Source organism: Megascapheus bottae, chromosome 15 (assembly GCF_031878675.1).
Source record: "Megascapheus bottae isolate mThoBot1 chromosome 15, mThoBot2.hap1, whole genome shotgun sequence".
NCBI lineage: Eukaryota > Metazoa > Chordata > Mammalia > Rodentia > Geomyidae > Megascapheus > Megascapheus bottae.
Genome location: NC_143523.1, coordinates 8,762,877 through 9,004,244, shown reverse-complemented (window position 1 = coordinate 9,004,244; position 241,368 = coordinate 8,762,877). Strand labels below are relative to the sequence as shown.

General features: G+C 41.8%; 3 protein-coding genes, 1 non-coding gene and 1 pseudogene across 13 annotated transcripts; 3 read left to right on the top strand and 2 right to left on the bottom strand.

Moving 5' to 3' along the window:
* The first annotated feature begins 36,143 nt into the window (after window positions 1–36,143).
* Window positions 36,144–122,615, top strand: Inpp5f (inositol polyphosphate-5-phosphatase F). 3 transcript variants are annotated; one of them, XM_090345745.1, is made up of 20 exons: window positions 36,144–36,449; window positions 59,722–59,802; window positions 74,774–74,910; window positions 81,677–81,805; window positions 82,252–82,419; window positions 82,537–82,593; window positions 84,316–84,514; window positions 86,033–86,212; window positions 87,270–87,337; window positions 95,399–95,523; window positions 101,392–101,469; window positions 102,797–102,917; window positions 103,456–103,584; window positions 107,031–107,148; window positions 109,032–109,230; window positions 116,103–116,174; window positions 117,819–117,892; window positions 118,323–118,451; window positions 118,821–118,908; window positions 120,469–122,615. In XM_090345745.1, exons 1-20 carry the CDS (start codon window positions 36,353–36,355, stop codon window positions 121,592–121,594), a joined length of 3,375 nt encoding a protein of 1,124 aa, XP_090201871.1. In that variant the 5' UTR covers window positions 36,144–36,352; the 3' UTR covers window positions 121,595–122,615. The 3 variants fall into 3 exon arrangements, with proteins under 3 accessions (XP_090201871.1, XP_090201872.1, XP_090201873.1); XM_090345746.1 differs by lacking the exons at window positions 36,144–36,449; window positions 59,722–59,802; window positions 74,774–74,910; ... (2 more) ...; window positions 82,537–82,593; window positions 87,270–87,337 and having other exon boundaries at window positions 84,425–84,514; XM_090345747.1 differs by lacking the exons at window positions 36,144–36,449; window positions 59,722–59,802; window positions 74,774–74,910; ... (4 more) ...; window positions 86,033–86,212; window positions 87,270–87,337 and adding an exon at window positions 87,408–87,879.
* A 723-nt stretch (window positions 122,616–123,338) lies between these two features.
* Mcmbp (minichromosome maintenance complex binding protein) lies at window positions 123,339–155,229 on the bottom strand. Of its 6 annotated transcripts, none has more exons than XM_090345741.1 (16): window positions 154,958–155,229; window positions 147,822–147,907; window positions 146,904–147,044; window positions 146,769–146,810; window positions 143,908–144,009; window positions 140,042–140,183; window positions 138,151–138,302; window positions 137,320–137,420; window positions 135,272–135,450; window positions 134,845–134,968; window positions 133,303–133,420; window positions 130,539–130,704; window positions 129,736–129,869; window positions 128,264–128,428; window positions 125,955–126,043; window positions 123,339–125,337 (listed from the first exon to the last, which is right to left on the bottom strand). In XM_090345741.1, exons 1-16 carry the CDS (start codon window positions 155,013–155,015, stop codon window positions 125,211–125,213), a joined length of 1,926 nt encoding a protein of 641 aa, XP_090201867.1. In that variant the 5' UTR covers window positions 155,016–155,229; the 3' UTR covers window positions 123,339–125,210. The 6 variants fall into 6 exon arrangements, with proteins under 6 accessions (XP_090201867.1, XP_090201864.1, XP_090201866.1 ...); XM_090345738.1 differs by having other exon boundaries at window positions 140,042–140,189; window positions 154,958–155,228; XM_090345740.1 differs by having other exon boundaries at window positions 135,278–135,450; window positions 140,042–140,189; window positions 154,958–155,228.
* LOC150053759 (large ribosomal subunit protein uL5 pseudogene) lies at window positions 150,591–151,037 on the top strand (annotated as a pseudogene).
* A 2,839-nt stretch (window positions 155,230–158,068) lies between the features above and the next one.
* Window positions 158,069–203,307, top strand: Sec23ip (SEC23 interacting protein). 3 transcript variants are annotated; one of them, XM_090345737.1, is made up of 19 exons: window positions 158,069–158,295; window positions 162,780–163,312; window positions 166,187–166,397; window positions 167,298–167,491; window positions 169,721–169,810; window positions 173,581–173,701; window positions 175,075–175,164; window positions 176,608–176,749; window positions 178,990–179,198; window positions 179,529–179,647; window positions 180,636–180,788; window positions 183,976–184,071; window positions 187,610–187,807; window positions 189,780–189,935; window positions 190,663–190,765; window positions 193,811–193,996; window positions 194,896–195,055; window positions 195,945–196,043; window positions 201,952–203,307. In XM_090345737.1, exons 1-18 carry the CDS (start codon window positions 158,139–158,141, stop codon window positions 196,024–196,026), a joined length of 3,000 nt encoding a protein of 999 aa, XP_090201863.1. In that variant the 5' UTR covers window positions 158,069–158,138; the 3' UTR covers window positions 196,027–196,043; window positions 201,952–203,307. The 3 variants fall into 3 exon arrangements, with proteins under 3 accessions (XP_090201863.1, XP_090201861.1, XP_090201862.1); XM_090345735.1 differs by having other exon boundaries at window positions 194,893–195,055; XM_090345736.1 differs by lacking the exon at window positions 201,952–203,307 and adding an exon at window positions 196,555–196,677 and having other exon boundaries at window positions 194,893–195,055.
* A 34,700-nt stretch (window positions 203,308–238,007) lies between these two features.
* LOC150053756 (U6 spliceosomal RNA) lies at window positions 238,008–238,114 on the bottom strand. The gene has a single exon (XR_016537983.1). It is a non-coding gene; the product is annotated as a U6 spliceosomal RNA (small nuclear RNA).
* Window positions 238,115–241,368: the final 3,254 nt, after the last annotated feature.

Genomic DNA, 241,368 nt, shown 5'->3' with positions numbered 1-241,368 from the left:
TACTTTCACCAAGGTGAGAGTTAGCTTTTAAGTTACAAGGTGGTTTATATTGGCTTCTCCTATTCTAGGGGACAAGTGCGTGCTTCATTCTGCTTTCAGCTATGTGAGTCAGAATGTTTTAGAAAGTTGTGGCAGACTCTTAAGAGATGGTGGCTACTTCGTTGCTACCAATGCAATCATACTGCCTCCCCCCACCTGTCTCCTTCTCTGTTAACCTGTTAACTGTTGTTTAGCTCCGATGGATAACATGTGTCCAAAGCAGCTGCTACAGTTCATGGTTGTCAGCTTTGGGCCAGTTATCTGCCCCCTGAATCACCTTTACAGAACGCAGATGAATACAGTCAACTTTTTTTTTTTTTGCCAGTCCTGGAGCTTGAACTCTGGCCCATGGCACTGCTTTTGAGCCTCTTCATGCTCAAGACTAGTATTCTACCATTGGAGCCACAGCACTACTTCCAGATTTTTCTGATTAGTTTATTGGTGCTAAGAGTCTCATGAACTTTCTGCCTGGGCTGGCTTCAAACTGCAATCCTCTCAGCCTCTTGAGTAGCTAGGATTACAGGCATGAGCCACCAGTGCCTGGCAAGTCAACTAATTTTTTTTTTTTTTTTGCCAGTCCTGGGCTTGAGCTCAGGGCTTGAGCACTGTCCTTGGGCTTTCTCAAGGCTAGAGCTCTACCACCTGAGCCTCAGCACCACTTCCGGCTTTTTTCTATGTATGTGGTACCAAGGAATTGAACCTGGGTCTTCGTGCATCCTAGGCAAGCACTTTAACCACTAGGCCAAACTCCCGGCCCTTAACCATGGACAGATACCCACCTTTGAACTCCATGTTACATATTCCCATGAATCTCACTCAACTCCCTGCCCTCTTCCTTCCTAATACCTCATCTGGAGAAATCTCCAGTTCAGACAGTTTCCACTTCCCCTGGGGTTTGTTGGTAGTTTTTCTTTCCAGGGAGCCCAGGCCTACCTACCTGTGTCAATCTCAGAGAGCAAGACCTGGGAACTAGAGGCTGCTTCCAGGAGGCTTCTGGACTGTTAGACAAATTTATTTCCTTTCTCCCTGGTAACCAGCTTCATTCATCAAGAGATAGCAGGGCGGGGCTGGCCTCATGCACGTTTGAACATTTGTTCGCTCCTTTCCACTCGGGCCTGTGTCTACTTGTCTGACAGTTACATAACTACATGAATCCTTGTTGTTATTCAAGGGAGAATAACGACAGTTCTTTTTTTTTTTTTTTTTTTGCCAGTCCTGGGCTTGAGCTTAGGGCCTGAGCACTGTCCTTGGACTTTCTCAAGGCTAGAGCTCTACCGCTTGAGCCTCAGCACCATTTCTGACTTTTATCTATGTATGTGGTACCGAGGAATCGAACCCGGGTCTTCATGCATGCTAGGCAAGCACTTTAACCACTAGGCCAAACTCCCGGCCGAATAACGACAGTTCTAAGATGACTATCTACCCTTTGACATTGCTGCAGCTTGCATAATTAAAGAATTTCTCAAGCTTACACTCTAGATTTGGAGGGAGAGAGGTTGAGAGTTTGAGGATTGAGTGGACTACAAAAGAAGACCCTGTCTCAAAAAAATGTATCAAAAGTATTCTCCCAAGAGATGTCCAAGGTATTAAAGATTTTGGAATTAATTTTGACTACTTATTGGACTAAAATTTTATTTTCAGAAAAGTCATTCCAAATTTAACAACAGTTAAAATCTTTAAAAAAAATTAAGATAGTTAAAAATTTTTAATTCTTGGGGCCAGGAGTGTGGTCTAGTGGTAGCATGCTTGCCTAGCATGCACGAGGCCCTGGATTTGATTTCCTAGAACCAAATACACAGAAAAAGCCAGAAATGGCGCTGTGGCTCAAGTAACAGAGTGCTATCCTTAAGCCAAAAGTGTCCAAGGACAGTGCCCAGGCTCTGAGTTCAAGCCCCAGGACTGCCAAAAAAAATTTTTTTAAATTCTTTATCCTAATGATTAAGATAATAACAAATATGTAGCTTAATAATAAGATTGCATATGCATGGACAACTTCACAGCATTTTATTGTTGTCTGTGGTGCAGGGGATTGAATCCAGAATCTTGTGCATTCTAGTACGTGTTGCAGCACTGAACAACATCACTAAAACAATTTTTCTAACATTGAACATTCTAACATTTAAGTTAGAATGACAGAAGATACAAGTGTGCAAGCATAGAAACATAAGAACTTGGTCCCCAAAATAGCATTACTGATTAGTATAAAATATAAATGGCTGATTTTGGACATATGTGGATGTGTTGTGATCTTCTGGATGAGAAACTCAAAAATTTACTCTTTATATGTAGGATTTCAGCAAAGCTATTTTAAGTCATCAGGAAGGTTAATTTCTCAGCACAGATTAAAGCTATCTATGGCCTTGGTACACTGTGGCTGTTAAAATGGGCTTGGAAGTTCTTTAATATGAGCTCCTCACTTTAGCTCTCCTGGGAAAACAGCTGTATATTTCAGCAACTGCTTTCCTTCAGATGCCAGAAAAGTTAAAGGACTGCACTCATTAAAATCTGAGGCCGCGACTGTACTACATTGACCAGTAGGGGGCGAATGGTGCCTGTGCCTTCTATTTTCACTCCAGCCCAGGGGGGAAAAAACATTTCTTGTTTTGTTAGGAAGCCATTCTCAGTGACGGTGGACTCCATTTTAGAATGACTCATCTGAAGATTGCTTCTTTTATTATTTTGTATTTCTTATAATACAAGTGACACAGTAGAAGAGGTAAGATCTTGTAGAAAAGCCAAGGAAAGGAAGGATGTACTGCTGGGCTGTTCCAGGGTTTATCTTAGCCATGCATCCTTTATTCTTCATTCCATGGCTAACCTTGGGGAGATGTGAGAATCATAAACTGGGAATCTGATGCAAAACGTAATTCATCTGATCAGAATCCATTTGCATGCATAAATGGACGTGTTAAAGCAAAACTCCCTTGTATAACTAATTGATGTTATTTTTTTTTAAGAATCAAATCCACAACCTGATCATTATTCCATTTTAATAATGGAACTGACCATATCTACCTGAGATTGCCACAATCACAATCTTGCTAGTTTTCCAGCAAATTAAGTCAGATATGGGGAAAAGGTGAATGTTCTGTACATTTAATACCAGTCCATCCTTTCCTCTAGGAAGAGGGTCCCAACAGTGTTCACAGGAAAAATATGAGCCTGTGTATGGACATCACAATTTTCCTCTAAATGAGAAAGGCAAAATTAAGGACAGAGAGTCTTATATAACTAGAGGAAAGCTCTTCCCCCTCCCCACTCACAAACACATATACCTCACAGCTCTTGATGCTGGCAGAAATTATGGAAATGAAGGATCATCTCCTTTCCCTTTCTTGGGTCTAGTGCTGGAAGGCAGCAACTGAGCGGAACAGAAGCTCCAGCAATATCACAGTTAAGGCCAGGAACCTACATTTATTTGAAAGACTTAAGAAAACATTGAGGCTGGTTGGCAGATTAGCCCTTCTATCCAGAGCAGGCAGAAAAGCTTAGAAAACACAAGATGTTTGGAAATAGCACAGAAGGTGAGGATTTGAGGACCAAGATAGAAGTGTTAGTAGAGCTTTCCTTCCCCAAGTCCTCACAACCAACACTGTCTCCAGACTTGCCAAATATCCCCTGCTAGACAAAATAACCTCTGCCCCAAAATCACTGGACTAAAGACCTCAGCCAGCCCTTGACTGCTTAGAAACAAAGTTAAACTTTATCATCATTCAGATGCACAATAAATGACATATATCTTTTTTTTATACATGATGTCTAACAACAAATGAATAGTTTAACTTCAAAAATATGTGACAGTGTTGTTAGGTACTGGTGGCTCATGCTTGTAATCCTAGCAACTCAGAAGGATGGGATCTGAGGAACAGAGTCGGAAGCCAGCAAGAGCATGAGTCTATGAGAATAGACAAATCCACAATTATAGTAGGAGACTTCAGGACATGTTCTCAAAAAAAAAAAAAATATATATATATATATATCAAGGGGCTGGGAGTTTGGCCTTGCATGCAGGAAGACCCGGTTCGATTCCTCAGTACCACATACATGGAAAAAAGCTAGAAGTGGTGTTGTGGCTCAAGTGGAAGAGCTCTAGCCTTGAGAAAACCTAAGGACAGTGCTCATGCCCTGAGACCAAGCCTAGGACTGGAAAAAAAAAAATCAAGAGTGGGACATTGGGCCTGGTTGCAAGAAGGGGATGGAAAGAATCAGGAAAAGAGGGAGAAAAAGACAAGAGATTTAGCAGGCCGCTTTTTCTGACCCTACTCTCCACCCAATATTTTAGCTAGCAAGTAGTAGTCCAAGACTTAGGAGAGGATTACATAGGAGTTGATAGCTTAAGGAAACTCTTATTTTAAGAAACAGGGTAAAAGATAAGGCCTCTCTGTAAACCAATAAACCAATAGTACAAATGCAGCATGCAGGGCACTGCCTAACAGAACATGATTATCTAGCTATAAGATGTAGACTCAAGCTGGCCAATAAGCCTAGCTACTCAGGAGGCTGAGATCTGAGGACTGTGGATCAAAGCCAGCTTGGGCACTAAAGTCCACGAGACTCTTATCTCCAAATAACCCCAGAAAATGGGAAGTGGAACTGTGGCTCAAATGGTAGAGTGGTAGTCTTGAGCTGAAGAGCTCGGGGACAGCACCCAGGCCTAGAGTTCAAGTCCCATGACTGACAAAAAAAAAATGTAGATACAACTGGTGCTTGGGTAATCCTAGCTACTGAGAAAGTTGAGACCTGAAAGATGGAGGTTTAAAGCCAACCTTAATAGGAAAATCCAAAATACCCTGTAAAATAACTAGACTAGAGACATGCTTAAATGGTGAAAACACCAGCCAAGTGAGCCAAATTAAGCTTGCAAGGCTCTAAGTTCTAATTCTAGTACCAGAAAGGGGGAAAAGGCGTAACCAGGACTTCAAGAGTGTTTTAAGTGTCTTAAAGAAAGATCAAGAGATGGTAATAGGGTGGATTTAGAGAATCTAGTTAAAACTTTGAAACAGGAACTGCATCTACAGGTGGAAAAAGAAAGGTGCCAGAGAAAATGCTTTGTGGTAGTTATTATGGTCCGCCTACTTTTCTGATCTCTGTGTTGGAAGCTAGAGGTGCCTCCATGAGGAACAGTAGTCCTCACAAGTTGCTGTCTGGCAGGGAAGAGGTAAGGCCCAACTCCTGGCAGAGGCTGGCGAAATGACTTCAGTAGCTTACAGCATATGCAAAGCAGAAGGTGGATTCCACAAGGAGTCTTTGCCAAATTTGATTGGTTGTAGGGTCCTCCTGAAATCCGATCTGGGAAGTGTCATGTTCACAGGGACTCAGATGAGATCTCATCTTGTCCTTGATTCTTGTCTTTACTGGGACAAATCAGAGGCCAAAGAGGAGGGGGCAGTAGCATATGTGTAGTCAGGAGGATGGGTCCTGAGGCCCAGTTCAACCTTGGAGGTGTACTGTTGAACTCCATCTCTTTATGGTACCCTGCTTCCTCACTGCCTGGGCAGATCAGACACCTGGCCTGACAGATGGCTTGGACTGGGTAGCTAATAATCATACATGGGTGGACAATCTCTTAGCTATTATGTTTCAGGGCATCTATACCAAATTTCTCTCCCTTAGTTCAAAGGGCTCTAATATTTGTCTTTTTGAAAAAACAAACTTGTTTTGTAAAAGCATACTGAACTACATTTCATTTTTTTTTTTTTTACATTCTGGCTCCTACTAGCTGGAAGGACTGATACTTGACTCAGTCATTTCCTTTTCAAATGTGGACATCAGCCCTGTGGTTTTTGCTGAAACTGTGAGCAGCTGTCTTTTTCTGGAGTCCATTAGCTGGTGGGACTAGTGGAGTTTCCAAAGGTCACTCAGAGAGAAAGACCACCCCCTAACCAGGTCAGCCAGAGGCAGAGAGAGACTGTCTTGACAACGCGATTGGAACCCCTTAATCCAATTAGGCCTGAAGTATAGTGTAGAAGTTGGTTTTCTGTTGCTGTAAGAAAACACAGGAGTCTGGGGACTTCAGTGTAAGAGTTTGGAGACTCCACAGTTTTGGAGAGTCAAAAGTTCCAGTTCAGTCAGCCTCATTAGTTCAGCCTCTTGTGAAGACCCTTAGCTATGTCAGAACATGGTGGAGAAGAAACAGAAATGGCCACAGGCAGAAAGGCTCAAGGTATGGGATGGCCTGATCTTATAATAAACCACAATTGTTAGAATATTCTGCAAGACCAGCATTAGTCTTTTCTGAGATTGAGGGTGACAACCTCATGACCCTTGACATGTGACTTTATATTAGGTCCTATTTCTTAAAGGTCCACTATCTCAACCTCATATTGGGATCAAGCTTCCAGCTCAGGCACATTTGGGAAAGAAACTGTACCACAAAGACCTGCCCTTGAACTTTTCAGTATGTGAGCCAATACCTTACTTTCCAAAAAGGGCGGGGTGGGGGAGGAGTTTGCTGGGAGCTTGCCCTAGTGGTAGAGGACTTGCCTAGCATGTACAAAGATCCAGATTCGAGTCCTCAGTACCACATACATAGAAAAAGGTGGAAGTGGTGCTATGGCTCAAGTGGTAGAGCTCTAACCTTGAGGAAAGCCCAAGGCCAGTGCTCAGGCCCTGAGTTCAAGGCCCAGGACTGGCCCCCAAAATGTATATGTACATATATATACATATATACACACATATACATACATATACATATATGTACATGTACATACATATCCCCAGGAGTTCCATAGCAAGATCCCATGGTTGCTCTAGTTTTAGCTCTTGTTTTACTGTGGAGATGGTCAGTTCCTCAGTGGCTGCATTACCACACAGCTCCCTGAGGGGTATGCAAGGTAACTTTTATTCCATATCCTCCAGCCCCAAAGGTAGTCATTATGACTGGGATGAGATGGAATCTCAAAGCCATTTTTTTAGGCCCAGGTTATTTTCTAAAAATTATTTGATTCAATAAAATGCATCATTCTGTAATAGTTTCTTAACATTTAGCTCAAGACATGTGCTCCTTGTGGCCCAATTAAGCACAGCTCATAGACAAGCACTTCTGAAGAGCATGGGATTAACCATTGCTAGTTATACAGAAACTTAGCTCAGCATTTCCCACATTGCAACTGCGTACATACCTCTGTGAGACTGGGAGTTTTCTAAGCCAGCACTTAACATTTGAGATGCTGTGTTAAGTATTTCTCTGTGCCATTTTAATTTGCATTTCCCCAGCAGCTAAAATGTGTTAAAACATTTTTTTCATGTATTTATTGGCCAGCTATTGTCAGATAGCTAGCTAGAAAGGAGTTCCTCCCATTCTACAGGCATTCTTAATTACTTCTTGTGCCCTGCAGTTTTTAAATTGAATGCAATGCCATTTGTCACTTCTTGCTGATTTTCCCCTGAGCTGTTGGAATCCTCTTTAGAAAGTTGTTACCTATGCTTATATCTTGAAGTGTCTTCCCTATGTTTTCCTCTAGTAATTTCAAAGCTTCAGCTCTTACATTGAGGTCTTTGATCCTCTTTGAATCGATTTGTTTACAGAGTAAGAGGTAGTTTCAGTCGTCTGCATGCAGATAATGAGTTTTCCCAGCACCTTTTGTTGAACAGGCTGCTTTTCTCTAATGTATGTTTTTGGCATCTTTGTCATGCTTCGGGTGGCTGTACTAAAACATTTTGTTATTTGTTTTAGGTTGTGTTGGTTGTGTTTCAGTTGCAATGTATGTATCACAACTAACGGATTCCTGACTGGCATTCCTTTCCCTTTTGGATCTAAGTGTTAATCCTTGGTTTACTTAGCAGGGTTATTTGAGTCTGTGACACAATCCCTGACTCCCTTTGGTCATTGCCATCTGCTGTGGGGATTCTTCTTGAAGGACAAAGGACAAAGAAAGACTGTGAGCACAAAATGTGAGGCCATCATCAGTGACATGGAAAGGAGATGTGGCTTCTAAGGACTTGAGCCAAATTTTACATAAACTGTATTGATTTCTATACAGCTATCCACACCAGTCAGAACAGAAGCAAGATGTGTAAATGCGAAATTCACCAAGATAGCTCACAATTTTGATCTCTTGTTTTCAAATACATACATATATTCATATATGGGAATATATATGTATATATTATACATATGTGTATACATGATTGTAGATTATAAGCAGGTGATTACAACTATGCATAGTTCTTTTTCTTTTTGTTTTTTTTGGCCAGTACTGGGGCTTGAGCTCAGGGCCTAAGCACTGTCCTCGGGCTTTCCTCAAGGCTAGAGCTCTACCACTTGAGCCACAGCACCACTTCCAGCTTTTTCTATGTATATGGTATCGAGGAACTGAACCCGGGTTTTCAGCATGTTAGGCAAACACTCTACCACTAGGCCAAACTCCCGGCCTCTTTTTCTTTTTGGTCAGAAAACTGGTCTTGAACTCATTACCTAGAGCTTTCACTTATTGGCTAGTGCTCTATCAACCAAGCCATGCCTCCAACCCCCATATTCTGAATTTTAAAAGTAACAGTAGCTGGGTGCTGCTGGCTCATGTCTATAAGGAGGCTGAAAACTGAGGATCACGATAACTGAAGCAAAAAGGGCTGTGGATGTGACTCAAGCAGAGCTAACAAGCTTGGAGCCTGGAGTTCAAATCCCAGTACCACCAAAATAAAAAGAGAAGTACAAAAAGGCTTTGTAATCCCTATATTTCTATATCTTGACATTTTAAGAATAACTCTGGGTTTCCTTTATAATCTGAATAAAGATACATAGCATTTCCTCTAAAATCAATTCTGCATTCCTCATTGATTGTTCTGTACACAGGTAACACTTGCCATTTTCCTCTCAAATCCCTTTTAAAACCAGAGATGACGATGTTGAAGTGAGCTTTGTGGCATAGAGTACAAATACTGAATATTACAAATTAAAATAACCAGAACATAAACAGCTCTGGCTGTTGCTGGAGGCCAACAGGAAGTGACCCCGTGTGATGGTCAAATGCCTCCTGGAAGTGACTTGGCAAGTCTAAGAGGTATTTGATATGATCTACACAGTAATGAGGGAGCCCACGCTGCTAGGGCTGCTACAGAAGACCAAGCTGGAGTCCCTGTGGTTCCTCTCTTGCCAGGTACTAGGCACAGGAAACCCACTCTGTCCTGTAATAGCTGGGCCCTGGGCTCATGGGCTCTATTTGAGGATAACCCCACCATCCCCCTCTTCCGAGGCCTTGATTCATCAGCTGTCCCATCTCTCCTGTGTGCTCTGCTTCTCCCCCCTCTTTTGGATTATTCCTGGAAGTGGCTCTCATGACTGTCCAGTCCCCACCCCCTCCTGCAAAACCAACTTCTTCATGGAGCCATTCACACCCTGGAACTCTACTTCCTCAATTCCCATCCTATGGAGTTCCTTCAGAATAGTGACACATCTGGCTGGCGCAAGGGACCTGCTTCTTCTGGAAACAGACGAGATCACATGCAAATCTTTAGACCAGATGCAGAAGCAGGGCTGGCCTTACAGAGACATACAGTAGGGACTTTAAGCCTCTCTCCTCTCCTTTCCACTGCTCTGCCTTCTCTTCCCTTGTTTCTCCTTGACTTCTCTCTGAGCATCTCTAGTATTTCTCCCCTCTCTACTTATCTAGCACCATCTCATAATGACCATTTTAGATGCAGTCCACTTCAGGACTTGAGGCCAGCTCCAACCATCTGCAGACAGATGCCTGAGAGATAGCCTAATTAAGCCCAGGAATTTCTTCAAATGAGGGGATAAGTCATAGGTCACTGTCCTCAGAGTCCAAGCTGTGGCTATTTAGTGCCAGGATCAGGAACAGAGCAGCCATCCTTAGCAAGGATTTGTAGTGGGGGTTGGGGTAAAGCTAGACACTAGAAGCATCTTTGTCTCTTGGTCACTCTTCACTCAAGCCAAAGCATCTTTGTCTCTTGGTCACTCTTCACTCAAGCCAAAGCATCTTTGTCTCTTGGTCACTCCTCACTCAAGGCAATTGGCTTATGTGCTCAGCAGCCTGGAAGCTGTTCTCACTGTGGCCATAAACAACTTCTTTGTGATTGAATGCAATGGATGTTATTCATTTCGTTCAGTGTATGAATGGTCAGTGGCTTTTCAAAGTGTTGACTCTTTTTCTATAATTCTCATAAAATTTATATTCCTTAATTCCTCCAGCCCCCTCTCTCTCTGTTGGTTATGGGACCCGAATTCTGGGCCTGGGTTCTGTCCCTGAGCAATTCAGCTCAAGGCTAGTGCACCCTACTACTCTAAATCTCAGCACTACTTCCAGCTTCCAGACTTCTGGTGGTTCATTGGAGGTAAGAGTCTCACGAGCTGAGCTGGGAGCAGTGGCTTACACCTGTAATCCTAGCTACTCTGGAGGCTGAGATCTGAGGATCAAGGTTCAAAGCCAGCTGGGGCACAAAGGACCCGAGACTCTTTTTTTTTTTTTTTTTTTTTGCCAGTCCTGGGCTTGAGCTCAGGGCCTGAGCACTGTCCTTGGACTTTCTCAAGGCTAGAGCTCTATCACTTGAGCCTCAGCACCACTTCTGGCTTTTTTCTATGTATGTGGTACCAAGGAATCGAACCCGGGTCTTCATGCATGCTAGGCAAGCACTTTAACCACTAGGCCAAACTCCCGGCCCAGGACCCGAGACTCTTATCTCCAGTTAACCTCTAGAAAGCGGGAAGTGGGGCTTGGCTCAAGGGTAGGATAGTAGCCTTGAGCTGAAGAGGTCAGGGACAATGCTCAGGCTGAGTTCAAGCCCCATGACCCATTTAAAAAAAAAAAAAAAAGAGTCTCACAGACTTTGGTCCCTGAGTGGGCTTTGAACCACAATCCTTAGATCTCAGCCTCCTGAGTAGCCAGGGCTACATGCGTGAGACACCAGCACCCTGCCTTTTCTTTCTTCTCTTTTCTTCCTTTTTCTCTTCCTCCCTTCTTTCCTTCTTTTCCTTTTCTTTCTTTTCTTCTGATGTTTCTTGCCTCTCCTTTCAAAACTAGCCTTCCTTATGGGTAAGGATTTCCCTTTCTCTTCCAGTCTTCATGCTTCTCCAGTTCCTCTCTAGACAAGCCTATTTTCCCACATGGTGTCAGTCACCTGCTTTGTATTCATAGGTTCTAATTTTATAGATCTGCTCAACCTCCTCCTGGGCCTCTTAATAAACTGGGCAGTTCCATCTAGGTTCCCCTGGGCACCTCAAGATCACTGAACATTCAACTGAACTCATCACCTTTCCCTTCAGACATGCTTATTCCCTCACAGCAACTATTTCAGCAGATGGTGCCACCACTTGCTCAAGCCGGAAATGTCACCATGCTCAGTTCTTCATTTTCCACACCCAGCTGAACATCAAACAAAAGAACTGATAATTCCTTTACATCCAACATCCAGCGTTCTGCTTTCTATGCATTTCTTTATTTTCTTTTGGCCTCTTGTCATCACCATCATTCCTAGGGTCTTTTAAACAGCTCTTACCTAGATCCCAACCTCCAGTTCTCTGAAACTCCAGTCCAGTCATTCCTACATTGCCCAGAGTGCTCTTCCTCTTTTTAAACTAAATATAGCTATATTACTCTTATATACACATAAAGATTCAAATCATTGCAAAAATAGAGGCATGATTGTTTTACTCTAAGTATATGCTTTTGTTACTTTTATTTTTGTGTACCAGTTCTGGGGCTTGAACTTAGGGCCTATGCACTGTCGTTTGAGCTTTTGTGCTCAAGACTAGCACTTTACGGCTTGAACCACAGCTCCCTTTCTGATGGTTAATTGGAGATAAGAGTCTTACAGGTTTTCCTGTCTGAGTTGGCTTGGAACCACAATCTAGACCTCATCTCCCGAGATGTTAGGATTATAGGTATGACCCACCAGTACTGGCTTTTGTTACTTTTTTTTTTCTAGTCCTGAGCTTGAACTCAGGGCCTGAGCATTGTCCTTGGGCTTTTCCCTTAAGGCTAGAGCTCTACCACTTGAGCCACAACAACACTTCCAGCTTTTCTACATATGTGGTACTGAGGAATCGAACCCCAGGTCTTCGTGCATGCTAGGCAAGCACTCTACCAGTAAGTCAAACTCCAGGCCCCTGGCTTTTGTTACTCTTTAAATTCTACTCTGAAGAATTTTGAATATACATATAAGTTGGTGTACTATATTATTATCTTCTCCCTGGTCCCATAAAGCACAGTCCAGGCCAGTTCTACCCCATTCCTACCTCCATCCACTCTCCTTGCACAAAGTATTTTAAAGCAATTTCAGTGTGTCCTATCATTTCGTTACTAAATATTTCAGTTTGAGCTTTAAAAAAGATATTTGAAAAATACTATTACCATACCTAAAAGGATGAACAATAATACTTCAATATCATTAATGAATACTAATGTTCAGGTTTACAAATGTCCTAACTTAATAAGTTTGGAATCTAATTTGGGATCTCCTTCTATCCTTTTATCCCCTTTACTGTTTGTTCCCTGCAGTTTATTTGCTATAAGAAAACAAAAAAATAAATGTTGGCTGTCTACCCTTCAGAGGCTCCCACAACTATGTTTTATTGATTGTGTTTCCAAGGCATCATATCACTTGATGAGGCCTTCAATTTTCTATATTTTCTATGTATAGAATATCTTTATCCCCCTTCCCTTTACTTTAGTGGTATCATTGCAGTAAATACTTAGAATACCTGGTTTTTAGGTTAATTGGTTTTCCTTAGCACTTCAAACTCTAAATTTGATTATGCCTTTCTCTACTTAAAATCCTATGTCAAATCCTTCATGTTTCCTATGAAGCTAAAAGTGATTCCCTGAACACTGTGACTGGTCAAAGGACAAGCATATGTCCCCAAGTTGGACCAATCAGAGCTCTCCCCAGTTTTTCCTAATGGAATTGTCTGCTTTTCTACTAACAAGTTCTATTAACTGGAGACTAGTAAGAAGAGGAGGCTCAGAGGACTTCTTTAGAAGTTCTCATATTTCCACAAAGGAATTTTTGGTAGTACAGTTTTGTTTTGTTTTTTTCTTGTCAGTTTTGGGACTTAAACTCAGGGCCTGAGTACTGTCCTTGGTCTTGGACTTTTCTTGAGGGTAGAGCTCTACCGCTTGAGCCATAGCACCACTTGCAGCTTTTTCAATGTATGAGGTACCAAGGAAGTGAACCTGGGTCTTTTTTTTTTTAATTTTTTCAATTTAATTTTTTTTTTTTTGCCAGTCCTGGGCTTGAGTTCAGGGCTTGAGCACTGTCCTTGGGTTTTCTCAAGACTAGAGCTTTACCACTTGAACCACAGTGCCACTTCCAGCTTTTTCTATGTATGTGGTACCAAGGAATCAAACCCAGGTCTTTGTGCATGCTAGGCAAGCATTTTGCCACTAGGCCAAACTCCCGGCTTTGTATTATTTATTTATTTAGCCAGTCCTGGGGCTTGAACTCTGAGCCTGACCATTATTCTTGGGCTTTTCAAGGCTAGAACTCTATCACTTAAGCCACAGTACCACTTCTGGCTTTTTTGTATGTATGTGATACTGAGGAATTGAACCTGGGTCTATTCGCATGCTAGGCAAGCATTCTACCACTAGGCCAAATTCCTAGCCCTGAACCTTGGTCTTTATGCATGTGAGGCACGCTCTCTACTAGTAGGCCAAACTCCTGGCCCCTGTACAGTTAGTTGTTTTTAACTCTAGCTGTACAAGTAGAGGATTCTTAAAAATTTGCAAGCCCATGAAAAAAATCAGAAGTAAAATCTACATAGTGTATGATTCTATTCCTCTGAACTATCCAGAACAGCTTAAGCATTTACAGGAAGAAAGTGGAGTGGTGATTGCCAGGGGCTGGGAGTAGGGACAATGAAAATGATATGGTAGTAGGCCTGAGGTTTCCTGTAGGTTGAACAATCTGAAAAATGAGCCCTGTGCAGGTCTCTCATGCCTAGCAACACAAGAGGCTGAGATCTTAGGATCACAGTTCAAAGCCATCCTGGTCTATGAGACTCTTACTTCCAACAGCAAAAATATGTGGGAAATAAAGTGGTAATCTTGAGGGGAGAAGTTCAGGGACAGAGCTCAGCTTTGAGTTCAAGACCCAGTAGTAGTGCAGTTACACACACACACACACACACACACACACACACACACACACACAAAGAAACTCAACCTTCTGTACCTTGATCTTGGACCTCCAACTTCCAGAACTGTGAGAGAAACTTTTCTAATGCCCAGTGCACAAGTACTAGTACTTTGTCATGGTGTATTAGATTGTACTAGCACAATCGCCAACCTGGCTGTAATAAGACAAGACATAATCAATCAGATAATGTCATCCTGTCTTTACTGATTGTTACATCTCTTATTCTTTTTGTTTTGCATTACATTGTCTAGCAAAAAATGCTGAGTTCTAACAGAGATAATAGACTTCCTTGTCCTGTTTCCTTACCTAATGAAAATGCCTTTGGCATTTCAGGGATGAATATCATGTTCACTCCTGGCTTCTGAAAGACAGCTTTCTTCAAATCTTAAAGACTCATCTTGTACCTACCCACCTGTCTAGACAACCTGCTGTTTTTGCCTCTACGCACTGGCAGATGAAGAGAAAATGAACAACAGGTTCTTTTGTGCTCCATGTCCTGGTGTCTCTTTCTGTTTATCCAAGGGACACCCTCCCAACTTCCAAATAAAGAGAACCAGATGAAATTTAGTGTTTTTGTTTTTTTTTGTCACATGTGGACGGGGCAGAGGGAAGGAGGCTCCTGTCTTTCTCTTCTTTTGGAAGAATGGATTACAGCTGTGAGCCCACCAATACCTGAATGTTTTTTCTTTTTTTTTTTTTTTTTGCCAGTCCTGGGCTTGAGCTCGGGGCCTGAGCACTGTCCTTGGACTTTCTCAAGGCTAGAGCTCTACCACTTGAGCCTCAGCACCACTTCCAGCTTTTTTTTCTATGTATGTGGTACCAAGGAATCGAACCCGGGTCTTCATGCATGCTAGGCAAGCACTTTAACCACTAGGCCAAACTCCAGGCCCTGAATGTTTTTTCTAATAGAATCTGGACTGTGATTCCCTGATTTGTGTTTCTCACAATACTCATATTTGTATTTCCCATATAGCAGGGATGACAGACACACACCACGGCACCCAGCTTTTGTTAATGGTTGAGATGGAGTCCCTTTGTCCTGATTAGCCTCAAACCATGATCTTCACAATCTCTTCATCCAGCATAGCTAGGATATATATATATATATATATATATATATATATATATATATATATATATCCCAGGACCTTCTTTCCAAATAAAGTCACACTCTGAGGTTCAGTCAGGCAAAAATTTTTTTATGAATACTATTTACTACATTGCAACAACCATATCAACTCTAAGGTATCTATTTACACCCATCCAAGGAAGAGGAAGAAGAATGCCTTTCCTTGCTTATGGGATTGTTATTTCTTGGCTCCTGAAGCTACATCTTAACTAACAGAACTGTCAGAAGGCACATTTGTGGGCTACCAGAGGCTGCCTTGGTGGACTGCCTGGCCCACTCAGCAGGGAGGGCAGGACCCCTCTCCAGTAACGATATTATTGGATCACAAATGGACACCTGATCCAAGATAAAGTAGTAATATTCTCTTTTTAGAGGACTGAGGCTTTAAGAAATTGAACTGAGAGACAGCTAATATCTAAACTTATCACCCTGAATGGAAGAAAGATTAATTTTTGAGTTGTGAGATAGCTATTTTCTCTTATCATGTGGAGACAGAAGCAGAGAAAACTGGTCTGTTTTGGGGGAAAAATAAAACAGAGGCTCAAAGATGAGTAGAGGTGTGAAGTGAATCTGACAGGGAGTCTGGATGATTCTCATGCTTGGTGCCAGGGCTAGATGGGAGGTTTGACTGCATTTGTGACCTTGGCTGAAAATACAGCACAAGAAATAGGTACTGAGCAATAGGCACAAGAAATAGGGCTGGAGCCAAGTAAGTGCTCTAGCTGCATTATCTGGTACATTGATCAGAGTGATTTACTCAGGATTCTGCAACATTTCAGTGGCTGAACCCAGCCCAACTTTACTTACTACCTTACTTGAAGTCCTTAGAAATCAGGCAGCCTCTCTCTGTTTCCTATCTGTGTCTGGCATAGGTGGCTTGTAAGGTGGATTAGAAAAAAAGAAAAAAAGAGAAAGAAGATAGTGCTTCCTTCCCTCCTCCTCCTCCTCCTCTTCCTTCTTTTCTGCTTCTCTTTTCCTCCTACTCTTCCTTCTCTATTCTTTTTTTCCTCCTCTTCCTCTGCCACTTTTTCTTCCTTTGACAGCTCATTTGCTTTAATTGTGTAAAATAGATACATAATTTCAAAAGCTAATTACCAAGCACAATAGATTCAAATGAATCTAGAGTACATCTCTGTCTCTTCTATTTCCCTTTCCCACTACAGGTAACAATTTAAAATGCATAATTCCCTTTAAAATGTAAGTAATTATGTGCCTAAATTCCCCTCCCTCCGTTTTATCTTGCTCATTTACAAAATTATAGCAAAATATACATGACAAAAATACAGATGACAAACTATTCATTGATCATGCTAATCAGTTTTAAGTGTACAGTTCAGAGGTACCAGGTCCATTTGCACTGTACAGCCAGCATCACCAGTCACCTTCTGGACTTTTCCATCTCCTCAAACAGAAATTTGTTATCTAACCATGCCTCCCTTCCCTCAGCCTTCTTTCCTTCTTTCTTTTTCACTTTCTCTTTTTCTACCTTTCTTCCAGTCATTTGTTCATTCTTTCTTGTGTTAGTAGTGGGGCTTGAATTCAGGGCCTGGGTGCTATCCCTTACTTTTTTCTGCTCAAGGCAAATGCTTTACTACTTGAGCCACACCTCTACTTCTGAGTGTTGTTGTTGTTGTTGTTCTTGGGTTTGAACCCTGGGCCTGGCTGCTGTCCCTAAGCTCTTTTTGCTCAAGGCTAGTGCTCTACAACTTTGAGCTACAGCGCCCCTTCTGACTTTTTCTTGTGTACGTGGAACTGGGGAAATGAATCCAGGGCTTCATGAATGTGAGGTGAGCATTCTTACCACTGAGCCATCTTCCCAGCGCCCCCATGAGTATATGTTTGACTTGTGTAATTTCACTTCCTTTTTTCATTTGTGACACTTTTACAATTAGTAATGCTGCATACAAATTTCCCCTGCTTAGCACCAGTGGCTCATATCTGTAATCCTAGCTACTCAGAAGGCTGTGATCTGAGGATCACAGGTCAAAGCCAGCCTGAACAAAAAAAGTCCATGAGACTGTTAATACAATTAACCACCAGATAACTAGAAGTGGTTCTATGGCTCAAAGTAGTAGAGAACTAAAGTCTGGAGTTCAAGCCCATAACTGACCAAAAAAAAAAAAAATCCCCTATTCCTACTTTCTCTCTGTCTGTCTCTCTCTGTCTGTCTCTCTGTCTGTCTCTCTCTGTCTCTCTCTCTGCCTCTGTCTCTCTCTCTGTCTCTCTGTCTCTGTCTCTCTGTCGTAGTTAAGCAATAAGGATGGTATATTTCATAATCTTTTTTTCTTTGGTCTGTCATAAGGCTTGAACTCTGGGCCCACACGCTGTCCCTGAGCTCTTCAGCTCAAGACTATTGCTCTACCACTTGAGCCACAGCACCACTTCTGGTTTTCTAGAAGTTAATTGGAGATGAGTAGCACAGAATTTTGTGCCCGGGGCTTCTGCAAAAAATTAAGCACTCGAATAACTTTTTTTAACTCTGTAAGAGGCAACTTCAAAGATGCTTTTGCTGCGTCTTGTGAATGATCTAAAATTCTCCCAACTTCGTATGTGTGCTCGTTTGATCTGGACCATTCTCTTCTACTGTAGTCACTTTTTAGGATCACCTTGGGCTCCAGGAAGGAGAAGATTCACTGAATAATATCTTGTATGGAGGGAACGCTGCCCCTCACACAGACCACATCTTTTTATCATCTTACAAAGAAACAGCCCAAATCTCAGGCGATTACTTGCCAGACAACTTGTCCAAAGGGTAAGAGACAACAACTCCAGAACCTTTCTAGACACAAAGACTGAGCTAATGGTCAACCAACCCACTTAGGGCTGGTTTAACAGGGCATACCTTTCTCACCTCCTGACCCCAATTCTCTTATGTAATCTGAAACCAATGTCTGTACCTGTAATGACCATTAAAGATATATGAAACTCTATGTGCTAAGTCTCCCTCCTGTGTCTTTTACCATGTCTGTTTATTTGGAATATGGGGAATGAGTGGCTGTTTCTGACTTTGGGCCTGGAGTTGAATCACTAGGTTTCAACTCTATACTTAAGTCATTGCCTTTGACTGGATAGTACTTGCTATTCAGTACAAGAGATCTGCAGGCATGGCAAGGATATAAGCAACTTTCCTTCCTTCCTTCCTTCCTTCCTTCCTTCCTTCCTTCCTTCCTTCCTTCCTTCCTTCCTTCCTTCCTTCCTTCCTTCCCTCCTCTCTCTCCCTCCTTCCCTTCCTGATAATCACCTGAGTTATGTGATGTGTTATTCCCCGAATTTTGGCCAAACTGAAATTTCCTGTCTTGGCCCTTTTCACTATAGGATGTTGAGAGAGATTGAGAAAGCCAATATCTATCTACTAATATTCAGGATTATTAACTTGCTAAAGCCAGTATATGTATTTTTTAATATTTTATTGTAATTAATAGAGGGATTATAGTTATATTCGCCAGATAGAAGGTGTATTACTTCACACATTTTGATACCCCTGTTCCTGTCCCCAGTATATGTAATTTTAGAGAGAACAAATGTGTTTGAAGGAAAAGCTACTGAAAGAATGTTATAGGGTAAAGGAAGTTTGGGCCATTTGAGTCATTCTGTTCAGTGGCCTTTCTTCCAGCTTCAGAATTTCTATTTGATGACTTCATCCAACCTCAAAACAATGGCTGATACAATCAGAAAATGCTTAGCTGCTGGCCACCTGACTTCTTGACAATGAGTCTCTGTTGCAGGGTAAAGTGGCTTGTTCTGATTCTGTTGACTGGCCAGAAATTTGCTGAGATACTAGAAGCAGCAGAGCATAAGCAGCAAAGAAGCTCTCAAGCAGACCACTGCTTGGTACAGAGGAGAGGAGGGAGCCCCTGTTCCCAGCCTTTCCCTCCCCATACTTCCCCTCCTATAAGGCCTGACTCTCTTGCTCAAAGTAGAGTACATTTCTTTGTAGCTTCTTTTTAACTCCTAGAGCTCAGAGCCCTAAACGTTCCTTTTGTGTTCTGCCTCTCATTTTCCACATCCCTAATAGGAAATGATCATATATACATATATATCATATTAAACTGGTTAACAGGGCCTACAGAAAAGCCTCACACAGAATGGAAGAGGCAGGATTACTCTGTAATTCCAGCAGTTAGGCTGAGGCAGGCCGGCCTGGATTATGTAGTAAAACTTTGCCTCCCACGTCTCCCCAAGCTTTCAGATCATAGAATCATGTGTCTTAGAAACAGGAAGAATTTCAAGAGACCTTATCTGGAAAGAGAATGGAGATGTTTTCATCAATAAATGCCAAGATTTTATCCTTTTTGTTTTAGTCTCGGCCTTTGGTAATTTCAAATGTATTTACTTCTAGGTAGCAATATCATGTTTTCAAAACTAACAGCTGTGAGTTGAAATGAATCTTTACTAGAAATAGGTTCAGATCATAAAGTTAGGTACTTGTAAATGCCATCTTAATTGGGAATAGGTCTTTTATAGATCTCAAGAAGTTAGGTCGCGCCAGACACTGGTGGCTCTTGTCTGTAATCCTAGCTACTCAGGAGGCTGAGACCTGAGGATTCCAATTCAAAGCCTGCTGGGGCATGAAAGTCTGTGAGACTCTTATCTCCAATTAATCACCAGAAAACTGGAAGTGGCTCTGTGGCTCAAAGTGGTAGTGCGCTAGCCTTGAGCTAAAGAACTTAGAGGCAATACCTGGGCCCAGAGTTCAAGTCCTATGACCACCACCACCACCACCACCACCAACAACAACAACAACAATAGAAGCTAGGTTGCAATAGAACCCTAATCCAATGATTGATGTCTTTATAAAAATTGGAAAATATGCTGGGCACTGGTAGCTCACACTTAAAATCCTAACTATGTAGGAGGCTGAAATCTAAGGATCCATGGTTCAAAGCCAACCTGAGAAGTAAAGTCCTTGAGGCTCTTATCTCTAATTAACCACTAAAAAGAGCTAGAAATGCAGCTGTGGCTCAAGTGGTAGAGCACTAACCCTGAGCAAAAAAATCTCAGGAATCATTTTCACACTATTCACAATAGCCAAGATATGTCCCACAATAGATGAGTGGATCCAAAAAATGTGGTACCTTCTATATACAATGAAATTTTACACAGCCATTAGAAAGAATAAAATAATGTTGGTTGCAAGGAAATGGATGAAACTAGAACAAATGTTTAGTGAGGTAAGCCAAGATTAGAGAGACAAACAATGTGTGTTCTCCCTGATATGCGAAAGTTAGATATGCACTGGGATATGACAAATTACACAGAATTCTATATACGTATGTACAGTGAAACCATAAGAGGATAGTCTTAGGAAAGAACCACAAAGGTGTAATACCAAGTGCTTCTTTATATGTATATAAAATAACATACATTCTGAAAGGAACTCCAAAGCTATGGAAACAAAGGACATTTTTTCTTAACTTTTTTTTTTTTCTGATTACTATATTCTTTGCCTTCTATGTGGGAGGGTTGGGAAGGGCATGGAATCAGAGGAAAGAGGGCAAAAAAAGCAGCAGTGGAGCACTGGACATGGATGAAAGTGAAGTCTGAACTCATGGTTGGAGATGGGAAGGAGGAGGTGGGAGAGAATGAGAGAACAAATGACATTATGCAAAGGAAATGTACTTATTACCTTGACATATGTAAAGGTAACCCGACTGTATATCTCCATTAAGACAACAATAAAGTATATTAGAAAAAGAATTACAATGTTAAAAAAAAACACATACACACAACTCAGGAACAGTGCCTAGGCCCTGAATTCAAGCATCAGGATACACATACATACATACGCACACACACACACACACAAATGAAAACTGTGGAGAAGGCCACGTAATTATAGCGGTAGAGATGGAATCACCTATCTACCTATCTATAAGCCTAGGAACATCAAAATGGTGGGTAACTACAGAAGGAGCAGGGCCCTTATATACACCATGACTGTGGACTTGCGGCTTCCGGAAATATGATCAAAGACATTTCTGTTGTGTATGCTCATTTGTTACGGCACTCATAGGAAATACATACATTAGCTGGGCACCAGTGGCTCATGCCTGTAATCCTGTATACTCAGGAGGCTAAGATCTGAGGATCACAGTTCAAAGCCAGACTTGGTTCCTGTGAAACTCATCTCCAACTAACCACTCAAAACTGGAAATGGTGCTGTGGCTCAAAGTGGTAGAGCACTAGTTTTGAGAAAAAGAATCCAGGGACAGCACCCAGGCACTGAGTTTGAGCCCCATGACACAGTGTCACTTCTGGTTTCTAGGACATTGAGTTGAATGATTTGTTGACTTGCTAGATGGTATGATGAGCATAAATGAAATGCTTCAATACTGTATGTATGTATGTGTGTATAACTTATGAAACGGATGTAAACCCTGTTGACTTCATGGTTTGTTTTTTTTTTTTTTTTTGCCAGTCCTGGGCTTGAGCTCAGGGCATGAGCACTGTCCTTGGATTTCCTCAAGGCTAGAGCTCTACCACTTGAGCCTCAGCACCACTTATAGCTTTTTTCTATGTATGTGGTGCCGAGGAATCAAACCCGAGTCTTCGTGCATGCTAGGCAAGCACTCTACCACTAGGCCAAACTCCCGGCCCTGACTTCATGTGTTTTTACATTGAGTATTACTGATATTAAGCTGGTGACCTAAAAGGGGTTCCATTACTAAATGATACCATTATTATTGAGAACTTCTGTGGTCTCCTTTTTAAAAAATTGCAAGAGTTATCACTATAATTTACAGCTAATTAAGATTAGAACATAGAAGAGATATTTGATCTTGTGCATGTGTGCTGATCTTTGGGCTTGAACTCAAGGCTTAGGTGCTGTCCCTTAGTATTTTTTTTGGCTCAAGGCTATTGCTCTATCTGGTCATATTTCTTGTTCAAACAAATGTTCTGATTTACTGGATGAAAGGGAAATCTTCTGTCAGGGTATTAGGGTTGTGTTTTGTATTTACTTTCTGGTTTTAGGGTTCATCCTTTTCTGGCACAGTATAAATGCTCCTTTTCTCCTCAAGTTCTAAGGAATACAAATATGTACTTTGATTTTTGGGTATGTGTACATACCTTTGGCTCTCATTTTGTTTCTCACATTTAGACTTTTTTTTGTCAGTCTTGGGGTTTGAACTCAGGGCCTGAGCACTGTCCTTGGGCTTTCCCAAGGCTAGAGCTCTACCACTTGAGCCACAGCACCATTTCCAGTTGTTCCTATGTATGTGGTACCGAGGAATTGAACTCGGGTCTTTGTGTATGCTAGATGAGCACTCTAGCCAAACTCCCGGCCCCACCACATTTAGACTTGTTTTTGTTTTTTTTTTTAATTGTTGTTGCTACCCATTGCTCACTTCTTTCTTTTAAAGAGTAAAACTTTCCCACAGTTGGTGTTTTGACTTTCAAAATCTCTGTGGTTAATCTCACTCAGAGATCCTAAGTGCTATTTTTAGCATATACCAAGTCTGTTGCTTTAGGTGGTAATAATAACAGAATAAGCCAGTTTCTCAGCTTCTTTCCCCCATTTTCTCACTTATTATTTATAAGATATCTCTGATCATAACAATCATTTTTATATGTACAATTATTCATTTAATCACTTTTTTTGTGTGTACGGTAGACCTGGGGATTGACCTCAGGGCTTGGGCCCCGTCCCTGAGCTTTTGTACTCAAGTCTAGCATTCAACCATTTGAGTCACAGATACAGCCTTTTCCTGGTTAATAGGGGATAACAATCTCATGGATTTTCCTGCCAACAATGTCTTTGAACCATGATTCTCAGATCTCAGCTGCCTGAGTTGTTAGGATTACAGGGGGAAGCCATCAGCACCTGGAGATACAGAACTTTTAAAGCAAGTCAATCATGGATGTGTTGTAGTGTCTGGTCTACACTATTTCATAATTTTGTATTGTGCATATGGAAAGAACTCAGAGTTTGAAGTGCAATCTGGATAGACCCCAATGATGAGTGGAGGGTGCTGGGAAAGGGAGTAAGGAGTAGCTTAGCCAAGGAGCTTTTTGGTAAATAAATCATTTTTCTCCTAAATTTTGTATAATGAATTCAAATCTTGTCCCCCAGACTGTAACTGCATTTGGAGATAGGACTTTTGAAGGCCTAATTAAGATAAAACGAGACCAGGGATGGATCCTAATTCAGTATGACTGCTGTCCTTAGTTGGGACACACAAAATACATGTACTGAGAGAAAAAGGCACATGAGGACACAGTGAGAGAGTCAACTGTAAGTCAAGGAAAGTGCTGTCAGTAGAAATACACCCTATAAACACCTAGACCTTGGCCACCCAGCCTCCAGAATTATAAGAAAATCAATTTTGTTGGCCAAGTCTCCCAGCCTATAGTACTTTGTTATAGCAGTACCAGCAGTCTTCTACAGCTAGGACCAGCCACCTGCTCATTCCTCTCCTAGAGCTTAGCTTGAAGGGCAGAGGAGGGGTTTGGTACAGGGAACAAATGACTAAGTCATTAATATGGACATCTGCTTGGTACAAATTTGAACACTGGGTGCTATCACATATAGATTTGTTAATAGAAAAGGTGTGTGTGTGTGTGTGTGTGTGTTGGTACTGGAGCTTGAACTCAGGACCTTGGCACTGAACCTTAGCTGTCCTCAAGGTAAACACTCTATCACTTGAGCCACAACCCTATTTCCTGAATTTTTTTTCTGGTAAATTGGACATGAGTCTCATGTACATTCCTATTCATGATACATTCAAACCTCAATCCTCAGATCTCAGCCTATTGAGAAGCTAGGATTACACGCTTGAGCCACTAGTGCCTGGCTCTGAGGAATCCTTCTGTGGACAGAGAAGGGGAGAAATTTTGATAACAATAGAACATACTCAAGTTGGTTAGAATGGAGGGAGACAGCTGCAAATGCTCACACTTCAATAATTTGATTCTTGTTATACCGTGTTTCCTGAGGGCTGATGCTCTACTTTTCCTTGGGAGTAAATAGATCTGTAATCTCTAAAAATAGAAGGAAACAAATGCAAGTACTTTTACAGGCTTCTATTACTCTGTGTATGGCTTTTTTGTGTATAACATAAGGACACTTTGGTTTATTCAAAGAAAACGAAGCCATCCTCAAACAAACAAACAAACAAAATCCTACAAATTTCCCTTGAGGAAGTGTTCTGGGTTTAATAATGTCCCTCCTCACTTGTGTCCCCAAGGAACCTGTGAACATGACCTGATTTGTAAATTGAGTCTTTTGCAGATGTAATTGTTTAAAATGAAGCCTATTAGATTAGTGTAAATCCTAAACCCCGAAGACTATTGCCTTTATAGGAAGAAGACAATGAGAGAGACACATGCAGACATAGAGATCATGTGATAATAGAGGCATAGATTAGAATGATGTAGCTGGCTAGTCAAGGATTGCCAAGAGATTACCAAGAGCCACCATAATCTAGATGGGAGGGAAGCAAGGAAGGATTTCCCCCCAAAGAGAGCATGGTCCTGCTAAGTATTTGAACTGTTACTCCCCAGTTTTGGTACTGACAAGGGCTTTTTGGCTCTCAGGGCAGGACAGTAGTTACAGGTCCTACTGAGAGATTTCAAACCTGTGCTGAGACAATGCAAGTGGGGGTACAGATCCTCATATACTTTCCCACTCTGCACCCCCCTTTTCTCTCTCAATTACGGCTCTGAACTCAGTGTTTAGGTATAGTCCCTGAGCTTTTCTGCTCAAGGCTAGTGCTTTACATATTTGAGCCACAGCTTCACTTCTGGTTTTCTGGTGGTTAACAGGAGCCAAGATTCTCACAGACTTTCCCGCCTTGGCTGGCTTTGAACCAGGGATCCTCAGCTCCCAGTCTCCTGAGTAGCTAGGATTACAGGCATGAGCCACCTTTCCTTTTCAAACAAAGTGTATGGACATGGAAATGAAAATCCTATGGGGCTGTTGAGGATATTCTTTGACCACGGACAAGAAAACACACAGGAAGAGCTTTAGAACTAGGGTGCATCCCTGACTGAGAAATGATTCTTTTTTCTCCTTACAATATTCGGAGCCATCAGAGCAACTGCTTAGCAATGTAAGTCAGCTTACTTTTGAAAATTCTTCCCTTTATGAGGCAGAATTATGTAGCGACAGGTGCAGGAGGAGAAACATGGGAATCACAGTGTTTTCTTAAATGTCTTAAATATGAACTTGCTATTTACTGGAGGATCAGCCCTGCTGTTCTTGGGCAGAGAGTCTAGGCAAGACGCTGAACCTGGTGAAAGTAGCAGTGAAGTATGTTACCCAGCATTGGTGGCTCATGCATGTAATCTTGGCTACTGAGAAGGCTGAGATCTGAGGATTGCAGTTTGAAGCCACAGCTCCACTTCTGGCTTTTTTGGTGTAGTGGAGATATGAGTCCTGCCTTCCCTGGCTTCAAACTGTGATCTTCAGATCTCACCCTCCTCAGTCTCTAGGATTAGATGTGAGCCACTGGCACCCAACTAAGACCATTTTTTAATTAAAGAATTTATTAACATTGATTTTTACATCATATTTCAAATGTCATGTTTAACAAACAAGTATTCAAGAAGGGAATCTTTATATACAATCACTGGCACGAAAATTTTAGAATGTAATTAAAATTAAGCTGAGGGTTTATATGTCATAGATACAAATTAATATATGTAATACAACATTATGTCTATAGAGTATAAAGCCCATCATGGATTTTTATGTCTATGTAGTTAACCCTAGGAAATGAAAACAGCCAAGGGCTGGTGGCTCACTCCTGTAATTCTACCTATTCAGGAGGCTGAGATCTGAGGATTACAAGCCAGGACCAGCCCTGCCACAAGAAAACTGTAAGTGGTGCTGTGGCTCAAAGTGGCAGAGTGCTAGCCTTTAGTAAAATTGCTCAGGGACAGCATCCAGGCCCTGAGTTCAAGCCCCAGGACTGATGAAAACAAAAACTGAAAAACAGTTTCCTTATGAATGGTGAGAGCCTTGACAGTTCCTCTCCCCTAGCAAAGAATACAGGTTCCTAATAACGTTTATGTGTGTGTGGGGGGGGGGGGCGTAGGTGGGTACTAGAGTTATACCCACAAACCTTTTCACTTTTAGTTAAGATCTTAATCAGGCTTTTTTGCTTACAATTAGTGCTCTATCACTTAAATCTTTCCTCTGGGGATTACTGCTAGGTTCCTAATATCTTCAAGAGTTATTATTTAGCTGACCCCAGGAGGTTATTTAGATAGTGTTTTTATTAAGCTATCAGATAAGTTACCAAAAACCTCACAGTGATATGACTGGGCGTTGTCTTACCTTCCTCCAACTAACTCCTTTGTTTGTAAACATTTTAGGTGGGGTTGGTGGAGGATAAAGGCAAGGCTACCTGTTTCCTAAATTCTACTTACTGCCCTGATTTTAATTCCCCTTCCCCATGGGATTTCTCTAAAGCCCTACCTTGGAACTTCCACACTTCTTACATCTAGGGACCTGCCTTCTACCTCCCCTAGTGATCTGTACTTTCTGAAGGTTTATACTTCAGCTTCTCTATCTTTTTAGTTCTTATGGCTCCTGAGGTGAGCAGTAAGCTCCCACTCCTGTAGCTGGGGAGATGGTGGTGGGGGGCACGACTGTGGGACCATGCTTCGTCCAGGCAGTGCCTTAACCTGGATTGGTTATGGCAAGGTTCTTCCTAAATCACCCAAGGATAAGCACATCTTGCCACTGAGTATTGTTGTTTTTTCTAAGACTAAATCAGTCTAACATCACACATGAAAACATTTTCTTTCTATTAATAATAGTATTTTTGAAATCAGTCCTGGAAAATCTATAGCCTTGGCGTTAAATCAAAGACTCTTCCAGCTCTATTTCTACTATCAGGGCTCCACATAAACTAGAAATAGCTCAGTCTGAGTCACTGGGATGAATGGTGCCATCCCAGAACACAAAGTTTTTGATCTCTAAATTTATCTCCTAATAGAACTATGTGTGTGTTCATCCAGCTACATGATTATTGGTGCACTAGAGAAATAGGCAGAGAGTGGGGTACAGAAAGGAAGTCTGAGCTTGGGAAAGAAAGAGAATAAAATGATTCCAAGAAAATGATCAAAGAGGATGACAACTGGAGAGGAATCAATGAGCTGGCCTCAAAATCCTCCTGGGAGGTAGAAGCACAGAAAGTTTTCTCCTGTTAGTGGTGGGGGCAAAGTCTATGTTGCCTGAAGCTATTTCAGAAATGAGGTATTTTTTTCAGGAAGAATGAAAAATAATAAACACAGAATCTGGGCTGGATGGAACTGAGAAGTTTTATTTTTTTTTTAAATTTTTTATTGCTGGGGTAATGTATAGAGGAGTCACAGTTACATTTGCCAAATAGTAGATGCATACATTGATGCCCCTTCTCATGTTTTTGTTCCCATTTCCCTCCTCCGGAAACTGAGAAGTTTTGAAGCTAAAGCTTCCCTAGTCTCAGGATAGATCCTCACTGTCTATCTGACATCACAGCCAACACCCATCTCATACGAATTGCTTTGTGTTAATATCATATTAGGATGCCAGGAATCTGTCAGATAATTTAATCTAGGGGGAAATTTTTATGCATAGAGTAAAAATAACATTTTTATAACATCTTATAGTTCAGAACATGTTTAAAGACTTTTGTTTCAAGATTCCTGACAAGAATACTAAGAAGGAAAAAATCCTTATATTTTACATCAAGGATACTGACTTTGGAGAATTGGGACATTTGTCTAAGCACACTTGTCTGGTGAATATAGAGGTAGGCTAGGGCCCAGGTGGTATTTTGACAAAGAGGGACTGGAATTAGCAAGCATTTCTGCTTACCAAGGTGATGAAGGGGAACAAGGCAGGCTCACCCCAGCTGCCTGCCTCTGCTCTAATCATGCCTACCTGTCTGTTTCCATCCCCTTTGGATCTCAGCTCCAAACTCTACAGACAGAAAAGGAAGTAATTTGCTCTGAACAGGCCAGATCAGCTGTAAACAACTGCTGGGTGAGGCTCTGGGGAATCTCTTCAGAGCTGATGCTTGCCTGTCAGCTGCTCCCAGCTCCTGGTCATCCTCACTGTCCTCCTCTGAGAGTATCTGAGTTCTGTCTAGTCATGAAATCACAGGGGAAGACAAATCTAGAGCCTTTCATCTACAGTTTGAATGTAAAGGCACCAAATAAAATTGTTCACCAGCTACATTTTGTCCCCACTAAAAATGCAAATTATTTTCTCTAACTTCTACAAGAAGACATAATCCTGCTTCTGCTGAAGTAAGGTGATGGACTTTGTTAAGGCTTCCCCCACCCCTTTTGGGCCCCCTCAGAGTTCTCTGGCTTAGCTTCCTTTTCTCACTTTCTTTCTGCCAACTTCTTGAGAAGACTAGGTCCCTCCAGGGAAATTTGATTAGATTTAACAACAAAGAGGCTGAAAAATAAGCTAGGAAAGCCAGGCATGGGTGGTTCACGCCTGTAATTCTAGCTACTCAGGAGGTTGAGATCTGAAGGGTTGCATTTCAAAGCCAGCCTGGGCAGAAAAGTCCCTGAGAAACTCTTATCTTCAATTAACCAGAGTGGTGCTGTGGTTCAAAGTGGCAGAGAGCTAGCCTTGAGCAAAAGAGCTCAGGGACAACACCTAGGCCCTGAGTTCAAGCCCCATGACTGCCTTTCCCAACCCCCTGCAAAAAGTCAGCCTTTTAAGAGAAAAGATTGGGGATTACTTGTATTATTGAACAACAAATAGTGAGAAGAAGATAAAGAGTTTTAAAATGCAGTATGTAGGGCTCTATAGTATTTGAGAAACACAAACACATTTGAGTCTTCTCAAATTGTTCATAATTATATAACAGATTCCACTTTCTCCCCAATAGTGGTCTAGACTGAACCCTTACATTGTGGCTTTATGAATATCCTACATAAGCTGGGCATAAGTAGTGTGTATTTGTAATTCCAGCACTTTGGAGGCTGAGACAGAAGAATCACAAGTTCTCTGCCAGCCTAGACTACATAAGTGAGACACTGTCTCAAAAATAAAAGAACAGGGCCGGGAGTTTGGCCTAGTGGTAGAGTGCTTGCCTAGCATGCACGAAGACCCGGGTTCGATTCCTCAGTACCACATATATAGAAAAAAAGCCAGAAGTGGTGCTGAGGCTCAAGTGGTAGAGCTCTAGCCTTGAGAAAGTCCAAGGACAGTGCTCAGGCCCTGAGTTTAAGCCCAGGACTGGTAAAATAAATAAATAAATAAATAAATAAAAGAACAACCAAAAGCAAGTAACCAGCTGGGTGCTGATGATTCATATCTGTACCATTAGCTATTCAGGAGGCTCTTATTCCCAATTCAACACCAAAAATCTGGAGAGGAGCTGGGGCCTAAGTGAAAGAGTGCCAACCTTGAACACAAAAGCTAAGGTATAGTACCCCGGCCCTGAGCTGATGCCCCATTTCCAGCAGAAAAACACATATACAAAAATACATATACACACTCTGGAAGGCAGTTTGGAGGTTTCTCAAAAAACTAAAACTAGACTTTCCCTAATATCCAGCCATACCACTCCTCGGCATCTACCCTGAGCATCACAATCCAGAATATGATAAGGACACCTGCACAGCCATGTTCATCTATGCACTATTCACAATAGCCAAGTGATGGAAACAATCCAGATGCCCCACCACAGAACAATGGATATACACAATAGAATTCTACATAGCTAACAGACAAGATAAAATAATGGCATTCACTGGGAAGTGGATGAAGTTAGAGTGAATCATGTTGAGTGAGATAAATCAAGACCAAAGGACAAAAGATGCACGGTTTCCTTGATATATGAATATTAGATCCAAACAGTATAAGAGTGATGACTCAATATTTGGGTACCCAAGGTTACTGACATGATCCTGGAGATATAAACCTAATTACACAGACATAAAATATATGATGGGATACTCTATAGACATAATGTTATATCATATAGATCGATATGTATCTATGACATATAAGCTCTCAGCTTAATTTTAATTGTGTTCTAAAATCTATGTGCCAGTGAGTGATTGCATATAGAGATCCCTTCTTGAATACTTGTTTGTTAAACATGACATTTGAAATATGATGTAAAAATCAGTGTTCATCAAATCTTTCAATTAAAAAAAACTCAGTAATAAAAAATACACATACAAAAAGCAACCAAGTAATCATTTATACCTAAAAATTAGAATCCCTATTTGCTGAATAGCAACAAGGAAGTCATGAGAAATGCCCAACTTGCAGAACATGTAAATGTTAGGATCTTGCCACACTCGAGAAGTAGCAATGCTATAATCCTGAAATTAGAGAGCCAAATTTGGAAAATATATTTGTACATTCTATGGCTGGTTCCTAACTATTCCTCATAGTTAAAAACAGTCTTAGAAATTTGACAAACCACATTCAGCTCTTGCTGTCCGCATAATCCCTCAGGCCTTTGTTCATTCACACAAGAGCTGTCCCAATACCCCCACACTAGCACACATTTACCCCAATCCACTCCCTTTATGTGCTTCTTCAGGCTCAGTGAAAGATTGCTATAAAACTGTGGGGGAAGGAAAGGAGCAGTAATAGCAAACCCAAACCCTTCATTTCTTCATCATTAAGTGCTGCTCTTATAAAGTGGTAAGATACTGAAAGATGTTATTATTTTCTTTAAGCAAGAGAACAGACAACAGGTTTAGAATCCACTGGATCTAATGATTTTCTACACACATAGTCTCTCCTCTGTTATTTTCTGGTACAATGCAAAGCATTCTTTGAAAAATCTTTAACATGGTTATCTAACAGAAGGTATTTTTGACAATTGTTATTCACTTGTGATGGTGCATGTCCTGACAAGCCGTCAGTCTGAGAATTATATTCAGCCAGCAGAGGTAGAGAGCAAATCACATTGTTGCAGTAGGGAAGAGAAAGTAGGAAAAGACTGTGTTCTTTCTACTTCAGGAACAAAGAAAGAAAAAAAAGTTTTATAATCTTTCTCATTTTCCTGGTTCTCATTTACTGCCAGGGTTCCCTATTGACTATTCCTATCCCCTGTAATTATATTTTGCTTTTTGTTTCAGAATTTTTCTGGGTATATAAAAATATAGTCTCTTTGTCATCCCTTTCTATAAAAAATTTCCATATACATTAACTGGGATATAACTCAGTAGTAGAGTACTTACCTAGCAGTTGCCTGGGGTCAATCCTCAGCATGGCAGAATACATAGATACATATACACACATACATATATACATACACACATATACATATATTCTACAAATAAATGTCATTCTGCAACTTGGACTTTTCTTACTAACAGTTTATCTTATAGTCCACTTTAAATGTTTTCTGTATCTTTTTAAAAATTTAATTTCATTATGAAGGTGATATACAGAGGGTTACAGTTACATATATAAAGTAATGGGCATATTTCTTGCCAAACATTGTTATCCCTTCCATCATTTTCTCTTACTTTCTCTCCCCATTTTCCCTAGAGTGCATTTTTAAAACCACATAACTAACTATAAAACAAAACCCCCAAAATGATGTTTTTAAAATTGAAAAGCAAATTTATAAGAGAAAGAGAGAGAAACAGCTGTTGGACAAATAAGAAATAATAACTATAGGCTCAATGATTTCCCTCTACAAGGAGAGAATAAAAATATTAGAAGCAGAAAACATATAAATGATTACATAGACAAATTATTAAGCTGGTTTAAACAATAGCACTGATAATTTCTTTCATGCCAAATAATTTGAAAGCCAATATTATTAAGCTTAAGAGTAAAAGTAAAGGACAGAGTATTCTATATCAACGTAATGGCTCTCCCTTCTTTGAACCAACATGACAATGGCCTTATGAGGGACTTTCGGTCTCTTGTGCTTGTCAGTTGAACAATTTTATATGTCAAAGAGGTCTAAAATGAGCCTTCCAATGTCCAATTGTAATGACGTGAGGAGAGGAAGCAGAAAAAAAAAACAGAATTAAAAAGACCCATGAGAATAAAATCTTAGCTGTGCCAGGTAACAACAAAATATAGCCTGGAGGATCCATAGCTTATAAACAGCAGAAGTATCTGCATATGTGTGAGTGCCAGTCCAGTCCTGGGGCTCCAATTTAGGGCCAGGTTGCTGCCCCCTGAGCTTTTTTTTGCTCAGGGCTAGCACTCTGCTACTTGAGCTACACATCTACTTCTGGCTTTTTGGTTGATGATTGGAGATATGAGTCTCACTAACTTTCCTGATCAGGCAGACTTCAAATGAAGATCCTCAGATCTTAAGTCTCTTGAGTAGGCAGGATTACAGATATGAACCACTGGCTCCTGGCAGAAATTTATATACTATAGCACTAGATACTGGGAAGTTCAAGATTGAGGTACTAGCAGATTTGGTGTCTGATGAGGACTTGCTTTCTGGTTTATGGATATTTGCTTCCTGGTTGTGTCCTCACAGAGCTGATAGAGGAAGGGACATCTCCGTGGTCTCTTTTACAGGACATTAATTCTATTTGTGAGGTAATCCAGGGCTTTCTCTCAAAGGCTTTCTCTCTGGATTCTATCACCTGGCTGGTAAGTATTTCAACCTTTGAATTTGAGGGAGGGCACGAATAGTCAGTTCATTGCATTTTGCCTAGAGTTCTATAGGTACAAAACTTTGTATCTCTACATATATAGAGAGAGTGGGGCAGGAGTGTGGCTTAGTGGTAGTTGGCTAGGATTCACAAAGCCCTGGGTTCAATTCCTCAGTACCCTATACACAGAAAGAGCGAGAAGTAGTGCTGTGGCTCACATGGTAGAATGCTCGCTTTGAGCAAAAAGCATCCAAGGACAGCGCCCTGGCTTAGTCAAGGGAAGATTAACAGCAACAAAAGCCAAGGTATCAGGAGTCCCAATCCCACTTCTGGTTCAAGATGCCGCAACTTTTCTAGGATTTCTCTACAAATGCCTTCTCTCCATTCTGTGTGTCCCTCTCTCCCTCATTATTTAATAAAGTTGAGGAGTTGGGAATATAGCTCAGTGGTAGAGATCCAGGGTTCTAGCCCCAGCACTGAAAAAACAAATCCAAAACTGAACAAAACAGACATCCAAGAGTCAAAATGCAAATCAGAGTTGGTCATTTACCATCGTTGTTAGCATTGGATTAACTATGTGGACATATTTCCTTACCTTGACTGATTTTAGTGCTTGAACTCTTTGTTGAGCATTTCTTTCTTTCTTTCTTTCTTTCTTTCTTTCTTTCTTTCTTTCTTTCTTTCTTTCTTTCTTTCTTTCTTTCTTTCTTGCCAGTCTTGGGGCTTGAACTCAGGGCCTGGGCACTGTTCTTGGACAATTTTTGCTCAAGGCTAGTGCTCTGCCACTTAAATATGCTTTTAAGTCAGATTACTGGAGCATTCTTTTGCTAGGATTTTCCTTTCCTAACAATCTTCATTATGTCTGGATTTATAGGTAACCAGCTCCACACAATAGTACTAGTTAATGACTGACTGCAACTACTGTTTTGCTTTTTTTCCCCCTAGCTGTTACAGAGGGATTTTTCTAGTTAATATCTTTCAAAACAGTGGTGCTTAACGCATGCTGTACATTAGAATCATCTGAGGAACTTAGAAAACTATCGATGCTAGTGGAGTCCTAGCCCAATGAAGTGGGATGTGGTGTCTCACATCTGTATCCCTTGCTTTTTGGGGGGCTGAGGTCTTGAGATCAGTTTATTGCCAATTGGGCAAAAAGTTCCCAAATTCTACCTCAACCAGTAACATACAGCAGTGTATGACTGTCATCATAGCTAGGCAAGAAACATAAATAGGAGCATAACAGTCCAAGTTGACCCCTGCTAAAAGCTGTCCCCTATCTGAAAAATGGAATTGGAGATATGGCTCAAGTGGTAGAGTATTTGCCTAGCAGCTCAAGGTCCTGAATTCAAATTCCTAGTGCCAAAAAAGCAAAACAAAACAGAACAACAACAAAAAAAACCCCAAAACAAAGCAAGCAAATACTCCTTTAAATAGTTTGTGTTCCAAGCATTAGTATGGTTAAAAAAAAAATCCTCAGGTTATTCTAATAAGTATCTTGGGTTGGAACCAATGATTTAAAACATCAGGAAAAGTTTGTCTGATTATATGATACTGAGGTGTTGAACCCAGGGCTTCATGCATGCTAGGCAAGCCCTCTACCACTAAGCCACTTTCCTCGCTTGTAGGAAAACTTTTAACCAACTGTATTAATTAAGATATTTTTTTTTGCCTTTAGCAATGTGTTTCATTAAAAAATAATTTGCAGGACGTCTGTTTTCATAGGACTTTCTCATAACTCATTTTATTTTATTTTTCAAGGGAAGTCAACCTGTGGCTGAAATCAACCATGAGTCTGAAACCAATGGTTTGGCTGAAACTTTCACTGTCACTATTTTTGTCCAAATCACATCACGAAGATTTGGTGCAGTAATCACACAACCCACGTGGTGTTAGGTGTTTGGATGACTTAATAGGCATGGTGTGAATGGAAAAAGGTGCTAGGGCCTTCTGTTGTCATGGGACACTTTTTTTGTGTGTGTCATGAAAACTCAACAATGAAAAGAGTGTGGGCTGGAAATTCTTCCTGCTTTTGGGTCCTCCTCCTCTTTGTTCTAGAGCAGATTACTCTTAAAGTATTACCTCCCCCCCCTTTTAATCTCTGACTCTGTGTGTGTGTGTGTGTGTGTGTGTGTGTGTGAGAGAGAGAGAGAGAGAGAGAGAGAGAGAGAGAGAGAGAGAGAGAGAGACAGACAGACAGACAGACAGACAGACTGGCAGAGAGCAAGCATGAACGCTGGCTTTTCTTATTTCCTTTTAAGGCATTTGAAAAGGTAAAGATGGGTAAAAGGCTCATTGATTTATAGGACTGAGAGTGTCATAAAAGGTCATTAGTGAGCCTGGGTATAACTCAGTCAATGATGAGTCACTTGCCTAGCAAATGCAACGTAATGGGTTCGATCACCAAACCCAAACAAAACAAAGGTCATTTAATCCACCATGAGCCCCAGACTTGCAGTTGGTTCCGGAACAGGGAGCCCCTTCCCCCATTCTTCACATACCATCCGGCCATCTTACCTGGTGACTACATCCCTTCCACTTCATCAATTGACTGGAGCTGCTTCCCCGGGACCCAGTGGCCCCTGTCCTTTCCTCTCTAGGCCCGTGCTGCCCACACTTGTGTGTTTCCCATTGTCACGCCAATCACACCGAATGCTGGCGGTTGTGCAGCGGCAGCGGAATGAATCTACTAGAAAAGGCCCGAAGAGGAGCGGCCTGTGCTGCGCACAGAGCCGGTCTGGAGGAGGAGCCCCGCGGCCAGGGCGCCGGGTCACTCTGGGGGTGTGCGGGGGACTTGAACCCCGGGGAGGAGGTCCGGGGGGGAAGTCCAGGGCTCCCTCTGGCTTCCTTGGAGACCGATGGAGGGGATGCTTAACACTAGCACTGGAGAGGATTCTCGCGTGGGCCGCTGCCCTCAAGGACGCGCGCGGAGGGGAGAGGCTGCCGGCTAGGCCCGGCAGAGCCAGCCAGGCTCGGGGTCCACCCGAGGGCGTCCGGGCAGGGAGGCGGGCCAGGCCTGGGAGAGCAGAGCCGAGGGAGGAGGAGGAGGAGGAGGAGAGCGGGAGGAGGAAAAGCCGGCCGCGGCCTGAGCTGGAGGAGAAGGTGGCGCGAATGGGAAGATGAGGCGAAGCGCGGCCTGGGGGGGGAGGGGGGAGCGCGGGAGGGGGCGGAGCCTGCGGGGGGCCGGGCGGGGCGAGCGGGCGTGGGGGTGGAGTCGGAGGCCGGGGAAGGAGCCTGGGAAGGGGAGGAGCCCGGAAGGGGGCGGGGCCCGGCCGGCGGCGCTCGGCGAGGGGAGGCGGCCGGGTTGAGGTGTCCGCGGTCGTCCCCGCCGCCGCCGCGGCGCGTTCTTCGCGGGCGGGTCGTCCCCAGGGCGCGCCTCTCTCTGCTCCCCGGCGCCTTTGGGTCTTCGGTCCTAGTCAGGAGGCGCGGGCTCCCGTGGCGGCGGCTACGGAGGACGCCCGGGGCGCCCCCCCTGCGGGCCTCGGCTGCTGCCGCTGGGCCCAGGAGCCGCCGCCTCCCTCAGCGCGCCGCGCCGCGCCGCGCCGGGCCGGCATGGAGCTCTTCCAAGCCAAGGACCACTACATCCTGCAGCAGGGCGAGCGCGCGCTGTGGTGCAGCCGCCGTGACGGGAGCCTGCAGCTCCGACCTGGTGAGGGGCGCGACGCGGGCTGGGGAGAGCCGGGGTCGGGCGGGAACGGAGGGGGCGCGGCCGGGGCCCTCCGCGGACCCCGGCGGACCCGCGGCGGGCGGGCGGGCGGGGCCCGCGGGCGGCGCGCGTGCTGTCAGGGCTTCCTGACCCCGAGCGGCCGCGGCCTCTCCCGTCCCTCTGCGGAGAAGGCCGGTAGTGACTGGTGTGAGCGCGCGTCCACCCCGTCGGGGTCAGGGAGGTCTGGGGGGCGGTGGGGGGCCGGGCCGGGGTTCCCCTTACCGGCGGGAAAGAGTCCCTGGCGCCAAGTTCTGAGATCGAATTCCATCCAGTGGAGGGGACTCTTCTGCGGGACACTCCCTGTGGACAGGCTGTGTTCCTGGTCCTTGTGCATTGAGTAACTAGCCGCTTGATCTAAAGCACTTGGCTTTAGATCTGTATTAAATTGTGTTAAAAACATGAAGCTGTCTGTGTCTGTGCCCTGCCCTCCGAGCTGACAGGCCAGTTTCCTCTGTGAGGATGGTGGGTCCCCGCCCCTGGTTTAGCTTGCCATTCTATTTTCTTCATTAGTCAGGATCATTTTGCTTTAGGAAAAGGAAGAGAACAGAACTCTTTTTCAAATAAGCAGGCACCGCGTTCGAAGTTCAGAGAACAGAGCCCTTTAAATAAGTAGTCACCGCTCTTGAAGTTTATTTGTAATTTGGTGGGTATCTCTACTCCAAAGTAGTACCTTGCGTGAACTGAACAGTCTCAAGGGTTCTATTGGACTTTTCTTGTTATCACTTACAGGATGGTTTCCAGGTACACATCCTTTCATGTTATCCCCTCTCAACTTCCCAGTCTTCACAATCACCTCCAGAGCAGATAAAAGCATCCTTCTTTTTTTTTTTTTTTAGGTGAGATGTCCCAGGAAATGCAATTGGGACCTGGAGAAGAGAGCTCTGTGGCCTTCAGTGCAGGTCCCCTGCTTTCTTATGAGGGCCTCCCAGTTGCTTTGCTAGAGCAGTAAAGGAGAACTTAGTTTTTCTAGGCTCTGACTGTGTTTTCTTTTTCTTTTTTTGTCAGTTATGGGGCTTGAACTCTGGGCCATGGGCCTGACTGCTGACCCCAAGCTCTTTAGCTCAAGGCTAGTGTGCTACCAGTTGAGACACAGCACCACTTCCTTCCGGCTCTCTGGTGGTTAATTGGAGATAAGATTCTCTTGGTCTTTTGTTCCCGGCCTGGCTTTGAACTGCGATCTTCAGATCTCAGCCTCCAGAGTAGCTAGGATTACAGGCATGAGCCACTGGTTCCAGGTCTGACTGTGTTTTTTTGCTATCACATTTTATTTCCTTTTTTTTTTTTAAGAATGGAGGATAAACTACTGGGTCCACTTGAGGTTGGTTCTTGGTCATCTTGGACAGATGGTGTGAATAGACTCATTTTGGCCAGCCTTTTGCTATTTTAAAAAATTGATTTTGACTATTTATTTACCTATTTTCTGCCCAACACCCACTGGGACTTTGGGGGAGATTCAAATAGATTGCAAAATTCCCAGATCTAATTCCTGGGAATCAGAATAGTGAATCTAAGAGAACTAGATGGAAGTTAGGATCATGGACAGTTTCCCTGACAGGACAAACTTTTCTATACCTCAGTTTCCTCAACTGTGAGAGGGAACCTGAGCCTAGATTTTGGGGATTAAGCCTTGTGTTTTGAACTACTGTTTATTTGTCCAAAGTTTACATCAAAAGGCAAATCAAAACATTTTCCATGAATAAAATAAATTGATTATAAGGCTTTGTGACTATGTTTATATCATTTCTTAGAATACAGCTGATCAAAAAACAAGTCTAGAGGAAGGAAGAGGCCAGTGTGTTTCAGAAATAGCAACCTGTTTTGATCTTTAGGTGTTGATACGTGAAGAATTTTTTCACTTTACCAAATAGTTGATTTTCTTCGGAACTCAGTATCTTTTCTAAGTATGACAATTGTATTTGTTAACTAGAGTGTTTTTTCTATTAATGGGATTATTTAAAATTCTCTTTATTATCACTGAACTGTCACTGCTTTTTTTTTTTTTTGCCAGTTTTGCTATTGTTTGTAGTGATAGTGACAGCATTTAAAACCTTTCATTGTTTCCCATTGGTTACTGGATTAAATAAATTAATGACCAAGTCCTTTTCTTTACTGCATTGTAGTATTATTAGACCACAAAAGCTTTGTAAGCATTGGTGATTTTTTTTTTTTTGCCAGTCCTGGGCTTGAGATCAGGGCCTGAGCACTTTCCTTGGACTTTCTCAAGGCTAGAGCTCTACCATTTGAGCCTCAGCACCACTTCTGGCTTTTTTCTATGTATGTGGTACAGAGGAATTAAACCTAGGTCTTCCTGCATGCTAGGCAGGCACTCTACCACTTGGCCAAACTCCCGGCCTGGTGATTTTTTTTTTTTTTTTAAATGCTGGTTCTGGGCCTTGAACTCAGTGCCTGGGTGCTGTTCCTGTTTTTTTTGCTTAAGGTTAGCATTAGCATTCTACCACTTGAGCCACTTGCTAGGCAAGCACTCTACCACTAGGCCAAACTCCCGGCCCCTAGGTTGCTATTTTTTTTAAAGAATAGCAAGTAGTCTGTATCTGCTTTTTGATAGATTTTATGCTTATTGGAAAGTAATGACCACCACAGAAAAATATTTAGTTGTTTTAATTTCTCCCAGTAAAATGATAAAGCATGTTATAAGCATTCAATAATCTCCTAAGAGAAGAGTCTAATGCCTGAAAATAAGAACTGTAATTTAAAGACTTAGGAGGGAATAGAATACAATCGGCTTTTGGGGAATGGTGATATGCTCTTATCTCCTGGGTCTTAAAATTACTTCTACCAGTCTTGTGTCTTTGTCTGATATGGTGGTGTTATATAATTTACTGCTCCGTGTTGCCTCATCCTGTTCCAAGACTGATTGACCACGAAAGGATCTCAAAACACCCTCCACAGACAACATTCATGAATGTCTAAATGATGAAGACCAGTGGGCAATTTTTTTTCTCTCCTTTTTTTTTTTTGAAGGGATACTAGGTAGCAGAATTCACAGAAATGGAAACTTTTTATGTATGTATTATGTATTTATTTATTGTGGGTCATGAGGCTTGAACTTGCTCTGGGCGCTGTCCCTGAGCTCTTCAGCTCAAAGCTACTGCCCTACCCTTGAACCAAGCTCATTTCCCATTTTCTAGAGGTTAACTGGAGGTAAGAGTCTCAGGTTCTTTTGTGCCTGGTCTGGCTTTGAACCTTGATCCTCAGATCTCAGCCTCCTGAGTAGCTAGAATTATAAGCAAGAACAATTTTTTTTCTTTCTCTTTTTTAAAATTTTTTTGCCAGTCCTGGGGCTTGAACTCAGGGCCGGAGTGCTGTCTTTGAGCTTTCCCAAGGTTAGAGCTCTACCACTTGAGCCACAACACCATTTCTGGCTCTTTTCTATGTATATGGTACCAAGGAGTTGAACCTGGTCTTCATGCATGCTAGGGATCTACCACTAGATCCCTGTGCTCTTCAGCTCAAGGCTACTGCCCTACCCCTAGAGCCCTAGCCCCACTTCCCATTTTTTTTAAAGTGATTAATTGGAGATGAGTCTCACATTCTTTAGTGCACAGGCTGGCTTTGAACTGTGATTCTCAGATCTCAGCCTTCTGAGTAGCTAGGACTACAGGTGTGAGCAATTTTGAAGGAAAACTTATGGAATTGAAATGCAAATGGAATAATGATCTCTTCTGAGGAATGTTTTGATTGAACTTTATTCAGTTTAGAGTTCTGTGCCATTTAGTTTTACTTTTAAAAATTATTTTTGAAGAAGCAGTTTCTTTAAATTTCATGTTTATAGCTGGAATAGTGGTATATATCTGTAATCCTAGCACTGGGGCAGGAAACAGGGAGGCTGAGGCAAGAAGACCATGAGTTTGAGATCAGCCTTTGTCACACGGCAAAACAACAAAACAAAACAACAAAAACTCCACCAAAGCCAGACGTGGTGGCTCATGCCTATAATCCTAGCTACTCAGGAGGCTGAGATCTGAGGATCATGGTTCAAAGCCAGCCCATGCACTAAAGAACATGAGGCTCTTATCTCCAATTAATCACTAGAAAATGGGAAGTAGGGCTGTGGCTCAGGGGTAGGATGGTAGCCTTGAGTTGAAGTGCTCAGGGACAATGCCCAGTCTCAGGGGTAGGATGGTAGCCTTGAGCTGAAGTGCTCAGGGACAATACCCAATCCCAGGGGTAGGGTGGTAACCTTGAGCTGAAGAGCATAGGGACAGTGCCTAGGCCCAGAGTTCAAGCCCCATTACCTACCCCCCTAAAAAACCCCCCACAAAACACCAAGAAACACCAAAACTATGTTTGTTAAAATTTTACATATTTTCATAACAAAATGTAAAGACTCACTATTAAATATATTGTGACCATCTCTCTAACCATTTGTTACTTTGTAAAAAGATCTAATACCTTCACTCTCCTGTTTCTTTGAAGAGATTTAGCAGTTTTGTTTTATTTTTTAAATTCATTTAATTATACCTTTCAATTGATATTTCATATTATGAACAGGATAGCTATCAGGTATACATAAAATATATTTTATCATATTTAGTTGTTATTTTAATATTTGTGAAGTCATGCCCACTCATAATTTTGGCTTGTAAACAAAAGTAAGAAAGGGTCTTTTGAAATGATGTTTTACAGATTGAGGGGTGCATATTTGTTTATCTGTTTCATCATCTTAGATTAATGGCTTTTACTTGAACATTTTTCTGAGTGACATATTGTATATATTATCTCATCTCCATAGTAAAACTTACAAGAGAAGTTTTATTTATTTATTTTGCTAGTCCCTGGGCTTGAGCTCAGGGCCTGAGCACTGTCTTTGGACTTTCTCAAGGCTAGAGCTCTACCACTTGAGCCTCAGCCCTACTTCTGGCCTTTTTTTTCTATGTATGTGGTACTGAGGAATCGAACCTGGGTCTTCGTGCATGCTAGGCAAGCACTCTACCACTGCACCAAACTCCCAGCCCCAAGAGAAGTTTTATTATCAACCTCATTTTTCAGATGAATCACAGAGAAGTAATTTGTCCAACTTTTCAGTATTGAAGGATAGCCAGCTTCTAACCCATACATGGCTCCATAACCAGAATTGCTACAGTAGTTTTATAAACCTTTATAATGGCTTATTTATTTTCTGCTGGTCCTGGGGCTTGAACTGAGGGCCTGAGCACTGTCTACGGGCTTTCTCAAAGCAAGCCCTCTACACTTGAGCCACAGCGCCAGCTTTTTCTGTGTATGTAGTACTGAAGAATCAAAAACAGGGCTTCATGCATGTTAGGCAAGTGCTCTACCACTAGGTCATGCTTCCAGCCCTAACTACTTCTTTTAAATTAAAAAATATGTCTTTACATAGTTGTACAAAGAGGTTTCAACCCAGTATTTCATTTTCTAAATACAATGCATCTTAATCACTGTTACTCTTTCCATTTATCTTTTCTTCTCTCTTGCAACCTTGTGTGTGTGTGTGTGTGTGTGTGTGTGTGTGTGGCCCTGGCACTTTGAACGGTGATTCTCAGATCTCAGCCTCCTGAATAGCAAGACAGTTTGGGCTCTGTCTGTGAGTTCCTTGTTGTTGTTAATTGGAGAATGAGTCTCCAGGACTTTTCTGCCTGGTCTGGCTTCAAAATGCAATCCTTAGATCTCAGCCTCTTGAGTAGCTAAGAAGGCACGAGCCACTTTGTGCTCCATTCTTCCTTTTCTTTTTGAGGCAGTGTCTTACTGAGTATCCCAGGCTAGCCTCAAACTCAAGATGCTCTTGTCTCAGCTTCCTAAGTGTTGGGATTACAATTATGTGCCACAATGCTCGGCTTTCTTTCTACCTTTTTCACTACAAAGTTAATGGGAGTAATAGATGAAGTGTATCTGTAGATGTCATAATCATTATAATGCAGTCCATATAAGAATAAGGTAGTCCTTCTGAATGTCATAGCCAGAGCATTAAGGAAGGGTTAGTGTAGGATGAAGACTGTTCATGGAGCTTCTGGTTTGTTCTTTGACCCTGTGTCTGCTCTGCCTCCTTTCTTGCAAAAGTGAAATAATGTAGTTAGAAGGAATGTTGTTATGTAATAGATTGACTAGTAGTCTTTCCAGCTAAGGTCAGTTTATCAGGTTTCTCTTCTTAGGTTTTTAGAACATCTGCAGTTTAAGAAGGGAATAGATATAGGGTAGATCTTTGAGTAGGAACATTGATATGTACTGGGCAGGAATTGTTTCCTTTAGTGATGAGCAACCTGAAGCCTTTCTCAGCTAGCTTTGCAAAAATCCTAGATCCAGTTTCAGGAGCAACCTTTCAGAACAGACAAAGCTGAAATGGCACGAAGGAGACAAAGCCTTTAGTAAGGGTAGTCATTTTCTGAGATAGGAGCAATTTTTGTAGATCCCTGGTTTCTAGATATTTGTGTTTTGGCCTGCCAAAGGAAGCTGGCTTCAAAGGAGAGTGCCACCAAGCTCTTCTAGGTTAGAACCCATAAGTTCCAGAGACCAGGGTTCCATGGCATTTTGGGAAGCTGACTGCTTTGGACTTGCTCCAGGATGCTCAGTAACATCGGCCCGCAGCCCAGTCATAGCATGGAAGACACTTATCACCACCCCTCTAGTATCTAGTGTTCAGAATTGTATTAAATGAACTGAAATAATTTTAGACCCTGGTTTGCCCTTATGGTTCCAGCAAACAAAGGGTTTGTTGGTATAATTAAGACCAAAGAATAAAAGACCAGAATACTGCCTACTGCCTCTCACACACAGAATATTGCTGTGCTAATATCTGACTTTATTCCTTTAAGGGAAATCGTGTGTGTGTGTGTGTGTGTGTGTGTGTGTGTATATGTATATACATGTGCATGCATGTGTGTGTGCTGTTACTAAGCCTTGAACTCAGGATCTGGGTACTGTCCCTTAGCTTTTTCAGTAAAGGCTGGTGCTCTTTTTTTTTTTCTTTTTTCTTTTTTTTGGTGGGTCATGGGGCTTGAACTCAGCCTGGGGCTGTTCCTGAGCTCTTCAGCTCAAGGCTACTGCCCTACTCCTAGGCCTGGGCACTGTCCCTGAGCTCTTCAGCTCAAACTACCACCCTGCCCTTGAGCCACAGCCCCACTTCCCATTTTCTAGAGGTTAATTGGAGATAGGAGTCTCAGGTCCTTTTGTGCCCAGGCTGGCTTTGAACCTTAATCCTCAGATCTCAGCCTCTTGAATAGCTAGGATTGCGGACATGAGCTACCAGACCCAGCTAAGGCTGGTGCTCTTCAACTTGAGCCATAGCTCCACTTCTAGCGTTTTGTTAGTTAACTGGAAGTAAAGTCTCATGGACTTTCCTGCTGGGGCTGGCTTTGAAGCTTGATCTCCACATCTCTGCCTCCTGAGTAGCTAGAATTATAGGCATGCCCTGCTAGCATCTAGTTGGGAATCTAGCTCTTAAGCTTTTGGAATTAAATAAATATGTTTTCTGCCTGAACAAAAGTAAATGAGGCACATAAATGTCTTAATTTTCTCTCAACTGGTCCTTTAATAGAAAGGTTGCTGTTGTTAATTTAGGCTATTACGGTTTATGATGTACTAAGCTAATGTGTTTTCACACAGATACTAGACTATTGGGAAATAAAACCAGTTCATCTGTGCTACTGAGTGCATTCTTTGAATCATAGTCTAACCTTGATTTGGCAAAGTTTCATGGGGATTTAAATGTGTTAAATCTTTACAAGCTGTGTTTCTATCTGTGTGTGTGCGTGTGTGTGTGTGTGTTTATAAACTGTTCTATATCTGTTCATATGTTTTAAAACATAACCTTTAAAAATCTTGCCTTGTAAATACAATAAGAGATAACATCAATGTCACAGGTCCCATAACAATTACTAATTAGTGACCTAAGACACAATTATGTGTCAGGTGGCCACAATAGAGTTGAGAACATTTGAAGCAGAGTACGTTTATTAAAGCAGGGAAAGTTTTTTATTACCAGTGGCTGCTGATACTGTATTAATAATGAATGGCTAGTATTTTTAAATACTAGAATAAACAATGATCATTCAGTATCATGGTACTCACAACACATTCTGGTAGTATCTTAATTAAAAGGCATGTTCCATTAGGATGACTCATTTTGTACATGCTGTGAGACCCTTAAGGGAACTACTTCTATTCACAAATATCTTGTCATACTTGCTTTGGTAAGGCTGATTAAATGAACTAGAGATGGATTAAGATATTGCCTCTTATTTAATTTCAGTTTCTTCAATTTTACTCTTAAATTTCTTTAACTTGATAGTAGGATATTTTAAATTACATGGATTTTTTTTCTTTTCTTTCTTTTCTTTTCGGTCAGTCGTGGGGCTTGAACTCTGGGCCTGGGTGTTGTTCCTGAGCTCTTCAGCTTAAGACTGCCACCCTGACCCTTGAGCCACAGTGCTACTTCCGGTTTTCTAGTGGTTAATTAGAGATAAGTCTCATGGTCTTTAGGGTCTTTAATGCCAGGCTGGCTTTGAACCGTGATCCTCAGATCTCAGCCTTCTGAGTAGGACTACAGATGTGAGCCACTTGTTTGGGTTTATGAATTTTCTTTAGACATCTTATTCTTTGAAACAGGTTTTCATGTCCTTTTAAATTACACTGGATTTCAAATTTCCCAGTTTTTGCAATGTCAGTGCATATGATTTGAAACAGTGATAGCATCTAACTGCAACATTAGAATTTTCGTTTTTAGAGACTCAAAGTCAGTACCTAAAACTTTTTTATGTGTGTGTGGGTCATGGGGCTTGAACTCTGGGCCTGAACACTATCCTTTACCTCTTTAGCTCACGGCTGCCACCCTACCCCTTGAGCCACAGTCCCACTTCTCGTTTTCTACTGATTAATTGGAGATAAGAGTCTCACAGTCTTTAGTGTCCACGCTGGTTTTGAATTGTGATCCACAAATCTCAGCCTCCTGAGTAGCTAGGATTAAAGGCATAAGCCTGTGGGGCTTGAACTCATGGCCTGGGCGCTGTCCCTGAGCTTGTTGGCCCAAGACTAGCACTCTAGCACTTTGAGACACAGCTCAGTTTTTTGGTGCTTAATTGGAATTAAAGAGACTCACAGACTTTCCTGCCCTGACTGGTGATTATATCATTTATAAGCAGGGAAATCCTTGGGAGAGAAAGATACTTATCCAGTGTACTAATAGTCTCTTGTATATCTTTCTTTGATATTACTAGAAATAGCACTTTTATGTACAGTACCTTTATTCTAATTGGGTAGTCAAAAAAAAGAGAAAATTTGTCAAATTGGTCAAGCTTAAGAGATATTACAATTTTTCCTCTTCCCCTCATTACCCTCAGAACCCGGTGATATAGTCCTTGCTTGATCTGAAACAGTTCTTCATTTGAGGCCAAGAAAAATGGCAAATCCTAGACCTGATGAAGACCTGTGGTGGCAGATTGTGTAAGCAATGTTAGATGCAAGAGGGTAAGTTAGTTTTCAGGAAAAGCTAAGTAATTATTTAAACACAAGCTGGGAGAAAGATTACATCTATTTAATGATGGAAGTGCTAATTTTATGCATCTCTGTTAATAGCTCTAAAATGAAGAAAGAAAATACTAATTCTTAGCTTATCTGTGTTTTGATTTACCTCTCAAAATTTCCTGTCTGAAAGTGATACCAAAGTATAGCTTTTGGTAGAACAGAAGGTAAGAGGTATATCCAAACACATTGCTGCATTTCTTTTCTTTTTGCCAGTCTTGGGGCCTGAACTCAGGGCCTGAGTGCTGTCCTTGGGCTTTCTCAAGGCTAGAGCTCTAGCACCTGAGCCAAGGCACCACTTCTGGCCTTTTCTGTATATGTGGTACCTAGAAATCGAACCCAGGTCTTCCTGCATGCTAGGTGAGCATTCTACAATTAGGCTAAACTCTCAGACCATTGCTGTACTTCTTGGTGATGCATTCTGAATTCATTATCCAAGTGTTTAATCCTTCCTTGAATTGTTATACTTTTAGGTGCTTAAGGTTGAAAAGTATTATTTTCCTCAGCCTTTCCCTAGGATGAAATCCTAATTCCATTATCTGACCTTTCATAAAAGTTCTTTAGTTCTCCTCTGTTCTTTTGGGGCTTTTTCTTGAGTTGTAAGAGGACTTTATATTTCTTAGAATTGTAACTGTTTTTATTTGGACATTGTAGAGTTTGAGAGGAATTTTATAACAACAGAAAAGTGATTTCTAACTTTTCTCATGATGATTAAACCATTGTGGCCCTCTCACTGCATTATAATTATTGCTGTGTATGTGTGTTTGTCAGTGTCAGTGTCAGTGTGTCAGTGCTGGGGTCTCCTGTTAACTGCTTGGGTTCCTCCCTCACTTCCCACTCCCAAGGCTGGCACTTCATTGCTTGAACTGTGTATCTATTTCCACCTTTTCACTGGTTAATTGGAATTGAGAGTCTCACAGACTGTTCTGCCTGAGCTGGCTTATCAAGATCCTTAAATCAGCCTTATAAATAGCTAGGATTTCAGGCATGAGTCACTAGCACCTATTTAGATTCCCACTTTTACTTTTTTTTTGTAAACGTTTTTATTAGCATAAACTAATTGTACAGAAAGGGTGCATTATTATATTTGTACATACGCCTTTATATTTTATTTTATTTTTGCTGGTCCTGGGGCTTGATTTCTGGGGCAGGGCGCTGTCTCTGAGTCTGTTTTGTGCTCAAGCCTAGTGCTCTACCACTTGAGCCACAGTGCCACTTCTGGCTTTTTCTGAGTAGTTTATTGGAGACTCAGCTATATTTTATTTTATTTATTTTTTGGCCAGTCCTGGAGCTTGAACTCAGGGCCTGGGCCTGTCCCTGTGTCTCTCTGAGTTCAAGGCCAGTGCTCTATCACTTGAGTCACAGTGCTGCTTTCAGCTTTTTTCTGTTTAGGTGTTACTGAGGAATCAAACCCAGGGTTTTATGCATGCTAGGCAAGCACTCTACCACCAAACCACATTCTCTCAGCCCCTATATTTTATTTTTAAAATTTATTTTTGATATAGGGTCTTACTATATACTCAGGCTGTCCTTGAATTCATAATCTTGCCTCAGCCTTCTAAGTGCTGGCCGCTGATAGCTTAGACCACCTTTTATAAAAGCTAACCGTATTATTTATGCCAGAGCCCCACCCTAGCCAGTTGGGTCCATCTCTGATGAGAGGTGAAACTTTGGTATTAGTATTTTAAAAGCTCTTAGATAATGATAATGAACAGCTGGTTGACAGCCATTGAGTTAGATTTTATATGGGGAAATCACCAGCTGCTGGATCTTTTAAATTGAATTAGTTCTAGTTTGGTAGTTTCTGCTTGCTGGAAAAATAATAACCATTAGAGAGTTCAAGGAAATATGTATCAAAGTTTGCATTTATAAGATGTCACCTGGATCTAATTATTCCTTAACCTCGTTTCCTGCTTATTAAATTCTGAGAAGCAAGGATGATTCAACTATGTTCCTCATTCTTTTTTTTTTTTTTTTTTTGCCAGTCCTGGGCTTGAGCTCAGGGCCTGAGCACTGTCCTTGGGTTTTTTCTCAAGGCTAGAGCTCTACCACTTGAGCCTCAGCACCACTTCCAGCTTTTTTCTATGTATGTGGTACCGAGGAATCGAACCTGGGTCTTCATGCATGCTAGGGAAGCACTTTAACCACTAGGCCAAACTCCCGGCCCCCTATGTTCCTCATTCTAAAATTCTTTTCCTAATTTGTGTTTGCCTTTGGTGTTGGTGATTGTCTTGTTAGAGCAAAAAATATCCTTTGTTTTAGCAGGAAATGAAATTGGACTCTGATTATGCATATTATGCATATCCTAGCACTTTAAAAAATATACAAGTAAACCTGCCTGTAAAATTCAGCAGCTGTTCCTAAAGCTAGGCTCGTTCTTCAGTGAAGAGAGGGCCGAGGGAGGGAGTGCCTTTGCCCTGGGATGGTGGAATGAATGACTCATGGGCTCTGCATGCACACAGTACTTAATCACTTGTGTTTTATGTACCAGGAAGGGGAGGGCATATGAAAGTAGAAGCTGCTCTACTGCTAAATGGATCTGAAATAAGAGTGGAAATATTAAGCTAATGGGTCAGACAATGGAGTATTTAGGCATTGAGTAAATGTTACTTCATTATTTCAGTAACTGGAATTTGGCAATATTCCTAAAATGTTATACTTTCATGATTTATAAGCAACTTTACTTTTCGCTAGATAACTTTGGTCATCTTAAATTTTAAAACTTGCTGGGTGCTAGGGGCTCTCACCATAATCCTAGCTACTCAGGAGGCTGAGCTCTGAGGATACAGGTCAAAGCCAGCCTGGGCACAGGAGTCCATGAGACTTTTATCTCCAATTAACCACCAGAAAACTGGAAGTGGTGCTATGGCTTAACGTGGTATGAACAGTAGCCTTGAGCTGAAGAGCTCAAGCATATCACCCAGGCCCAGAGTTCAAGCCCTATGATCACCCCCCCAAAAAAAATTAAAACTTGTTTGTGAACTTAAAATGTTTCTTGCTGGGTCCTGGTGGCTCATGCCTGTAATCCTAGCTACTCAAGAGGCTGAGATCCAAGGAAGCCAGGTTTGAAACCAGCCAGGGCAGGAAAGTCCATGAGACTCTTAACTACAATTTATAAACTACTAAAAAATGCTGTGGCTCAAGTGGTAGAGCACTTGCCTTGAGCAAAAAAGAAGCTATGGGACCGAGCTCAGGCCCAGAGTTCAAGCCCTACATCAGCAAAATTAAAAAAATAATAATAATATAAAATGTGAGCTGGAGATATAGTTCACTGGTAGTGTTTGTTGCTCTGCTGCTGTTCAGGTTCCTGAGTTCAATTTTCAGCATTGCCAAAAACAACACTTAAGATGTGAGTCTTATTACAAACCAATGAAAATAAGTAATTGGTAGGAGAAATCGCCCTTTTTTTGGTTGTTTATTTAGTTCAGTAACTATAATGAATGCCTCTTAGCATCAAGCTCTGTGTTCCATCATAGGCATATAGTGATAAACAAAAAGCCATAGAATTAACTAAACTAATAGAGAACTTGGTACCTTTTTTTTTCCCCTGCCAGTCCTGGAGCTTGAACTCAGGGCCTGGGCACTTTCCTTGAGCATTTTTTTTTTTTGCTCAAGGCAAGCACTCTGCCACTTGAGCCACAGTGCCACTTCCAGCTTTTTCTATGCGTGTGGTACCAAGGAATCCAACCCAAGGCTTGGTACATGCTAGGCAACACTCCTGCCTCTGTTTACATTCTTTAAAATTTTTTTTTATTGTTATTGTAAAGATGATGTACCAGAGGAATTGGTACATCAGTCAGGTATATAAGTCAGGTACAGAGTACATTTCTTTTTTTCTTTTTTCTTTTCCTTCCTTCTTTTCTTTTCTCTTCTTTTATTTTCTTTCCAGTCCTGAGCACTGTCATTGGGCTTTCTCAAGGCTAGAATGCTACCACTTGAGCCACAGGACCATTTCTGACTTTTTCTATGTATTTGTGGTGCTGAGGAATTGAACCCACATCTTCATGGATGCTAGACAAGCATTCTACCACTAGGCCAAACTCCTGGCTCCAGAGTACATTTCTTTTTGAACAAGATCCCCCTAGTTTTTCCTTCCCATCTCCCCCACAAGTTATATAGGTCATTTTCCACAGTTATTTATATTTCTTTTGTAGATATAAGCTTAGACTTGTTATTTATTTTCATATGTAATTGAAGAAGCCAATATCCATGTCTTTCTTAATTTATTTTTTTATTTTTATTTTTTATTGTCAGGGTAATGTATAGAGATACTAGGTGCATTACTTCTCACACATTGATACCTCTTCTCATATTTTTGTCTGTCCATGTCTTTCTAAGGCATATTTTCCTTCGCTTTTCTAGATTTTGTGTTTTCTAGATTCTGCTGTGTCCTGTGTCAAGGATTTAAAGAAAAGGAGGAAGCTGGCAGTCATATTTGATTTGCTGTTTAGATGTTGCTGAGACTGAGACTCCATGTCCAGTTTTAAGCTGCATCAGAGCTGTAGCTCAGTTTCATATTCTGATAGAACTGAATTCTAGAGTGTATCTAGACATTGAGGCATTTCATTCTGAGAAGATTTACAGGAATTATGGCTCTACCCTGCGGTTTAATAAGAAAAACATATTAAAGCAGCTTTCCTTCATGTGTTCCCCTTTCCCTGTCTTTTTAAAGTCCTATGTAGGTGTGTGTGTGTGTGTGTGTGTGTGTGTGTGTGTGTGCGTGTGTGTGTGTGTGTGTGCGTGTGTGTGTGTGTGTGTGTGTGTGTGTGTGTGTGTGTCGGTTGTGGGGTTTGCACTCTGGGCCTGGGCGCTGTCCCTGAGCTCTTCAGCTCAAGGCTACCACCCTACCCCCTGAGCCACAGTTCCATTTCCGGTTTTCTAGTGGTTAATTGGAGATAGAATCTCATGGCTTTTTAATGCCTTGGTTGGCTTTGGACCTTGACCCTCAGATCTCAGCCTCCTGTGTAGCTAGGATTACAGGCGTGAGCCATTTGCCCAGCTGGTATGTAGACTTTGAAAATTCTCCTACTACATTCTTGTGTAGTAGGAGCCTGGATACGCATTTCCCAAGTTGAATTGAAAGTTATTAACATTTAATGTGTGACAGATGTTGTGCCAAACACTCTCACATAATTTGTTTAATCCTCATGAAAACTCTATTAGATGAAATCCTCATTTACAAAAGAAGCTAATGGCTTCATAGTCTAATTGTATGTACTGGGATCTATTCCCTAGGACATCAAATGTAGGTCATTGCATCTGAATATCTTTACTATGTCCAGCTTTCCAATTCTTGAGTGAACCCTAGATCACTATGGCACATTCTTATCTAACATCTGAATTGTTGAATTTAGCTTGCTCTCTTGTCCATCCTAAATGTTTGTGCTTGCATTTTGTTTCAAGGACCTGTTCTGCTTGGAGAAAGAACTCCTAAATTTACTGTCTGTTGCCCTGTTGGGTTGGATCGTTTTTTAGTTCTTCAACTTTATTTTTATAGTGTTTAGAATCCTCTTTGGATTCAATAAATACTTTAATGCCTGTTGTGTGTTAAGAAGATTTTTAGAGTCTGACAGCAGCTTTTTTTTTTTTTTTAAACTGGTGAAGGTCTTGGCTCTGGATAAGGGCAGCCAATGACTTTATTTGTAGAGAAAAGTAAAATATTCAGTTGACTTGGTGAGAAGGAAAGGCATTTTGGTTGCTGAAAGCCCCATGGAAACAGAACATTACACCAAGACCATTTGTAAGGATACTTACATTGTTAGGATGTGTTTGGAAGACCCAATATCCACTTTGCCAGCTGTGATATCTTTCTCTGAAATAAACCAGATGACTTTAACTTTTATTACTTTTCTTTTGCCAGTCCTGGGTCTTGAACTTGGGATCTGAGCACTGTCCTTGGCCTTTTTCTCAAGGCTAGTGCTCTACAACTTGGCCACAGTACCACTTCTGGCTTTTCTACATATGTGGTACCAAGGAATCAAACCCCGGTCTTCATGCATGCTAGGCAAGCACTCTACCACTAGGCTAAACTCCCGGCCCCTGCCTTTTATTACTTTAAACAGCGCAATGCTTGAAGTGGGGGCATGACTCAAGTGATAGAACACAGGAGATTCTTAGTTCAAATGCCAAAAAGAAGAAAGAAATAGTAACCATTTCTGATGTGATTGGTTGTTTATGTGACTTCTTCCTTTCTTTCCATATTATATATTTACATTCCCATTTTCAAGCCTATGTACCATGCTCTAGGAACATAAAATTGAGCATAAAAAAAGTGGGTTTCCTGTTCTTGATGAGTCCCTGTTTAGTCAAGGAGACAGCAAGGTCAGTAATTAAGCGCAGTAAACCTAACTAAAGTGTCCAGTTGGAAATTTATGTGGGATTCAGAGAAGCTATCTAAGAGTGCCTAGTCAGCCCTGTGGGGTGGGGTAGGTGGTGTGGGGAATGTGTCCAGAAAGGTTGTGACCCTTGTTCTGATCGTGGAATGAACAGTAGCCAAAGAGGGCTGGAGCCACATTCCAAACCCTCCCTTCCAAAGTTCCCTGGGTAACTGGAGGTCTGGATGCTAGCAGTGGAGGGGCCGAGAAGAATGGAGGGAACTGGCCCCTGCAGGGTCTTGCAAGCCTTTCTAGGAATTTGGACTTCATTACTAAGGGTATGGTTGGGAAAGGTAATAGGATTGGATTAACAGTGCTCATTCCTTTTTAATACTTAATGTTAATTTTAGACAAATTAAACTTTAGGATAAAGAATAAAAAGGCAGTTATTATATTCGTATAAACGGAGCAGTTCACCAGCAAGATATAAAAACTCTTATGGGTCGGGAGTTTGGCCTAGTGGTAGAGTGCTTGCCTAACATCTTACCATGCATGAAGACCCAGGTTTGATTCCTTAGTACCACATACATAGAAAAGACAGGACATGGTGCTATGACTCAAGTGGTAGAGCTCTAGCCTTGATAAAGCTCAAGAACAGCGCTTAGACCCTGAGTTCAAGCCCCAGGACTATACAAAAAAAAATTTAAAAACTCTGAATCTTTGTGTTACCAAATAACTAGGCTCAAAAATGTAAAGCAAAAATTCAGAAGGAAAGGTATATACAAAATAAGAGATTTGGGGGCCAGGAGTTTGGCCTAGTGGTAATAGTGCTTTGGCTAGCATGCACAAAGACCTGGATTCGATTTCTCAGTACCTCTTACATAGAAAAAGCCGAAAGTGGTGCTGTGGCTCTTGTGGTAGAGCTCTAGCCTTGAGAAATCCCAAGGACAATGCTCAGTCCCTGAGTTCAAGCCCAGAGACTAGCAAAAAAAAGGAGGAGGAGGAGGGAGGAGAGGAGGAAGAGGAGGAAAACTAATAGATGAAGCATTCAGAAAAATTAACAGGTGGGCCGGGAGTTTGGCCTAGTGGTAGAGTGCTTGCCTAGCATTCATGAAGACCCGGGTTCGATTCCTTGGTACCACATACATAGAAAAAAGCCGGAAGTGGTGCTGAGGCTCAAGTGGTAGAGCTCTAGCCTTGAGAAAGTCCAAGGACAGTGCTCAGGCCCTGAGCTCAAGCCCAGGACTGGCAAAAAAAAAAAAAAAAAAGAAAAGAAAAATTAACAGGTATATAAAGATATATGTACCAGAAATAAAAGTTTGATTAATGGTACTTCTCCTTGACATTTACTGTTCAGTTTTATTGCTATTAGTGCTTATCTCATTACACAAAATGGATTTCATGACCCATGTATAGATTGACATTACTTTCTTGAGTTAAAAATCTATGAACGTAAGCACACATAGAATGTTTACTTCCAAATCCCACTCCCAAATAAGCTTCCTGTGCCCTGTTGCCCTTCTGTCTTTCCCTGTGCTAAAAGGAAGATGACTTTCAGTCCTATTTTTACAGAGTCCTGGCCATCTGATCCTTCATCTGCTTCTCTTCTTCATTTCTATATTTAGCCTTTCATCTTTTTTTCCAGACTTAGAAGAAAGTAACATCTTTCTTCTTTTTCATGGCTAACCTTTCACAACCTTTGATTTCATTTTCAGCTTTCTTTTTCTTTTTTTTTTTTTAATTTTTATTTTTTGTCAGTACTGGGCTTGGGCTCAGGGCATGAGCACTGTCCTTCGGTTTTCTCAAGGCTAGAGCTCTACCACTTAAGCCACAGCACCACTTCTGGCTTTTTTTTTCCTGTGTATGTGGGACGGAGGAGTCGAACCTGGGTCTTCGTGCATGCTAGGCAGGCACTACCATTAGGCCAAATTCCCAGCCCTCAGCTTTCTTATTTTGTCCTTTAGTGTTTCCTCTTATTATGTTCCTGGACATTTTTCTTTTCATTTGTTCCCTTTTACTGTGCTAGGATTGAACCAGGGGCCTTATGTGTTCTAGACAAGTGATCTACTACTGCACTGTACTTTGTACTTAACCTTAAACATTAAAAAAAAATTATACTATCAAAAAAAACAAACAAACCATGTTATGTGCTGGCTCGTGCCTGTAATCCTGGCTACTCAGGAGGCTGAAATCTGAGGATTGTGGTTCAAAGCCAGCCTGGTCACTAAAGACCGCGAGATTCTTTATTTCCAATTAACCATTAGAAAAGTGGAAGGGATAGGGTGGTAGCCTTAAGCTGAAAAGCTCATGGACATCACCTAGGCCCAGGGGTAGGGCAGTAGCCTTGAGCTGCAGAGATCAGAGACAGTACCCAGGTCTAGAGTCCAAGCCCCACAACCAAAAAAAACAAAAACAAAAGAATCATACCATCATGAACTCAATTCTATGAGTTTAACTGGTTTTTATTCTGAGCTTCTGACAAAAGTGACGATCAGTTTTAGAACACAAATTGTCTATGCTGCTCCCCCCCCCCCCCCAAGTGAGACTATTACAGTGAGGATTTGGGCACAAAAGTCCACCGAGACAAGGACAAGACAGAAGCAGATTCACAGATCTCTCCACTCCCCTGAACCCTGTGTTAGGGTAAAGCAAATAATCCTTAAAAGCATGGCTTAGTATCAGGTTGCTCTAGGTTATCACCTGTCTAGCTGAGTTACATTAAGACACTATTTTAGCCTATTTTGCACCCATTTCTTTTCTTTTTCTTTCTTAATTTTTTTTTAAGAATTTATGCTTCCTTTTTTTTTTGGGGGGGGGCCACTCCTGGCCTTACGCTCAGGGCCTGACCACTGTCCTGAGATTTTCTCAAGGCTAAAGCTCTACCACTTGAGCCTTAGCACCACTTCCGGCTTTTTCCGAGGAATCGAACCCGGGTCTTCGTGCATGCTAGGCAAGCACTCTACCACTAGGCCAAACTCCCGCCCCCTATGCTTCTTTTTACTTGTTTACTTTTTTTTTTTTTTTGGCCCAGTCCTGGGGCTTGAATTCAGGGCCTTGGGAACTGTCCTTGAGCTTTCTCAAGGTTAGTGTCTATAGGCACAGCTCTACTTCCAGCCTTTTCTGTGTATGTGGTACAGAGGAATCCAACCTTGGGTGATGTGCATGCTGGGCAGGCACTCTACTACTAAGCTATGCTCCCCTTAGTTGCTTACTTTTTTTTTTGCCAGTCTTAGGGCTTGAATTCAGGGCCTGAGCGCTGTTCTTGGGCTTTCCTCAAGGCTAGAGCTCAACTACTTGAGCCACAGCATCACTTCCGGCTTTTTCTGTGCTTGTGGTGCCGGGGAATGGAACCCCCGGCTTCGTGCTTGCTACGCAAGCACTCTACCTACTAGTAGGCCACATTTCCTGTCCCTTGTTTCTATTCTTTACCCATTACTAAATTCATCTTCCAAGCTCATTTGTTGTGATTGTTCATGTCATTCCAACCCAGAATTAGTAATTAGCTACTTTTCCTATTCCCAGTTTTTTCCTCCTTTCCAGTTCATGAAACTTTTGTTTCTGGTATGTAACTATTTGTATGTTTGTATGTGTTAACTGGGTCATGATGTAAGGAGTGTTTTTTTTTTGTTTGTTTGTTTTGTGATGGACCTCCAACAATTAAAAACACTGTTTAACTTGTAGGTGAGTATTCTCCTATCAACTGAGATACAACCCCTATCTCTAATGCTGTTTTATTGATGTCATTATCTGCCTGCTGTAGTCTCCAGTGAAGGCTCACTGTCTTTACTCAAGTTCCTGTACAATTAGATTCAGTTTACTTCCATTCTTACTCATTCTCCATTGTATCTGCTAGTCTTTTTTTTTTTTTTCTGCCAGCTCAAGGCTACTGCCCTATCCCTGGGCCTAGGCATTGTCCTGAGATATGAGTCTCAGGTCCTTTTGTGCCTGGGCTGGCTTTGAATCTTTGATCCTCAGATCTCAGCCTCCTGAGTAAGTAGGATTACAGGCGTGAGCTAGCGTGTCCAGCAAAACAATCATTTAATATACTTTTTTTTTTCCAGTCCTAGGGTTTGAACTCAGGGCCTGGGCACTATTCTTGGACACTTTTTGCTCAAGGCTAGTGCTTTGCCACTTGAGTCACAGCACCATTTCTGGCCTTTTCTGTATATATGGAATAGAGGAATAGAGCCCAGGGCTTTGTGCATGCTAGGTGAGCACTCTACCACTAGACTACACTCCTGGCCCCTTTAATACGCTTCTTGCAGAAGACATTGGTGTAATATTTGTAAAAAAAAATTTTTGGTGGTGCTTGAAAGCCTTCAATTTTACTTGTTTCATAAATTTATTTAGCTATTTTATTTTTAAATTTAATTAATTTTTGGTGGTGTAGGGTTTTGGACTCAGGACTTTATAATTGTTAGGCAGGCACTCTATCCTTTGAGCCCTTCTGACAATCCATTTTTGCATTGGTTATCTTCAAGGTAGCATCTTGTTTGATTTGTAGGCTAGCCTGGAACTTGAGTCTCCTGTTTGTATTTTCCTGCATCCCTGAATAACAGGTAGGCACCACCATACTCAGCCATTGCCCTGCTTTTTATCTGGGATGACTGACAAATGTGTACCATTGGGCCAAACCAGTGGTCAAGACGAAGTCTTGTACACTTTTCTCCCCAGGGTGGTGCCAAACTATGATCCCTTGATCAGTGTTTCCTAAGGAACTAGGGTTACAAGTTTGAGCCAATTTACGCAGCTAGACAGCTTTAAAGCTTTTAGTGTTTTGTTGTTGTTTTTTCATCTCTTCTTTTTTGGTAGGGATCCAACCCAGGATGTTGCACTTGCTAGGCGAGTACTTTACCACTTAGCTACATCCCAGCCCTTTTTTACTGTTCTTGACAACTAATTTCACTTAGGATCTGTCTTAAGGTCTTAAGGGAGCAAATAAAATATTAACGTAATATTTCTTATCACAATGCTTTTTAAAGAATTAGAAACATTGTAGTCACTTATATTCCCCAGTAACATTCTTCCTTAAATGAAAATTGTTCTACCATGAAGTTATGTTTTTGATGAAGTGAAAAAACACTGATCTTGTGAACTGTTTGATACTATTAGCATTAGTATATAATACTGTGTTTATAATGTAATTCAGTATGCAAATATAATGAAATAAAATATTGTTACATTGCTGGGCTCAGTGGCTCATGCCTATAATACTAGCTACTCAGGAGGCTGAGATCTGAGGATTGTGGTTCAAAGCTGGCTTGGGCACTAAAGCTGGTAAGACTCTTATCTCCAAGAAATGGGGCTGTGGCTAACGGGGTAGGGCAGTAGCCTTGAGCTGAAAGGTCAGGGACAGCGCCTAGACCTGGAGTTCAAGCTCCATGACCAACACTCCTCCCCCCAAAAAAACATATATAGTTACTTTTGGTGGTGATATGGTAAGTTTTTTCCTCTCAATTTATAGTGCTACTTTTATAATAAATACTTAGATACATTTATAATTTCAGAGGAAAGCACTAGTAGCAGGATGGTTTGGAACCTAGCCACCAACGAGGCAGGCCGTGTTTATTTGCATGTTTATTTATTTATTATTTTTTAAAAGATAGTGACTCATGTATGTAACCCAGGCTGGGCTTCAAATTTACAATGTAGCCCAGTGTGCTGGAGTTAATGATCCTTCTACCCCAGCTTCTTAAGTGCTGTGATTTGAGCTATGCATCAACATACCTGGTTCCAGACCTGACTTGATAGTCTTCTTTTTTTGGTGGTTGGGGGACGGTGTCATGGGGCTCTTCAGCTCAAGGCTTCCACTCTACCCCAGGGCCTGGACATTGTCCGTTAACTCTTGAGCTCAAGGCTAACACCCTACCCTTGAGCCAAGCCCCACTTCCATTTTCTAGAGGTTGATTGGAAATAAGTCTCAGGTCTTTTTGTGCCCAGGCTGGCTTTGAACCTTAATCCTCAGATCTCAGCCTCCAGAGTAGCTAGGATTACAGGTGTGAGCCACCACACCCAGCTTAGATCATCTTTTTGAAGTATTATTTTCTCAGCTGTAGAAAGGGACTCCTAATGTCTACCCTACACACTTGCAAGACTATAAGTGACTATATATGACAGTCTTAAAAAATTCCTATTTATGTTAATTCTTGCATCAGTAACAAAACCAGTGAAGTCAGGCTGCAGGTGTAAGCTTAATGGTAAAATACTTGACTAGCATATGTAAAATCCTGGGTTCTATCCACAGCATTGTTAAACATCCTCAACTATAGAAAAAAGAAACAAAGTCACCTTTTTGCCTTTCACTGAATTTATTAAAACAATAAAGATATCTCAGAAATGACATCAAAACCCAAATAAATTTAGAGACTATGTTTATTATTATTATTACTTTTACTATTTTTGTCAGTTGTGGGGCTTGAACTCTGGGCCTGAACATTGTCCCTGTGTTCTTCAGCTCAAGGCTACCGCCACAGCACCACTTCCTGTTTTCTGGTTGTTAATTGGAGATACTAGTCTCATGGACTTTAGTGCCCTGGCCGGCTTGAACTGTGATCCTCAGATCTGAGCCTCCTGAGTAGCTAGGATTATAGGTGTGAGCCACTGTGCCTGGGCAGTTTGAATTTTCTGGCAAGAGAAATTTCAGCTGATGAATTTCCAGAGCAGACATGTTTTTCTGTTTCTTTTACCACATATATATATATATATGATAAAATATATAAGTATATATGGAAAATAAATAAATATGTATTATATATGAAACAACCTTTTGCAACCTGTTAAGTATAATGAATTTGCTTCTTTTCTGAGTATCTAATATCATTTCTCATATGAGCAAAATTCCTAAATTTGTATGATCTGTTCTGTTGTTTACATAAGGATCCGTGATTGAGATGTTCGGCAAAGGGGGTGCTAGGTAAATAGAAAACAGTTCCTATTGGCTTTGCCCTAGAAGGTATATAAAAGAACAGTAGTTTCCTGGATGTCTTTGGTTTATGTAAACATTTTTGGGAAAAGGTGACTTTCTGAATGTGATACAGTAAATGAACCACTCTGTGGCTATTTCTTGGGCCTTGTCTGTATCTGCCACTGGTTCTGAGCTTGCTTCAAGAGTTGGAGTTTTTTTTGTTTGCCCTACTAGTGCAACACCCTCTTTCCTCCACTGCAGGGCGCCAACGTACTGCTTCACCTTACATAGAATTTCTGAAGTCAGTTCTCTATGTAACTCTTCTAGCTTCAGGAGCCTTGTTCAGGCCTTGGAGTTAATGCTTTGTCCCAGATTGCTTTAAGATAATATATTCTGTTCTGGATGTTTATAAATTGCCTTTGGGGATGTTTATCCTTTTTTAATCTACTAATAAAGATAACTTCTGGTGAATATGTTTTCATGACTGCTTCTTATTTTATTTTAGCTACTGACCTACTTCTTGCCTGGAATCCCATTTGTTTGGGGTTGGTGGAAGGTGTGATTGGGAAAATTCAACTTCATTCAGGTATGTTTCTAATAACTTCTTAAACTTGTGATATTTAATGTAGCAATGTAGCACTCTGTGATATATTCCCATTTGAGGATACATACAAATTCTGTTATGGTTTTGATTACTTTGTTTTAATTTTGGGTCTGCCCAAAGTGGGTATATTTCTGAATAATTTAACAAAACAAAAACAAAGAGATAAAGGAGTCAGAGTATTAAAATCATTTTGTCCTTTTACTAAAACATCTTCACCAGGCCTGGGAGTTTGGCCTAATTGTAGAGTGCTTGCCTAGCATGCACTAAGACCCAGGTTCGATTCCTCGGTACCATAAACATGGAAAAAAGCCAGAAGTGGTGCTGAAGCTCAAGTGGTAGAGCTCTAGTGTTGAGAAAATCCAAGGACAGTGCTCAGGCCCTGAGCTCAAGCCCAGGAGTGGCAAAAAAAAAAAAAAATCTTCACCAAATGTCTATTGTGTTTCAAGAATTGTGCTTGTTGGTATAGCGTATGTACAAAATCCTTTTCTATCCTCAGAGCTTACAGTTTAGGAAAAAAGATACAAATGCATAGTTACTGAAATAAATATATAATTATTTGAAAATTGATACAGGAAAGATATGGCAAGTGCACATGGACTTCACAGGAGAAATAGGAGGGATCATCTTAAAGTTGGGAGGTGATGAACTTTTGTCACCATTCAGCTCTGGTCAGAGAAGGGTGTGGGCCTGTCCATAGGTAGTATGATCATTTCAGAGACCTTTGTCTGGGCCAGCAGAGTGATAGAAATGTTAGCTGTGTACTGGTGGTTCACACCTGTAATTCTAGCTCCTCAGGAGGCTGAGAGCTGAGGACTGTGGTTCAAAGCTAGCGTGGTCAGGAAAGTCTGTTAGACTTGTAACCTCCAATTAATCACCAAGAAACAGGAAGTGGTCCTGTGGTTCAGAGTGGTCCAGCAGTAGCCTTGTGTGAAAGAGTTCAGGGATAGCCCAGAGGTCAAGCCTCAGGACTGGCAAAAAAAAAAAATAAAAGAGAAATTTTGTATTCACAAGGCCCCTATCTGGAAGGATACCTGTTTCCTGGTTTCAAAGGAAATTCCTCGGTAAAAAGTACAACTGTAAGATAGATGTGTGCTACCCAACTACCTGTAAAGGGCCTGATGAAGTATTTTAAGCTTTATACTTAAGTATCTACTTTCCTTTGGTGTCAATTTGAATGAGATTTGAACTATAGGAAGCTTTAGTATTATTGCTATATAATGAGAATACCATATAGCTCTCTCTCCATGAGTACCAATACTACCATCACTTCAAACTATTTTTGGTCTTTTCTTTTTTGGTATTGGGGATCAAACTCCAGACATTGTACTTGCTAGGCAAGCACTTTGCCACTAAGCTACATCTCAGCCCATATTCCTTCTTAAATATACTAAAACTCATACTCAGCAATCAGTTCTGGGTTGTTTGTACCTGTGTGTAAATCTTTGTTACAAATTAAACAAATATACATCTGTCTCTGAATTTGCCTCTTTTTTTTTTTTTTTTTTTTTTTTGCCATTCCTGAGCTTGAGCTCAAGGCCTGAGCACTGTCCTTGGACTTTCTCAAGGCCAGAGCTCTATCATTTGAGCCTCAGCACCACTTCCGGCTTTTTTCTATGTATGTGGTACTGAGGAATGGAACCAGTTCTTTGTGTGTGCTAGGCAAGCATTCTACCATTAGGCCAAACTCCTGGCCTGAATTTGCCTTTTTATTTCAAAATAAAATTGTTTGGAAGTAATATTAGTGTGTGTGTGTGTGTGTGTGTGTGTGTGTGTGTATGTATGTGTGTGTGTGTGTTTGTGTGTGTGTGTATGTTTGTTTCTGCAGCTGTGTGTTTGAACTCAGGACCTTGCACTTACTTATTTCGCAGGCCCTCTATCACTCAATCCATTCCTCTGGCCTTCTTGCTTTACTCTTATTTTTTGTGCTGGTCTTGGGGATTGAACTCAGGGTCTGGGAACTGTCCCTTTGCTTTTTTTTTTTTTTTTTTTTTTTTTTTGCACAAAGCTAGCACCCTACCACTTGAGCCCCAACTCAACTTCTGGCTTTTTGGTGGTTAATGAGAGATAAGAGTCTTATAGTCTTTTCTGCCTAGGCTGTCTTTGAACTGCAGTCTTCAGATTTTAGCTTAGTGAGTAAGTAGGATTATAGGCATGAGTCATTGGTTCAACTTTCTTTTGTTGTATTTTTAATTGTTTTATGAAATACTTTGTAAAACTAAGATGCTTTTATCACAGATATATAATACAGGTTGCTATATCTGTATGATAGTTGTATTAAGATTAAGAAGGGAAACATTACTAGTATCTTCAGAGCTCTCTGCTGTCTCCAAGTGTTTTTCCTTCATTGAAGAAAAGTTACTATTTTGAATTTTGTTTTTCTTATGCTCTTGATTTTCATTGTTCCTGGTTTTTTGTTGTTGTTGTTTTTGGTGCTGGACCTTGAACATGAACTCAGCTTTTGGGTGCTGTCCTTGAGCTTTTGTGCTCAAGGCTGATGTTCTACCATTTGAGCCACACCTAAACTTTTGGCTTTTTTGGTGGTTCATTGGAGATCAGAGTCTGAAGGACTTTCTTGCACTGGGTGATTTAGGACCAAAATCTTCAAGTTTCAGCCTTCTGATTAACTAGAATTATAGATGTGAGCCACGAGCACCTGGCTCACTATTGCTTTTAGTAAGTATGTGTTCTTAAACAATATGTTACTAATGAGGTCTATTTTTTGGATATCATATAAATAACATTAAAATTTTAGTATTCTTCCTGTGTTTATTAATATTTTTTGAGTTTACCCATGTTAATATATGGAACTAGAGTCTCTTAATTTCACTATTATTTGAATAAATCATGATTTGTTGTTTTGCCGTCACTGGGACATTTGTTATTTTCTTTATTTTGCTCAGAGGATACTACTGAGATTCATTGGATATTCTGCCTCTGGTAGATTAAGTTTTTTTTTTTCTAACACAGAACCATGCTGTTATCTAACCATGCTGTTTTATTTAAATTAAAAGATTTTACTATCACTGAGTTTTTTTTTTACATCATATTTCAAATGTTAAGTTACCAAACAAGTATTCAAGAATGGAATCTCCATATACAATCACTGGCACATCAATTTAAGCTGAGAGTTTAGATGTCATAGATACATATCAATCTATAAAATATATCAATATGTGTATAGAATATATATCCCATCATAGATTTATATGTCTATAGAGTTATATATATCTCTAAGTTCATGTCAATGACCTTGAGTACCTGATTATTGAGTCCTCGCTCTTGTACTGTTTGGATCTAATATCCACATATCAAGGGGAGCCATGTGCCTTTTGTTCCTTTGGTCTTGGCTAATCTCACTCAACATGACTTGTTCTAGTTTCATTCACTTCCCAGCGAATGCCACTATTTTATCTTGTTTAGTTGCTATGTAGAATTCCATTGTATATATGTACCACATTTTTTGTATCCATTGATCTGTATTGAGGCATCTGGGTTGTTTCTATCGCTTGGCTATTGTGAATAGTGCAGAGATGAACATGGCTGTGCAGGTGTCCTTATATCCTGGGTTATGAAGCTCAGGGTAGATACCCCTGGTGTGGCCGGGTTGTAGGGAAGGTCTATTTTTAGTTTTTTCTCAGGACCTCCAGACTCCCTTCCATAGTGGTTGTACTAGTTTACATTCCCACCAGTAGTGCAGTAGAGTTTCTCTTTCTCCACATCCCCACCAGCATTATTTGTTGTCTAAGTTCAGAATATTGGCCATTCTGATTGGGGTAAGGTGGTATCTTAGGGTTGTTTTTATTTTCATTTCCTTTATGACCATGGACGATGAGCATTTTCTCATATATTTCTTTGACATTTTTATCTCTTCCTCTGATAAGTCTCTCTTTAGTTCCCTTGCCCATTTAGTGATTGGTTTGTTGGTTTTGGGGTGGATTAGTTTCTTGAGTTCCCTGTAGATATTAGATATTATATGCCAAGTTTTTTAATAACTCTCTCCTACCTGTCCACATTTATATACATACGTTTTAATTCATTTACACACTGACAGGATAATTTTACAGCTAGATGTTCCGAGCTAAAAGTTGTTTCTATTATTTAAATGACTTGTATGAAAGTTCTGAATTATTTTTCTTTAATTTCAGTCGTGTCTTGGTGAAGTAAATAATCACTGAAATTAGTCAGGAGAACAGGATTCAAGCTCCGATGATTAGCTTTAGACAAAGGAGAGATGTTACCTAATATCTGTTTCATTTGTTGTATAATATGACACCTTAAAAAGCTAATAGTTTAAAACAGCAGTGCTGAGTATCCTTTATGGTTTGTGGATGAGCAAGTGGTCTTCAGTTCTTCTCTTCTGTTGGCTGTGGTCATTCATGAAGCAGTAGTTCCCTGGGAGTTTACCTGGATTGCCTTTGTTTGACTTCCTGTGGTCTCTCTCCTGGGTCTCATCTTAGAAGACCTGTTCTCCAATCCTTCTCTCTCTCCTAGAAATGCTGGGCAACTTTTCAGGGTGGTGACTGGGTATCAGAAGACTTATTTCAAAGTATATTGTAGTATGCTGGGACTTGAAGTCAAGACTTGCATATATTAGTCAACTGCTTGATACCCCCAGCCCCACCTCTGCTTCTTCTTTTTTCTTTTCTTTTCTTTTTTCTTTATTTGCCAGTCTTGGAGCTTGAACTTGAGGTCTGGGCACTGTCCCTGGGCTTCCTTAAGGCTAGTGCTCTAACACATGATCTACAATGCCACTTTTGGCTTTTTCTGTATATGTGGTAGCAAGGAATAGAACCCAGGGCTCCATGCATACAAGGCAAGCATTCTACCACTAGGCCACACTCTTGGCCTCCGACCTCTGCATGTGTGTGTGTGTGTGTGTGTGTGTGTGTGTGTGTGTGTGTGTGTGTGTGAGAGAGAGAGAGAGAGAGAGAGAGAGAGAGAGAGAGAGAGAGAGAGAAAGAGAGTGTGTGTGTGTGAGAGAGAGAGGCGGGGGGGGGCTTGAACTTGACCTGGGTGCTGTCCTTGAGCTCTTCAGCTCAAGGCTATACTACTGTACCCTTGAGCCAAGCCCCACTTCCCGTTTTCTAGATGACCTCTGCTTCTTAAAAGCTGTAACACAAGAATGAAAGTAATAAGCCTCATTATTTCTTTTTTTTTCTTTTTTTGGGGGGCCAGTTCTGGGGCTTGAACTCAGGGCCTATGCACTGTCCTTGGACACTTTTTTGTCAAGGCTAGAGCTCTGCCACTTGAGCCACAGCGCCACTTCTGGATTTTTCTGAGTATGTGCTACCTGCGAATCGAACCCGGGGATTTGTGCATGCTAGGCAAGCACTCTACCACTAGACAATGCTCCCAGCCCAAGACACATTTTTTCTATAGGATTTTAGGAGTCCCAAATGAGATAATATCCCTAAAGATTCTTACTAAATTACAAATCACTACTTTACAAGATCTCCTTTGTTAATACAGATCTAACTGATTATGTAAATGAGGAACCCAAGGGATCAAAACCATGAGTGGATGTTGTGCAGGCCTGAGATCTTATCAGATGTTGTTCTTCCTCCCTGACCTCAGCCCTCTGTATGGATCCTCACCAACTCCTTGTCTTGAGCATCCCTTTTTTCTTCTCTTTTTCACTGTTGATTTTCCAGGCTGCCTCATCCGTCCTCTCCCAATGCCTCTTTAAAGCTCTTGCTAGGGGTCATATTGGCCCATAGCAGCTTTGCTGGCATGCATCAGAATTGAGCTAAATAGTTGGGAACATTTTCCCGTGGGAACATCTTAGGGGGCAGGAGATAAATGAAATAAAATGTCTGTACTTAAACTCTCTTTCACTCCTATTTTCCTCCTACTGAATCTCTACATATTAATGCATGAATTTTTGTTCTTTCCTGGTGAGATGGGAACATAAATTTAATTGAACAGATGTCATTGACAGTCTTAAATCAGTGTGGGTGAGCTATGGAACTGTTTTTGATTGTCACTTACCTCTGCGCTCCTGAGAAATGTACCAGTCTCTCATGACTTAGGAAGTGTATGAGTTTGCTAGGGTTGTCAGAGTGCTACAGGCTGGGTGACTTAAATAGCAAAATTTTATTTTGCAACTCTAGAGCTCAGAAGTTAGAGGTCAAGATGTTGGCAAGGTTGCTTTGTCTGAGATCTCTTTTCTTGCCTTATAGATGGCCGTATGCCTCATTTAGTCTCACTTCTATAATTGTGTATCTAGATTTCCTCCTCCTCCTCCTCCTCCTCCTCCTCCTCCTCCTCCCTCCCTCTTCCTCTTCTTCTTCCTCTTCTTCCTCTTCCTCCTCTTCCTCCTCCTCCTCTTCCTCTTCTTCTTCCTCCTCCTCTTCCTCTTCCTCCTCTTCTTCCTCTTCCTCTTCTTCTTCTTTCTTCTTTCTTCTTCTTCTTCCGCCAGTCCTGGGCTTGAGCCAGTCCTGGGCTTGAGCTCAGGGCCTGAGCACTGTCCTTGGACTTTCTCAAGGCTAGAGCTCTACCACTTGAGCTACAGCACTACTTCCGGCTTTTTTCTTTTTCTATGTATGTGGTACTGTGGAATTGAATCCTGGTCTGTGCATGCTAGGCAAGCACTCTACCCCTAGGCCAAACTCCTGGCCCAAGACTTTCTTCTTATAATGGCACCAGTGTACTGGATTAGAGAGCAAGTCCTCAGTACCATAGAAACAGAAAAAAAACTGGAAGTGGTGCTGTGGCTCAAGTGATAGTGCTAGGCTTGAGCAAAAGAAGCTCAGGGATAGTACTGAGGCTGAGTCCAAGCCCCAAGACTGAAAAAAAAGAGAGAAAGAAAAGAAAAGAAAAGAAAGAAAGAAAGACAGACAGACTGAGTTAACAGATATTCCTGGTGTGCCTTCTTTGTGCCAAAGTCTGCACCTAAGTATTGGTGACTTCAGCATGAACAAAACATGACACATTTCTAGAATCATATACTCGTCTGAGTGGCTTACAATCATTACCCAGTCATACAATTTTATCATTACAGGCTTAGATTTTGAAGAGAAGCATTGGGGAACTGCATACCCAACACGGTGGGGGGGGGTGTCTAGGGCTTCCCTTAGGAAGTGAGGTTTGATGTGAAGACTGAAAAAATGAATGTGTGAAATGTGAGCTAATGGACAGCAGTAGAGGCAGTGGAGAGGGTGAGGTATTAGAGACTGAGAAGAGATGAAGGTCAAAGTAAGCTGATATGCAAAAGAACACATGAGACACAGGATTGATGTGTTTTCATCATTTACTTCCTGTTTAAAGTCCTGGGGATAGCCATTTCTTTAAATACACATAAAAAGATTGCTTTAGGCTGGAGATTGATTTTAAGTGGATCATAAAAGCCCTTCAAGTCCAAATGCATTCTGAAGATTGAGAATAAGATAATCTCAATTAGGATAAGAAGTATCTGAAAAGCACAAAGATTTATCAGCAATTGCATATCTATCTATCTATCTATCTATCTATCTATCTATCTATCTATCTATCATGGTATATAGAAACAGTTTGAAGAGAAAATTGTCAGGAGTCTTGATTAATTTGGCAATAGACACTTTTAGTTATTAAGTGAATTATTCCTCATAGTGCTGAACAATCACAGATAAAATTCACTCAAGTAGATCTCATTCTTTAAAATATGCTCACCATGTGCTCTTCTTCTACTTGTGAAGTGGTGAAGCCATCTCAGTCACTAAAAATGGAAAAATGGTTTAAGACTGATGGTAGCCGGGGCACAGTGGCTCTCACCTATAATTCTAGCTATTCAGTAGGCTGATTTCTGAGGTTCAAGGTTCAAAGCCAGCTGGGGCACAGAACGATCTGAGAATCTTCCAATTAGCCTCTAGAAAATGGGAGTGGGGCTTGACCCAGGGGTAGGGCGTTAGCCTTGAGCTGAAGAGTTCACAGATGATGCCCAGGCCCTGGGATAGGGCAGTAGCCTTGAGCTGAGGTGCTCAGGGACAGCACCCAGGCTGAGTTCAAGCCCCATGATCCACAAAAAAAAAAAAAAAAAAAGACTGATGATGGTCCTCTCTGTGAAAACCTTCTTGCTATGTGCTAATGACAAGAAATAACTTTGTGAGCTGGGGCAGTGGCTCATACCTATAATCCTAGCTACTCCAGGCTGAGATCTGAGGATCAAAGTTCAAAGCCAGCCTACACAAAAGGACCTGAGACTCTTATCTCCAATTAACTTCTAGAAAATGGGAGTGGGGCTTAACCCAGGGGTAGGGCGGTAGCCTTGAGCTGAAGAACTCAGGGACAGCACCCGTGACCTACCAAAACCAAAAAAAAAAAAAAAAAAGAAAGAAAAGGAAAGAAATAACTTTGTGTTTCAGTGCTGAGTGAATAGGATTCTGTGTTACTAGCATTGTTTTAGTTCTTGCCTATAAGGCCATTGGGAAACCCCATTCATTAAGAATACTGGAGATGGGCTGGAAGTTTGGCCTAGTGGTAGAGTACCTGCCTAGCATGCACAAAGACCCAGATTTGATTCCTCAGTACCACACACATAGAAAAGCCAGAACTGGTGATGTGGCTCAAGTGGTAGAGCTCTAGCCTTGAGGAGCCCAAGGACAGTGCTCAGGCCCTGAGTTCAAGGCCCAGGACTGGCAAAAGAAAAAAAAAAGAATACTGGAGAAAGCCAGGTGAGGTAGCTCATGCCTGTAATCCTAGCTACTTAGGAGGCAGAGGTCTGAGGATCCAGTTCAAGGCCAGCTCGGCACTAAAGTCCATGAAACTCTTATCTCCAATTAACCCCCAGAGAACTGGAAGTGGTGCTGTGACTCAAGTGGTAGAGTGCTGGCCTTGAGCAGAAGAGCTCAGGGACAGCGCCTAGGCTCAGAGTTCAACCCCATGACACGCCACCCCCCCACCTCCCCGCAAAAAGAAAGAATATTGTAGAAGCCAGGCGGGCCCTGTGGCGTAGCTTTCAGACTCTGGAATTTTCCTATTACAGGACTTTTAGATACTGCTTATGTTTGAATCTGAGTTTTATTGTTGTACATTGTATTGTTCAGAAGCAGATTGTTTTAATGTCTTTTAACAAGTCACATTATTTACTAGACAGGCGCTTTAACCAGCTAAGCCATGGAGCCAGCACAGCAAGTCACATTATTTAAAATATATAGTGATTGCAGCTGGGTGCTGATGGCTCAGTCTTTTTTTTAATTTTAATTTTAATTAATTTATTTATTTTTTATTGTAATTAGTGAAAGGGTTACATGATATTTGCCAGATAGAAGGTGCATTAATTCACATACATTGATACCCTTTCACATGTCTTGGTACCCATTACCCTCCCCCCCACAATCCCCCCCCCCCAGTTACTCTTGGAGGCTGAGATCTGAGGGTCAAATTTGAAGCCTGTCTGGGCAGGAAAGTCAATGAGATTCCTATTTCCAATAAACTATTCAGAAAAATCCAGAAGTGGCTCAAGTGGTAGAGGACTAGTCTCGGGCACAATAAGCTCAGAGACAGCACCCAGACCCTGGGTTCAAACCCCAAGACTAGCAAATCCCCTCAAATGCGTGTGTGCAAATGTATATATTTGATAATGGCTTCATTCTTTCATTCATTCATTCATTCATTCATTCATTTATTTATTTATTTATTGTCAGTCGTGGTACTTGAACTCTGGGCCTCAATGCTGTCCCTGAGCTCTTCAGCTCAAGGCTACTGCCCTACCCCTGGAGCCACAGCACCACTTCCAATTTTCTGTTAGTTAATTGGAGAAAAGAGTCTCACAGACTTTAGTGTCCGGGCTGGCTTGGAACCGAGATCCTCAGATCTCAGCTTCCTGAGTAGCTAGGATTATAGGCGTGAGCCATAGTACCCAGCAAGAAGAAGCTTTTTAAAATAGCCTGTGTAGTTAGTTGTTTATTTTAATTAAGAATACAAGGAGTGGGGATGTAGGTCAGTAGATCTCTTTTAAATTGCTGTGCTGGGTTTTGTGCACAGACTGGTCATACTTGCTAGGTAAGTGGTTTATCATTAGAGTCATGTCCCCAGCCTTTTGCTTTACTTTATTTTCCAGGTAAGATCTTAAACTGAGTCAGTTTTGGATTATGATTCCCCTAACTTTGTCCCTCAGTTTGCTGGGATTGCAAATGTGTATTACCACTTCTGGTTTATTTTTGAGATGGGATCTTACTTTTGTTCAGGCTGGCTTTGAATTACAACTCTCTTATTTGATCTCCCAAGTAGCTGTTATTATACATGTGAACCATTATATCCGGCTTAGTGATAGAATTTTTTTTTCTTTGTAGTTGTGGGGCTTGAACTTGGGTTCTGGGTGCTATCCCTGAGCTTTTTTGCTCAAAGCTAGTACTCTACCACTTTGAGCCACATCTCTACTTCTGAGTGGTAGAATTCTTGCCTAGCATTCACAAGACCATTGATTTGATCCCTGATACCTAAAAAAGTATATAGTTCTATTTTAGTTTGGGCTGCTTTAACAGCTTACCACAAATAAGTGAATTATAAGTAGCAGAAATTTTCTTTTGAAGTTTTGAAGATTAGGAAGTCCAAGGTAAGGGACTTGCTCTGATTTAGTGATGACCTCCTCTCACTGAGCCCTCATGTGGTAGAAGAGGTTAAGGGAGCTCTCCTCTTTTATAAGCTTACCAATTCTTTGTGTGAGGATGGATAACCTAAGACCTACCAAAGCTCTACTTGCTGTTACTATCATACTGGGGGTAAGACCTTTCAGCAAATGGATTTAGGAGTGAGAACACAGAAATTCAGCTGATAGTGCTCCACCTCTGCCCCTCAAACTCATGTTCTTCTCACATGCAAAAATAACCCAAAAGTCTTTTTTTTTTTTTTTTTTTTTGCCATTCCTGGGGCTTGAACTGAGAGCCTGAGCACTCTCCTTGGGCTTTCTCAAGGCTAGGGCTCTACCACTTGAGCCACAGCACCTTCTGGCTTTTTCTATGTATGTGGTACCAACAGAGAAATCAAAGCCGGGTCTTTGTGCACACTAGGCAAGCACTCTACCATTAGGCCATCCCCTCCAAAAGTCTTTTAACTAAAAAAACCTAATGTAGCCATTCTAATAGTGAAGCAGAGTTTAAGGTAAGTAGCATAGAGGAACATTTTAAAAGAACAGAATATTCAAGCACCAGAAAGATGAGATAATTAAAATTCTGTGGCTGGGTTGAGAGTCTAACCCAGAGGTAGAACACTTGCCTAACATTCATGAGGCACTGAGTTTGATCTCCAGGACTGAAAAAAAAAATTATATGCACTTTAGCACACCTCAAAGTATATGAAGAACTGTGAGTCATTTGGCTTACATTTTTTTTTTTTTTGCCAGTCCTGGGCTTGAGCTCAGGGCCTGAGCACTGTCCTTGGACTTTCTCAAGGCTAGAGCTCTACCACTTGAGCCTCAGCACCACTTCTGACTTTTTTCTATGTATGTGGTACCAAGGAATCGAACCCGGGTCTTCATGCATGCTAGGCAAGCACTTTAACCACTAAGCCAAACTCCCGGCCCCTTGGCTTACATTTTATTTTTAGTTTTGATGTCAATTTGAAATGACAGAGAAACATGTTAAGTGTTCCTGTTCACAACTTGACAGAGAGGAAAGGTAAGCAGAACATAATATAGTTAGAATATGAGCTCTTTTTTTCTTCCAGCCAACCAAAGGGGACGGGAGGAAGACTTGAGAGTAGCTAATATCTACCTTTGCCTTCACTGACATGTCATATAGTTATAAAATTTCCCAGCTGGCCTCTCAGTTCCTAATCACATCACTATGAGTATGAGGCAGCTGGGTGTCCTAGACTTTAAGAGAAATAGACCTGGACTATGTAACTGACTACAGGAATATTGCTTGCAATGTTGGGTTCTGCTAAGAATGCAGGCAAGTAAGACTCAATAGCAAACACACCTCTTCAGTTTTACCTCTGTCAATAAGGTGAATGTTTATATGGATAGATCAGGAAAGGGTCTGAAAGAACTGAAGCAGTAGTGCCTGCAAAATAATTTACAATTACAAGTTGTTTTTAAGCTGTCAAGTAAAATTGAAAGGACTAATGCCAGTAATGGCATATAATCATTCTTGATATCTCTGCTTTTCTCCTTATTTGAACTATCAAAGTAGTTAGTGGGTGAGATTGAAACAATTTTCCATGAGGTAAGACTAAAATTGATCTGTAATGTTTAAACTTCAAAAATTGAATATATTCCCCACAGAATTAACATTAATAAAATGGTTGCTAGACATGCTTTGTTGGGAAATGTATATAGCTTCTGCATTTTAGTAGGATGGAAAGGCACATCTAGAAATACATAGATGTAGTACTAGCTAGAGACAAAATCATGCATAGGGAGATGTGATGGTTAACTTTATATGTCAGCTTGCCTGAGAAGGGATGCCCAGATAGCTGATGAAATTGTGTGTGTGTGTGTGTGTGTGTGTGTGTGTGTGTGTGATATACCAGAGAGATTAGCATTTGAACTTGTAGACTATGATCTGCCCTCACTAAAGTAAGTAATCATCACCGAGTCTGTTGAAGGCTAAAATAGAATAAAAATGTGGAAAAAAGGTGAATTCCCCCTCTTTTTTAATCTGGATGTCTGTTCTCTATCTGTGGATATTGAGGCTCTTGGTTTTTAGGCCTTTGTACTTAAAAACACCAGCCTCTTGGCTCTCATGTTTTCTCATACTATCAACTTCCTTGGATTGAGCTTGCGTTTACACCTTTAGATTCAGTTGAGTTACACCACTGGACTCAGCTTGAATTTCACTACTGGCTCAGCATGAGTTAAATTATTACACTCAGCTTGAGTTACACCACTGGGCTCAACTGAGTTACACCAGTCTGAGAACCATGTTGCTAGGTGGCTCAGTCAGTGTGCAAACATCATAGTGTATATTTATTTATACACAGTAAATAATACTGGCACTCAGCCTGTTGATTCAGTCAGGAGAAGCAGTAAGCATGAGATATAACAGAGTAACATGTTGTGTGTTTTACATTAAGCCATGAGTCCTGGGTTTGATCTCTAGTATTTCCACCCCCCAACCCCAAATCCAATAAAATAATAAGTATGACATACCATATGCATAAACTAGTACCATAAATATTTATCATTATTAAGTATTAAGTGTAGTATCTGGTGGTATGTGCTATACTCTATATTATCAGCAACACAGTAGATTTGTTTGCACTGATGTCACTTATCACTTCAAGTGGAATAAGTTGAGCTGTGATATTACAACATGGTTAGACAGTAAGATTTTTTTTCAGCTCCATTTTAATCCTAGGAGACCACTGTCATTACCTGAAACTGGTGTGTGTGGCACATGACTGCACATCTGTATCATTCATATATATTCATATGGATATATGGATATATTAATATATATGACACCTGTTTTTTTACTTACTAACCTTTAGAAATCATTCCTTATCAGTTCATAGAACACTTTCATTTTGTGTGTGTGTGTGTGTATGTGTGTGTGTGTGTGTGTGCGCGTGTGCGTGTGCATGTGCGTGTGTGCGTGCAGGTTCTGGGGCTTGAAATCAGAGCCTACCTACTATCTCTGAGCTTTTTTGCCTAAGACTAGTGTTTTACTACTTGTGCTACATCCCCACTTCTGGCTTTGTTTTCCGTGTGTGTGTGTGTGTGTGTGTGTGTGTGTGTGTGTGTGTGTGTGTGTGTGTGTGTTAATTAGTGGTTAGAGTCTTATGGATTTTTGCGGGGAGGGCCTGGGTTGCTTTAGAACCGGGATCCTCAGATCTTACCCTCTGAGTAGCTAGGATTACAGGTGTAAACCACTAGCACCCCACTCCTCTAATTCTTTGTTTTGGAGGGGGGGATCATGGGACTTGAACTTTGGGCCTGAGTGTTGTCCCTGAGCTCTTCACCTCAAGGCTATGGATCTATCCCTTGAGCCACAGCCCCACTTCCCGTTTTCTAGAGGTTAATTGGAGATAAGAGTCTCATGGTCTTTAGTGCACGGAATGACTTTGACCCACCATCCTCAGATCTCAGCCTCCGGAGTAACTAAGATTATAGCCATGAGCCACCTCACCTGGCTTCCTCTAATTATTTTATAAAGCTGCATTGTATACTTTGTATGGATGTGCTATGTTTGATTCACTACTCTCTATGTCCATACTTAGGTGGTTTCCAATGCAATATTTTACAATTACAAACTGATGCAAGAAATAGGCTTCAGTGTGTAAGCTTTGATTGTTGAGCTGTATCCTTAGGCAAATGTCCAAAAGTAGAACTTGTTAGGTAAGAGAACATGTTGAATTTATTTGTATTGCTGAATTTTCTTCCAGAAGAGTTGTCTGTGTTGGTATTTTTACCAGCACTATTATATGAGAGAACATATTTCCGTATAGACTTAACAGTACATATGTTAACAGTACACGTGTGTGTGTGTGTGTGTGTGTGTGTGTGTGTATCACTGTGTTACTGGAAATTGAGCTCAGGATCTTGTGCTTACAGCTCTGCTGGTTGAACCGCACCTCTAGTTCTGTCATAAATTTTCATTATTGCCAATTTGATAAAGGAGAATGTTCTAATTTACATTTCTTTATGTAAATTTTGTAGACTTTAAATTTCACATTAAAAGTCTATTTTTATATCTTTGTTGTATATTTTACTTTAAGAAGTCATGTCTTATGGGGCTGGGAGTTTGGCCTAGTGGTAGAGTGCTTGCCTAGCATGCACAAAGACCCGTGTTCTATTCCTCGATACCACATATATAGAAAAAAGCTGGAAGTGGTGCTCTAGTAGCTCTAGTGGTAGAGTGCTATGACTTGAGAAAGTCCAAGGACAGTGCTCAGGCCCTGAGCCCAAGCCCAGGACTGGCAAAAAAAAAAAAAAAAAAAAAGTTATGTCTTAGACTCCAGTTTTGTTATTGCTTCATTAATTCTGAACTGTTTTGGTCTGTAAATAGCAGATGTGAATATTTCTTTCCTCTTTCAGATCTTCCATGGTGGCTTATTCTAATTCGGCAAAAAGCACTGGTAGGCAAACTCCCAGGAGACCATGAAGTCTGTAAAGTTACCAAAATTACTGTGTTGTCGCTTTCAGAAATGGAACCTCAGGATCTTGAACTGGAGGTAAGGAGAGATCAAGAGAAATTTTATGAACATTTGGTAAAATGTCATAGAAAATTAGAGGATTTATTTAATAGATTAGGAACACATTTTTCACAGCTAGATAATATTTCCTCCCCTCCCCCCATGGGCCTAGGTGCTGTCTCTGAGCTTTTTTGCTCAAGGATAGCATGCTATCACTTTGATTCACAGTCTCATTTTTTATGGTAATTGGAGTTAAGAGTTTCATGGACGTTCCTACCCAGTCTGGCTTTGAATCGTGATCCTCAGATCTCAGCCTCTTGAGTAGCTAGGATCACAGGCTTGAATAATATCTTTGAAGTAATGTACCTTGTGGTTTTGAAACCTCATTTTAATTGTAGAATTCTTGTACAAAACCTGTGCATAGGGGCCGGGAGTTTGGCCTAGTGGTAGAGTGCTTGCCTTGTATGCACAAAGACCCGGGTTCAATTCCTTGGTACCACATACATTGAAAAAAGTCGGAAGTGGTGCTGAGGCTCAAGTGGTAGAGCTCTAGCCTTGAGAAAGTCCAAGGACAGTGCTCAGGCCCTGAGCTCAAGCCCAGGACTGGCCAAAAACAAACAAACAAACAAAAAAACCTGTGCATATAAAACACACAGTATTGGCTGGGAGTTTGGCCTAGTGGTAGAGTGCTTGCCTAGCATGCATAAAGACCCAGGTTCAATTCCTCAGTATCACATACATAGAAAAAAGCCAGAAATGGTGCTGTGGCTCTAGTGGTAGAGCTCTAGCGTTGAGAAAGCCCAAGGACAGTGCCCAGGCCCTGAGTTCAAGGCCCAGGACTGGGCAAAAAAAACAACAACAAAAAACCCACAGTAGGATGCCAGGAGTTTGGCCTAGTGGTAGAGTACTTACCTAGCATGCATGAAGACCCAGCTTCGATTCTTTGGTATCACATACATAGAAAAAGCTATAAGTGGTGCTGTGGCTTAAGTGGTAAAGCTCTAGCCTTGAGAAAGCACAAAGACAGTGCTCAGGTCCTGAGTTCAAGCCCCAGAACTGGCAAACAAACAACCAACAATAACACAAACATATACACAGACACAAATGTACAATTTTAAAAATCCTGATTTGGGGGAAAACAGAATCAAGAAACAGAGGGTTAACCTTTTTTAAAATCTGGATTCCTTGAAGATTCTTTCTTTATTTTGCTGGTTCTGGAGCTTGAACTCTAAGTCTGGGCAGTACCCCTGAGCTTTTTTGCTCAGGAATAACCCTCTACCATTTAAGCCACAGTTCCACTTCTGACTTTTTTGTAGTTTAGTAGACTTCATGGACTTCCCTGCCCAGGATGGCTTTGAATTGTGATCTTCAGATCTCAATTACCTGAGGAACTAGGATTATAAGCATGAGCCATCGGCATCCCATCAGATCAACGAGGCTAGCTGTGCCCTTGCTAACCAGAGGTAAAAGTAACCATGCAGGAGGTGTTCCAGATTCTCGTAGGGAATAGTTGGATATACCTTCTCTAGAGATAGTTTGAGGAATTTGTGCTTGTGCCTTTTCTTTGTAATCCCGTTTTATGGTGAAGGGGCTTTACAACAGTAAAAACACAGTGGGCAAGATGTTAAAATTCAGTCTTCTTGGCTGATTTTCTGACATGTTAATTTAAATCTTTGGTATCCTTACTTCAATTTCCTTATTACTCTACTTAAGAAGAGCTTTTGGAACTTAATCATTATGTGTTTCTGGTTATAAAGAAGAAGGAAGCTGGGCACGGTGGCTCACAACTATAATCCTAGCTACTTAGGAGACTGAGATCTGAGAATTGCAGTTCAAAGCACTAAAAAAGTCAGTGAGACTCTTATCTCCACTAAATCACCAGAAAAACCAGAAGTGGCATTGTGGCTCAAGGAGTAGGGTGGTAGCCTTGAGCTGAAGAGCTCAGGGACAATGCCCAGGACCAGTGTTCAAGTCCCATGACTGACCCTCAAAAAAAAAGGAAGAAGGAGGAAGAGGAGGAGGCGATGATGACTATATTATTGCTTAGAAATAATCCTGCTTAAAAATCTAGAGAGAGCTGGATGCCAGTGGCCCATGCCTGTATCCTAGTTACTCTGGAGGCTGAGATCTGAGGATTGTGGTTCAAGGCCAGTCCAGGCAGGAAAGTTCACAAGATTCTTTCTGTCCAACTAAGCACCAAGATGCCAAAAGTGGTGCAATGGCTTGAATGGCAGAGTGCTAGCCTTGAGCAAAAAAGCCCAAGGACAGTGCCTATGCCCCAGGTTTAAGCTCCAGGATACACACACATTTGTAGGAAAAGATGGGGAGGTATCTTGGTAGTGGGACCTTTGCCTACTGTGGACAAGGCTGTAGGTTGGTTTGCTTGCCTACCACAGACAAGGTTCTCCCTTGGGTTGGTGGTATTTGCTCTTAAGGATTGTTATTTTCAAATGTTTCAGAATATATTTTATGATTTGCAGTCAGCTAAAGGCTACCACCCGACCCCTTGAGCCTCAGCGTCACTTCCCATTTTCTAGTGGTTAATTGTCTTTTTAGAGCCTGGGCTGGCTTTGACCCGATTCTCAGATCTCAGCCTCCCAAGTAGCTAGGATTACAGGCATGAGCTAGAGCCCAGCTCTAACTTACTATTTTTGAACACATATACCTTATGTACAGCAAAAGGCTTCTTAAAGTTAGTTCTGTGCCTTCAGTGTATGATGGGTCTTTTTGAGTGGAATGCCTAGTTTGCTGCTTTTATTCTAAGTACCCTCAGGTCACATGTTGCTAATGACTCATCTGCCTTCTGTAATTGGAGCGAAAGCAATTTTATTTCAAGTTTCTAGTAATAGATTTTTTATTTTCCTGCCTCATTTGGCTTTTTACCTGGCTTGTTTGCTTGCCATTGAAATAATACTTCACATGCCAAAATTTGTATAACTCACACATTTAAAGTATACAATCCAGTGTTTTTCACTCCTAGAAACTGAGTCCTGCCAAGTAATTGCCTGTCATTACTCATTTCCCCTAACCCATGGGAGACCTTGATTTCTTTCCGTATATGACATCTATTCTGGTTAGCTCATATGAGCGGAATTAGACCCTATGTAGCCTTTTGTGATTGACTTATTTTAGTATAGTGGTTATAAAGTTCATGCCTATTGTAACATATACCAGTGCTTTATTCTCATTGCCAAAAAAATTTCCATACATGGTTTTAAAAATCATTATCACTTGATGGACATTTGAGTTGTTTCGGCTTTTTAGCTATTATGAATAGCAAAAGTTTTGATGGAAATTGATTTTTCTTGAGTCTTTACCTTGGGATAGAATTGCTAGGTCATTTGGTAATTCTGGGTTTAACCTTTCGAAGAACTGCTGGGACTGTTACAAGACATTGTGCCATTTAAATAATCACTTATGTAAGTGTATCAAGGATTCAGATAACTAAAAGCATAGATGTTTCATAAAAAATACTTCTTAAAGTTTTATAGGTTTCTGTTCCCTGTCTGCATATCTGTTTGCTGTATCTCATTGCCTTAAGAGATAGCGGCATCATTTTCCATATTAGTTTCCCACCAGACATCTGTTTAAAGTTTTATCTCCAGATGAGTATAAATAACAACTTAGAAAGTAAAAGAATGTAATTTCCTTTCTTTAAGCAGCAAGGAACCACTTTAATCTCTCTTGTGAAGTGTAACTTGTGAGTGCAGAAGTACCTGTCTGTGTGTGCATCAAGGTGGGATAATCACGTAATAAATAGAACTGCCTGTGCCTTTGGAATGGGAAGCTGACCCACTGTGTGTGTGGTGGGTTCAAGTCCTAAGTGCCATGTCTAAAACCAGAGTCTTAGAACTGCAAAGGATTCCAGGAAATAGTTTTGTGTATTCTTGATTTTCATGTGCTGTTTTTTCCTTGGAGTGGAACTGAGAGACTAGGCTACATTTTTTTTTTTCTTAAAAGTATATATGTAGGGGCCGGGAGTTTGGGCTAGTGGTAAAGTGCTTGCCTAGCATGCATGAAGAGCCGGGTTCGATTCCTCGGTACCACATGCATAGAAAAAAGCTGGAAGTGGTGCTGAGGCTCAAGTGGTAGAGCTCTAGCCTTTAGAAAGTCCAAGGACAGGGCTCAGGCCCTGAGCTCAAGCCCAGGACCGGCAAAAAAAAAAAAAAGTATATATGCAGAAGAACATAGAAACAGAAACAGACAAGATAAAATAATGGCATTCACAAGGGAAGTGGTTGAATCTAGAGCAAATCATGTTGAGTGAGACAAATCAAGACCAAAGGAACAAAAGGCGCATGGTATTCTTAATATGTGGCTATTAGATCCAAACAGTACAAGAGCGAGGACTCAATATTTGCATATCCAATGCTATGGACATGGTATTGGAAATACAAACACAACTACATAGACATAAAAATTTATGACTCTATAGACATAATGTTTTATTACATAGATTAATATGTATCTATGACATACAAACCCTTAGCCTAATTTTAATTGTTCTAAAATCTAAGTGCCAGTGATTGTATATAGAGATTCCCTTCTTGAATACTTGTTTGTTAAACATGTCATTTGAAATATGATGTAAAAATCAATGTTAATAAATTCTTTAATAAGAAAGTATATATGTAGAAGATCCTGAAATAATTAATTGAAAAAATACTTTTTTGCCAGTCCCAGAACATGGACTCAGGGCCTGGGCACTGTCCTTGGGCATTCCTCAAGGCTAGTGCTCTGGCTTTTTCTGTGTAATGTGGTACCAAGGAATCAAACCTGGGTCTTTGTGCATGCTAGGCAAGCACTGTACCACTCGGCCATGCTCCCGGCACTGAAAATGTTTATTTTGATAGTAATTTTCCATTCCTGTTTTAAGAGATAGAAAGACTCTGGTTAAGGTAGCAGGATGAGTTTGTGCCTTTAAATATATGTATATGTATATATATATATATATATATATTTTGTGTGTGGGGGGGTATTGGGGTTTGAATTCAGGGCCTCATGCTTGCTAAGTAGGTGCCTTATCACTTGAGCCACACCCTTTTTAGCCCTGTTTGCTTTAGTTATTTTTCAGTCTCAGTTTTTGCTCAGGTCAGCCTTTGGACTGTGTCTTCAACTTTCAGTCCTCCTGCCTTAGCTTCTTAAGTGAGAATTACAGGCATCTACCACCATGCTCACTCTAGTAAGGTAGTTCTTAATGGGAATTTCCTACTTAGTATTAAAAATAAAACTATTGTGTTGAAAAAGTGAAATTGGTTTGCATGCTATTAATAGAATTCTCAAGAACTTTTCAAAATATGTTGAAATTGCATATAAAACCCTTGTTTCTAACTAGATTGGAACTCAATGTTCTTCCTTTTCTCCACATAGCTATGATTCCTCTCCTCTTCCCTTATTTGCATTAGTTGGATCTTTTAACTGATCTTTGGGCACAAATTGTACATTTTTCTGCTGATTTCATTACTGTTTGTGTAAGCATAGAAGGAAAGTTAGTGGTTGAAATGTTGAACTTTTAAAGTTCCAGTAGAACAGACTCAGCACATCCTTTCAACCAGAATGCCCAGTTATTTAGAATGAATGAATATTTAGCACAGATGTGTGTAAAGTAGCAATCTTGAACCATCAAAAATGTTTATTTTGTAATGTATTTATTCTTAGGTGACAGTTTCAAAACATTAATAATATTAACCAGAGCATTTAATTCTTTAATAATGTTAGATAAGAACTTAAAATCATAGTTCTAATATGATCTTTGTGCCTTTAAACTCTAAGTCTATCCTTCCATGTTTTTTTTTTTGTTTGTTTTTTTTTTTGTTTTGTTTTTTTACCAGTCCTGGGCTTGAGCTCAGGGCCTGAGCACTGTCCTTGGACTTTCTCAAGGCTAGAGCTCTACCACTTGAGCCCCATCACCACTTCCAGCTTTTTTCTATGTGTGTGGTACCAAAGAATCGAACCTGGGTCTTCATGCATGCTAGGCAAGCACTTTAACCACTAGGCCAAACTCCTGGCCTCCTTCCATGTTTTTTGTGTTGTGTTTTTCTTTTTTAGTTGGTCATGGGGCTTGAACTCTGGGCCTGGGCGCTGCCCCTGAGCTCTTCAGCTCAAGGCATCTACCCTACCACTTGAGCCATAGCCCCACTTCCGGTTTTCTGGTGGTTAATTGGAGATAAGAGTCTCATGGCTTTTAGTGCCTGGGCTGGCTTTGAACCTTGATCCTTAGATTTCAGCCTCCTGAGTAGCTAGGGTTACAGGTGTGAGCCATTGGTGCCCGGCTTCTTTTTTTTTTTTTTTTTTTTGTTTTCCTTCCTCCCTCCCTCCCTCCCTCCCCCCCCCCCCCCCCCCCGCTCTCTTTCTTTATGTGATACTAGGGTTAGATCTTAGAGTCTTGTGATGGCCACACAGACTCTCTACCACTTGGCCCCATGTCTAATATGACTTCTAATCATTGAAAACACAGCTGTGTTCTTTATCCGCTTGGTTGTTTCACTAATTCTTGAGGTACTTTTTTTTTTTTTTTGCCAATCTTGGGCCTTGAACTCAGGGCCTGGACACTGTCCTTGGACTTTCTTAAGGCTAGAGCTCTACCACTTGAGCCACAGCACTATTTTTGGCTTTTTTCTATGTATGTGGTACTGAGGAATCAAACTCAGGTCCTCACACATGCTAGGCAAGCACTCTACCACTAAGCTAAACTTGTGGCCCCTAATTCTTGAGGTACTTTTAATCCAGAAGTGTATTCTCAGCCTTGAACATCTAGCAAGCAGATCTTAATAATGAATTATCTTTTTCTCTCTGAATTATGTAGCTCTGTAAGAAGCATCATTTTGGGATTAACAAACCAGAGAAGATTATACCATCTCCTGATGACTCAAAGTTTCTACTGAAGACTTTTACAAATATTAAATCCAATGTGTCCGCTCCTAATAAAAAGAAAGTAAGAATTGAATTGACATGTGTTTTGCATTCATTTTTGATTAGTCTTAAGAGGAAAGGTACTTTTATTGCATGTAAATTTATTTTCAACCCATTTGTTATGTTGAAGCTCTAGCTCCTCAGATCTTTGGGATTATTCTTACTTGAAAGTTTTGGATCATTCAAGGGGCCGGGAGTTTGGCCTAGTGGTAGAGTACATGCCTAGCATGCATGAAGACTCGGGCTCCGTTCCTCAGTACCACATACATAGAAAAAAAAAAAAAGCCAGAAGTGGTGCTGAGGCTCAAGTGGTAGAGCTCTAGCCTTGAGGAAATCCAAGGACAGTGCTCAGGCCCTGAATTCAAGCCCCAGGAATGGCAAAAAACAAAACAAAACAAAACCAAGTTTTGGATCATTCAAATATATTACATTTAATTCCTGTAGTAATGGAAAGTTTATTTTCTATAGGTTAAAGAAAGTAAAGAAAAGGAGAAGTTGGAGAGACGATTACTTGAGGAGTTGCTGAAGATGTTCATGGACTCAGAATCCTTTTACTACAGTTTGACCTATGATCTGACCAATTCTGTGCAGAGGCAGAGCTCTGGGGAGAAGGATAGCTGTCCCCTGTGGCAGAAGGTATCCCCAAGAGCCCACAGCAGTGTCTTCTTTGGAACAACCGAGGGGCCATTTGGTATTGTATAGGAAGACTGAACAATAATGTGTTTCTGAACTTTGTCTTCTTTCCTTTTCTAGGTTGATGATCGATTTTTCTGGAATAAATATATGATACAAGATCTTATAGAGATTGGTGTGAGTAATGTTTTTTTGGTCAGTTGTGGGGCTTGAATTCTGGGCCTGGCCACTGTCCCTGAGCTCTTCAGTTCAAGGCTACTGCCTTACCCCTTGAGCCACAGTGCCACTTCACTTTTCTAATGGTTAATTGGAGATAAGAGTCTCACAGTCTTTAGTGCCTGGGCTGGCTTTTTTTGGGGGGGTGGGTCTATCTTGGAGCCTGAACTCAGGGCTTAAAGCACTGTCTTTGGGCTTTCTCAAGGCTAGAACTCTGTCACTTGAGTCACAGCACTACTTTTGGCTTTTTTCTGTGTATGTGGTACTGAGGAATCGGTAAAAATAGAAACTTTGAATCTCAGCCAGGTGTGGTGGCACATGCCTGTAATCCTAGTTACTCAGGAGGCTGAGATCTGAAGATCATGGTTCAGAGCCAGCCGGGCACTAAAGAACGTGAGACTCTTACTCTAATTAATCAGTAGAAAACTGGAAGTGGACCTCTGGCTCAGGTAGGGTGGTAGCCTTGAGCTGAAGAGCTCAGGGACAGCTCCCAGGCCCAGAGGTCAAGGCTTAGGACTCACACACACAAAAAAAAAGGCAGGGGGGAATGAGTGAATGCAAGTAGACTCTTCACAGCTACCTAGTAAATAGCCTTCTGAAGATTCTTCCTTCATAAAGAAACAGAGATGGGATTTTGAAACATGATAATAGAAGACAGTAGATCTGAAATGTGTTGAAGCCAGATATGGTGGTGCACAGCTGTAATACCAGCACTTAGGATGATGAAGCAGGAAGTTCTCAAGTTCTAGGCCAGCCTGGGCTATGTAGCAATACCTTGTCTCAAAACAAATTAACAGACCAACCATCCAACAAAGCCAAAAAGAGAGCTGAGTGTTCCTAACTTGGAAAATACAGAAGACCCAGGCTCTGGTGGTTCAGACTTAGAATCCTTGGTACCTGAGAGACTGAGAGCAGGAGGATCACAATTTGAGGAAAAACTGGGGCAGAAAAGTTCTCAAGACTATTTTGAAAATAACCAGCAAAAACTAGGGCTGCAAGTGTGGCTGGAAGAGTGTCTACATGCCAAGTTCAAGGCCCGAGTTTAGTCCTCAGTACAGCATCCTCAGAAGAGGACATCACTAGCTTTAATCAGTACCTTCCTAATTATATTGGATACTATTTCAAAAATACAGCATTTATGGAAAGGGTTTTTGTTGCTATTCACTTACTATTTAGATTTTTGTTAGGCAAACTAGAACATAAAGTATATCTATGTGTTTCACAATGACATGATCAGAGTTGATTGCATTTAGTTCATATTTGAGAGCTAGTAATCAACTATACTAAGAAAAATAATCACAGCTATTTGAGTTAAACATTGTTTGTTAGGCACTGAACACTTCATATGCGTTATTCCTGATTGAGAAAACACTTATTCCTGGAGGAAGATATGGGGCCACCTTAGGGGTGAGTTCTTTGGGTGAGCTAGTGAGGAATGTAGCTTAAATTTGTATACAGGTGTCCACCCCTCTACTATGTTCTTTTTTCCAACTCTTTTTGAATGATCACTGCAGAAGAAAGGAAAGGCCCTTTTCCTTTCTTTTCTCTTACCATACATTAAACAGAAACTATGGTTGAAAATTAGGTTTCCATTTCTAATACATTGACACAATAGATGCTGATTGTTGTTTGGACTTAAGTGCTAGGTGAATGTAAACAAGATGCTGTTCATTCTGTTTTCAGACACCAGATGTGGACTTTTGGATTATCCCCATTATCCAGGGTTTTGTGCAGATTGAAGAACTTGTGGTTAATTATATTGAATCATCTGATGATGAGAAAAGCAGCCCAGAGACACCCCCTCAGGAATCTACCTGTGTAGATGACATTCACCCACGATTTTTAGTGGCTCTTATTTCACGCCGGAGTAGACATAGAGCAGGTGAGTAAAGGACTATAATAAAGTCCAGGCCAGATCAAACCTAAGGAAATGGGAAAGATGCACTTATGTGGAAATGCCTTGACAATCATGGATCTAGAAGCATGGCTGACTCCAAAGTGTTTGGTGACCAAGTATAGTGGTACAATTAGGAACTAGGGACTAATTTCTAAGGAAGGATGAAGAGGAGGAGACAGTTAGCAGAATGAGACAGGGAGATATATAGATATACCTCTGTGTGTGTGTATATCTGTATGTATACACACATACACACATCTGAGAAGGAAGTCACTTGGGAGGAGCTTCTGAATATTGGAATTCAAATTGACGGCCTGTATCAGATTGGAAGGTCCTTAAAGAGTGCTAGTATCTTTTTCCCAAAACTGTTGAGAGTCAGTTTGGTTTTTTTTTTGTTTTTTTTTTTGGGTCAATCATGGGACTTGAACTCTAGGCCTGAGCTTTTCAGCTCAAGGATACCACCCTACCCCTTGAGACACAGCCCCACTTCCAATTTTCTAGTGGTTAATTGGAGATAAGTGTCTCACAGTCTCTGGTGCCTGGGCTAGCTTTGAACCATGATCCTTAGATCTCATCCTTCTGAGTAGCCAAGATTACTGTGAGCCATCGGTACCTGGCCAGAGTCAGAATTTTTTGTTTTTGGTTTTGTTTTTTTTTTTGGTGGGTCATGGGGCTTGAACTCTGGGCCTGGATGTTGTCCATGAGCTCTTCAGCCAAGGCTACTGCCCTATCCTTGAGCCATAGCCCCACTTTCCATTTTCTAGTCATTAATTGGAAGTAAGAGTCTCGTGGCTTTTTAGTGCCCTGGCTGGCTTTGAATTGCTATCCTCAGTTCTCAGCCTCCTGAGTAGCTAGGATTATAGGCGTGAGCCACTGCGTCCAGTGAGAGTCAGCTTTTTTTTAAAATTGTATTTTATTGTTGGGATAAGATGTAGAGGGCTTACATTTACATTCATCAGATAGTGGGTACATTGCTGAGAGTCAGATTTTTTAAAGCAGTAGTATGTACAGTGATTTTGTTCTGTCTGCCAGTTGCACATAGGACTTTCATGACTTCCTGGACTTGTATTTGATTAGGAAGCATAATCTAGACAGACTAAATAATTTTAGTTTGTTTTGAGAAAGGGTCTCAATGTCTCCTCAGCTACCCTCCAATTCTTGATCCTTCTGCCTCAGCCTCCCAAATGGTGCAGTTCCAAGCTTGTGCCACTATTCTTAGCCAGAATACATTTTCTGTTTTCTTTCTTTTTTGGGAGGGGCAGTGGAGGGTCATTTGTGAGACTTGAACTTAGGGCCTGGCATTGTCCCTGAGCATCTTTGTGCTCAAGGTTAGTGCTCTTTTACTTTTTTAAGTGGTTAATTTGAGATAAGAGTCTTACAGGGATTGGGCTGGCTTTGAATCATGATCCTCAGTTCTCAGCCTTCTGAGTAGCTGGGATTACCGGCGTGAGCTACTACTGCCTCTGGCCACTTTACTAAATATTTCTGTCTCAATTTTTTCAGGAATGCGCTATAAACGAAGAGGAGTAGATAAAAATGGAAATGTTGCCAATTATGTGGAGACTGAACAATTAATTCATGTTCACAATCATACTTTGTCATTTATTCAAGCACGAGGTTCTGTGCCTGTCTTTTGGAGCCAAGTTGGGTATCGATACAATCCAAGACCTCGGCTGGACAAAAGTAAGCATGGCAATGGTTTCAGAGAAAAGTTTTTTTATGTAGGTGCTTGACACAATTTCTACTTACCTTTGCCAAATACTTTATTTAACACAATAACTTATAGAACTGATATGGTCTAGTGATAAAGTTCTTGACTAGTGTGTATGAGGCACTACACTGCAAAAACAGAGCAATAACTTATTTTAAAGTGTAGTATATAGTAATAGAATAATCACAGGAGTATTCATAATTGACTAAGTCATTTATTTATTTAAAGATTTATTAACATTCATGTTTAACAACCAAGTATTCAAGAAGGGAATCTCTGTATACAATGACTGGCACATAGACTTTAGAACATAATTAAAATTAAGCTGAGGTTTTGTATGTCATAGAGACTTAAGTCATTTATTTAACATTAAGTTTCTCCAACAAGAGAACAAAGATTTTAGACTGCTCTTGTTTTGAATAGCACTTTATTGGATGTTTAACTTTGGAAAATATAATTATATCCAATATTTTTAGAAGCAGGAAGTATTTTACCAAATTGAGATCCAAAAATGAATGAAATGCTTTCACTTAAATTTCTCAGAGAAAACTTTTTTTGAAACATTAAGAATTTCATTTCTTTTTAATTTTCTAGATTTCAGTATTGGGGTGACTTAAGTTATTTAAAATAGAAATTGCTAAATGAGGATGAATTAAAAAATTACATTATTGTGGGGGCCAGGAGTTTGGCCTAGTGGTAGAGTGATTACCTAACACGCATGAAGACTTGGGTTCAATTCCTTGGTACCACATATATAGAAAGTTGGAAGTGGTGCTGTCGTTCAAATGGTAGAGCTCTTGCTTTGAGAAAGCCCAAGGACAGTGCTCAGGCCCTGAGTTCAGGAAAAGGAATTCAGGAAAAGAAGTGAATCACAGAGTTTTGGCTTTACATTTTAATTTTGAAATGATGGTTAGATGATCATTTAAGCTGTCATTAAATTATTTAAAAATAAGAATAAAGATGGGATAAACACTAATAACTGTCTTAAACCTGGGAAGGAAAAATAGATTTTGTATCACTTCTTTGTAGGTGAAAAGGAAACTGTTGCCTATTTCTGTGCCCATTTCGAAGAACAACTGAAAATTTACAAAAAACAGGTGGGCTTTGATATGTGGTAGTAATATGTTCCTTCATATGTAGATGTGCCTGTGTATCTATTTCTTTACATTTCATGAAAATAACAGTGTACTATTCATAATTAAGGAGCCAGCTTAATGTTTGTCGTGAAGTTAGAAGACATGTACAAACTATAACTATACTTAATGTTCCTTAAGAATAATGATGGATTCATCTACTTTAGGACAATCTAAGAAGCATCTAGACTAACAAATAATTCCTCTCACCCAGGCACCAATGGCTCATGCCTGTAATCCTAGATACTCAGAAAGCTAACATCTGAAGATCATGGTTCAAAGCCAACCTCCTCAAGAAAGTTCATGAGACTCTTATTTCCAATTAACCACCAAAAAGCCAGAAGGAGTTGTGTTTAGGTGGTGGAGGGCTACCCTCGACCCAAAGAGCTCAGAGATTATACCCAGACCCTAAGTTCAAATCCCAAGTTCATCACAAAAAAAAGAAAGAAAAAGAAGGAATAAGTTGTTTCAGTACTATTTACCACTTGGAGGCAGCCATTTTATATGTACGTATCAGTATCCTTTTTCTCTAGTTGTTCACATGTATTCATAGACTCACATGTAAAAATGCAGTCAGATAAGCCAAAGTAAATTAAAGACTATTGAGTAAAATACACATTCTATATTCTTCTTACAAGTCTCATATGGCATGCTAATGTTCTTACACATTAGTATTGACTAGTCTTCCTAATACCATATGTTATATTTCTCTTACAACAAATAGGAAAAAATAACTGAAAGGTATAATAAATACACAAAAAGTTTCTCTGGGGGCCAGGAGTTTGGCCTAGTGGTCGAGTGCTTGCCTAGCACGCACAAAGACCTGGGTTTAATTCCTCGGTACCACATATGTAGAAAAAAAGCCAGAAATGATGCTGTGCCTCAAGTGGTAGAGCGCTAGCCTTGAGAAAGTTCAAGGACAGTGCCCAGGCCCTGAGCTCAAGCCCAGGACTGGCCAAAAAAAAAAAAAAGTTTCTCTGTAAGGCCTGGGAGTGTGGCCTAGCATGCACAAAGCCCTGGGTTTGATTCCCCGTTGCTCAAGTGGCAGAGTGCTTGCCTTGAACAAAAAGTGTCCAGTGCTCAGGCCCTTAGTTCAGGCCCCAGGACCAGCAAAAAAAAATTAAAAAATTAAAAAAAATACAAGTTGGGGGCAGGTGGCTCACGGCTGTAATCCTAGCTACTCAGGAGGCTGAGATCTGAGGATCACCATTCAAAATCAGCGCAGGCACAAAAGTTCATGAGACTCTTGTTTTTTTTGTTTTTGTTTTGTTTTTTTTTTTAAAAAAAAACAAGCTTTTTCTGTATATGTGGTACCAAGGAATCGAACCCCAGTCTTCGTGCATGCTAGGCAAGCACTTGAACCACTAGGCCAAACTCCCAGCCCTCATGAGACTTTTATCTCCAGTTAACCACTAGAAAACTGGAAGTGGTGCTGTGGCTCAAGTGGTAGAGCACTAGCCTTGAGCTGAAGAGCTCAGAGACAGAGCAGAGGGACAGTACCCAGGCCGAGTTTAAGCCCAGTGACGGACCAAAAAAAAAAAAACCAACTATGTATGTAGAGAAAATAAAAAGAATTTCAGAAGAACAATAAAGAAAACATGATTTACATGGAGAGAAATACCATGATTGGGAATGACCCTAGTCAAGGTGTATTGTATACATAGACAACTTAAAATGATCCCCACCGCATAAAATTAATTGATGCTAATAAAAAGGAAAGATCATATTCCTGAAAGGGAAGATTCAATAATGAATAGATATGAGTTCTTACCAATATAATCTGACAACTCTGACCTTAAAGAACTTCTGTTTATTCAAACGGCATCATTCAGAGTGCTAGGACAAGTCTGGTACTGGTAGCTTACACCTATAAGCCTTGTTCTTCAGAAAGCTGAGATCTGAGGATCGAGGTTCAAAGCTAGCTTAGGCAGGAAAGTCCATGAGACTCATCTCTAGTTAACCACTGAAAATCCTGAAGATGTCCAGATCCCAAGTTCAAGCCCTAGGACCAACACACACAAACACACACACACACACACACACACACACCCAATGCATGCACATGCACACATGCATGCATGCTGTGAGGGTGTCTGAAGCAAGAGCAGGGAAAATAAAAAGATGAAAGGAAAGGGCCAGGAGTTTGGTGTAGTGGCAAGAGTGCTTACCTAGCATGCATGAAGACTCGGGTTCAATTCCTTGGTACCACATACATAGAAGAAGCCAGAATTGGTGCTATAGCTCAAGTGTTGGAGCTCTAGACTTGAGAAAGCCCAAGTACCGTGCTCAAGCCCTGAGTTCATTCCCTAGAACTGGCAAAAGAGAGAGACAGAGACAGAGACAGAGAGAGACAGACAGACAGAGACAGAAACAGAGAGAGAGAGAGACAGAGAGAGAATGAAAGGAAAATCATAGAACAGGAAAAAATATTTAGGATTTTTCAGTGTACATATATGAGAAAAATCTTATATCTACAACATACTTATAAATTCATTAAAAAAAATAGGTACAGGGGCCAGGAGTTTTGCCTAGTGGTAAAAGTGCTTGCCTAGCATTCATGAAGACTCAGGTTCGATTCCTCGGTACCACATACATAGAAAAAAGCCAGAAGTGGTGCTGAGGCTCAAGTGGTAGAGCTCTAGCCTTGAGAAAGTCCAAGGATAGTGCTCAGGCCCTGAGCTCAAGCCCAGGACTGGCAAAAAAAAAAAAAAATACAAGCCAAAATAAACCTGAACAAAATAGCTTAGCAGGCTCTTCATGTATAAAATGATTTCCATTAAGCCAGAAGACATGTGAAAAGGTGTTCTACTTGGTTAATCATCAGGAAAATGAAAATTAAAACCATGACTCATATACTTAAATAGCTACAGTAAGAAAGATAGAAAATGCCAAGTTTGAGCAATGGGCGTGGAACAACTAAAACTTGATTAGAAAAATTTTAAGTATACTTGAGAAAAACCTTTTCACTCAAGGAGGAAAACCTGTTCAATCAAGGAAATGTATATAAGTATATTTTTTGGAAGAAGAAAAAAAGTCCCTGTTCCTCAGTAGGTCAATGCAATGGCTAAATAAGGTACTTCACTTTTCTCATGATTAATATACCTACTTAGTGGGCAGACTTATGTTTACTAAGATGGAAAGATCTTAAAAATCACATTGTGTGGCCGGGACTGTGGCCTAGTGGTAGAGTGCTTGTCTAGCATGCAGGAAGCCCTGGGTTTGATTCCCTGGAACCACATACACAGAAAAAGCCGGAAGTGGTGCTGTGGCTCAAGTGGCAGAGTGCCAGCCTTGAGCAAAAAATGGCCAAGCACAGTGCCTAGGCTTGAGTTCAAGCCCCAGGACTGGCAAAAAAAAGAAAAAAAGGATGTGATGTATTCATAAATTGCTTTGTTAAATGGCAACTGCCTTATACAACTGCATAAAGATAATAAGATAAAATATTTTTTAAAAATCACATTGTGAGGTGATATTGATCAAGATGTATTGTACTTACAAAATGACATGTTGAATTTTAACATACTCTTCATACAATTATTTAAAGATAATTAATACACAATAAAAATGAGGGCCAGGAGTTTGGCCTAATGGTAGAGTGATTGCCTAGCATGCACGAAGACCCAGGTTCAATTCCTCAATACTACATACATAGGAAAAAAAAATTAGATGTGGTACTGAAGCTCAAGTTGTAGAGCTCTAGTCTTGAGAAAGTCCAAGGACAGTGCTCAGGCCCTGAGCTCAAGCCCAGGACTGGAAAACACACACACACACACACACACACACTCACACACTCACACACTATGAAAATCACATTGTGGAGATAGAAAAGAAAAAAAAAAATCTATAGCACCATATAGTATGTTGCCATTTAAAAAACTCCTACAAAATAAAATTATGCCATTCACATTGCATATAGTTCTTATCTGTTTATTCTGTCCACACGCACATATATATGATAGGCACACTTATGTATAAATGCATTTTTTTTTTTTGCCAGTCCTGGGCTTGAGCTCAGGGCCTGAGCACTGTCCTTGGATTTTCTCAAGGCTAGAGCTCTACCACTTGAGCCTCAGTATCATTTCTAGCTTTTTTTCTATGTATGTGGTACCGAGGAATCGAACCCAGGTCTTTTGTGCATGCTAGGCAAGCACTCTACCACTAGGCCAAACTCCCGACCCCACAGATGCATTTTTTTTTTTTTGCCAGTCCTGGGCTTGAGCTCAGGGCCTGAGCACTGTCCTTGGACTTTCTCAAGGCTAGAACTCTACCACTTGAGCCTCAGCACCACTTCTGGGTTTTTTCTTGTATGTGGTACCGAGGAATCGAACCTGGGTCTTCATGCATGCTAGGCAAGCACTTTAACCACTAGGCCAAACTCCCGGCCCCACAAATGCATTTTTAAGAGACACACACCTGGGCCCTCAGTACCACATACATAGAAAAAAGCCAGAAATGGTGCTGAGGCTCAAGTGGTAGAGCTCTAGCCTTGAGAAAAATCCAAGGACAGTGCTCAGGCCCTGAGCTCAAGCCCAGGACTGCAAAAAAAAAAAAAAAAAGACACACACCTACCCTGATAAGTCAGGGTGGTTTGTGGGACTGAATTATGATCAGTATGATTTGGCATTATTCTGTGTCCGAATTCACATTAATTCCCATATTAACAATGTATATAATCGTAAGTCATATTATAATGAACAAACCACATTCAAATATAACACACAGTTGTAAAATGAATCAGTAGGAGATGTGTAAGCAGTGGAAATATCCTCATCCCACTCTTCTCCTTGTTCCCTGATAACTTTCACATCAATTTGTAGGTGTGTGTACTGAGCAGACCCTTCCTGATTTCTAACAATTGTGTTCATTTACCTATCTCCTCTTGGGCAATTGCTTTCTGGGCCCACCATCATTTTGACTCAATAAGGTGGTACCCTTGCTTTTGCCAGTGACTGGTTTAGATGTGGGCCTCTGTGTACTCATTGGCTATTTGGTCAATGAGGTATGATGTGGAGATGTCACCGGGGACACTGCTATCATAAGGAAGATACCGGAACTGGCAGCCTCCCTGTAGTGGTTGTGTCCGAATTTGATGTGGAGCTGCTGCAGCTAACTCAAGCCTGTGAATGAACTAGCAGGAGGCTTCACCACCTTGTTGGTAGGGTAAAAAAGGTGGAAAGAGCACATGTCCTTAGTGGCCTGTGTAGTCACTGAATTTAGCTATTTTGACACTGCTACTTCCAGACTTGCTCTGAGCTTTGAGCAACCATTTCTTTGTTTTCTTTTTTTGGTTGGTTGCAGGGTTGGGCCCGGGCACTGTCCCTAAATTCTTCAGTTCAAGGCTACCACCCTACCCCTTGAGCCACAGCCCCACTTCCGGTTTTTTAGTAGTTAATTGGAGATAAGAATCTCATGGTCTTTAGTGCTCGGGCTGGCTTTGAATTGCAAGCCTCAGACCTCAGCCTTCTGAGTAGCTAGGATTACGAGGGTGAACCACTGAGTCTGGCACCGTTTCTTATTGATAGCAAAGCAAACAAAAAAATCTACCTTGCTAAATGCATGTTTATAAAGCTTAAGTTAAAAGTGAGGTACACCATTGAAGATCTCATGGCTATTAACCTTTTCTTCACTGATGGACCTTTAGAATATACTAGTTATTTTTGCTGCTTTAAAAGGTTCAGCTCACTCCTGAATCCTAGCTACTCAGGAGACTGAGAACTGATGATTGAGGTTTGAAGCCAGCCATGAGTTGCTTTATCTCCAACAAACTACTATGAAAAAGCTGAAGTGGCATTGTGGCTCAAGTGGTAGGGTGCTAGCCTTGAGCACAAGTAGCTCAAAGGACAGTGCTCAAGCCCCAGGACTGACCCTCCCCTCCCCAAAAAAGGCTATATGGCCAGGAATTTTGCCTAGTAGTAGAGTGCTTGCCTAGCATGCATGAAAAGACCCAGGTTGGATTCTTTGGTACCACATTCATAGAAAAAGCCAGAGTGGTGCTGTGGCTCAAGTGATCAAGCTGTAGCCTTGAGAAAGTCCCAAGACAATGCTCAGGCCCTGACCTCAAGCCAAGAACTGGCCAGGGGAAAAAAAGCCTGTATAGGGTTTGAGGCATGGCTCAGGTGTTAGAGTGCCAGCCATTGAGCAAAGGCATCAGACACTGAGTTCAAGTCCTGGTCTCAGAATAACAACAAAGAAAAGGCCACAATATCTTTTATGTGTGTTTTGGATATTTGTGTATTTTGTAGAACATATTTTTTTAAGTGAGTGTGCTAGATAAAAAAATTGTATGTCTAATTAAAGTTGATGCCTTCTGCTTTGTTAGTCCCAAAAAGCCCCACCCCTAGAAGCAATGAGTGCCAGTCATTTCCCCATAGACCCCAGTGCTGCTTGTGTTAGTATTTAAATTTACCTTCATATGGTGAAAACTAATGTTCTGTTTTGAAATTTGCGTTTTATTATTAAAGCTGTAGCCCCAAGTTTATTGGCTATATATTTTTTCTCTTGTGAATTTCTTTTTTTTTCCTTATTGGATTTTTTTTTTTACCTATTACTGATTTTGTGCTTCAGATATATTCTCCTGGCTAGTTTTTTTTAAATCTTTGTTTATATTGGTACATAGGTTTGAAATTTGTCATTGATATATAGGTTTAAAATTTTAATGTCATAGCATCTGTCCATCTTTTTATTTTTATCCCTTCTCACTTGTATGTTATATTTAGAAAGTCACATCCAATGAACAGTTTTGGAAACATTACTCCAAGTTTTATTCTGGCTTTTTATATTTAGACCATTAATGCATCAGTTTTTTAGTGGACAATTAATGAGACACAAAGAGCTAATATGAGTCCCTCCTTTATGTATATAGTTATCATAACAGAGATGATAGAATCATCCATATTTGTCCATACTGATCTGCTTAGAGTCAGTAGACACAGGTCTTTGCTGGGATATTCTGTTTTGTTGAGGCAGCCTTCTTTTTCTAAGTTAGTTCCACAATTTTAGTTGCTCTATAGAATATATTTTGTACTTGAAATGAGGCAAATCCCCCTTTATTATTAGTTTCCAAATTTTTCCTACATATTTACTCTTCCAGATGAACCTTAGAATTAACTTTTCAAGTCCATAAAAAGATCCTGGTCGAATTTTGATTGGGATTGTTGAGTGTGTAGATTAATTTGGGGAGACTCGACATCTTGAATCTTACCATTTACCAGCATGTTATGTGCTTCCATTTATTCAGGTTTTCTTTTATTTCAGTAGTTTAATAACTTTCTGTTTGTAGGTTTTGCACATTTCTAGGTAAAGTATTTGCTCTTATAAAAGACTATATTTTCACTGTGTATTCTTATTGGTTGTTGCAAATGTATGGATAAGCAATTTATACTATTGGTGTAAGTAGTGCTCAACAACCTAATTTATGCTAGGTGCTGGTGGCTCTCACCTGCAATCATGGCTAATCAGGCGGCTGAGATCTGAGGATCACAGTTGGAAGTCAGCGGAAGAACTGCCACAAGGCCAAAAGTAAAGTAGAGCTGTGACTCAAGTGGTAAAGCACTAACCTTGGGCACAAAAGCTCAAGTATAGCACCCACGCCCTGAATTCAGGCCCCAGAACTGGCACAAGAAAATAAAATAATCCCCAAATCCCTAAATATGTAGTAAATAAAAATGCATTTTTATGGGAAAAAATGATGCTTGTGGATTAATTATTATGGCTATAAAATGATTTGAATAGGGGCCGGGAGTTTGGCCTAGTGGTTAAAGTGCTTGCCTAGCATGCATGAAGACCCGGGTTCGATTCCTCGGTACCACATACATAGACAAAAGCCGGAAATGGTGCTGAGGCTCAAGTGGTAGAGTGCTAGCCTTGAGAAAGTCCAAGGACAGTGCTCAGGCCCTGAGCTCAAGCCCAGGACTGGCAAAAATAATAATAATAATAATAATAATTTGAATATAATTATAGATAAATAATTAAAATGACATTATGATTCTAACATTCATCTTATTTTTTCTTTTTCTTGACTCATAGGTTATTATTAACTTGGTAGACCAGGCAGGAAGAGAGAAAATTATTGGCGATGCATACCTGAAGCAAGTGCTGCTCTTTAACAACTCCCACCTCACTTACGTTTCCTTCGACTTCCATGAGCACTGGTGAGGTGCCATCTGATAGGGATTTTGATCAGTTACAATGTTTGTGGCAGATGCTGCATAGGGCCTTCACATGCCAGCTTTTGCTGGGAAGAAAGATGTCTTTTCCTTTTTTTTCCAAAGGGAATTGTTTACCTACTTTGGGCTTTCATATGAACTTTATTCATTTATTTAGCCAGTCCTGGGGCTTGAACTCAGAGCCTGAGCACTATCCTTGGGCTTTCCTCAAGGCTAGTACTCTACCGCTTTAGCCACAGCACTACTTCTGGGTTTTTCTATGTATGTGGTACCGAGGAATTGAACCCAGGTCTTCGTGCATGCTAGGCAAGCACTCTACCACTAGGCAAAACTCCTGGCCCATATTGACCTTATTTTGGTTAAATTTTTGAATTAAGTTGTTACCAAAATATTGACAGTTCTTCTGCTGCAAAATGACTTGGAGACTGCAAGTTCTTTTTTTTTTTTTTGCTTTGATCACACTAGTTGAATAACTTACAAAGTGCTTCTGTTCTTCTTGGGTCTGAGCCTAGCAGACGTAATGAAGCTTTCCTGCCTAAAAATCATCCTGCTGACTCATTTTCTTTTTTTTTTTTTGCCAGTCTTGGGCTTGAGCTCAGGGCCTGAGCACTGTCCTTGGACTTTCTCAAGGCTAGAGCTCTACCACTTGAGCCTCAGCACCACTTCTGGCTTTTTTCTATGTATGTGGTATCGAGGAATCGAACCCAGGTCTTCATGCATGCTAGGCAAGCACTTTAACCACTAGGCCAAACTCCCGGCCCCCGCTGACTCATTTTCATGATGTTGTAATACTCTTGTCCCTGGAGATGAGTTTACTTCTGAAAAAAAACCTTGGTGAATCATGTTGATGGCACTCTCTCAACTGGGTATATACTGAAATGAGGATCCTTTTTTTTTTTTCATAATCTTGGCTTTAACCTGGGTTAATTTAACTACATATTGGAGATTTAATGGAAAATGACACTTCTAATATGTGTAATATTGTTCATTGTATTTTTTGGTTAAAAGATTTTATTAAAGAATTTATTAACATTGAGTTTTACATCATATTTCAAATGACATGTTTAACAAGTGTTCAAGAAGGGAATCTATATACAATCACTGGCACTTAGTTTTTAGAACATAATCAAACTTAGGCTAAGGATTTGTATATTGTAGATACATATTAATTTATGAAATAAAACATATCTATAGAGTCATAGGTTTTTTTCTTTTCATATATTTTTATTGTAATTAATAGAAGGGTAACATTGTATTTGCCAGATAGGAGGTACATCATTAATTCACATACATTGATTCCCTTTCTCATGTCTTGGTCCCCATTTCCCTCCCCCCGGAGTCATAGGTTTTTTTTTTTGCCAGTCCTGGGCTTGAGCTCAGGGCCTGAGCACTGTCCTTGGACTTTCTCAAGGCCAGAGCTCTACCACTTGAGCCTCAGCACCACTTCCGGCTTTTTTTTCTGTGTATGTGGTACCGAGGAATCGAACCCGGGTCTTCATGTATGCTAGGCAAGCACTTTAACCACTAGGCCAAACTCCCGGCCCGAGTCATAGGTTTTTATGTCTATGTAGTTGTGTTTATATTTCCAATACCATGTCCATAGCATTGGGTATGCAAATATTGAGTCCTCGCTCTTATTCTATTGAATCTAATAGCCACATATTAAGGATACCAGGCGCCTTTTGTTCCTTTGGTCTTGACTTGTCTCACGCAACATGATTTGCTCTAGATTCATCCACTTCCCTGCAAATGCCATTGTTTTATCTTGTCTGTTGGCTATGTAGAATTCCATTGCACATATATATATATATATATATATATATCACATTTTCTCTATCTATTCATCTGCAGTAGGGCATCTGGATTGTTTCCATTGTGAATAGGGCAGAGATAAACATAGCTGAGCAGGTGTCCTTATCATACCTTAGGTTATGATGTTCAGGGTAGATGCCCAGAAGTGGTATGGTAGGATCATAGGGAAGGTCTATTTTCAGTTCTTTAAGAAACCTCCACACTGCTTTCCAGAGTGGCTGAACTTGCTTACAATCCCATCAGCAGTGTAGTAAGGTTCCTTTTTCTCCACAACCCTGCAAGCAACTGTCATTGTCTGAGTTCAAAATCTTGGCTGTTCTTGTTGGGGTAAGGTGGTATCTTAGGGTTGTTTTTATTCGCATTTCCTTTATGACCATGGATGATGAACATTTTCTCATATGCTTTTCTGCCATTTTAATCTCTCCTTCTGATAAGTCTCTTTGTAGTTCCCTTGCCCAGTTAGTGAATGGTTTGTTGAGTTTGGGGGGAATTAGTTTCTTGAGTTCCCTGTAGATACTGGATATTAAGCACTTGTCAGATGTATTATTGGTGAATATCTTTTTCCAGTTGGTTGGCTGTCTCTCTACTTTTGCGACTATGCTTTTATTTGTGCAGAAACTTTTTATTTTTAGGTAGTCCCATTTATCGAGTCTCTCTCCAATCTGTTGTGACCCTGGGATTCTGTTCAGGAATCTTTTGTCTGTGCCTATGAGTTCCAGCAAAAAAACAGGAGTAATGATCTTAATCTCCGACAAAATTAACTTCTCAGTAAAATCAATACATAAAGATACAGACAGCCACTATATGTTAGTATAGGGTGCAGTTCATACCCACAATATTACAGTTATAAACATTTACTCCCCCAACACGGGAGCACCCAAATTTGTCAAACAAACTCTCTTAGAATTATAGAACAAGATAGACTCAAACACAATCATAGTGGGAGACCTCAATACACCACTCTCAACAAATGACAGGTCAACTCAACAAAAGTTAAGCAAAGACTCCATCGACTTAAATGACACCATAGCACAGTTGGGCTTAACAGATATACACAGAGTCTTCCACCCAGTGTCGAAACTTTTTACTTTTTTCTCAGCAGCACATGGAACACACTCCAAAATAGATCATATAATAGTTCATACAAAGAACTTAAGCAAATACAAGAGGACTGATATAATCCCATGCATTCCATCTGACCACAGTGGAGTTAGACTAATTCTGAACAATGCAGTCAAAGTCAAAAAACATTCAATCACTTGGAAGCTGAACAACACACTTCTGAATAACTCCTGGGTTACAGATCAGATCAGAAAAGAAATTCAAAACTTCCTTAAATGTAATGACAATCAAGAGACATCACAAAGGAATTTATGGGACACAGCAAAGGCAGTTCTAAGGGGCAAATTTATCACACTAGGAGCCCATATTAAAAAGACAGAAGAAGAGCACGTAAATAACCTAAAAAAGAAACTGAAGCACCTAGAGGAGCAAGAAAAAGTTAATTCTAAAACAACTAGAAGGACAGAAATAACAAAAATAAAATCAGAAATATCAGAGACTGAAATAAGATCTACTATACACAAAATTAATAAATCAAAAAGTTGGTTCTTTGTTAAAAGATTTTAACATTGATTTTTTTACATCATATTTGAAATGTCAAGTTTACAAAACAAGTATTCAAGAATGGAATCTCTATTTGCAATCAATGGCACATAAGTTTAAGAACAAAATTAAAATTAAGTTGAGAGTTTGTCATAGATACATATTGATCTATATATCAGTATGTATATAGAATATATATCCCATCATAGATTTATACAGTTATATTTATATCTCCAAGTTCATGTCAATGACCTTGAGTACCTGAATACTGAGTCCTCGCTCTTGTACTGTTTGTATCTAATATCCACATATCAAGGAGACCATGCGCCTTTTGTTCCTTTGGTCTTGGCTAATCTCACTCAACATGATTTTCTCTAGTTTCATCCACTTCTCAGCGAAGTCTGTTTGTTATGTAGAATTCCACTGTATATATGTACTACATGTTTTGTATCCATTGATCTGTATTGGGGCATCTGGGTTGTTTCCATCGCTTGGCTATTGTGAATAGTGCAGGGAGGTTTATTGTATTTGTTTGTGTTTTTTCAATGCTAGAATTTGAATTTAGGGCCTTATACTTGGTAGGCAGGTGCTATACCACTTGAGTCAGACCTCCAGCCCCTTTTTGTATGAATTACTTGTGTGTGTTTGTATGTATGTGTGTATGTTTGTGCTCACTGGCACTCTGGGCCTTCAACTTTTGCTCTACATTGTCGCTAGTGGCCGAGTACCCTTCCACTTGAGACACAACTTCTTTTCTGTTTTCTTCCTCATTAAATATAAAAAGTAGTATCAAGGGTTTGTCAGCAGGTTTCAAACACTGATTCTCAGATCTTAGCCTCCCTAGTTGATTAGAAGTATGAGCTACCAGTTAGGTATCAGCAAAAACTAGAAGTGGCACTTGGGTCAGGTAGTAGAGTACTAGCCTGGGGGCAGAGCCGAGGTCCAGAGTTCAAGCCCCAGGACTGGTTTAAAAAAAAAAATATGACCCAGAAGACAACTGTAGGCCTATGGCCACCCAATCTTTGAAAAGGGCACCAAAAAATAATCGACTGGAAGAAAGACAGTCCTTTAAACAAGAGGTGCTGGCAGAACTGGTTAAATACCTGCAGAAAAGTAAACTTGGATCATTCTATATCACCCTGCATTTGTGTAAATTCCAAAAGGATCAAAGACCTTGAGGTTAAAAGCAAATATCCTGAAAACATTGCAGGAAAGAATAGGAAATACAGTAGACTGTTTGGCACAAGTTGAAACTTTCTTAATAAAGGCCCAGAAATACAAAAAAAAATATGACCTCCAGTGCCTGGGCATACATTGATTACTTTTGAAATGGAGTCTTTGTGCTCGGGGCCCACCTAGGCTAGGATCCTCTTGTTTGTACTTCGCTGTGTTACTGGGAGCACAGACACATGGCCACTATGTCCTATCATTGACTAAAATTGTGGCGTGTAAACTTTTATTGCCCGTGCTGCCCTCAGACTATATCTAGATCTACACCTCCCAAGCAGCTAGGATTATAGATTTGAGCCATCATTCCAACTTCAGTGTATTCTTAAGTATGCTTTCTAGGTTAATGTAGATCAGTGATAAGCAGTTGTAGAATTGCCTGTTTAATATAGAATGGTATTAGCATCATGTACTTAACAGTAACAATTCTCAAGTTTTCCAAAATATGTCATCTTAAGAAAGCTGAATTCTCACTGGGCGCGGTGGCTTATGCCTGTAATCCTAGCTACTCAGGAGGATGAAATCTGAAGATGGAGGTTCAAAGCCATGAGACTTTTATCTCCATCTCCATCTCCAATTAACCACCAGAAACCTGGAAGTGGTGCTGTGTGGCTCAAGGGATAGGGCAGTAGCCTTGAGCTGAAGAGCTCAGGGACAGCGCCCAGGCCCAGAGTTCAAGCCCCACACTGACCAAAAAAAAAAAAAAAAGAAAGAAAGAAAGGAAAAGAGAAAGAAAGCTGAAGGCAGCCAGGTACCAATGGCTTATACCTGTAATCCTAGCTCTTCAGAAGGCTGAGATCAGAGGATCATGGTTCAAAGCCAGCCTAGGCAAAAAGTCCCTGTGAGATGCTTATCTCCAGTTAATCACTCAAAAACTGGAAATGGCACTGTGGCTCAAAGTGGTAGAGCACTAGACTTGAGCAAAAGAGCTCAGGGACATTGCCTAGGCCCTGAGGTCAAATCCCACAACTGATGGCAGATGGAGAGAAAGAAGGAGAGAGAGAGTTGGGGGGAGGGAGAGATACACAGAGACAGAGAGAGAAATAGAGACAGAGCTAGGATTGTTCTCTGGGTCTTATTTCATGCCAGGCAGATGTTCTACAACTGTTCTATATTTCTAGCCTCTTAATACCTTAAGTTTAAACAAGTTCTACTGTAATATTAAAGATAATTTTCTTTTTCTTTCTTTTGTTCTGGCACGGATTTTAGCCGAGGAATGAAGTTTGAGAATGTTCAAACTCTGACAGATGCCATTTATGACATTATTCTCGACATGAAATGGTGTTGGTAGGTATTTTGTGAGTTATTTTAAGAGATTCATTAAAAACATTGTTATTATAAAGGTGATGTACAAAGGGGTTACAGTTACATAAGTCAGGTAAACGGTACATTCTTTTTTGGACAAGATCATCCCTTCCTTTGCTCTCTCCCAGTTTTTAAAGTGATTTTTGGTCTGTGAAATCATATGAATTTGTCTAGAATAGCCAAGCATTAACATAATAGCAACATGCTGAGAAAACATCGTGGATGTCTTTTTTGTTTTGCTTCCCATTTTCTGTCATTTTGATGAGAGTACTATTGATTGTTAGGTAGTGCTAGTTTTGAAGAGGGAACGGCATCAGTTGATTAGGCAAAATGAAGTGAAATGGTACTCTAAGAACTCAGGCGTATTGTTTTTTTTCATGCTCTGTGGTCTACATTTTCTCTTCTTATCTTCCATAACATGGGGAACGGGCTGAGGGATACTGCATTTCAGGTCCTTCAAAATTAATACAGAAAGAAGATGATCCTCACTCAACAGGAGGTAGATGTAGGAAGAAAAATTGACTTAAAGGACAGAAGAGAACATTCGATTTTAAGATGACACAGGTGGCCAGTGAAATTAGAGGGACAGAGATGCTGCATGACTTCCCACTGGGTGGTAAAGCTGAATAGCCTGTTTCAGATAGTTTAGATGCATTTCTGCTTTGAGTCAAAGAGGGAGGAACAAGATGACCAGACAGTGTTTTAACTGCTTCCTTGTTTATAGGAGTCTGGGAAAGCACGGCCTGGGGATGTAACCTCTCTGCCTTTAGTTGTGATTTAAGGCAAATCACTCTGTTCCTTAGGGTTAGTTTTTTGTTTTGTTTTCTGATTTTTTTGTTTGTTTTTGTTTTGTTTTGTGCCAGTTCAAGCCTGGGGCTTGAACTCAGGGCCTGGGTTGCTGTCCCTGAGCTTCATTTTGCCCAAGGTTAGCATATTACCACTTGAACCCCAGTTCCACCTCTGGTTTTTTAGTTGTTAATTGAAAATAAGAGTTTCCCAGACTTTCCTGTCTAGGCCCTCAGCTATCAGCCTCCTGAGTAGCTAGGACTATAGGTGTGAGCCATTGGCACTCTGCTATACTTTAGTTTTGTATTGTTTTGTTTTCTGAAATGGGGCTAATGATGCCTTCACTGCATAAATTACTGTATAAATGAATGTAGTGTCAGCAGTGCCAGGTATGTAATGTTATTCCAGGTGAATTGCTCACTATTGATGCCCTTGTCATAAGTGTACTTTAATGAATGTACTCTTTGAAAATTTGATTAACATATTTCAAAGAATAAAATTATCTCACACTGTTTTTGAAAAGGGTTGATCCAGCTGGGGTAATATGCAAACAGGAAGGAATTTTTCGAGTTAATTGCATGGACTGCCTGGATCGCACCAATGTAGTTCAAGCTGCCATTGCTCGAGTGGTTATGGAACAGCAGGTAATTGGGAGTCCATTTGATTCTAAATATTCATATTTGTACTTTTCTTTTTCTTCTCGTCCTGGGTTAACTCAGGGCCTAAGCACTGGCCTTGTAAGGCTAGAGCTCTAACACTGAGTCACAGCACCACTTCTAGCTTTTTCTATGTATGTGGTACCAAAGAATTGAACCCCAGTCTTTGTGCATGCTAGGCAAGCACTCTACCACTAGACCACCCTCCCAGCCCATATTTGTACTTTTTTAACTCTGGAAATAGTAGAAGTATTTTTCAAGTTTTGCTTGTTGTGGTAATTCATAAAGCTGTCTTTTAGCTTTATTTAGAAGAAGTTGAAGCCTGAGCCTAGGACGCACATCAGTAATACTAGGACTCAGGAGGCTTATGCAGTTGGATTGCAAGTTTGAAGCCAGCCTAGACTATATAGCAAAACCTTGTCCCCTCTCCTCCCTTTCCTTGAAAAAGTCTGAAAACATGATTTCTTTTTTTTTTTTTGCCAGTTCCTGGTTCATATGTATTAATGTATGTATGTGTTTATTTTAGCTAAAGAAATTAGGTGTGATGCCCCCAGAACAGCCACTACCTATGAAATGTAATCGGATCTACCAGATAATGTGGGCTAACAATGGTGACTCTATAAGCAGACAATATGCTGGGACAGCTGCTCTGAAGGTAAATCTGTACAGCAAGCATTATGGTTTGTTCTGTGTGACACAGGTGAGACTGTGGCGTAAAACTGACTTTCAGCCTAGTGTGGTAGCTTATTCCTGTAATCCTAGCTACTCAGGAGGCTGAGATCTGAGGATCATGGTTCAAAGCCAGCCTGGGTACTAAAGAATGTAAGACTCTTGTCTCCAGTTAAGCACCAGAAAATTGGAAGTGGGGCTGTGGCTCAAGGGATAGGCTGGTAGCCTTGAGCTGAAGAGCTCAGGAACAGCACCCAGACTCCAAGCCCTATGACCACCAAATAAACAAACAAAAAAACCAAAACCAAAAAACAACTTTCATTTTTGAGAAAAACTATATGGATTTCAAGTCTAAGTGGTTGACCCCTGGCTGCCTGTTTGGCTAAAGCAGGGTTTGGCTAAAGCAGTTCTTACAAGAGCCAGGTTATATGACCCAAATAGGCCACCATTACATCAGAGGGAAAAGCGGGCTCTTCATGGTCATCCTCAAGGATGAACGTGTATTTTCTCTGGAGGCCAGTCTACATTCTTCCTGAGAGGTCAGGCCCAGGTTGCCATGTCTTCCAGTTTTCAAAGGAGTCTGGAAGTCTAGAATCTTTTTTTTTTTTTTCCCTTTCTTTCTGTCTCTGAGGTTTAATCTTCTGCCCGCCTCCTTAGAAGCTTTGTGAAGTTGAACAAGTCACTGATTGTTCTGCCTTGTTTGTCTAGTGGGAATGCAGGTAGGCTGCTGCAAAAGATTGTCATGGGATTATAGAACTATATAGATTGTCATAGGATTATAGTTTGGGGTTTAACACATTCATTGGCACATAGTAAATGCTTAAAAAAAAAGTTTACTTTTTGTTGTTAAAAATAAAATCGGGGGGCCTGGAGTTTGGCCTAGTGGTAGAGTGCTTGCCTAGCATGCACAAAGACCCAGGTTCTATTCCTCGGTACCACATCCATAGAAAAAAGCCGGAAGTGGTGCTGAGGCTCAAGTGGTAGAGCTCTAGCCTTGAGAAAGTCCAAGGACAGTGCTCAGGCCCTGAGCTCAAGCCCAGGACTGGCAAAAAAAACAAAAAATAAAATAAAATCGGGCCAGGAGTTTGGCCTAGTGGTAGAGTGCTTGCCTAGCATGCATGAAGACCCAGGTTTAATTCCTCTGTACCATATACATAGAAAAAAAGCCAGAAGTTGTGCTAAGGCTCAAGTGGTAGAGCTCTATCCTTGAGGAAGTCCAATGACAGTGCTCAGGCCCTGAGCTCTAGCCTAGGACTGGAAAAAAAAATCTATATCTATATATCTATATATATCTTGGGGCTGAGAGCGTGGCCTAGTGGTAGAGTGCTTGCCTAGCATGCATGAAGCCTTGAGAAAAAGCTGGAAGTGGCACTATGGCTCAAGAGATATAGAAAGCCCAAGGACAGTTTCCAGGCCCTGAGTTCAAGCCCCAAGACTGGCAAAAATTAAAAATAAATAAATAAATAGAAATATTTTTCTGGGCACCAATTGCCTGTAATACTAACTACTCAGGAAGCTGAGATTTGAGGATCAGTCATGATTCAGATCCAACCTGGAGAGGAACTTCTGTGAGACTCTCATCTCCAATCAGCCACCAAAAAGCCAGAAGTAGAGCTATGGTTCAAGTGGTAGAGCACTAGCCTTGAGCAGAAAACTTCTGGAACAGCACTCAGGCCTGATTCAAGTTTCAGAATCAGCACCAAAAAACAAAAACAAAAACAAAAAAAACCCAAGTGCTTGCCTAGCATGCATGAAGACCCAGGTTCGATTCCTCGGTACCACATATAGAAAAAAAGCCAGAAGTGGTGCTGAGGCTCAAGTGGTAGAGCTCTAGCCTTGAGAAAGTCCAAGGACAGTGCTCAGGCCCTGAGCTCAAGCCCAGGACTGGCCAAAAAAACCAAAAAAACCCCATTTTGAATATCCTATATACCTAGTCTTCATAGAATTTTAAGTATAGATAAATACAGAAAGATAGTTTCTGGTACCTAAACTCTTCCTTTGTAGGTAGTACCCTATGTCAGTATTAAGAATGATTTAGTGGGCTGGGAATTTGGCCTAGTGGTTAAAGTGCTTGCCTAGCATGCATGAAGACCCGGGTTCGATTCCTCGGTACCACATACATAGAAAAAAAAAAGCCTGAAGTGGTGCTGAGGCTAAGTGGTAGAGCTCTAACCTTGAGAAAGTCCAAGGACAGTGCTCAGGCCCTGAGCTCAAGCCCATGACTGGCAAAAAAAACCAAAATAGAAAAAAAAAGAAAGAAAAGAAAAAAGAATGATTTAGTGTACATTAGGAAGGTTTATTTTGATTTTCCTCCAAGATAATAATATGTATGTATGTGCTGGTCTTGGGGCTTAAACTCAAAGCCTGAGTATTGTCCCTGAGGGTTTTTGTTTGTTTGTTTGCTCAAGACTAGCTCCATAGCTCTACTTCCAGCTTTTTGGTTATTAATTGGAGAATAGAGTCTTACAGACTTTGCTGTCTGGTCTGGCTTTGAATCATGATCCTCAGATCTTAGCCTCCTAAGTCCTTAGGATTATAGGTGAGAGCCACTGGCACCCGGCTTGCTAATGGCTTATTTTAGGATATTTCTTACAACAAAGTTTACCATCATGAGCATTCAATAGTCTGTCATTTTGGATGAGTGATAAGTATATAAAAATTTTTAAAATAAATTAAGGGCAGCAAGTTTTAGATGTCTAGTACAAGCTGATGTTTAGAGAGAGAGAGACCTACTTGTTTTTTTTTTTTTTTGGTCTTAAACTTATTTGAGGTCTATATTCATGCTTCTTTCTTCTGCAATCGCATTTTGTCACTAATATTTTCTGCAAATGGCCTAACTGGAAGCATGTTCTTTCTAGCTTCTCATGTTTTGATCAAAGCCTGCTGGTATTGGCCTGGATGGAAATAATTGGGTTGGAATAGAAGAAGGAAGAGACTAGACCTTCTGTACCTTAACTTTAAGTCAGTATCCCTTCTGTGGATTTACTTTGACACCTGTATGGTGAAACACAGAAGACACAAAACATTTTAAATCTTCATTGGATTGCTGTAAAGGTGACTGTAATGTATAGTAAACAAGGGAAACCTTTGGTCTTCCTTTCTACGAATTCCTACACATCTCCACATAGGTTGAATCCTTTCATAACACACTGTAGAGAACTATCCACATTCAGAAATTTGCTTTTTGAATGCAAAAAGCTTGATGCTACAAATAGCATGTTTATTTTTTTACATGCTAGGTCAAAGTAAAATACTAGTAGGTATTTTAATTACACTGTAAAGTATTTAAGTTATCATGTGGAAATCATAGAATTCTGGAAATCATAGAACCATGGGAGACTAGACTTCTGGTCTTGAACTAAAATCCACAGATTTATTTCGAGAATGTTTTTGTATTTGAATAAATTGTCAAAATGGCTTTTTCTTTGACAGGGTGACTTTACAAGAACAGGAGAAAGGAAGTTAGCAGGAGTTATGAAAGATGGAGTTAATTCAGCAAATAGGTATTACCTCAATCGGTTTAAGGATGCTTATAGGCAAGCTGTCATAGGTAAGGTCTAGAAATGCTTTCTTTCACATTCTTTCTGTTATTAACATTTTACAGAAACAAGCTTCATTAACATATTTTGTTTTGTACTGTTCTTGTGTTTCTATATTGAGCTTCTTAACCAATAGACCAATTTCAGATTTTCACAAGATTAGAATTTGACAGTTTTTTTTTTTGCCAGTCCTGGGGATTGAACTCAGAGTCTGGGTACTGTCCTTGGACACTTTTTGCTCAAGGCTAGTGCTCTGTCATTTGACCCACAACATCACCTCCAGCTTTTTCTCAGTATGTGGTACCAAGGAATCGAACCCTGGGCTTTATGCATGCTAGGGGAGCACTCAACCACTAAGCATTGCTCCTGGGCCCCAGAATTTGACAAGTATTTTTGACTGGCACAATAAAAGAAACCATTTATTTCACAAGTATTTTTCAATTTGTTACTCAAGCAGAGGCCTCTAAAGCGGGCAACAAAGTACTTAAGAGCTCAGTAACCAAAAACTTCTGTTGATTTTCTCATTACTCAGGCTGTACCACATAAACAGATGATTTTCTTTTCCTGTAAGCTATTTATCATATGTTCTTGTTGTTCATAAGCACGATATAACAAAAATAGGGACTAATCCATCACTTTTAGAAGAAGGGCAAGATAGATCAACCAATAAAATCCATACATTGACATATTTTAAATTTAATGAAATTGTTTATAGGAGTAAATAATGCTGTTCTGGATTTGACTGAAATGCAATTTAGCTGACATTGGTTTTGGGAGTATACTTTAAATTAAAACTTTTTTTTTTTCTCAGTTGTGGACCTTGAAGTCAGAGCCTGGGCACTGTCCCTGAGCTCTTTTTGTTCCAGGCTAATGCCCCACTACTTTGAATCACAGTGTCACTTCCAGTTTTTTGGTGACTAATTGGAGATAAGAGTCTCACAGGGACTTTTCTCCCCAGATTGGCTTTTAACTGTGATTCTCAGATCTTAGCCTCCTGAGTAGCTAGGATTTAAATTTAACCTATTTCTCATGAAATAGTAGGTCTTCCACAAAGGAAGGGATTGGAGAAATCTGATGTAATGAAGTTTGATTCAGGGTTGGGGACATAGCAAGACATAGTTCAGTGGTAGAGTACTTGTCTAGTGTATTCAGCCCCTCAAGTTTTTAAAAAATGAGTCATTGTCAGATATGAAGAGTGCCATGCTCTAGAATTAGGGAATTGAATCTTAATAGGCTATTTAAGGAAAAAAATGAGATATTTTGTTTCTAGCAGCTGGTCTAGCTACTCAGTTATGACCCTGAGGGCCAAGGTCCCTCTCTCAGTTCTGCTATCTATCCTGTCAACTTCATCCTGAGGCTGGGTCATTTCATGGTGGAGAGGGAGAAGTAACTACTGCTTCCCTTTGCAGAGAGAGATTGGTTGTTACACAGAAGCTACTGTTACCTTGTCCCTAGTATCTTCACAGGGAATGGGATTCAATGACTTATTAAAGCTTCAGCTGCATGTCCATCAGAAGGAAGTCAGCTTATCTATTCAGATTTTTTTACTTGTTTTTAAATTGGCTTTTTTTATTATTGAATCATTAGAATTCTCTATATGAATGGCTAGTCATGTTCCTGACTAGATAGATAAGTAAATTGTTAATATTTTCACCTACTATGGATTGTCCTTTGACACTGCACTTTGGATCATTGAAGTTTTAAATTTTGATAATGCCCTGTTCATTTCTTCCTTATTTTGTTGCTTACATTTTGGTACGACACCTAAAAAATTACATCCAAGATCACAAAGTTCATGTTAACATTTTCTTCCATGAATTTTGTAGTTCTGGTTCTTATATTATCTCTTTAAAAAAATTTTAGTAAACTAAGACGATCAACACTTCTACCCTAGATTTGATGCAAGGCATTCCAGTGACTGAAGACCTTTATTCCATATTTACTAAGGAGAAAGAACATGAAGCTTTGGATAAGGAGAATCAGAGGAGCCACCAGGAGCTGATTAGTCAGCTCTTACAAAGTTACATGAAGTTACTACTGCCTGATGATGAAAAGTTCCATGGGGGCTGGGCTCTCATTGATTGTGACCCCAGGTGAGTTGGAGTTCTGATGACTAACATGCTTAACCTTCTGATGTTTCTCAGTTGTGACAGTTTCAGCAGTTGTCCATGGAGCTGTGAGCACGAATTCATGCTGTGGTTTCAGTATAGGGCTGGCTTGCATTAGGTATATAATTAAAGAAGAACAAAAGCAAGAAACCCTGAGATTGGGGGGGGGGGTGGAGAAAGAGAGAGAGAGAGACAGAGACAGAGAGACAGAGAGAGAGGGGGAGATTATGAGGATGTATGTGTATGTGCATGTATCCCTACTGAGCTTTGTGTTCAGGGCTAACTCTGCTACTTGAACCACAGCTCCACTCTCAACTTCTTGCTTTTTTCTTGTGGGGGAGGTGGTGGTTAATTGGAGATTAGAGTCTCATAGACTTCCCTGCCTGGTCTTGCTTTCAGTGGTGGTCCTCTGGTCTCAGCCTCCGAAGTAGCTAGGATTACAGACATTAGCCAGTGGTTGCTTGGCATATTGTTACTTTTTGTTGTTGGTCGAGGGGCTTGAACTCTGGGCCTGGGCATTGTCCCTGAGCTCTTTTGCTCAAGGCTAGTACTCTTATCACTTTGAGTCACGGCACTACTTCTGGGTTTTGAGTGGTCAGTTGTAGATAAGAATCTCTCTCTACCCCTCCCCCGAATCCCCCCAATCCTGGGTCTTGAACTCAGGGCCTGAGCAATGTCCTTGTGTTTTCCTCAAGGTAAGTACTTTATCACTTGAGCCACAGCACCACTTACAGCTTTTTTATGTATATAGTACCTTGGAATTGTACCTGGATCTTTGTGCATGCTAGGCAAGAAGAGTCTCACAGAGGGGCCGGGAGTTTTGCCTAGTGGTAGAGGGCTTGCCTAGCATGCATGAAGACCCGGGTTCAATTCCTCGGTACCACATACATAGAAAAAAGCCAGAAATGGTGCTGAGGCTCAAGTGGTAGAGCCCTAGCCTTGAGAAAGTCCAAGGACAGTGCTCAGGCCCTGAGCTCAAGCCCAGGACTGGCAAAAAAAAAAAAAAAGGAGTCTCTTCCTGAGTAGCTAGGAGTATAGGTTGAAACCATCAGTGCCTACCTTTTTCTTTTTCTTTTCTTTTTTTTTCCTTTTATTTGTGTTGATCCTGGGGATTGAACTCAGGGCCTGGACATTATCCTTGAGCTTTTGTGCTCAAGGCTAATAAACATAATACTGGAGTTGCAGCTTCATTTTCAGCTTTTTTGGTACTTAATTGGAGATAAGAGTCTTGGGGATTCTCCTGCCTAGGATAGTTTTGAGCTACAATCCTTAGATCTCAGCCTCTTGAGCTAAGATTACAGGTATGATTTGTGATGCTTTTCACACAGTTGAACTCTGGGCGCTGTCCCTGAGCTCTTCATTCTTCATCTTTATGCTACCACCCTACCCCTGGCCCTGGGAGCTGTCCCTGAGCTCTAGAGCTCAAGGCTAATGGCCCTACCCCTGAACCACAGCCCTACTTCCCTTTTTCTAGTGATTAATTGGAGATAAAAGTGTCACAGTACCTTAGTAACTGGGCTGGCTTTGAACTGTGACCCTCAGATCTCAGCCTCCTGAGTAGCTAGGATTATAGGTGTGAGCCACCATGCCTGGCCACATAGTTCATTTTTAAGCATAGTGTATATTAAATATAATGTCTGAATGTGTTTACCTTCTTTTATCCTTTTTTTTTCTTTTGGTATGTCATCTGGCTTGAATTCTGTCTGGGCTTGGGTGTTGTCCATGAACTCTCAGCTCAAGACTAGTGCTCTACCACTTGAGCCACACAGCGCTACTTCCAGTTTTCTGGTGGGTTAATTGGAGATTAGAGTCTCATGGATTTTTTTTCAAGAATTTATTAACATTGATTTTTACATCATATTTCAAATGACATGTTTAACAAATAAGTATTCAAGAAGGGATTCTCTATATACAATCACTGGCATTTAGATTTTAGAACATAATTGAAATAGCTGAGGGTTTGTATGTCATAGATACATATTAATCTAGTAAAACATTATGTCTATAGAGTCACAAATTTTTATGTCTATATAGTTGTGTTTATATTTGCAATACCATGTCCATAGCATTGGGTACGTGAATAATGGAGTCCTCGCTCTTGTACTGTTTGGATCTAATAGCCACATATTAAGGATACCATGAGCCTTTTTTTTCCTTTGGTCTTGACATCTCATTCAGCGTGATTTGCTCTAGATCACTTTGTGTGTAAATACATAAAGTCCTGTATAAACTATCATGTTTAGTAGTATTTTATATCTAGCTTCCCCTGAAGAGAGAAAATACATGCCATGTGTCTCTCTGAGCTTGATTTATTCCACTTCACATGATGTATTCTAGGTCCATTCATTTCTCTGCAAATGGCATAATATTCTTTTGATGAATGAGTAAAATTCCATTGTGTATATGCACTATATATTTTTTGATCTACTCATCTGTTGTGGGCTATTTCCATAACTTGGCTACTGTAAATAGTGCAGCAGTGAACATGGACATGCAAGTGTCTTTACCATATCCTGACTTGAAATATTCTGGGTCGTCACTCAAGTGTGGCATGGCTGCATCATAGGGAAGTTCTTTTTTTTATTGTAATGTATAAAGGGGTTACAGTTATATTCACCAGATGCATTGCTTCTCATACTCATAGGGAAGTTCTGTGTTTAATTTTTTTGGTTTTTTCTTTTTTGGTACTGGGGATTGAACCCAGGACATTGTACTTGCTAGGCAAGCACTTTGCCATTGAGCTACATCCCAGCCCTATGTTTAATTTTTTGAGGAATCTTCAAACCCCTATCCAGGTGTGAGCTACCAGTGCTAGGTTACTTCCAGCTTTTTGGAGCTAAGAGCCTTACTTTCTGGCCTAGACTGGATTAAAACCACAATCTTCAGGTCTCAACCTTCTCGAGTAGTTAGGAATTACGGGTCCATCGTCAGTGCCTGGACCTTTGCCTATATTACAGCCTGGCTTATCTGCCAGGCTTCCCCAGTGTTGAGATTACAAATTTCTACCACCATTTTTCTTTTGTTGTTCACTTGTTAAATTTTACCAAGACTAGAACTGTAAGAGTCAGGCAGTTAAGGCAGGATTATGAAAATGCAGGAGCAGATCCTCTTTATGTAAAAATAGTAATGTTCTGTTTGTCATACTATTGTAATAATTTTGATTTAAAAGTGACATTGCATATGGAGGTGAGGTTTAGTGAAGCCTCCCTTTAAATATAGGAACTCTTCACTTCGGGTCCTTGACTTTGATCACAGAATAAAAATTTCTGGACAAGTCACCGTGGTAAGAAAACTTGGCAGAGCCAAGTTGACAAATGGACAAAAGCAGACCCACAGAAGGGCAGGGGGCACTCTTACAGAGTGTGGGTGCTCAGAGGGAGAGAAACACAGTTCCTTGGGCTGCTGGGGTATTTATAGGGTAAAGGCAGGGGGTCTGGCTTCAGTGTTATGTAAAGATAGGTGCTTTGTCTTTGCTCTAATTATACATAGTGTTAGGTGCCCTGTTATCTGTATTTTGGGCAGGTAGCTTGAGCTTTCTCTGGAAGGCGTACATTCTATCAGTTAGTGTTAAGTTAGGTGAGATATGCATCCCTCAGGAAGAAATCCATTCTGTTGTCTCCCTGTGGCGCAAAGCTAGCACTTCTAAATACCGTATTTTTGAGTTGCCTTCACAGGCATCATTTTCCTTAAGTTATCCTGCTTCAGGACCAGAGTCTAGGCAACTGCTCAAGTTTCACACTGGGGCCTCCCTCTCCGCCCCAGCAGCGTTAAGCAGAGGCAGCAAGGGGCCGCTCCGGCAGCCGGCAGGGTCGCACTCTGCAGGCTCCGGCCTTTCCAACAGCCGGCAGGGTTGCGCCCTGCCCTCCGGGCCGCTCCGGCAGCCGGCCGGGTTGCGCTCTGCAGGCTCCGGCCTTTCCAACAGCCGGCAGGGTTGCGCCCTGCCCTCCGGGCCGCTCCGGCAGCCGGCAGGGTTGCGCTCTGCAGGCTCCGGCCTTTCCAACAGCTGACAGGGTTCGCCTTGCCATGTGGACCGCTCCGGCAGCCGGCCGGGTTGCGCTCTGCAGGCTCCGGCCTTTCCAACAGCCGGCAGGGTTGCGCCCTGCCGCCCGGGCCGCTCCGGCAGCCGGCAGGGTTGCGCTCTGCAGGCTCCGGCCTTTCCGCGGGTGGCCGCGGGACAGGCTTGCTCCACCCACACGGCCTTGGCGCACTGGCCTGCCTGGCTGGGTGTCTTCTCCCGCCATTCCCCCCTCCCGTGTGCAGGATGATGGAGGATCTGAATGACTGCGGTGGGAAGGAGCGATCACGGAACTGGGAGTTGCGGGGACGTGCCCCTTGCACCCGGTCACCCGCGTTCACTGAGCTGCCAGGGCTGCGGTAGCTCCTTTCCCGAGGCAGGGGGCCGGCCGTCCACAGCGGGCGGCCAGGGCTGGCATGTGCCCGCACAGAAGCATGGCCCGGGAGTTTGGCCTAGTGGTCGAGTGCTTGCTTAGCCTGCACCGAGACCCAGGTTCGATTCCTCAGTACCACGTGCATAGAAAAAGCTGTCAGTGGTGCTGTGGCTCCAGTGGTAGAGCGCTAGCCTTGAGAAAGCCCAAGGACAGTGCTCAGGCCCTGAGCTCAGGCCCCGGGACTGGCAAAAACAAAAGCATGGGCCTCCTCTGGGGGCGGTCGACCCCGACCAGGTCCTTCCCCCTTCTTCCGGGGCTCCATCCCCATCCTCCGCGGTGGGCCGGGGTGAGAGACCCCTCGGGACTCCCGCTGCCCTAGGCAGGCCGCGCGCATGCGCCGTGGCTTGCAGCCACGTCAGGAAGTGGGCGGCCGGAAGCTAGACCTGTCCCCTGGGCGGGGCTTCGCGGCCAGCGCCGCGCGCACCCGTGCAGGCGCCGCGCAGCCCTGCAGGCAGGAGCTCCTGCTCGGGCTGCCCTCGCTGGGCTTGTGGCATCGACGGACCGACGGACGCACAATGCCGTGTTCACACCGGTGTCCGCCACCCGCGCAGCGGGCAGCGGCCGCGAATGCCGCAGAGCCCAAGAGCGACGGGGTTCTGGCCATGACTTTGAAGGTCTTCCTCCTTTTCGCGGGGCTGACGGTCAAAGTTCCCGTGGGGCTGTATTTTTCCTGCAAATTGCTGCTTTTTCAGGGCTTGATGCTAATGTCCCCCGAAGACAGCGCCTTTTACGCGACCGTCGTGGCCGTGGCGGGGCTTCACGTGGTGCTGGCGGTGTTTGGGTTCACGGTGTGGAAGGAGGGCTGGCCGCCGTGGCGGGAGCGCAAGCAGCAGTAGAGCCGCGGCTCTGCTTCCCTCCTCCTGCTCCGTAGTGTGGGGAGGTGGCGGTGGGCAGGGAGGGAAATCCGAACATTTCTGAAGCTAACATTTCCGTGACGTGTTTTTTAACAAAAAAACCCCGATGTTTTTGACTGAGGATCCTGTTTGATGTAAATATTAATGCCCACAGAGGAAGCTAGTGTCAGTGTAGTACTGTCGGAGTAGAATTTATTTCCTATTACAGTGTGTCGTGATGTAATTTTTACGGCTTGGCTCAGGCAGCGGTGTTCAGAATGCACGTAAGTATGAGGACACAGAATTAGATTGTATTTCGCCATGAGTTTTGATCTTATCCTCCAGGAAGCTGCCAGAATTGATGGATGTATAGTTTTTTTTCCCCCCATGGATTGATTGATTGGTTGATTGGCGCTGAATTTTTGGCTTTTAGAATGAATCTGAGTTTTATTGGATTCTGGTATTTTATTTCATGAATTGTGTTTTTCGGTATACTAGATGAAAATTGAGGTGACTTTACGTAAAGACAGAATTATTGTCCAACAAGGTGCTCCTAATGGCGAGAACCGCAGTGTGGAGGGTTTTGGTGCATCCCTCCTTCCTGCAGCACCTGTTAAACAATGACTTCATTCTACGCAGATTAAGCAATGGCTTAAAGTCCAGCTACAAATAATTGTCTTCACTATTAGTTTCTATTCATTTTTTACTCACGTTTTGATGGTAAGGTCTAGCGAATCTAAATTCCTAAGGCAAGCATGTTTCTTAGTGACCAATCATAGTGCAGATTTTAATTACCTTGACAGAAAGACCATTCATGTAGGTTCATATTAAAAGTTTTATTTCAATTCACATTCTCTTTGCTGCTTAGCTCTAGATTTTATACTTTGTTGTCTTAATAGAAAGTGCTCAAGAGTGTATAATTCACTACAGTTTTGTTTTAATGATTCATTCCATGTGATTTTTTTAACATGTATTCTAATATTTGGTTTTAGGGTCACTATAGTGTAACAAAATAGCTTTACGAAAATGTTTGTGTGTCCCTTGACAGCCAAGTAAATTACTCTGTAAAAAAATGGAATATAGCTTGGACTTGTTCTATGTCTATGCTATATTTGCATAATAATGTTTTAATGATATATTCTCTTTGAGTGTAAAAATAGTGGTAAATGTGCGTTGTGATATTTTGAAGGTTAGATAATGGCTTTTCTATTATCCTTCATCCTCCCTCCCAAATTTTCTTAATCCCTCTCCCCCTCCCATCCTTCCTTTCCCCCTCCTCCGTTCCCTCCTCCATTGTCTCTTCCTCTTTTCCCTCTTCCCCCTCCCTTCTCTTTTGTATGCACCCACCCTTTCCTCCCCTTCTCTAGCCTACCTCTCAGCTCCTGCCCTTTCCACCTCTATTTGTCTCCTATCTGTGGAGGTTTTTCTGGTGGTTGTTGGTTTTTTTTTGGTCTTCTATTCCCCTGGCCTTTTTTTTTTTTTTTTTTTGTCGTAAGTGGCTCTGTTATAAGACTGTGCTTGACAAAAAGTGTGGATGAGAATGAAAGTATTTAATCCCTGTGTCATGTTCGTTTAGCCTCACCGATGCCACTCACAGGGATGTGGATGTGCTTTTACTGCTTTCCAACGCTGCCTACTACGTGGCCTAGTAAGTTACACACTGTTTTAAAGCTTTCTGTTTCTTAAGCTTAAAGAAATTTTCTTTTTAGAATTCACAACAGTTAAAAAATTAAGAATCTCGGCCAGGAGTTTGGCCTAGCATGCATGAAGACCTGGATTTGATTCCTTGGTACCACATACGTAGAAAAAGCCAGAGATGGTGCTGTGGCTCAAGAGGCAGAGTGCTCAGGCCCTGAGTTCAAGCCCCACGGCTGGCAAGAAAAAAAAATTAAGAATCTCATTGCTAATATATTATGAAAGTTTATGGAATCTTATATAATTACTAGTTTTGAATCAGCTTGGTGGCTTTCAGAATAATGATTCAGTGTGTTTGTGTTGCTATGATAATTGGATTTTCTTAGCTCATAATTGTTATCTGTGAAGGTTTGGGATGTTACATATATGTTTATCATGAGTGGCCATGTCAGTTTATAATACTGTGGCATGAATGCTTATCATTAGTGGCTGTATCCATCTGTATTTCTACTACTGCTGTAGTATAAGTGCCTCCTTGGTGCTCCCACACCTTTTTATTACATATATGTTTATAATTCATGGCCATGTCACTTTGTATTACTGTAGCATATTTGTTCCATGGTGCTTCCCATCTTTTTTTGCCATTAAAAAAAATGTAACTGTGTATCACAGGTTGTGTATATGTCTATGCACAATGTAAGCAGCTTGCTTTGCTTACAATGTTATGATCAATAATGTGACTTTGGTTTGTCAGATCCAGCTCTGGAAGGACTACCAATTAACAATACCATTACTAAAATATGAGTACTTGTTTACTCCTGCTTTACTAGGATTGAGTTTTAATTCATATTTTTAAACTAAATATTAGTTTTATTTCTGACTTTAATTGTCTTTCAGCTAATATCCCAAATGCCTGTTGGCACAGCTCACATGTCATTTTCACTCCTGATTTTGGGTATTAGATTTATCTGCCTAATAGTCCCATATAAGATTCAAAAGCCAGTGTGGTGGCTCACATCTGTAATCCTAGCTACTCAGTAGGTTGAAATCTGAGGATCCTGGTTCAAAGCCAGCCCGGGCACTACAAAGCCATAAGACTCTTTTTTTTTTTTTTTTGCAGTCCTGGGCTTGAGCTCAGTGCCTGAGCACTGTCCTTGGACTCTCTCAAGGCTAGAGCTCTACCACTTGAGCCTCAGCACCACTTCTGGCTTTTTTCTATGTATGTGGTACCAAGGAATCGAACCCGGGTCTTTGTGCATGCTAGGCAAGCACTGTACCACTAGGCCAGACTCCCGGCCCCCCATAAGACTCTTATCTCCAATTAATCATTAGAAATTGGGAAGTGGGGCTGTGGCTCAAGGGTAGGGCAGTAGCCTGAGTTGAAGAGCTCAGGGACAGGGCCCAGGCCCAGAGTTCAAGCCCCATGACCTAAAAAAAAAGAAGAAGATTCAATACACACACACACACACACACACGTATGTATTAGTGCTTTGATTTTAGGTTTTAATTTTATAGAAGTTTTAACTATTCCTAAATACATTGCCCTGGGGATTATTTTATTTTACCTACACTTACTAGTTTACTACTATTATATATACCTTAGCTGCGAAGCCGGATATGCTTCTGATTTTAATTCTTTTTCACTCCATTTCCTTAGTTATGATGATGAAGTTGATAAAGTAAATCAGTATCAACGACTAAGTTTAGAGGATCTGGAAAAAATAGAAATAGGTAAGTTTTAACATAATGGCTACACAAATCAAATGCTCTTGATCCAGTTATAGGACACATTTAAGCAACTAGTAAAACAATCTGTTGGAAACTAGAAGGGAATGAATTCCAGGCAGTCTGTCTTTTAGATGTCTTTTCTGTTTTTAGAGGTTAGGGATGGAGATAGTCTAATAATGCTAACTGCATTCCTTCTATTTTCATGCTTTGGGAGGATAACGCCAGGGATCAAAGTTTCAATAAAAAGTAAAAAAATAAAGAAGACAGCCTCATCTAATCAAATGATGGTTATAAGCTTGTGTTTTGCAGGCAGCTTAAAGATTATGTAGAAAAATATGGTGCACACCTAATTGATGGGTATTTGTGGGTCATTTTGAAGTGAAAGAAGAAATTGCTATGAAAGATAAAAACTCATGTTTGTTTGGGTTTTTAGGTCCTGAGCCCACTCTTTTTGGTAAGCCAAAGTTCTCTTGCATGCGGTTACACTACCGATCTAAAGGAGCAAGTGGTTATTTCCACACACTGAGAGCAGTGATACGCAATCCAGAAGAAGATGGAAAAGGTAAAAGAAAAGAATTCTGTGATAGCTTAATAGCTAATGCTGACGGAACAGTCTGTAAACTAGCCATAGTCTCAGAAGTAGAAGTCAGGAACCCTGCCCGTGACGAACCTAGCTGGTGCTGTGGCAGGCAGCACAATGCTTGGGCAAACACTGATCTGCAAGTTCCTAATCCTGGTTGATTTGACTCTATTAAAATTTGATTTGCAACATTTAGAATTGGTAGATGATGAGTAGTATTTTTCTGTAAATTATAACATATATTTAGGTGAGCACAGACTTCACGCAGACTTACATGGATGAAAATGCTGTTTTTTGTATGTTTTTGTAAAAATTTGGAAGCATATTACATGTATGAGATTTGTGTTTCAGATACCCTTCAGTGCATTGCAGAGATGCTGCAGATCACCAAGCAAGCCATGGGGCTGGATGTACCAATAACAGAGAAGAAACTTGACAGGTAAGGATAACACTTCTTCCATGAATGTCCATGGTCTTAGTTTTATTTTCCTTTGGGTGCTGGGGATCAAACTCAGGTTTCACATAGGCAAGTGTTCTACCAGTGAGCAGCAGTCCAGCCTTAAGGTTTTAGCGCTTTAGAAGTATTTGCAAGCTGGGCATCAGTGGTTTGTGCCTGTAATCCTGGGTACCCAGGAGGAGGCTGAGATTTGAGGATTGTGGTTCAGAGCCAGCCCAGGCACAAAAGTTTATGAGATTCTTATCTTCAATTAATCACCAGAAAAACTGCAAGTGGAGCTATGGTTCAAGTGGTAGAGCGGTAGCCTTGAGCTAAAGAGCTCAGGGACAGTGTCCAGGCCCAGAGTTCAAGCCCTACATCCAACAACAACAACAAAAAAAGTATTTGCAAATTGCTGGGCACTGGTGACTCATACCTGTAGTACTAACTGCTCAGGAAACTTCGATATGAGGATTGTGATTCAGAGCCATTCCAAGTAGGAAAGTCTCTGAGACTGTTATCTCCAATTAACCACCTGAAAACAGGAAGTGTCAATAAATAGCCTTTAGCAGAACAGTGCCCACAGACAACACCTAGGTCCAGAGTTCAAGTCCCAACACCAACTCCAGTTCCCTTCCCCCCCCAAAAGTTAATGTACATAGTAAATTTCACTACAGAAGCTAAGGATATTTTGTGAAGAATCATGACAAAATTCAGCTCAAAGATGCTCAGAAATCCCAAGGGCTGTTTTGACATCGAATACAACTGTGTAGCCACAGGTGAAACTGAAAGCACTGTGTAGAGAAGTGAGTAGTTGTTTTTTTTTTTTTTTTTTTTTTTTAATTTGGGAAAAGAATGGCTATCATCACATTTGGGGGTCTTAAACTTGTAGTTTTTCCCTCCTGGTATGCCCTGACCAGGCTCCATAGTGCAGGAGAGTGGGGAGAGCCATTCAGTTCTCTAGAGGAAATGGTTCAGTCATTTGTTAATGGAGAAAATTTAATTCTCTGATCGTTTCGTTATTTTTTTCCTGGTCAGTGAACCTGTATCATCAAGGATACTGGGTAGATATATCAACATTCCTTTATCACTCATGAGGGATGGCACTAAACTATATGTGCTTGTTTATACCTGCACTGTTACATCCCTGCAATGTGACTTAGTCCTGCACTACCCATCGTGGTAGCAGCTCTGAAGCCATGGGGACATGACAAGTCTGAGTACTGGTCTGTCATACCATGTGTCAGCCATTTTAGAGATGATAAAAAATTAAAGTTTAATGTTTGCTACAGGTTGATATGTTGGAAGGGCAATATATTGTATATATTGGGTTGAGTAAAGTGGTACTAAAGCCTCACATTTTCTTTTTAATGTGACAATATGTATCTTGTGCATTTCTTTTCAGCAGTATTTCAGTGTCAACCCTATGGGAGTTTTACTTAGTTGGCAATGCATTGTTCCAAAGAAATTGGGACCAATTTAAATAAAGTATTTTTACTTAGAAATCAGAATGGGTCTTCTGGCTTCCTTTGGAAATATAACCTTTTCTCTTCTGGTTTATAGGAAGAGCAGTAAACCTCACGAAGACATCATGGGAATCCGATCTCAGAACCAAGGCTCTTTGGCCCAGGGAAAAAAATTTTTACTGAGCAAATTTTCATCTCTAAATCAAAAAGTGAAGCAGACCAAATCCACTGTCAATATTGGCAACCTACGAAAGCTAGGGAACTTTACTAAACCTGAAATGAAAGTTAACTTTCTAAAACCAAACTTAAAAGTCAATCTTTGGAAATCAGATAGTAGTCTTGAGACCATGGAAAGCTTGGGGGTGATGGAAAACAAGGTCCAGGCTGAATCTGAAGGGGACATGTCTTCAGATGACTCCTACCACTCTGATGAATTCCTTACAAATTCCAAGTCTGATGAAGATAGGCAGCTCACTACTTCTCTAGAGAGTGTAGGGCCAGTAGACTATGTTCTTCCTAGCTGTGGCATTATTGCTTCAGCACCTCGATTGGGCAGCCGATCCCAGTCTATTGGCAGCGCTGATGTGAGCATTCATGAAGGCGCACTTGGAAAAGTACAGGAGTCTCCTTTGAAGAAAAGTCCTTCTGCTGACAACATACGCATGTTGGCTGGCTTTGCCAAACCTATAGATGTTTACTGCCACAGATTTGTGCAAGATGCACACAACAAAACGATGGAGCTGCCAGAGAGCAGCTCTGTGTCTCAGCAAGCTAGAGAGGAAGGAAACCAGATGACCAATCAAGTTTCTAATGAAGAATCCCATCCAGAATTAACGGACCAGACCCCTTCCCGACCATCTCAATTAGATGTGTCTTTTTCTGGGACAGGCACACAGTTTTTGTCAGTTGAACCAGTACATGCAGTTGTAGCCCAAAAGACACCCAGCTCTAGTTCCAGCATGCTGGAGCTTGAGGGAGGGCTTCATGTAACTCCTTCTCCTTCCGAGAGCAGTAGCAGCAGAGCAGTCTCTCCCTTTGCAAAAATTCGAAGCTCTATGGTGCAGGTTGCCAGTATTACACAGGCTGGGCTAACCCACGGTATCAACTTGGCAGTGGCAAAAGTTCAGAAGAGTCCTGCAGAACCGGAGATGGCTAATGAAATCCAGCAAAATGAACTTAAAAACATGTTTACACAATGCCAAACACGAATAATTCAGATTTAGGTTTTATCCACACATACTGAAAAAATACCATGGTTTTTATTTGTAAATTTTAGAAAGTTTTTCAGGTATTAAGCTAAATTAACTTGGACTATCTGGACCTAGGATTCACAAATTTTAATTATGCTTACTAGTGTTTAAAAGGAGTCTGAATCTGAGCAGACTTCCAGATTCCTCTGTAAGTTCATCCTAATTGTGTACACCTGACTAACTTATACACCACAGAGTGATTTGTTCTGCTGGACTCCGGGTACAGGTCATTTCGACAGAACCTGAGGAAGGATTTGGGAAGAGTTGGTTAGTCTATGAAATAGACACAGTCTGGGTATGAGCCCATTCATTCGATCAGCATTTTTCTACTGTTTGTCCATTTCCTTAAATACATTTAGTTTTTAGTGACTTATAAATGTTTGTTGCTGGTATGGAGAAGCATCTCAGTTAATTGAGAATTAACACTACAGTCAAATACAATTTCATTTGATCCTAATTTTCCTCATACTCTACTTGAACATTATATTCTGCAACAATACCACACCTTTAAATCCAGGAGCACTGACTTGGCTGTCACGCAGCAAAACAGGCACATCTGTGAACTGTAGCACTGATTAAAACTTTGTTTTGCTCTGCTTTCAGGAACATGAGAATATATGCATGTTAGCTTCTGGGAGTTACAGAAGGAAGTCTTCTTTTTTCCCAGGGGGCATTCTTCAACATCTTGTGCAGATTTAACACAACTATTGAAAATTTAGCCTAAAGCACAATTGCTAAAACTGGGTTTGACTAACGATAACTCTGATCACAACCAATGCCTCCTCTAGAACCACAGTAAGAGTCACACACCACATTCCAGCAGGCATTGGTTTCTCTGGTATCCTTAGAGCCTTACTTTGTGCGGTGATTCTCAGCTGAACATTATGGCTGTTGTAACTCTGATAAGCATTCCACTTTATTTATTTGTGGTTTCATTTTTTTTGAAGTGTCTAATCTTGTAACTTAATAAAGACCATTGTAATTAAAGCTACAACAGTGTATGAGAATTTTCTTGCAAAACATTCTAACTATAACGATTTGATTTTACACAAAAGTTCCGAAATGGTAAATGTGTCATAATCTGAACATTTAAGTATTTTTCCAGTTACTTTTAACCCTTTGAAGTGTTCTCCAGATTTTTTCTGGGCCAGTCCTGGGGCTTGAACTCAGGGCCTGAGAACTGTCCTTGGACTTTCTTAAGGCTAGAGCTATACCACTTGAACCATAGCACCACTTCTGGCTTTTTCTGTGTATATGTGTCATGCATGCTAGGCAAGCACTCTTACCACTAGGCCACACTTCCGGCCCCATTCTCCAGATTTTAAAAATGAAATTAACCACAAACCAAATTCTGAATCCCAAACTTTAAAAACAGAATGCTTTATTCTGTTCTGATCAACTTTTTGTCTGGGTGTTGAAAATAGTCTGGGTTCCACAACACGAGAAAATAGAAGCCAAAGTCAGCAAGAACTATGCCTGTTTATGTTCCATGGAAATGTGTTACAAAAGTTTTTGAAAGTTAAAATTGTTTTTAAGGCAATGTTTATTTCCATGCAGGGATCTAGATGTTTATTCAGCAGGTCTGACATCTTGCTTTCAACCTCAGCACTGTACTGTGCCTATACCTGGTAATGGTTTTCCAACAGAATATAGGGCTTTCCAACATAGAGGATCACATATTAGCTGTACCTTATAACTAAAGAAAAACAGTCCACGGTACTGGGAATTTGTGAAGTTTTATTTACAGGAAAGAGGGTTCAACGGAACTTTTCTGTAAGAAAGACCAAGCAAAATTATGATTTCTTTGGTAGATTACAATTTACATTGGCACAGTTAGACACATGGTAACTAATTACCTGTTTTAGAACAAAGGAAATACATCTTATTCTCACAAATCCAATTGAGCACTATATTTCTAAAAGTGTAAGGATGAGTCTTGTCTACCAGTAATAAAAATGAAAAAGTTAAATCCTAATATAAACATTATTTACATTAGTTTATAAAAATAGCTTTGAATTTAGGAAAAGAATGGTGAACTAGTAATTTTTACTTCCCATCGTTAAGCATGATTCCTTGATTTTTCAAGGCTGACCCTGTTTCCTTGGTGTTAACAATGTCGATGTAAGCCTTCCTGATAGGAAAAACACAATGAGGAATCATTTCATGTTTCCAGCTATGAGGTTAGTAAATGAAATTAATCTCAAAAAAGTGACGTTCTCACCTCCTGAACATTCTGCTGCCACAATTATACTACTATATTAATTTTCTTTCTTCTCTGTATGTAATGGTACTTTTTGTTCACATAAAAATTTGGTCTGGGGCCGGCAGTTTGGCCTAGTGGTTAAAGTGCTTGTCTAGCATGCACGAAGACCTGGGTTCGATTCCTTGGTACCACATACATACAAAAAAGCCAGAAGTGGTGCTGAGGCTCAAGTGATAGAGCCCTAGCCTTGAGAAAGTCCAAGGACAGTGCTCAGACCCTGAGCTCAAGCCCAGGACTGGCAAAAAAAAAAAAAAAAAATTTGGTCTGGGGAAAATCAATTGTTTTTGAGTTCATCGAATTAGCAGATATTAAAACTGATCCAACACAATTGGAACTGCTCAACTCCTAGAAAGTTTAATGTCCAACAATCATCAAAACCAAGTAAATTACATTTATGAAGAAATAATTTAAAATTATTTTTTTCTAGGTTGGGAATTTAACACTTGCCTAGCATGTTCAAGAAGACCTGGGTTCAGTCCCCAGAACCCCAAAGAGACTTTTATTTATATAAATAAGTTTACTGTTTGGTCTTTTCATATTTGGGCAAATTGTCATAGACGAACATTCCCTTGAATTTCATAAATCACATGGTTCCCAAGTGCACTGAAGTAATGAAAAAAAAATGATAGCTTCATTTATTCCACACAAAGGAATCTTACCTTTCATGAAGAAAAAAAATAGTAACAGTTATTTCAGTTTTCAGCTTACTTGGAAAAACAAGTGGGTAATCCTAATCTAAGAATTTCTAGAAGTATTATCTGCAAAATCTCAGTTCAAGAGCCACTTCTATGTAAAAAAGGCTAGTTTTCCAGGCTTGTTAACAGCTGCTAAGTGGAAAGTTTCTGTGGCCAAGTATTTGAGGAATACTGAAGGATTCACAGGTGAGTTAGTGGCAAGCACACTTCAGCTGCTAAACTTAAAAAGACTACAGCACATACTCAGCCCACTGGGAATTACTGGAAAAAAATACAAAACAGAATTGGGAAGTGCACAATTTCTCTAACTTGGAAATCGCAACAGTTTTCTTCAAATGAAGTTGTATTGGCATTTCAACAGTCTGGCCTATGTGACTTAGCTGTAGTTAAGGAAATGGTATAGCCAGCAACATTATCAACATTAAATTTTTAATATCAAATACACTTTTGTACATCATTACTAATTTGTATGGTTAGAAAACAAACTTCAAAAGCTCCTTAAAATCAGTAAGGGAAAAGCCCTTACTGAGTATCATATAAACATCAGGTGTTACCAGGCTTGATTTCAGGAAAAGTCTTTAATACAAATTGTCTATAAAACAATGTGGTATAAATGACGTCACTCAGAACTTCACAGTTCATTTCCATTCACACACTTTTGCTGCTGCAGCCTGTTTCTTCTTAAAGATTCCAGCTGCTTTGCTCTGAGCCACCGCTCTCTTGACAGTGTTGTCTGACCAGCACTGAGGGACAGAAACCTGGTTTGAAATGCAGAAACAGATTTAAGTCTAGAGCTAGACTAGTACCTTAAAAAAACAAAACAAAACTGAAGACCTAGCAAAAGTGTGTAAAAAGGCAGGGGGCCGGGAGCATGGCCTAGTGGTAGAGTGCTTGCCTAGCATGCACAAAGACCCGGGTTTGATTCCTTGGTATGGCATACACAGAAAAAGCTGGAATGGTGCTGCAGCTTGAGTGGTAGAACACTGGGTTTGAGAAAGTCCAAGAGTGCCCAGGCCTTGAGTTCAAGCCCAGGTCTGGGGAAAAAAATAGATCAGGTCAGGACACAAGAACATCTGGTAGCTAACGCCATTTAAGAATCAAATTAAGATTTCAACAGAGCAGTCTCTCCGTCACCAAGTGGAGGGTGGCCCATTGAAGCTCCGAACAGGGGACATGATTGTTTCACTGATGAGGGCATCGGCCAAACTCAATTCCTCCCCAGTAAGCCCTTTCATAAGCTGTTCTCTTTCCTTAAAAAACAACAACAAAACACTTTTCTGTTTTTAGAATCTGCTTTAGGTTTTGCTGCATAAATCAAAAGAAATCTGATGATGCACAGCTTCCAGCCCGGCCATTACAAACACACAGCACTCACCGCGCCACCACGAGCAGCTGGTGGAGGTCGTCGGCCGTGATGCTCTGAGGGTCGTTCTTCCGCATTTCCACAAAGTCATCTTCAACTGCCTTTATCAAAAGAATACATTCATTTTTAAAGAGTTCTTTAAAATTTCCTTAAGCATTCTCAAAACAGTTCCTTGTTTTCCTAAGGAAAAAGAATCAGGACCCTTTGACTAATGCAAAACTGAGGTTGTCAGCCGAGTGCTAGTTGTTCACGCCTGTGACCGCAAGAGGCTGGATTCTGAGGAGGGTGATTGGAAGCCAGCCTGAACAGACAATGTACAAGGCTCGTGTCTCCCAGTGACCAGCAACAAAGCTGAAAGTTACCAAGACTTCTTCTAACCAAGAACTGGACACAGTGGTGAGTGCTGTTCATCTTATCTACGACGTAGACAAAAACCAGACCTATCTCAAAAATAAAACACATGGTTCAGCTAGTACTGGAAAAGCGATTCTATACCCCAAATAACCAGATGGACTGGTTAAAAGGCTAGGCTGAAATCCTAGCTATCAGGAGGCTCACACTTGGAGGCTTTTGGTTTGAAGCCGGCCCAAGCAGAGAAGTGTGAGACTCCAATTTCAATTAGCCAGTCAAATGCTGGACTAGAGGTTTGGTTCAAGTAGCAGAACTATAGCCTAGGAAGTATAAGGCCTTAAGTTTAAACCTCAGAATTGCCAAAAAGACAACCAGTAACCAACAGGGTTAGAAATGTGGTTTAACAGTAGGGAGTTTGAATTCAAACTGCAGTACCGTTAACAAAATAAAAACAGAGAGGGTCTGTGCTTAAATAAACTTTTGGAAATGAGCTAGATAGCTAGATGCTACAATCTGAGGAACATTTAGACAAGGGGAACAGGCAGTTCTTTTTTTTTTTTTTTTTGGTTGGTCATGGGGCTTGAACTCTGAGCCTAGGCACTGTCCCTGAGCTCTTCAGTTCAAGACGAGTGCATTACCACTTAACCATGCAACTTCTGGGCTTTCTGGTGGTTAACTGGAGATAAGAGTCTGACAGTCTTTCATGCCTGGGCTGGTTCTGACCATGCTGGTGTAAATAGGCAGTTCTTGTGGTGAGCTTTGTGACACGTTCCTTGCTCCATTTAGTCTATCTAGCCTTGACTAGCACTGGGGCCCCGTCATCACTGGAGAAGATACAGTAAGGCTGGCATTTACTGGGGCTCCCAGGAAGAACCCATCTGCAATGCTACCTTTCCTTGATTTGAAGCCCACCACTCGAGCAGCTGCCTGCTCACTCTGGCTGTGTGGCATACTCATGTGATGTAGATCCACAGTGCCAGGCTTGCCTAGAACATGAAAAGCCCTGTACCAACACCCCAGTACTATCAAAAAGACAGGGAAAACATGAGAACAGCCTTCTAAAGAACATTTCAGGTGTGAAGCCGAACCCAGCCTTTTTTCTACTTTGACCTTTGTGTTCAGAAACTGTTCTCTCTTATTTGAAAACAATTGCCTAAGGTATCTGTTATGTACTGTGGGGAAATGAATGTACAAGAATTTAATCTGGAGGCCTGATGCTGGTGGCTCACGCCTACAATCCTAGCTACTCGGGAGGCTGAGATATGAAGATCGCAGTTCAAAGCCATCCTGGTCACCAAAGTCCATGAGATGCTTATCTCCAATTAACCACCAGAAAAACCAGAGGAGGTGCTGTGGCCCAAGTGGTAGAGCACTAGTCTTGAGCTGAGGAGCTCAGGAACAGTGACTAGGCCCAGAGTTCAAGTTCCATGACTGATTGAAAAAAAAAAAAAGAATTTAGGTTGTATGGAAGTAACATAAAGGAGAGAGGAAAGAGTGAAATTATAAAGGAGTATTAGTGTGTAAAGCAGACAGCAAGTTTATTGAATGTGAAAGGATGGAGGCCCACAGCAGGATGCCCTACCAGGAGTAACGTTTTATACGTTATTTAAATGGATTATTATAGTTAAGACAATAGTTTTAAATCCCAAGCCAAGTGCTAAAAAAACTAAAACCTAAACAAACAAACAAAAACAACTAAAATATAGTGGTACAGAAACTTCAAGATAAGAGGCAGGGACTAGCTCATTATTCCTGCACAGAGCCTGGTGGGGTTAGAACCCAGCACAGCAAAAATCAAAATCAAAACAAGTTGAAGATAGTGAAAGATATTTCAATATGCAATGGAGGTCTAGGAAAACAAAAGGAAAGTGAGGAGAAGAGCAGCTTCCCCTCGCCAAGGTGAGCATGGCTCCATGTGGGGAGGCAAAGACCTGGGGAGTGCAGCCCAGTGGTGGCCTCAGCTGGCGTACCTTGGTGATCTCATCAGATATGCTGTAGTCCAGGAACCTCAGCAGGGTCAGGTAGATGCGGAACTTGTTCAGCACAGATGGCAGCACCGCGGACAGAAGGCTGTTCATGTACTCCTCCATGTTGGGTGGAATCAGCTGAGGCTGTAAGTGCATCTGGCAGTCTGCCTGGAAAGAGGAAGAGTGCACACTCCTTCACATGCTCTTCTGCTCCTCGCTATCCTTGTATACCACACTAAGTACGTTAGGAATGTTAGGCAAAGAAAATTTTTTATTGGAAGGGTTGGGAACGAAAGCTGGTTGTTTTTCCTTAGTATTGGGATTTGAACTCAGGACCTTGTGTGGATGGCAATGCCCCACTTAAGTCAGGCCTCCAGCCTTCTACACGTTTTCAAAAGAGGATCTCACTTTTTGCTTGGGCCAATTCTATTTATGCCTTTCATTTACCCCGTATGCAGAAATGTTCCACTGTACCTGCTTTTAATTGATTGAGATAAGGACGTAAGCTGCAATCTTCCCAAACTTTGCTACCTGAGTAGCTAAGATTACACTTGTAAGCCTCTGTGCTCAGCCAGGAACAAGATTTTTTGTTTGTGTTTGCCAGTCCTGGGGCTTGAACTCAGGGCTTAAGTACTGTCCTTGGACTTTCTCATGCTAGAGCTCTACCACATGAGTATCAGCACTACTTCTGGCTTTTTCTGTGTATGTGGTACTGAGGAATCTTTGTGCATGCTAGGCAAGCACTCTACGACAAGGCCAAACTCCCGGTCCCCAGGAATAAGTTTTTAATATTAACTTACACATTATAACTACCGCAGCAATAGTTACAAAACAGAACATTCTGTTGGTCATTTGTAATATTTTCTCTATGGTTTTAGTAAACATAAAAAAGCAGCCAATCACTAAACAGCAGCGCATGAAACCAGATATCCCATTTTCCTACACAACTGCAAGCAATTTCATTCTTACTCAAAGATTCTTATCTATTGCATGTAAGCACACTTTTCCTACCCCTGGGGATGTTTATCTTCCTCAGAATTAACAACTCTTACTTATTGGTTGAACTGAAGTCTCACTAACTTTTCACCGGAGCTGGCCTTAAAACAAGATCCTCAGGACTGAGATCTGGGATTACAGACATCTGCAGCTACAATTTATTTACTTTGCCTCCCCACCCCGTAATTCTGCAGTGCTGGGGATTGAACTCAGGGACCTGAGTGTGCTCTCTCATGAGCTACCTCTGCTCTCAGGGTTTTGTGTTTTTCTCCTTTGTGAGATGGAGACATTCTATATTGACCAGGCCGGGCTGCAACTCACGACCTCTTCTCCATAGCCTCTGCAGAAGCCGGATGACAGACACGAGCTGCCGTGGTCCAGCTAAGCCACAATTTCTTACAGGCAAATTATGAATGGTAAGCACAGAATGTGGCTATCTTCCAGATGCAACTTCTCTACTTCAAACGAATACAGTGTACCGGGAGCAGTGACCGGCCCTCGGAGGTGATAAGAACGTTGATATTGCAGGGGAATTCCATCTGGTGGTAGCTGAAGTCATAGTCCACCTTCTGCCAAGTGATCAGGTTGCTCAGGGCAGTCACGTTGTGAACACCTGGAAAACAAGAACCCAGTTTCCTCATTTAGTCGTCACCACCAGCAGCTCCACCACATCCGTGACCAGGCGCCACGTACTCCTTGACTGACATGGAGCACCAGGACAGCTACGAGTTCCCCGAACCTGAGTCTGACAGGCCACCAGATGCAAAATGGGGCCCCAACGTAAGTCTAATTTCTACCTAAGGAACGTGCTTACAGGCTGAAACAATGCGGAGGATTCCTTCTAAACAGAGGTGGTTGCTGGATTTTGCTGACTTTCTGTTCACTTTGCCTTTACAGTACCATTGTCTCCAGCCTCTCGAATCAGCACGAGTGCAACATGGGTATCAACCTGTGCTTCCTTGTAAGGTTAGGAACAGGCGCTGCCAGGCCATTCAAACCACCTCATCAATCATGGTTTTTGAGACTCTAAAAATGTTTGATACACGCTGCTTTTCATTTCTGAGTTAACAGCTCCCAAACGCTCTGGACGCTACTGTTCACAAAACCATGACAGAACATAGGCGGTGTACCCAGCTCGCCTGCATTATCTGCTTTAGTTAAACGCATAGGCCAAGCTTTTGAGTATTTGTTGAAGTCAGACTGGTCTTTGTCCACAGATACACTTCTAAGCATGTACTGGCAGATCCGGCCTTCAGAGGGCAAGAAGGCCCCACATGCGTACCTGGTGTGTCCAGCTGGCCCTGCTCTAGAAGTGTCTCATCGATGACCAGGGACGTGTTGTTGGGCAGCTGTAGCAGTCCACTGACCAGGCGATTGGCTCCGTAGTCTTTGTGGGGAATGAATTTCAAATGGTTCATGTTCTCTATGGTCATCTGGAGACGAAATGACTGGAAGAGAAGATTTTCAATGAGCAAGGATCAAAGTGTTTTGTTTTAAGAAAATACACATTTGGAGTTCAAGCCCTTTGTTTCACATAGAAAAAAAAAGATCTTTTACATTTCTAAGGAAGTAGTAAGATTGTTTCTGCTACTCTTTGGAACAAGGTATCTATACCACAATAGAGCCTCACTCACCTATGAGCTGTCCCAACGCCAATGTGACTGCAGTCCTCCTAGACAATGACTTTTATTTTACCAGTGAAACAAACAGCAGACAACTGACATATATATGAAGTATATATGAAGTATCCATAAGCTTAACTTTTTTTTTTTTTTTAATAGTCCTGAGGCTTGAACTCAGGGCCTGAGCACTGTCCTTGGGTTTTCTCTAGGCTAGACCTCTACCACTTGAGCCACTGTACCACTTCCGGCTTTTTTCTATGTATGTAGTAACGTGGAATCGAACCCCGGTCTCCAATTATGCCAGGCAAGCACTCTACCACTAGGCCATGTTCCCAGCCCAACATTTTAAACCTAAACACAAGCTAGCAAAGCTGAAAATAAAATGTTTATTCTCTTCATTGAGAATAATGGTGTCATGTTTTACTATGGTCTTCAGATCAAAACCATACTCATCATCCCTGTCCAGCGCAGAGGGTTTTGAATAATGTACTGGCAGCACACCCAGGGAGCAGAGTGCATGCTCAGTGCTGCAGATCCAGTCACCAGAGCCACCAGTTCCTGAGAGCAGGGAGCTTGCCACGCCATGGCCACCACTCTCTCCTGAGGCCCTTTACCCTGCTCTAGGCCTTCTCCTCTCAAAGCTCTAGTCAGGAAAGAAGTAGGAGGAAAGCAGTTGACAAAGGGGTTGACCTACTGCCAAAATAGAGAAGATTTTCTTACTGCAAGAGTAGTAAGGAGGGAGCATTACATGTATAAATCTGAGCCTGAAGGAAGCAGAGTGTGTCAAAAGCAAAGGTGGCACACGCAGCGGGAAGGGGCTCTGCCACAGAAGTGCAGGGAGGTCATCTGCTTGGAATCTTTTGTAGAAACCAGTCATTCCAGTGGGAAGTGTTCAGAGTTCACAGAGAACTAGGTAGACATAAGCAAGAACGGGAAGGAGGTGGGAAAGTGAACAAGTAAAGCCCTGAACGTGACTGGAGTCACCATGTCCCATGCTCTCACCTTTCAATCCCTTCCTCAGAGAACTCTCTCACGCTGGGAAATGTAATCCTGCCCTGAGTGTGAGCGCACTTGGCCTTGCGGCTGAGGCCTCTATGGGTGTCTGACCCTACCCTCCACTCTCAGCCCTCCGACCTCATGAACTGGGCCTTCTTAGATGCATCCGAGGGGTGGTGCCTTGTCACTGCCAGGACTTCACCCTTTTCCCAGCTGCCTTTATTTCTGGGAAGGCAAAGGATCTGACTGCTTTAGTTATTCACACAATGTAGTACACAGGTCCAGGGAATTGGTGACACCCTTTTATGGGGTTCATGAAATTAAAAAAAAAAAAAAAAGTCACACTGTTTTTATCCTTTAAGAAACGTGCTTTGATCAAAATGTCACATTACAAGACCAAATTTGGAAATAGACTTGAAATTCTGGGGGACTCCTATTAATCAAGACCTTAAAGAGAATTGTCACTTTTACCACATTGTTTTTAAAATTTGGGAAAAGTTATTATTATAAAAAATATGTATTGCTTATAGCAACTGATTTGTTTCAAATGATTTCTCCAACATGTCTCCATGTTAACTTCCAGTGCAGGAGATGAATGAACAATAGCTGTAATCCTTGAGAGCTGCTTGTCTGTGTGTGGCCTCCCCCTGTGGCCTGGCAGAGCTGACACTCAGAGCTCCTTCATGAGCCACTTCAGCCCCTTTAGCTCCCAACTGATCAGAAACAATTCTCCCAGTCCCAAGAGTGCCTTGCTCACAATACTATGGTCCAGCTGCCCTTGCGAATGAGTTTGGCTCTACTCCCCAACAGGAATCAAAGCTGGGGTGGTGGAGACAGGGAGCCACATCACCTCAGCTAAGACAATCAGGCTACTGCAATTTAGAGCTTGCTTGCATTTAAGATTTTTAGTGCAGACACAGGATATCAAATTGAATAATTGGCATCAAGAATATAATTTTAAGAGAGTTACTACAACTGTGTGAATTGTTGGACATAACAGAAACTGGTGCAAAGGCAACAAATGGGATGTGTTTAGGAAAGAATACTTTTTTTTTTTTGGTCGGTCGTGGGGCTTGAACTCAGGTCTGGGTGCTATCCCTGAGCTTTTTTGCTCAAGGCTAGCACTCTACCACTTTGAGCTACAGCACCACTTCCAGTTTTCTGGTGGATAACTGGAGATGAGTCTCATGGACTTTCTTGCCTAGGCTAGCTCTGAACTGAGATTCTCAGATTTCAGCCTCCTGAGTAGCTAGGATTATAGATGTGAACCAGTGCCCCACTGAGAATACATTTTTAATTAATAAATTGACAGGCTTGGCTTCCAATAACTGAGATTATTCAAATCTCAGAGTATTTGGGTTGGATGAAGACAATTAGATGCATTCATTGTGAACTTAGGTTTATAGTATGTATTTATATTGATCTTACTGCTGGAACAAGATGTTGAATAATTCGATATAAGTGTTCTGTGAAGGTACTATTCCGTGGGCAACCACTCAAGTTAACTGTAAATTTTCCTAGTGGAAGAACATCTCTTCTTGTGTATCTAGGGGGAAAAAAAAAGAAATAAAAAATAAGAACCTAAAGTGATTTCCTGATTTCCACTAAAGGCAAATAAAATACTGTCATTCAAAAATGTAGTAGAATACTCTGGGGCTAGTTATTTTATCTATCAGAGTAATTACAGTTAAAATAGCAGCCAACCCTTCTCTCTCTTAAGTACTGATCCCATGCCAGGGACTATTCTGAGCACTTACATGCTTTGTCAATCTCCAAACTTCCAGAGGTAGGGCCTAATTACCCATTTTACAGATGAGCAACAGCCTAAGAGCTAAGGATAACTGGAGTCACAGCTACCAAAAGTGCTGGAGACCACGAGTGTTCAGGTCTGGGTAAGGACAGACAGATTATGGAGTGAGCAGCTTTAATCTGAAACTCCACAGCTGGAATGATCCACTCTGAAACTGTTGGCAATCAATCTCAGATTGAAGAGACATTCAGGTTTTCAAGGAGAGGTGCTGAACCTGTCACCATCCAACTAGCTGGAAAATGACAGAGCTTGGATTTAAGTCTGTTTTCAGCTATTATGTACTACTGTCTCAGATGCCATCCAAGGAAAAATAACAAGAACGACTGCGATGGTATTTACTATATAAGAATTAATATAGTACAACCGAACTATTGTGCAGCCAACAAAAAGTTCATGAGGAAGTATGAGCAAATGTTTAGTATCTATTAAAATGTTAAAAGCAAGCCATGGCTCTGTGCTTAGAGTACATCGGGTACCTACATGAATATATGGGGAATACCTGTGGAAATAAGAGAACATGAACAAGTATAAGGGTACCCAAGATTCTCTCTTGGTGGGAGGATTACAGATAATTGTTTCCTTCCTGTGTTCTTGGGATTTGTTGAAAGAGCACATTGTTTTTGAAATCAGAAAACAAAGAACTATAGTGGAGTTAAAGGGTGAGAGGCTAATGTCAACCTATAGATGAAATGTGCATACGACAAGCTTCATTGATGTGTTTAGAAGTAGAGCCATAGGATACATAAACAGGGAACTCAGGATGCAAACTGTGATCCAGGGAGGTGGCTCTGGGGGAAAAGCACAACTTGCACGGCAATGAGCAAGGTCCTGGGTTCACTCTCCAGCACCACAAAAAAATAGGGGGAGGGAAGAATGCAAAAAGGATAAAACAGCTTATTTTACTCATCAGTCAAGTCTTTTATCCTATTGTAGCTCAAACATTTATTAAAAGGACATCATCGAGATGCTATGTGAGGCAGAAAAAAGGGTGGAGATGGGACTATTTGTGATTTGGTTTAATAACCTGTGACAGTGAACAAAAAATCCACTTGATGATGAATCCTGATAAACTAGAACACAAACACGACATCAGCAATCTTCCTTTTCTTTTCCACACCACAGCAAACTCCTTTACTTCCCACCAGCAATACAGCACTTACACAGTAGAGATGAGATGCAGGATAAGGTACTCAGCGGCCAAACTGTCACCCAAAAGCGCGTGTGTGAGGAACCCGAGCAACTCTGCTCTGACGGGGGACAACTCAGACATGAAACTCGACACAACTGCAGGAGGAAGGGAGAACAAACTGAACACTCGTGCCAGCACCTAAGTGCAAAAACAACTGTGAGACGGGTTAAGAACTCAGAGTACACAGATGAGCAAAACCAAGGTAGCCGTAGGTAGTTTTTCTCAGGAATGAAGAGATTTCTACTAAGAGAATTAACAGAAGAGGAAAGTGAAGCAAAGCTACAGATATACTAGGAAAACTGAATTCTAACAAATGAGGAGCTGCCTCAGTGCCACCACAAGCAATGGGCAGTTCCGACACGAGGTTTGTCTGTGGCTTGCTAGACGGGAACACTTACACTTACAGGTTCTGCTTTCCTCTTTGTTAAGGCAAGTAGGTAACAACGGATTGATGTGCTGCAGTTTCTGGGCTAAAATGACATGAATTCTTGGCACCAGGGAGGCGGGAGGGCTGTGGACCCTCTGCTCCTGCGCTGTGTCCGTGCATTCCATGGGGTCCAGCAGCGCAGAGGTGTCCCTGTGGGATATGCACACGCTGGGTTAGATGTGAAATAATATGCATTGTGGAAAGCAAACTTAGATGAAGTCAAGCCAAGAACTATGTGTGCTTGTCCTTAGAGAAGGCAGATTCTCATACACAGGTGCTAACGGGAGTTGGCTCTTCCTCATCCTCTCACTCATGCCTGAGCTGAATGGCTCTTCTCAAACAATCCCCCAAAACTGCCTCTCCCCTGGCCCAGAGAGAAGGGGCCAATGAATAGGAAATAGAACCTCTAAATTTCAAGCCTGAAAGTTCTTTTTTATAAGTTCACTGCCTCAGTTATTTCTTTTTTATACAACGTGTGTCTACGCTCCTTGTTCTGTGTGCTAAAAGTGTATTGAGCACTGGGTCTTGATTTCTGAATAGAATTCCTCATCAGTAAAAACTATTCTGATTGGAGTCTGGAATATGTAAAAGTTTAATGTGCCAGAAAATAAAGGATAAAAACAACATGGATCATTTTTCTCAGGACTCAGAACCTGCCTGTTACTAGCTGAATCTGGGAAAATTTAAGCCTGAATTATTGAAGAAAAAAAGGGAAAAGGAGAATAACAAGAGAAAAGAAGGAAGGAGGAAAGCAGAAGGAACAAGAAGAAGATGAAGGGAGGAGGAAAAAATAGCAATATCAAAACCATGAAGGCCAGAAAAAGGCTGGGGTCAGCCTTCCCTTCAGTGCAATGAGCCATCCAGATCCTGGACTAAGATGGTGGTACAGGAAAGAACATGACTGAGAGGATGGTTGTATCATGCACACATAGAAAATATCCTAACTCAGATACTGTGTCCTTATTACGTGTGAGAATCTCTGTTCTCAGGAAACATTCACAAGTATTGAGGCACAAAAGGGTTTAATATCTTAGAATCAGTCAAATGTTTCAGAGAAGGGAATAAGGGCTGAATGTAATGGTGCTCCCTGTAACTGTGGCGCACAGGAGGCTGAGGCAGGAGGATTACAGGTTTGAGGTCAGCCTCAGCTACACAATAAGACAATTCTAAAGGATAGCCAGTGCCATTAACAGACTTGCATGTACATAAACAGCACAGGAGAATGACAGAGCACACTGGCAAGAATAGTAACAATTGAGCTGGGTGTGGTGGCTCATGCCTGTAATCCTAGCTACTCAGGAGGCTGAGATCTGAGGATCACGGTTCAAAGCCAGCATGGCACTAAAGTCTGTGAGACTCTTATCTTTACTTAACCACTAGAAAACGGGAAGTAACACTGTTGCTCCCAAGGACAGAGCAGTAGGCTTGAGTTGAAGAGCTCAAGAACAACACCCAGGTCCAGGGATAACCTTCAGCTGAAGAGCTCAGGGACAGCACCCAGACCCAGAGTTCAAGCCCTACAATTGACAAAACGAAACAAAAAACAGTAACAACCAAAAATTCTGGTGGACGGGAAAGGAATTCTTTATAATTATCCTTACACCTTTCTGAAGATGTAATAGTAAATAAAAAGTGACCAAAGCCAGGTACCAGGGGCTCACTCTTGTAATATTCACTTCTCAGGGAGCTGATATCTAGAAGATCAAGGTTCAAAGCCGGCCTGAGCAAATAACCAGCAAAACACTTGGCTGGAGGTGTGATTCTAAGAGCTACCAGACAGGGGCCAGGAGTGTCGCCTAGTGGTAGAGTGCTTGCATAGCATGCATGAAGCCATATACACAGAAAAAGCCAGAAGTGGTGCTGTAGCTCAAGTGGTAGAGCATTAGCCTTGGAGAAAGTTCAAACCCAGGACTAGCAAAAAAAAAAAAAAAGGATGAAAGAAAGAAAGAGCCACCAGACAAGCAAATTTGACCCACTAAGTTCAAATTACACTACTGGGGATAGACCAAATAGACTCACCTTTCATCACTGTTCAGTATACTTAGCACTGGATCCACAGACAATACACCATATAATTCAAGAACATCATTTACTTTGAAACAATCCCAATCTTCATAGACCTAATAAGCAAAAAACACAAAATTGCATTAGTACTAAATGACATTAAAAAAAAAAAAAAAAAGCAGGGCCAGGAGTTTGGTCTAGTGGTAGGGTGCTTGCCTACCATGCACGAAGACTGGGTTTGATTCCTAGGTACCATATACATAGAAAAAGGCAGAAGTGGTACTATGGCTCAAGTGGTAGAGTGCTAGCCTTGAGAAACCCCAAGGACAGAGCTCAGTCCCTGAGTTCAAGCCCTAGAACTGGCAAAAACAAAAATCAACAACAAAAAAAACCTAACAAAAAAAACAAATGAGAAATTAAATCTTAAGGTTATAGTAATAATATCTCAGTACTTTAGATCAAGAAATGGCTATTAAAGTAACTACATTTCATAAACTGAGACCAAGAGAGATAATAGTGTTTAATTAGTAAAGAGTTTAATACTTCTACTAATCTGTAAATTGAATAGGCTAGACAACGCAAAACAATACATTCCCAATTCTCCCTTGGAGATGGCAGAAAAAGAGCATAGCCCTCTTACCACCTGATTTTACCTCAGTGACCCTCACACCAACCACACTTCTGGCCCAGAGCCTTAAAAGTAACAAATTTTATTGATGCAATCATCTAAATTTGTAGTAATTTGTTATAACAGTAAAGGAGTATGCATACAGATAGAGCTTTCCATTTAAGTTTTGAAGACAATAATGTTTCTATCAACATGTGCACTATAAAAGGATTTATTACCTTCACCAGGCATGCAGGGCCCTTCTCTCCTGGCAGTGGGTAATTCAGATCAAAAGGAGAAGAGAGATTTAAGGAGTTCAGGTGTTGGCCAGCAGATGCTTCCGTTTCTAAACGTTTTGGCTCTCCACACCATTGAAAACCACCGACATTCCCTATATTCAAAGGACAACATTGCATTTGGTTATTTCCCTCCCTCCCTCCCTCCCTCTCTACTCAGCAATAGTAAGAAGAAAACTACTGACATCACTCAGCACTGTGGATAGATGGATGTAAAGGGAATTATGCTGAACAAGAAGTATAAAGGGATGTGACCAGCTGAGTGCTTGGTGGTTCATGTCTGTAATCCTTGCTACTCGGGAGGCTGAGATCTAGGGATCATGATTCAAAGCTACCCTGTGCAGGAAAGTCCATGAGACTCTTATCTCCAATAAACCACTCAAAAATCAAGTGTCTTTGTGGCTGAAAGTGGTAGAGTTGTTAGCCATGAGTGCTAGCTGAGGGATGTGAGGAAGTTCACTGCTCATAAAAGCTGTGATTGTACCAGGCACTAAGTGGCTCATCCCTGTAACCTTGCTGCTCAGAGCCCACCCAGGCAGGAAAAGTCTGTGAAACTCTTATCCCCAATTAACCAGCAGGAAGCAGGAAATGGAACTATGGCTCATGTGGCAGAGCATTAACCTTGAGCAAAACTGCTTAAGCACAACACCAAGGCCCTGAGTTTAAGCCTGAGGACTGTGTCACACACAATACTTGTGATTACCAGCATGATGGCTCATGCCTCTTTTTCAAGCTACAAAATAAGAAACTGAGATCAGCAGGTGAAGGTTGCAGATTAGCCTAGGCAAAAAATACTCCTAAGGGCTGGGAGTTTGGCCTAGGGGTAGAGTGCTTGCCTAGCATGCATGAAGACCAGGGTTTGATTCCTCGGTATCACATACATAGAAAAAAGCTGGAAGTGGTGCTGTGGCTCAAGTGGTAGAGCTCTACCGTTGAAAAAGCCCAAGGACAGTGCTCAGGCCCTGAGTTGAAGGCCCTGGACTGGCAGCAACAATAACAACAACAAGAACAACAACAACAAACCAACCACCTCATAATAAATACTTCATCTCAATGGAAGAAGCTGGGCATGGTGGTGAGTACCTGTCACCCTAGCTGTGGTGAGCAGTTTAAAACAGGAAGATTACAGTACAGCAATAGGCATGGTATGATCCTATCGTGAAAAAGAGCTGGAGGTATGATTCACGTGGTTGAACATCTGTCTAGCAAATGTGAACTCAGGCACCCCAGTACCACAAAATCAAAACAAATCACAACCACAAAAAAGAACCAACTGATGGAAGTCAGTGATGTGGCAATTCTGAAATTTTATCAGGCTCTTAAAATTTTTCAACTTTTCTTCCTGCTTTAGTCAGAATGAATTGCATTTTAATAAATTAATCACTTAAATCCATCTAGTGTACCACAATTCTGAGCTTTTCCTTGATGTTTCTAGTCTTATAAAATTAAAGTATTGTGACTTAAAAAAATAAGGAACATCTTCAGATATAATTAGTTAGTGTAAAGTATTACACTTCCATATTATCTAAAAAATAGTAAGAACTGATAATACTTGGTAGCTAGCCACCTTAGATTCTAAATTCTTTGTATGTTTTTGTGGCTCTGGGGATTGAACAGAAGGCCTGGTACCTCTTAGGCAAGTGCTCTCCCTTGAGACACTTCCCTCCACCCCCAGTCCCAAACTATCTCAGAGTCTCAAATTTGAAGTAAGGCTGTCACATCGTTACTAGTTCCTAAATCTAGAATTACACTGTACCACAGTCAAGAGTGAAAACAAATGTCTTGTGAGAAGTCTACAGGACTTCCACTGGAGGGGCCACGGGCACATACTTACTACCTGCTTGCCTGGCGCCTGCGTGCTGCTCCTTTTGCTTACTGGGCTGTAGATCCATGTCCTCGTCATCTTCGTAACTCCTCTTGTGACGACTCGGAGTGTAGGAGGTGGATGGACTGACCCGAGCTTGGTTTGCATTGGCGTAGGCGTTAAACAGGCGGTTAAGAAAATACTATCATGAACTGAGGAATACCCTGAACTATGCTAACCATATATCACAGTTTGGCAATTCAGCTGAAGTATGCTTCAATGTAAGTTAACTTGCAGTTCTGGATGGGAGAATGTGCCCTCTTCCCATGTTGAATATAACCACAAGTGAAGCAACTGTCTTCAGAGATACTGAAAAACTTCCCGTCTTTCTAGCACTCTGGAGGCATTTTTCCAAACTGTAGCAACGAGAAATGGAAGCCTTGCTCTTGCTGAGTGGACCAAACAAAGTGCAAAGTTCAGGACTGTAGAAGCATCGAATTTGCAGGAAAGTACTGGCAAAAAGCAGTTATAAGTACAAGACCCAGTAACCTGTGCAGACTGCATTTGTATCTTTGGCCAAATACTCAAGGTTCTCCAAGGCCTGAAAGTGAACAGCTGCTTTTGGCAGAATTAAATGAAGACTTAAGTGCTACAAAATGGATCCTGCTAAATATCTCAGCCATTTAGGTGAGACCTAGAAACAGCACACCTCTCACAGGTAAGGACTATGTTTTGTAGATCAAGGGCTCCTTTACACCCCACCTTAGCAAATCTCCAAAACATGTCTTGTCAGGATCAGAAAGACTATGTAATTCTGCCAGAAATACATGCTGTGTTCTTACTGGGTGTGGTAGCATATACTTGTCATCCCAGCCACCTGCGGGACACAAATAGGACAGGTGTCCAGGCCAGCGCTGGCAAAAACACTTTTTTTTTTTTTGCCAGTCCTGGGCTTAAGCTCAGGGCCTGAGCACTGTCCTTGGACTTTCTCAAGGCTAGAGCTCTACCACTTGAGCCTCAGAACCGCTTCCGGCTTTTTTTCTATGTATGTGGTACCAAGGAATTGAACCTGGGTCTTCGTGCATGCTAGGCAACTACTCTACCACTAGGCCAAACTCCAGTCCCAAAAACACTTTTTAAAACTAACTCTAGAAGCCAGGCACTGGTGGTTCACACCTCTAATCCTAGCTACTCAGGAGGCTGAGATCTGAGGATCACAGTTCAAAGCCAGCCCATGCACAGAAATCCCGAGACTCTTATCTCCAATTAACCATTAAAACTGGGAGTGGCACTGTAGCTCCTGGGATAGTGTGGTAGCCTTGAGCTGAAGAGCTCAGACAGCGTTTAGGCCCAGAGTTCAAGCTCCATGACTGACACCTCCCCCCCCCCAAAAAAAAGTGTATTTTGAAAGTAACAAAAGCAACAAGGACCGGGGTATGACATGACACAAATGGTAGAATGCCTAGCAAGCTTGAAGACCACAGTTCACAAACAGTACTATCAAGGAAAAAAACTGCATAAGCCACCTCCTCCGCTTCCTGCGTGGGCCTTCCAGCCCTTACACGAAGAGCTCTGCCCAGTCCCTGCAGCTCAGTGTTAGCAACAGCCTCGAACCTGCAGTTCCCTTGCCTGCAGCAGAGCCCTGGCAACTTGGGCTGATGGTCCAGATGGCATTCACTGTGGCTGGCATGGCTGCAAGTGCTGGACGTACCTCACTGCAGGTTCAATGGCACTAGTAATGCCAAGCACTCCAGCCTGACATCATTTCTAGCTGCTTGTTTTTGTAAGATAAAATAGTTTTTGGAGGGTGCTCAGAACCAACATGATTTCTAAGCTCTGTGATGGTTTCAATGAGGTGCTACAACAGCACAGAATTGTAAGCAGATTGGTCTAACCAAAAGCTCAGAGAAATAGTTGTGCTGGGCAGGTGGCGAGGTGGCTCAAGCCTGTAATCCTAGCTACTTAGGAGGCTAAGATCTGAGGATCAAGGTTCGAAGCTGAAGCCAGCCCAGGCACAAAAGGACCTGAGACTCTTATCTTAATTAACCTCTAGAAAATGGAAAGTGGGGCTTGGCTCAAGGGTAGGGCAGTAGCCTTGAACTGAAGAGCTCAGGGACAGTGCTCAGGCCGAGTTCAGGGCCCAAGACCCACAATAAATAAATAAATTAAAAAAAAAAAAAAGTTGCCTCTGATTCAGGTGCCTGTGGATGACTGCCTGTAATCCTAACTCCTCAGGAGATTCGAAGATACCCACTCAAAGCCAGCCTGGGCAGAGAAGTTTGTGAGATTCAATCTCTTTATTAACTACCGAAGAAGCAGCAAGTGGAGCTGGGGCTCAGAGTGGTAGAGTACTAGCCTTGACAGGAAAAAACAAACTCAGGGACAGTGCTCAGACCCTGAGTTTAGCTCCATAACTAACAGAAAAAAAAAGTTGCCTTTGATGCCAATTCATTGGTATAAAAATGATACTCGTAGCTTTATTGCTTCAGAGTAGCCAACTGCATGGGCCTTTACTGAGAAGGCATAAAGAAGGGTTGGGAAATGTTGCTGTGGCCTCCTTAGAACAGTTGCTTTAATTTTAATGCACATCTATTTGAAAAAAAACCCTTTTTTCTTTTTCTTTTATTTTGGTCGGTCGTGGGGCTTGAACTCTGGGTCTGAGCAATGCCTCCTGAGTAGCTAGGGTTACAGGCACGAGCCACTGATGACCAGCCCATTTTTCTTAATAAAGAAAATAACAAAACACAATAACAATCACAATTAGCATTAACATATCTGTTAATAACCGAATTTACAAGCCTGGCAATAGTGGCTCGCGTCTGTAATCCTAGCTACTCAGTAGGCTGAGAGCTGAGGATTGTGGTTCAATGCCAGGTGGGGTAGGAAACTGAAAATAGATGGACTGGGTTCAGGGGAGCCTAGGCAAGAAGAGACACCCTATCTTAACAATCCCCAGCAAAAAACATGGCTGGAAGTGTGGCTCTGGTATGGTGCCTGCCTAGCAACCTGGAAATCCAGAGTTCAAAGCCCAGTAGCATCAAAAGAACAATTAAAAAGGCTGTGATATGGACATGGCAATGGAAATATAAACATAACTATGTAGACATAAAGACCTGTTACTCTATAAACATGTTTACTTCATAAATTAATGTTTCTACGACATCCAAACCCTTAGCCTAATTTTGATTAAGTTCTAAAAACTAACTTCTTGAACACTTGTTTGTTAAACTTGTCATTTGAAAAATGATGTAAAAATCAATGTTAATAAATTCTTTAATAAAAAAAAGGCTGTGATTGTTAGCTCAGTGATAGAATGTTTGCCTGGTACATAAAAGGTCTTAGGTTCAAGCTCTAATACTGTAAAAAATTAAAAAAAATTAATTTGAAATTATATATATTTTTTACTTCACCATGATAATTTTTCAGTCCCTATGTATCTATACCTAATCCTTTAAAAATATTTTTGGCAAGTTGTAGGGCTTGAAATGGGCAGCGTCTCTGAGATTTTCTGTTCAAGACTAGTAGTATATCATTTTGAATCACAGTTCTGGTGATTAATTGAGTAAGAGTCTCATGGAATTTTTCTGCCTGGGCTGGTCTGAACATGATTCTCACATCTCAGTCTGCTAAGTAGCTAGGATTATAGGCATGAGCCACCAGCACCCACATACCTCAATCTTCTTAAGTTTTTCACCACAGGAACATACTATACAATTTAGCATTTGTTAGTGATGAATACTTTCTTAAAATAAAGTCACATTTCATAAAGTAGAAAATTATTTTCCAGATAATGTTAGCATGGTAAAAAGTTAGGAAACTTGAAAACTTAATTATGGTCTTTTTAATTAAAAAGAAATTAGCCATGTGGCACACAGTAAGGTACGGATAAAGGATATATCTTTCACCCACATAGACTCCCCAGGCACGGGAACACAGTAGAATGTCTGTCTTTCCAATGTGGTAGATCGTGGAGAATTTAAATCAAGTTCTTGTTGAGGCTGTGGCATACACAAAAGTATTTTTAAATTCTTGAGAAAAACAAATTCAGAAAGATCAACTAAATTTTGCTACTTATAAAACCATAGTAAACACATAATTGCAAAGCTAATTTAAACTGGGAGCCAGTACCTCATTCCTGAAAATTATGGTTCAAAACTAGCTCAAGCAGGGGCCGGGAGTTTGGCCTAGTGGTAGAGTGCTTGCCTAGCATGCACAAATACCCGGGTTCGATTCCTCAGTACCACATACATAGAAAAAAGCTGGGAGTGGTGCTGAGGCTCAAGTGGTAGAGCTCTAGCCTTGAGAAAGTCCAAGGACAGTGCTCAGGCCCTGAGCCCAAGCCCAAGACTGGCAAAAAAAAAAAAAAAAAAAAAAAAAAAAAGTAGCTCAAGCAGAAAATTCCAAGAGATTCTTATTCCTCAAATATTGAGCAAAAACCTGCAAGCAGACGTATGGCTCAAGTGGTAGAGTACCACCTTAAATGACAAAGCTAAGTAAGAATAATACAAGGCCATAAATTCAAGTTCTATTACTAGAATGTGCATACTAGACACAGACACACACATGTTAATTTAATTAACTAGCAACTAATTTCAAACTACCACTTGTTGTGCTTCATTTTTGAGGCAGGGTTTGCTTACTATATAGCCTAGGCTGGCCTAAAACTCATGGTGCCCTAAGTCAGTCTTCAGATGTTCAGGGTGGTAAAGGTGTGTACACCAGGCCTGACTTTTCATAATATTGTTTTATGAAAGGAAAATTGACTAAATTCATTTCAAATGGAATAATCAAAACATTGTGTCTCTCAAACCCCTAATACAGTTGATTCTAGGTTACAAAACTCAAACTTTTCAGAGGAAAATTGGAGGTGGGGATGTACTCAGTGACAGAGCACTTGCCTAGCTTGCATAAAGCCCTAGGCTTGACCCTAAGACAGACACACACCAAACCCCTAAGATTCTGAATCTACACAACAGAGAACTAGACCTACAACACAGGTCCTTCCATGGAGACCTCAACTTCCTACTGAGGCGTTGCCTGAACCCCTGACTACTCAGTCTCGATAGTGACCCTTGCTTTCCTTCAATAGTCCACAGTTAAGAGTCTGGGTTTCCATAGAAACACATGAAAAACACAAGGAGTAAATTATGGGGAGATTTTTTGTTAATTTATTTTGACATGTTAATCATTCCTACTATTAAACTTGAAATAACATTAAAACATCCCTAGCTATTGCACCAAAAATACAGAGCAGGTGTGAGATTTAAATTAAACTTAACTCTGCAGCCTGTTTTGCTATCAGAAAATCAACACTGGGACAAATAAGATAGATTCCAAGCCTTGAGTGAGGCCTAGAGGTAGAGTGCTTGCCTAGCATGCATGAAGCCCAGGGTTTGATTCCTTGGAACCATATAAAAGCTGGAAGTGGCGCTGTGGCTCAAGTGGTAGAGCACTAGCCTTAAGAAAGCCCAAGGACAGCGCCCAGGTCCCGACTAAGCTCCACAACTGGCAAAAAAAAAAAAAAAGAGACAGATTCCTGTAGTTCCTCCATACTTTTTTGTCTAGTAAGTTTCTAGCTCAGGCCTATTCTTTTCTAGCTACCTTTATAAGCACAGTCTGCTTTCTTCTCCCACTGCTTGTAAATTTCTTTCATCATTTTTTTTCACCAATGGAAAGATGGTTAGAAACTGTATGTGTATATTTTAAACTAAAGGTTTGGCTCAGTGATAGAACATATGCTTAGCATGTGTAACAACTGGATTCAATCCCCCATATCCTCAAAATAAATTTTTTAAAAAGCAAGATTTAATTATTTTGAGGGTACCGTCCCAGGGCTTGAACTCAGGGTTTGGGCACTGTCTGAACTTTTATTCTCAAGGCTAGCAGTTGAGCCACAGCTCCACTGAATCTCAGGAACTTTTCTGCCCGGGGTTGGCTTTGAACCAGAGTACTCTGATCTCAGCCTCCTGAGTAGCTAGGATTACAAATGTGAGCTACCAGAACTCAGTTTAATTAATTTTTGAGCAATTGCTAGGTCTAAGTTATTTCTCTTTCACTGAAAGCAAAAATTATGTTATACATACATACATACATACACATATATAGGTATTGAGAAAAGATTTTGTTGTTTATAGTATTTTACCTCTGACAAGGGTAGGAAACCTTTTTTGTGCAAGGGCTATTTAGATATTTACAGCATCACTGTGGCCCTTACAAAATTATGAATAGCGGCAGACTGTATTGGGAAGTTGACAAAAAGCATTTCATGTCTTTTCCATTGTATACAGCCAAAGGCCTAGACATACTATATCCCTGTTCTAAAACATTTGTCATCTTCTTTTATTGGTGCTAGTTACTGGCTTTAAACCCAGTCTCTCACTCTTGCTTAGTTTTTCTGTTCAAGGGATGGCATTGCATCATATGTACACTTTGGACTTTTTACTGGTTAAGTGGAGTCTTTCAATTTGTCTACCTGGGCTGGGTTAGAACTAAGGTCCTCATATCTCAGCCTGCAAAGTAGTTAGGATTACAGGCATGAGCCACTGGCACCCAGTTATAACAGATCTTTAAAAGATAAATAATAAGAAAATCACAACAGAAATACTCTTAAATAAAATTAGATTATATTCATATAAGTTTTTAAAGACTTGTTTACATTTAAGACAAATAATTTGAAGACAAACCAAAAGATAAATAAATCTCATTTAGGGAAAATCATATTATTACAAAATGCTTTATACATCTTAAAGATACATACCCCACACTCTGCTATATCTCTATATTTTCCAAAATGAAGAACCTACAATTCAAAAACAAAGGATAACATTATTGCATCAGTATAATTAATAACATACTAATAAGGAGAAAGTTCCACAGAAAAATCAGTACATACGCGTGCTTTTGTGTTCTGGTTAACCGTTTCATAAACTCCCATGTAAAATTCAGGGTCAAACATATCCTGAATCATGCAGCGAAATTTTACAAAACTATTAGGCTTCAAATAATGAAGAGGAACTTCATTCAATGATGGTACCTTTAAAGCAAACAGATAATAAAATATCCTGTCTATAAAATCTAGGCACTTGTGCACACATGTGAGCAAATCCCCCCACTCTCAGACACAGTTACTCTACACACTCAAAATCAAGGCCTATTACAAAGTCAAATGCTCTCAATGGCCAATATACTATAACTGCTGGACAAAAGAAGTTTCCCCCAAAGAGGTCTATGGGATAGAGATCATACGACAGTAATTTATTTTAATTTTTTTTGCCAGTCCTGGGCTTGAGCTCAGGGCCTGAGCACTGTCCTTGGTCTTTCTCAAGGCTAGAGCTCTACCACTTGAGCCTCAGCACCACTTCCGGCTTTTTTCTATGTATGTGGTACCGAGGAATCGAACCCGGGTCTTCATGCATGCTAGGCAAGCACTTTAACCACTAGGCCAAACTCCCGGCCACGACAGTAATTTAAAAGGACGCTTTGCTTTGAATCCTTTTCAATGAGCAGACATGCATTTACTTTGATGAGTTCCTCTTAAAATTCATTCACCATAATTCTTTTAAATGAAGGTAAAGGAACAAAGGCAACAGAAGCTCTTATAGCCAGTTTCCTAGGAAATAAGTCATTTACTGCCACCTAGAGGCAAAAAGTGGAAATATTTAATTGCATGAACTTGTGACTTCTTTTTTAAAACGTACTTGGAATGTAAGCATACTTTTAACTATATTTTAAAATTACACGTGGATTACTGCTCTACTGTAAAAACTATAGCCCACACAACCCTCTTCCCCTAAAATAGCCAAACACATACCCATTTAGGAGCATTATTTTCCTTTAGCTTTTCCTTAAAGTATTCAATAACTTTCTTTTCCCAGTCAGGATTAACTCCATTTTGGGCTGAAAGAGAAATACAGTTTTCAGAGGTAAAGATACAATATACAATAACAGACCAGGTCCTGGTAAGTCACTCATTAGGTCACTCAGAGCAGAACTGAAATTTGCTGTTGTGATAAAGACATACATGGCAGCGTCTGTGGCCCCAGGGTCACTTAAGACACTGCCCCACAGAGTGCTGGGCTCTACAGACTCAGTTGCCAGTAGCTGCAGAGGACAGGGCTGGCCTCATAGAGCAGCAAGAACTTTACAACACCCCTCCCTGCATCAGCTATTTATGTAGATTAAAAACAAACCCAAGAACAACCTTGCAATGAAAAGCAGCTTTGTAAACATAAATCACACACAGCTTATGGACAGGAATTGAAGTCCTGCTGGCATCTGGTTTCATCCTAGTGAAATTTTTGGTTTACAGAACTATAAAATAGGGGCCGGGAGTGTGGCCTAGTGGTAAAGTGCCTAGCATGAACAAAATTCTGAGTTTGATTCCTTGGTACCACATACACAGAAAAAGCCTTTAGTGGTGCTGTGGCTCAAGTGGTAGAGCACTAGCTTTGAGAAAGTTCAAGGGCAGTACATAGGCCCTCAATTCAAGCCCTGGGGCTGGCAAAACAAACAACAAAAAAACTATAAAATAATAAATCGGGGCCAGGTGTGTGGCCTAGTGGTACAGTGCTTGCCTAGCATGCAAGAAGCCCTAGGTTTGATTTCTAGGTACCACATACACAGGAAGAAGCCAGAAGTGGTGTTGTGGCCTAAATGGTAAAGCCTTAGCCTTGAGAAAGCTCAGTGAGAGTGCCCAGGCCCCCAGTTCAAGCCCCAAGACTGGCAAAATAAAATAATAAATCCATTGTCTTAAGTTTGTTGTAATCATTTGTAGCAGATATAGGAAGGTAACAGTAACACAGTGATGCTTGCAGAACTGATCTAATTGACCAAAATTGCTGTTTATAGCAGTAATTGTTTATACTAACTTTTCAGAGAATAAGAAAGAAAAAAATAAAGCTAAGGGCAGACAAAAAAAGAACACAAAATCAATACACTAATTAATATTAGAATTGATCAATTTTCTGATAAGTCTACTTAGGAAAGAAATTAAAAAAAGAAAATCAGAAATACAAATATGAGAAAAATCAAAACACAATATCAAGGGGAAAAGTACAAATAGAGTAAAAGACAAAATGAATGGCAAAAGGGGAAATGCCATGGATAATGGAAATACCCACAACTTGGTAAAATGTCATAAAGTATGGACCAATACAAATTTGAGTGAAGTACACTAATTTCTGAAAGAATATATATTTACCCCAAACTCACAGAAGATCAGTAGATTGCGTTTTCATTTTCAACACATTTTTGTCAAACAATGTTTCTAATCTCAGTAAGAGAAACAGAGGAAACAGTAGCTAACCATTCCTCCTAGTCTCATGAAGTCCGAGGAGAATTTACAAAGTTGCAGGCCAATTTCACAAACGATAAACATGAAAAATTCTGTATAAAATTTTAGTTAAGCTAGGCATCATAGTACACGCTTAACAGTCCAGGCTACTTGACAATCACCTGAGCCCAGGAATGGGGCAAAATAAATATGCTATGAAAAAAAAACTTAAGAATCTCAGCACCGGGAGAGAAATTCAAACAAAAGGATTGTGAGACAGGCTGGGAGTTTAGGCCCTGAATTCAAGCCACAGGACTGGCAAAAAAAAAAGGATTCCAAGTTTGAGGCTAGCCTAGGCTACAAACTAAGACACCGTCTTAAAAATGGAGAAAAAAAATGATGACCAAGTAGTACTACCTCAAACAACAAAGCAGTCTGTTATCAGGAAATGATAGTGGTTGATGGTGGTAGAACACTAAAAATACACTAAAAACCACTAAAATATATGTTTCAAGTAAAAAACAAACTAAAGCGCAGTTAAAAGTACTTACGTCAATGGGTACAAATTCAGTATCATTTTTTTTTTGCCAGTCCTGGGACATGAACTCAGGACTTGGGCACTGTCCTTGGTGTTTCTCAAGGCTAGCGCTCTACCACTTGAGCCTTCGCATCACTTCTGGCTTTTTCTGTGTATGTGGTACAGAAGAATCAAACCCAAGTCTTTGTGCATGGTAGGCAAGCACTCTACCACTAGGCCAAACTCCCAGCCCTCATCATGCTTGTTTTTTAAATTTCTTTGGCAGTACTGGGTTTTGAACTCACTTGGCAAGCATTCTACTGCTGAGCCTTACCTCCAGCCTTGGATATTTTCTTTCTTTTTTCTTTGCCAATCCTGGGGCTTGAACTTAGGGCCTGGGCACTGTCCTTGGGCTTTCTCAAGGCTAGCTCTCTGCCACTTGAGCCACAACACCACTTCCTGCCTTTTCTCTTTATGTACGGAGGAATCAAACCCATGGCTTTATGTATGCTATGCAAGCACTTTACCACTAAGCCACATTCCCAGCCTAAAAACCAGATCAAGGGGCTAGGAATTTGGACTAGTGGTAGAATGCTTGCCTTAACATGCATGAAGACCCAGGTTCAATTCTTTAGTACCTGCCCATCTCTACCATACAACTGTGCTTTTTTTTTCTTTTAAAATGTGAGGTGGTCTGGTTAGATATAATTAAACAACTTTAAATATAACCAAAAATAATGATCCGGTTCAGCCAATACTTTAAACACAGGCTTTCTTTCCCTGTCTCTATCATGGTAGATCAAGGTGAAAAGGAGAACCCTATGTGGAAGCTTCCAGTCCCAAGCTCTGCCTCAACCTGTGCTGGGGAGAGTAGAAACAGGCCGACCTGCCTGGGCAGGCAAGGTGCTGGAGCAGCTCACAGGGCAGACCCCAGTTATTTCCAAAGCTAGATAACACTGTCAGATCCTTTGTTATCAGGAGAAATGAAGAAATCCTGGAGAAGGGTCTGAAGGTGTGGTTTGGGGATCCAGGAATACACTGACCTGGGCATCAAGTATGACCCAAGCATTGGTATCTACGTCTTGGACTTCTCTGTGGTGCTGAGTAGGCCAGGTTTCAGCATGGCAGACAAGAAGTGCAGGACAAGCTGCATCGGGGCCAAACACAGACTCAGCAAAGAGGAGGCCATGCACTAGTTCTATCAGAAGTATGATGGGATCATCCTGCCTGGCAAATAAATCCCCCTTTCTACCCAAAGGCCAATAAAATGCTCTCAATGAAAAAGAAAATAAAGTAAAAACAGTAAGAGAGATCAGAATTGCTAAGTATTCCTCTTCTTTTCCCTCGCCCTGTCCATGCTTGTACTGGACAGGAACTCAGGGCCAAGCTCTCCCTTGCCTTCTTTGCTCAAGTCTGGCACTCTACCACTTGAACCATTCCTACTCCAGGCATTTTGCTGTTTAATGGGAGATAATAATCTCATGGACTTTTCCTGCCCAGCCTGGCTTTGAATAGTGATCCTCAGATCTCAGCCTCCTCAGTAGCTAGATCACATACAGGAGCGAGGCGCCAGTGCCCAAGTGTCTTCTTCATTGTAAAATTAAAAGTAATCCTGACTGGGCATGGTGGCACAGGCCTGTAATGCTGGCTACTAAGAGGCTGAGGCAAGAGGATGGTTTGAACCCTATAGTTACAGGCCAGATTGGGCTACAAACAGTGAGATCCTAACTTGAACAAAGCACCTGGGTGCCAGTGGCTCACGTTTGTAATGCTAGCTATCCAGGAGGCTGATATCTGAGGACTGGGGTTCAAAGCCAGCGCAGGCAGGAAAGCCCAAGAAATTCTGATCTCTAATTAACCAGTAAAAAGCTGGAAGTGGAGCTGTGGCTAAAGTATTGTCCTTAAAACACAGGAACTCAGGGATAGCGCTAAGAGCCTGAGTTCAAGCCTCAGGATTGGTGTACATGCACACATGCCTGTGCACACATTCAGTTAAATAATTCAAGTAACAGTGAAAAAATAATTTTTGAACTCTGGGCCTGGGTGCTCTCCCTGAGTGACTTCAGTTCAAGGCTACCGCCCTACCCCTTGAGCCACCGTGCCACTTCCTAATCTTTTTTTTTTTTTTAAAGTTAAGGTTCTTGCCTTAAAGGAAGCAATTGGATTTGGATTGGTAATAAATAATCACAGTAGAGATTATGCCATCAATATCACATATAATGAACTCCATATGATCTGAATTATATTCCTAAATGTTTAAACCCCAGGTCTTGATACTCTAGTTAGGAATTAGAAATAAACTACTAAAGACATTTAATAAAAGCTGATAGGGAAAAATTTATATATGAGCAACTATAAAATGGAAGATATAAATTCAAAACATGCTGGCTTACAAAGACGAAATATTGGCTACCTACACGATTTCAAAATATCTTACCTGAACAAGAATGAAGTTTTACATGTGAAAGTAACTCATATCTGGTACAATCATATTCTCTCGATTAACATGAGAACTGCCCACCTTAAACTGAGGTTTGTGGCCAGACACCCAATTTACACCCCTAATCAGTCTCTTCACTGTTGCTGTTCAATAAATGTCTACCGAGCATTTTTAACGTGCCAGGCGTACTTTGGACAATGCATATAGAGCGATGAACAATGCAGACACAGTCCCTGAGAGTGCAGAGTCAAAAGCTAGCAAAAGAACCCAAGAAACAGGCCATTTCAATGATGCTTCACATGCTAATTTTTCAGTGACGTAAACCAAACAAGTAACATGAAGCAGGCTGTACCTAACCTAACCTGGCTTCTAAGGACAAGATTTAAACAATAAAGTGAACTAACTTGGCACACTAAATAGCAAGTGCAGAGGACCTACAGGTGTGGCTCAAAATTACAGAACTGAGGGAGGGCACTGAAGGCCACATAGGAGAGTATAAGAGAAGTCTGTGAGCCAAGCAGGGGTGAAACCAACAAGGGCCTCACAGGCCCCTTTAAAAAGGTCTGGATAAGCTACTAAGAGCTAATGAGATACTAATGGGAAGATGTCCTGGAGGACTTCGTCCCAGTATGGAGAAAGGAACATGCAAGATAGGAACTAACATAGACCTGTATTTGTGATCCTAGTTTTGGAGATGAAGATCATGGAAGTTTTTGTTTTGGCCAGTTCCGGCAGCAATGCTTGAGCCTCACCACCACTTCCAACTTTTTTCTGTGTATGTGGTACAGAGGAATTGAACCCAGGTCTTCGTGCATGCTAGGCAAGCATTCCTGGCCCCTCAAGAGAATTTTAAGAACCAGTTCTATGAAGATATAATGTCAGAATTCAGATTCTGAAAAACAATACTAAGTCGGTGATGATCAAAAACCTAGTATCACATACTCAAAGTACTCCGGAGCTATACTGTCCATAAGCTGCTTCTATTTTTTTTTCTCGTGGGTTATAGGGCTTGAAGTCTGGGCCTGAGCACTGTCCCTGAGCTCTTCAGCTCAAGGCTACAGCCCTACCCCTTGAGCCTCAATCCCACTTCCCATTTTCTAGAGGTTAATTTAGGTAAGAGTCTCTTGAACTTTAGTGCCCAAGCTGGCTTTGAACCTTGATCCTCAGATCTCAGCCTCCTGAGTGTCTACGATTACAAGCAAACACCACTGGCACTCCACAAGAGTTGGTGTGTGTGTGCGTGTGTGTGTGTGATGTGTCCAGAGGCCTGGACTCAACGCACAGGCAGGCACTGTCCCTGTGCTTTTGTACTCAAGACTAGTACACTCCCACTAGAGCCACACCTCCAGTCCCTGATATTTTGGTAGTTACTTGGAAATAGCAGCCTCCCACAAGTTCCTGCCCTGGCTGGCTTTGAATTGAGATCTCAAGATCTCAGCCTACCGAGGCTTGGGCTACTGGAGCCTGACTGAGGGTTTTTGTTTTGTTTTAAAATATGGTTTTAGTATTAAGGTGTTGTACAGAGGGGTTACCATTTCATAAGTTAGGTAATGAGCATACTTCTGTTTTTGAACACTGTCACTCCTTCCTTCGTCGTCCCCCCCCCCTTCTCCCTCCCGTCCCTGACCACAAGTTACACACAGCTCATTTCAGAGTTTAATCAACAAGGTTGTTAGTATTCATTGGCTATGATCTGGCTCTCTAGCCAGCCTTCCACTCTGCTGCCTCTCATGACAGTCTGGGAAACCAAATTAACTAGTTAGAGAGGCAAACCCGAAAAACTGCGGCGGGAACATTAGAGGCACCTCAGTAAGAAATAAATTCCTTAACTTTGGTTTTGGCTGCGATCGCGTCTAGCGTCTTACCTCCCCGTCTTCTCCCCGGTATCCCGGAGGGTAGCATGGGGTTTCTTGTGTGGTTTTTTTGGGGGGAGAGCTGGGTAACGTAAGCAGTAAACCCCCTTACAGGCTAAACACACGTTGCACCAAGGGCGACAGCCCCAGCCCCTCAGGACCAGCTAGGGACAGTCTGCAGCTCAACGCCGGCGCCAGTCAGGTGCGGCGACCTGGCCACCACGTAATGCCGAGTCTCACTCCAGAGAGCCGGGACGGGGTGGGGATCAAAGGCCCAGTGCGCGGGGGACGAGGTGTCCCTTGGCCAAGGCGTACCCTTCCCGGCAAGGCAGCCCCGCGGAGCGACCCGGGGGAGCAGGGCACCTTCCCCCGCTGGCTCCGGCACCACAGCGCAGGTTCTGAAGCCAGCCGGGCAGAACGCACGGCCCAGCCCCGGCCCTGAGCTCCGAGGGCGCGGGCGCCGGCGGGGTCCGTGCCACGACGGGGCGGGCGGGCGGGCGAGCACGCCCCCGGCACACCGGAAGTTTTGAACTGTCCTGCGGGTTCTCCCCGGCCGAGCGGCTCTCCACCGCCCCGGCCCCGGGATCCCGGATCTCGCCGGGTCCGCGGCTCCGGGGCCGGGAGACCGGCGAGGAGCCAGGCCGCCGTCCGTCCCCGCGAGGGCGCGCCGCGGCGTCCCCGCCGACGGCGAGGCGGCCCCGGGCAGGTGGCGGCACCTGCAGCCCGGCCGAGGTGCTGCGAGCCGGGGGCCGCCAGGCCGCGGGGCCCGCGCGCGCGCGCGAGCGCCCGCAGGGGACCCCGCGTGGGGCGGCGGCACCGCGGCGCCGGCCGGCCGGGCCGCCCGCCCCGGCGCCGCGCCACTCACCAAAGAAGCCCTGCACGATCCCGAGCGGGTGGCTGAGCCAGTCCTCTCCGCAGGGCATGTCGCCGAGGGCCGCGGCCGGCCCGCGGGCCTCCGCACCGGCTCGGCCGCTCCTCGTCTGCGCCGTCCCGCGCGCGGCGGGCCTCGGGGCGCGGCCGCTGCGGCGGCGGACGCCGGGGAAGTGCTGACGACCGCGGGCGCGGCGCTCCGGCCCCAGCCTCCACTTCGCACAATGGCGGGAAACAGGCGCCGCCGACCGCGCTGCCGGCGACCTGGGTGGAGCTCGAGGCGGGAGGGGTGGCGGGAGCGCGCGGCGCGGCCCCGGCGGGCACGGGGAGCGCGCGGCGCGGTCCCGGCGGCGCGAGGGGCGGAATGGGGCGGGGTCGCGACGGGACGCCCGCCCTCTGGGACAACCGGCTGTGGCACGCGGGGCGGGCGGGCGGCGGGGGCGCGCAGCGCGGCCCTGCCGGAGGGGCGCGGCCCCAGCGGGGAGGCAGGCGGAGGGGCGGGGAGGGGAGGGAGGGACAGGCGCGGTCCCGCGGGTGGGGGCGGGGCCTCGACGGGGCGACCGCCATCTTGGAGACGGGCAGAAGAAGGGCAACGCGGCGGCTCCGCGAGCTGAGCCGGGCCGGGCGGGCCGAGGGCGGCGCGTGGCCGGGCGTCTGGGCGCCTACACCGGGGCCGAGGAGTGCCGGCCCCAGGCGGCCTCGGGGGGCGGCTGCCCCTCCACCTCCTCTCCGCACCCGCGCTTTGCTGCGTGCGTGTGTGGGGGGCTCGGGGTGTCGGGGTGTCGGGGTGGGGTGGGGGTGTGTCTGGGTGCGCACGCCTGCGGCTGGCCCGTGGGACTGCGAGTGTTTGGGGCCCGCCTGGGCGGCATTGTGGGGTGCTGATCTGAGCACCTCGTGTGCTGAGCTCTGCGCTCCCCCTGGAGCCGCCTCCAGTGCCTCTGCCCGCCCGCCTCCCTTCCTCCTTCCCTTCCTTTCCGCACCTTGGTTGCTTTCAGCCCAAGATAACCTTAATGTTAGTCGGAGGGATGACTGCACAGACCCTGGGAGATGCTCTTGCCGCCCATCCCATTTGGACAAAGTTCAGGGATGGCCTGGCAGACACCTTGTCTTTTTTTCTAGAGGAAATCGGGTTTTTTTTTGTTTCCTTAATGATATTCTGGTTTACTTCAAAATAGTTTGCTTCAGGTGGGATTTTTTTTGTTCATCATACTTGGCTATTTAAAAAACGTTATTGTAAAGGGTTACGTAGGTCACACATGAATCTTTTTGAACAGTGTTTATGGCTTTTGTGAGTAGAGAAAACAGATGGCTCCCTGCGTTCACTCATCTAGTGGAGACGGTTGCCAAGTCCCTGGTTTTGAATGAGAAACCCTACATTTTAACTTTGTGTCCAGCAATCTGCAAATTAAAGATATGATACGAAATGATCTTAAATCACTAAATTTCAGATCCTCCTTTAGCTGAATTGCAACTATTGATTCAGCAGTGGCAAGTAAGGGAGAGGAAAACTTCATTTTCATTTGGATTAAAATCTCCGTGGACGTTTGTGTGTTGAAGGTTTCATTCTCCAATGCAAAGTTCAGAGTGGGTCTTTGAGTAACTGATTAGATTATAAGGGCTCTGCCCGCATCAACAGGTTAATTCTTGGTTAGATTCTTAACTTGATGGCAACTGGGAAGGGGAACCAAGTTGGAGGAAGAGGGTCACTGGGGATGTGCCTTTAAGGAAATGTGCCTGGTCATCTACTGGCCCTCTCTGCTTCACACTCACCATGAGTTGGGCAGCTTTCCTCTGCTGTTTCTCTTCATGATGTTCTACCTCACCACAGGCACAGAGTGGTGGGACCGAGTCACCAGGAAGCCACAGGGCCGGGAGCATAGCCTAGTAGTAGTGTGCTTGCCTGGTATTCACGAAGCCCTGGGTTCAATTCCTCAGTACCATATGCCCATAAAAAGCCAGCAGGTGGTGCTGTGGCTGAAGTAGAGCTATAATAGGCTGGAGAAAGCTCATGGACAGTGCCTGAGTTCAAGCACCAGGACTGACAAAAAAAAAAAAAAAATCCACAAGCAAAAAGACAGGTCTGGTTCGATTGGTACAGCACTAGCCAGGCAAGCGCAAGAGAGAAAGAAATCCCAGCCTTCAGAAGCTGTAAGACTGCTCTTTTTTTTCATATATTTTTATTGTAATTGATGGGTTACATTATTTATATTCATCAGATAATTGATTCACAAACATTGATACCCTTGCTCTTGTCTTGGTCCCCACTTCCCTACCCCCACCCCCGGCCCCATCTGCTCTTTTATAATCGATGTCAACAATAAAAGATGAAAACCGTGTCCCAAGTTACCCGTCGTGCACTGACCTCATCAGCCTACTGCGGACAGATGGACAAAACTTTCAAATGTAAGATTTTAGAACTCCACCTAGCTTTATCTTAACAGTCCCCCCGCCCGCCCCAACGGCTTAGAAATTTCCAACGTTTTACTGCTTTTCCACCTAGCAACGATAAAGGCCAGGGTTTGAACCCCAACACCGAAAACGGCAGGAGAAGTTACGCTGCGCCGGGGATGGGGGTTTCCGTGAGGGCAGTACCGCCTTCCTTCCTGCTTCCCCGCAGTACTGCAGGCTGTCGGCAGGTGGAACCTTCGCGTTGTTTCTCTTTATCCATTTTGGCCAGTTAAAGCATCCCGTCCAGCAGCGGGTGGTGGGGTAAACCTCCACGCCGCGGTGGGGAGAGCTTCGATCCTGAGGTCCAGGCCGGCCTGGGGTACGGGGAGAGACTCAGAAAAAACCACCAAGGCCCCGCAGCCACGCCCGCGGCGCTTCCACGAAGGGGCCGCGCAATCTAAGGCGTTCGGGGGTCAGTGGGGCTCGGATCCCCAGCCGATGGGAGGATCGAGCCTCTCCCCCTCCCCGTTTCCCGTCGGGTTCCTGCCGCGCCTGCGCAGCCGCTCAGGGCATCACGTGGTCGGCTTCCGGTTGAAGCCAGCGCCGCCATCTTTGTTCCTGGCAGCGCCCGCTACAGGATACTGCAGGAGAGTGTCTGAACTGGAGCTGCGTTGCCTTCCGGTCCCTGTGCGCAAATGCGGAAGTGCGCTGGCCAGAGGTGACTGGTTTCCGGCCCGTGGTGCAGCCCCGGCTTCCCGGAGACGTGTAACGGACTGGGGGCCGCGGCCATGGCCGAGAAGAAGAGTAACGGCGGCGGCGCCTCCACCTCCTCGACGGGGACGAACTTGCTCTTCTCCTCCTCGGCCACGGAGTTCAGTTTCCACGTGCCCTTCATCCCTGTCACTCAGGCCGCGGCCGCCTCGGCCTCTCTGCTCCTGCCCGGAGGTGGGAGAGGGCGTGCTGGGGCGGTGCGGGCGGGGGCGCGGGTCCGGACCCCACGCGCGCCCCGGGTCGCCTGTCGGGGCCGGCGGCGGCGTGAAGGGGCCGGGGACCGAGAGCCCAGCGGCAGGCAGGGCCGGGTGACGGAGCTCGCGCTCCCGGGAAGGAGCCGCCCCCCGACTCCCCCCTCCCCGCCCCAAGTTTTGTGGAGTACTGGAGCAACGCGGTGGGAACCTGCTGGCCGCGGGGTGCGGGCAGGGTTCAGGCTAGACAGTGGCACTGCCCTGGTGCAGGTGGCACGCCGTCCTCGCGGGGACTCCCAGGCTGTCTCCTGAGGGGCGCAGGAGGCCTCTTCCAGGGTGGAGAGGGTCCCCTCTTGAGGACACAGCAGGCGGACAGACAGTGTCTCCCCTCCTAGCGTGGTTGCAGTGTAGAGACAGAATGCCTTCCTCGTTTTTCAAGACCCCTAGGAAGTGCTTTATTCTCCCTCAGGCCCCACGCCTGAGAGAACACCTCCAAGCCGTTCGTATTGTCTAGGGCCATTGCTTTGTGATGCTTCTGTGGCATAACCCAGACCATAGTGTCTAGGGGGCACAGACTGGCCCTGTCAGAAACTCACTTCATAACCTCAGGCATGCTACCTTACCCATTGGTGCTCCGGTTTCCATGTATGGTCACATTCCTAGAGTTGTCGTGAGTAATGAGGTGATGTCTGTAAAACACTGAATATATAGTGCTTAGCAGGTAGTGTTATAGAAGTGTTTGTCAATGGAACGTGTCTGCCACTCTACTTGAACCCTTTTATTTCCAGGGTCGTGTCCATTGTTTAGCACCTGTGTCCTTATTTATATGCCGAAGTCCCCTTCTCCCCCGTGAATAATTTGTTACTGTTTGTAAGACTAAGGAAAGTTTCATGGAGAAGTGGAGAAAGACATACTGAAGCAGCTTTATGCAGAAGTATCCTTTTCTTGTATTTCTTCTTGATGCTTGTTACTCTGCCTGATATGTACCCATGCTTATTTATCCTACCCCACTAGAATGTAAGCTCCATGAAAGCAAGGTGTATGTCGTGTGTCCAGAAATGCGGTATTGGGCAGATATTTGTTGAATGCATGCCATTTAGGCTGTGATTGGGATGTTAGGCACTCTTGTCTTTGATGTATTGGCACTGCTGGAAGAAGTGCTGTGAGAGGACTGGGGAATAGATCAGGTCTTATATATTTTTGTAGGAACTGTTTTTAGAACTTTCTTTAACAAATACTTTCCCCTCTAAAAAAGGTTTCATAATTAGAGAACCCTTTAGATCGTATCCAGAGGCAAGAAAGAGGTTGTCTCCGTGGGAGCAAAAGAGATACTAGGATTCAGTTTCATACATTGAACAACCATGGCCTGAGCAGCTTCTGTTTGCCAAATCCTGTTCCAGGTGTCAGGGAAGCACAGATAGCGGACAGTTCTGTCCACAGTGGCGGCATAGCATGTATAGCTACACAGATACCTACCTGGTAAGCATGTATGATACTGTTCAGAACAGCCAGAAAGAAGGATGGATGGACTGCTGTAAATGTTGTGGGTCTTAAGGGACGGCACAGGGAACAGATGTCCCTTAGGCCTTAGGTCCATTAGGACATGGTATCTGAGTTGAATCTGAAGGATACATAGAAATGAGGGAGTCTGGAGCTGTGAGAAAACCTGCAGAAAATTTGGCAGGATATTGATAGGGAACATGGAACAGGATGGATCTCTCCCCTCTTTTCTCTCCTTTACCCCAGTGCCCCCTCTCTTCTTCAAGTGGATCACTGAGTAGAGTATGTGCAGGGGTGTGGGTGGCTCTAGAGGGTCATGACTTCACATGCTATACAAGGAGTTTATAGTTCCTCCTATGGGCAGCCTTTGAATGATTTTCAACAAGACAGTGAAATCAGAGTTGTGTTAACAAAGAGGTTATACTGGAATAAGGCTGAGCTGTAGCAAGAGGAATTAGAGTACGGCCATTGTACTTCAGGCAGGAGTGAATGGTCCTGTAGCCCAAATGGGCCGCAATGATATGAAGGGCCATGAAGAGAAGGTTGTCTTTTAGCCGAGAGGTCCATTTTTGTTCAGTGTTAGTGTCAAGACTGGGCTCTGAACCTGGCATGTAGTGAGTACTGTGTATTTCTTGAATGAGTATCTGGCTGGCTGAATGGAAGGTCTGAAGATTCTGGTTGCAGTCTAGTTGGATGTTGGTAAACTGTTGGGATAGTGAGGTCTGGTAAAAGGATACAGGGTAGTGAAGGTCATCCATCAACGTAAGGGTTATTAAGTTTGAAGTATATGCGGCTGGATCTGCTGGAATTATTGGGGATGTAGTTGGAGTACGTGAGGGCAGTGTAAATTTGGAACAGTTTTGAGTGTTGCAAGTATATTAGTTCCTTTGGAAAGTGTCTCTGAGGTGAGACTAGCAGGGTTTTGAGGTCATGATTTCATTTATAATTGATACTTATTAGAAGTATCTTGCTTGGACCAAGTAGATCTCAAGAATCTTAACTGGTGAAGGATACCAACAGATTTTTCCAATGCAAGTAAAGTTCACAGGACTACAAAGAAGGGTTGGAACTGGAAATCCTCTAGACTTGCAGAGTGGCTCAAATAGTAGAGAGCCTGCTTGGCAAGCGTGATGCCTTGAGTTCAAACCCCAGTATCACATGTATGCAAAAAGAAATATATCTGAAAAGTAGAAAGATGCTAGTAGACATAGGGCCTTGTGTTGAAAAGGGATATTTTTAGTTTAATCACAAAGCCAGGCACCGTGGTTTATGTCTGTGATCCTAGCTACTCAGAAGTCTGAGATCTGAGGATTACTGTTCAATTGAGGCCAAGTTCAGGCCGGAAAGTCTATGAGTCTCTTATCTCCAATTAACCACCAGAAAACTGGAAGTGGTGCTGTGGCTTAAAGAAGAAGAGTGCTAGCCTTGAGCAAAAAGAGCTTAGCTTAGCAAAAAGAGCAGCTATGCTTTGAGTTCAAGCACCATGACTGACAAAACAAACAGGAGGGTTTTTTTTTGATTTTTTGTTTGCCCCCCCCCTCCCTCCCTCTCCCTCCCTCTCTCTCTCTCTCTCTCTCTCTCTCTCTCTCTCTCTCTCTCTCTCTCTCTCTCTCGTTTGAGACTAGCCCACGCTGGTCTCAAACTTATCAGCTTTTCTGCCTGCTTCAGTCTCTCAAATAACTGGAACTACAGTTTTGAATAATGTGGTATTGAATAATTCTGAAGGATAATCCTGAATGCCATAATCTGAGTTATGGCATTGAAATCATGGCCAAATGTGTCTCATGGAGTATTTAGTGAAATTGGTGTGTATGAAATAAAGTGGAATAGAGTAGAAGCTCAAGGCAGAAGTTCTCTGAGCCTAGTGGCCTTTTTTCAGCAGAGGTGAAGGAGGAACTCAGGGCTTTGTCAGGTCTCTTAAGGGCAGGGCCATCGTATTACTGGATGCTAGGAATGGGTCCACTGTACCGATGGACTCCGTACCCTAGCAGTAGATAAGTGGTATCCAGGTAGGAGAAGGGTATATTAATGAGAAAGAGGAAAGCTGCAAGCTTAAGGGCTTATAAAAATTTAGTAGTGGGGACTTTTGAGGTCATAGGGAAGGAAAATGAAGAGAAAATGAGTTGATAATACCTACAGTGAAGATCAAAAGAAAGTGAGAGCTTCCCTTACTTAGAGAAGTGACTTTTCTGGTTATTTGGTGTTCTATAAAAACTAATTATCTGGTTGTGACACTGCATGATTTAAGGATAACATAATTGATGCCCTACTTTGCCTTGGGAATACGAGTACCACATGTTCATTTACTTCTATTATCCTTGCTTTATAAGGAAGAGCCTGACACACCCATTCTTGTCAACAGAGCTGATGTTTATAGTTTCTCCTCATGGTTGAGAAATAAAATATGTAGTAAAATTATCTGGGTTATAGAGCATATTTATTTGAAAAGTATGAAGGGAGTACCCATGTGTTAATAATAGTGATTATCACTGAAAGGCAGATTTGTAAATTATGATCTTTTTCTTTGCTTTTGATTTTTTTCTGATTTATATTTTCATTTCAAAGAGAAAAGTGGTTTTTGTTTTGTTTTGTGCTGGTACCGGGGCTTGAAGTCAGAGTCTGGGAGCTGTCCCTGAGCTTTTTCACTCAAGGATGGCACTCTACCACTTGAGCCATAGCTCCATGTCCTGCTTTTTGGTGTTAATTATAAATAAGAGTCTCATGGACTTTCCTGCCTGGCTGGCTTTGAACAGCAATCCTCAGATCTGTCTCCTGAGTAGGATTATAGGCATGGGCCACTGACACCTGACTTAAGAGAAATGTTTTTGAAGAAGAAAAGATCTTGCTTTTCTTCCTCTGCAGAACTAGACAATAGAATAACAATTAAGACTACTAATTGTTGGCTTTTGTAGAAGACCATAAGAACTGCTGGGTCCTTTAAACCATGGATCTCCTATTCTGTTTCAGAAGATGCCACAGATGTTGGTGAGGAGGACAGCTTCCTTGGTCAGACTTCGACACACATGTCCACCCCACAGACATTTAGTTACTTTCCTCAGGTATCAAGCAGCAGTGATCCTTTTGGGAACATTGGACAGTCACCATTAACAATGACAGCAACATCGCTTGGACAATCCACTTTTTCCAGGCCCCCGGCTGCTCTGCCTTTTACAACTGGGTCCCAAGATGGGTTAAATGCATTTCTACCATCTGTTTCAAAGGGTCCGTATGGTGCTCAACCTTCATCGCAGATGGAAATAAGTACATATTTGCCTTCTCAGCCCAGTAGTCTCCCTCCTTCAAGTTTTGGGATTCCACCTCAAGGAAAACCCCAACAAGGATACAACCCCTATCGCCATACCCCTGTCAGTAGCAGGGTGAATCCCTATATTACACCCCCACAGCTGCAGCAGAGCCAAACTCCAGGCCATCCCTTCCATCCTCCACCCTCTGGACCCCCTGTGCAGACGTACCAGGTGCCCCCAGGACCTTTGCCACCGGTATGTAGTCAGGCTTTATGTTCTAAAAGCCACTCTTAATTTTTCTTTTCTTACTTAGCTGATGTTATGTAAAAGCTATGTGTTTCATAATATATACTAGGACAAAATACTTTTCTAGCTTACTAGGTTTTTTTTGTGATATTAAGTATGGAACTTATGCTTATACATGCTAGGTAGGCAAGAACTCTATTATTGGGTTACCTACCCTACCATTTCATTAATTAGTTTTAGACTTTTTTTGTGTGTCAGTTGTGGGTCTTGAACCTTGGGTTTGGGTGGTATCCCTGAGCTCTTCAGCTCAAGGCTACTGCCCTCCCCCTTGAGTCACAGCACCACTTCTGGTTTTCTAGTGGTTAATTGTAGACAAGAGTCTCAGTCTTTAGTGCCCAAGCTGGCTTTGAACCACAATCCTCAGATCTCAGCCTCTGGAGTAGGCTAAGACATTTTAGTTTGAATTTTACTTACTTTTTCAGAAGTGTTTGTAGTGCTGAGGATCAGTCTGAGGGTCCTGCATGTTCAGCCTTCTTTTCAACCCTCTTAAATTTTGAGACAGGGACTTATGAAATTGCCCCATCAAGACTTGAACTCTTTATCCTCCCACATCAGCCTCCAGGGCAGCTGGTAGGTGTGAGGGCCTATTCTTTAATAGACAGCTGGGATTCTAGGTGTGTGCCAGAGAGCCCATTCTTTTATAAGCTTTGTACTTTGAAGTAAATATAAATGTAGACTAAGACATGGCTCATATCCTAGTTTAGGTAATCTTTTTATTAAAGTAATAATTGACCTTGCTTACTAGCTATATACTGATAAGGCCAGATTTTAGTGTCAGATATAAATACTAAATGTCATCTAGAACTATGTGAGAATTATGGATGAATAGCCAGCTTCTCATTTTTTTTTTTTTTTTTTGCCAGTCCTGGGCTTGAGCTCAGGGCCTGAGCACTGTCCTTGGACTTTCTCAAGGCTAGAGCTCTACCACTTGAGCCTCAGCACCACTTCCGGCTTTTTTCTATATATGTGGTACTGAGGAATCGAACCCGGGTCTTCATGCATGCTAGGCAAGCACTTTAACCATTAGGCCAAACTCCTGGCCCTCATCTTTTAATTTTACTAGTCAATGAAGATACTGTTATAATGATTAAAATTGTATTCTCCATTTATTTATATTTGTGGGGCTTGGATCCACAGAGGCAGAGTCTTGTCTCAAGGGTGATGATGGAATAACGTTTGTATGAGGAACATTTTATGAAAGTCCTTTATTCCCTTTGCTTAATGGACTTCTGGAGAAAAAGCAACTGAATTGAAAGTCAAGGAAGGGAATTATTAAGAACATGACCTACTGGCAGAAATTGTTCCCTCAAGTAGGATTTCTCTTTCTCAGGGCTCCATTTTATTTTCTTTTTCTTTTCCTTTTTTTTTTTTTTTTTTTTTTTTTTTGGCCAGTCCTGGGGCTTGAACTTAGGGGTCTGGGCACTGTCCTTGAACTTGTTTTGCCAAAGGCTAGTGCCATATCACATGAGCCAGAGTGCCAGCTCCATCTTTTTCTGTTTCTGTGTGCTGAGAAATAGATCCCAAGGCTTCATGCATGGTAGGCAAGCATGCTAGCACTAAGCCACATTCCTAGCCCTTTAATTTTATCATTTAAATTCCAGCTTTACACAGGTTCTTGACAGTGTTACATTTTAACATATTGGAAAGTAACCATGAGGCTGGTAATGTGGCTTAATGATAGAGTGCTCTTGCCTAGTATGCATGAAGCCCTGTGATTGATTCCTCAGTACCACATAAGCAGAAAAAGCTGAAAGTGGTGCTGTGACTCCTGTGGTAGAGCGCTAGCTTTGAACAAAAGAAATTCAAGGACAGTGTCCAGACTCTGAGTTCAAGCCCCAGGACTGGCAAAAAAAAAAAAAGAAAGTAACCATAGTCTTACTTAATAGATTGTAGCACACTGGTTATAATTTGCTGAGTTAATTTGAAGATTTTAAAATAATTTTTAAATGGTAATTTAAAATTTAAACTTAGAAAAACATAAGTAGGACAAAGAATATTCTAATATCCTTTATCCAAGTGTATCTATTATTAATGTTTTAGCAATTTAAAAAATTAAAGCATTTTTATTTTTGCCTCCTATGTAGCTGGGATTACAGGTGCGAGTCATCTCTTATCTCCAGTTAACTGCCAGAAAGCTGGAGATGGCGCTGTGGCTCAAGGGGTAGGGTGGTAGCCTTCAGCTGAAGAGCTCAGGGGCAACGCCCAGGCCCAGAGTTCAAGCCCCACGACCAGCAGAAAATGTGTGTGTGTATATACATACATACATATATATATATATATATATATATATATGAGAAAATCTTAGAAATAGAATGTCTGAACTGGACATTCGTGGCTCACACTTGTAATCCTAGCTACTTTAGAGGTTAAGAACTGAGGATTGTGCTTCAAAGCCAGCCCAGATATAAAAGTTTAAGATTCTGATTTCCAGTGTACCAACAAAAAGTCCTAAGTGGAACTATCGCTGAAATGGTAGAATACTAGCTTTGGGCAAAAAGGGAAGGAGTGAGGGAGGGAAAGAAGGAAGGAATATCTGAGTTAAAGAATATATGTGCTATAAATATTAAATGCATTTAGAAGGCTTATTGATATCTGTGAAGTTTTCCATTTACTTTGCCACCTGTATGGAAAAGTCTAGTTCATTTTACCACTGCTATAAGGGTATTAGATTTTAAGTATTTACTTATTTTGCTTTGGGGTCCAGTATACTAAATAGTCTAGGAATAGATGTAGGATTATTATTACTAATAACAGTTTGAGTCTGAAGCACGTAGCAAGCCATATATTTTGGACATGTTATGATGGTCTTTATTGTTTCTTCAGGTTCCTCCTTCAGTACAGTCACCAGCACAGCAGCAGATCCTTGCTAGACCTGCAGGCCCGCCTATGCAGGGACCACCTCCTTTTGTACTTCAGAACCAGTATGAACCAGTACAGCCCCACTGGTTCTACTGCAAGGAAGTGGAATACAAACAACTCTGGATGCCTTTCAGTGTGTTTGACTCTTTGAATCTTGAAGAAATCTACAACTCAGGTAAGTATCTTATGTTGCATTCCTGTTTGGTTTTAGGAAGAGAAGGAATGAAGAACATTTATCCTTGGGCTGGTTTTGTGACTACCAGATTCCTTAATCTAAAGACACTCCCGACTTCCTTTAAGGTGATGATACTAACATACATCCTGAGTTATCTGAACCAAGAATTGGAAGAAAGGATTTATTAATTTTCCTTGTTTAAATGGTGTTTTAACTCAGAGTAAGTCATTTATGATCAGTTTTGTTTTTCATAATTCTTTTACCCTCATTTTTTTTGCCAGTCCTGGAGCTTGAATTCAGGGCCGGAGCACTGTCCCTGAGCTTTCTCAAGGCTAGAGCTCTACCACTTGAGCCACATCACCGTTTCTGGCTTTTTCTATGTATGTGGTACCAAGGAATCGAACCTGGGCCTTTGTGCATGCTAGATAGGCACGCTACCACTAGGCCAAACTCCTGGCCCAAATTTGTAATTTAGTATTAGTAAACATTTTCTGTGGAATTCCAGTTTGTGGAGATGCTCTGTGGAATGTGTTCTGTGTCAGATAGCAGTTTGAAAATGTTGCTTGCTATATACTTTTTAATATGCTGCACAGAAGTGCATTGGGCTCTGGGAAGTCTTGTAGTATACAATATGGCTCTTTATCCTCATATTTATTTGATCACAGGACTTAAGAACTATCTAGTATTCTCTAGCAATACGTTCATGAAGTATTACTGCTTTGAGAAACTGCGACAATAAATTATTTCCGTTATTTCTAACCAATTGACTGGAGTCATAGTTTTGAGCAACACAGATTAATTATTGCTTAGTTAATAGTCTTTACGTTTTGAGTAATCGTCATTGCCATTTTCAAATAATCACTGTGATGGTCGGGGGAAATGTGGTCTTTTGTTCTTTAGTCCAGCCAGACCCGGAGAGTGTGGTACTAGGCACTGACGGTGGTCGCTATGACGTTTACCTCTATGACCGGGTGAGGAAATCTGTGTATTGGGATGAGGAGCCGACCGAAGTGAGGCGCTGTACTTGGTTTTACAAAGGGGACACCGACAGCAGATTTATTCCCTACACAGAGGACTTCAGTGAAAAACTAGAGGTATGTGCACTTTACTTCCTTTGCTTTTTTTTTTGTCCGTTGTGGGGCTTGGACTCTGGGCCTGGCTGCTGTCCCTGAACTCTTCAGCTCAAGGCTAGCATTCTACCACTTGAGACACACGCCATTTCTGGTTTTTTGGTAGTTATTTGGAGATAAGATTTTCATAGACCTTCATGCTAGGGCTGGCTTTGAACTGAGATCCTCCTGAGTGGCTAGGATTATAGGCATGAGCCACCAGTGCCTGGCTCCTTTGCATTTCTTTACAGGACATCTAGTGGAGCCTTAGGTGACACTATTATAGTTCCTGACTTGATTTACAAGACAACTTGTCTTAATGTTGTTCACACACATACAAAAAAGGGTGGGGGGAAGGCTGATATTGTAGCCTAGTGTTAGAGTGCTCACCTAGCATGTACGAAACCCTGGGTTTTATTCCTCGGTGTCACATACACAGAAAAGGGGGAAAGTGGTGCTGTGGCTTAGGTGGCAGAGCACTAACCTTGAGCAAAAAGTGTTCAAGGACAGTGCTCAGGCCCTGAGTTCAAGCCCCAGGACTGGCAAAAAAAAAAAAAAAAAAAAAAAAAAAGAACAAATAAGAAAAATTTGGCCACAATCTTAATAAATTAAACTCTACCTTTAAAAAAAATAGTATTTTTTGTTGTTGTAGTTGGTCATGGATCTTCAACTCAGGACATAGGTGCTGTCTCTGAGCTTTTTTTTTTCCTTTTTTTGCCATTCCTGCACTTGAGCTCAGGGCCTGAGCACTGTCCTTGGATTTTTCTCAATGCTAGAACTCTACCACTTGAGCCTCAGCACCACTTCTGGCTTTTTCTAAGTATGTGGTACTAAGGAATTGAACCCCAGTCTTCGTGCATGCCAGGCAAGCGCTCTACCCCTAGGCCAAACTCGCGGTCCCTCTGAGCAATTTTTTGCTCAATACTAGCTCTCTACTTTGAGCCACAGCGACACTTTCTATTTTTGAGAGAGTAACTGGAGATAAAGAGTCTCATAAGAACTTTTTCCTCCTGGCTTCAAACCTTGATCCTCAGATCTTAGCCTCCTGAGTAGCTAGGATTACAGGTGTGAGCCACTGGCACCTGGCTTTAAAATATTTTCTAATGCTCAACATCCCTGACTATAAAGGAAATGCAAACCAAAACAACTTTGAGATTCCAGCTTACCCTAGTTAGACTGGCCAATATGGTGAAACCGAACAACAAATGCTGGTGGTGATATAAGGAAAAAGGAATCCAAATGCACTGTTGGTAGGAATGTAAAGCTGGTTCAGTCACTCTGAATTGAGGTGTGGAGAGTTTTGTTGGTGATGGTGCTGTGTTTGTCTTTTTGGTTCTTCAGTCTGTCTTTTGAGTGGGGGAAGGGGACCATGGAAATGGAGGAAGAATCAACACATGCAGTCATGGCACTCAGTGGAAAATGAAACATGCAATTTGTGGGTAGGGATAGAAAGGGAGAATGAGAAAAGCAAAGGAAGGGTGACATTGTCCAAAAAGAAATGTGCTCATTACCTGACTTATAAAGTGGTAACCTCTCTATACAACACCGTAATAATAACAATGAAATTATACTAAAAATATTTTTAGGCTGTTTTCCTCTATAAACATGTATACACACACACACACACACACACACACACACATATTTACTTATTTATTTTTGGTGGGTCATGGGGATTGAACTCGGCCTGGGTGCTGTCCCTGAGATCTTCAACTCAAGGCTACCGCCCTACCCTTGAGCCAAGCCCCACTTCCCATTTTCTAGAGCTTAATTGGAGATAAGAGTCTCAGGTCCTCTTGTGCCCAGGCTGGCTTTGAATCTTGATCCTCAGATCTCAGCCTTCTGAGTAGCTAGGATTACAGGCATGAGCCACTGCATCTAGCTGCAAACATGTATTTTAACAACTACAGATTTTTTTTTCCCCATGTACATACCTTTGTGTGTATATCTTTGTTATCTTGTTTTCTTTTCTTGTTTAGTTGTATAATTACAGTTTTTAGACATCATCAGTTATACCTGCTCTAGGGACATTGAACGCTAATAGTATATTAGTGACTTGAAATGTTGTTCTGTCACCAAATCCATGAGCAAAAATAAACAAACCAGAACTGCTATTACTGTGATTTTTGTTAGCATCATAGATTTTGTTTTCCTCCATACTTTGTCCTGATGTGATACCGATTTTCATGGTGAATTATGTTTCTGTTATTGTAGGCTGAGTATAAAAAGGCTGTCACCACAAATCAGTGGCACCGAAGATTAGAGTTTCCCAGTGGAGAGACCATTGTTATGCACAATCCAAAGGTAATGTGCTTTTTCTTTCTTTCCTTTTTTTGGTCAATCTTGGTGCTTGGGCTAGGTTGTGTCTTTAAGCTTTTTCACTCAGATCCAGCTCTCTTGTACTTAATGCCACAGTGTCACTTCCAGTTTTCTAGTAATTATTTGGAGATAAGAATCTTATGGACTTTCCTACCCAAGCTAGCTCAACCTGTGATCCTTAGATATCAGCCTCCTGAGTATCTAAGTGGTACTTTTTTTTTTTTTCTTTCCAGTTCTGGGGCTTGAACTCAGGGCCTAGGCACTGTTGCTGACTGAGCTTTATCTAGAGCTCTGCCACTTGAGCCACAGCACCACTTCTGGCTTTTTCTGTTTATATCGTACCCAAGGAATTGGACCCAGGGCTTTGTGCATGCTAGGGAAGCACTCTACCACTGGGCCACACTCCCAGCCCTAAGTGCTGCTTTTTTGAAGATACTAAGGTGTTAGGGTCATTTTCATAATTATTCTGCTATATGTAGGTGATATTTTCTGCAATGTGAGTATGTAATAATTGTATTAAGAAAAACAGTTTACTGCATTTTATTTATGTAAGCACAAACAATTTAAATTTATCACATGATGCTTCCATTTGGTGACATGTTAACTGAGGCTTAGTATGCACCACAGAAGTAACGTGATAATTTTTTCACTTGATTAGAGGTGTGCTAAATTTTTCTCTAAAGGTCTAGGGAATAAGACTTTGCAGGCCATCTGGTTTCTGTACTTACAAACGTTGCCATTTTATTAGAAGCAGCCAGAGTCACAGCACCAATTTCATTTAGGAAACTCTGTCTCCTGTTTACCAGCAAAAGGCTGGAAATAAATCTATGGCTCATGTGGTAAAACACTAGCCTTGAGTATAAAAGCTCAGGGACACTACCCAGGCCCTGAGTTCAAGCCCCAGGACTGGCACACACAGAAAAAAATCATTCATTGATTCATTATATTTTAATTTATCTTGGGCTTTAGGTCCTGTGTGTGTGGGGAGGGGGGGGGCGGTGGGGGGTTGGCGCCAGGACTTGAACTGAGGACCTGAGAGCTGTCTCTTAACTTTTGCCTTTTTTTTTTTTGCCAGTCCTGGGCATTTTTTAGTTCAGGGCCTGAGCACTGTCCTTGGCCTTTCTCAAGGCTAGAGCTCTACCACTTGAGCCACAGCACCACTTCTGGCTTTTCTATGTGTGTGGTACCAAGGAATCGAACACAGATCTTCATGCATGCTAAGAAGCACTCTACCCTAGGCCAAACTCCTGGCCCCCGCTTTTGCTTTTTTTATTCAAAGCTGGTGCACTACATTTGAGCCTTACTTCTAAGTCTGGCTTTTTGTTAGTCATTGGAGATAAGAGTCTCTCTCAGTTTGCCTGGCTGGCTTTGAACCACAGTCCTCAGATCTCAGTTTCCTGAATTGCTAGGATTACAGGTATGTCACTGCTCCTGGTGAATTCCAGGGCCTTGCCTGGAGTCACATTTACCTCTCAGGGTTATAGTTTAGATAAAGTAAAAGTTAAATGCAAAAGCATTTAACATTGGGCTTGGGGTATGATAGTTTCTCAGAACACAGGCTGTTTATTTTTACAGAAAAACAAAGTAACTTACTTAGTATAATAGTTCCTGTAAGTCTTTGTTGACATTGAAGTAAAACTTAAAAATATTTAGATGCCCACAAAATTTAAGCAGTATATGACTTCTCTTGTTCTTAGAAAAAAGTTTGATACATAAAAAAATTAAACAGTATAAAAATATACAAGGAAGTAAATGAAAAGTAAAACACTTCCTCTTCCCCCCCTTTTCTATCTACCTATGTATCCATGTATCCATGTATCTGTCTGTCTGTCTGTCTCTCTCTCTTTCTCTCTCTCTTTCTCTCTCTCTCTCTCTCTCTCTATCTATATCTGTATCTGTATTTGTATCTATATCTATATCTATCTCTCTATATATTTGGTTTGGTTTTGTTAGTGCTGTGCAGGATTTGAACCCAAGGCCTATACCTAGTAGATAAGTGCTCTTTCACTTGAGCCATGTCCCCAGCCTCAATGCCCATACTTAACCACCTCCCCCCTTTTTTTTTCAGGAGGTATTGTGGTTTGAATTCAGGTTCTTATGCTTCCAGCCAAGTACTCTCTACCACTTCAGCTTTACTCCAGTCCTTTTACTTTTAGGGTGTTTTTTAGATAAGATCTTGTGCTAACTCCCAAGTAGCTGGGATCACAGGCATGAGCCACCATGTCCTACCATGTTGTTGTTGTTGTTTTTTGCTGGTCCTGTTCTTGGGTTTTCTCAAGGCTAGAGCTCTACCACTTGAACCACAGTACCACTTCTGGCTTTTTTCTGTGTATGTGGTACTGAGGATTCAAACTTGGGTCTTTGTGTATACTAGGCAAGCACTCTACTACTGGGCCAAACTCTCAGCCCCTACTACATTGTTTTTAAAGAAAAAAGTCTGTATGGCACAGAGCTAAATTTAGTTAGTTGATTTAATGGAATAGATTTCTTCTTAGAGCTTTTTTTTTTTCGGGAGGCGGGGGACATTCAGTTTTTGTTAGTGAAGTTAAATTTGTCAGTTACTTGGGAGCCTTGTCATTCAAAGAATTTTGTCTAACTTTTTTTTTTTGGTCGGTCATGGGACTTGAACTCTGTGCCTGGGTGCTGTCCCTGAGCTCTTCAGCTCAAAGCTACTACCCTACCACTTGAGCCACAGCACCACTTCTGATTTTCTAGTGGTTAATTATAGGTAAGAGTCTCATGATCTTTAGTGCCCTGGCTGGCTTTGAACCTCGATCCTCAGATCTCAGCCTCCTGAATAGCCAGGATTACAGGTGTGAGCCACCTCACCCAGCTCCTAACATGTTTTTATAAGATAGATTTCTTAGCTGCAGATAACTTGGCCTTGATTTGTTCTTTATAAATACGGAGGTTTTAGTTTTGTTTTGTTTTTTCCCAGTCCTGGGGCTTGAACTCCGGGCCTGGGCATTGTCCTTGAGCTTTCTCAAGGCTGGTGCTCTACTACTTGAGCCACAGCACCACTTCCGGTACCAAGCAATGGAACCTAGGCAAGCACTCTACCACTAGGCCACACTCCCAGCCCCTAAGTAGGGAGTTCATTTGTTAGATTTAAAAAATCTTCAAAGTAAGCTGGGTGCCTGTGGTTCACACCTTTAATCCTGCTATATCAGGAGGCTGAGATCTGAAAGTCGTGGTTTGAAGCCAGCCAGACAGAAAAGTCCCTGTGAAATTCTTATCTCCAATTAACCACTCAAAACTTGGAAGTGGCTGGTGAATGTAATGTAACCCTTCTATTAATTACAATAAAAAATATATGGAAAAAAATTGGAAGTGGGCAGTGGTTCTAAGTGGTAGCCTTATGTAACAGAGCTCAGAGACAGTACCTAGACTCTAAGTCCAAGCCCCACAACTGATGAAAAAACAAGCCCCACAACTGATGAAAAAAAAAATCTTCAAGATGTACTTTTGCTTTTTTATTTATGTGTGGTACTAGCAATGGAACCCAGGATTACTTTTGATTTAGTTATATAATTTTTCATCATGAGCATTGGAAATGATGATATTGATTTATTTGGTTTTGATGGTTAACATCAGCAGAAGTCTTAACAAAATTTGTTTGGGAGCATAGTACTTCTACTTGATTTATAAGCTGTTCATACTTAAGCATAGCTTACTCTGCTGAAATAACGTTACTTAACCTGTCATGGGAAAGAATCTGGAAATGAGCTCTGTAATAATTCTATTGTGTCCCAAAGGTTATTGTGCAGTTCCAGCCTTCCTCAGTGCCTGATGAGTGGGGGACTACTCAGGATGGACAGACAAGGCCCAGGGTGGTGAAACGTGGGATTGATGACAGCCTTGACGAGATTCCTGATGGTATGTGTAGTTTGTTTAGGTGTCAAGTCTTTTACAAAGTCTTCTTTATTTTAGCATCATTCTTTTTTTTTCTTCATACTTTTTTATTGTAATTAATAGAAAGGTTACAGTTATATTCGCCAGACAGAAGGTGCACGGGTGCATTACTTCACACACATTAATACCACTTTCTCATGTTTTGTCCCCATTTCCCTCCCTCCACCCCCTTCCTCATTCTTTTTTTTTTTTTATTGTATTTTATTGTTAGGATAATGTATTAGAGAGGTTATAGTTACATTCATCAGGTGGTAGGTACATTATTTCTTGAAACAATACCCCTTCTCATGTTTTTGTCCCCCTTTCCTTCCTCCCTCTCTCCCCCTTTTTTTTCCTTTTGTGGTTTTTGAACTTTGGGGTGCTGTCCCTGAGCTCTTCAGCTCAAGGCTAGTGCTCTACCAGTTGAGCCATAGTGCCACTTCCAGTTTTCTGGTGGTTAATTGGAGATAAGAGTTTCATGGACTTTTGTGCCTGGGCCACCTTTGAACTGCAGTTCTCAGATCTCAGCCTCTTGAGTAGCTAGGATTATAGGAATGAGCCACGAGCACTGGCTTGATTATTCTTTAGAAGGATGAAAAAGACAAGTTCTTAGGATGACCTATCATAGCACTTGGAAGTTATCCACTTGGGTACAAACCTAGCTTTTATTCTTTCACTATTTTATTTCTTTCAGCTTGAACTCAGGGACTGGGCACTGTTGTTGGCCTTTCTCAAGGCTAGTGCTCTACCACTTGAGCCACAGCACCACTTCTGGGTATGTGCTACGGGGAATTGAACCCAAGGCTCCAGCATGCTAGGCAAGCACTTTACCACCTAGCTCCTTTTTTTAAAGTTTTATGTTGACTAATTACTTTTTCTATGTGGGGCTGAGGTTTTGTTTTCTCCTTTTAAATTTTTTTTAAGTTTTTAAAATTATTATAAAAGGTGATGTCCAAAGGGATTACAGTTACATAAATCAGATAAAAAGTGCATTTCTTTTTGGACAATGTCACCTCTTCCCTCTTCTTTTCACACCTCCACCCCCCCTTTTTTTTTATATTAAATATTGAACCCAAAGCCCGTGTCCATGATAAGCCTCCAATCACTGTGCTTAGGAGTTCTGAAAAGATCTCAAGAGGATGGAACACTGTAGATACAAAATTCCAAACCACATATTGATGGGTTTTGTGTGCAGAGAACTTGCTTCTCTACCTTTTCGTCTCATATATGCCTAGTTGGACAAAGTACTCTAATTTGGCATAAGGTAAAACTTACTGTAATACTAAAAAGAATATTTGATGGATTTGGCTATTTGATTAATAAAACTCAGATTCTCGATTTAAAAATTTTTTTAATAGGGGAAATGCCTCAGGTGGACCACTTGGTGTTCATGGTGCATGGCATTGGGCCTGTGTGTGACTTGCGCTTTAGAAGCATTATTGAATGTGGTAAGTAGTAAGTATTTTGTTGTGTTTTTGTTCCTAGAATGATTTAAGAACTAATAAAAGAACTTGTTTGTTTGTTATTTTTAGTATCGCGATTGAGCTCAGGGCCTGAGTGCTGTCCCTGAGGTTTTTTGCTCTAGGCTAGCACCCTACCACTTTGAGCCATAGCTCCATTTCTGGTTTTTTGGTGGTTAATTGGAAATAAGAGTCTCATGGACTTTGCTGCCTGGACTGGCTTTGAACCATGATCTTCAGATCTCAGTCTTCTTCTTTTTTTTTTGCCAGTCCTGGACTTGAGCTTAGGGCATGAGCCATGAGCCATGTCCTTGGACTTTCTCAAGGCCAGAGCTCTACCACTTGAGCCTCAGCACCACTTCCAGCTTTTTTCTATGTATGTGGTACCGAGGAATTGAACCCGGGTCTTCGTGCATGCTAAGCAAGCACTCTACCACTAGTCCAAACTCCCGGCCCTAGATCTCAGTCTTCTGAATAGCTAGTATTACAGGTGTGAGCTCTCAGTGCCCAGCTCCAGAAGAACGTTTTAAGTATTCAGTGTTAAGATAGTTCCCAGTTGTATATTTCTTCCTCTCATCAGTGGAAAATATTGATTTGTATTTGGTGTGCTCTTACACTATTATAGTTTATAAAATCTTGTGTTTGAAGAATTAGAAGGAAGTTTACAGGGGAAAGAAATGGTCTAATAGCCTCTGCCAGACACTTGCAGCAACATGAAAGAACTATGAACTAAGTTGATTTATAGGGAGAGCCATGAAGATACTTAGTTGATTTAAATCTTTGCAGTTTTCGTTTATACCTGTATAGTTTATATATACTGAATACATGGTATTCGCCAAATACTTTGCATGTATATTATATCATTTAACCCTGTTATATCATTTATCACTGTTACCACACTGCCAGGAGAGGATCTGAGGTAAGCTGTCTCATCTCATAGTCCGTACTGGAACTCTTAAGTCTCCAGTAGGAAGCTTGATTCATTTCTTCTGTTGTTTTTTTTTTTTTTTTTAAATCATGTTGAGCTCAGTAATGGTAAACTTTTTTTTTTTTTTTTTTTTTTTGGTACCAGTTTTGGGGCTTGAATTTAGGGCCTGGGTACTATCCCTAAGCTTTTTGTATTTAACTGGAGATGAGTCTCACAGACTTTAGGGCACATGGCTGGCTTTGAACTGTAATCCTCAGATCTGAGTAGTTAGGACTATAGGTATAAGCTACTGGCATCTGACAAAACTATTTTTTTTTCTAGGCATTCATTCTACAATGATGGAAAGTTAAAAGAGGTTTCTAAAAGTTGTAATTTATATTTTTACTGTGTCATTTAAAAACGTATTGTTATGTTATAAAAATGCTGGCATAGTTAAGATTATTTGCAATTGTCTGTCATAGCCAGAAAATTTAATAATTTATCTTCCTTGATTTGTTTTTAAGTGGATGATTTTAGGGTGGTTTCTCTGAAATTGCTGCAGACACATTTCAAGAGATCTTTAGATGATGGGAAAATAAGCAGAGTGGAGTTCCTTCCAGTTCACTGGCATAGTGCCTTGGGTGGGGATGCCACAGGTGTTGACAGGTTTGTAGACTTTCACAAGTTGCTTTTCAGTTAGAGGCAAAATTGAAATCATAATATGAAGTATTTGTTATGACTTTAAGAAATATTTGTTTTAATTATACACTTGCTCTGGTATATGATTAATTAGTAGCTGTACCATTTATGTGCTACTTTTCTCTTTGTATATTGTATATCCATTTTTCCCTATTTGAAATGTTTAAAACCAGGCTTGGTGGCTTAAGCCAATGATCCTAGCTAGCTATTTGGGAGATGGAGATGAGGAGATTATCATTCACGATCAGCCAATGTCCTGCTGCAGGGAGGCACAGTGACTGGGTGCCACAGTACATGGCTTTCATCTAAGTGACAAAAGGAAGCACGAATAGTTTCATAAGTCCAGTCCAGGCATAAAGCAAGAGAGGCTGCAAGATAGCTCTTGTTTAGCTAGCAAGCATGAGGTTCTGGGTTCAGAGTTCCAATACTATAAAATATAAAGTTTACGAAAATCTTCAAGAAATTTTAACTGGTTGTGTTTTACCTTTTTGTGTACTGGAAACTGACCCTAGGTCCTCACATGTACTGAGCACATATTCTGTCACTGAGCTAAATCTTTAACCGTCAAGCTGGTTCTAAAATACTGTTCTGAGCTCTCATAATTAAGATATTTAGGTTGCTTAACAGCCTTCCTGCTTGAGTAGCAGTAGCATGCTCCTCCTTCACCATATAACAACTGAAAATGTCTCAGAAATTGGCAGATAGCCCCTCGCGGGTAGTGCCATTCCTAGCTGAGAACTGCTGATTTAGATGTATTGTTTTTCAGTGGAGAATGCTCTTTAAAGTACAGTCTTTGTTATATACAACTGTTGCATTGCAGGCCATTTTAAATCCTTGGTCAAAGTGCTGGCACTGTTCACCAGACACTGATCAAAGATGCCCCACTCCATTTTGAATAATCACATTGCAGATCCAGAAATTTAGATAATGTTTATGCTATGCACAGGACCAACATTTATATTGATTTTAGTGACTATCATGCTGTCTTAGGACACATGGTATAATGTAGCTAATTCTACAAACAGCTTTCTCTCTAAAGTATACTCTGTTTTAAGGGCGTTTGCTTTCTCAGTGAATGTTTACAAACTGCACTCGGGTCATTCTCAAATCAGGAAGGGTTGTCAGTCCATTAAATTCTTTTTTTTTTTTTTTGAGTGTGGGAGGGTGTCAGGGGCTTGAACTCTGGGCCTGGGGGCTATCACTGAGCTCTTCAGCTCAAGGCTAACACTCTACCACTTTGAGCCACAGTGCCCCTTCCAGTTTTCTGGTGGTAAATTGGAGAGAAGAGTCTTACAGGATTTTGTAATCACGTTGACTTTGAACCATGATCCTCAGGCCTCGGCCTCCTGAGTAGCTAGGATTACAGATGTGAGCCCCCAGCTCCATTAAATGCTTTCTCATTCCATGTGACCTCTTTTGTTCCTTCTGTCCATAATTTTTATTAGGCATTTAGATTTTCAAATAAAAAAAAAATGGAAGTACAAGCTATCGTCTTTAAAAATGAAATATAGGACTGGGAGTTTGGCCTATTGGTAGAGTGCTTGCCTAGCATGCACAAAGACCCGGGTTCAATTCCTCGGTACCACATACATAGAAAAAGAAAGCCAGAAGTGGTGCTGAGGCTCAAGTGGTAGAGCTCTAGCCTTGAGAAAGTCCAAGGACAGTGCTCAGGCCCTGATCCCAAGCCCAGGACTGGAAAAAATAAATAAATAAATATAAAACTGGGTTGTAATAACTTACACCTGCAATCCTAACTACTAGAAAGGCTGAGACCTGGAGGTAATAGTTCAAAGCCAGCTTGGGTAGAAACTTTCTCAGAATTCCCATCTTAAACTAGTAAAATACTGGAGTGGTACAGTGCCATTTGTGAGGAAGGATGCTAAGAATCTCCACATTCATAGTACAGTTGGAGGTGCAAGTAACTTTTTGTTTAATTTTGATCTAGTCATAATCTGTCTACAGAATCGTAATTATTCTGTAACATTTATGAATTGATACATTCCATTTAGAGTGCTTAATGTAGAGCTGAAGGTTGTAGAGGCTTGCCTAGCAATCAGGAGTCCCTAAGTTCAAATTCTAAAATGGATAGAAATGAAAAATAATCTAGACTGATTATCCTATACAATTTTACTGTTTTCAGAAACAAAAATTTAAATGTGAAATAGATTAAAGGTAAATACTGATAATATGTTTTTCTTTTTAAACAGGAATATTAAGAAAATTACTTTGGCAAGTATTGGTCGGTTTCGTCACTTTACCAATGAAACTTTGTTAGATATTTTATTTTATAACAGCCCTACGTACTGCCAGACAATTGTGGAAAAAGTGGGAATGGAGATAAATCGACTCCATTCCCTCTTCATGAGTCGGAACCCAAACTTCAAAGGAAAAGTCTCTGTTGCAGGTCACAGTTTAGGTAAGACTGTCATTTCTTTGCATTATAAATTTGTTAAATTATCGCTGTTTTTCATGTGGGTGACATTGTTAGTGTGAAACTTAGAATTATACATCTAAAGTTTTATAAAGGGAAGAAATGAATGCTTTGAGTTTAGATTCTGCCTTCTTCATATCTACAGTTATGTGGATGCTGTTGTATATTTTAATTTCTTCTGTTTGATAAAACAAGAATATTGAGCATCAGTTTTTATTTTGTACGATTTCTGCATAGGGACTTTGAAAAAATAGGAAAACATTTAGTATCAAAAACACCTATCATATTATAAAACAAAATACTTGTTTTTCTTAGGTTCTTTAATATTGTTTGATATCCTGTCTAATCAGAAAGATTTAAATGTCTCAAAACCCCTGGGACCTGAAGCTATTGCTAATGGAGTTGTAAAGCAGCTGAATTTTCAAGAAAAACAGGTATATCTGCACATGAGATGGAGCCAAACCATTTTTCCCACATGTGTCTTATTTGCTGAAGCTTATTTGTTTTTATATGTCAGAATATATGGAGACTTAGTACATTGAATAGATAGGTTTGGTAGTACATGTCTGTAATCCCAGCTACTTGGAAGACTAAAGTGGGAAAACTAAAGCAGCATAAAGAGATAACATCTCTAAGATAAAACAAAAAAGTTTAATGTGATTATGTAACTCATTGAGTTTCTCATTCTACTTCCTTTTCCTTTATACATGTTAATGTGGAAGTTTATCATTCTTAAAAATGTCAATAGCTGGGGCCTGGAGTTTGGCCTAGTGGTAGAGAGCATGCATGAAGATGGGTTTTGATTCCTCAGTATACATACATAGAAAAAAGCCAGAAGTGGTGCTGTGGCTCAAGTAGTAGAGCTCTAGCCTTGAGAAATCCCAAGGACAGTGCTCAAACCCTGAGTTCAAGCTCCAAGACTGATCCCCCCCCCCAAAAAAAAAAGAAAGAAAGAAAAAATAAGTAAATAAATAGCTGGGCATGGTGACTCATTCCTGTAATCCCAGCTACTCAAGAGCCTGAGATCTGAGGATTGTGGTTCAATGGCCAGCCCGGGTACTGAGGAACACTGAAGAGTGTGAGGCTCTTATCTCCAGTTAACCACCAGAAAACTGGAAGTGGTGCTGTGGCTCAAGGGTAGGGTGGTAGCCTTGAGCTGAAGAACTCAGGGACAATGCCCAGGCCCAGAGTTCAAGCCCTATGACAGACGAAAAAAACGTAAATTACTATAGGAAATTGGAGTAAGTGACCTGATTTATATCTTTCAAAATATTCACATGTTGGATGTAAATTATAATTTGCAGGACAAATTGTTAAGATTTTGTGGGGTTTTTTTTGGTAGATCAGAGAGACTTTATAAGTGCTTTTTTTTTTTAGCTTTATAATGTTCCTTCCCCCTTATTCTTTTTTTGTTTTATTAAGATGCCTGAGGAGTCAAAGCTGCCTTTGGATGAATCATGTGACCTTGATGTTGAAAATGAGAAAGTCCTAACTTTGCAAGAAACTCTGGAAGCACTTAGCCTCTTTGAATATGTTAGCACTTTTGAAAAAGAAAAGATTGATATGGAATCTCTGGTATTGATGATAATTTCATTCATTTTGTTTAAAATTATTTATATTGTGTATAAGTTCAAAAAAAATAGAATAATTTAAAAGTTGAGCACAAAGGCTGGGAGTTTGGCCTAGTAGTAGAGTGTTTGCCTATCTTGCATGAAGACCCGGGGTCAATTTCTCACTACCACATACATGGAAAAAAGCCAGAAATGGTGCTGAGGTTCAAGTGGTAAAGCTCTAGCCTTGAGAAAGTCCAAGGACAGTGCTCAGGCCCTGAGCTTGAGCCCAGGACTGGCAAAAAAAAAAAAAAGTTGGGCACAAGTAGTTCATGCCTATAATCCTAGCAACTCAGGAAGCTAACATCTGAGGATTGTGGTTCAAAGCTAGCCTATCCAGAAAAATCCTCATGACTTTATCTCCAGTTAACCATTAAAGGTACAAGTGGAGCTGTGGCTCAAGTGGTAGAATACCAGCCTTAAGCAAAATATCTCAGGGACAGTGCCTAGACCCTAAGTTCAAGCCCCTGGACTGGTATAAACCCCCCCCCCAAAAAAATAGAATTAAGCATCCTATGTCAAAATGTATTCCCCATAAGGCAAAGACTTAAATGCTTGAAAAAGCAACACACATACCCAGCTCCCCCCCCCCCCACAAAACTAGCAAACACAAGAATTAAATTAAGAAACAAAAAACACAACAAAAAAAACCCAGAGTCCCGCAAAGTTTATAATGTCTGTGTTCCTACCTGCTTGGAAGGTGGAGATAAAGGAACCATGGTGTGAGGCTAACTCTGGGTTTAAAAGGTTAATAAGACCCTCATCTCAACAAACTGAGTGTGGTATTTCACACCTGTAACCTCAGCTCCTTGGACAGACAGAAGGATTTGAGGTGTGAAGCTGGTGCTGGGCAAAAGTAGATGACCCTATCTGAAAAATAAGTCGAGATAGAACACCTGCCCAGAAGCTTAAAACCTTGAGTTAAAAAAAATGTATAAAGTCTTTTCTAAGGATGATACAAATCCAGATGCCATGAAAGAAACATAATTGCTTAGCAGTAAACATCATAAGCAACATCCATAGACCAGTGATAGACTGGGAAAATGTCTTTACCACATCACAAGAAGAGTTGATTTCCTTAATACTCAGAATGTCTAGGAAGCCAGTGGAGAAGCACTAGGCAAACATGTAAGTAATAGATGAGGATTTATAGAGAGGAAGGTAAGTGGTATTTACCATACATAAATTCATAAGAATATAAATTGGTGCAATTTCTATGGAACTTTGTGATATCTTTGTGTGTGTGTGTATGTGTGTGTGTATTCATCCTAAAGCTTGAATTCAGGGTCTGGGTGCTGCCCTGAGCTCCCTCTCCCCCACGCCAGGTCCTGGGTCTTGAACTCAAGAGGATGAGCACTGACCTTGGGCTTTCTCAAGGCTGGAACTCAACCACTTGAGCCACAGCACCACTTCCATCTTTTTTTTTTTTTAATGTATGTGGTACTGTGGAATTGAACCTGGGTGTTTGTGTATGCTGGGCAAGCACTCTACTACTAGGCTAAACTCCCAGTCCTGCCCTGAGCTTTTTTACCTAAAGTAGTTCTTGAGCTACATTTCCAGTTCTTGGGTGTTTAATTAGAGATGACATTCCTGCTCAGGCTGGCTTTGAATTGCCGTCCTCAATCTCAGCCTCTTGAGTAGCTAGGATTAGAGGCATGAGCTACCAGCACTCAGCTGTGATACCTTTTAACATGTAAAAGTTATGTCTTTTTTCCACAGTTTAACTGCTAGAAAGACTTTGTAGAGAAAAGGTGTCCCAAGAGTATGTACAGTATACTCACTGAGCAGTTTTGTGACACGTGAAATCTTAGAAACCTCTTCAAGCATGCATTGGTTGGCCTGGTTAAATTACTTCTATGTGGTTACACAGCAAAAGACCTGTGCCTGTGAACAGATGAGGCAGCAATGGAGATTCTGGTGAAAGAGAGGAGTTGAGTTCTGTGTGTACAGAGAACACATGCGCGTACACACACACACACTTACATGTGTGTGTGTGCTTGAGAAACCTCTGGCAAAAAACAAATTGCCAGTGAGTGTTGCAGAGTGAATGGGTGATTGAGACAGAATGGAAGGGGGAAGCTTCATTATATGTTTGAGATTTTACATATAAATGTGGATGTGTTCTTTTTAATTAGAAAAATAGTAAAATGTTTTAGGTTGAAGAGGCTTTTTTTTTTTTTTTTTGCCAGTCCTGGGCTTGAGTTCAAAGCCTGAGCACTGTCCTTGAATTTTCTCAAGGCTAGAGCTCTACAATGTGGTACTGAGGAATTGAACCCAGGTCTTTGTGCATGCTAGGCAAATACTCTACCACTAGGCCAAACTGCCAGCCTGAGGCCTAATGTTTTTTTTTTTTGTTTTTGGTTTTGGCTTTTTTTTTTTTTTTTTTTTTGCCAGTCTTGAGCTTGGGCTCAGGGCCTGAACACTGTCCTTGGACTTTCTCAAGGCTAGAGCTCTACCACTTGAGCCTCAGCACCACTTCCGGCTTTTTTCTATGTATGTGGTAGCGAGGAATCCAACCCGGGTATTCGTGCATGCTAGGCAAGCACTGTACCACTAGGCCAAACTCCTGGCCCTGTTTTTTTTTTTTTTTTAATTAAAGAATTTATTAACATTGATTTTTACATCATATTTCAAATGACAAGTTTAACAAACAATTATTTAAGAAGGGAGTCTCTATATACAATCATTGGGACTTTGTTTTTAGAACTTAATCAAAATTAGGCTAATGGTTTGTATGTCATAGAAACATTAATCTATGAAATAAAACATGTCTATAGAATCATAAGTTTTTATGTCTATATAGTTATGTTTATATTTCCATTACCATGCCCATAGCATTGGGTATGCAAATATTGAGTCCTCGCTCTTGTACTCTTTGGATTTAATAGCCACATATTAAGGATACCATGCGTGAGGCCTAATGTTTTAAGGAGTAAATTTTTTTATTAAAAACAAGCCTCAAACATAACTTTAAAGAAGTGACTGATTCTTATAATTCTTTTTTTTTTCAATTCAACATGTTATTTTATGTGTATACCATGTATTTTGATCAATTTCTCCCCTTCTGAGTTCTTTTGTTTTTTTATAATTTTGTATTGTACTGTAATTTCATCAATGTCTGGATTGATTCATGGGTGTGTTTCTTTTTAAAGCTCATGTGTACAGTTGATGACCTGAAGGAAATGGGGATACCTCTTGGACCCAGGAAGAAGATAGCTAACTTCGTAAAACGTAAAGCAGCCAAACTGGTAAAGTTTATATATCTGCCTTCAAGATAATACTCATTTTTTTTTCTTTTTTTTTTTTGTGGGTTATGGAGCTTGAACTGGTCTGGCCTGGCGCTGTCCCTGAGCTCTTCAGCTCAAGGCTACCACCCTACCCTTGAGCCAAGCCCCACTTCCCATTTTCTAGAGGTTAATTGGAGGTAAGAGTCTCAGATCCTTTTGTGCCCAGGCTGGCTTTGAACCTTGATCCTCAGATCTCAGCTTCCTAAGTAGTTAAGATTACAGACATGAGCCATCTCTCCCGGCAATACTCATTGTTTGACCTGTTGGGTTTTTTTATTTTAGAAGTTTGCAGTTCCCTGTGGTTGAGTAAGCTAGTGCATAGTAATGGAGCTAATGGAGTCCAGAAGAACTGGGTTTAAATCCATATCAAACTAAATGACTGTTTAGGAGACAGTGAATTCACAGACCAGTGAGCTTTCAGCTTTTGAAAATGATTGTTGAGGATTTTCTGATGTAAAATCTCATGGTTCTGGGCAGATAAATGGTTTAAGTGTCACTCCTGGCACAAGTATACATGCATGCATAATTGGCTTAATTTCTGTGATGCTTGTTTTTCGTCATTTCCAAAATGAGCACAACAGTTCCTTCCTCATAGGTTACAGTGGTGAGGAGAGAGCCAGGAAGGCCTCACTAGTTCTCCTTGCCATGTGGAGATGGGGAAGTGTGCCCTGAACACTCCTTAAATGATAGCCAAACACCAAAACAAAGCAACAGTGAAAAGCATAAAAAATAACCCGGGATAAACTTTCTTTAATTTGAAAATGCATGGATTTTATGATTAATTAGAAAATTTAAATAAAGGTGTGTTATTTTTTGATTCTGCAGGTATATATATATATATGTATGTATGTATGTATGTATGTATGTATATTTTTATTTTTATTTTTTGGTGGTACTGGGTTTGAACTCAGGACCTGGTGCTATATGCATGCGATTTTCCACTGAAGACTATGTCCCCGGCCCTTTTTGCATTAAATTATTTTTCGCATAGAGTCTTGTTTTTTTCTAAGACAAGACTCATAGTTAGATCCTCTTCTGTATCTCTTGAAAAGCTGAGATTACAGAGCCAAGTTTATTTGTTGAGATGAGGTCTTGTTAGCTTCCTGCTCTGTCTGGCTTTGAACCATGATTCTCTTGATGTCTGTCTTCTGAGTAAATAGGATTCCTGTCAACATGATCTTTAAAGATCTTTTTCATTTTTTTTTTTTTTTTAAACTCAGAGGCATATCTTTAGCAGCCATGAGTCCCTTGTCCTCATCACTGTTGGTCCGGTGCTGCTGGGAAGCCTGTGTGGGCCAGGGGACAGTTAGGGCAGAGGTTCACACAGTGACAGTGTGTGGTGGAGCTGGAAGGGCATGAAGCTAGGGCTCATACCAGCCATCTGGTATTTTACTGAGACAGAGTGAGATGACAGTATAAACTCAGATGGAAAGAAAAGGCGCAAGTACAAGACATTGTAGAGCCAACTGTATTTGATTAGATGTAGAAAAGGGTTATTAGCATGGCAGGTTACAGGTGGTTTTCATCTAATTTTTCTTGTATTGAGTTGAATCACTGTCCAATTACAATTCACAAACAATTCTTCGTCATGCCGGGCTTTGCCAGCACGCCCATGAGCATGGTGGCAACTTCGTTATGCATGTTGGTGGTGTTCCTGTATGCAGGTGTGTGCTCCACTCACACAGTACACCGTACAGGCCTGTAATGTAGGGCAGAAATAAGAAGGGAGCAGCTGTGTCTTCAGGCCCTGAATCATGTTCTTGATCTTTCTTTAAGTTTTTGTTTTCCCCCAATTCTGGGACTTGATTTATGGCCTGGGCACTATTCCTGAGCTATTTTTGCTTGAGCCATGACTTCATTTTCAACTCTTTGGTGGTTACTTTATAAGTCTTGTACTTTCCTGCCCAGCCTGGTTTTGAACTGTCCTCAGATCTCAGCCTCTTGGGTAGCTAGGATTACAGGCATGAATCCCTCACACTGGGTGTCATGTCCTTAATCTTCTGTAACGGAGGTAGAAAGGGATTCTGTAGTTTTTGAAAAATTTGTAGAAGGAGCTTATTTTATAGACTGAAATTGCTTGGATATACAAATTATGGCATTATGAGAATTTCTGAACTCTTCAGCACAAGGCTAGTGCTCTACCACTTGAGCCGTAGCTCCTCTTCCTGTTTTCTGGTGGTTAACTGGAGATAAGAATCTCAAGGACTTTAGTGCCTGGGCTGGTTATGAACTGATTCTGAGATCTCAGCTTCCTGATAGCTAGGATTACAGGCGTGAGCCACCGGTGCCTGGTGACTATTTTGATTTTTAAAAAATGTTTTGATGATCAAAATTTTTGGCATTATCTCTCTCTCTCTCTCTCTTTTTTTTAATCTAAGAGTAATTGGCTTTGGAAGACCATGAGACCTTTTCGGCCAAATTACATCAACTGCTCTGTGTGGCCCACAGATAACATGTGCTGCCAGATGGTGTCCTGTTGATTTACTGTCGCTGAAAAAGTGGGACCAGTTAACGAAAGCTGTTTTATTTAGCTGTTGTTGATAGCTATTGAAATGAAAACGAGCACATATACCCCTTCACAGCTTAGGGAACAAAGGTTCCTGAAACCTGCAGAGAAGACAAGTTAGCTGTGGCAAGTGTTCTTATTCCCCTGACCTGTGGAGTTCGTGGTGTAACCATAAACCACCAGGAATGGCTTTAGCTCATTAGCTGTGACTCCTCTTATATGTTTGCCCTTAGCTCTTGTCTGTTTATGGAAGTGCACAGATCTTAAGTGTTCTGGGCAGTAGGTTTTGACAGTTATATGCAACCATCTAAAACAAGAAACAACATTTCTGTCCCATAGGTAGCTCCTCATGCTACTCACCAGCTATTTCTTCTCTCTCTATGAATCCTGTTCTGATTTCTATCATTATGGAATGGTTTGCCTGTCCTAGAAATTCATAGAAGTAGATTCAACAGTATGTACTGTTTTGTATCTGCTTTCTTAAAATACTTTTACGATTCATCTGAGATAGCCAATACTTAGATTTTACTGTATTTTTCTTTGATAGTCTTTTTTTTCTATTAAGTTTAAGAAAATAATGGATACCATGGCATTTCTTCTTAAATATTCAACGTGAATCTCTGAAAAGGACATTTCCCAACTAATCCAGGGCTGTTGTTATTCGTACATCACTAGTCATTCCTCAATAACAAGATAATATGTTTTGTTTCGTTTTGTTTTGTTTTGCCAGTCCTGGGCTTGAGCTCAGGGTCTGAGCACTGTCCTTGGACTTTCTCAAGGCTAAAGCTTTACCACTTGAGCCTCAGCACCACTTCTGGCTTTTTTTTTTTTCCTATGTATGTGGTACCGAGGAATCGAACCTGGGTCTTTGTGCATGCTAGCCAAGCACTCTGCTATTAGGCCAACCTCCCGGTCCCAATAATATGTTTTTTAGTGATCACCAAGAACTGAATTTTCTTAAAGATAATCTTAGGAAATTTTGGTGTTTCTTAGGAACAGAAAAAAGTGGCATCGGAGAAGAAGGCGGTGATGGCCACTTCAACAAAAGGACAAGATGAGAGTGCTCAGAAAGCCAAAGAAATGGCTTCTCTCCCTTCAGAGTCAAATGAGTCAAAGAGGAAACTTCCAGTTGGTACTTATGTGTCTTCTGTGCGTGTTGATTATGAGTCTTTTGAAGTTGGCACAGGGCAGGTAAGTTTATGTATCAACTAAGGTTACATATTTGATGTCAGAAGCATTTAGTATATGGGTGGCTTTGTATTCTTATATAATGTGTTTGGGGCTATATAAAGTTGATTTTTCTCTATGATGCTTTTATAGTGTTCAAAATAAGAGATGTATGTATATTCTGAACATAATTATCTAACTGCAGCCCCTTCTGTTGTTACTGGTTATAGGACAAATACTATTAAATTATGACTGGTAGGAAAAAGTTGAGACAGCAGTAAAACATCTCACATACCATGAGGCAGTTCATGAAAGCACAGCATGGAACTTGACACCTCATGCAAACAAACTGCCATCTCAGTCTCTTTCCTTTTTCTGTTGGTGGTACCAGAGCTTGGATTTAGGGCCTCACAGTCCCATTTGGCTCATTTGTTCATGTCTAGTGCTCTATCACTTGAACCATGTTATGAAAATAACCCTTTGTTTATTTTGCAATACTAAGTCAGGCCTAGGAATGTGAAGTTTAGCCTGTTAGGAAGGTAACTGGATGGAGTAAGTAGGAGCGCTGGGGTTGGAAGTGGATGTTGTGGGTCAGTCTTCTTTTTGCCATCTTTACTACCTTTATCTCCAAAGTGGACTTGAGTTTTGCCTTACCTTCCTCTCAATGGACCTTTGTAATGCTCTTAGATTATACCATTTATTGCTTTTCTTTTCTTCTCTCTCTTTTTTGTGGGTCATAGGGCTTAAGCTCTAGGCCTGGGTGTTGTCCCTAAGCTATTCAGCTCAAGGCTACTGCCCTACCCCTTGAACCACAGGCCCACTTCCATTTTCTAGTGGTTAATGGAGATAAGAGTCCCAGGGATTTTAGTGCCTGGGCTGGCTTTGAACTGCAGTCCTCAAATCCTAGCCTCCTGAGTAGCTAGGATTACAGACATGAGCCACCATGCCCAGCTGCTTTTCTTTATTAAGACGTGAAAATGACACTTTCCTATGTTGCTGTGAAAACCCTGAAAGATGTTTATAAACTATAAGTGCTATTACAAAGGTGTTGATGCCTTTGTTCAGGGATTCAATGGAAATATCCAAAATGTGCTCCTTTGGGACAAATCATTTTTCTCACAGAAGGAAACTTTCTTGACTAGAAATTAATGGAATATTTAGGGTCAGCCACCATGGTTGTGGTTTTTTGTTGTTGTTTGTTTTGCTAGTCCTGGGGCTTGAGCTCAGGGCCTCAGCACTGTCTTTGGGTTTTTTTTTTTTCTCAAGGCTATAACCCTACCCCTGAGCCATAGCATCACTTCCAGCTTTTTCTATGTATGTGGTACTGAGGAAGTGAACCCCTGGTCTTTGTGCATGCTAGGCAAGCACTCTACCACTAGGCCAAACTCCCAACCCATAGCCATCATGTTTTATGTGGCCTTGGTTAGTGACTTTTTTACTACACTGACTTCAGTATTATAAACATGCTTTTTTTTTGAATTATGCTGCTATTGGGGCTTGAACTCAGTGCCTGAGCATATTCCATGTTCTATAGATGTAGGAACTGAAGCAAAGTTAAGAGAGATTAAACAGTTTTCCCAGAGTCACACAGTAAGTAAACAGTAAATTCAAACACAGGCATGAGGACTGAGGATTCTCCAGATTTCTGTAATAGAAATAGCATACATTTATTGCACTAGAGAATAAATGAAAAGATATAGCCAAATGATATAATAGCCAATGAAGATTAAAAGCTAGCAAAAGTTATCTGTTAAGGCATCATCTGTATTGCTTCTTTTTTTAATTATAATTAATAGAGGGGTAACAGTTATATTCGCCAGATAGAAAGTACATTACTTCTCACACATTGATATCCCCTCTCATGTTTTTGTATCCATTTCCCTCCCCCCGTTTCACATCTTTTTAAGTAAATACAGTTCTAACAAAAAAATTCAGAAGAGTTTTGTATATGTGACAGTGGAATGATTATCTTTTATTGCTGTTTGATTCTTCCTAGGTTTCTGTTTCTTACAACTCACTAGACTTTGAACCAGAAATTTTCTTTGCCTTGGGATCTCCAATTGGTATGTTTCTCACTATTCGAGGAGTGGATAGGATAGATGAGAACTACAGGCTTCCTACTTGTAAAGGATTCTTCAATATCTATCATCCAGTGAGTAACTCGAATTTGCTTTCTATTTTGAAGAATGTGAAGAGCCTGTCCTCTTCATCTTAACAGATCCCCAAATCTTTATTCCTTTTATTTCTTTTTTTGCCAGTCCTGGGGCTTGAACTCAGGGCCTGAGGTCTGTCCTTAGGTTTTCTCAAGGCTAGAGCTCTACTACTTGAGCCACAGCACCATTTCCAGCTTTTTCTATATATGTGGTACCAAGGAATTGAACCCAGGTCTTCGTGTATGCTAGGCAAGCACGATTACCACTAGGCTGAACTCCTCACCCCCAGATTTTTATTTCTTGGAAACTAATGTTTAGCTCTCTGTCCTAAAAGAGAGTTTGATACTTTCCAATGAACTTTTCTGCCAGAAATTCTATTCAAAGAAAAGTAGTTTTGAAATGGGCACTGATGGCTCATGTGTGCAATCCTAGCTACTCAGGAGGCTGAGCTCTGAGGATTGAGGTTCAAAGCCAACCCTGGGAAGGAAAATCTGAGACTCTTATCTCCTGTTAACCAACAAAAAAGTGGAAGTGGGCTGTGGCTCAAAGTGGTAGAGTGCTAGCCTTGAGCAAAAAAAGCTCAGAGTCAGTGCCCAGGCCCTGACAAAAAAAAAAAAAAAAAAACCAGTGACAGAAACCCTGGTTGGATGTTAGCCTTTTTCCTACTCAACTGAGGTACACGATTCAAGAAAAAATTTTATAAATTTCCAATTTTTCTCTTTACAGCTTGATCCAGTGGCATATAGATTAGAACCTATGATTGTTCCAGATTTAGACCTAAAAGCAGTTCTCATTCCACATCACAAAGGCAGAAAAAGACTTCATTTAGGTAAGAAACAAATATTGTAAAACTTTTTTTTCTTCCCAGTAATTCTGTACTGCATTAAAAAATCTTAACACTATCTGGGTGGTGGTGGCTCTTACGTATAATCCTAGTTTCTCAGGAGGCTGAAATTTGAAGATCGTGGTTTGAAACCTTTCAGACAGGAAAGTTTGTTATCTTCAGTTAACCACCAGAAAGTTGAAAGTAGAGCTGTGGCTCAAGTGATAGAACACTAGTCTTTTGCAAAAAGAAACAAAAAGAAAAGACAGAAAAGGCTAAGGGGCAACATCTAGGCCCTGAGTTCAAGACCTCAGACCAGTGTGTGCGAGACAGTAGTAATGAAGACTGTGCTTCAGTAATAGTGAAAACTTTTCAACTGAGAAATTGGAGGAGCTGTGAAGAATTCTCTTTTGTTTGTTTGTTTGTTTGTTTCTTAATGCCAATTCTGGCTTGAACTCAGGGCCTGAGCACTGTCCTTGGGCTTTCTCAAGGCTAGAGGCCTACCACTTGAGCCTCAGCACTACTTTGGGCTTTTTCTACGTTTGTGGTATTGAGGAATTGAACCTGGGCAGGTCTTTGTGCATGCTAGGTAATCACTCTACCACTAGGCCAAACTCCCGGCCCCTGTGAAGAATTCTGAATGAATACCTGCTCTTTGATGGCATTGTCATTGTTGAGATGAGGAATGGGAGGGAGGAGTTGATAAGATTCGTGATTAGGTTTTGATTATTTAGTTGTAATTTTGGGGATTGGGGAGAAGAGTACACTTAAATTAATAACCAATCTATCAAGAAATACTTGATATTGTCTAAGTCAGGTAAGTTGTTGTTTTCTTGAATTTGTCTGTCCTGACTGGCTTTGAACCTTGATCTTCAGATCTCAGTCTCCTGAGTAGCTAGGATTATAGGTGTGAGCCCCTTGCACCTGGGCTCTTTTTTATTTTTCCCTAAGCTTGTGGCTTGAATTCAGGGCCTAGGAGCATTCCTTGAGCTTCCTTTTTGTTCAAGGTTAGTGCTCTACCACTTGAGTCACAATGGCACTTCCAGACTTTTCTGAGTGTTTTATTAGAGATGAGTCTCTTAGGGACTTTTCTGCCCAGGCTGGCTTTGGGCTGCAATCCACAGATTTCAGCCTACTGAGTAGCTATGATTACAAGCATGAGCCACCAGTGCCTGGAATGGATTGATTTTTTTTTTTTTTTTTTTTTTTTTGCCAGTCCTGGTGTTTGAACTCAGGGCCTGAGCACTGTCCTTGGGCTTTCTCAAGGCTAGAGCTCTACCACTTGAGCCACAGTACCATTTTGGCTTTTTCTATGTATGTGGTACCAAGGAATTAAACCCAGGTCTTCGTGCGTGCTAGGCAAGCACTCTACGACCAGGCCAAACTTTTGGCCCTGGATTGAATTTTTTTTTTTTTTGGCCTGTGTGTGGCTTGAACTCTGGGCCTAACTACTGTCCTTGAGCTCTTCAACTCAAGGCTACCACCCTACCCCTTTCCAGATTTCTAGTGGTTGAGAGTCTCACAGAATTTCATGCCCAGGCTGGCTTTGACCTATGATCCTCAGATCTCAGCCTCCTGAATAGCTAGATTACAGGCATGAGCCACTAATACCTGGCTCAGGACACGTTTAGCTCAAGGCTAGCACTCTGCCACTTGAGCAACAGCACCACTTATGGCTTATTCTGTATATGGGGCACCCCGGAATTGAACCCAGGGCTCCATGCATGCTAGGTGAGCACTCTACCACTAGACCATGCTCCTGACCAAACTTTTTTTTTTTTTTTTTTTTGCCAGTCCTGGGCTTGAGCTCAGGGCCTGAGCACTGTCCTTGGACTTTCTCAAGGCTAGAGCTCTACCACTTGAGCCTTAGCACCACTTCCAGCTTTTTCTATATATGTGGTACCAAGGAATCGAACCCGGGTCTTCGTGCATGCTAGGCAAGCACTTTAACCACTAGGCCAAGTTCCTGGCCCAAACTTTTTTTTTTTTGAGAGAGAGAGAGAGAAGGGAGGAGATTTATGGATTTGGGCTGAATGAAGTTTGCTTTTTGTTGTTATTTGTGGGGCTTGAACTGCGGGCCTGGGCTCTGTTCCTGAGCCTCTTTGTCCTCAAGGCTAGTAGTGCTCTACCATTTCAGTCACAGTGCCACTTCTGGTTTTTAAATGGTTAGTTGGAGATGAGAGTCTAATGGGGACTTTTCTGCCCTGGCTGGCTTTGAACTGTGATCCTCAAATCTCAGTCTCCTGAGTAGCTAGGATTATAGGCATGAGTCATTAGTGCAGGCTGAAGTTTACTTCTTTAAAAAACAAAAACAAAAACACCAGCCGGGCATGGTGGCTCACACCTGTTGTAATCCTAGCTACTCAGGAGGCCGAGATCAGAGGATCTTGATTCAGAGCTAGCCCGGGCACTAAAGACTGTGAGGCTCTTATCTACAATTAACTACTAGAAAGCGGAAAGTGGGGCTGTGACTCAAGGGGTAGAGTGGTAGGAAAAAGTGATTCTCACCTGTAAGAGAAGAGTTTTAGCTTTTTTTTTTTTTTGCCTGGGCAGTGTCCGTGAACTCTTGCTCAAGGCTAATGTTCTCCCACTTGGAGCCACAGCTCTACTTCTGGTTAAGAGTATTCTTGACTTTACTGCCTGGGATTAGCTTTGAACCACCATTCTTAGACCAAAGCCTCCTGAGTATCTTGGTGTACAGGCTTGACTCTCAGCACCCATCAAGTTTTTTAACTTAATCATTATTATTATTATTGTTTTGGTCAGGGTTTGAACTCAGCCTGGGTGTTGTCCCTGAGCTCTTCAGCACAAAGCTAGTGCTCTACCTCGAGTCACAGTGGACTTCCGGTTTATGGGTGGTTAATTGGAGATAAGAGTCTCACAGACTTTGATGCCAGGGCTGGCTTTGAACGGCGATTCTCAGATCTCAGCCTCCTGAGTACTAGGATTACAGGAGTGAGCTAATAGCACCTGGCTTTAACTTTTAATTTTTGTGATGCAGAATTTTACTCAGTGACTAATTCGCTTGATATTACATTTTAATCTCTCTAGAGTTGAAAGAAAGCCTCTCTCGTATGGGATCTGATTTGAAGCAGGGTTTTATTAGTTCTCTGAAAAGTGCTTGGCAAACGCTAAATGAATTTGCCCGTGCGCATACTTCTTCAACTCAGTTGCAAGAAGAATTGGAAAAAGTTGCCAATCAAATCAAAGAGGAAGAAGAAAAGCAAGTAGTTGAAGGTAAATTCATGTTTTGACTTGTGTGTGTGCCTGAATGCTGGTACTGGGGCTTGAAATCAGGGACTTTTGCCCTCTGTTGACTTTTTTGCTCAAGACTGGCTCCTAATACTTGAGCCATATCTTTAGTTCTGGCTTTTTACTAGTCATTGGAGATAAGCATCTCTTGAATTTGTCTGCCTGGGCTGGCTTAGAGCCCTGTCCTCATATGTCGGCACCCCATGGAGCTAGGACTATAGGTTGAGCCACCGGCATCCAGCTCCCTTTTTACTTTCAAGGCATTTTTTAGTATAAATCTCATTTATGAACGTAATACCTATTTCATGATGCTTTTTCTTTTTTGTGTGTGAAATCATGTACTTCCTATAAAGGAAAATCTTTCTTGGTAGATTCTTTTGTCAAGTGCATTTCCTGAAAATACTTGTCTCCTTGTAAATTAGGGTTTTATCTGATAGTTATGGACTTTTTACTCTGCAATTTAAAAAATTTTACTGATTGTAAAAGTCACGGTGGAGAGAAGTGTATTGGGTATTTTAAAGACTCAAGCCTACAAGTTATCCTGATACTCTTGTTTAACTGTCTTCTTAATAAATTTCATATTCAGTACCAGGTCATTCTGCTATGTTTTTGATGTTCAGATTCTTATTCTATTTCCTTTTTTTTCTTCAGTGCTCTTTCCCCCTTATCTTTACAACTTCTGTCAGCTGTTGACTTTCTCTCCTCTCCTTTAGAGAACCAAGCCTGCCTCCCCTGTTCTTTGGAAGAATGGGGAGTAATCCTGGTAGCTCCCAGTTTCTACATGTGTCAAGCAATATTCTCATTGAGCCTAGAAACTCAGCTAAAATTACAGGAAAATGATTAAGTGATTGACTTTGATATTGAAATGGTTTAAATTCTAGCAGAAAAGATCGTTGAAAGTCCAGATTTTTCCAAGGATGAAGACTACTTAGGAAAGGTTGGAATGTTAAATGGAGGCCGCCGAATTGATTATGTTCTTCAAGAAAAGCCAATAGAGAGTTTTAATGAATATCTTTTTGCTCTTCAGAGTCATTTGTGCTATTGGTAAGTATTCTTCACTTTAATAACTATTGATGGCTTGTAGGTACCAGCACATAACAGCAGTTTGCTTTGTGAGATTCTTTTCCTGACCTATCATTTGTCATGTCCAAAGCACAATTTTTCTCCTTTCAAATTTGCATAGATCTTGACTTATCCACAAGATGGCAGTATGTAATCTGTCTCAGACCAGAGACCGCTCATACTGTACACGGTTTTTGTTTGTTTTTTGTCCATACTGGGACTTAAACTCAGGGCCTGGGTACTGTTCTTGAGTGTCTTTTTCTTAAGGCTTGCACTCTACCACTTGAGCCACAGTGCCATTTCTGGCTTTTTCTGTTTATGTGGTACTGAGGAATTGAACCCAGGGCTTCATGAATGGTAGGCAATCACTCTACTACTAGCCACGTTCCCACCCCCTTGTACATTGTTTTTTGTTTTTTTGTTTTTGCCAGTCCTGGCCTTGAGCTCAGGGCCTGAGCACTGTCCTTGGACTTTCTCAAGGCTAGAGCTCTACCACTTGAGCCTATGTATGTGGTACCGAGGAATCGAACCCGGGTCTTCGTGCATGCTAGGCAAGCACTTAACCACTAGGCCAAACTCCCGGCCCCATGTATATTGTTTTTGTAGGGTTATCTTTCATGGTTGGAGTGGTAAACACTTTGAAAAACTATTTTTCCATATGTTCCCATTAGAAAGGAGACATGACATTTTTGGAGTTGATAGATATCCATATAATTTAAGGATCATACTGAGATTATACTGCTCTGCCATCCTTTGATCCTTTGCCTTCTCATACAGAGTTGAATAGAAAACAAAAGCTGTATTTACCTTTATGTAAGAGGTTAATTTCTTCTAACTATCCCTTAAGTAAATGCACTTTTCCTTTTGCTAGGGAATCTGAAGATACTGCCCTTTTATTACTTAAAGAAATTTACCGAACAATGAACATTAGTCCGGAGCAGCCTCAGCATTGATCAGACTTCCATTTTTGGTGAGAGTTTATCCTTAGTATAAATTCTGAATGTTTGTACTCTGTGGTTTTGTGTGTGTATGAGTGTATATAGTTGATATTGACTTAGATTTTTCTCTTTATTCTTTTGTTTTCTCTGAAGTAGTTTTTATTTTTGTTGGAGTTAGAATAGAGATAAAAGGAAGGTGCTTGATTGCAGTGTATGTTCTTGACTTGTTATAATCCTTTTGGAGCCAGGTATGCTGTTACATGCCTGTATTCCCAGAACCTGAGAGGCTGAAACAGGAGGATCATGAGTTTGAGGCCAGCCTGGGCTAAATAAGTAAGGCTTCATTTCAAACAGATAAACAAACCCTCTCCCCTGTCCCCCCCACCCCCCATCTTTTCAACTTCATAGCATTTAAGTCCTTTTAGTTGTAGTTTCTTTTAAAAGTAAATTCCCGGGAATATAGTTAGGAATTTCTTTGGTAGGTCCCAGAACCTAGTTCACAGTATCTTAAACAAATACTGATTTATTTTCCTCCTGTAACAGGAAGGGTTCCTCTGTTGAATGACACCACCAGCATCTTTCTGCCAAAATGTTGGCTCTTGCTGCCTCATGGTTACAAGATGTCCCATGGTTCCAGATATCGCATCTGTATTCATGGCATGATTAGTGGGGAAGGTCAGTGTCCATTATACCTTTCCCCTTTAATTAAAAAAGCAGAAGCATGCCGGGTGTGTTAGTGCACACCTATAGGCCCAGAACTTGGGACGCAGATACAGGAGATCAAGACTAGTCTGGGCCACATAGTGAGACCTTGTCTCATAAACAACAAAACAACAATACTTTGATGCATACTTATTGATGGTTTCTGGGTTTTCAGTACATACCCCACTTCCAGTGTGTATGAAGATTATAAAGGTGATGCTTTTAAGTGTTTGTAATCCTTCTACAGGGAAAGAATAGAGATGGGGGCAGAGTCTGTGACGACTGTCCCCACCTACTTATCAGCTGAACTCATTCCTAGCTGACCTCCTGAGACACTAGGTGCCTTTTCTTCCTCACTAGATTATGGGTTACTTGAAAAACAGGTAACGTGTTTCTAAACAATAATCAGTAAAGCCTTTGAAAGAATGAAAATATCAAATATTGCATTTCTCTTTCTGCGAAGTGATTTCTAGCACTTTTTTTTTTTAAATTACAGTATGAGGGCTTTGACTGTGGGCCTCTGGTTCTCTCTTGGCTTTTGCACTCAAGGCTGACATTCTGCCACTTGAGCTACACTTTCACTTTTGGCTTTTTGCTGGTTATTTGGAGATAAGAGTCTCATAGTCTTCCAGGGCTGGCTTTGAATCTTGATCTTCAGATCTCAGCCTCTTGAGAAGCTAGGATTATAGGCACAAACCATTGGTACCCCACCAATATTTTTGTTTTGATCATAAATAGTAAGGAAGATTCTTACCATGTCCTACCTTTTCATTTTAGGAAGGTAACCACTTTAGTCAAATTACTTCAGAGAAAAGTTTGTGCATATTCATGGGTTTTAAAACAAAAGGATCTCATTCAGTATATTGTTTTACAGTTAGGATATTTTCAGGCATCTATTAGCTTGCATGATACCTTGCATTAGCATGTCTGGGTTTTTCTCATTTTTTTCATTGACTATAACCCACTGTATGCCTATACTCCCCTCTATTGAACCAGTTACTGAGTATTTAGATAGTTTTCAGTTTTTTACTGCTAACTGTTAGGAAATTTTAGCTAATAGAATAGCTTGGTTTCAAAAAATATAAACTGTACTTTTTATTAGTTCTTACCATTTCTGCTATCATAATATTAAAGTAAGTTGAATGTAATTTCAAAACCTATCACAGCCCAGATTTTCAGTTACAAAATCACTGTTCAGTTGCTTGATAAATATTTATTGAGTACTTGCTGTGTGACAAGCACAAATTTTCTTGTTGAAGATGAATAGCAATCCAGCCTTTTTGCTGGGTGCCAGTGGCTCATGGCTCTAATCCTAGCTACTCAGGAGGCTGAGATCTGAGGATCATAGTTCAAAGCCAGCTTGGGCAGGAACATCCAGGAAACTCTTATCACCAATTAACCACAGAAAAAAGCTGGATTTAGAGCTGTGGCTCAACTTGTAGAACACTAGCCTTGAACAAAAGAAGCTCAGGGATAGTACCCAGGCCCTGAGTTCAAGTCCCAGTACTGGCAAAAGGAAAAAGAAAAAAAGAAACTTACCTTGTATTAGGAGATTGGCGGGATAAGTTGTATTTTAGGACATAATGAATTTCAAATATTAACAGATCAGTGGAGAAAGTAAAATAAGTTCAGATAGGCATAAAGGATCTGATTATGAAGAATGTGGGACTAAGTGTTAGGGAAAACAAGAGTAACATGGTTTGTTTTGTGCTTTAGCAAGCTTGCTTGGTTGCTGGATAAGGAGTAGACTATGAATGGGGCAGGGAAAGCAGTAAAGAATCAACACAGACTCTGGTGATTAAGTGATAGGGATGGTGAGAAAAGACTGGTATCTGATCCACTTGGAAGGAAGAGCTGTTCGTGACTGTTGAGTTCAAGTGGTATATGAGGGAATGAAAGGTGAAGAATGACTCCTGCATCTTTGATGGAGCAACTAGGTGGGATGGTGGTACTGTTTCATGGTGAAGCTTATGGAGGGGGCAGGTGTTTAGAGGGTGGGTGGGATGGACTGTTAGTTCTGGCTTGTCCACTCAGTACTTAATGATGTTGTTTTGAAGCTCAGAAGAAAGCTCAGAGCTAAAGATAACTTTAGAGTCATCAGAATGTGCTCACCATTTGAAGTCACAGATGGGTGAGATCATCAAGAAGGAGCGTGTAGGTAGAGCCAGTGAGATGAGAGAAAATTGAGGACTTGAGTTCTCAGTTGAGGGAAGAATGCTGCAGGACGTGCTTAACTTTGGCTGTTCCTGTATAGCCAGGATTATAGGTGTAAACTATCAGTGCCTGGCTTAAGTCTTTTTAATAAGGGGCATATAAAGGATCACCCTCCTGTATTTCTTCCTCAGCTTTCCTGCCCAAGGATACCCAATTTTCCAGGTTTTGTATATCTTTCCAGACATCTATTTATCTGCACATACCTATAATCATAATTTTTTTTTTTTTTTGCTAGTCCTGGGCATTGAACTCAGGGCCTGGGCACTGTCCTTGGGCTTTCTCAAGGCTAGAGCTCTACCACTTGAGCCACAGTACCATTTCTGGCTTTTTTTCTGTGTATATGGTACCGAGGAATAGAACCCGGGTCTTTATGCATGCTAGGCAAGCACTCTACCACTAGGCTAGACTCCCGGCCTCATTAAAAATTAAAAAAAATTTTTTGCCTCTCCTAAGGTTTGAACTCTGGATTAGGCACCGTCCCTGAGCTTTTGCTCAAGGTTAGCACTCTACCATTTGAGCCATAGTGTCACTTCTAGCTTTTTCTGTGATTTAATTGGAGATAGGCATCTCACAGACTTTCCTGCCTAGGCTGGCTTCAAACTACCATCCTCAGGTCTCATCCTCCGCAGTAGTTAGGATTACAGGTATGAGCCATACAGGTATGCCTTGCTTGCTTAATTATTTGTTTGTTTGGTTTTATTTATTTATTTTGCAAGCCCTGAGGCTTGGGCACTGTCCTTTTACATTTTTTGCTCAAGGTTAGTGCTTTGCTTGAGCTACTTGAGCTACTTCCACCTTTTCTGTGTATGTGGTACTATGGAATAGAACCCAGGGCTCCATGCATGCTTGGTGAGCACTCTATCACTAGGCCACACTCCCAGCCTTTTTTTTGGGGGGGGGGGCAGTCCTGGGGCTTGAACTCAGGGACTGAGCACTGTCCTGGCTTTCTTAAAGCTAGGGCTCTACCACTTGAGTCACGTCACAGCAACTCTTCCAGCTTTTTCTATGTATGTGGTACTGAGGAATCAAACCCAGGTCTTCATGCATGCTAGGCAAGCACTCTACCACTAGGCCAAAATCCTGACCCTGGATTTTAACTCTTTTACTAAATAGTTAATCATTTTTGCCTCTGCCATACATATATGAATAGTACTATTTGTTAATAATTTTTTATTATGTCTAATATTTTGTTTTCTGGGCTGATTTATTATTTATCCTATTTCAATTATTGAGTCATATTTTCTACATTTTAGCATATTTAAGTCTGAAGTACTTTTTGATCTCAGCTGTTGGCTGGAAGTTGGAATTCTGAGAGGAATTGCATTGTCTTCTGCTAGTACTATGGGGAATTACCTATTTGAGTCTTCTTAACCTAGTTTCTCTGCTTGAGAAGCTTTTTGACTCTATTAGTAGTGGTGTGAATTCAGACTACAGAATTTGCAGGTGAAGTAGACTGGGTTTATGTTTGGCTATCAGGATATTTTTTCCCCTTTGTGGAGAAGGAGGTGTGCTGGCTTCACTATCGCTTCTGCATGGAGGGCTTTTCCTTTTAATCCTCATCTAGGCAGTAACTGTCAGAGCCCCCACTTCCTGTCTCATCTGAGACACCCTTTCCAGGGCATCTTTCTTTTCCTGGAACATAAACTGATAACATCCTATGGTAATTTAATAATTGTAGTTTTATGCTTTGTTTTGGTATTACTGGGGTTTGAACTCACCTAATGTTTGTTTAGGAGGTGCTCTACTGCTGAGCCATAACTCCATTTCTTTTTTACATTGGTTAGTTTTGAGAGAGGGTCTTGCTTTCTGTCCAGCATGTACCTGGACTATGATCCTCCTACTTTTACTTCTTACTATACCTGGGATAACAGGTATTCCACCACCCCCACTGCTTCTGTTGAAATGGAGCTTCATGGATTTACCTGCCTCATCTCGTTGGAACCAAAATCTTCCCAGTGCCAGTCTCCTATGTAGCCAGGATAACCAGAACCTGCCACTGTCTCCAGCTACTGGTTGAGGAAAAAGTCATGGGAACTTTTCTGCCTGGGCTGACCTTAAACTGTGATCCTCCTTATCTCATTTTCCGAAGTATGAGACTACTCAGGTGTGAGTCACTGGTACCTGTTTAGACAAGTTCACAATATACCACAGTCTTTATCTCAAATTAATGTTGAAATGAGTTAAGTTCCTCTTATTTCCTTTTCCACAAAACCAACAAAATACAAGAACTAGTCATTCTAGGAGTTTTTGTTGGTGGTGGTGGTGATCGTGGTGGTGACGGGCTTGAACTCAGGGCCTGGGCACTATTTCTGAGCTTTTTCCACTCAAAGCTAGTACTCTACCATTTTAAGCCACTGTCCACTTCCTATAGCATAGTAATTAATTGGAAATGAGTTTTACACATTTTCCTGCCTGGACTGGCTTTGTACTGCAGTGCTCAGATCTCTGCCTCCTGAGTAGATGAGATTGTAAGCTTGAGGCATGGGCGCCCAGCTGTAATCCTAGCATTTTAATATGGAAATTTTAGTGAGGAGCTTCTTGCAGGATCTTTTCACTATAATAATATTAATGATTCTTGTACTTGCCTATAAAATTTAGGCTTTAAACTTAAATTAGGATTTAAATTCATAGTACTATAGAAGTACCACAAAATAATTAAGTTCAAATATTATTCTTGGTTAAATCAAGCAAAATTTATTTACCTGAATAATACTTGCGTGCTATTTCCCTTCAGTCCTTTTTAGAATTCGTTTTTAAAAAGCCTCAAATTAATCTGACAAATAATTAAAGTTTGTTCTTGGCTTCTGGTACTTGCTTGGTTGGGAGGATACTTTATTGTTCTAGATCTTTCTGGTGGGCTGTGTACCTGCATCCTGTGGGAAGAACTCATGCTCCCTGGCTCTGTTCCTCAGGGCAGCTTAGGCCTGACTGTGTGTTCTTTGTTTTAGAATGAATAGCACTGCAGTACTAATAGTTTGAGTCTGGAAAGTTTACTGAAGGACTTTTTTTTTCTTATCTTCACAGGAAATCCCAGTTTAAATTATGTTGCTAAGAGGATCTTCAGAGGCTGTTTTGTTTTCTCCTGTTCCTGTGATGGATGACAGCATTTGCTCAGATGTAATTCTCAGATGTAGAGATTCATTTAAAAGAAAATGCACAGAACAGAACCACAGTGAAAAGAATCAGTACCACATTTGGATAATATAGACGAGAAAACACAATTATAAAAATGATGCAATGAAAACTTCCTCAGATTGTTTAGTTATATGTGATATCAATGAAGAAATACTTGTAGCATGCAAACGGTTATTTCTACTTTTTGAAAACGATTGTCAGTGGGCGTACATTTTTCTTTTATTAGTGCAGTATGGACTTGCCGGGAAACTATAGAAATATGATTTTTTAAAAAATTGTATGTAGTGCTCTAAATGTGAATTGTAGTTCTGGGCTGCTTTGATGTAGGGTCCTTGTGTTAATGACAAGGAAGGGTCTAAGTCTCGTATTCCATGCTGGATCTGTGTTGTACAACACTTCATGCCCACTGAGAGCCTAGATGCGGAGGAGGCAGCTCCAGCTCCATGGGATGAGGAGGGACAAGTTTGTATTTTGTCACCTGAAGTAGCAGTGCCACACCTCATTGCTGAAGTTCCACTTAATGTGAGAACCAAAGTAGAAGTTTGTGTTTTTTTTTATTCATATTAATTTCTCTTATACCAAAGTATTTGAAAGGATGAAATGTACTGCATTTAGGCTATAAAATTACTTCATGAAAAGACTGCTCTATAATATTTCACTTTGTTTTACAATAAATCAAATGATCTAAATATTTTCCTAATACACAGGAATACTGATTTTCTTCTTTATTAGGCAGTAGAAAACTTTACGTTGTTTACATAGTTCTTATGGAACATGAAATTTTTTGAAAGTGAGATGATACACATTTTTTTGTGTATACTAATTAGTGTGAATAAAACAGTAACATCAATATATTTTTTAGATAGCAACCTTCTGTACTTCTCATGTCTTCCTTGAAAATACTTGTGTGAGTTCAGTGTTCATTCCATTTTCATTGTTTGTAGCCACTGTGGTGTGCTAATCCATCACTTCAGCATTGCTACTAGTTAGAACAGGAAGGTTTTTGAGGTTTCGATGACCCCAGACAACATATATTCCAGCCACCTCATTCTCCAGCTCCTTTCCCAGACTGGTAGGTGGCAGTTTTCAAAAACTGGTAGTTTTCGTGACTCCCTTTTGGCTTTCATTTCTTTATATCAGGATAATCACTTTCCACTTTATTTCCTAACACTGATGAAGTAAAAGTACATAAGGGTTATTTATGTATATTTTAATAAAACCCAGTTTGATTTTTTCAACTTTCAATCTGTTTTGTTTGTGTTATTCTGCCCATGTCTTCTAAACCATGGGCATGGAGAAGGGCTACTTGGTCTAGTGCACATAGAAAAGCATGTGCCACTGGTGGCCAGATTGTTGCCTTTCTCTTTATACTTGAGGAAACATGAAGTAGAATTTTTAGTGACACTGCTTATAGACATATATTTTTTTCCCTTCATATTCAGTCTCTTAAAAAAACAAAAACAAAACTAACCTAGCACCAGTGGCTCATGCCTATAATCCTAACTACTTAGGAGGGTGAGATTTGATGATTATGGTTCGAAACTAGCCCAGGCAGGAAAATATGGGCGACTCTTATTTCCAATAAAGAAAACGAAGAAAAATGCAAGTAGAGCTGTAACTCAAGTGGTAGAGTGCTAGCCTTGAGCAAAAGAAGCTCAGGGAGAGCACCCAGGCCCTGAGTTCAAGCCCAAGGACTGGCTTATATTCTCTCTCTGTCTCTGAGTCTCTGTCACTGCCTCTGTCTCTCTGTCTCTGTCTCTCTCTGTCTCTTTCTGTCTCTGTCTCTCTGTCTGTCTCTGTCTCTCTGTCTGTCTCTCTCTCTCTCTCTCTCTCTCTCTCTCTCTCTCTCTCTCTCTCTCTCTCTCTCTCCACACACACACACACACACACACACACATACACACTCATGCAGCAATAGGTCCCCTGTGTCGGTGTCTTAATCAGTGTTGTTGGCCACCCTGTTTGACACAGTAAGCTACTTTCCAAATATTAATCACATAAAGGAATTAAAAAAAATCAAATCCATAATTTACAACTTGGAAGGAACCTTGGAGATTCTGTGGAGACTGTTTGATGTATCTGCCTTGAAGCCTCTACTACCTAAGTGGCTTGATGTTACTAAGTACCTATTGGATTGCCAGTATCAATTTTACCACCTGGGAGGAGGCAAGCCATCCTGGGTGGTGCTTTGGTCAGGTTTCTGGTAGTTGATACTGCTAGCCAGCCCTGCTCTGTATCTTGATACTCTGCGGAGTGATGGCCTGTGGGCAGATAGGTTCAGGCCTGGGGAGGTGGGGCCAGAGGCTGTGGGACTGGGGTGGCGGAGATGATGGAGGGCTTATTAGATTGCCTTCACCTAAGGCACAGGTTCATACAAAGCACCTTTGGGCAATGTCATTGTGAACTGATTCTCTAGGATCATCTTGAAGTACAAAATTCCCAAATTACGCCCACTTTACTCTTTGCTTTTGAACCTCAACTCTATTGTAGATTTTTCCCAAACATATGGGTCCCACAGAATGCTTGGAAAACATGCTGTTAGGCCTAGTTGGGAGCTAGTGGGATGACACAGCAGGAAACTGCAATATTTCCTTCTTCATGTTTCAGATCCAGTGAAATGAGTTCAGGCAGTGCACATGTTCAGTATTGCAGTAGGTATTACTAAGACTGCGTATCCTCAGAATAGGATGACAGATTCAGACCAGGGCCTATCTACGAGATGTTGGAGAGATGATGGACAGAGGATTCATATTGGTTAGTGGTGGGCTGCAGTTCAAGCTCATGGTTGGATAGGTAGAATTGGCCTATATGAGTGGATGTACCATATTTCCCCTTATTTCTTGTATTATGGGCCTATTGAAATCATGGGACTTGAACATATACTCAAAAGCATGGAGGATGGTATGCTGAATTCCTGAATACCCTTCTAGCTTCAGTGGTGGTACTGGGATGTAGAAGGTGTGGATGGTGTCAGGTGGAAAGGAGAGAAGAAAAATAAAGCAAGACCCGTGGAAGATGCATGTGGGAGAGAGCATCAGGCCTCTGGGCAACTGAAGAAATGAAGCTGGGTATGAGATACTAAAAGAGCTCTTACACTGAATATGCTTTCATTGAGATTTTTTTTTTTCCCATTCCAGGACTTGAACTCCAGGGCATTGTGTACTCAGCTTTCTTGCTCATGGCTGGTACTCTTCCACTGAAGCCATGGCTCCAGTCCAGCATTTTGCTGATTAATGGGAGATAGAATCTCCCATTTTTCTGTCTTAGCTGGCTTTGAACCATGATCCTTCAGGTCTCAGACTCCTGAGCTGCTAGGATTACAGATATGAGCCAGTGTTGCCGGGCTTCATTAAATAAGTAAAAGAAATCATCTGTAGTAGTGCCTTTTCTTTTGATGGCCACATAAAATCTTGTTGAAGGAGCAGTTTGTAATTGTGGAAGAAGCTGCCTGTCAGGATTACTTCGGCAAACCTGCGCCCCAGCCATTTCTCTGTGGCCTCTGCTTTTCTTTACAGTGTAGGCTTATTAGTGAGAAGTTGAAAAACTGTTCAGAAGAGCCCTTCTAATGCCTGGAGCAGTGTCAGCTGAGCCAAATGTGACTTCCTCATTTGGAGCAGATTGGGGGACATCTTGTGTTTTCTGTGTCCCGTGTCTCAGGCACTGCCAAGTCAAGGTCCTCCCTGTGATGTTTTATAGACAAGAGAACAGAGGCCAGAGGGGCTGGCTGTGTTGCTCAGTCCTGCTCCTGAGACTACAGGCAGAAGAAAGTGTGCTCATATCTTACATGTCAGAATAAAGGGAGGAAGTCTCTGCTATAGAGTGAGCATTTCCAACACTTGCAAACACCTGGGCAGTCCAAACACCTGGGCAGTCAAAATCATCTCTGCTCTTTAACTTGGAAAGATAGGAATTATAATTTGGTTTTTCTGAGTGCCTTTTTTTTTTTTTTAATTTGCTAGTTCCAGGGTTTGACCTCAGGGCCTGAGCAATGTCCTTGGGCTTTATCAAGGGTAGAACTCTACCATGTGAGCCACAGCACCATTTCTGGCTTTTTCTATGTATGTAGTACTGAGGAATGGAACCTCTGTCTGTGCATGCTAGGCAGGTACTCTTATCACTAGGCCAAACTCCCGGCTCAAGTGCCTTTTTTAAAAAAGGTTAATGAACAGGAGGAAGTTTTTTTTTGTTGTTGTTTTTGTGGGTCGTGGGGCTTGAACTGGGCCTGGGCGCTGTCTCTGAGCTAGAGCTCAAGGCTATTTCCTTAACCCTGAGCCTGGGCACTGTCCCTGAGCTCCTCAGCTCAAGGCTACCACCTTACCCTTGAGCCAGACCCCACTTCTAGTTTTCTAGAGGTTAATTGGAGATAGGAGCCTCAAGTCCTTTTGTGCCCAGGCTGGCTTTGAACCTTGATCCTCAGATCTCAGCCTCCTGAGTAGCTAGGATAACAGATGTGAGCCATCGCCCCCAGCTTTTTTTTTGTTTTTTAAATTATTATCAAGGGTGTTATACAGAGGGGTTACAGTTACATATGTAGGGTAGTGAGTACATTTCTTCTTGAACATTGTTACCCCCCTCCATGTTTTTCTCCTACTTTCCCTCCCCGCTCCCAGGAGATTTTTGTCTATAACTGCATGTTGTGCAACATGCTCATGCGATTATCCTAGCTATTCAAGGGGCTGAGATATGGAGGATTGAGGTGCAGAGCTAGCACAGGTCCATAAGTTTGCTAGACTCTTATTTCCAAAATAACCAGCACAAATTAGGGCTGGAGGCATGTGTCAAACAGTACAGTGCCAGACAAAGTATGAAGCCCTGAGTTCAAACCCTTTTATGATTTTTTTGTAATGTAGAAAATGTCCTTATTCCATGTCCTTCTTCCTAAGTTTCTTGGGGGGAGGGAGTGGTGGTCACTGTTACATTCACTTTTTTCTTCAAATCTGAAAGTGGTGATACAGCTCTGCCTGCTTCCGTCTTGAAATTCTTCCCCCCTAGCTTTTCTTTAAAGGCCTCTCCCACTGCCCTGTCCCCAGGAGAGGAGATCTGAGGGCTTGAGCCTGTCTCCCTGGATTTTCCTCTCCAATCTCTCCTAGCCTGTCTTACACTTCCTCTAGATAAACCAAGCTAAGTTTATTTGATCCCTACTTCTGCCTTTAAAAAGTAGTGCACAGGACTGGGAATTTGGCCTAGTGGTAGAGTGCTTGCCTAGCATGCATGAAGACCTGGGTTCGATTCCTCAGTATCACATACATAGAAAAAAGCCAGAAGCGGTGCTGGGACTCAAGTGGTAGAGCCCTAGCCTTGAGAAAGTCTAAGGACAGTGCTCAGGCCCTGAGTTCAAGCCCCAGGACTGGCAAAAGAAAAAAAAAGTGGTGCACAAAGTGTGCTATTTTCACCATGAGAAAATTCCTTCACCAAAATTTCCACTAATTGAATCTTATTGTCCCAGTTCTACTGCCTGCTAGCTTGTTGGTAGTTCCTAGTGAAGGAATCTTCACCGATTCATACGAATGCAAGTAGTTTATTTCATCCTATTTCTCTAGCACCTTAGAAACTTTTCAAACATCTCCCTTTGAAGGGTGAGGTTTGCAAGCTTTTGCACATACCTAAGGAGATTAATTTTTAAGCTCCTCTGATTTAAAACACATACCATTTCTTCCTTTCATGTTCAGTTCCCACTAGAGCAAGCCACGCACAAGAAGTTGGCAGAAAACTCAGCTGTTATTAAAGAAGCAATGCGTTACCCACTGATCACCTTGAAGTGGGTCAAGGAGATTTTAAAAACCTCCATCAATGGGCTGTAAATGGCAAACACTTTATATCAGTGAGCTCATTTAAATTTCTAAACAACCATATTGAAGTAGTAATGGTTTTAATCCTTATTGTGCTGTTTAGGGCATTAAAACTTCAAGAGACTAAGGAGCTGGTCAAGACAAGGTGGATCAGGACTTGGGCAAACAGCCAGTTAGTGTCAAGTGTAGGCCCTGGGCCACCACTCAGAGCCCGCCTGAGTCCTCAGGATACAGCAGAAGGCACTGGGTATTTCTCACCTAGGACGGTGAGCAAGGATATAAAAAGTCCAAACTGACTCTGGGAGCAATGCCCTCTTACTGAGATCATTATGAGATGAATTTGTGCTGAGGACAAAATTGAGAGTAGAAGGCATCGGGAGACTGAAAGAGGTCCAGTTACACACAATGCCTGGACACAAGCACAGGGCAGCACCTGTGAGAATGGTGGCAACTACTGATACGGACACTCCCTCATTTTCAGCAGGTGCGCAGATCTGAGCAAATGGCTCTTGAATTCTTTTTTTTTTTTTGCTAGTCCTGGCCTTGAGCTCAGGGCCTGAGCACTGTCCTTGGGCTTTCTCAAGGCTAGAGCTCTACCACTAGAGCCTCAGCACCACTTCTGGCTTTTTTCTATGTAGGTGGTATCAAGGAATCAAACCCGGGTTTTCATGCATGCTAGGCAAGCCCTCTACCACTAGGCCAAACTCCCGTCCCCTCATTCTTGCTTTTCTAAATAGTTTTTTTCTTTTCTTTTTGTGTTTTGGGGCCAGTGTGGGGCTTTAACTCAGCTCCTAGACACTGTCCTTGAGGGTTTTGTTGTTGTTTGTTCTTTTTTGCTCAAGGCTGGTGCTCTACCACCTGAGCCACTTCTCCACGTCTGGATTTTTGGTGGTTAGTTGCATATTACAGTCTCATGGACTTTCCTGCTTGGGCTGGCTTTGAACTACAGTCTTCAGCTCTCAGCCTTCTGAGTAGCTAAGATTACAGGCGTGAACCACTGGCATCCAGCTCTCTACTCTCACTTTCAAATTAAGAAATGTTGTTTGCTGTCCTTGAGCTTTTCTGTGTCACTTCCAGTTTTGTTTTTTCTGGTAGCTGATTGGAGATGAGTCTCACAGACTTTCCTGCCCAGACCTGGCTTTAAATAAATTGCAGGCCTCAGACCTCAGCCTCCTGAGTAGCTAGTAGTATTATAGATGTAAGCCACTGTTGCCTGGCTCTTTTTTTTTTTTTTTGTCAGTCGTGGAACTTGAATTCTGGGCCTGGGCATTCATTGTCCCTGAGCTCTTCAGCTCAAGGCTCCAACCTACCCCTTGAGCCAAAGTACCACTTCCTTTTTTTCTGGTGGTTAATTGGAAATAGGAATCTCATGGTCTTTCATGGCCAGGCTGGCTTAGAACCACGATCCTCAGATTTCAGCTTCTTGAGTAGCTAGGATTATGGGTGTGAGCCACCTCACCCAGTTTGCCTGGCTCATTTTTTTCTCTTTTTTTTTTTTTTTTGCCAGTCCTGGGCTTGAGCTCAGGGCCTGAGCACTGTCCTTGGACTTTCTCAAGGCTAGAGCTCTACCACTTGAGCCTCAGCACCACTTCCGGCTTTTTCCTATGTGTGTGGTACCGAGGAATCGAACCTGGGTCTTCGTGCATGCTAGACAAGCACTTTAACCACTAGGCCAAACTCCCGGCCCCTCATTTTTTTTTTTTAAGTTAAAGGCAAGATCTTGCCATGTAGCCCAATCTGATGTCAAGTTTGTGATCCTCTCTTGAATGCTGAAATTATAGAACTACACAACCAAATTTGGATTGCCCATGGGTCTTTGAAGGTTCTAGAATATTTAGGAAAAAGTTCCCATATCTTTTTGTGCTCTCAGCGTCTCTTGGAAGAGTGAGCTTCTGGAAGTACCCCGTGGGCCTCGGTTGTTGTGACAGTAAGGCAGGGTTTTCCAGCTTGGTGAGCTTGCAGAAACTCAGCCAGCCTGCTGTCTCAGCACTGAGCCAAAGACACAGAATGGACAGGAGATTTGTTTTTGTTATTGTTAGCTTTCAGGACTTCTACAAATGCACATTTTTCTATTTTATTGTGTAATTCTAACCACTAAAATGACCCTGAACAATGTGCAAACTGCAATAAAGCATACACATCTGACTTTCAGGAAGATAAAAATTAGGCAGCAGGAAGAAATAGCAAGAGGAAGACATGAGTGGGAAACACCTACAGTAAAAGCCCCGACTGCCCCTCCTCCTCTGTTAAAGCTGTGATTCAGTGCTGACGGCAGAAGAGGCCAGCAGCCTCAATCTCTGTCTAAGAACATTTGATAAATGAGAGGCCTCCATGCTATGGATCAAAGTTCGTTGAGAAGTGAAGTACACAAGTGAATTCTGAGTTGTTTGTACACTAAGCTGTACTTAGTGGGACAATGCATGACTCCTTTTTTTTAAAAATTTTTTTTTTTAATTTTTTTTTGCCAGTCCTGGGCTTGGGCTCAGTGCCTGAGCACTGTCCTCGGACTTTCTCAAGGCTTAGCGCTCTATCACCTGAGCCTCAGCACCACTTCCAGCTGTTTTTCTATGTATGTGGTACCTAGGAATCGAACCCGGGTCTTCGTGCATGCTAGGCAAGCACTCTACCACTAGACCAAACTCCCGGCCCCGCATTACTCCTTTTTTAATGTAAGACCTGAGGCTTGACCTCAGGCCTTTAAGCTGTCCCTGATCATTTTTTTTTTTTCTCCAGGCTCTCTACCACTTGAGCCACTGTTCCACTTCTGGCTTTTTGGTGGTTAATTGGATATAAGAGCCTCACGGGCTTTTCTGCCTGGGCTGGTTTTGAATCTTAACCCTCAGATCTCAGCTTCCTGAGTAGCTATAGTTATAGGTGTGAGCTACTGGCGTCTGGCTCTCTGATGCATTCTTAAAACTTGCTTATGTATGTCTAGTGAAACTCTGGAAAGATCTAGACAAGAGTGATAGTGGTGAGAGTATATGGGGGTGGGAGGGAGACTTCCTGGTAACACCTATGTAGTTTTTATTTTGGAACCATGTAAGTATATCCCTTATTGAAAATAAAACTAGAAAGGACTTCTATTTGTCAGCCAGCCCGATTTCAGGTAATGCTCAAAATCTAAATTAAGTTGGTTTTTAGGCAATTAAACAGTTATATGATTTCTGGCCAGGGAAACAAATCTTTTTCAGTTTCTTTAGAATTTACCTTTTGAGGAAGCCAACAACATCACATCTGGCCTTAACATTATAGATTCCTGGGCAGAAGCAAAGAGGAAGATAGTGCTTAATCTCTCTGGACAAAATGGTCCTCAGCCCTCTGGAGAAATCAGTGTATGGAGATGAACATAGTTGCAGGACCGGAGTGACACAGTGAGCCTGTGAGTACCATGTCTCTTCCTGACTCTTCAGGCATCTACAGCATTGAGAAGGGAGTCTTGGGTTGAGGGAAGGGGTTTTCGAGTTGGTTGGAGGAGGAAAAGCTTGATGACTTGAACTGGTTCACTGCCTAGACTCTGTCTATTCTGCATGTTGCTCTGGGGCAGAGGTGGAAGGTGCTGCCTGTCCCTCGCCCCAGCCCTGTGCAGAGTCAACCTTGGCTGATTAGCTGGGCTCACCCATGTGGTTCCTCAGCTAGCAGGTAAACAAGGAGGAAAATGAACACATATGGATTAAATGCCCAACTCTATGAGGCCGGGACCTTCACTGCTCTCACTCCCAACACCCCAGGCAGGAAGTCCTTGAGCTCAGGTTTAGGAAGGAAATATGTCTTTCCATCCAGAACTTACCGGGGGAGACACAAGGTAGGGCCTGGCTTTCCTTCCTACCAGAGAGCCATCACCAGACAAGGAACAGTGTATCTTAAGGGAAAAGTGGTGAACTCAGGAAGTTATCTGAGGAGCAGACACCTTGTAAAAGGTGTCAGTCAAATGACATAGATGTGGGGTGGCTTGGTCAGTGAATCCTGAGACTTAGCAATGTACTATCAAGTCACTAAAACTAGGAGCTAGGCAGATCAAAGATGAAAAGGTAAACAGAAACAGACCCAGAGCCTAAGAAAGTTCAAGAGCTTAGTGCCAGAGGAAATAGATTTATATCTATAACAACCAAAGCAAAGACAAAGGGTCTTAGTGTAGCCCAGAATGGCTTTGAATTTGTTATCCTTCTATCTCAGCCTCCTAGGTCCTGAAATTACAGATATGTACCAGAACACTTGGCTGAGGTTTTTTTTTTTTGGGGGGGGGGCTTGTGTTTTGTTGGTTACAGGGCTTGAACTCACAGCCTGTGTATTGTCTCTGAACTTTTTTGCTCAAGTCTAGTGCTCTGCCACATTTTCTTTTTGAGCCATAGAGCCACTTTAATCTCTTGAGTTGCTGTTATAAACAGCTGAACCTACATCTTAACTAAAATAGAACCAAAGAGACAACGTTGTCATTATTTTTTGATGTTGTAAGAATAACATATTAGTAAACAGAAGAGAATAAACAGAGCATTAGAACCAATGAGAGAATCAAAAGTTCAGCAAGGCTTTGGATAAAAAGAACTAGAAAGAACTCATTATAAAATACAAAACAAAAGGAAGATACTGATTAAATAGTAAAAAAAAAAAAGCCAAAATTGAACAATTTATAAATTTTCTAGGAATGAACAATAACAAGTATCAGGACACTTAACTAGGAAAAATGTGAAACTACTAACGAAGGTAAAATAATATGTAAATAAATGAAGAAAGACAGTGACATTATAACACTGTTGATTCTCACCTAATTAAGCATATAAATTTAATGCAACTGTAATTAAAATTTCAGGAATACTTTTTAAAGGATTTAACAAATGAATCCTACAAATTGAATGGATTAAACTCCATGAATAACTAGACATTTTGGGAGAAAGGCGAGCAAAGATAAGAGACTCACTTATTACATGTCATACATTATAAACCCAGCATAAACACCGACCCCAGGGAGGTAAAGGGCCCTGTACTGGGTACAGTGGAATGCACATACTCTGTCTCTGTGGAGCTTGGTATTTTATGGAGATAGGAAAGGGCGGACTGTTCGGTAAGTAATCTTGTAAAATGGAGTTATTTAATAAAAGTAAAATTGAGTCAGGCACTGGGGGCTCATGCCTGTAATTATGGCCACTCAGGAGACTGAGATCTGAGGATTATCATCCAAAGCCAGCCCCAATAAGAAAGCCCACAAGAGTTTTGTCTCCAATTAATCAGCAACAAGCTGGAATTGAGCTGTGGCTGAAGTAGTAGAGCATCAGCCTTGAACAAAAAAGCTAAGGGTCAAGGGTGGTGCTGTGTCTCTTGCCTGTAATCCCAGCTACTCAGGAGGCTGAGACATGAGGGTCACAGTTCAAAGCCATCCCTGGCCCTAAAGAATGTGAGACTCTTATTAACCACTCCAATTAACCACTAGAATGTGGGAAGAGGGGCTGTGGCTCAAGGGGTAGCCTTGAGCTGAAGAGCTCAGGGACAGCGCCCAGGCCCAGAGTTCAAGCCCTATGACTGACGACAAAAAAAAAAAAGCTAAGGACCTGAGTTCAAGCCCTAGTACTGGCACTCCTTTCACCATCCATCAACACGCACTCCCCCAGCCCCCCCACACACAAAAGAAAAAATTAGTTGCGTTGGTTGGATTGTAGCTATTTTGATTATGATACTACTAGGTCATTGAACCACCAGAACTAAGGCTTTACCCACTTGGTAGTTAGTTTTATTCATTTGTGAAAGTAGTTGGTTGTCTGTTTTCCCCAGTAGTCTTCAGATTTCTGAAGGTAGGCACCATGTTTGCTCCTGCAGAATTTACATAGTGTCTAGTATATAGTAGTTGCACCATTACTATATACAGAATGAATGGTGGTCAGTATTTTTCTTTTGCCAGTCCCGGGCCTTGAACTCAGGGCCTGGGCACTGTTCTTGGGCTTTTTCAAGGCTAGAGCTCTACCACTTGAGCCACAGCACCATTTCTGGCTTTTGTCTATGTATGTGGAATCGAACCTGTGCCTTCCTGCATGCTAGCTAAGCACTCTACCTGTAGACCAACTCCCGGTCTCTAGTGTTCAGTGTTTTTAACGAACTAGTGGTTTACAATATTAAGAAGACTTAGAGTAGTACATTCATTACAGTAATTCTAAACAAATAGTGAACTATTTGCTATGTGCTAGGTAGGTTGCACTTTAGCTATATTACCTAAATATATATTCAGTTTACTTACATAAAATACCAGCTGTGAAATTGTTTTTCCCTTCTCTCTTCCTCCCTCCCTCCCTCCTTCCCTCCCTCCTTTCCTCTCTCCCCTTCTTCCTTCCTTTCTTCTTCTCTTTTCTTTTCTTCTTTCCATTCTTCCTTCTGTTTTCTTCTTCTTTTTTTGTTGTTGCAGTACCAGTGTTTAAACTTAGGGCCTTGTGCTTGCTAGGCAGGTGCTCTACACTTGAGCCACACCCTAGTTCCTTTTGCTTTAGTTATTTTTCCATGTTTATGCTCCAACCAGCATAAACTGTCCCTATTTATACTTCCCACATAGTTGGTATTGTGCAGTGTTATGCCCAGCTATTATTCTATTATTATTATTATTATTATTATTATTATTAAGAAGGTCTTAAAATTTGATCCTCTCTACCTCTATCTCTCTAGTTGCTAAGATTATGGGCATGAGCAGCTGTGCCTGGCCATTAGTTGTGACATTCTTTCCAGGGGATTATGTCTCCCCTAGATGAGGAAATCTTGTTGGTTCCTGGGACTGATGCTTGCATTTAGACAAGGTCAAAGCATTTGGAGGGAAGAAAACTTCTAGCATGAATGTAGAAGCTGCTATCGAAACTGCACAAGGTAGAACATTGTTCTGTGTGCAGAGAGAGAGAAATTAAGTTAGTATTTTTTGATTGCGTATTCGAAGACCAAACAACATAACAGTGTGAGTAGTTGAGAAAAATACAGAGTCCCATTTCATCTTTGCCCTTTTTCAGCCTGAGGCCCAGATTCTGAACACTTCATTCAAATGCAATGTATCTTTATGTTAACTCAATATAAAAACTCATTAGCTCTTTGGAATGTCTGCCTAAGGAAACAGTTCAAGAGAAGAGGGTTTATTGTGTGAGGGAAAGAGCAGACCTTCAGCGGTCCAACATGGAGTCGGGTGGAGCAAGAGGCCCTATGGTGTAGGGAGACCGATTATATAGGGGGTGACCTCAGAGGGGAAATACCTCAGACAGGGGGACCTCCCACTGCCCCAGGCAGTCACCAGGGTTATGGGTGCTGGGTAGGGATTTCCAGGGTTCAGGAAGAGAAAGCCAAGGGTAGGGGCCATTTCTTCCAGGTGACCTAACACTCTTCACATCTGAATTCAAAGTTGTCCATCTTACATTACTTTCCACATTCTGATTGGCATTTTAGGTAAAATTCTTAAGTGCAAACTGTCTGTTTTCTTTTCTCTCTCTCTCTCTTTTTAATGGTGGGCTGAAGTATTGTGGGGGAAGACAGTGGAAATACATCTTAGTGGAATCTGGGACATGAGAAGAACTGCTAGCTGGAAACAGTGTGGTATTCCAGGCCCAGCTCAACTGAAAACATTATTAAAGGTTCCATGCATGTGGTACTTTCTATATAATTTAGATATAATAATAAATCGAAGTTGGGCGTTTGGCTCCTCTCCCAGATTAAATCCTTTGAATGTTTATCTTATGGAAGACACAAAAAGGAATTCAATTTTAGACCTATACATCTATCTAAATGCAGCAACTGACATTGTGGTTTTTTTGTTTTTGTGTAGGGAGAAAAAATTACAATCTGTCTCAAAGCAAAATACAAAAACAAACAAAAAGTAATAGTAGTAATAATCTAGGACCAAGACTCTGAAATACATTTTCCTAGTAGCAGGACAACTTGATAAATCAGGGCTATTTGTTTGCTTTATAATTGATTTTCCATATTGTTTTAAAGCAAGCCACAGAAAATTCAGCTTTAAATATGTCTGCTTTTATCTACGACTTTCTGTGGGAAGAAATTACTTTTGTCTGTAATTTAAATCATTGCTTTCCTGAAATTTTCTTATGTCTTACCTGAACATCAGTAATACGTATAAGAGGCTTATTCATTTATTCACCTAAGATTTATAAGAAGTCTTGTCCTGGATTCCTGACGATTGAGTTAGTTGTTCTGCATTTGATGGTGTTATGCCTATTCATTAAATGAAAGAACATTGTTCTGAATGATTTCCTAAGACATGTTCATTTGACATAGCTACATAATTTTTTATTGATTGATTTATTTTGTCGGTTGTGGCACTCTGGGCCTGTACATTGTCCTTGAGCTCTTCAGCTCTAGTACTTGAGCCACTTCCAGTTTTCTGGTTGTTATTTGGAGATGAAGAGTCACATGGACTTTTGTGCCTGGGCTGCCTTTGAACCTCCATCCTCACATCTCAGCCTCCTGAGTGGCTAGGATTATAAGCTTGAGCCACCAGTGCCTGGCTGTAAATGTTTTCCCCCTCATTAATGGTATTAGAAAGATTTTTCTTAAAAAAAGACAAGTATTCTTTTAAAAATTAGTTGTGTGGGGGGGCTTTATTGTAACATTTCCACACTTGCATACAATATATTCACCATATCCCCTCTGCAAAACAATTTCAACAAGTTACAGTGTTCTGTTTTTCCTATGTGCAGAGGAATGACCCTGACATGTTCATCCTTGCTCCCTGTCTTCGTGAGCCCTTCCTCTCCTGTCCTGTGCCACCCTCTTCGGCTGTGAAGAGAGCCTGCCCAATGCCCTGACAGTCACTGTTTTTAGTGTGTATTAGTTTTACTGAAAGCTCCATCATGATGTTGTAGATGTGCATCAACTAAACCTTGCTTTCTCCCCTTCTGCCTCACCTAAACCCCATACTAAGCAATGGTTCTCACTGAGACTCCTTCTATCCACTTCAAACAGAGTTGCAATGCATTTACCCTCCATTTTTTACCCACATCTCTCCTTCCCTAGCCTAGTAAATAGTCCCAGACCTAGAATCATGTTTTATGTGTATATATACATATATATGCATACATATTTATGCTTCCTCAGGCCTCTTCTATAACAGCACTATTTCTGTTCATGACAATCACCTCCCAAGACTTCATTTTAATTTGTTGGCTAATTAATGAATTATAGTATTGGACTTGGTACTCAGAGCCTTGTACTTGCTAGGTAGGTACTTGACCACTTAAACTACATTCTCAACCCCATTTTGCTGTTTTATTTTATTTTATTTTTGTGGGTCATGGGGCTTGAACTCTGAGCCTGGGTGTTGTCCCTGAGCTCTTCAACTCAAGGCTACTGCTTTGCCTTGAACTTCAGCACCACTTCCCGTTTTCTAGTGGTCAATTGGAGATAAAAGTCTCACAGTCTTTAGTGCCCAGGGTGGCTAGGCTGGCTTTGAACCACAATCCTCAGATCTCAGCCTCCTGAGTAGCTAAGGTTACAGGCATGAGCCACTGCTCATGCCATTTTTATTTATTTATTTTTCTTTTTATGGGGACCAGCTTGTACCTCAATCCTCTTTGCTGTACCTCTGAAGGAAGTGCCATTAATACATGTTCTACTACACCAGATTGTTGGTTGAGATGGCTCTCAAAAACTCTGCCCAGGCCAGCCTTGAACTGCAATCCTCCTAATTTCCCCCTCCTGACACATTTATCTTTTTATTTAAGGCATACAAGAAAATTTTTGTCTTGCATGATAAATACTTAATATACTTATTATAGTTTTTATTTGTGACTTCCCTTCCTGGTTTGCCATTTTACTCATGGATAAAACAGTTACCAGACTGGGAGATTGACCTCGTGGTAGAGTGCTTACCTAGCATGCACAAAGACCTGGATTCGATTCCTTGGTACCACATACATAGAAAAAAGCCAGAAGAGATGCTGAGGCTCAAGTGGTAGAGCTCTAGCCTTGAGAAAGTCCAAGGACAGTGCTCAGGCCCTGAGCTCAAGGCCAGGACTGGCAAAAAACAAAACAAAACAAATGAGTTACCAATATTTGCTTTCTTGTCTTCATTTGTAAAACAAGATCCACCTCTTATTCACAGTATTGAGTTTATAAATCATTTGCATAATGTTCCATATACAGGAAACTCAGTACACAACTTTTGAAGTAGGTTGCTAGAAAAATTCTCTGTTTTCTATTTCCTTTCTGGGAAAGAGCTATGTGAAGTTTTGTTAAATGTAGCTTGGGGGTGTGGTGTGTGTGTGTGTGTGTGTTGCAGTCTCTGCCATAACAACAGATATTCAGCCTAACTCTGGCTCTCTCTGTACCTTGGCAGGGAGGTAGAGAATTCCAGTTGGTGTTGGAGAGAGAATGAAGGACCTTTAAAGAGGAGGCAGCCATTGATTGAGGCCTTTGTTGTGGTCTTCCAAACCTTGGAAGGTGCCTGTGTCCTTTGTGACAGTCAAGGAAAATGAGATTTGGAGCAGATTAACTGTCCCATGGTCCATGGTCCTGTAGCTGGCCCCTGGCAGATGGGGGCAATCTGACATGCACCCTGGGACTTCTGTGCTGACTGAATGCTCATGGTGGGGTCAGAAATGAGCAGGCAAGTTGGTGGAAGAGCTTTGAATGTCTCTCCTGTAGTACCCTGCTCTCAATGATGTCAGTCAGACCCCTGCTCTGACTCCAGTTGTCTCAGATGGTGCCCATCCAAAAGAACCCTGGTCTTGGGGGTGTCTCCGGGGATTCTCTTTTCCCTTGTTCATTTCTTGACTCTGTAAGGGTAAACATCCTTTTGCCTTCCTCAGCTGGAGTTGGAGGATTCTCAAGAGGCCTGCTTCACAGCTGGCCAGCACCAGTTATTCAGGGCTACCCTGGAAGGTAAGAGGTTAAAGAGCAGAAGAAATAGCAAGAAGGACCTTGGGGGCCCAGGAGTTTGGCCTAGTGGTAGAGTGCTTGCCTAGCATGCACAAAGACTCGCGTTCAATTCCTCAGTACCACATACATAGCAAAAAGCCAGAAGTGGTGCTGAGGCTCAAGTGGTAGAGCCCTAGTCTTGAGAAAATCCAGGGACAGTGCTCAGGCCCTGAGCCCAAGCGCAGGACTGGCAAAAAAAAAAAAAAAAAAAAAAGAAGGACCTTGGCTGGCTTCCTAGGCCCGTGCCACGACAGGGCAGGGACAGGTAAGCTGGTGTTGGGCCTCCATTGGTATCAGCATGTTCCAGTGTTGTTTAAAAGGGGCCAAGAGAGCTGTACACTGGTGGCTCACACCTGTAATCCTACTCAGGAGGCTGAGGTCTGAAGGTCATGGTTCAAAGCCAGCCTGAGCAGGAATGTCTGCAAAACTCTTATCTCCAATTAACCACCAGAAAATTGGAAGTAGCACTGAGGCTCAAATGGTAGAGCTCTAGTCTTGGGCAAAAAGTCCAGGCACAGTGCCCAAGACCTTAGTGCAAGACCCAGACATTCTCTCTCTCTCTCTCTCTCTCTCTCTCTCTCTCTCTCTCTCTCTCTCTCTCTCTTTCTCTCTCTCTCTATCTATCTCTCTCTCACACACACACACACACACACACACACACACACGCACGCACACAGAGTGTGTGAATGTGCATGCTGAAGGAGTAATCCAAGGACTCATACCAGCCCTGCTGGTCATCCTTTTCTTGGCAAGACAGTGGCTGCTGCAGGCTCTAATTCACTCCCAGGGCAGTCACCTTGTCATGGTCTAAATCAGGGACAGATGGTGCTTCCATGGTGTGTTCTGCCCATGGGAGGCAAAGTCAATGAATCATCAGGCACCAGGGGAGCCAGGAAACCCACGAGGGCAGGGTGGAGGACACAATGGCATTGCTAAGGCCCAGAAGGACAGATTCCCTGGTCAATGGACCCTGTGGTTACAGCAGCACGTGGGGGCCAGGGGTTTCTAGTGACTTCTCAGTGGGTGAAGGGAGAGCTCTGTTTCCTATCACAAGGAGAAGACCTTTTCTCAAAACTGATTCCATCTAGGGTGGCACACATTTCTATGGCTTTAGTTTCTGATTCTATTCATTTGTTCGATGCAAAAAGAAAAAGTAATCTGATTACCTCCAGCTACATTAAGTCAAAAATCAGGGACTTTCCAGTCTCATGGTTTGGAAGGCAGGGACATCAGGGACTGTGCCCTTGCTGTGCTCCTCCCTTTTGGGGCCACTGCTGGACTTCACAGATGTCCTGAAGGCTTCCTCTCAGATGTCCACTGGTCTCGGCCTCCATTTCCAGTGTCTCTCATTCCCTGGGCCTGTTGCCTATTCCCACTGTCCACACAGTCCCTGATCTCCCCGGGATACCATGCTTCTGCATGATGTTGTGCACTCCCCTTCTCTGGTACAGGGTAAGGAGCATCTTTGGTTCTCTTTCATTTGCCTTTTTGGGTTTTGGGGATGGAGGGAGGGCTGCCAGTCAATGTGAGCCCTGCTAGTTTCAAACAATCCTCCCTCCTATGCCTTCTCTCTCCCCTGCCCCCACCCTTTTCTGGTCTTTGTGGCAATGCAGTTTTTGCTGCCTTTGCTAGCCCAGAGAAAATCTGAGTCTCAGCTCATCTCTTCAGGCAAAGGAAGTGTCCCTTCCTCTCCCTTTTGTTCTGTTGAGGTCCTCAATGGTGGGGTGGCTGGTGGGGGCCATTGCTTCACATTCAAATACTAATCTCTTCTAGACACACTCAGAATAGCACTTAGTTGCTGAGAATTGGTGACTCTATTAGGTAATTGAGAGGTTGCAATTGGGTGGATCATGGTTCTAGGTTGGTGAAAAGTTTATGAGGCTTTTATCTTTTTTACAAAAGCTGGATGTGGTGGTACACACCTGTCATTCCGGTTGTCATGGAAACATAAATGGGAGGATCATGATCAAGGCTAGCCCAGGCAAAAAAAGGTGACAACTCATTTAAAAAACAAAAAGCAAAAGGGCTAGAATTCTAGATCACATGGTAGAGGAATAGCCTAGCAGAAATGAAGCCCCGAATTTAAGCCCCATTCTCACCCCGTCCCAAAAGTAGCATTTACTCAAATATCTGGGTACCCAGTAGCCCATTCCAGTTGACACATAGAGTTAACTGTTATGCTTTAGGACTAGGTTTATACATAGCTACATTACTCAGAGCTCAGCCGATTTGCTGTATGTTCTTTCCTTTGCAATGCCTCAGGGCTAGAATGCTATGAGTTTCAGGTCTGTGGACACCAATGGAGTTCCATGAACATTATATTCAGGAACTAGCTGCCTCATTAGCATTGGGTTTCTGTCTGGCAGGTTGTCACTTATTGACTTAATTAACAGATGTCACAAGACAAGTAGCTCAGAGTGATAAAATGTAGAGATGGAAGGAGATGGGAAATCGCAGAGGAAGAGGCAAATAGGAACCTTATGCTTAAATTAAAAATTTTAAGGAGAGGAGGAAGCTATGTGTGGGTTCATGACTAAACTGTAGCTGCTCAGGAAGCTGAGACCTGGAGGATCAAGATTTGAAGCCAGCACCAGGGAGAAAAGTCCATGAGATGATATCTCCAAAATAACCGGCAAAAAGCTGGACTAGAGACATGGCTCAAGGGATAGAGTGCCAATGGTGAACTGAGAGAGAGCCCTAGGCTGGAGTCTAAGTTCCAGGACTGACACACAAAAAAGGAGGAGCTGAAAGAGGATTTAAGATATTAAAAGATCCAGGTTAGCTGGTTACATGGTGGCTCACGACTGTAATCCTAGTTACTTAGGAGGCTGAGATCGGAGGATGTTTGTTCAAAGCCAGCCCAACCATGAAAGTCCAGGAGACTCTTATATCCAAATTACCACCAGAAAATTAGAAGTGGTGCTGTGGCGCAAGTGATAGAGCACTAGCCTTGAGCTGAATAGCTCAGGGACAGTGCCCAGGCCAGAGTTCAAGCACTGACCAAAAAAAAAAAAAAATCCAACTGAAAAAAAATTTCATTTCTTTAAAACAAGGTACACTTTATGATTATACACTAACAGCACAAGCAGGTTTCATTGTGATAATTCCATAGATGCTCACAGAGTACTTTGAACAAGTTTATTTCTCTGTATTATACTCATGAAACTCCACTTCAAGGGCAAGAAATTTGAGACTTTATCTTTAAAAAAAAAACAAACAAAAAACAACTGGATGTGTGTGTGGGGTTTGTGGGTTTTATTATGGTATCTTTATATATATATATATATGTAACGTACTTTATCTTGCTAATGTTTATTGTCATAGAAGTAGAAAATTTAGAGGATGCATTTATAAAGAATAAAATAATTGCTCATAATTCTACCAAGTGATATACTATGTACAAAAATACATTTCTGTGCATAACATGTATTTTACAAGAATGTTTTACATTCAGCACTTGATATTCTACTTTGAGAGCTTATAATTGTAAAAGCAACCTCTGCTTTTGCTGTAGAAAATTTGAAAGAACTGATTGTAAGCAAAAGGGTTCTGGATTCCCTGCCCAGTACCCAGACTGTGGGCATCTGGCATGTATCCTTCTAGATACTTCCTTCACACATGGAATGTCTGCAAATTGCCTTGTTCACTTGTTCTGTTTATTTTTCCCCATACCCTGTGCTCTTGGCCAGTCAGCTCAATTAATGAGCTCACAGTGCCAAGCTGACTAGAGCCATTGGCTGAATCCCCAGGCAATGCCTTTCCCTGTCATTGTCCCTGATAGTGTGGATGGTTCCAGAAAATGAGGGGAGCACCAAAGTCCACTCCTTTTCCTACTGATGATGTCTCAGAGGACCCGGATGCCGTGTCTTCCGTGAGTTCAGTAATTCCCTCCGAGCCATAGTGACAGCATGGGTGATGACGGTGGCTTGCTACTGGCAATTGACTGAGATAAATCCCAAGTGTTGGATGTCTTGTACTTCAACATTTGGACTTGTATAGTGGTGTGTGCTGAGTGCACCCTTGAATATCCTCCCAGAAACTCTGGAAAGGTAGCTTTTGTGTTGACTTCTAACTTGAAGGGAGTAGAGTCTGGAAGCTTAGAAGAGCCAGATAATGTACTCCTCACATTGTTCACAAATGTTACTGGTCTGCTCGGAGGACTGTGGCTCTGTCACTAACCAAAGAACTGGACTTTTGGGGGGCTGCTTTCGATCTCCAGCAGGGCTTGCGTTCTCTGACTGTCTCTGTTTTACTCTATTACTGCACGTCATAAGCCTGGATCTATAGTAAATTAATTCAAAGACCTACAGGACAGGGGCAATGGCATAATGAGGGAGTGGGTAAAAGAATTCTTGCTGGTAAGGCCCAGGGCCTCTAACATGCGAGGCTACACTCAAGATCTGTGAATCACATTTTCTTTTTGTTGTTGTTGTTTTGTTTTTTTTTTTCCTTTTTTTGTGTGTTGCAATTTTTCTATTGTAATTAATATAAGGGTTACATTATATTCACCACATAGAAGGTGCATTACTTCACAAACATTGATACTGCTTCTCATGACATGGTCCCCATTTCCCTCCCCCCCTCCCCGCTCATCTTGATTTCCCCCCTTCCCTATCCAATTTCAAATAACTAAGCAAATATAAAATATCAGATAACAAGGTGAAATATTGTAACAACATAAGATAACCAAGGGATAGCAAAAGAGATAACAGTACATTAAGGACAATTATCACTCATTATATAGCTTTTGTTTCCTTATCCTGGAGATCCTTACAAATAATGTCATACTATTTGGCCTTATATCTCTAGATTTTGTTCTATTGTAAATCTCTGTTAGTAGAGCCCAAGGTTTCTACTGATTATGACAAATGAGGGAAACCATTGAGCCTAAGTTCCTTTGAGTCTGGCTTACTTCACTTAATATGATTTTTTCTAAATCTTTCCATTTCCTTACAAATGGGGCGATGTCATTCTTTCTGACAGCAGCAGCATTTCATTGTGTACAAATACCACATCTTGTTGATCCACTCATCAACTGAGGGGCATCTGGGTTGGTTCCATATCTTTGCTACAGTAAATAGTGCTGCAATGAACATTGTTGTGCTAGTGAATTTAGTATGTCCTTGTTTCTGGATGATTGGGTAAATGCCAAGTAGTGGAATTGCTGGGTCATAGGGGAGCTCTATGTTTAGTTTTTTGAGGAACTGCCATACTGTTTTCCATAGTGGTTGAACGAGTTTGCACTCCCACCAACAGTGTAGTAGTGATCCCTCCTGGCCACATCCCCTCCAGCATCTGTTGTTATTAGTTTTCTTGATCCTGGCCATTCTAACTGGAGTGAGGTGGAATCTTAGAGTTGTTTTGATTTGCATTTTTTTTTTTTTGCCAGTCCTGGGCTTGAGCTCAGGGCCTGAGCACTGTCTTTGGACTTTCTCAAGGCTAGAGCTCTACCACTTGAGCCTCAGCACCACTTCCGGCTTTTTTCTACGTATGTGGTACCGAAGAATCGAACCCGGGTCTTCATGCATGCTAGGCAAGCACTTTAACCACTAGGCCAAACTCCTGGCCCCATGATTTGCATTTCTTTTTAAATCACATTTTCCTCCCATATCCCAGAAAATTGTTTTAATATGTTTTGAAAAAATTATAATCCATGGGAAACTTAGATCTTACTTACTTTTAGTCTTTGTTAAAAATGTAGGTCCAAGCCAGGCATCAGTGGCTTGCAGTCCTAACTACTCAGGAAGCTGCAATCCAAGGATTATGGTTCAAAGCCAGCCCATAAAGCAAAGTCTACGAAAAAGCTCAGAGACAGCACCTAGGCACTGAGTTCAAGCCCCATGACCAACAAAAAAAATAAATAAGTAAAATATAGATTCAACCAAAGAATCTTTAAAAATTTTTAAACATTATTATAAAGGTGATGTACAGAGGGGTTACAGTTACATGTCAGGTAAAGAGTACTTTTCTTTTTCCAGCCTAAGAATCTTGGATGTGTTTCACGACTGGTATTTTAAATCTCTGGGTACTATCAGTGCCTACAAAGGCTTAAGGACCACTGTACTAGTGAGTTCCTTCCTTCCTTCCTTCCTTCCTTCCCTCCCTCCCTCCCTCCCTTCCTCCTTCTTTTCTTCCTCCCTCCTTCCCTCCCTTCCTCCACTTTTGGGATTAAGCACAAGGCCTTCTGAATCCTAGGCAAGTGTTCTATTACTGAATTCCACTCCATTCCTAGCTAATAGTGATTTTTAATTTTTTTTAAACTCATGGCTTGGGTGCTGTCCTTAAGCTTTTGTGCTCAAGGCTAGTGCTCTACCACTTTGAGTCACAGTTCCACTCCCAGGTTTTTGGCTAGTTAATTGGAGCTAAAAGTGTTAGAACAGGCGTTGGTGCCTGGGCTGACTTTGAACCATCATCCTCAGATTTGAACTTCCTGAGTAGCTAGGAATATAGGTGTGAGCCACCAGAACCTGGCTGAAACAGCATCTTTCAAATAACTTAGAATCCTTCATCTCTACCACAGATGTTAGGAAGAATTCCATCTTATCAGACTGCTATAACAAAACACCTTAGACTAAGTAATTTATAAATGAGAAACTCATTGCTCATAGTACTGGATTTGGGGGATCCAATATCAAGATGCTGACTCGGTGACTGCTAAGAGCCCATTCCTCAGGGGTGACATCTTTTCTCTGTCCTTGATGTGGTAGAAGGGACCTCTTTCATAGGCCGTTAATACCATCTATAAGAACAGAGCCCTGATCATCTAATCTCCCAAAGGGTTTTTTTTCTCCTAATACTCTTCTGTCGGGGTCCTTCATCCCTGTTGGGAGCCAGAGTGGAATCAAACTGTACCTTGACTTGCATCAGACGATGGCTTTATTGTCTTATTGTTTTCTGGCCCTATTCTATGTAAATGACCTGAGAATTACCATATGAATGTAACACCTGGAGGTTCCCTGGGTCTGGAGGGGGGAAGAAGCGGGAGTGGAAAATAAACGTGGCAGTCTCGGCAGTCTTTACCTGGACTGCGGACATCCCGGACCCGGTGTGTCTGTCTCTCTTCTATTTCTTGCTAGTCCTTGCCCCCGATTTCAGGAACCCCAATCTGCGAACCCTGGTTTGCTGCCGGTTGGCCGGCACATCCCCAGTCCCTCTTGAGGAGGGATGGGAGAAACACACCCCAACCAGTCCAAGCTGGGAGAGGAGAGGGCCCACTGTCCTCCCGCACTCAGCCTTGCTTCTCCGGAGCACGAACAGAAACGCCTCGCAGCTTCATCAAGGCAGGAATCTCTCTCTCTAAAACTCCCCTCCTTATATTGGGTGGGGAGCCTATCAGCACAACAGGTGGGCAGGATAAAGAGGTCCACTTGTTTACCCCTACTACAGGCCTCAGCAGAAAGTTATTAGAATGGCGTTACTCGGCCCCAACACTTTTTTTTTTTGCCAGTCCTGGGGCTTGAACTCAGGGCCTGGGCACTGTCCTTGGACACTTTTTGCTCAAGGTTAGTGCTCTGCCACTTGAGCCACAGTACCACTTCTGGCTTTTTCTGTATTGCTACCAAGGAATTGAACCCAGTGCTTCGGGCATGCTAGGTGAACACTCTACCACTAGGCTATGCTCCTGGCAGGATTTCAATACACAGATTTTTTCTTTTTTAACCCCATGGGTGATATTCACCCCTTTTATTTATTTTTATTGTTGGGATAATGTGTGTGGTGGCGGCGGGGGGAAGACACATCCACACCTCAGACAGTGGTGGGCTCTTCAGTATTTTAAATACAAGTCTCCTGTGGAGCAGAGGGGAAGTCAGAGTTCCATGTTCTAAGCAGGAAGCTTTGAATGGAGCCTCGCTTGGCAGACAGACCCAGGTCCTCGGGTCCTGCAAGTGCGGTGCGTCGTGACTCTTCTCCAAGACTGAACCTCCTTCCCTCAGGCCTCGGGGTCTCCCGGACACGGGGAAGACCCTCCCCGATCCCGTCTGCGGCCTGGAACACGGGGTCTGTCTCCTGACCTCGTGTATCTGTTGATCTTGGTCGGCCGTCCGTGCCGCTGCTGTGGATGGACTGACAGCCGTGACCTGGACCGAGGTTCTCCTTCACGGGACCCTTCCCGAGGTCCGCAGGTCTCGGCCATGCTCTCCTCCACCCACCCAGCAGGCCCCGCAGCTGCCAGGGCCGAGCCGGGCTGGCAAGCCGACACACCTGGCCCGCCAAGAACGCCCTGGCGGGTAGCCGGTATCAACCTTCCCCAGGGCCGGTGGCCTGGTCCGGGCTGGGGCCCTCCCACGCGGACTCCCCCTCCCCCCCGTCCAGGCTGGGGCCCTCCCACGCGGGCTCCCCCTCCCCCGTCCAGGCTGGGGTCCTCCCACGCGGACTCCCCCTCCCCCCCCCTCCAGGCTGGGGCCCTCCCACGCGGGCTCCCCCCTCCCCCGTCCAGGCTGGGGTCCTCCCACGCGGGCTCCCCCTCCCCCCGTCCAGGCTGGGGCCCTCCCACGCGGGCTCCCCCTCCCCCCGTCCAGGCTGGGGCCTTCCCACGCGGACTCCCCCTCCACCCCCCTCCAGGCTGGGGCCCTCCCACGCGGGCTCCCCCTCCCCCGTCCAGGCTGGGGTCCTCCCACGCGGGCTCCCCCTCCCCCCGTCCAGGCTGGGGCCCTCCCACGCAGACTCCCCCTACCCCCCCGTCCAGGCTGGGGCCCTCCCACGCGGGCTCCCCCCTCCCCCGTCCAGGCTGGGGCCCTCCCACGCGGCCTCCCCCTCCCCCCGTCCAGGCTGGGGCCCTCCCACGCGGCCTCCCCCTCCCCCCGTCCAGGCTGGGGTCCTCCCACGCGGCCTCCCCCTCCCCCCGTCCAGGCTGGGGTCCTCCCACGTGGACTCCCCCTCCCCCCGTCCAGGCTGGGGTCCTCCCACGCGGACTCCCCCCTCCCCCCGTCCAGGCTGGGGCCCTCCCACGCGGGCTCCCCCCGTCCAGGCTGGGGCCCTCCCACGCGGGCTCCCCCTCCCCCGTCCAGGCTGGGGCCCTCCCACGCGGGCTCCCCCCTCCCCCCGTCCAGGCTGGGGCCCTCCCAACCGGACTCCCCCTCCCCCCCGTCCAGGCTGGGGCCCTCCCACGCGGGCTCCCCCTCCCCCGTCCAGGCTGGGGCCCTCCCACGCGGGCTCCCCCCTCCCCCCGTCCAGGCTGGGGCCCTCCCAACCGGACTCCCCCTCCCCCCCGTCCAGGCTGGGGCCCTCCCACGCGGGCTCCCCCTCCCCCGTCCAGGCTGGGGCCCTCCCACGCGGGCTCCCCCCTCCCCCCCCCCCCCCCGTCCAGGCTGGGGCCCTCCCACGCGGGCTTCCATCCTCATCCTCCCGCGGCTCTCCCTGTGCGCCCTGCGGTAAAGCAGTCCTTCCGTCCTCGTCCCTGGTGAGGCCTTCGCTGGGCCTGCAGCTCGGGAGCGAGGGCCAGAAAGTGCACAGCAGCTTCCTAGTAGAGGAAGAGAAAGCTGGGCACCACTGCCAGGAAGGGGACAGGGAGAGAGGAGGGGAAACAGATCCTCTGGATAGACCAGTCTTGGGGTGCAATAGGGTGCTGCACCTCTGCCATGCAGGAGCTCGTGAGCGTTCTTACCCAGAGCCTTCATCCAACTGTGGGAAACTGAGCTTCCAGAATGAACTCCGGTAAGACAAGGCATCAGGGGCTGTGGGTGGGGCTTGGGGAAGGCTGGGCATCAGGGGCTGTGGGTGGGGCCTGGGGAGGGCGGGGCATCGGGGCTGTGGGTGGGGCCTGGGAGGGCGGGGCATCAGGGGCTGTGGGTGGGGCCTGGGAGGGCGGGGCACCAGAGCCCTAGGTGGGCGTGGGATTCCAAGCAACCTGGTCTCTGCTGTGTGTTTTAGAGTTGTTCGGAGTGGATGTATATTTGAGAGATGCTCTGGTGAAAGTCTCCTTCAGAGTGAGAGAGTTTAAAACCAGAGAGGCGAGACAAAAATTATTGAGCTTTTCAGGAATTTTGATTGATTCTGGAGTGGTGGAAAATGCATCCAATGAGAATTTGGGGCAAGTGTTCCCAGACTTCTTTTCTTGAGGGAATGGAAAGGCAGGAGCCTTGCTGAAAAAAGAAACCTCTGATGGTAGAAAGGAATTGAATTCTGCGTTGCGGTTTCAGAGGAGAGAAGGAAGGCTATATACTCAGTTTTATTAGATCTCCCCATTTTGGGTCTCGTTTCTGGTTTTGACAGTTTTCCGCTAGCAGCCACCCTTGGTTACCGTCGGATGATCACTTTATGGAAAGTTCTGCTTTGCATCGCTCTCTGGTCTCTTGTGGTTTGATGCATCATGACTAGTAATGAGCTAGTTTGTCACTTTCACGGACTGTAAGAAGAAGTTTGGGTGGTCTCCAAGAAGAAGCCTCCCTTGAATTACTAAATAGGAAGCTGTTTGGGTTTAAAGAGACAATTTTTAGAGGGGAAATATCAGCTGCCCTCCAGCTGAATATCATAGATGGGTTTTCTCCTAGTACCAAGGTGAAAGCTACATTTAGGGAGAGATCTATTTAGCCAAGCCCTCAATGGCTCGTGCCTTAATCCTAATTACATGGATCTAAGGATCACGATTCAAAGCCAGCCCAGGCAGAAAAGTCAAAGAGATTGTCCAATTAACTGGTAACAATGCCAAACTGAAGGTTTGATTCAAGTGATAGAGCCCCAGCTGTGAACTAAGAAGCTGAGTGAAAGTGCAAGGCTCAGAGTTCAAGCTCCAGCATTTCCCCACAAAAGAACTGTTTATGGAGTGGAGAAGCAATTGGGAGTAGAAAGGAAGAACGAGGGTGGAGCATGGAGAAACAATAGCCCATTCAGAATGCGGAAACCATCACCATGGCTGACCAGTGCAGATACTGGAGGTGAGAGTGGTCTAGCCAATTGGCTCAGGGCTGTTTAGTCCAAAAGATGTAGGGCTTCTCCAGTTATGGCATAGATATATGGCTACTGCAATTTCTGCTTCATGATTATCTTTAGAGAATCACTCTGAAGTAACATGGTGGTTACTTCTTTATCTCACTTGGAAAACTGACGTTTCTAGTTGGAGAAAAATATTACACAGTAAATTGGAGTTTTTGCTTGGAAAGACCCTTCCTTGGCCAGCTGTACGGCTAATCTTTGTGGTGCCTTTGTGTGGATGTCAGAAGTCAAGAAATTAGAAATCTAGCCAAGGGCTGATGGCTCACATCTGTAATCCTAGCTACTCAGGAGGCTGAGATCTGAGGATCACTGTTGGAGGCCAGTCAGGGCAGAAAAGTGTCTGTGTGAGCTTCTTATCTGTAATTAACCACTCAAAAACTGGAAGTAGAGCTGTGCCTCAAAGCTGTAGAACGCTAACCTCGAGCAAAAAAAACTCAGGGACAGTGTCCAGGCCTTGTGTTCAAGCTGACCCTCCCCTCTCCCCCGAAAAAGAAATAGGTTTCAAGTCTCTGGCAAACTTTTTTTTTTCCCAAAGCAAAATTTTCATCCCACAAGACCTCTTTTTAATTATATTTATTAAACTTCATTTTTATTTTTTTATTGTTTTTACAAAAGAGTTTCAGTTCAACCTGTCAATTTATGAGTACAATGCATATTTTTCATTTATTTTTTGGTCCTAGGGCTTGAACTCAGGGCCTGGCACTGCCTCTGAGTTTTTTTTTTTAAATTTTAATGTAAAGATGATGTACAGAGGGGTTTACAGTTGCATAAGTTAGATAATGAGTACATATCTTTTTGAATTGTGTCACATCTTTTTGAATTATGTCACCTCTTCCCTCACTTTCTCTCAGTTTTTTTCCTCTCACAACCCCTCACTCATAAGCTGTAGAGTCCATTTTCAACAGTGTCCAGTATCATTGCTAAATTAGTTAACCCTTTGTCCCAACATTTCTGTGCTTCCCCTTCCCATCCCCAAATCAGACAAACTTACATATAAGACAAAAGTACAGAAATCAAAAGCAGCAACAAAAGTGGAAAAACAGAAAATAAAAGCCTACAAAATGTAAAACAAAAACAAAACACCCTCCTCTTTGCATTTGTTGGAGTTCATTTTGATAAGCCTCATTTTATATGATCATATGCATAGATGTATAGAGCCCTCGTGATCATCTAAGAATATCTTCCTCTGGTCTCACTGTGTTTAGAGTCCTGTTTAATTTATCATGTCCAAGTATAATTTTTTGTTTTACTGTCCATTGGATTTACCTGTAGATTTATAGATACACACTAAATATTACAAATGAGGAAAACAATGTAGCCTATGTTTCTTTGGGTCTGGCTTACTTTGATATAATTTTTTCCAAGTCTTTTCATTTCCTTAATGCCATTCTTTCTGATGGGAACATAGAATTTCCATTCTGTGTATATACCACATATTCTTTTTTTTTTTGCCAGTCCTGGGCTTGAGCTCAGGGCCTGAGCACTGTCCTTGGACTTTCTCAAGGCTAGAGCTCTACCACTTGAGCCTCAGCACCACTTCCGGCTTTTTGCTATGTATGTGGTACCGAGGAATCGAACCCGGGTCTTCGTGCATGCTAGGCAAGCACTTTAACCACTAGGCCAAACTCCTGGCCCCATACCACATATTCTTGATCCATTCGTCCACTGAGGGGCACCTGCATTGGCTACAGCAAACAATGTTGCAGTGAACATGGTTGTGCTAGTGGCTTTAGTGTGGCCTTATTTATGGTCAATTGGATAACTGCTCAGGAGTAGGATTGCTGGATCATAGAAAGCTCTATGATTAGTCTTTTGAGGAACCTCCATACTGCCTTCCAGAGTGACTGAACAAGTTTTACATTCCCATGAACAGTGTAGTAGTGTTCCTTTTTGGCCATATCCCCACCAGAATCTGTTGTTGTTAGTTTTATTGATAATGGCCATTCTAACTGGGGTGAGGTGGAATCTCAGTGTTGTTTTGATTTGGATTTCTTTTATGGCCAGAGATGTTGAACATTTATTCATGAGTCTTTTGGCTATCCTTACTTCTTCCGAGTCCTGAGCTTTTTTTTTTTTTTTTTTTTTTTTTTTTTTTTTGGTCAAGGCTAGGGCTCTGACACTTGAACCAAGCCACTATTTTTAGCTTTTTATCTGGTTAATTGGAGGTAAGTTTTATGAACTTTTCTGGGGGGGGGGCTGTCAGTCCTCAGCTGTCAGTCTCCTAAGTAGCTAGCATTACAAGTGCACAATGCATCTTGATCAATGTTACCTCTTCCATCATTTTCTCCCTCCCCCTGTCCCAACCATATCTATCCCCTTGAAAACTGTGATTGTATTTACCCCCACTCCCTCTCTTCATTCAAAAGCCCTCTTATTACAAAGAAAGCATGGCTGGGCACTGGTGGCCCACACCTGTAATCCTAGCTACTCAGGAGGCTGAGATCTAAGGATCATGGTTCAAAATTAACCTGGGCAGGAAAGTCCATGAGACTCTTATCTCTAATAAACTATTCAGAAAAAAGTGGGAAGTGGTGCTGTGGCTCAAAGTGGTAGAGCCTTAACTTGAGCACAGTGTCTCTACAATATAGTAAGAAAACAGAGTAGAGCAGGGGCGTGGCTCAAGTATTTGTTCAGTATGTTTTATGCCTTGGGTTCAAGCCCCAGTGCTAATACAATTAAGGAAAGAACAGAATACATATTTTAGGAATGCGCTTTATTATCATAGACTAATCTATGCCCAGAGAAATGGCTGGCTATAGTAGTAGCTGTGACTGTGATGTAATGCACTTAGAAAGGCCTCTATTGAATTTGTAGTCAAATACAGGAGACTGGGAGATGGGTCAATTGAATTTTAGTCTTATCTGTACTATTTAAATAATTTTAGAAAGAAGTATGCCTGTATATTATTAGTATAATTAAATTTAAGCAGATTTTGGCACAAGTAGACTATTCAGACAAAGCATTTTATTTTATTTTGTGCCAGTACTGGGTCTTGAACTCTGGGTCATGGTACTGTTCTTTAGCCTTTTCAGTCAATGTTAGTGCTCTACCACCTAAGCCATAGCATCACTTTTGGATTTTTGGTGGTTAATTGGAGATAAGAGACTCAAGGACTTTCCCTCCCTGGGATGTCTTTGAATCTCATTCTTCAGATCTCAGCCTCTTGAGCAGCTAGAATTACAAGAATGAGCCATCAGTGACTAGCTCAGACATTTAAAATAATGGTACAAGTTATGCTGCTCTTGGCACTGGCTAAGATAGTGTCCTGAGTGATAAGCTTGGAGAATTTGTGTATCATAAACACACACACACACACACACACACACACACGCTTATAAATAGGATAAATAGGCCACTCTGTCACAGAGGAACTAGTGTTCAAGGTGGGCACAATATAATTCTCAGTCCCAAATACCTGCTTTGGGGGTCTCACCCAGGCTCCAGAGAAACATTTCTTCTCTTGTCCGGTGGTGCCCTCTGCACAGAGACAGTTGTGCCTGAGTACCATGAACTTGAGGGTCTTGCTGCTACTAAATTGGCTCTGCTTGGGGATGCAGGATGATATACACAGCAGAGCACTTAGGTACATGAAAGACAGTTTCATTAATTTGTCTTTAATTAACTTGCAGTAGGTTTCTGGATAAAGAGTAATTGTTTCTTAGCAGTGCCAAGTTTTTTTGATATTCTAGTTCTTTGGCTCCAGAGGTTCCCATAAATTGGGGATAGTGTTTGCAGGAGTTAGGATGGCATCTGAGGAATAATTTGAAATATTAAAACTACATATTGTTCTTAGATTTGTAATTATGCAGGTCTAGGAATAACATGTCTGAAGTATGATATGTATTGTTTATATATCAGCAACTAGAGAGTAATAGAAAGTTAGAAGATCAAAAGTGGTGGTATTTGTTTATAATCCCAGCACTTGGAAGGTGGAGGCAGGAGATTCAGGTCTAGTGTGGGGTATGTAGTGCAACTTTGTCTTTTTTTTTAATCTTTACTTAAAGGTGATGAACTGGGCGACTGGTTAAAGTTATCTAAGTAAGACAATGAGTACATTTCCAACAGATTGTCTAGTGAATATCATTGTTGCATTAGTTCATCCTTTGTCTGCTTTTCCTGTGATTTCCTTTTGCTTCCATGGATCAGATAAACATATAAAAGACAAAGAGTACAGAAAACTAAAACAGAAAAAAAGAAATCACTGCATACAAGACACAGTAAGAACCTCTTGTTTCCAATTCTTGGAGTTCATGTTGATAAATTTCATTATATATGACTTATGCACTTAGCAATTAGGTTATTGTGATCCCCTGTTAAGAATATTGTAGACATATTCTAGTTATTAAAAATGAGAGAAATTGGGGCTGGAAGTTTGGCCTAGTGGTAGAGTGTTTGCCTAGCATGCATGAAGACCCGGGTTTGATTCCTCAGTACCACATACATAGAAACAAGCTGGAAATGATGCTGAGGCTCAAGTGGTAGAGCTCTAACCTTAAGAAAGTCCAAGGACAGGGCTTACAACCTGAGCTCAAGCCCCGGACTGGCAAAAATTTTTTTAAAAATGAGGGAAACCATAAAACCTACTTTTCTTTGGGCCTGGTTTACTTGGCTTAATATAATTTTTTCCAGATCTTCCCATTTCCTCATGAATGTTAATCTTTCTGATGGAAGCATAGAACTCCATTGTGTATATATACCACATCTTCTTCATTCATTCATCTACTAAGGAGCATCTGAGTTGGCTTCATATCTTAACTATGGCAAATAGTGCTGCAATGAACATGGTTGTGCTGGTAGCTTTAGTAGGGGAATGTCTATTATTTTGAAACTCCAACGTCTGTACAGCTACAGGAGGCTGGGTTTGTTCCTGTCCTAAAATTGTATTCTCTTGTCATATTGGAGTGGCTTTTACTCTAAAATGGGCAGAACAAACCATAGAAGCACAGAAACATGGCAGGCCACTCAAAATAAACCAGAAATAGAGCAGTCATTGAAAAACCTAAAGGATAGTTCTCAAAATGCTTTAAAAACATTGCTGGTAAATATGCTGAATGAAAATATTGAAATTGTGCTGTGTGGGCCGGGAGTTTGGCCTAGTGGTTAAAGTGCTTGCCTAGCATGCATGAAGACCCGGGTTCTATTCCTCGGTACCACATACATAGAAAAAAGCCAGAAGTGGTGCTGAGGCTCAAGTGGTAGAGCTCTAGCCTTGAGAAAGTCCAAGGACAGTGCTCAGGCCCTGAGCTCAAGCCCAGGACTGGCAAAAAAAAAAAAAAAGAAAAAAAAAAAAGAAATTCTGCTGTGTGTGAAGGTGATGAGGCTAATCAAAGATTACAGAGGAATTCATAGAATACACAAATAGAAAGATGAACAAGTTCCAACAGAGGGGAAGGGAGTCCAATGAAAATATGGCCACTCAGTTAAGAGGATTTGAGAGAACATCAGAAACCAAATCAAGGAAGTAAAGAAGTCCATACAAGATCTAAAAGCTTCAATAGAGTTTGGAGCCATCAAAAATGACCAAGTAGAAGAAAGGGAGATAAAAAAAGAGTAGAAAGTCTCAACAGCAGATTAGATAATGTGGAAGATATAATCTCTGGAATTGAAAATAGTTTAGACTTTATAGAGAAAAAAAACCTAGACAATTATTTAAAACAAATCTAAGAAACAAGATGGATTCCTACAGTAGATACAAGATATGACCCAGAAGGCCTAATTTAAGGCTATATTGACGAGGGTCTAGAGAAGGGAGCTAATGGAATAGGAAACACATTTAACAGAATCCTAGCAGAGAACTTCCTAAATATACAAAAAGGTGGGTCTGTGCAGATACAAGAAGCTTTTAGAACCCCAAACAAACCAGAATAGGACATTCCACTGCCATATCATAATCTACATAAGATCGATAGGGACCGAGGAGACCTTGTCATTCCCTCTCACTTCCTGCAAGAGCAGCATGAATGGTTTCTCTCCCTTGTCCATTTTCCCTCCTTTACTTTGTTCTAAAATAAATTCTTGCTGGGCACTGGTGGTTCACTCCAATAAATCCTAGCTATTCAGGAAGCTGAAATCTGAATGTTGCTGTTTGAAGCCAGCCTGGACAGAAAAGTCCATGAAGTTGTTACCTCTAACTAGCCACCAAAAAGCTGGAAGTGGAGCTATGGTTCAAGTAGCAGAGCACTAGCCTTCATTGATAAAGCTCAGGGATAGTGCCTAGGTCCCGAGTTCAAGCTCTAGTATACTGGCACACACACACACACACACACACACACACACACACACACACTCTTGCTAAAGCATTAAAAGAGTAACAAAGCAATGAAAATTAACCAGAAAAGAAAAATGAATTTGGGTGCTAGAATTAAAGATAGTTTTACTTTCATAAAATAGATTTAATAAGCTTTGATTATGCTTTCAGAAATAAATTTTCAGATTTAAAAGCTTCAGATATAGAATTTTCAGTTATTTAAAATTTATATTTTGTACACCATACTTTTGAATATTTTAATAAGAAAATCTATTTTGAAAGCAGAAAGTTTAGTGTTCAAAATAATTTTCTTTTCTTGGGGGCCGGGAGTTTGGCCTAGTGGTAGCGTGCTTGCCTGCATGCACGAAGACCTGGGTTCGATTCCTTGGTACCCCACATACATAACAAAAAGCTGGAAGTGGTGCTGAGGCTCAAGTGGTAGAATGCTAGCCTTGAGAAAGTCCAAGGACAGGCAAAAAAAAAAAACAAAAACAAAAACAAAATAATTTTCTTTTCTTGTTTTCTTTTGGTGTTACTGGGATTTGAACTTATGGACTCATATTTAATAAGTAGATACTCTACTACTTGAGCCATTCCACCAGCCTCTTTTTATGTCAGTTACTTTACTTTTTAAAAAAAATTTTTAAAATTTTAATGTATAGAGGGGTTACAGTTATATTTGCCAGATAGAAGGTGCATTGCTTCTCATGTTTTTGTCCCCACTTCCTTCCACCCACCCCCTCCTCTCATCTTTTTCCCCCCTTTCCTTTTCAAACAAATAAATGTATATACAATATACCAGGTAACAAAGTTAGATACTGTAACAATATGAGATTAACAAAAGGATGACAAAAGAGAAGAGAAAAAACATAGTACATTAAGAATAACGATCACTCATAATTAAGCTCTTGTTTCCATGTCCTGGAGGTCTATTGATTTAGCCTCATCCTATAAGGCCTTATGTATCTAAGGTTTGAGCTATTGTATTCCTCTGCTAGGAGAGTCCAAGGTCTGAACTAGTTATTACAAACGAGGGAAACCATTGAGCTTATGTTCCTTTGGTATCACCCCAATTGTAAGGAAATGGAAAGACTTGGAAAAAATCACATTAAGTTTAGCATGTCAGTTACTTTTGAGATAGAGTCTTGCTTAAAGATCAGGCTGGTGTGGATTGTGATTCTCTTACTTGTGCTTCCCTTTGTTTCTGACATTCTGACAAATGTGCTACCATACTCAGCTATTTCATGAGTGGACTTGACTCTCTTGTTCTCAGCCTCCAAAATGTTTAGAATTACAGGTACAAGCTACTGTGTTTTGCTGGTGATATTGAGGTTTGAATCATGATCCTCGTGTTTGCTGAGCCATACCTCTAGTTTGATTGTCTGTGGTAGTGTGTGTGTGTGTGTGTGTGTGTGTGTGTGTGTGATAGGGTCTTATCTTGCCAGGTACGTGCCTTGATGTGATTCATTTTTGTTAGGCTGGCCTTGAATTGTTATCCCAACCATCCCAGCTTCCTACACAGCTAAGATTATAGGCATGAGCCACTGGTTCCTGAGTTAATTTAAGTTTTTGGTGATAGTTTATTCTAATTTTGTATTTTGCCCCCTGGTAATGGAATTTGAACTCAGGGCTTTTGACTGGGAGGCAGATGTCCTCTAGCTTGACCACATCTCCAGCTGGTTTTGTAAATTTTCAATATTATCTTTTTATTATTAAATAATTCAGGCTACTGTTTGCATAATAGTGCATTTTATGTGAAGATTTTCATATAAAATGATATCAAGAAAAATAAAATTATGAAATAAATGTAATTTATAAATGATATAATTCTATTTGCTGGTACTGGGGTTTGAACTAAAGGTTTTTTTTTAATTGTAATTAGTAAAAGGGTTACATGATATTTGCCAGATAGAAGGTGCATTAATTCAGATACATTGATACCCTTTCACATGTCTTGGTACCCGTTTCCCTCCCCCCCCACACCCCCCACCCATCTTGGTTTTCCCCCCTTCCCTATCAAATTTCAAATATCCAAATACAAATAAATTCAATATATCAGATAACAAAGTGAGATACTATACCAATATGAAAAAAATATGGAACGCTTCACGAATTTGCGTGTCATCCTTGCGCAGGAGCCATGCTAATCTTCTCTGTATCGTTCCAATTTTAGTATATGTGCTGCCGAAGCGAGCACTGAACTAAAGGTTTTATACTTGCTCAGTTTTCTTGCTCCCAGGCTGGAACTCTGTCCTTTAAGCAATGCTTCTTGCCTGGCATTTTCTTGCTGGGTGTTTTAGAGATGGGCGTCTAGTGAAATTTTTGCCTGGGCTGGCTTTGAACCACAATCCTCTGGATCTCCCTGAGTAACTAGGATTATTACTGAGCTGCTGGTGCCTGGGGAATGATGTGCATTCATTACTTATCCAATACCACCTGCGTGTTAAAAGAACAGCCAGAGTTGCACAATCAGGTGCAGTGTGTTTTGTAGTGTGCCAACTTCCAGTTATATCCAAACCTCACTTTGCACATATGTTAAGTATTGTCCTTATGACACTATCCTGGCCAAGGTAGGGGGATAAAATTTGTTTTAGTTAGCCATCTGATTATTGACTTATAGCTTTCGAATTAAGGCCTAAAGAGCCCAAGCATCTGCTTAGACTTGGGCCCAGTAATGAGTGCATACTGGAGTATCCCACATCCCATCCCACTGGCCAGTCCAGTTACAGTGCAGGGAATTTCTAGCTTGGGATTAAACTTTTTCCCTCCCTCCCTTCCTTCCTCCCTTCCTCCCTCCCTCCCCCCTGCCCCGGTTTCGTGTGCTGGTCCTGGAGCTTGAAGTCAGCACCTAGGCACTATCCCTTAGCTTTTTCCACTCAAGGTTGTTACCATACCACTTGAGCCACAGCTCTTCTTCTGTTTTTTTTTTTTTGTTGTTGTTGTTATTGTTTGTTTGTTTGTTTTTTCTGTTTTTGTTGTTGTTGTTGTTAATCGGAGATAAGACTCTCCCAGACCTCCCTGGTAAGGATGGCTTTGTATTGTGATCCTCACATCTCCTACCTAGGATTACAAGTGTGAGCCACAGGTGCCCAACCTATTGAAGTGTTTTAAATTAAGTTGCTTCCAGAATGCTCTCTGACATCCAAACTCAGGAATACCTTTGTAGTTAGGGCTACCTCAAATAAATCAAACCTTGGACATTTACACTGAATGTAAGAAGATGAAATGGCAGGAATTTAGTGCTTATTGCTCTTCAAGACTGGCGTTTCAGGGGTTAAATTGTAGTCTGTCTGTCTGTCTGTCTGTCTGTCTCTCTCTCTCTCTCTCTCTCTCTCTTTCTCTCTGCAGAAAACCATTTTAACAAGTCAAGAGGGATGAGGCACCCTTCCTTCCATATGGAAACTAAAAATATTTATCGCACTGTTTACTAGAGGCCTAGGATCCAATTTTTCTGTCTTTGATTGACAGTGTGACCCCTACCTGGGATATACCACTGTCTCAGTGGATAGAAATTTTATTTGCTACCTGCCTTCCATGTAAGTAGCTTTAAACCAGGAGCCAAGTATAAAGCTGAGTTGGGGCAGAGGGCATTGACACTCATAATTTCAATCTATTCCTAGAGCACATCGTCTGTTTCAGTAAAGAAAGTCATAATTAACCAAACTGCCTTGTGTTCCTTTGGAATCCCAGAACCACAGGATAATCATAGCGCAGCATGGGGGAAAGGTGAGCAGGTCACAGGCTGGATCATTTGGCAAATGAGTGGAGCCCTGGCTGGTCCCTCTCCACAGTCAGTGTGGGGAATGGAGATGTCACAACCATTATGTTTTAGTTATTAGAGCTGCTGGGCCACGGCTCCCTGTGACCTATACGCACAATACATTTTTGTTGGCTTCAATTGTTTTCTACTGCATTCCTTTAATACTCAACCCACTAGACAAAGTCTACCATAGTTGACTTTCAGGGAGAAATCTTGGTTGGGGCTGTAGTCCTGACATCATTTCACTGGCTTGCCTCCCCAAGGCCCGGGGCTTTTATGCATGAGAAATATCCTGGGATTTTTACCAGTTCATTTCGCTGGAAGGTATTTCTTAGCATTGCTTATGAAGCTGATTGAGATTGGCTACAACAACAAAATTAGGAAACCCTAGGAATCTAGAGGAATAGTGATTAAAAAAAACCCAAGGTGCCAGTGTCTTATGCCTGTAATCCTAGCTGTAATTCAAAAGGTAGAGATCTGAGTATTGAGATTCAAAGCCAGCTGTGGCAAAAAAAAAAGTCTCTGTGAGACTTTTATGTACAATTAGCCACTCAAAAACCAGTAGCAGAGCTGTGGCTCAAAGTGCTAGAGTGCTAGCCTTGAGCAAAAGAGCTCAGGGGCAGCATCAAGGCCCTGAGTTCAAGCCCCACCACTGACAAAAAATTAAAATAATTCAAGGCTTACATTCATCTTACAATATACCTCAAGTTTATTATATCATGAAAAAACAATGTGTAGCATGAGCTCTTCCTTCAAATAAGAAAACTTTGTACGGGCGCACATAGGTGCATGCGTGGTAGATGGGGTCAGAGAGTTTCCACTAACAGAGATGTTGGTAGTAATTTGGTTATTAGCAATAACATTGACCTGCACTTCAAACCTCTGCTTGTATCAGTGGAGGAACTGGATGTAGAATGAAGAGGTAACCTGCTAAGGTCCCTCAGCCTCCACGAGGCTGTGCTGGGGTATCTCAGTGGCTCCAGCCATTTAAGTCTTTCACAGGCAGACTTAGCAATGGTGTTGTACCAGCTCTCTGAACCTCTCTGAGTTCCATCAAATTGACATCACATTGATCCAGAACAAGGTGCAGTTTACTTATCCTCCTAGGAGCCTAAGGTTCCCCAGACTCAGAGCTTCCTGCTGAGACTGGGGAAGACCAGGCTGAGTTGGCTGTGTATCAATTCGTTTGGCTGCTTTTGTCCTATGCTTCCTGGTGACCTGTGGGTTCTGGTCCAAGCAATGTCAAGTGAAACAGATGTGAGATGATTTTATGTCAAAGCAAAGAAAGACATATGATGTCTCTTGTCTGTGAGGCCCTGGATCCAGGCCAGTTGGACCCCATCCTGTAGTGTGTCCTGCCAGAGCAGCCCTGCTCCCCTCCTTACCGCTCTGCCTGACAGCGGTGGGATCAGGACTCTTGATGATGGAGGGGGCTGATTTCTGTGCCAGCCATCCTGCCATTTGCCATCGTGCTGTTTCCTATGCTTTTGTTAGGAAAGGCTCCATCTTATCACAGCTGTTGTGCGATCATTCTCTGTATCCAGGCAGGTTAAGATCGTGGAGGGTCAAGGGTAAAACCCTTGGGCTCTGTTACCTATTAGCTGGGAACCTGGATAACAGTCATCACTTCTGTTTCTCCCTTTGTACCTGTAAAATGAGGGTAATAATACTACACGCTGCTTCAGGGTATT

Excerpts from the sequence above, each read along its gene's own strand:
- Inpp5f (XM_090345745.1), top strand. The coding sequence starts at position 36,353 with ATGGAGCTCTTCCAAGCCAAGGACCACTACATCCTGCAGCAGGGCGAG. Across the intron at positions 59,803-74,773 it reads GAAAATTCAACTTCATTCAG|ATCTTCCATGGTGGCTTATT; the intron begins GTATGTTTCTAA and ends TTCCTCTTTCAG. Across the intron at positions 84,515-86,032 it reads CCGGAGTAGACATAGAGCAG|GAATGCGCTATAAACGAAGA; the intron begins GTGAGTAAAGGA and ends CAATTTTTTCAG.
- Mcmbp (XM_090345738.1), bottom strand. The coding sequence starts at position 155,015 with ATGCCCTGCGGAGAGGACTGGCTCAGCCACCCGCTCGGGATCGTGCAG. Across the intron at positions 134,969-135,271 it reads GGAAAGCAGAACCTGTAAGT|TTGTGTCGAGTTTCATGTCT; the intron begins GTAAGTGTTCCC and ends TTCCTCCTGCAG. Across the intron at positions 129,870-130,538 it reads GGGCCAGCTGGACACACCAG|GTGTTCACAACGTGACTGCC; the intron begins GTACGCATGTGG and ends CTTGTTTTCCAG.
- Sec23ip (XM_090345735.1), top strand. The coding sequence starts at position 158,139 with ATGGCCGAGAAGAAGAGTAACGGCGGCGGCGCCTCCACCTCCTCGACG. Across the intron at positions 179,648-180,635 it reads TGAATTTTCAAGAAAAACAG|ATGCCTGAGGAGTCAAAGCT; the intron begins GTATATCTGCAC and ends TGTTTTATTAAG. Across the intron at positions 195,056-195,944 it reads CAGAGTCATTTGTGCTATTG|GGAATCTGAAGATACTGCCC; the intron begins GTAAGTATTCTT and ends TCCTTTTGCTAG.